We start from the raw sequence: 268,255 nt of genomic DNA, 5'->3' as shown, positions 1-268,255 counted from the left end.
AGGCTGCAGTGAGCTATGATTGCACCACTGTACTCCAGCCTGGATGACAGGAAAAAAAAAAAAAAAGGCAATTGGATAGATAGGTTTTGGATTTCAGAAGAGAGAGTTCTGGGGATATAAACTTAGGAGCCTCTGCATATCGATGGTGTTTAAAGCCACGGGATTAGGGGTGGTTTGAAAAAGAGGCTTGGCCGGGCTCAGTGGCTCAAGCCTGTATTCCCAGCACTTTGGGAAGCCGAGACGGGCGGATCACGAGGTCAGGAGATCAAGACCATCCTGGCTAACATGGTGAAACCCCGTCTCTACTAAAAATACAAAAACAAAAAAACTAGCCGGGCGAGGTGGCGGGCGCCTGTAGTCCCAGCTACTCGGGAGGCTGAGGCAGGAGAATGGCGTGAACCCGGGAGGCGGAGCTTGCAGTGAGCTGAGATCTGGCCACTGCACTCCAGCCGGGGCGACAGAGCGAGACTCCGTCTCAAAAAAAAAAAAAAAAGAAAGAAAAAAAAAAAAAGAAAAAGAGGCTTAGGTCTGAGCTGTGGGGCCTAAGATTTAAAATTCAAGTTGAGAAGGATGAGTCTATAAGGGAGGGTTGAGAAGGAGTAGCCAGAAGGGTCTGAGGAAAACCAGGAGAGTAGGAAATACTGGAAGGCAAGAAAGGAGAGTATTTTGAGATGGAGCAGCTGACAACATTCAGAACCCAACCAATGGCCAAGATGAAATAACCTGAAGCTGGCGTGGTGGCTCACACCTGTAATCCCAGCACTTTGGGAGGCTGAGGTGGGTGGATCACCTGAGGTCAGGAGTTTGAGACCAGCCTGACCAATATGGCAAAACCCCATCTCTACTAAAAATATAAAAATTAGCCGGGCATGGCAGCATGTGCTTGTAATCCCAGCTACTCAGAGGCTGAGGCAGGGGAATCGCTTGAACCCAGAAGGCGGAGGTTGCAGTGAGCAGAGATCACTCTACTGCACTCCAGCCTGGGCGACAATCTGAATGCCAACCTACTGCTTTTTTCTGGATCTCATCTGTAGGCTTGGGCTCTGGGGCACTTCTCAGCTTACTAGCAGTTCTCTGCTTCAATTCCACTAAACTTGAATCTACCTTCGAAAATGGAAACTGGGCCAGGCATGGTGGCTCACACCTGTAATCTCAGCACTTTGGGAGGCAGAGGTGGGCAAATTGCTTGAGCTCAGAAGTTCAAGACCAACCTGAGCAATGTGGTGAAACTCTGTCTCTACCAAAAATGCAAAAAATTAGCCAGGCATGGTGGTGCGCACCTGTGGTCCCAGCTACTTGGGAGCCTGGGGTGGGAGGATCACCTGAACCTGAGAGGTGGAGGTTGCAGTGAGCTGAGATTGTGAGACCCAGTCTCAGAAAAAAAAAAACAAGTGTCTCCATACCTATGTAATTATATACACACATTCACCATGTCCTTTCATCCACTATTATTTACTGAAGGCCTATTATGTGCCAGGCCTCAAGAATAAGATGGTGAAGAAAAAAACCCTAGTCCAGGCACTCAGGGAGCCCTCAGGAACTTACAGTGTATAGGAGAAGACAAGTAAATAATTACCCAAGTAAGTATATGGTTACAAACTGAGAAGTGCCATAAAGGAAAAGCAGAGGGCATCACGAGAGCCTGTCACAGCCTGCACAATCCTTTGCTTGGATTATGCATAACATGCACAGCATCCAACCCTTCACATACAACTCTTTTTTTTTTTTTTTTTTTGGGACGGAGTCTCCCTCTGTTGCCCAGGCTGGAGTGCAGTGGCACGATCAATCTTAGCTCACTGCCAGCTCTGCCTCCCGGGTTCACGCCATTCTCTTGCCTCAGCCTCCCAAGTAGCTGGAACTACAGGCGCCCGCCACCACACCCGGCTAATTTTTTGTATTTTTAGTAGAGACAGGGTTTCACCGTGTTAGCCAGGATGGTCTGGATCTCCTGACCTTGCGATCCACCCGCCTCAGCCTCCCAAAGTGCTGGGATTGCAGGTGTGAGCCACCGCACCCAGCCCACATACAACTCTTTACTGTGCCCAAAGGCCACGGCTGACAGACTTGAGGGATTTGAGTCTAGTCTGAGTCCTGCTACAAACTCACTGAGTGACCTTGAGCAAGTCTTCCTTCTCTGAGCCTGCTTCTTCTATAAAATGGAGAGTTAGACTAGATCACATGTTTTTTTTTTTTTTTTTTTTTTTTTTTGAGACAGAGTCTCACTCTGTTGCCCAGGCTGGAGTGCAGTGGTACCATCTCGGCTCACTGCAACCTCTGCTTTCCACTTCAGGTGATTCTCTGGCCTCAGCTTCCCAAGCAGCTGGGATTACAAGCATGCGCCACCATGCCCAGCTAATTTTGTATTTTTAGTAGAGACCGGGTTTCACTATGTTGGCCAGATTGGTCTTGAACTCCTGACCTCAAGTGATCTATCCACCTCAGCCTTCCAAAGTGCTGGGATTACAGGCATGAGCCACTGCACTCGCTCTAGATCACAGGTTCTTAACTTAGGACCCTTAGATGAGCTAAAGGGATACAAAAATGCATGGGAATTCTTGCGTTTTTTTTTCTTCTGGATAATGGGCCCGTAGCTTTTATCAGATCTTTATGCTGACGACTCAAAGAAACCCAAGGACCTAAGGAGCAGATGGTTCTTTGATGATATAAGCAGGGAACACAGATGATAAAACAATGGACACTAAAAGTGAGTTTTTGCTTCTTGGACAACATATCCCTCCCCCTGACTTTGTCATGAGGGAGGAGAAGGCCTGATACTCCCCTATGGATGGTGAAACTTAGTCACCACATAATGGTGACCCAGAGAAAGGAGGAGAGGAACCTACCATTGGTGGGTCCCTCTGCAGGAGCAGAACACAGAATAAAGAAAGAGTGGGAACACACAAAGTCCGTGTCATCCTTTGTGCCATCTGCCTTATGGTGACCTGCGCTGGGTCCACTCCATCTCATTCCCCCATCATTCCTGGCTGGGGTATGGACACAAAAAATATTTATCTATACTGGAGGCAAGGTTGGAATGTTGACACAAAGGAACTTTCATTAGAAACTAAAGGGAGGGGCTGTGCACGGAGGCTCACGCCTGGAACCAGCACTTTGGGATGCACAGGCGGGCAGATCATATGAGGTCAGGAGTTCGAGACCAGCCTGGCCATCATGGCAAAAACTCTGTCTCTACTAAAAATACAAAAATAAGCCGGGCATGGCAGCGCACGCCTGAACCTAGCTGTTCAGGAAGCTGACGCAGGAGAATTGCTTGAACCCAGGAAGCGGAGGCTGCAGTAAAGCCAAGGTCACGCCACTGCACTCCAGCCTGGGCGAAAGAGAGAGACTCCGTCTCAAAAAAAAAAAAAAAAAAAAGAGAAGAAGAAAAAAACTAAAGGGAGCCCCCTCAAAAGAAAGCACTTTGAGATTAACTAAAAAGTCTATAAATTAGAAATCTGTGATTCAACTTGTAAGAATGTCAGCTAAAAAAACAGCTTGCTTGGCACAGTCTTTGGGACATCAGTGTCCTGTCCTTCCTTCCTTGTCTCCTCTCAGGCTGTGTGGGAGGGAGATTCATGTGGGGGCCTGAGGTTGGGTGGGTTTCCAACCATTCCAGAGCCTGTGTCTCAGTCTCATGCCAAGGTATGGCCAACTATGGAAAAGAAAGCCACTTTCTTGGGGATCTAAAAGGCTGCAGGTGCATGAGTTAGGGGTTGTGTAGTATTTGTAGGTGGGAGGGACAAAAGGCAGAGACAGCAGCCTGTGCATAGCCATTGTGTTTTATTAGATCTGGTATATTTCTTATTTTACAAAATATATAGAAGAGCCCAAAATGCAAAGCAGTCAACAGTCTTCTGATGGGGAAGGGGGCTCTCTGGGGGCCCTCCCCTCAGATTCTGGCTGACTGGGAGGGTAAGCTGAATGGGACGAGCAGGTGTGCTAAGGGATGGCAGCATGGCTGGGGTGCTGACAATGGGGTTGGAACCTGGGTCCTATGGTCCCTGCCCTCTGAGTGTGCTAAGGGGCATCTCTGAGTAGATTGAGTAGAGCAAGAGGAGACTCTAGGGAACTGAGGAGGTTATCTGGGGGGCTGGGGAGAGCCCGGGTTGATTGAAGATCCTAGTGAATGCCCCCACACTGGGTTCAGATGCTATGCCTGCCTCCCTCCTTCCCTCTCCCTTCTAAGGCATCCACTGTGGGGAGTGATAGGCCCCAAGTTCAGGAAGGTCCCAAGTCTATAGAGAACATGGGAAACAAAAACTCAAGTCATAGCCCTCAAAACAGGGACGATGAGCAGGGAGGGTGGGATGAAACTTTGGCAGGCATCAGCCAGGACATCTCCCATCCACATTCCCCTGCCACAACCACCACCAACACATGCAGGAAGGAAGGAAAGGAAGCAATGCCAGGGATATGCCAGATATCTAGCCCCAGGCTCTCCATGGATACCGAGGAGGGTGTGGAAAATTTCTGGGGCATTTCCAAGGAGACAAGGTCTTCTGCAAAGCCTGGAAACTTATATTTTGATGGCCTGTGGTAGCAGACCTGTGGAACTTGGAGCTATAACCTGGTATGCCTGAGCAATCACATCGTGTCCAGGCCTTTCTATTCTCAACCCCAGCCACTTCCTAGGACCTATCCATTGACTCAGGCCCAAGATTTCTCCCTATACATTCTTGTCCCCCTCCCACAGGGCTCTCAAAGGCTGGTCTGAGAAGCCAGCCAGTGCCAAGAATGGAGCATTCTCTCTGAGAAGGGAGTTTTAGGGGAAATGTTTATGAAGTCAGGGATGGGGGAAGCACCATAGCAGGAGACATCTGTCTAGTGTGTTTCTAGAATGGGGGTAGGAGGTAGGGAACCACTCAATTCCTACAGGAGGGGCACTCTCAACACTGGGTGTCAGGCAGGAAGCGGGTGAGAGCTGGTGGGAGTTGGGAACACTTCCCAAGATGCACTCTGCCCACTCTCTGGCCCCTTCAGCTCCAGAGATCTGGACTACTGAATCCCCAAGCTCTTGGATCCCTCCAGCCCCCAGGGAGGCCTAGGACAAGGATAGACCTGGGAAGAGAAGGGTAAGGTCCACCTGGACTAGGGTTAGAGCATGGTCCCTCCAGGAAACACTGACCCCCTCTCCTGGGGGCTAGATGACATTGTCAAAGAGCTGCATGGACCTCATGATGTTCTCATCCTGTGGCCATGGTGTGAGCGAGGCAGATTGAAGAGACAGAAAGAGAAGGAGCTTATCAGAGACAGGGAGAGGGACACTGAGTCACAGATGGGGACATTCAAAGGCACAGAGGAAGGAGATGCCCAGAGAGACCTGAGGTAGGGAAGGGGTAAGCCTCCCACAAAGGAATAGGATTGAAATGTGGGGGTGAGGTGGGGAGGTGGTATTCTGCCCAAAGAAGTTTTTCCCTACATTACTAAATCAGGCCTGAGTCCAGGTCAGGGTAATGTAGAGGGCATGGAGCTGTGAGCTGTACCTTTTGACAAGACTCAATGAATTCCTCAATGGTCACCACACCATCCTTGTTTCTGTCCATCTTCTGCAAGAAGGTGGTCAGGCAGGGAGAACAGGAGGGATGGCAAGAGAGGCAGACAGAAGTCAGGTGAGTTCCCTGCTGGTTCTTGGCCTCCTTCTCTTCACTCCAGGGCCCTCCAGCCTACCCAGTCCCAAGTACCTGGAAGAAGTTCTCCACATGTTCCCTTGGGGCCTCCTCCCGGAGTGCAGGGTACGTGTACTTGCCCATCATGTCATAGATGGACTTCATGATGTCAAGCATTTCCTGTTAGGCCAAGAGAGAAGAGGATGCTTCCTCAGAGCCTCCAGCCTCCCTTGATCCCTTGCTTGTGGGCATATATGGGTCATATTTCCCTCCTATCACCCTCTGCACACCACCCCCATCACCACCACAGCCCCCCAGCCCTTCAGTTGCCCTGCACCTCCTTGGTGATGCAGCCGTCCTTGTTGAGGTCATACAAGTTGAAGGCCCAATTAAGCCTGTCATCTACAGTTCCCCGAAGAATCACGGACAAACCAGCCACAAAGTCCTGGGAAGGAGGCAGGAGGGAGCTGTGTCTTCAGGTACTCTTCACCCAACCCCTTCCCTGGGTTTGGCCTGGAGATCCTGGCCCTGAAGTCCAGGAAACAGGCTTCCCTGGCCCACCTCACCCAGCTCACCTCAAAACTGACCGAGCCATCATGGTTGGTGTCAAAGGCATTGAAGAGAAAAGTGGCATAGGTGCTGGAGTCTGCAGGGTGAGTGTGGAGAAGTTGGCTTCCACACAGGAGAGGACTTCCTACCTCTACGGAGCTCCCCATACCCCCCATCACCTTGGCATTCCCAGCCCCTCCAGAATTCCTCCCTCCCTCAGCCTAGAGAAGGACAGCTGCTTCCCTTCCCTTTGCACCTTGTCCCCTCACCTCCTTGAGGAAAGAACTGGGAGTAAATTTGCTTGAAGTTCTCCTCATTGACAATTCCGCTGGGACATTCCTGGAAGGAGAGAGGGCACCAGGCTGAGGGCAGAGACAAAATCCCCTTCCATTCACCACCCCCACCCTCCATGGCCCAAGACTCCCAGGGAGGGGGATAATCTTCAAGCCTCCAGAGGACTCACCACGTGGCTCATGTGATGGGAGGCAAGACTTCTTTCCCAGTGCACAAATAAAAAACATGGAACGAAACTGACAGTCTACAGGCGCCGCTTCCGTTCTGGCCCCGCCCCAGAACCTCCAGCTAGAAGTTCAGTCTCAGGGCCTCGCCTCCCTTCCACTCAGCACCTCAAGCATCCAAGCCATGCTTTCTGGGAAGCTGTGGACTGGCTTGGGTCCTCCTGTCCCACCCTGAGTTTGGCCTCGCCTTGCACTCACGTTCTTGAAGCCCCGGTACAGGACCTGCAACTCCTTGCGCGTGAATTTGGTTTGCTCCTGCAGCTGCTCCAGACCCTCAGGCCGGTGACACACGGTGGACAATTCAAACTCATCCTCCACGCTGTCTGCGGAGCGGTGAGGACAGCTGCGCCTCAGGCCCGGCCTCCGCGACCCATCTTCAAATCACTGACCCATTCACCCCCTCCCCGCCCCCGGTCCCATCCGATGCTGGAGACCAGGCTGCCAGTTCCCTAGGCCCGGAGCCAAGGACACTGAGGCAAGGAGAAAAGATGCTGGCTATCTTCGAGGTCTATCAGCGGGCCAAGGCCTGGCCTGGCCCCAGAGCCGGGGATCCGACTCAGTGCTCGCCCCTGGGCCCTGGATCCCTGTTTGGAGGGGAAGGCCCCCAACCGCATCTTCGTTTCAGAAAAGGAGGAGTGGGAAAAACGCGTTCAAGAGGGGGCGTCTGAGGGTGGGAGCTCCGGGCCTTCGAAGACCAACTCAGATCCGCCCAGCCCCGGCCTTGCCCCGCCCAACCCCCCTCCCCTCGCCCAGCCCAGCCCCGCCCCATCTATCCCAGCCATGCTTGAGCCATGCCCCGCCCAGCTCAGCCAACCTACATCCAGACCCCACCTCCGACCCCATCTCAGTCCCGCCCCGGCCCCAACATCCAGCCCCCAGGCAAGAGCCCCCCACCCCAAGATGGCAAAGCCGCCCTGCCCCGCCCCGCCCCGCCCCGCCCCCACCAGGAGCGTAAGTCACCTGGGTCCAGCAGGCGGGGTCTGTGGGGGCGGAGGGAGGCTGGGGCGGCTAATGCTGAAGGGAGCGAACTGTCACCGAGAAAGCGGAAGACCCGGCCAACTGCAGACACACACCTGGCCCCTCACACTCAGAGCAAACCTCACACCCCAGCCCGCGCAAAGGCACACCCAACCAGCACAGACACACACGAAACGGACCCCAGGCACTCAAGCTTGCAGGATTCATGCCTGTCCTTTTCCGAATCCACCCCCGTGTGGGACCCATCTATGTCCAACACAACAGCACGCTCAAATAACTACAAGGTGGGCCTTTATGGTTTGCAAAATGCAGTATGAATGATCCTATGAGGTAGGCAAGGCCCAACTGAGGAAATGGAGACCTAGAGACAAAGCGAGGTCACTCAACTCGAGATCACTCAGCAGGGGACCAGGCTGGGACAGAAAACCCAAATACCCTGGCGTCTGAAGGAGGGCAGGCGCCATCCTCTACACCTGTCACCATCCTGTCGGGGCATAGGCAACACACATCAGAGGTCCAAAATACAGTGGGGAAGGGGGCGGCCGCATGGAGTTGAAGACACTAACCCAGCTAAGCCACATACGGACCCTCAGGGTCGCCTGGTCTCACCACAGCTACACAGGCTCAGGCCTCAGCCCGGTCACACTGGTTACACCCACACTCTCAGGTCCCACAGTTTTGCGGGAGCAGTGACACCCACGCACGCTCGGGCCCCGCCCCCAACTGACCACGCCCACACACGATAGCGTCAGTCGCATGTGAACACGGCAGCCACGCCCCCTTATGATACAGCCCAGCCAGCACCCACCCCCCGCCCCCACCACGCTGGTCTGCCCCCCCACACACGCACACGCAGGCCTGGGGCACCCCCCTCCTCCACACGCAGGCCTGGGGCACGCCTCCCCCCCACACACGCGGGCCTGGGGCATGCCCTCCCCACACACGCAGGGCTGGGGCACACCCCCACACACACACAGGCCTGGAGCACGCTCACGCGCGCGCACACACACGCAGGACTGGAGCACGCGCGCACACAAACACAGGCCTGTGGCATGCCCCACCCCCACACACGCAGATCTGGGCCCCCCACACACATATGCAGGCCTGGAGCACGCGCACACACGCAGGCCTGGGGCACACGTGCACACACACGGTAGGCCTGGGGCACGCGCGCGCGCACACACGCACACACACGCACGCACACACACGCACGCACACATTGGACCCCGCCCCCGGAAGCACATGAGAGGCACTTGCTTTCACTGACTGAGGGCAGGGCTTGGGGCCCGCAGCAAGGCAGCAGCTTGAGGAATCGCTGCTTCAGCGCTTTTTTAGTGGGCCCTGGAGGGTGGCCTGGGAAGAGAGAAGACCCCGGGAAGGCACATTAACTCCCATTGTCCCTCTGTTCCCTGTCCCCTCCCCACCAGTCACAAATCAACCCCATCTGGGGATGGGGCTAGGGGAGGAATTAAGAGGGAGGAAAGGAATGGCAAGGGTGGTTGGAATTGGGTTAGGGGAGCCTAGTGGGTCCATAGAGGTGAGGCTCAGGCACTTTGTTTAATGGGACGTGGCTGACGACAGCAAGGCAGCAAGGATGAGGTGGCAGTGGCCTCAGTGTCTTTGCTGACCTAGTACCCTTGGCTCAAGTGCCATGGCTGGACCTCTCAGGATGATGTCCAACCCAAGGATTGCCCGGGTAAGAACACCTCTCTCATACACATACCTATAGTGACAGGCGTGTATAGTGACATGTAGAGCAATACATCACAGTGATGGGTGCCAGTGACAGCTTGATATCCAGTAACTCACACCTGATGGTCTAATATGTATGCTCCAACACACACACACACACACACAATGAACTGCTACTCCTTAACAAACATATACAAATGTGACCTAAGTAAAACAGGGTGCACACACATGGAGACCCCTACAGGCCATCTCACATACAGCATGATCAAACCACACAAGAACACACAATGCCTCTGGGACATCATGACATGTGAGTCTACAAAGAACACTATGACATTGTGACCTTATAACATTATGATACATATCAAGGTTGTCATGACACTTACCCATATCATACTGTGACCTGGGTCCCCATGGCATCCAAATATCTAAGGCTTACCTCAATACCTCACCCACAGAGGCTTCATTTTTCCTGGGTACACCCACTTTTCTTTCCTATAACCCCTCCTCATTCCAAGGCACCCAGAATCTTTCTGCCAAAGGGCAGGGTTCCTCATCAGCTAACTCATCTACCCTAAACTGCGGCCCCTTCACCGTCTTTTCCAGTATGCTTGCTCTTTGAGGGTGAAATAATAGTAAATTTTGAGGCAATAAGAGATCTTGGAGGAGAGTATTCTGGTGTATTGTGGGGCTATCCAGGGCCCACTGATCATGGCTCCCCTTCCCTTCTTCTCCCCTTATTTCTGCACATTCTCTACAGCTCTAATTGCACCCCCAGAGGACCCTCAGTGTTACTCTGTGTGTGTGTGTGTGTCTGTGTGTCTCCCAGCTGCACTGCATCCAGATTCCTAGGTCAGAGCCCACTGGATCTGACACGGTGGCTAAAGTTGGCCTCAGTCCATTCCTGGAGGGGTCCAACTTCCTTTAAAGGTTACTCCCTCTCCATATACCCTACCCTCCCAATCCAGGCTTCACCCTCCAGACCAGGCCCCCTTACCAGGAGGTAACTGGGTGAGTAACCACCTCCTCTCCTTCAACACATCCTTACCTCCCTCCCACCCCAGAAGCCATGGAGAGGTGGGAGGGAGGTGGTGGGCCAGGCAGGGGGATCGATGGTGGCCTGGCCTCCGGCCCAGGGCTCCATTAGCCTGGACTCTGGTTTCCCGAAGCCGAATTGCGTCTGGAGCCTCCAATGGTGTAGTCGCCCAACTCGGGGTAGCTCTCCTGCCCCCCACCCCAGCCCCCTACCTGTTTCCAAGCCTCTGTCTCCTCTAAAGGTGATAAGAGAATGGCTGCCTTCAGCCCAAAATGCCTGGGATTCCCAGATGCCCCCTCTTTCCCCTTTCCCATCTAAAAGGAATGGCAAGTTAGAACTCAATCAACTGCACCTTTTCCAGATTGCATGAGAACAAGCTCAGGCCAGCTGTCCCAGTTCATCTAGGTCCAGCTCCCTGTTCCCCACTCCACCCTAGTAAATGCAGCAGAGGATGGAGGGTGAGCTAGGAGTTTTCTGCTCTTACTGAACCCTAGAGCAGGCAATTCATGCACCTTCTCTTGTTCCCAGCTTCCTTCATATTTTTCCAGTTCTTCCAGGTATCTACCCTGCAGTCCTCCGTCATGGTTCTGGTCTGTCTTCCTGTCCCTGGTGGCACCGGGGAACAGCCATGCTATGGAGTTACACAGTTCTAGCTGTGAAGAGGAGGGGGAGGTCAAAACTCCCAAGGGGAGGCAGAAGTGCTCTCCTCTCCACCCCAATATTACTCTCCCTACTGATTTTCGGGTGGGGTGGGGAGGGGAGTTGATTTTCCACTCCCAATGTCTAGGCCCTGGAGACCATTCTGCACTTGGATCCTGATAGGAGCCTGGAGAGGCAAGGGGGCTTGGGAAGTAGGGTCCCTGATCTGATCCACTCCTCATCTCCAATCAGAGCTGGGCTATAAATGTCTCCTCCACAATATTCACACTCTTCCCTCCAGAACCCACCTCCCAAGCCTTGGGTATGGAGCTGGTATATCCTCAGGAAACTCTGGAAACAGCCACATGTACAACCTGATACCCAAACAGGCTCAGCCACACACTGTGCCACTCAGGCCTGGCCACATCCACCTTCTCACAAAGCCACATGCCCTGTCACTCTCACACATACAGTCACATCCCTGTTCCATACACAGGCTCATAGTTACACACTTTGTACTCTCTCACATACAGGAACACAAAGTCATACCCTGTGTCTCTCACACACTGAGCCCACACACCCCATAAGCTACACTGCATGGATGGAGGTGTGGAGAAGATGCACAGGCACCATGGTGGGTCCCTGATTCCAAAAAGGACCCCCCAGAAATCTGGTGTTATCTCAGGATCCCTAGAACCGCCCTCCTCTACTCCAGACACTCCTTCCCTATCTCCAGACCCCTCCTGGTATCCCCCAGAATCCCCTCACCTCCTCATCTCCACACCCCAGTCCTCCCACACTGCACCCCTCATCACCTTCTGACACCTTGTCCCCCAGATTCCCTCCTCCCTCCATATCTACTCCTCGAGGCCTCCTCTTCACCTCTCCCAGATGTCATATCCCCCAAGCACCCCTACTCACTTCCCAGATCCCTGTCTCATCACTCACCTGCTCATCCCTGCCCCCAGTCATGAAGACAGACAAACACCCTCCCCAGTGCTGTGGGGCAGCTGCCCCGCCAGCCAGCAGCTCAGACATGCCAGGACACCTAGATTACCTTCCAAGGAGACAGGCTCAAAGAGGCCAAACTGCTCCAGGACCTTGACAAACAGAGCGAGGACCACGAGCACAGCGACCATCTCCAGCCCTTCCAGGTTCATGGTGGGCCTAGGGCATGGCCCCTACAGGGCCCAGGTTCAGACACGCTGGTTTGCCGCCTCACACCACCTCCCCCTCAGGCTCCCCAGCCTGAGTAGGACTGCCTGCAGCCTCCCTCCCCCTCTTCCTCCTAGGATCTCCTCCCTCTCCCCTATCACCCCGCCTCTGCCCCACAAGCCTCCCAACCACAGCCGCCGCCTCTTCCTCTTTGCAGGGCCACCTCAGCCTTTGAACTGGCACCTCCTCAGGAACCTTTGGTGCAAAGAATATGGACCAGGACAGGATAAGATATGGGCCAGAGGAGGGAGGGGGTAGTGACCCGCCTCTGTCCCTGAGGAGTGCTTCCCCTAGACATCCTGTGGCTACTGTGTGCCAAAGGGAGGGGGCAGAGGGAGAAACTGAGCTTAGGGAGAAGGCAGGGAATGGCAGGGTGTATGTGTGTGAGAAACCACCATCTGCACATGTATAAGTAATCAGATGCATGGGTCAGAATATGTTATGGTGGCCAGGTGTTTCCCTGTGTGTATATTCCTATGTTTGTCAGTATGGGAGTGTGTATGTCTCCTCTTATGTGTGTGCTTACACATGACTGTGCACCTGTCACAGAGGTGTGTTTGGCATACAGTTATGCATTTTGACTCTTGTGTATATGGGTATGTGAGCTGGGTGTCTATGGTCTGCATGTGTGGGAGTGTGTTGAAGTATTTGTGAGCGTGCATGGGGAGTGAGGTTCCTGTGTTTTAGTAGGGTTGTAGGATGTGGGTCTGAAGTTTGTTAGGTGGATGTGTAGTATAATTTGGAGGGTGGGTCTACCGTTGTGTCATTGTATTGGCATGGAATTGTATGAGAATAATGGGGGAGAAGGCAGTCACCTCTCCTGCTAGGAGGATACCGGCAATATCGATTTGGTTGCCATGGAGACTGTGAGGAGGGAGGCACTCTTCCCACAGGCCACAGACAGTGAAACTGAGGCCCAAGGGATGGGGGGATAAGATACAGTAGCCTAGGCAGAAAAAGGCCACTTAACCCCATCAGGACCCTCTGGGGAGGGGACTTACTGCAGCTGCCTTTGGGGTCAAGAGACCCAAGCTTCTTGGGAGAGGAGGGGGGACTGTGCTGGCTCCTTCTGGCCGGGACTTCATCCAGGAGATGCCAAAGCCCTGCCTGCTCCTTAGGAACTGTTATTGAGCTGATGGAGAAGCCCAGCTGCTGTAGGAGGGAAATCTGAACCCTCTAAGGAAGCCACCCCTCCCAGCCAGCATCCCAGGGGTCCCTCCCTCCTCTTCCCTGCCTCTTCTTGGTGGGGGGTGTGTGTGTGTGTATAAAGGGGTGGGGATAGGCCTACAGAGCCAATGAGCCATAAGACTAGGGCCTCTGGGTTAGTAACACCATTACTACCACTGCTGGCTAACGGTGACTGAGCATTGACTATGTAATAGATAAAGCGCTATGTGCTTACAGGCGATGTAACACCAAATTTCACAATAAACCTATGAAGCCTGTACTATTATCCTCATGTTACAGGTGGTGAAACTAAGTCAAAGAGAAGTTAAGCAAATCTTCAAGATCAGAGCTTCAATTTTAACCCAGTCTGACTCAGCCTTCACTCTAAACCACCACACTACACTGGCTCCCTTCTTGGAAAGCTGGCCCAGCCGAGAGGCCCAATTTAGGGGGACTGGCCCCAGAAGGAGCCGTCCCTCTTGTCCAGCTCTGGGATGACTGTGTCTCAACCCAATTTGTGGGGTGGGGACCAGTCCCTAAGGCCCCAGTCCAGGTTGCCTGATCTGCAGTTCTATACAGCCACCACCGGGGGGCAGGCATCCAACCTCACACGGTACCATACCCCTTCCTTCTGCCTGATCTGCCCCATCCAGGGAAGGGGTGGGAAGATGACACTTCACATAGGCTTTTTTTTTTCTCTTTTTTTTTGAGACAGGGTCTCGCTCTGTCACCCAGACTAAAGTGCGGTGGCGCTAGCGATTCTCGTGCCTCAGCCACCGAGTAGCTGGGATTACAGGCGTGCACCACCATGCCCAGCTGATTTTTATATTTTTAAGTAGGGTTTGTCATGCTGGCCAGGCTGATCTCGAACTCCTAGCCTGAAGTGATCTGCCCCCATTGGCCTCCCAAAGTGCTGGAATTCCAGGCGTGTGCCACCGCATCTGGCTTCAAATAGGCTTGGCCTGTTCCACTCCTTTCCCCTAGGAAAAAGTCTATTCAGGGGCTGCTTGCCATTTGTCACATCTTAGAGGTTACTGATTTACAGATGAAACCAGCAAATACCTCCCTATGACTGTCTAACTTCCACCCCTGGCATTTAACATTCTTCCCTCTACCCTCATCAGGGTAGATACTTTTGTTTCAGCCAGTTTGGCCTCCTCACTGTAGCTCAAACACACCAAACTCCGTCCTATTTCTGTGTTTTTGCTCTTACCATCTCTGTCAGGGCTGCCTTCCCTTCTGCTTTTCCTCTTACCTATCCGTTAGAGGCAGCTTAAGTTCCCTTCCCTTCAGAGCGTCCAGCCTTCAGTGGTCTACCAGTAACCTGTTCGTTGCAGTCCTCAAAATTCAGCAGGGAATTCTGTAATGTTATCAGTGGGAACAGTAAAAGGTGTTGTTGTAGCATAGTAAGTGATAAGGGTGGACTAGGGTGCCAGACTCCCTGGTTTCAAATCCCAGCTTTGCAACTTGCAATAACAGGATGGGCTCTCAACCTCTGTATGCCTGTTTCCCACCTCATATGGTTGCTGAGGAGGGGAAAATAAAATAATATATGGACAGTTGTTAGAATAACACCTAGCACAGGCCAGGCACGGTGGCTCACATCTGAAATCCCAGCACTTTGGGAGGCCGAGGCAGGAGGATCACTTGAGGTCAGGAGTTCAAGACCATCCTGGCCAACATGGTGAAACTTTGTCTCTACTATAAATACAAAAATTAGCCAGAGATGGTGGCACACATGCCTGTAATCCCAGCTACTTGAGAGGCTGAGGCAGGATAATCGCTTGAGCTCAGGAGGCAGGGGTTACAGTAAGCTGAGATCGTGCCACTGCACTCCAGCCTGTGTGACAGAGCAAGACTCCACCTCAGGAAAAAAAAAAAAAAAAGTAATACTTAGCACAGAGTAACTACTGAATAAGTGTCTGCCACCATTATTATTAACAGCATAACACTCCTCTTTACATTTCTATAGCTCTTAATAGTTCATAAAGCATTTCCACAAAGACTATTATCTCGATGGCTTCTCATAACAACCCCATGAGATGGGCAGTGAATAGTATTGTACCCATTTTACTAGTGAGGTAAATGAGGTGCAGAGAGGTAAAGGGCCTTGCTCGAGGTCACCCAACTAACAGGATATGAAGCAGAGATTTGAACCCAGATTTCTCTGTATCAGTCTTCTTTCCTCAAATACATTCCAACCTCCTGGGAGAGCAAAGATGTTAAAAGAAAAACACACAAACAAAAAAAACCTGGACCTACACAAATTGAGTGCCAGGCTCTGAACTAGTGCTTGTACAATGAAGGTGAACCAAATATGCTCTCACTGGGTGGGGAGAGACAGCCCCACTGAGAGAACTCTAAGGAATCTACTCATTCAAAAAATATTTGTAGGATGCCTATAGGTGATAGGAGCTGTTACAGGCAGGTTATGAAATTAGTTATAGCAAAAGCTTCTTAACTGGGAGGTCAGACACAAATATCAACTGTCCACCTTAACAAAGAGATCAACATTTGGCCAGACACGGTGGGTGGCTCACGCCTGTAATCCTAGCACTTGGGAGGCTGAGGAGGTTGGATCATGAGTCCCAGACCAGCCTGGGCAACATGGCGAAACTCCGCCTCTATAAAAAATTAGCCTGGGCTGGGCAGGTGGCTCATGCCTGTAATCCCAGCACTCTGGGAGGTCGAGGCAGGTGGATCACGAGGTCAGGAGTTCGAGACCAGCCTGGCCAAAATGGTGAAACCCCATCTCTACCAAAAATACAAAAATTAGCCAGGCGTGGTGGCACACACCTATAATCCCAGCTACTTGGGAGGCTGAGTCTGGAGAATTGCTTGAACTTGGGAGGCGGAGGTTGCAGTGAGCCGAGATCACGCCACTGCACTCCGGCCTGGGCAACAGAGCGAGACTCTTTCTCAAAAAAAAAAAAAAAAAAAAAAAAAAAAAAAAAAAAATTAGCCTGGCATGGTGGCGCACACCTATAGTCCCAGCTACTTGGGAGGCTGAGGTGGGAGTTCAAGGCTACAGTGAGCCATGATCGTGCCACTGTACTTCAGCCTAGATGACAAAGTGAGACCCCATCTCAAACAAATAAACAAAGAGATAATATTTATCCAGCACATTTCGTGTCCTGGATACTTTACATGTAGTACCTCACTTAGTCCTCATAATAATCCTGAGAGGTAGGATCTATTATTCCTGTTTTTACAGCTGACATGGTCGGAGTGAGTGGTAGTATACCTATCTTGCAGATGAAGGAATTGAAGCTCCCTGCCATTATAAGCTCCCTGCTTATCTTGGGAAAAAAGAGTGATTTTTTTCCCAAGATAACAGCTGACATGCTAATAAAGAATGAGTTTGGCTGGGGGCACTGGCTCACGCCTGTAATCCCAACACTTTGGGAGGCCGAGGCGGGTGGATCACAAGGTCAGGAGTTCAAGACCAACCTGACTAACATGGTGAAACCCCGTCTCTACTAAAAATATAAAAATTAGCCGGGTGTGGTGGCGCTTGCCTGTAATCCCAGCTACTCGGGAGGCTGAGGCAGGAAAATTGCTTGAACCCGGGAGGCGGAGGTTGCAGTGAGCCAAGATCACACCACTTCACTCCAGTCTGACTGACAGAGCAAAACTCTGTCAATAATAATAATAATAATAATGAGTTTAACCAGAGTCAGTGATCTGTCAGCTCCCTCAGGCAGTCTCTTCAGTATGTGTGGGGTGTCAAGGAATCCTAGGGCCTACAGCTTAGTTTAGGTAAGGGAGTTATGGGTAATAAAATTAAAAAGGGTCAGATTCCATGAAATCTTGAATGCCAAGCCAGACTATTTGAATGGAAAGGGGCCCCACAACAGCACCTCTTTGCTCCCTGCTGCTGCTAACTTGCAGCCAGTTGCCCTGGCCCTGGCCCCTCCTTTTCCTAATTCCCACTCTCAACTCTCAGAGACCTTGACCCAACCCTGCCAGGACTCATGGTCCTAGATCAGCCAGGCATCCCGTGGCCGAGTCTATCAGGAGTAAAAGAGCGAGTTGTTTTCCAGGCTCTCCCTTCTCCCCACTCAGAGAATTCTCAAGTCTTCGGGTTCTATGAGAAACTTGCCAGATCCGTCCTCCCCAAGCATCCCTGTGCCACGAATTTAGCTCTTCACTCAAAATAAAATCTCAATGGAAGCAATTTGGCAGAGTGGGAACTCAAGGGAAAACTATCTCGAGGCATGAGGTGGGCCTTCCCCATATCCCTCATGTCTTACCACAGAGATATTCCTATTATTTAGTTATTTATCTCCCCCAGTTCAAATGTGAGTAACACCGCCTTGTGGGGGAACCCACTTTATGCAACTGTCCCACCTTCCCCAGTCTACCTTTGTCCCACCCCCCACTGCCACTGTTAACCCGGCCAGTGAGGACCTCAAAGCCCTTCTCTCAGTCCCCCAGACCCACACCATTCCCAGCTAGGCCAAAGACACTGCAGCCCCCAACTGCATCGGGTGATTAATGACCTCCCTAGACGTTGGGGCTATTTTGGGTCCTGGAAGTCATGCCTACAATGACTGAGAGCTGGCCCTGCCTGGCTCCAGCCATCTGTCACTGGAGACAGGCCCAAGCAGGGGGCTTGGAGGTTGTATGCTCCCCAGAAGATTTCCAGGTATGGTTCTGGCTCAGGACCATCCATCTACCCTCCTATTGGGGGATAGATGGCAAGGAGAGGCCACAGGCACTACCTATACTCCAGGGGCTCAAGTGGATACCCATGGAGAGAGCCAGAAAATGACAGATCTCAGAATGCCACAGGACCAGGTAGTTTTGGTCTGTTTGAGGCCAGGTGCAGAGGGGATGTTGGGTTCTGTGGGCCCTGCCCAAGCAGTCATAAGGAAACACACCTCATCAGTGCCATGGGATACACACAATCCACACCTCATACACTCCACAAATCTCATACCAAGGTACAACCTCACAAAGGCTACACAACTAACTTAGAGACTCAGGAACCCTCAACCTAATCCTAAAGTACAGAACTCCAGGTACACACAGTCTCAGTGTCACAGAATCCCAGTGATCACAACCCCAGGGAGACACAGACTCAGCCATGCATAGCCCAGTGATGCACAACTTAGTAATGCACAATCCCATTAATACACACTCCCAGAGAGAGAGAAAATAGAGACACACAATCCTTAAGCCACACAAGTCTATCCGTCCCACGTCATGCATGAACTCACTAGGTGAGTTCATGTCGGTCTAGGCCCATCTCAGGATTTTTTCCTTCTGGACACTGACCCTCCATCTTAAGACCCCTTCAGCCAAGAAATGCAGGAAAGAGCTGAACCTTTTCCCTGCTCTGCCGCAAGCCTCCTCCTTTCATCCCTGGGAGGCGCCCTGCCCCTCACTAGAGGCCCCCTCCTCTGCCTTCAGTGAGAAGCCCTGCCCCCTCCACCATTGTGAGGGACCTCGATGCCCCTCTCCTTTGAAGACATCGCTTTGAAGAGCGCTGTCTTCCTCCTGCTCTGTAAGGGGGCCCATCCCCTGCTCCGCTTCTGTCCGGGATCTTGCCTGGGAAGCCCTTCTCTTGGAGGGATGTTGCTCCCTCCATCTATGTGAGGGGCCCTTCCCTCCCTACCTCTGCGGAGCTCCTACCCCACTTCGCTCACTTTTTGAAGGATCCTGCCCCTCCCTTCCCTTCCGCATACCTGGGGACAGCGACCCAGTCACCAGCTGGTAGAGAGATCGCGCTGCCTGCCCCAGCGGGCTCCGGCACCTGCGGGGGCATCGGTTCATGGTTTGGTGGAGAGCTCTGCGTCCAAGCTCCGCCCCCAGGGCCCGGGGTGGTCCGGTCTCCGCCCTCACCCGAGTGGGCCCTGCGTGGGCGGCGCGGGAGGGCCGGCCCAGCAGGCATAGGATCGAAACCCTGGAGACTTCCCATGTGCTCCTGGCCGCCTGAGAGGAGCTCACCCTGGAGCTCCATCATGTGAAGCATGCGCCCCCAAAGTTCCTGGACTAGGGGGGCAGGGAGGGGTGGCGCGGACTCAGCCTTCTTAGGGAGCATTTTTCTGGGTTCTGGTGGGGAGGCCAGGCAAGTACATGTGGGTTTTGAGAAAAGAGCTGGATGGGGAATGAACCGTATCTTTTACTGCCTTTCAGCTCCCCTTTCTCCGCCTGTCGCACTCCTCCCCGCACCCTGCATCCTGCCCCCACCATTTTGGCATAAAGAGCCGAAGGAGTAAGAGGACAGAGTTGTCATGGCAACTCCCCACACTTCCACACTTTCTGGACCAATGGAAGACAAGACAGGAGGAAGGAGAAAGAGGCCAGTGTATTGGGGTGGCAAAGAAGAGGCGGCAGAGTTGTGTCCCACTGTTTTCTGTCTCCCGGCTCCAAATTCCTTGCTCTCACAACTGTTTCTATTTGCGTTTGTCTCGGTGCGGCAGGTTTACAGACTATACCACCATACGCTGGGTACAGCCGAATGCTTCGAGAAGAGCCCCACCCCCCTCAACTTCGGTCCCCCTGCGCCCCTTTCCCGGACTCCGGACTCATCCCTATCAGGTTACACTCCAAGTAAACCCTTCCAGGACCCTCTAACGCCTTCAAATTCCTGGGAAAGCCTACGGGAGAGATATAGTCCCGCTCCTTCGACTGGGATCCCGCATGTTTGTTTGAAAACCATACTTTTGGCCGGGCGCGGTGGCTCAAGCCTGTAGTCCCAGCACTTTGGGAGGCCGAGACGGGCGGATCACGAGGTCAGGAGATCGAGACCATCCTGGCTAACACGGTGAAACCCCGTCTCTACTAAAAAATACAAAAAACTAGCCGGGCGAGATGGCGGGCGCCTGTAGTCCCAGCTACTTGGAGGCTGAGGCAGGAGAATGGCGTAAACCCGGGAGGCAGAGCTTGCAGTGAGCTGAGATCCGGCCACTGCACTCCAGCCTGGGCCACAGAGCGAGACTCCGTCTCAAAAAAAAAAAAAAAAGAAAAAGAAAAAAAAAAAAGAAAACCATACTTTTAAGTGGTGGGAATGACCACCTAACTCTGGGCAAATCTTGACCACTTGACGGCGACCACCCCATCGCAAAGCAGCTCCGTGCGCATGGCTCCTCGCAGCCACACGGGGGCACCCCCGCCCCGGGAACAATACTCAGGGCCGGAGGGACTCCAAGGAGAGATCCCAGTCCGGGGACCGAGCTCAGGACTGGCCAGTCAGACTCCAACCCTCTACGCATCTTCTCTTGCCCTTTCTCTCTTCCACTCAGACAGGGCCGCCGCTAAACGTAGCCTTTCCCCTCGGAACCGCACTGCCCAGCGGCCCCACTGGGCTGGGAAGACCCGAGGGATTAGACAGGGGTCCGGGTGGGGCTCGGACTGTGTTTTGTTTTCCTAAAGAGTCTCCCAGCTCCGTTTTGAGCTTTGGGTTGGGAGTGGGGAAGCAAAAACGGTTGGAGGTACCCTGGATGCCCTGAGGTGTAACTTTCCAGCTGCCTCCCTGCAAGCCTGATGGGCCAGGATGACGGGAGCTGGAGACTACCCTAAATCTGATCCCAGGAATCCCACCTGCAGGCAAGGGAAGGCGAGGCCTGGCGCGCGCTTCAGCACCGCGGACAACGACTCCCCTTCAGGCTTCAGCTTAGGCATCTCGCAGCACTCAAGAGCTTGGCGCCGCCCGCCCGCTAGAGTCTTCGTTAACACCGGCGTCCCAACCTGATTTGTCTCCCACTATAAAATAAGCCGCCCTTCGAGATAAGAGCTCCTGGTAGTCCTATTTCTACTTTCCAAGTCCTGTGTGGAGTTATCTACAGGTAGGCTGCTGTAGACCCGGACCACGATTCTTGACGCTTGTCAACATTCGACCTTTCCATTTTCCTTGGGAGGCAGGCAGGCAGGCAGGCAGCCAGGAAGTAACATTCCCTTTTACAGATGAGAAAGGTGAGGCCAAGAGAACAAAAGTCATATAGTTGGTACACTTCCATTCCTGACTGACCTGAGGCAGGGCATCTCCAAATACAAATGCTTCTGCCACCCAGTCTCATTCAAATAGCCAAGTGGGGAAGGGATGGTTTCACTAAGGGGGAGAACCTCTTAAAGGTGGAAGCAAACACTGACTTAATGTGATGGTATTGAAGGCCCCTAGGCCCTTACTACTCTCAAGAATTCTAAGCTGGAGGTGGGAACAGAATTCATGGAAGTGCTGGACAGCGGGCCCTTTGGATTCCATCCAGCTCTGAGGCGCATCTGGCATGCTCTCTGATCTGGGGCCAGCCTGAGTGGCTCCCCTGATCCTGACTAGGGCCTCCCCAGGGACAGTGATGGGGGGTGGGGGGAGGCACATGTTCAAGGCACCTCATCCTAGTCCCCTCCCCCTTCCCAGGTCTCAATCTCACTCCCCTCAGGAAGGACAAGGATCATGGCTTCCCTCCACCTCCCCAGCTTTGTTTTGGCCTCAGGGAGACAGCCTCCCTCCTCCCACTCTGCTGGCTTTCTAGAGCAGGCTGCACAATGAGAGACACAAACACACACATGGAAATGTACGCAGGGTGACACAGTCACCTACACAAACACATGGCTCTTCCTACCAAACCCAGGAACATGCACATGCACAGATGTACTGGTCTCACATACCTCCCCATGTGGGAAAGAGAGGATGCCCTGGCAGCCAAGTGGTTTGGGGGGACATAGAGGACACCACATGGAACTTCCCAGGCCTAGAGCTTCTAGCTCTGGCTCTGGAGGGGAAGTAAGAGGATGTGTTTTCCTGGGGTTTGAGTGAAGTTCTGAAAGGTTTGTTGGGGGTTGAAGGATTCAGTTGTAAGAATAATCTGAGTATATGATTTGGTGTGGGGAGAGAGGGCTGACCCAGCAATAACTAAAGCCTTCCTAAAGGGGCTAGGTGCTAGAGCCATAAGGTCTCTTGGAAACCAGACTGGGCAGCTGAACACTAGAGTCCCTCCTTGGGTCCACCTGGGCTATTTGCGGAAAACTTGGTGAAGCAGTGGGGTATACTAAAGACCCCTATCTGTACCAGGAAGCCGGAGAGGCAGCAAGGATGAGATACATCATGGACACTCACAGAGCCCTGCTGCAGACATCACCACATGAAAGTACACAACTAGCACCGAACACTAATCTCACAATCACAAAACACAACACAACCTACTTTAACAAATGCTTGCCCAGAGGGCTCATGGTCATGAAGTCTACAAAGAGACAAGCCACCCTAAAGTGGAGCCCTGATACACTCTGGTAGTTACACACCACTTCATACAGAATTACACACTCAAAACACATCATTGCACATATAACAGAGACACATGGTCAAAACAACTTCATCAGTACAACCAAGGTACTATGCAACCTCAAACATCTGACGAGACCATACAGTTGCACTGCCACATACAATCACACTCACCCTAGCTGTCACCAAGCCCAGGGCACATGGCAACCAGCTGTGGGAGACGCGCGCGCGCACACACACATATACACACACACATAGAATGACAGGCGCTCACGCACGTAACACCTCCCACTCCAGACACCCTCCCAGCCCTGTGTCACATACGCCCACACCTGCTGCCTCTCCACACCTGCCTCTTCTGTTCCTCCCCAACCCCTGCGGGACCCAAGGCTTTGAACCCCAGTGTCCTGCCGCCCAGACCGGCCAGAAGACTGCCTGGGAATGGGGCAGAGTGTGGGTGCGGGCCAGGTCGGGGTCGGAGAGGCGGAAGGGTGTGGAGGAAGCTACCCTCCCTCCCGCGACCCCCACGTCACTGACTCACCCGTGAGCTGATCGTAGGAGCCGTCCAGGTCCCGGGAATCGGACAAACTCTCCTTGCGGCCCTGGCCCCGCATGGCCCCCGGCGCCCCGCTCCCGCCCGGTCCGTGGGAGGGGGCGCCGGGTGGCCGGGATAGGGCGCTCACACGGCGCCCCCTGGCGGCCTAGTGCACCGTCGGGGCTGGGGGAGTCCGGGTTGAGGCTGTCTGGGAAAGGGCCCGGGGTCTGAGGTCTACCCGGGGGTCCTGGAGCAGGAGAGGGAACACTAGGCAGCAGGTGAGCGCAGAGCCGGAGGCAGAGCGGAGCTGAGCGCGGAGCCGAGCCGAGCCGCCTCTCTCCTCCCGCCCCCTCCCCGCGGCTGTCACCGCCGCCTCCCCCCTTTGGCGCTGCCGGGATTGGCTCCCCCTACCCCCGCCCCCACCCTTGCAGCCCGGGGGAGGCACCCGGTGAAAGGGTGAACTGCAAAGTGCGGGGAAGGAGACTAGCTCCCCAGGAATCTGCCCCTAAACCAAAAGTCACGGGGCTTGTTAGGGGGAGGGTGGAGAAGAGCGCGGGACAGAAGAGCCCCACTGAGAGGAAACCCCGCCCCTAATTCTCAGGCACCCCTTCTCCCTTCCCCCTTCGTCAACACAGTTCTGGCTGAGGCAGAGCCTGGGGTATCATCTCTGAGTCCCCGCTCCTTTGCCTCCGTGTCAGCCTCTATTTTCTCTGTTGTTCCTCCTCCCATGTATGCGTCTCTCGTGGTCCCAGACAGTCCCCACCGTGCTTAAAGCAGGATAGGGATGCAAAGTAAAAGTCAACCCAGCCTCTAATATTAGCAGGCTCATCGTGAGCCAATGGACTATTTCATCTTCTCTCAAGTCCCAGAAGGACCCCAACTCTTACCCACTCCAGGACCCCGTCTCTGGAACCTATTCACTCTCAGGGTGCCTCCTTCACTGATCTAATGACCCCCAATAGACCGACTAGGAAGATAAGAAAACTAGTGAACCATGTCAGTTTCTCAGACATCCTTGCTCTTTTGTTCCTCCCCTGCAGCAACTTTTCTGCCCTTCTCTTTTGTCACCTGTCCTGTCCTAGATTCCTTGTTTTCCAGCAGATTTGGGGAGCGACTGACAGGTTTGGGGATCCAAGTCAAGATACACAGTAGGAAAGAAATGCCCTTGTTGTGAAACCCCTTCTTTAAGATTAGCTCCTTTTCCAAAGGCAGGGCTAGCACAGAAGCTGGACTCCCTCATCTCCCAGGAATGGATCCTGAATGTTTGAGCTCCACAGGTCTGACCTTCCTCAGGATGCTTCTAGGCTCTGCACCCAAAAGCCCCCCAATCTCTTGCTATGAGGATGAGCGGCCCTTGTCTGGTGGGTCTGAAGGAGTGACCTGTTAAGACCAAAAACTTTAAAGTGACTCAACCACACTTAATTTCTTCAAGTAGCTTTAATTTCTAACCACTTGATTTAATCAATCCTGCAGGAATTGTGGTGGGAGTTCCAGCCTAAGAGGGGGACAAGTGGCTGAGGGTAAGACTGTCTTTAGGAGCAGTGCCCTGCGACTGGATCTCCCTTGGCTCTGGAGGAGCCGCCACAGACCTGGCATAGAGGCTGGGCATAGAAAGTGCTTGGGCAGCTCCTGTTGAGGTTGTTTTCCAGGAGAGAATGGACACTCTCATTCGGAGTTCTTGGAACAGGTATATGTGAATAAACTCGTAAAGAGAAGGGCCTTCACAATGGAGGGCAAGGAGCCCTCTGCTTAGTGCCCCATGCCCTTGACCCGTCCTCATTCACTTGGAGGAAAGGCTGGCAGGAATCCAGAAGTGGCCAAATGGGTTGGCTTGCCTCCTCAATACCACTACGTTTGGAAATAAGGGAACTAACTCCCTTCTCCCTCCTTTTACCCAGAGGGCAAGGGAGGTTACAGCTCTGTGAACCCAACTGGCCTCTACTAGGGCCAGGAGACTCAGAGGAAGGAGGAGAGTTCACAGGGGTGGGTAGGGGTCCCCTAGCCAGATGGGAGCAACACCTAGGAGATTACCTTACCTCTATGTTTGAGGAATGAGTCTGGGCAACAGAGATTAAGAAAAACAAACCAAAAAAAGGCAACACTAAAGACAGTCCCACACAAATCAATTTTTAATAATTTCAACTTGCCACCAGCTCCAGATCCAGCTGCTTTGGGGGTTTATCACCAGGGAAAATACTAAATGCCCCAGGCTGAGCTATCCATTCACTGATCAGATGACCCAGCCTGTGATCTCTTACGAACCTACATCTACACATGGCAGCCTGTTAGTGGATTCTCTGGAACTAGCGCATAGCTGCTTAATGTTAGAGCCAGAACTCTGGTTGCCAGGGAGGGCAAGTAACCCAAAGAGATTTGAGGTTAAATGGATAGCAGCCCAAGTGGTCCCAGACATGCTCTCACTGCTGAATTCCTCCACTTACTCCTAGAATATACCAGTGCTGTTTGCTCCTGCCATCCTGAGGGCTTTAGAAAGTGCTTTAAAAAGGGAGGATCTCGAAGCAGCAGCTATTTCAGAGGCAGCTGTGGGGAAAGCCTATAGAGATTCCATGGAGGCTATCCAAGGAAGGAAGCACAAGCCAACTCCCCAAAAGTCAGATTTGCCTGTGGCCCCACCCAGAATCTGAGTGGACAGAATGGAGGCCTTATGCATGATGCTCACCTGGCCTGTTTCAGATGGAGGGCACCCTACCCCCAGAAAGTTCTCTCCCTCCCAGGCACTAGACCACGACAGGAACAGATTCCTCCCCAGAGGAAATTCTCAGGCAGGTTGGATGTAAACAACAGCAGGGTAAGGGGGTGGAACACGTGGAGGGGAGCTTAGCAGAGGCAGGAGAGGCTGCCAGAGGAGGGGGGGCTAGGGAGGCGGGGGAGCTGCTGGAAAGGGAACCAGCAAAGTAGGCACCTTGAGGGCTCCAGAAAACCTGTCAATGTTTATTTCACACATACCCTAAAGACAGAGTAAACGAGATTAGAAACCAAAAGTTAAGGTTGTGATCCTTTTGTGCTGATGGGTCAAATGGGTCAGAAGGAGGGGAAAGATAACGGTACTCCTAGTGCCAACAGTAAAATTCAAAAGGCGGTGGCCAGACAGCAGAGCACTGGCCAGATTCTTATCTCCAGTTTCCCAGAGGAGTCAACTCTGAATTCAGAAAATAGGAAAACTGGCCGGGCACAGTGGCCATGTCACAGTGGCTGACAGGAACAAACTCTAGAGGATGTGAGAATATCATCTGGGCTCCCAGCACTGTGGGAGGCCAAGGCGGGTGGATCATGAACTCAGGATATTGAGACCATCCTGGATAACATGGTGAAACCCCATCTCTACTAAAAATACAAAAAATCAGCTGGGCATGGCGCACACTCCTGTAGTCCCAGCTACTCGGGAGGCTGAAGCAGGAGAATCGCTTGAACCCAGGAAGCGAAGGCTACAGTAAAGCTGAGATCAGGCCACTGCACTCCAGCCTGGGTGACAGAGGGAGATGCCATCTCAAAAAAAAAAAAAAAAAAAAAAAAGGAAAAAGGTACCCCATTCCTACCCTACCCTAAATCTGAGCCAAGGGTCCTGATAACTGGACAAAGTGCCAGTGGGGGCAGGGGACACAGATTTCAAGCCAAGCATAGCCCCAGGCCCAAAGGAAGCAAGATGTAGCTCCAGCTATATCTGAGAGTTCATCTATTTTCAGAAGCCGAGCAGAGCCACTGACTTTCAGGGTGCTGGCATTACCCTGAGGCTTGCCTCACCAGCTCCCGAAAATTAGTCAGTAGCTACAGCTTGTAACCTCAAGATTGGAAATGTGAGGGGCTGTTAGGGAGCCCACTCTGGAAGTCCCCATATTCCTGGAGGCCTCTCCCCACTGTGCCCACCCATTCCTCCCCAAATAAGATTATCCCTGGCTTGACCCTCTTGCCCCTGCTGCCCGAGCTCCACTGAAGTGTGGTCTTCACCAAGAGAACTTGGTATCTGTGTTTCTCTGCAACCTCGGGGGCAGCCCCCTCCCCTCGCTCCCCCTCCAGCCCATGATCATCATGGGTAAGAGCAGTCAGAGGCTGCTCAGTTAGGCGTGGCCTCAGGAGATAGTGGAGAACTCCTTGAGCAGGACTTCTTGGCTGAGTGTGTGGAAGGCCAGGTTTCTCCGGACGTTGGTGCTAATGGATCGAACCTGGGAAAGGGTAGGTGGGGAAGATGGGAGGGCACAGCCAGAGAGAAAACAGGAGAGAGTCAGTTCCAAACGGGAGAGGACAGTGCCTGCTACATGGGTCACTAGAAGTCTCTCTCTCAGGAAATGAACCCTTAACAGCTATTATCCCTGCAGGCAAATGAGCAAATAGTTCCTTGACAGCAGGGAAGGAGAGAAGAGGGGCTGATAGGAACAAACTCTAGAGGATGTGAGAACAACATCTGGGCTCCCGGGGAGGTAAAAGCAGGCACAGACAAGAAAGGAGGGCTGAGGTTGGCCTCTGTCCCTGCTTTGGCTATGCAGAAGGGGGACTGGGCTGCTCAGTGATCTGATGGAGGAGGAGAAACTGAGGCCAGAGGACTCATGCTCTAGTACCACCTCTCTTTAGATGTGTTTCTAGTCTCTTCACTCTCCCTTTGGATTTATCTACATTTTCGGGTTGGCAGGAGTGTTTAGAGATGCAGTCCTTTTCTGGCATAGATGGCAAGGGTATGATCCAAGGAGGCCAATTTCAATGGCCAGGGCCAGATGACACTGCTAGTGAGTCCCAGCTTGGGAGCAGCGCCAAGTGTTCTTAACTCCTATAGTACTCCTTCTAAGATGCCTGCCCACTCGAGAGGAAAGCCTGGGGCGTATCCTTGCCGTGTGCCCACTGCTCACCTCACGTACTCTCTACCCACAGAACCCTGCACGAAGTGTTGCCTGGGTCAGCCCGGGAAAAGCCTGTAGAGAAAGGGTCAGAGGGCCGAAGTCCCTACTCTGAGAGGGTTCCAAGAGGAATCTGGCAGACTCTTCAAGGAGATTTTCAGATAGGAAACAGCTGTGTAAGTTGCCTGAGAAACAAAAAGGGGAGGGAGGAGGACAGTGTGTCCTCCTGGGCCCCAAAGTCTCAGAAGCTTTCCTTCAATTTCTGTTATGCTATAGGAAACTTAATGAAGTTGTCAGGAAGGAAGCAGAAGAAAGGGTAGCCTGGCAAACAGCAGGAAATTTGAGCTCATTAGCTCCAAACTGGACCAGACCCTCTTTGCTTCCCTGTGCTAGGGGAACGAATATGAGCAGAACTGAGTAAAGCCATGGTGAGTGTCTCAGAGCCTCGAGACACCGCTCCTGTAACCCTCTCCAGCTCCTCATAGATTGCTCTCTGTTAACCACTGGCTCCCAGTACTTCCTCCACATCAACTTAAAGACTTGCCAACCATTCCATAAAAATGCTCTACTCTGCTATCACTTTACAGTAATGATTTCTGTGTTCCAAACTAACTCACCCCAGGGCATGTCTTCCTGACCCTTTGGAAGTCCAAAATCCTGAGGAATGTCACGTCAGGAACAGAGTTGGGCTATGTTCAGCACAAGACAAACAATCTAAAATACAGTGCCTGGGATAAGTAAAAGCTGAGCTGATGCAAGTTCAGCCCCAGCAGAGGGAGGTCTAAGGATAGGGAAAGTGGGTACAGAGGCCTGCATGTCCTAGTCTCGGTCCCCAGCCAGGATGTTTGTGTAAACCAAGCTGGTAGGGTGACAGGACTGCAGGGAGGCTGAGCTTTTCTTGAGAACAGCTCAGAGTACAGGGCAGGAAAGGGACCATCAATAGGGCTAGCTCTGTGGTGACAATGACTGGGAAGTTAAGTAGGAGGCAGAGCAAATGCTCATGGCTCCAAGTGCCCAAGGGTGGGGGCTGCAGGAAGCTGAGTGATTGGAAAGCAGGGAGCAGAGACTGGAGAACTAGATCGGGAGGGGACTCAGACCAGCGGCCAGTTAGGAGTTTGGGAAGAAGTAATTCCATAAGAAGGGGAAGAATCAATTACTCTTATTAGTTGCCCTGAGGACAGGTTAAGGAATAATGAGCTAGATCTGCCCCTGGGAACACACATCAAACCCCAGGCCCAGCTGGAGCTGTGCAAGGGCTGTCTCCATGGCTGCAGAGGAGAAGTAGGCAATACCACCTCAAATAGCATCTTCTCTTACTACCTGGTACAGTGGGGGAGAGAAGTTGCATACCCCATCCCAGTAGACCCCTCAAGTCTTGTTTTATCTGCCCTTAGCAAACCGCAGTTGTCCCCTAGAAGCCCATCTGCACAGTAGAACCCAGTGGCTGGGGGCGGGCCCTTAAGACACAGGCAGAGGCGGTGGGGCACTCACCAGCTCTTTGAAGAAGGCAGCTTCCTTGTGCTGCTCTGAGTAGCGCTCATACTGGTCCAGGCCGTCCTGCAGCTTCAGTGTGAGTGTGTCATAGTTGGCTCTCACCACCTCCAGCACCTGGGGGACATCAAGAGCCAGGCAGGGCTTAGGCCATGCAAATCCCACATCCCTTAGCTCCACGCTGCTGATCTACTGGTTTGGGTTTGGTCTGTGTCAGCACCCCCAAGAAACCTTGCTCATTACTTATCTTCCACAAAACAGCCTGGCTACAAGGAATGATGCCTCAGGTTTCTGGGACCACTTTCTTTTTTTTTTTTTTTTTTTTTTTTTTTTGAGATGGAGTCTCGCTCTGTCGCCCAGGCTGGAGTGCAGTGGCCGGATCTCAGCTCACTGCAAGCTCCGCCTCCCGGGTTTACGCCATTCTCCTGCCTCAGCCTCCCGAGTAGCTGGGACTACAGGCGCCCGCCACCACGCCCGGCTAGTTTTTTGTATTTTTTTAGTAGAGACGGGGTTTCACTGTGTTAGCCAGGATGGTCTCGATCTCCTGACCTCGTGATCCGCCCGTCTCCGCCTCCCAAAGTGCTGGGATTACAGGCTTGAGCCACCGCGCCCGGCCACTGGGACCACTTTCTCTCTCTCTCTCTCTCTTTTTTTTTTGAGACTGAGTCTCGCTCTGTCGCTCAGGCTGGAGTACAGTGGTGTGATCTCAGTTCACTGCAACCTCGGCCTCCCAGGTTCAAGTGATTCTCCTGCCTCAGCCTCCTGAGTAGCTAGGACTACAGGGACACACCACCACACCTGGCTAATTTTTATATGTTTTAGGAGAGATGGGGTTTCACCATGTTGGCCAGGCTGGTCTCCAACTCCTGACCTCAGGTGATCAACCCACGCTGGCCTCCCAAAGTGCTGGGTTTACAGGTGTGAGCCACTGAGCCTGGCCAACTTTCTAATCTCTTTCTCTCTCTTTTTTTTTTTCCTTTTTGAGACAGAGCCTCACTCTTATCGCCCAGGCTGGAGTGCAGTGGTACAATCTCGGCTCGCTGCAACCTCTGCCTCCTAGGTTCAAGCAATTCTCATGCCTCAACCTCCTGAGTAGTTGGGATTACAGATGCGTGTCATCATGCCTGGCTAATTTTTGTATTTTTAGTAGAGACGGGATTTCTCCATGTTGGCCAAGCTGGTTTCTAACTCCTGACCTCAGCTGATCCACCAGCTTTGACCTCCAAAAGTGCTGGGATTATAGGCATGAGCCACTGCACCCACCGCGACTTTCTAATCTCTTCTATTCCCTGCCTTTCCTGAACAGCCCAGCCTGGCCACCAAGTCTGTTTACTCTGAGTATGGTAAAAGAGCATGAGAAGAGGTTATAGAACAGTAAGCATCTCAGCTTACCAGTATCCCTGACACGACAAATGTGCTCTCAGCCTTATCCTGAAGCTTTCCCTGGCCAGGTTGTCACAGTTGCTGAGTAAGACTTTGCCAATGTCTCCTTCCTTCTCCCGTTCTGGGAACCACATTTCTTCAGTCTTGGGATGTTCCTCAGCACCATCTGCTACTTGTTTTCATTGCTCAGTGCCAACTCAGTCTTCTTATCCAGTGCCTGGATTGAACTTTAGGGCATCCCAGCCTTTGGGTATAGGGTACGCTTTCAAGACTAAGCTAGAGCCTTTGTTCTGTGGGGTTTTTCTCCCATAACACCTCTCTGATTTTCTATGTGGGGAGGATTCAGACTTCCACTGACTCCAGGAACCTTGAATATCTGTGGTTACAGAAAGAAGGGACTGTTCATAGCCAGGCCAGATGTGACTTCAGCTTATAAGATCATGAATCAAAGGCAGGGGCAGTTGAGGGAGAGGCACTACACATCAAATCAGAAGAAGTGAGCTAGGAAGAAAGGGGAGACCATGAGAGGGGATGATCATTCACTCTGATCATCAGAATGAAGTTGATCTAACCTGGAGGAAAGCCTATGGCATTGTGGAGAGCTCCCTGCTCAGTAGGGAGCTTGGAGGAATTAGTGAGTGACAAGGAACACACAGCTCTGACAGAAGGGGGTGGGGGGTTGGGAAGAGGAAATAAGCCAGAGTCAAGATGGAGGACAGACTCCTGAGGGGCCCAAAGGCGCCTCTGCACTGCTCCCTGTACCAGTCCAAATTTGTGCCAGGCAGACTTCACTTGGTAGCAAATTGGCTGCCAAACATTCCTGAGGAGAGAGAAGGGCTGGAGGGCACAGGGAAGGCTTGTGTCCCCATGGGAGAGTTACTCAGTTTGGTTTGGGAGGGAAGGAACAGCTAGGGCAAAGGTCTGGCTCAGCTTTCTTCCTTTCAGACACCCAGTTCTACAAGATCATTCTGCCTGGTGTGTCCCACAGACTGAAGTATAGGCTGGTTCCTCTGCTTCTCATTCCATTTGTCAGTTCTGTAGGCAGGAGGACTGGTACTCAGCAACAGCAGTCACCCACAAAGTAATCTGGTCCTCTCATGCACGTGGGCTGGACTCGTGGCTGGAATAGCTGCAGCCAAGGTCTTGGCTCAGAAGTGAATGGCTCAAGCCCAGAAAAAGGCAAAATTCCTCCAAGATGGAATCAGCCCCTAGGAACCAGGCAGAATAGAATAATACATGTTTTCCTATGCCCTGAAATCTGGGGAGCCTCATCTATGCTTAAGACCCAGCAACTTGGGCTCAGCCTTTCCTGAGGGGTATCAAGTGCCAAAGGACAAACATCATGCTAAACTCAATTTCTGCGAAAGAAGTTACCGCATGTGAAGAGATAGTTGTGCCTTCTGACTACATCCTGAGAGCTTCAGGCTGCAGGTAAGGCTGCTTTGATCACCTGGACTTTCTCCTCTTGCCAGGGTAGGGTAGAAGGTCTAAGGTCTCACTTAGAAGAGTGATTTCTTCCTACCCCAATAAATCTGGCTTTTGCCAGCATGGTTTAGTTTAGTTTGTTACAGGGAAGTGAGAGCAGAGAAGGTCCCTGAGCTACTAGCTCCTTGGAAGAAAACCAGAAGCAGCCGGATGTGGTGGCTCATACCTGTAATCCCAGCACTTTGTGGGGCCAAGGCAGGCAGATCACCTGAAGTCAGGAGTTCAAGACCCAGCTTGGCCAACATGGTGAAACCCCGTCTGTACTAAAAATACAAACATTAGTGGTGGTGTGCACCTGTAATCCCAGCAACTTGGGAAGCTGAGGCAGGATAATAGCTTGAAACCCGGGAGGTGATCTGAGATCGGCCATGATCTGAGATCGCGCCACTGTACTCCTGCCTGGATGACAGAGTGAGACCTTGTCTCAAAAAAAAAAAAAAAGAAAGAAAGAAAAAGAAAAAAAAAAGAAAAGAAAACCAGAAGCCTGGCTGGACTTATGGTGCCAGTGATCTCAGCTCTCCTCTTGTCCAGACACTGCCCGTTGCCACCTCCCCCTTCCCTGGCCCTTTCTTTTTTTTTCTTTTTTTGAGACAGAGTCTTGGCGCAATCTCAGCTCACTGCAAACTCCACCTCACAGGTTCAAGTGATTCTCCTGCCTAAGCCTCCTAAGTAGCTGGGATTACAGGCACCTGCCACCACGCCCGGCTTTTTTTTTTTTTTTTTGGTATTTTTAGTAGAGACGGGGTTTCATGATATTGGCTAGGCTGGTCTCCAACTCCTGACCTCAGGTGATCCACCTGCCTCGGCCTCCCAAAGTGCTGGGATTACAGGCGTGAGCAACGGCGCCTGGCCTTCCCTGACCCTTTCTTGTGGGCTTACTTCCTTTCTTCCTCTTATACCCAAGGAAAGTTGCCTGTCAGTTCATCTAGTCTCTGCTGTCTCCTGCCCTGGTCACTTTTCTTTTACTCCCAAGGGAAAAAAGACATTCTAGGCTCAGGTCTGGGCCCCAACCCATCCAAGACTTCAGAACACTAGCAGATACTTGCCTAGCCTGGGACTTTGCTTTCTGTAGCTTCAGACTTAAGGAACATGTCTCATTTGAGTCTCAGCACTGGCCTGGGACATGGTGAGGGCAGTGTCTTTAGGCAGAGAGCCATCTCCCAGAACCTCTGCCTAAAGGCCTGAGGCTTTACCACAATTTGCAGCCTCAGTATCTGCTTCCTGGCAACTCTAAAGGTCCCTCTCAGGTTGAAATCCCTTTCCAATCCATCAGGTAACAGTCTATGCCCCCGCAAGCACAAGGCTACCTTCTTTCATCAGCCGTTGGGCTTGTGGGCTTCCTAGAATCATGCCAGCCACCTCAGGTCAAGGTAGCCTCAAACCCGTAAGTCACCTACAGGTCACATGCTCTCCAAGGAATCCTCACACCACCACCTATGACCCTTAGGAGACAGACAGTTGAGTCTTGGCAACAGCCTGATAGAAAGTTAACTGAGCTGGCCAGGCACAGTGGCTCACGCCTGTAATCCCAGCACTTTGGGAGGTCGAGGTGGATGGATCACAAGATTAGGAGATCAAGACCAGCCTGGCCAATATAGTGAAACCCTGTTTCTACTAAAAATACAAAAATTAGCTGGGCACAGTGGTAGGTGCCTGCAATCCCAGCTACTTGGGAGGCTGAGGTAGGAGAATCACTTGAACCCGGGAGGCGGAGGTAGCAGTGAGCCGAGATCACGCCACTGCACTCCAGCCTGGGTGACAGAGTGCAATTCTGTCTCAAAAAGAAAGAAGAAAGGGGGGGGGAGGGGAGGGAGGGAGGGGGGGGAGGGGAGGGAGGGAGAGAGAGAGAGAGAGAGAGAAAGAGAAAGAGAGAAAGAAAAAGAGAGACAGAGAGAGAAAAAGAGAAAGAGAAAAAGAAAGAGAAAGAGAGAGAAAGAAAGAAAAAAAGAAAAAGAAAGAAAGAAAAAAGAAAAGGAAAAGAAAAGAAAAGAAAAAAGAAAATTAACTGAGCTGGGAGTCCTACTCTTGTTATGGGACTTCAGACAATTCACCTAGCCTTTTGTTACGGGACTTTAGAAAATTCATCTAGCCTCTGGGAGTCTCAGCCCTTTTCTCTGTAAAATGGAACTTGAACTCACCTTCCTAAAATGACATGGGAATAAAAGTTTTTAAGTTCCTGAATAAAAGTTTTAAACAATATACAACTGATGGAAACACTGTCATCCCAATGGCTACACAGCTATGTAGACAGCTCCTATGACTCAAAAGTAACTACTTTCACAGTCCAGGAAGTACCTGCCTATTTCAAACTGTCCCAAAGATTCGATGTGCATAAGTGATTCTTCACCACAAAGGAACATCTTCTGGGTTCAAGTGGAAGACAAGGGATACAAAAATGGACTCAGTTTCAAAGATCTCATGCCCTCTTCTTTGCCTCAAAACACTTTGCCTCAACTTAAGTGAGGGGAAAACAAAGCGGGCAATGTTTGAGAGGGCCTAAACATCTGCCCCTGAAGTCTCTGGAGGTAAGGGGCCTGGGAGGACAGCGAAGTCATTAAGAACATAGGATTGAGGTCAGAGACCTACGTTTTAGTTCCCAGTCAACCACTAATTAGCAAAATAAATTTATGCAAGTTTCTTAATCTCTTTGAGCCTCAGTTTTCAGTATCTATAAAATGAAGACAACACCATCTACATCTTGTAAGGTTGATATGAGGATAACATGAGATAATGATTGTACAATGCCTGGCACATAATCAATAGTCAATAATGGTTACTAATTTTATAATGAAAGCTTTTCTGGTGACAAGGAGTATTTGGAGTTCTGGCTATCTCAAGATAGTTCTAACCATAAGCCAGGAGCTAGGGCCTCATACTTCTTCATTCAGCCTATGGCAGATTCTGGTGAAAAGAAAACAACATTGTCTATTATTCTTTTTTTTTTTGAGACGGAGTCTCACTCTGTCGCCCAGGCTGGAGTGCAAAGGCGTGATCTCAGCTCACCGCAACCTCTGCCTCCCAGGTTCAAGCAATTATCCTGCCTCAGTCTCCTGAGTAGCTGGGATTACCGGTGCGTACCACCATGCTGGCTAATTTTTTTTGTTATTTTTAGTAGAGATGGGGTTTCACTATTTTGGCCAGGCTGGTCTCAAACTCCTGACCTCATGATCCGCCCACCTCAGCCTTCCAAAGTGCTGGGATAATAGGCATGAGCCACTGCGCTGGGCTAACATTGTCTATGCAATATGAAAGCAAGTCTCCCACAATGACCTCACCATTCTCAGTGTAACTAGCAAGGCATCAGCCAGAACTCAGAGAATGGCCAGGATAACTTTGGTAGTGCAAAGTGACACAGGTTATACTAAAGAAAAACTAAACAGAGAGGGATGGCTTTGCATGATGCAGGTTGTGAGGCTGTTGGCTACATCAGGATCAGGATGTCTTCAAGACAGGAAGTAGATGAGATGTCAGTGCACAAGGTTAGTTCAAAATTGTTGACAAGGTTTCAGACACATACACACCCTAGCACACATAATATGCATTCCTCACAGACTATTCAGTAGCCTGTGCTCTATTTATTTCAGCAAGGCCTTTGAAACACAAAATAATTTCTACCCTGAAGATAGCAGTGGCAAAACAAGAATCGCCAACGTCAAAAAGTTCCTGGCAATGGCTATTCAGTCTCAATGCCAGAGGGCTTTGCCTTGTGCCTGAAAAATTACTCAGTTTTGAATCTATGTTGATCTGAATTCCCAGCAGAATAACAGTGAGAGGACAACTAAATAATAGGATGTGACCTGGCAGCAAACTTGTGTTCATTAGTTTCTTCTCAATTTAAGCTGACATTTACAGTTTAACCTGTTTGGGGAAAACATGTGAGGCTGCCACCAGCCCTCTCCCAACCAGGGCAACATGTATGGTTTTTCCTAGGGGCCAGGCTGCCAGATGAGGCTGAGACCACAAGATACTAACAGAGAAGCTTACAGAGACTTCTTACAGAATAGGAAATAAACCAGGAACCTAACAGGATGGTATTGGGGAATAAAGAGGCTACAAAATCAGAAACGTAGGTTCAAATTTTGAACCATCATTTACTAGTTACATGACTTTGACCTGGGTTTTAGTTTCCTTAATGGTGAAGTGGTCATAATACTATCTTCTTATAACATTATGAAGATTAGAGAGAGTATACAAAATAAATATAAAAAATAAATGATAGGGCCTACCAAATAGAAGGTGCCAAATGGATGAAGGCTGTTGAGATGGAAACAAATAGAAAAAACGGAAATAGAAAAATGGAAGTATCTGATGTGAGGGAGGGGAAAAAAGAAAAAGTATCTGATGTATTCGAATAAGATGAATCAGCTTGTTACATGGTAGACAGGAGAGCCTGGAGTTATTCCTAGCATCTGAGGATAGTGATAAGGAAAATCATACCTTTTTTTTTCCTTTGAGACGAAGTCTCGCTCTGTCACCCTGGCTGGCATGATCTCAGCTCACCGCAACCTCCACCTCCTGGGTTCAAGTTACTCTCCTGCCTCAGCCTCCCAAGTAGCTGGGATTACAGGTGCCCGCCCCCACTCCTGGCTAATTTTTATATTTTTAGTAGAGACAGGGTTTTACCATGTTGGTCACACTGATCTTGAACTCCTGACCTCAGGCGATCTGCCTGCCTTGGCCTCCCAAATTGCTGGGATATAGGCGTGAGCCACCACGCCCGGTTATAATACCTCTTTTTGGCCAAGTGCTACTACATGGACAAAACCATAGAAATAATAGTTCTGGATCAGGTACAGTGGCTCACACCTATAATCCCAGCTCTTTGGGAGGCCGAGGTGGGAGGATCATTTGAGGTCAGGAGTTCAAGACCAGGCCCTGGATGACGGAGTGAGACCCCATCTCTATGTTTTATTATTTTTTTGAGACAAGATCTCACTGTCATCCAGGCTGGGGTACAGTGGCTTAATCACAGCTTACTGCACCCTTGACCTTCTGGGCTCAAGTGATTCTTCCACCTCAGCCTCCCAAAGTACTGGAATCACAGGTGTGAAAAAAATATATATACACATATTTTTATATATTTATATAAAGTAAATTACATAAAATTACTCACAGGTGTGAAAAAATATATGCATATATTTGTATATATTTATATAAAATAAATTATATAAAATATATTTATATATTATATATAAACATATATAAAGAAAAAAATAATAGTTCTGGGAGGAGCCTTTGAAATCACTTACCTAGTTCATGGCCCTCATTTCACAGAGGAAGAAATAAATGTCCAGAAAGATTGGAAATTGCCCAAAGTCATAAAACTGGGATTATATACCAGAATTTTCTCTCAGTCCAGTGCTCTTCCTACACTAGCAGGCTGGTCTAACCTGGGGCACATTCTTGAGTTTACGGCTAAACTTGGGTCTTCAGAGACCAAAGATTCAAGGAATTAAAACTTGCTTTTCCTAAGAAGTTTGGAAGTATGATTTGTGGAGAGCTAAGAAATTAACCTGGTGAAGCCTTGATTTGCTGTTTGAGCTTTAATGATAGCCGTTTACTCACTTTAGCTGTTTACTACCCAGCTCCTTAGGGCTCCAGGGTTTGACAATTTTCAATACTAGCAGTTGAACACCCCGCTTAACCCTGTTGATATTTGGTGTAAACCAACAAAATTTTATAGACCACTCCAAACTCATTATCAGCAATATCTGATTTTGGCTGCTATTTTGATTACTCCATACTCATTTTAGATGCAAGCTTGAAATTCAAAGGTCTTTGATCTTTAATTGGGCTTTTCAGGCCTCTGCCATCCTGTGGTCTTCAGGCTTGGGGTGGAGTGTCAAAAGAATCAATAAATTCCTTCTACAATGAATGCTCCTATCTCAAGGCTAATCTTCCATTTTCCCAAAGAGACTGTCATCATTCTGTTCCACTTCCATGCAGTTCTGCTTTAACCCTAAGTCCTAATCATAAAAAAATTAATCTCTGGATGACTTGAAACAGATAAAGGAGTTAAAATGGAATCAGGAGGAAAAAAAGATAAAAAGGTTTTTTATAGGATTTTCATAATAATTTCCATCCATCTGTCCCACTGGATTCTTGATCATTGTTCTACTTTAGCTGTTTACTCACTAGAGAATATGATTTTTTGAACCCATTTCTTCCACAAAGCAGGAAAGGACAGCCTGAGTCATCAGACTCTGAAGACACAAACAAGAGCATCACCAGGCTAAGTCCAGACACTGCCCTTGCTTCTCTTTCCCATAATGTGGAGGGGGCTGGGTAGGCACTACTTATTCTGCAAGCTGATAATGGAGAAATAATGAGTTTGTTCCATGGCAAGTTGGGTAATGGAGTTTATTCCTCATGATGTTTCAGGATTTCGGACACATCTATCCTGGTGCCCACAGAATCAAGAAGCAAGAAGTCTGGACCACAAAGCAGGTATACAGAAAAAGAAAAGAAGGACTGAATAATCAGTTTGCTCCCCACGCCACCTTTCTAAACTGTTCACTGCTCTGAACTTTCTGACCTCCTGGTCCTAGCATAATTGTCTTATCCTTAAAAGAAATAGTGCTGGGCCGGGTACAGTGGCTCATACCTGTAATGCAAGCACTTTGGAAGGCCGAGGCGGGCAGATCACTTGAGGTCAGGAGTTCAAAACCAGTCTGGCCAACATAGTGAAACACCATCTCTACCAAAAATACAAAAATCTGCCAGGAGTGGTGGCATGTGCCTGTAATCCCAGCTACTTGGGAGGCTGAGGCAGGGGAATCGCTTGAACCCAGGAGGTTCAGTGAGGTTGCAGTGAGCCAAGATCATGACTGGCGACAGAGTGAGACTCCACTTCAAAAAAAAAAAAAAAAAAAAAGTGCTCAGCATACCTTAGGCCTTCAACACTGGTCACTGGCAAATCGACTGCTAGAGGGGAGAGGAAGGTCCAAGAAGCTGCAGGCAGTTTTTAATGGCAAATACACAATGAAATCTCCCTCTCATCATCCGTGGAGAGACAATATCACAAGTCAAATATACCATCTGTCAGCCAGAAAGGCTGAAGTCATCTTCTTTATAATACCCAGCAAATTTCCTCAAACTCAAAGGAAGACAACTTTTCCTACAAAATTGAGAATGACCTACTCAGGGCATTGCCTAATTATCTTCTCTGGATTTGTTATTGGGTCTAAAATGCTCTATAAACTTGGGCAAGAGACTGAAAGAGAAATGGAAGGTCTTATCTTTTATTTCCTCTGAAAGGACTAAATTTAGCCTCCCATTCTTCCTCTATTTTCCTAAAACCAGGTCTTTCCCAGAACTGGTTATGTGTCTCCTAATGAGGAATAGCCCTCTTTTCACCCAGAAGTAATAAAGGTCTGTCCCTAACCTTGCAATTTAACCAGCCTAAGCAGAGCCTCTCAACGGCATTCTAACAATTATGTTAAGTGTAGTCAGATGCTGGACGTTTTAGAAGAGGGATTCTGATGAGGGAGAAGCAAAAGCCAATTCTTCTTTCCCTAAAACCCATATTCTTCCAAATTCAAGATTAATTAAAGCTAAACAAGAAGCGCAGCACTGCAAAGATGTTCTCTAAGTAAAGATCTTGACAGGTCACTGTTGGGTCTAGTTGCACCTGGGTGCTGAAAAGTTCCAATTAGTAGCTAGTGATAATCAAGATGGCATAGTGGTTAAGAGTATGGCTCTAGAGTTAGCCTGCCTGGACTCATATCCTGTCTTCACCAGTTAGCAGCAGGGTGGAGCTGGGTAAGCCTGTTTGTTCATCTTTAAAGTGGGAATACTAATAACTTCATCATATATAGCTGGTTCTGAGGACTAAATAAGACAATGTATTGAAAGCTTTCTGTGCATGGCACACAGAAAGCACTTAAGAACTGTAGCTGTTACTATTATTTTCTTTGCCTTGATATGACCCTATGAATAACTATTTTTTAGGGCCCAAAATTGGGAGAAGTGACCTATTTCCATAGCTTCCTTTTCAATCCCATCCATAAATAAGAAAATTCCTCTCAGCTGTCCCCACCCTTTCTGGAAGATATTTGCATTCTACAGGTTTCCCAACGAGGGATTTCCTGTGGAGGAAGGAATATACTGCTTTAGGGTTCATGCATTAGCAGGTGGACGCAGGCAGAGTGGCAGGCCCTCTCCTAGAGAAACAACATGCCATTACTACTGATTTCCTCTCTGAAATCTCTCATAGCTAGATGCTTAGCACTCTGAAGGAGGCTCAGTGTGATGGATTTTCATAATGTCTAACAGAGTCCTAAGAAACAACGAACAGTCAACATGTTTGCAGACTAATTTAGTAACACAGGCCCAACCAAAAAAAAAAAGGAATCACTCATTAAGGTCACATGGTAAGATTAGAGTTAGATCCTGATGTACCTTCAGCACTGTTCTCAGCACTCTTTGACAGGCTTCGAAAGCTCTCAGAGCCAAGTCTTGCCTTTATGGAGCTAACATGCATCCATCAACAGGCACACCCACAGATGTAAGGACATAGAGGGTTGAGCCAGTAACACTAAGTATGGTTTGGAGTCAGCTGCTTAACTGATCAGTGAATGGGTAGCTAGATTGAGATAGTGTCACACCTTCTAAGACTGGGAAAATAAGGAACCCAAGGCTTCTTATCTTTTTCTTTCTTTTTTTTTTTTTGAGACAGAGTCTCGCTCTGTCACCCAGGCTGGAGTGCAGTGGCGCATTCTCGGCTCACTGCAAGCTCCACCTCCCAGGTTCAAGCCATTCTCCTGCCTCAGCCTCCTAAGCAGCTGGGACTACAGGCACCCGCCACCACACCCAGGTAATTTTTTGTATTTAGAGTAGACACAGGGTTTTACCATGTTAGCCAGGATGGTCTCAATCTCCTGACCTCGTGATCCGCCTGTCTCGGCCTCCCAAAGTGCTGGGATTACAGGCGTGAGCCATCGCACCCGGCCTCTTCTCTTTTGTTTACCACCTCTTCCTCTTTACATTACTGTGGTAGCTAATTCTGAGCGCAAAATTCTACACTAGTGTAGCAGGAACCCTGAGACAGCAGCTGCAGGAAGGACCAACCATTAGCTTGGACACATCTGTGACTCACACTGACAGCCTAGACTCCATCAGGGCAATCACCTGAAAGGCAGTTTCTTCAAGGCTCAGACCTGACACTGAAAAAAATAAATCCTGTACAAAAGATGAAATGAATGGGAGAGGATGTCACTTTACTCTCAAAATATACAAGCTATAGCTATAGTTATGGTTTCTCAGAAATTACGTTTGATCCATTCTGAAATGTCCTTCTGAGGTGTGTTCAGTGTAGCAATGGATTCCAACTGCATAAATTCAGCTCAACTGTGCAGTGTACTTATTAGATAACTGTCCAAAACAATCTAAGCAGATAAACATGGTGATCTTTGAGCAGCCAGGTTCAAGGAGTTGCTGAGCCGTTTTTAGCACTTGTTTGCATATAGCAACCAAAAGAGTTGTATCTCAGACAACAAGGAAAACAATTAGATTCATGAGCTCCAATGCTAACTAGTACCCAGAGGAGACTCATGGGCAGATGGAGGGTCTCAAAGAGACACAGTGACCAAGCAGACAGTTAAAAGGATAAAATATTAGAGACCCAAAAGCTTCAGGTTCAAACTCTCCTTACTGTTGAGAGACATGAAGGCTGAGCCTTTGTAAATGATCAGTGTTAGTTAAGGCTAGAACTTGGACCCAAGAATAGATGGAAAAGGCCGGGCGCGGTGGCTCACGCCTGTAATCCCAGCACTTTGGGAGGCCGAGGTGGGCGGATCACAAGGTCAGGAGATTGAGTCCCTCCTGGCTAACCCGGTGAAACCCCGTCTCTACTAAAAATACAAAAAACTAGCTGGGCGAGGTGGCAGGCGCCTGTAGTCCCAGCTACTGGGGAGGATGAGGCAGGAGAATGGCGTGAACCCAGGAGGCAGAGCTTGCAGTGAGCTGAGATCCAGCCACTACACTCCAGCCTGGGTGACAGGGCGAGACTCCGTCTCAAAAAAAAAAAAAAAAAAAAAAAGAATAGATGGAAAAAAAATGGGGAAAGGGAATATCAGAAACGTTTTAGTAAATTATCTTAAAAAGGACATAAAAATGTTCACTAAATATACCATTTCCAATATCCATTTGAGACTTCCTTCTGTACTAACTGAGAAAAGAGGAGGGAAGAAAGAGAATGAGGTAGGCAGAGATTTTTTTTATATATATGTATATATGAATAGTTAATGTAAGGGAAGGTGCTCTGAAAAATATGTGAAATTCAAAAAATTCAGTTGGGTAACTCAGGGTATGCAGTATTTTAAAGTAGTTCAGAACTTCCACTTGATAGAGTAACTGAGAACTGGGAAACAATTCTTGTCACATACTGGATAACAGGCAGTGCAGGACAGGAATCCTAAGAGAAGAAAAACAAGGAGAACTTTAAGGTCCTGCCGAGCTAAGGAGACATATAGTTGTTTCCGGAGGCAGATTATCAAAGAGAAGGGAGATAGGCTGAGAAGGAGCTTCACAAATTTTCAAAGTGTTTCTACTGAATTTCTTCCTAAATATTAATAATATGGATTGCATATGTTGGGGTCTTACTCAACTAGGTCAGACAAAAATTAACTGAGAATTTGTAAGCTGAACAATTCTCAGAGTTCACAGAGGGCTGGGAGATGTTTGAATTTTGACTAACCAGAATGAACAGTACTTGTTGAATACCTAGGGCATTCAAACAAGATGCCAGAATAGTTACACCTTAGCAGTGGCACTAAACTAGCCCTAGAGCAAAGGCTACTTTAAACTTACCCAAATGAAGACTTCAAAGATGTGTCAGAAGGATTGTACTACTCCATAAATATTTTATCTGCCTTCCTGAATACAGTCCAATATAATTTAAAGAAAGACAACAAAATCTAGCACTTAAATTCAATAAAAATCACCAGACATATCAAGAAGCAGAAAAATGTGACCTATAACCAAGAGAAATAGCAGTCAATAGAAATAGACCCAGAAATGAGGGAGATGATGAAGTTAGCAACAAGGACATTTAAAGAGCAATTATTTTAAAGACCCATTAACATAATAAAGAGAAAAATGGCAGATATAAGGCACATCATACTAAAACTAGTGTTAAAGGAAGAATAGTAAAAGCAGCTAGAGAAAAAAAGACACATTATGTACAGAGGAACAAAAATAAGAATTCACATTTCTTGCCAGAAAGTATGTAAGCCAGAAGACAATGTAATAATAATATTTGTGCTGACAGGAAAAAAAATAGTTAACTTAGAATCCTACATCCGGCAAAAACATCATTCAGAAATGAGAGTAAAATAAAGACCTTTTCAAACAATCTGAGAGAATGTGTTGCTGAAAGTCCTGTACTACAAGAGATATTAAAAGATGTTCTTGACTGGGCGCAGTGGTTCACACCTCTAATCCCAGCACTCTGCAAGGCTGAGGTGGGCAGATCACAAGGTCAGGAGTTGGAGACCAGCCTGGCCAACATGGTGAAACCCCACCTCTACTCAAATACAAAAATTAGCCAGGCATAGCGGCACATGCCTGTAATCCTAGCTACTTGGGAGGCTGAGGCCGAAGAATTGCTTAAAGCCGGGAGGCGGAGGTTGCAGTGAGTGAAGATCGCGCCACTGCACTCCAGGCTGGGCAACAGAGCGAGACTCTGTCTCAAAAAAAAAAAAAAAAAAAAAAAAAAAAAAAACGCCAGGTGCAGTGGCTCACACCTGTAATCCCAGCACTTTGGGAGGCTGAGGCAGGCAGATCACGAGGTCAGGAGATCGAGACCATCCTGGCTAACACAGCGAAATCCCATCCCTACTCAAAAAAAAAAAAAAAATTAGCCCATTGTGATGGCGGGCGCCTGTAGTCCCAGCTCCTCGGGAGGCTGAGGCAGAAGAATGGTATGAACCCAGGAGGCGGAGCTTGCAGTGAGCCAAGATCGTGCCACTGCACTCCAGCCTGGGCAACAGAGTGAGACTCCATCTCAAAAAAAAAAAAAAAAAAAAAAAAAAGATGTTCTTTGGCAGAAGGAAACTTATATCACCTATAACTATAAATAATAATAAAGAGCACTAGAAATAGTAAATACATAGGTAAACAGAAATTATTTTTATACAAATTTAAAAATGAGGAAGAAGATAACTGACTCTTTGAAGCAAAAAATAACAACAATGTACTGTGAAATTAAAACAACCCTAGAAGAAAAATGTATGACAACAATAGTACCAATGAAAGAATAGGGGCCGGGCGCGGTGGCTCAAGCCTGTAATCCCAGCACTTTGGGAGGCCGAGACGGGCGGATCACGAGGTCAGGAGATCGAGACCATCCTGGCTAACATGGTGAAACCCCGTCTCTACTAAAAAATACAAAAAACTAGCCAGGCGAGGTGGTGGGCGCCTGTAGTCTCAGCTACTTGGGAGGCTGAGGCAGGAGAATGGCGTAAACCCGGGAGGCGGAGCTTGCAGTGAGCTGAGATCCGGCCACTGCACTCCAGCCTGGGCGACAGAGCAAGACTCCGTCTCAAAAAAAAAAAGAAAGAATAGGGCAAATGGAAATACACTATTACAAGGTTTTCACATGCAACGTGAAATAATATAACATTATTTTGAGGGTGCACTATGGCCGGGTGCAGTGGCTCACACCTGCAATCCCAGCATTTTTGGAGGCCGAGACAGGCAGATCACTTGAGGTCAGAAGTTCGAGACCAGCCTGGCCAACATAGTGAATCCCTCTCTCTACTAAAAATACAAAAATTAGCTGGCCGTCGTGGCACATGCCTGTAATCCCAGCTACTGGGGAGACTGAAGCAGGAGAACTGCTTGATCCCAAGAGGGAGACGCTGTAGTGAGCCAAGATCGTACCACTGTACTCCAGACCTGGCAACAGAGTAACATTCCATCTAAAAAAAATTAAATAACATGAAGGTAAACTGTGATAAGTTAAAGATATATTGTAAGCCTTATAGCAACCATGAAAAAAAGAAAACGAAAACAGATAGCTAAAATGTCAATAGCAGATATAAAATGAAATCATAAAAAAAAAAACCTCAGTAAAACCAAAAGAGGGCAGAAAAAGAAAAAAAAAAAAAAAGAACAATGAGTGGATGGGAAAAATGGGGGGGAAGCAAGATGGTAGTTTTTAATTCAGTTATATTCATAAATAAGTTAAACGTAATACTCCAATTAAAAGGCAGAGACTTTCAGATTGGATATAAAATCAAGAGCCAATTATACAGGTTGCCTAAAATAAACCTACTTAAGCCAGGCACGGTGGCTCATGCCTGTAATCCCAGCACTTTGGGAGGCAGAGGTGGGCGGATCACCTGAGGTCAGGAGTTCGAGACCAGCCTGACCAACAAGGAGAAACCCCCATCTCTACTAAAAATACAAAATTAGCCTGGCATGGTGGGGCATGCATGTAATCCAATCCCAGCTACTTGGGAGGCTGAGGCAGGAGAATAGCTTGAACCCAGGAGGTAGAGGTTGCGGTGAGTCAGGATCACACCATTGGACTCCAGCCTGGGCAACAATAATCTACCTAAAATATAAAGACACAGGTTGAAAGTAAAATGATAGAAGACAGTTGAATTGCTATATTAATATCTGACAAAGGAGACTTAAAAACAAGAAATAGTATCAGGAATATAGAGCAAAATTTCGTAATGATAAAGAGGTCTATTCATTATGAAGACATAATAAACCCATACATATATGCAGTTTCAAAACTTTGAATGAAACAAAATTGATAGGCTAAAGAAGAAACAGAAAAATCTATAGTTACAAGTTGAAGGTTTCCATACTACTTTCGGTAACTAATAGAACAAACAGGTAACCCTAAACAATACGGGTTTGAACTGTGTGGGTCCACTTATCCGCAAATTTAAAAATATACATATATATTAGAAAGGTTTTTGAAGATTTGGAACAATTTGAAATCTTGCAAATTGTGTAGCTTAGACATTTTGAAAAAATTGGTTGGCATGGTGGCTCATGCCTGTAAATCCCAGCACTTTCGGAGGCCAAGGTGAGAGGATTGCTTGAGCCCAGGTGTTCAAGACCAGCCTGGGCAACACAGTGAGACTCCATCTTTTAAAAAATAAAATAAAATTAAGGCCAGGCACAGCATCTCACACCTGTAATTGTAGCACTTTGGGCCGCCAAGGAGGTTGGATCGCAAGGTCAGGAGTTCGAGACCGGCCTGGCCAATATGGTGAAACCCCGTCTCTACTAAAAATACAAAAATTCGCTGGGCGTGGTGGTACATGCCTGTAGTCCCAGCTGCCCAGGAGGCTGAGGCAGGAGAATCGCTTGAACCCAGGAGGCAGAGGTTGCAGTGAGCCAAGATCGTGCCACTGTACTCCAGCCTGGGCGACAGAGCAAGACTCCGTCTCAAACATAACAAAACAAAAACAAAAACAAAAAAAAACAAAACAGACACTTTTTTTTTTTTTTTTTTTGAGACGGAGTCTTGCTCTGTCACCCAGGCTGGAGTGCAGTGGCCGGATCTCAGCTCACTGCAAGCTCTGCCTCCCGGGCTCAGGCCATTCTCCTGCCTCAGCCTCCCGAGTAGCTGGGACTACAGGCGCCTGCCACCTCGCCTGGCTAGTTTTTTGTATTTTTTAGTAGAGACGGGGTTTCACCATGTTAGCCAGGATGGTCTTGATCTTCTGACCTCGTGATCCGCCCGTCTCGGCCTCCCAAAGTGCTAGGATTACAGGCTTGAGCCACCGCGCCCGGCCTGACACTTTTCAAAAGAAGACGTTTATGCAACCAACAGACACATGAAAAAATGTTCATCATCACTGGCCATCAAAGAAATGCAAATCAAAACCACAGTGAGATACCATCTCATACCAGTTAGAATGGTGATCATGAAAAAGTCAGGAAACAACAGATGCTGGAGAGGATGTGGAGAAATAGGAACACTTTTACACTGTTGGTGGGAGTGTATACTAGTTCAACCATTGTGGAAGACAGTGTGGCAATTCCTCAAGGATCTAGAACTAGAAATACCATTTGACCCACTGATCCCATTACTGGGTATATACCCAAAAGATTATTAATCATGCTACTATAAAGACACATGCACACGTACGTTTACTGTGGCACTATTCACAATAGCAAAGATTTGGAACAAACCCAAATGTCCATCAATGATAAACTGGATTAAGAAAATGTGGCACATATACACTATGGAATACTATGCAGCCACAAAAAAGGATGAGTTCATGTCCTTTGTAGGGACATGGATGAAGCTGGAAACCATCATTCTGAGCAAACTATTGCAAGGACAGAAAACCAAACACTGCATATTCTCAATCATAGGTAGGAATTGAACAATGAGATCACTTGAATACAGGGTGGGAAACATCACACCCCAGGGTCTGTTGTGGGGTGGGGGGAGGGGGAAGGCATAGCATTAGGAGAAATACCTAATGTAAATGACGAGTTAATGGGTGCAGCACACCAACATGGCACATGTATACATATGTAACAAACCTGCACGTTGTGCACATGTACCCTAAACTTAAATTAAAAAAAAAAAAAATCAGGACTTTTCAAACTCTCAATTAAAAGCCCTGACGCAGCTCAAAAAAAAAAAAATCAAATTAAATTAAACCTTTGGGAGGCCAAGGCAGGCGGATCACAAGGTCAGGAGATGGAGACCATCCTGGCTAACACAGTGAAACCTCGTCTCTATTAAAAATACAAAAAATTAGCCAGGCGTGGTGGCAGGCGCCTGTAATCCCAGCTACTTGAGAGGCTGAGGCAGCAGAATGGCATGAACTCAGGAGGTGGAGCTTGCAGTGAGCCGAGATTGCACCACTGCACTCCAGCCTGGGCGACAGTGCGAGACTCCGTCTCAAAAAAAAAAAAAAAACAACGAACAAACAAAGGAAGAAAACATTAAGTATGTCATACTTAATGTAAGATATACATAGAGACTATATTTTATCATTTACTACCATAAAGTATATACAAATCTATTATAAAAAGTTAAAATTTACCAAAACTCATGCACACAAACACCATACATGGCATCATTTGCAGCTGAGGGAAATGTAAGCAAACATAAAGAGGCAGTATTAAATTATAACTGTATAAAATTAACTGTAGTACCTACTGTACTACTGTAATTTTTTTTTTCTTTTTTGAGACAGAGTCTCACTCTGTTGCCCAAGGTAGAGTGCAGTGGCATGATCTTGGCTCACTGCAGCCTCCGCATCCCAGGTTCAAGTGATTCTCCTGCCTCAGCCTCCTGAGTAGCTGGGATTACAGGCATGAACCACCACTCCCGGCTAATTTTCACAGAGATGGGGTTTCCCCATGTTGGCCAAGCTGGTCTTGAACTCCTGACCTCAGGTGATCCGCCTGCCTCGGCCTCCCAAAGTGCTGGGATTACAGGCATGAGCCACTGTACCTGGCCAACTGTAATATTTTCATAGTCATCTCCTGTTGCTATTGTGGTGAGCTCAACTGTGAATATCCACTTAAAATGCCCTGTGATGCTAATAATCTCCACATGAGTAGTTCCTCTCTCCAATAAATTGTGTATTGCAGTAAAAAGTGATCTCTCGGTTGGGTGCAGTGGCTCACGCCTGCAATCCCAGCACTTTAGGAGGCTGAGGCAGGCGGATCACCTGAGGTCAGGAGTTTGAGACTAGCCTAGCCAACATGGTGAAACCCCATCTCTACTAAAAATACAGAAATTAGCCAGGCGTGGTGACACTTGCCTGTAATTTCAGCTACTTAGGAGGTTGAGGCAGGAGAATCACTTGAACCCAGGAGGTGGAGGTTGCAGTGAGCTGGGATTGTACCATTGCATTCCAGCCTGGACAGAAAGAGTGAAACTCCATATCAGGAAAATACAAACAAACAAAAAGATCTTTCACAGTTCTCATATATTTTTCATGGTATTTAGTGCAATAGTGTAAAACTTGAACAACTCCATGGAACCCACACAAAGTGCCATGAGAGATGCTGAAAGCGCTCCCAAGAAGCAGAGAGGAGTCACGGCATTACAAGAAGAGGTTGAATTGCTTGATATGTACCACAGACTGAGGTCTGCAGCTGCAGTCACTCGCCATTTCAAGAAAAATGAATCCAGTGTAAGGACAATTGTAAAAAAAAAAAAAAAAGAAAGAAAAGGAAAGGAAATTTGTGAAGCCATCCCTGCAGCTATGTCAGCGGGCATGAAAATCTTGCATTTTTTGCAAAATACCTTTTTATCTTGTACTGAAGATGCAGCTTTTATGTGGATTCAGGATTGCTGTAAGAAAGGCATACCTATAGATTCCACTGTGATTACAGAAAAAGTGAAGTCATTATATGGCAACTTAAAGCAACAGGAAGGTGAAGAATTTAAAGCTGGGGAACTTAATATCAGCAAAGGATTGTTTGATAATTTTGAAACAAATTTGGCTTTAAAAATGTCAAGATAACAGGAGAAGCAGCCTCTGCTGACCAAGAGGCAACAGACAAATTTCTAGACACCATTAAGAAAATCACTGAGATAGCAAGACCCTGTCTCTGTCTGTAAAAACAAACAAACAAAAAGAACGAACAAAGAAAATCAATGTAGACAAAAGTATCCTATTCTGAAAACAAATTCTGCAAAGGACATTTATTAGTAAGGAAGGAAACTGACCACCAGGATTTAAGGCAGGAACAGTAACCCTGCTTTGTGCAAATGCAATTGGGTTTATGATGAGGAGTGCCCTTATCTATAAACCTTTAAGCCCTGAGTCTTGAAGGGAAAAGAAAAACACCAGTTTTTATCTTGCTAGTCTTCTGCTAGTCTTCTTGTTATATGACAAGGAGGCCTGGACAACAAAAACCCTTTTACTGGATTGGTTCCACTGATTCTTTTTCTCTGAAATCACAAAGTACCTTGCCAGTTAAGGAACTGCCTTTTAAAGTTCTTTTGATACTGTACAATGCCCTTGGCCACCCATGACCCCACGAATTCAGCACCAACCACAGGTGCCCCAAAGATGTCTCTAATTCAGCCTCTAAATCCGAGGGTCATAAGGACCTTTAAGGCTCATTACATATGGTACTCTATGCAAAGGATTGTCAATGCTATGGAAGAAAATGCAATTGGAGAAAATATTACGAAAATTTGGAAGGATTACAACACTGACGATGCCATCATTGTTACAGAAAAAGCCATGGGCCAGCTGCAGTGGATCACACCTGTAATCCCTGCACTTTGGGAGGTCAAGGTAGGAGGACTGCTGGCATCCAGGAGTTCAAGGCCAGCCTGGGCAACATAGTGAGACCCCATCTCTACAAAAAATAAAAAACTAGCTGAGTGTGGTGGTGTATGCCTGTGGTCCCAGCTACTCAGGAGGCTGAGGTGGGAGGATCACTTGAGCCCAGGAGGCCAAGGATACAGTGAGCAGTGATCATGTAAATGCGCTCCAGCCTGCGTGACAGAGTGAGACGCCAACTCCAAAAAAACAAAAAGAAAAAGCCATGAAAGGCTGGGGGTGGTGTCTAATGGCTGTAATCTCAGCACTTTGGGAGGCTGAGGAGGGAGAATGGCTTGAGGTCAAGAGTTTGAGATCAGCCTGGGCAACATAGTGAGACCCTGTTTCTATTAAAAAAAAAAAAATTGGAAAAAGCCACGAAAGTCATCAAGTCCAAAACAACAAATTTCTTCAGGAGAAAACTGTGTCCAGATGTTGTGCATGACTTCACAGGATTTACAACAGAGTCAAATCAAGGAAATTACAAAAGAGGTTGCAGATATGGATCCTGGAGAAATTCCAGAGCTAACAGACACATCATCAGAGGAATAAACAGAAGAAGACATGACGGAGATGCGTTCTTCCCCAACCAGTGCCAGACAATAGGAAGAAGACATAGAAGAAGCAGAGCCAGGAAACAAATTGACATTAGACAATCTGGATGAAGGGTTCCAATTATTCAAGACTGCTTTTGACTTCTTTTACAACATGAACCATTCTATGATACAGGCAATAGAACTAAAGCAAATGGTGGAGAAAGACTGGTACCATACAGAAACATTTTCAGAGAAATAAAAACGTAAAAAATGTTAGACAGAAATTATGATGGATTACCACAAAGTTAGTTATACCAAGTGTGCCTGCTTCTCCTGCCTCCCCTTTCCACCTCCTCCACCTCTTCTGCCTCTGCCATCCTTAGACAGCAAGACCAACCCCTCCCTGTCCTCCTTCCTCTACCTCAGCCTACTCAACATGAAGATGATGAAGAAGATCTTTATGACCCACTTCCACTTAATGAATAGTAAATATATTTCTCTTCCTTATGGTTCTCTTAATAACATTTTCTTTCCTCTAGCTACCTTTATTGTAAGAGTATAGTATATAATACATATATAAAATATGGGTTAATCAACTGTTTATGTTATCAGCAAAGCTTCTCGGTCAGGCACAGTGGCTCATGCCTATAATCCCAGCACTTGGGAGGCCAAGGCAGGTGGATCACTTGAAGTCAGGAGTTCAAGACTAGCCTGGTCAATATAGTGAAACCCCATTTCTACTAAAAATACAAAAATTAGCCGGGTGTGGTGGCAGGCGCCTGTAATCTCAGCTACTTGGAAGGCTACGGTACAAGAATCGTTTGAACCTGGAAGGCGGAGGTGGCAGTGTGCCACTGCACTCCAGCCTGGGAGACAGAATGAGACTCTGTCTCAAAAAAAAAAAAAAAAAAAAAAGAGGTAAAGCTTCTGGTCAATAGTCAGCTATTAGCAGTTAAGTTTTTGAAGAGTCAAAACACGCAAATTTTCAACTGCATAGGGGGCCAGTGCCTCTAACTTGGGTGTTAAGAGTCACATGTAGACAGAAAAAGAGTAAAGAGAGAATATTTAAACACTACCAACATACTTAACTTCTAAAAGCTATTTATAGAAAACAACTCAACAACAGCAGAACACATTCTTTTCAAATGCACACAGAGCATTCAACAAGATAGACTGTAGAATGGACCATAAAGCAAATCTCAATAAATTTAAAAGGACTGTAATCACACCGAGTATATTTTCTGACCATCAGGGAATTAAATATGCAATTAGTAACAAAAATATATCTTGAAAATCCCCAAATAATGGAAATGAAACACATTTCTAAATATCACAAGAGAAATGAGAAAATATTTTGAACTGAATGAAAATGAAAACAGAACCTACCAAAATTTGTGAGATGTTGTTGGTACAGGAAAAATTTACAGCTCTAACTTTTCATATTAGAAAATAAGATCTAAAATCAATGACCTAAATTTCTACCTTATGAAATTAGAAAAAGAGCAAATTAAATCAAAGCAAACAGAAGGAAATAATACAGATAACCATATGAATCAATGTAAAGGAAAAATAACAGGGTGGTCATGGTGGCTCACACCTATAATCCCAGCACCTTGAGAGGCTGAGGTGGGTGGATCACCTGAACTCAGGAGTTTGAGACCACCCTAAGCAACATGGCAAAACTCAGTCTCTACAAAAAATACAAAAATTAGCCCGGGTGTGGTGGCAGAAGCCTGTAGTCCCAGATACTCAGGAGGCTGAAGCCAGAGGATCACTTGAGCCTGGGAAGTGGAGGCTGCAGTGAGCAGAGATTGCGCCACTGCACTCCAGCCTGGGTGACGAAGTGAGATCCTGTCTTAAAAAGAAAACAAAAGAAGAATAACAGAAAACCAATGAATCTAAAAGTTAATTCTTTGAAAGATTAATAAAACTGACAAACCTCTAACCAGACTGATAAGGAACAGAAGAGAAAAGACACACATTACTCATATCATGAATTTGAGAGGGCATCACTATAAATCCTATAGGGATTTCAAGGAATAGGGAGAATTTTATGAACAAATTATGCCAATAAATTCAACAACCTATATAAATGAATAACTTCCTTGAAGACACAAATGATTAAAACTGGTTGAGGAACCAGTAGTAAACTTGACTATTCCTAAATCTACTAAAGAAATTCAACTAACAATTAAAATGTTTTCCACAGAAGTACACTGATACATGCATTTTACTTTGAAACACATAAAAAAAGATGGATTGATGGATGGAGATCTATCCTATGCGTCATACATGTGATAAAGCAAGTATAGTGAAATGTAAATAACAGAATTTAGGTGAGGGTTATGTGGATATTCACCATATAATTTTTTCCAACTTTACTATATGTTTGAAATTTTCCCTAATAAAATATTGGGTATAAATTCTTCCCGCAAAGAAAACTATAGGTCCAGATGACTTCACTGGTTAATGTTACTAAACATTAAGCAAGAAATAAGACCAATCCTACACAAACTTTTTTTTTTTTTTTTTTTGAGACGGAGTCTCGCTCTGTCGCCCAGGCTGGAGTGCAGTGGCCAGATCTCGGCTCACTGCAAGCTCCGCCTCCCGGGCTCCCGCCATTCTCCTGCCTCAGCCTCCCGAGTAGCTGGGACTACAGGCGCCGCCACCTTGCCTGGCTAGTGTTTTTTGTATTTTTTTAGTAGAGACGGGGTTTCACCGGGTTAGCCAGGATGGTCTCGATCTCCTGACCTCATGATCCGCCCGTCTCGGCCTCCCAAAGTGCTGGGATTACAGGCTTGAGCCACCGCACCCGGCCCGCAAACTTTTTTTAAAAATAGGGGAGGAAGGAATACTCCCTAACTCATTTTTTAAGAGTAATACTACTGTAATACCCAAACCAAACAAAGACATCACAAGAGAACAATGAACTAATAATATCCCTCCATAAACACTGATACAAAAATAGCTTAAAAATATTAGCAGCTCAAATTCTGTAATATTTAAAATAAATACTATATCATGATCAAGACAAGTTTATCTCAGAAATATAAGGTTGGATTAATATTCAAAAATCAGTTACCGGCTGGGCATAGTGGCTCACACCTGTAATCCCAGCACTTTGGGAAGCCAAGGTGGGTGGATCGCCTGAGGTCAGGAGTTTGAGACCAGCCTGGCCAACATGGTGAAACCCCATCTCTACTAAAAATAGAAGGAGGTTGCAGTAAGCCAAGATAGTGCCACTGTACTCTAGCCTGAGCGACAGAGTGAGACTCTGTCTCAAAATAAATAAATAAATAAATAAAAAATAAGCTACCATATTAACACAATAAAGGAGAAAATCCACACGACCATCTCAACAACTGTAGAAACAGCATTGGCAAAATGGCACATCCATTCATAATAAAACCTCTCAGCAAATCTGGTATAGAAGGGAACTTCCTCAACCTAATATTGGGAATCTATGAAAACTCACAGCTAAGTTATGCTTAATGGTGAAAGAGCAACTGTTTCCCCTTAAGATCTGGCAAGGACATCTATCTATTCTCACTAGTTCAATATTGTGCTGGTGATCGCAGCCAGTGAAATAAGATAAGAAAAAGAAATAAAAGGCATATGGATTTGAAAAAAAGAAGTAAACGTGAATTTATTCATACACAACATGACTATGAGCACAGAACATTTTAAAGATTCTAACAACTAATGGCCAGGTGAGGTGGCTCATGCCTGTAATCCCAGCACTTTGGTAGGCAGGGGCAGGCGGATTGCTTGAGTCCACAAGTTTGAGACCAGCCTGGGCAACATGGCAAAAACCCATCTCTAAAAAATACAAAAGTTAGGTGGGTATGGTGGCAGCTGGTAGCCTGTAGTCCCAGCTACTTAGGAGGCTGAAGTGGGAGGATCACCTGAGCCTGACGAGACTGAGACTGCAGTGAACTGTGATCATGCTACTGTACTCTAGCCTGGATGACAGAGTAAGACCCTGTCTCAAAAAAACTCAAACAACAAACAAACAAACAAAAAACCCAAAAACCTAATAAATAAGTTTATCAAGGATGCAGAAAAAAAGTCAATTAAAAAACAAGTATATTTCCATAAACTGGCAACAAACTATTGGAAATTGAAATTTAAAATACCACTTACATGACATAAAAATGAAATATTCAGGGATAAATTGAGCAAAATAGGCATAAAACAAGTACACTATGAAACACTGATGAAAAATTTTAACAGATCTAAATAAACGGAGAGGTATATTATGTTTTCTCCATTATGGATATGAAAACAGTATTATTGAAGTATTAATTCTCTCCCAAGTCATCTATAGAGTTAATGCAATTCTAATCAAAATCTCACCATTCTTTTTGTAGAAACAAACAAGCTAATTTTATACAGAAATGGAAAGGACCTAGAATATTCAAAAACATTTTATAAAAAAACAAAATTAGAGGGTTAGCTGATTTCAAGATTTATTATAGACCTACAATAATCAAGACATGGTAGACCATATATTTAGACATACAGACCAATGGAACAGAACTGACAGTCCAGAAATAAACTGCACATACATGTTCAATTGATTTTTTTTTTTATAATACGCCAAGGTATCTCAATGGAGAAAGAGTAGTCTTTTCAACAAATGGCAATATAATTGAATATTTGGCAGGGGGGAAAGAACATTTACCACACACCATAAAAAAGACTAACTTGAAATGTATCACAGAACTAAATGTAAAAGCCAGAATTATAAAACTTACAGAAGAAAATACAACGAGGCCGGGTACAGTGGCTCATGCTTGTAATCCCAGCACTTTGGGAGGCTGAGGTGGGTGGATCACTTGAGGCCAGGAGTTCAAGACCAGCCTGGCCAACATGGTGAAACTCTGTTTCTACTAAATATACAAAAATTAGCTGGGTGTGGTAGTGCACGCTTGTAATCCCAGCTGCTCAGGAGGCTGAGGCATGAGAATCACTTGAACCCAGAGGCAGAGGTTGCAGTGAGCCGAGAATGTGCCATTGCACTCCAGCATGGGTGACAGAGCAAGACTGTCTCAAAAAAAAAAAAAAAAGAAAGAAAGAAAGTACAATGAACATTTTTGCAACCAGGAGTAGGCAGAGATTTACTAAATAAAACACAAAAGCATGACTCCTTTAAAAAGTAAATTAATCTTCATGAATATCTACTTAAGTTAAAATTGATCTTAAAAATGTCTAGTCTTTGAAAGACATCATTGAGAATATGCAAAGAAAAAAGGCAAACTACTGACTTGGAGAAAATATTTACTCTGTGTGTGTGTGTGTGTGTGTGTGTGTGTGTGTGTGTGTGTCCAACAACCTGCATCAGAAATATACAAAAACTCATAAATAATACAACTTCAGAAAAGAGGAACAACCAAATTTTAAAAATAGGTAAATGATCTGGACACTTCACAAAGGAAGATCTATAATGGCCACATAAAAAACTGCTCTAGCCAAGCATGGTGGCTCATACCCGTAATCCCAGCACTTTGGAAGGCCAAGGCGGGTGGATCACCTGAGGTGAGGAGTTCAAGACCAGCCTGACCAATATGGTGAAAACTCATCTCTACTAAAAATACAAAAATTAGCTGGGCATGGTGGCACGCGCCTGTAGTCCCAGCTAACTCCGGAGGCTGAAGCGGGAGAATCGCTTGAACCTGCTCTAGTCATCATGCAGATTAAAACTAATAATATTAAAAAGCTGTAATAAGTGGCTGCGCATGGTGGCTCATGCCTGTAATCCCAGCATTCTGGGAGGCCAAGGCATGCAGATCATCTGAGGTCAGGAGTTCGAGACCAGCCTGGCCAACATGGTGAATCCCTGTCTCTACTAAAAAGACAAAAATTGGCCAGGAGGGGTGGTAGATGCCTGTAATCCCAGCTACTCGGGAGGCTTAGACAGGAGAATTGCTTGAACCCAGGAAGCGGAGGTTGCAGTGAGTCGAGATCACGCCACTGCACTCCAGCACGTGCAACACAAGCAAGACTCTGTCTCAAAAAAGAAAAAAAAAAGCTGTAATAAGTATACTACATATCCAATGGCTAAAATTAAAGACTCATAATTCCCAGTGTGGCAAGGACATGCTGTAGTTGGAACTTTTGTATGTTTGTTGGTTGGAATGAGAAATGGTACAACCACTTTTGAAAACAGCATGGCAGGCCGGGCACAGTGGCTCACACCTATAATCCCAGCACTTTGGGAGGCCGAGGTGGGCGGATCATGAGGTAAGGAGTTCGAGACCAGCCTGACCAACATAGTAAAACCCCATCTCTACTAAAAATACAAAAAAAAAAAAAAAAATTAGCCGGGTGTGGTAGCGCGCACCTGTAATCCCAGCTACTCAGGAGGCTGAGGCAGGAGAATCGCTTGAACCCAGGAGGCAGAGGTTGCAGTGAGCCGAGATCACGCCACTGCACTGCAGCCTGAGGGACAGAGAAAGACTGTCAAAACAAAAACAAAAACAAAAAAACAGCGTGGCAGTTTCTTTATTACTTTCAACGTATTTATTGAGATATAGTTTATATACCATAAAATTCATTCATTTAAAGTGTACAATTCAATGGTTTTAGTATATTCACATAGTTGTGCAACTATTACTATGATCTAAGTTTAAAACACTTTTATCAACCCAAAAAGAAATCCCATACTCATTAGCAGTCCCTCCCCACCCTGCTCCCCACCCGTAGCCCAAGCAACCACTAATCTACTTTCTGTCTCTATCGATTTTCTGGGCAATTCAAATAAAACAAATCACATAATATGTGGTCTTTTGTGGCTGTCTCTTTCACTTATCATAATGTTTTTGAGAGTCATCCATGTTGTAACATGTATCAGTACTTCCTTCCTTTTTTATGGCTGAATAATATTCCATGGCATGAATGAATCACACTTTGTTTATTCATTCAACTGCTGATGGACATTTAGGTTGTTTCTAGTTTTTGGTCATCCTAAATAATGCTGCTATGAACATCTGTGTACAGATCTTTGGGTGGATATATATTTTCATTTCTCTTGAGTAAACACCCAAGGAGTGTCACAATGTGTATGAATCTCAGAAAGAAGACATAAAACAGTACATATTGCATGAGTTTATTTATATAAAATTTTTTAAAAGACAGGTCTACTCTATAGTAAAAATAATCGTATCAGCGGTTGTCTATGGCCCAGACTTGGGTGAGGACTGACTGCAAAGTGATATAAGAGAACATTTTTTGGGTGATGGAAATGTTCTACATCTTGATTGTGGTGGTGGTTACATAAACATATTTTATTATATATTAATTATACCTCAATAAAGTTAAATTTAAAAGTCCAGCAAATCAGGACTAGTCAAAAAAAAATGTATGGCCATGGACAGTAAGCTTGTGTCATTTTCGGTCTGGATATTCCATTTTGGGTTGGGACAAGAATGATTCAGGCTGATACATCAGAAACTCTAAGCTAAGAGCTAGTATTTCAACAATGCTAATGAATCCTCCCATTGTGCTCTTCCCCGGCACCCCTGAAGAACTCCACAACCCTCCCTGACAAATTAAACTGACTCCAGGCAGCAAAAAACAGTACCCGGAACTATTCTCAGCTGGGGACTAGCTATAGGAAGGATTTTTAGTGGGTGTAATTACCTGGGCTTTCTAACAAACTCAATATTTGCTAAGCTAAGGAGCTTCTGGGGTCCTGCCATTACTAAGGACACCTAATGAGGGTTCTGCTTTTGCCTTTTTTATGAAACTGAGACAAGAAGGAGAGATACTACATGATCATGGCTCTGCTTGTGGCAACTCACTTTGAATAAGGGTCATGTCATCAGCCAATAGTTTATGGATCTGCAGAGAGACAGTATTTCACTGGGGTTTCAAAGAGAACAGGGAGTTTTATCCGTCCTTCTTAGGCGTACAAAGGGTCAGGTGGGACTGCTGTGAAGACTCCGTTCATATACATCAGCTGAGAGAGGTCTAAGGCGAGCACACAGGCAAAGATCTAAAACGAAAGTAGTGATCCTGATACATATTCCATGAAGGCCTCAAGGGCAGGTATGGTTTTTGCATTTTTTTAGCCCCTGACTTGGCATAGAGTACATACTTCTGTACTTCTGCATGGAAGAAAATAAATCTGGGGAACATTAAGCCAGGGCAACCCTTCTCTGCCTTACTGCACTAAAGACACTTAGAAGCTGAGAATTCTTAGACCAAAGCAGGTCCTGAGAGCTTCCTTTGGAGGCAAGAATTGGTTCTTTTTTTCCACAACACTTCAGTAGCCCAAAGTGACTGGGGGGAAAAAAACAGCTAAAAGCATAGGAACTACAGTAGAACACTGTAACAAAACCACAGACCTCATCAAGTGAGCATCCCTCCCTCCACTGGGTGCTTATAGTGACTTTCTATCCAAGATAATCTGAATTTCTCTCCAGAGTACAAACATTCAATATAATTATTTGGAAACAATGATCGAAAAGGCAGACACAAATCTCTTAGACTACAGAAAGTTGTTCTGCCTTTTAAAAGGTAACTGTTCCCTGTATACAGTCACCCTGTATATAACAGGCAGAAGGTTTTTCCCCCCTTTCTATTTTCATTTCCTATACTTCAGGACCAAACCCAGTTTCAGACCCAATTTAAGCTGGCCAGTTCTCCCAGTCCATCCATGCCTTTCAAACCTGCTACCAAAGAGCTCTACACTGCCCTCAGATTTATTGATCTGACAGGTTGACTCTGCCCTTCAGCAAGGTGAACCAGATAATGAACCTCACAGTGGGTGATTAGTGAGAGGCCATCAGTTGGTTAAAGGAGTGGTGACACGACTTTCTTTAATTTCCCTGGGCAGTCACCCCCACCTCCCTGACTTTATTTGGTTGAAGCCCTAGACACCACTTATGAAGTTTTTTTCTTTTTTTCACTAATTACAGATCCAACACACACAGGTCCTTACCTTGCACAAGCAAGGCATCCAATCACACTAATGGGACTGGGGAAACATGATACACAAATATCACATTAGAACTTCTCTTCTGGCCGGGCGCACTGGTTCCCGCCTGTAATCCCAGCATTTTGGGAGGCCGAGGTGGGTGGATCACGAGGTCAGGAGATGGAGACCATCCTGGCCTCAAAAAAAAAAAAGTTGTTTTTTTTTTTTTTTTGAGATGGAGTCTCGCTCTGTTGCCAGGCTGGAGTGCAGTGGTGCAATCTCCGCTCACTGCAACCTCCGCCTCCTGGGTTCACGCCATTCTCCTGCTCAGCCTCCCGAGTAGCTGGGACTACAGGCGCCCGCCACCACACCTGGCTGATTTTTTTGTATTTTTAGTAGAGCTGGGGTTTCACCGTATTGACCAGAATGGTCTCGATCTCCTGACCTCGTGATCCGCCCACCTCGGCCTCCCAAAGTGCTGGGATTACAGGCGTGAGCCACTGCGCCGGGCCAAAAGAGAACTTCTTTTCCACGGCTTGTTGCATGCAGGGCACTCTCCCTAGCTCCAACCAAGAGGCTGACATCTCTGTCCTCCCCACCTGAAATTTCTTTTCTTGGAAACATCACATCTAAGAAAGGGAGAGTGAAAACATTGTCTCTGTTCCTAACTCACTGGTAATTCAACATGGGATCTCTGTCTCTTTGCCAGACCTCACTTATTTATCCCTCCCAAACAGAATCTTTTAACAGAAATCCCATCTGTGGGCTATGCAAAGCTTCCTTTCTAACTGGGTGGGTCATTTTGAAGACCACAACATCTTTTCAACAAGATCACTATAAAAAGTCAAAATGCTGTTATGGTACTTAGGAAAAACATTTCCAATCAACACAGTTCATAACAGAGATACAAGTTTGCATAATGACACATTTGGCCTCTGATGTTACCACAGTGACAAACCATGTTTTTCCAAGCACATCTTAAAGGGTTTTGAGCCACTTCCTGAGGGAAGATGTTGCAGTGGAAACAAAAAGAACTTCCCAAAGATCTACTGGAAAAAAGGTGACTAAAAAACAACTGAAGTGGGAATTCCTACCTGAACACTCTCACTAGTAACCAGGATAAAGGATACTTCTTGGGTTAAACTAAGAAAGAAAGGACTACTGTCTCAGTAACCTCTTCAAAAGCTGACTACTGGCCAGGTACGGTTGCTCACACCTGTAATCCTGGCATTTGGATAGGCTGAGGTGGGAGGATCACTTGAGCCCAGGAGTACATGACCAACCTGGGCAACATAAGGAGACGTGGTCTCTACAAAAAAATTTAAAAGTTAGCAGGGTGTGGTGGCGCACACCTGTAGTCCCAACTACTCAGCTGGGACTGGCAACACAGTGAGACCCCATCTCTACCAAAAAAAAAAAAAAAAAAAAAAATAGCCAGACGTGGTAGCACATGCCTGTAGTCCCAGCTACTCGAGAGGCTGAGGCAGGAGGGCTGCTTGAGTCCAGGAGCTCGAGGTTGCAGTCAGCTATTAAGGAGGTGGAGATGGTAGGATCACTGGAGCCCAGGAGATTAAGGCTGCAGTGAGCCATGATCACACCACTGCAGTCCAACCTCGGATACAGAGTGAAATCCTGTCTCAAAAAAAACTTTTTTTAGGCTGGGCGCGGTGACTAATGCCTGTAATCCCAACACTTTGGGAGGCCGAGGAGGGCAGATCACGAGGTCAGGAGTTTGAGACCAGCCTGACCAACATGGTGAAACCCCGTCTCTACTGAAAATACAAAAATTAGCCGGGCGTGATGGCATGCGCCTGTAATCCCAGCTACTCAGGAAGCTGAGGCAGGAGAATCGCTTGAACCCGGGAGGTGGAGGTTGCAGTGAGCCGTGACTGTGCCACTGCACTCCAGCTTGGGCGACAGAGTGAGACTCTGTCTCAAAAAAAAAAAAAAAATTTTTTTTTTAAAGCTGACAATTACTAGGATTCCTACTACCTCCATCATTGTTCCTTCTATGCACTGCCAATGAAGCTTCACAGTTGCCTAAGACCAGAAGTTTATATGACAGTCATTTCAAAATCATACCTAATTGGAGAAAATGCTGACAGTGATAGAGATGAATAATAAGCCGAGCTCTTCTCTGCCAGTGACCTCTGCATTCATCCAGCTTGGCTGTGGGACATTAATTTTTAGTCTTTTTTTCTATAAACAAAATGGAATCACTATTTTAAAAACAATTAAAATTCAGTGTGCTGGCTGGGCGTGGTGGCCCATGCCTATAATCCCAGCACTTTGAGAGGCCAAGGCAGATGGATCATCTGAGGTCAGGAGTTCGAGACTAGCCTGGCCAACATGACAAAACCCTGTCTCTACTAAAAATACAAAATATTAGCCGGGTGTGGTAAGTGTGCCTGTAATTCCAACTACTCGGGAGGCTGAGGCAGGAGAATTGCTAGAACCCAGGAGGTAGAGGTTGCAGTGAGCAGAGATCGCGCCACTGCCCTCTAGCCTGGGCAACAGAGTGAAACTCTGTTTCATAAATAAATAAATATTCCTTGTGCTACCTTTTAGATCCTGAACCACATATTATCTACTAAAATAAGTAAGTAAAAATATTTTAGGTAGGGCATCGTGTCATGCCTGTATTCCAAGTGCTTTGGGGGGCAAAGCAAAAGAATTGTTGAAACCAAAAGTTTGAGACCAGCCTAGCCTGGGCAACATAGTAAGACCCCATCTCTACCAAAAAAAAAAAAAAATAGCCAGACATGGTAGCACATGCCTGTAGTCCCAGCTACTCGAGAGGCTGATGTAGGAGGACTGCTTGAGTCCACGAGTTCGAGGTTGCAGTGAGCTAGAATCATGCCACTGCACTCCAGCCTGGGTGACTGAGAGAAACTGAATATCTAAAAAAAAAAAAAAAAAGGAAAAGGAAAAAAAAAAGTTGGCTGTGTATGGTGACTCATGCCTGTTAATCCCAGCATTTTGAGAGGCTGAGGCAGGAGGATAGCTTGAGCCCAGGAGTTGGAGCCTGCAGTGAGCTATAAGTGTGTCATTCATTGCACTCCAGCCTGTATGACAGAACAAGATCTTTTTTTTTTTTTTTTTTTTTTTTTGAGACGGAGTCTCGTTCTGTCACCCAAGCTGGAGTGCACTGGCCAGATCTCAGCTCCGCCTCCCGGGTTCACGCCATTCTCCTGCCTCAGCCTCCCCGAGTAGCTGGGACTACAGGCGACCGCCACCTCGCCCGGCTAGTTTTTTGTATTTTTTAGTAGAGACGGGGTTTCACAGTGTTAGCCAGGATGGTCTCGATCTCCTGACCTTGTGATCCGCCCGCCTCGGCCTCCCAAAGTGCTGGGATTACAGGCTTGAGCCACCGCGCCCGGCAGAACAAGATCTTGTCTCTAAAAATTTAAAAAAAAAAAAAAAAAAAATTAAGTCATCATGTCCCTGTAGTGTGTAGAAGAAGCTTTATTTCTCATAGGGACTTTTCTGAGACACTTGATTGGAATAAAGAGTCTCTTCTATCATTTATAAAGTTACCATACTGTGCCAGACTGTGCCAGGATCTTCTACTTACACATTTCTGCCTGACCGGAAGGCACAGTCCACAGACCCCTCGTTAGTGCTTTTTGTCCTCAACTGAATGGGCCCTTCCCTGTCTAGGACCTTCCCCGTCTAGGATCTTCCCCCATCCCCCGGGAATAAGCCATTATCTTTACTCTCCTTCCTTCTTTCTCCACTTTCCTATACTTTTTCCTTCAGAATATCTGACACACTCAGGTTGTCACATATGCCCCAGCCTGATAAAACTGAAAAAGCCCAGGCTTTGGAGTCAGACAGACCTAGGTTCACTTTATGGCTTTACCACTAATAGCTGTGCGACCCTGAACAAATTACTTAGTTTCTTTAGTTTCCTCATCTATAAAATGATAACCACATCTACCCCAAATAATTTACATAAGATTTTTTTTTTTTTTTAAAGACAGAGTTTCACTCTTGTTGCCCAGGCTGGAGTGCAACGGAGTGATCTCGGCTCACTGCAACCTCTGCCTCCTGGGTTCAAGCAATTCTCCTGCCTCAGCCTCCCGAGTCGCTGGGATTACAGGTGCCCACCACCATGCCTTGCTAATTTTTTTGTATTTTTAGTAGAGACAGGGTTTCACCATGCTGGCCAGGTTGGTATCAAATTCTTGGCCTCAGCTGATCTGCCCGCCTCAGCCTCCAAAAGTGCTGGGATTACAGGCATGAACCACCATGCCCGATCTAGGATATAAGAATTAAGTAAATAACCCATATAAAACTGTGCAGCTCAAAAACTACTAGTTGTTCCTTTCCTTTTATCTATTTGCATGTATTTTAAATCTGAAACACATTCTCTCCTATCTAGGGCCTCTGGCAGTGCAGCTTATCTCCTGGTCCACGGAAGACAGTGGTCATCCTAGCAGCACATCATTGTTCAGCTGACCCTCTCATGTGGGCCTTCTCAAGATGCCCTATATAACATAAAGATGATTACTGAGGATAAGCAGCTTGTAAAACTCCACCTCATCCCCACTTCTGACATATCTTTCCGGCAGTAGTGACTCCGGTGAACAACTCATATCAAACATTTTTCTGCAAACAGGTCAACTGAAATGCCAGAATCTAAACAGAGGCAACGAAGAAGGCGGGGTCGGATGGCCAGCACTGGTGTCACATGCTCACACTTGAGAGTTCGCAAAGCAACCATCATTCATGGCTTATAGGGAGGCAGTGAAAGACTACAATACAGGCTGTTGTAGAAAAACATGATGCCAAGTACAGAAAACTGAGTTATGGCTGTTGTGGGAGTCTTACATCTCAGCTCTCCAGCACATGTCTCTGCCAAGGTTGCCTTGTGTGATGGTTCAGGTCCTGTTCTAAGATGAGAAAACACCACAGGAGTTCTCAATGTGGGCTGCTTGGAGAGGCCTCAGTTACCCTATTTGAGATCCAAAGCTTCCCCGGGGAAAACTTTTACTTAGGTGGCTCCCATGGGGAAAGTGGGTCACATTCACTTCCTGCTCAGAAAACTCTGCCACACAGCTTTACAACCCCCTTCTCTCAGTCTTCCTCAACAACCCATGGTGTGCTGGAGATGGCTCATACAGAGGCTTGTGAGTTGACTGTTAAATTTCAAAAATGGTGAGAGCCAGCTGGCTTCACATTAGTAGCCATGGTGGGAGCATTCACACCGAACACTACAAATCAGCCTCCCTCCCACCACTCACAGCTTCACAACCCCAGTCCCCAAGCAATTGTTAAACATTTACTAGTACACCAAGGACCAACGACTCTCAAGCTGAAGTATCAGGCTCCATTTTCCTCATAAGTCTTTGTGTTCTCTGGCCCTTTCCCCAAGATCTTTCTGTTCTTCTCCTGGATGTTCTCATGTAATGGATGCCACCCAGGGCCCCTAACAATGTTGTTCCCCACAAACTGGGGTTCTCCTCTTATGAGTGCTTCAATCCTCTCTGGGAAAGTGAAGCTAGGCACCACTTGTATTTCTAAAGAGCCAGCAGTTATTTGTAATGACTCTTAGGATCAGGAGAAAACAAAAATGGTTTAGCAAGATTACCAATAGATGGAAATAAGAAAATATTTGGCAGCTTCTAACATAACCTTCACTCATTCAGATATAAAGCATGTTATTTCCTTAATTTTCTTTAACCTACTCCCACAAATGAATAATCTGTTTTGTCATAATACTCTTGAAGATATGTCTTATATTATACAACATTATACAGGTCTCCTCTGAATCCAAAATGCAAAGCCCTAGTTACAGCAGAGACTTAAACTTAGGAATCTGGTTACACCATCCTATGGCCCTGTGACATATGCGGGTACCAGCAGAACACCTTTCTGCTCTTCCCAGAAAATTTCTAAATTTACACGTAGAGAGATTTTAAGCAAGCTCCTGGGTCACTTGGTTGAAAAGAACACCAACTTCAAGATAAGTGTGCCCACTCTTAAAAATAAAAAGCAGGCTGGTGGTTACCAGGGCAGCTGAGGGTTGGGGGGAAGTTGTTCAATTCTGCAAGATGAAAAAGTTATCGAGATCTGTGGCACAACAATGGACATGTTGTTAAGTGTACTATACCATACACTTAACACAATTAAAATGGTTAAGTATTGAAAGATGTGGGTTTTTTTAACTGCAATTTTAAAAAAAGATAGATTTACCCAGTAGGCCTCATCATATGTCTAGCATTGAGGCTAGCTCATACCAGGCCCCTAATAAATGCTTGTGAATGGAACCAAAGGCAGTACACTTAGGACAGGGATGAGAGTCAGTGCAATAGGGATGATGGAGACTGCAATTAAATGACTGACTTGTATTTTAAATCATCCAGTCTCTGGGTGTTCTGTGACCCAAGGACATGACTTGCTAGAACTATTTTCTATTCTTTCCATCTTTTTCAGATCCTGGTTTTTTTTTTTTTTTTTTTTTTGAGATGGAGTCTCGCTCTGTCGCCCAGGCTGGAGTGCAGTGGCCGGATCTCAGCTCACTGCAAGCTCTGCCTCCCGGGTTTACGCCATTCTCCTGCCTCAGCCTCCCAAGTGGCTGGGACTACAGGCGCCCACCACCTCGCCCAGCTAGTTTTTTATATTTTTTAGTAGAGACGGGGTTTCACCGGGTTAGCCAGGATGGTCTCGATCTCCTGACCTCGTGATCCACCCGTCTCGGCCTCCCAAAGTGCTGGGATTACAGGCTTGAGCCACCGCGCCCAGCCCTCAAAGAAGGTTTTGCTTTGAACCCTAAATTGCCACTGCGTTTGCTAGATATTCAGGGCTCTAGAGAATCTTCTGTAAAGGTCTGCTATGAAGCCCTCTCTTGCCTATAAGGAAATTAGAGCAGATATAAATCACCACGTCATAGCATTTGTAAACCAACCCAAATGGTGAATAGCCTAAAAGGAGCTCAAGATCTTCAATGAGCATTTTCAAAGGTCTGATGGCTTTGGAGCAAAAAAAGTATGAGGTACTTTTTTTTCCCTCCCCACTGAGATGGAGTCTTGCTCTGTCGCCCAGGCTGAAGTGCTGTGGCACGATCTCAGCTCACTGCAATCTCTGCCTCTCGGGTTCAAGCAATTCTTCTGTCTCAGCCTCCTGAGTAGCTGAGATTACAAGCACATGCCACCATGCCCAGCTAATTTTTGTATTTTTAGTAGAGACGGGGTTTCACTGTGGCCAGCTGATCTTAAACTCCTGACCTCGTGATCTGCCCGCCTTGGCCACCCAAAGTGCTGGGATTACAGGCATGAGCCACCGTGCCCGGCCTAGTATGAGGTACTTTTCAAAGTAGCTAAGCTAGTGATTCTTAAAATGTTGTAAAAGGGAAGTCAAAGTCCGGTTGAGGATCTTAGGAAAGATGAACCCTCTTCAATAATAATAATTTTAAAAAGGACATATGCATAATTTCACACACAATTTCAGGGTGTGTACTAACTCTTTAAAGCCTATTTATTTTTTGTCCTTTGGGACATCTTGTCCTTTGGGAGGACAAGATGGGAGGATCACTTAAGGCCAAGAGTGTGAGACCAGCCTGGGCAACACATTGAGACTCCTCTTTCCACAAAACTGAAAAAAATTTAGCGGGGCATGGTAGCATGCTTCTGTAGTCTTAGCTACTCAGGAGGCCAAGGCAGGAGGATCACTTGAACCTAAGAGTTTGAGGTTACAGTAAGCAATGATCGCTCCATGCACTCCAGTCTGGGTGACAGAGCAAGACCTTGTCTCTAAAAAAAAAAATAATAAAATAAAAGTAAGAAGAGAGGAGAGGGAGTATCTAAGAGTGTCAGATAGGACAGGATAGGCAGAAGAACCTCCCTGGAGAGCTCTTCCATTTCAGCATACTTCTGTGAAGGTAGCAGCATTGCCTCACCAAGACAGGATATCCTCAAAGCATCCAAACCCAAGAATTAGCCCGGAGGTAAGAGTTTCTCTTAAACACCTGCAATCTACATTTATTTAGTACAGACAAAATGGTCACAGGGTTTATCTATGCAACACAAGTTGTATGACAACTATCCTCCTAGGGGAATGAAAATCAGAGTGCAGCCTGGTGCTCACGCCTATAATCCCAGCACTTTGGGAGGCAAAGGTGGGTGGATTGCCTGAGCCCAGCAGTTCGAGACTAGCCTGGACAACATAGTGAGACTCCATCTCTACAAAAAATTTAAAAAATTAGCCAGGCATGGTGGCATGCGCCTGTGGTCCTAGTTACTCAGGAGGATAAGATGGAAGGATCACCTGAACCCAGAAGGTCGAGGCTGTAGTGAGTTATGATCATGCCACTGCACTCCAGTCTGGGCAACAGATTGAGATCACACGCACACGCACCCGCCAAGCAAACAAAAAAGAAAATTAGGGTGCAGGCCACTAGTGAGGGACAAGCTGAAGACCAGAATTTCGGAAGGCTTACAAGGCTGACTGATGTGCTCAGGGTGCATTATTTGTAGTCCTCTTTAAAAGAGAAGAGAGCTAGAGGAGATGAACACAACTGGAAGCAGAGAGAAAGTAGCCTTAGGAATGGAAAGAATCAAAGTAGACTCAAAGTTCCTAATGTCTGAAACCACTTAAGCTGGTATGCATTCTAAATCTTCCAGTCTGACCCCTCAGTTTCATCTTTTTGGGAATCCTTATTCCTTGATGATCAATTTTCCTGGACATATCAAATGATTCTACCAGGTAAGGATGCATGCTTACTAAGAAGCCACACTGGAGAGAGAAAGGAACTAAATCTCAGTTGAGCAAGGGACAAGGGGCCTGAGGGACAATTCTGAAAGGTGTCCTAGAAACAAGCCAAATCCAGTAGGGAATAAACTATGAGTAGTTTCATAGCTCTTAGAAAAGCAAGTTGTATCTTCTCCATAATCTTTATTCATAAAGATATGTTAAATACAAAAAGAGGTCAAAATGCCCTTACCTAATGCCATATATAAAAATTAACTCAAAATGGATTATATATCTAAACATAAAGAGCTAAAACTAAACTCTTAGAAGAAAACATAGGGGAAAAGCTTCATAACATTAGATTTGGCAATAACTTCTTGGACTTCTTGGATTTCTTGGATTTGACACCAAAAGCACAGGCAACAACAACAACAAACAGACAAACTGGACTTCACCAAAGTTTTAAAAGTCTTATGTGTAAAGGACACTAACAATAGAGTAAAAGGACAAACCACAGAATGGAATAGAGTATTTGGAGATCAGATATCTAAGGAGGAATTAACATCCAGAATATATAAAGAATTCCTAACAGCTAACAACAACAAAAAAATTCCCCAATTAAAAAATGTGCAAAGGACTTAAAAAGACATTTCTCCAAAGATGATATACAAATGGCTAATACGTACATGAAGAGATGCTCAATATATCATTAGGTAAATGCAAACTGAAACTATAATGAGACACCATGTCATACCCATTAGGCTGGCTATTAAAAAAAAAAAAAACAACCAGAAAACAAGTATTGGCAAGGATATGGAGAAATTGGATGTAAAATGGTACAGCCAATCTGAGAAACATTCTGGCAGTTCCTCAAAATGTTAAACATAGAATTATCCTGTGATCCAGCAATTCCACTTCTGAGTATATACACAAAAGAATTGAAAGCAGGGACTCCAACACATAGTTGTATGCCAGTGTTCAAAAGCAACATTATTCATAATAGCTGAAAGGTGGAGACAACCCAAATGTCCACCAATGGATGAATAAACAAAATGTATATACATGCAATGGAATATTATTCAGCCTTAAAAAGGAACAAAATTGTGGCACATGGTAGAATATGGATGAATCTTGAATACATGATGCTAAGTGAAATAAGCTAGTCACAGAAGTCCAAATACTGTATGATTCCATTAAAGTACCTAGAATAGTCAAATTCATAGAGACAGAGTAGAACAGTGGTTATCAGGGGCTCGGGGTAGGGGAAATGGGGAGTAACTGTTTAATGGATATAGAGTTTCAGTATGGAATGATGAAAAAGCCCTGGAGAGAAGGACATCAGAGATGGTTGCACAACAATGTGAATGTATTTAATGCCACTGAACTGTACATTTAAAAAGGGTTAAAATGGGCCGGCACAGTGGTTCACGCCTATAATCCCAGCACTTTGGGAGCCCGAGGCGGGTGGATCACCTGAGGTCAGGAGTTTGGGACCAACCTGGCCAACATGGTGAAACCCCATCTTCACTAAAAAGTACAAGAAATTAGCTGAGTGTGGTGGTGGGCACCTGTAATCCCAGCTACTATGGAGGCTGACGCAGGAGAATTGCTTGAACCCAAGAAGCAGAGGTTGCAGTGAGCTGAGATCACGCCATTGCACTCCAGCCTGGGTGACAAGGGCAAGACTCCGTCTCAAAAAAAAGGCGGGGGGGTTAAAATGGTAAATGTTATGTATATTCTATCACATATTAAAACAAAGAGGTAAAAATGAACAAGCTTCACAATTAACCCCAAACAAATACAACACCTGCATATATACCATAAAAATGCATACAGGCCGGGTGCAGTGGCTCACGCCTGTAATGCCAGCATTTTGGGAGGCTAAAGCAGGTGGCTCATTTGAGGTCAGGAGTTTGAGACCAGCCTGGCAAACATGGCGAAACTCTACTTAAACAAAAATCAGCTGGGTGTGGTGGCATGCACCTGTAATCCCAGCTACCTGGGAGGCTGAGGCAGGAGAATCACTTGAACCCAGGAGACAGAGGCTGCAGTGAGCCAGATAGTGCCACTGCACTCCAGTCTGTGTGACACAGTGAGACTCCATCTCAAAAACAAACAAAAAAGAATGATCCTTCAGTCACACTGAGGGTATTAACTGATTAAAAAGTTTATCATGAATGATGAAGCCAATGACAACAGAAAAATGTCATTTACCTTCTGGATGTCTGAAAAGAAACCCCAACGTGAAAGGCTGGGCTCTGTTTAATATGCAATAATGAATTGACAAGTATCACCTTGAAATGCCTCATACAGAGGCTAGAGTGTGTCTAGGGGTTGTCAGAATTCAAGAATTCACAAATCTCTTTGCCAGAAGAAAATGGCAGGCTGGGCAGGCAGACATAGCAAAGAGCCCTTTCTTCTCTGCTAACTTATTGAATGCTATAAATTTCATTTAACACCTATCCATGGTCTTTAGGTTTTATTTTAGCAGTACTTTAGAATCTATTGAGGATTAAGTTCTTGACTTTTTCTCTATTCAGTCTGCTATCAACAACTGCAGGGCCCTACTGCAATCCATAAAACTAGCTCTTTGAGAGGCCATGAATACTGTTAACATTAAGTGACATTCACATTAATGCTCATAAGTGAAGGGAGAGAAGTGCTCCAACACATGCTGGAGACTAACGAGGCAGTCAAATACATCTAATCTGATAGTGCTGAGAATAAACCAAGTGTACTGTAATGCTGTCATTTAGCACCCTTCAAAGTCAGTTAGGGAAGAGAAGCAACAACTATTTTGAGGGTGGCTCTCAAGAAGGTCCCAGAATAGTATCACCCTCCTCCAAACCACTAAGTGAAAAGGACTGTTAAAAGAGGTAATGAGTACACAAAGACTCAATGAGAGCAATGAATAAGATTATTCACCACTGATCCCCACTTACCTTAGCACCACAACTTATAGAAGGTATATAATAATAATGATAATTGGCCAGGCACTGTGGCTCACGCCTGTAATCCCAGCACTTTGGGAGGCCGCGGTGGGCGGATCACAAGGTCAGGAGATCGAGACCATCCTGGCTAACACGGTGAAACCCTGTCTCTACTAAAAATACAACAATTAGCCAGGCGTGGTGGTAGGCGCCTGTAGTCCCAGCTACTCGGGAGGCTGAAGCAGGAGAATGGCGTGAACCCAGGAGGTGGAGCTTGTAGTGAGCCGAGATCGCACCACTGCACTCCAGTCTGGGCGACAGAGCGAGACTCCGTCTCAACAACAACAACAACAACAACAAAAGATAATTATTATCATTATTATTATTTTGAGACAGGGTCTCACTGTCACCCAGGCTGGAGTGCAGTGGCATGATCACAGCTTACTGCAGCCTCAACCTCCCTGGGTTCACCTCAGCTCCCACCTCAGCCTCCCAAGTCGCTGGGACTACAGGTGCGCACCACCACGTCTGGCTAATTTTTCTCTCTTTTGTTTTTTGTTTTTGTTTTTGTTTTTGTAGAGACAGCTTCACCAAGTGGTACAGGGTGGTCTTGAATTCCTGGGCTCAAGCAATCTGCCACCTCAGCCTCCCAAAGTGCTGGGATTACAGGTGTGAGCCACTGCACCCAGCTGGTATACAATTATATATTGACCAAGTAAATCAATTTTGCTATCCCTTACCCATTCTCCTATGAAATCCCTCTCCACTGAAATCGCTTCATCTCTGGCCTGTGCACTCTTTTTGAGAGGCACTTTCATCATTTCATTTAACTTTGAAAGAAGTTGGAGGAGGCCGAGGACACGTGCTTGCTAATCATCCTTTCACAGACTGCCTTGTGTGCCAGAAAGGATTTTTATTATTGGTCTGTGGCAGCTACTGCTGGAGAAAGATTTCAGCTTGACCTTCCCAAGCTGCTGGGGGATGAATACTGCACGTGGCTGACACAGCAAATGTCTTCCTCCTTTTTTTTTTTTTTTTTTTTTAAAAAAAAAAAAACAGCTTTTAGACTAACCAGAGTTCACTGTGGTAGGGAAGTCACCCCTTCTCTTACTGCATAAAACTCAAGATGTTGAATTATTTTGCATAAAAATGATATAGTAAAATTAATGTGAACCAGTCCAACAAGAAAATGGTAGCATCGCAAAGCACCTCACAGACAGCACAGCATCAAAGAACAGGACTCAGGATAGCGCCACAGGCAGAGAAGAAAAAAGGAAATAAAGGCCATTTATAAAAGCAGTTTTAAATGTGAGGATGGATTCTCACAGCTGGCCTCACAAAAGAGAACAAATATGTCAAAGGGAACAACTGACAGACTAATAGAGTCCTATCCATCTGGCTGAGAAAAGAGCCACCGGTGGGAATACTGAGAAGCTTGACTGTTAGGAAAAAGGCTTGCTTGGTGCTTCACTGGGAGAACTAAATAGCTTTGACGAACATTGAAACACATAGTCAAATCATAGCTAGCTGACTGGCTGTGCCAGCAAGAAGCTCAAACAAGGGTTACAAAGATGCACTGGCAAAAAGGGATAACAGGGCACATGTGGTCTTCCTACTGGCTTGGAGTCTATACCCTGGCCCCTCCAATCTGGGAGTAGGGTGAAAAGGAAAGGGAACCATATGAATAGGATGTCTTATTTTGTGCTTTTAAAAAAAGGACTCGAGAGTCTCATTTTGACACATCAAGTTCAATCCCATGCCACGCTAATGCCTCATCTGTACTTTTATATAATGCAGAGCTGAGTGCAGACGCTCTGGGAGAAGGGGAAATCAGGCCAGATTTAAGGAAAACAAAGACACAAGGCTATCTGCATCTCCGACTTAGTCCATACCACAGAAAAACCTCCTCAGAAATAATTGCTCAAGGCAAAGAGAACTCAGTTACTAAGGAAAAGCTGTCCCAATGAGGGCTCATGTTTTAACGAGCCAAATAGCTTCAAATTAAGCTGAACTCAGGGTTTTTCCAATTGGCAGTTTCACCCATTTCTAAGTTCTCATTTCTTATTTTCAAAAATCAAAACGACTCTCTGCCTAAAATTTTAAAAAAAGAAATGCCTTATCACACTCACTCTAAAACAATAATTCACTAGATTTTCACCTACATATCTTCTATATAATTAACAAACCCTTCAGATGGCACAAAGGCAGATAGATAGTATCACTCTATTAAAAGTACTATCAACCAATCCCACACTAATTCCTCTCAGTAGTCTGGCCCTGGACACCCCCACAAAAACTCAGTCACAGAAACCCCCTGCCATCAGAGAGAAGGCAACTGCTTGATCCTAGCCACCAACTAGGTCATCTGGGGAAAGCAGCGGCTTACCTGCTCCTCTGACAGTTGGGATATGTGATTCACAGCAGCGTAGGACTCAATTTTGGGGTTAAAGTGGTTGATGATGGCTCTGAAACAAAGAATTCATATTAATATGGTGCCAGATGGAAGAGGGGGATACATCTGTTAAAAAATAATGATCAAGTACCCTCTGGTTTAGAGTACTAGTGCATGGGACTGATTGTGACTGGGTAACTGTCCTCTTATTGAACATGAGGTCACAGATGGGGGTGAATTGATAACTCTGAAATGGGAAGGACTTACTATTAGACAGAAAATAGAATCAAGCATCTCTGCTCTGCAAATGAACTAACGGAAAAAACCCAAAGCCGAACAAAAATATTGAGTCCTTCAGATGAGAAAGGGAACCCAGAGGGCTGTCCACTAGAGGGCCCTGGTGCTTCAATCAGAAAGAAAAACTGTCTTCTTTGACTCAGGAGAATAGGGTACTCAATAAAGCTGGGCCAACAACACATAGGCTAAATAGAAGCAATCTTCATACTTGTTAGTAAGTAGTTTCAAACCAAAATTTTGTATCTGGCCATTCAACCCAAAAGCTGAGTGTCATTTTAAAACACTCCCTTCTCCATCACTTGGTCACATCCAAAATCACCTAGTCTTATCAAATTTACCTCTTAAAAAATCAATGAAATCTGAAATAAATTTCCCTGAAACCAATGCCTTGGTATAGGTCTTTGTCATTTCTTGCCTGGTGTAGCAAAAAGAACACAGGTTTTAGATCATGGTTTTACATGAGTCCATACGAATATAAATGATTCATAGAGAAGAGACAAATCTCGTTTTTCTCATATATATATAATTTTAGACAGGGTGTCACTCTGTCACCAAGTCTGGAATGCAGTGTCATGATCATGGCTCACAGAATCCTTAACCTCCCAGGCTCAAGCGATCCTCCCACCTAAGCTTCCCTAGTGGGACTACAGGCACGTGCCACCATGCCCAGCTAATTATTTTTGTATTTTGTTGGTAGAGACCGGGTTTCGCCATGTTGCCCAGGCTTAAGCCTGGGCTCAAGCAATCCACAGGTCTCTGCCTCCCAAAGTGCTGGGATTACAGACATGAGCCACGGCAGCTGGCCAACAAATCTTTCTTATAGAACAATTTCAAATAATATATATGTAGATACTTCTCCCTATAGGAAATGAAGTTTATTTCTCATCCTGAGGGTGCGCTAGATTTAGTGACTTATTGCCAAAGACTAGAGTAGCAAATGAGAAACACAATAACTTTATAGCAAAGAAGCCTGGCAAACACTACCTTAACAAAATGATGAAGCTGTATATTGCCAGTGATATCATGTAGATATCATGTAACCCTTGGTGTGACCTGACGAGAAGGGCACTTAATATCTCAGTCTAATCACAAGAAAAATATCAGATAGGGGACATTCTACAGGATAACTGAATGGTACTTTTTTTTTTTTTAGACAGGATCTCGCTTTGTTATCCAGGCTGGAGTGCAGTGGCACAAACATAGCTCACTGCAGTCTCCACCTCGTTGGCTCAAGCAATCCTCCCACTTTAGCTTCCCAAGTAGCTGGGACTACAGGCATGTGCCGCCGTGTCTGACTAATTTTTGTATTTTTTGTAGAGATGAGGTTTCACTAGATTGCCCAGGCTGGTCTCAAACTCCTGAGCTCAGGCGGTCCTCCCTCCTCGGCCTCCAAAAATGCTGGGATGACAGGCATGAGCCATTGCTCCTGGCCCTGACTGGTAGTTTCTTTCTTTTCTTTTCTTTTTTTTTTGAGATGGAGTTTTGCTGTTGTTGCCCAGGCTGGAGGGCAATGGCACAATCTCAGCTCACTACAACCTCCACCTCCTGGGTTCAAGCAATTCTTCTGCCTCAGCTTCCCAAGAAGTTGGGATTACAGGCCCCCACCACCATGCCCAGCTAATTTTGTATTTTTAATAGAGATGGGGTTTCACCACATTAGCCAGGCTGTTCTCAAACTCCTGACCCTTCAGGTGATCCACTTGCCTTGGCTTCCCAAAGTATTGGGATTACAGGTATGAGCTACCGTGCTCAGGTGGTACTTTCTTAAGACTCTAAAAGTCATGAAAAACAAGAGCTGAGAAATTGTCACAGATCACTGGGGAGATATGACAATTAAATGCATATCCTGGAATGGCCCCTGGAACAGCAAGAGGACATTAATGGAAAAACTGGTAAAATCTAATTAAAACACGGAGTTTAGTTAATAATAATGCCAGTTACTTAGTGTTGATAGATGTACCTTGGTGATATAAAATGAGGGAAATTAGGCTGAGGGTATCCAGGAACTCTGTGGATTATCTTTTTACTTTTTCTGTAAATCTAAAATTACTCCAAAACACAAAGTTTATTAAAACGGGTGGTGTGGGCTAGGTGTGGTGGCTCATGCATGTAATTCTAGCACTTTGAGAGGCCAAGGTGAGCAGATCACTTGAGCTCAGGAGTTCAAGATCAGCCTAGGTAACATGGTGAAACCCTGTCTCTACAAAAAATACAAAAAAATTTAGATTTGTGGTTCCAGCTACTTGGGAGGCTGAGGTGGGAGGATCACTTAAGCCTGGGAGGCACAGGTTTCAGTGAGCCAAGATTGTGCCACTGCACGTCAGCCTGGGTGACATAGTGAAACCCTGTCTTCTCACAAAAAACCCCATTCAAAATCAACAACAACAACAAAATGGGTGCATGGGCTGGGTGCAGAGGTCACAACTGTAATCCCAGCACTTAGGGAGGCTAAGGTGGGAGGATTACTTGAATCCAGGAGTTCGAGACCAGCCTGGGCAACATGGTGAGACCCTGTCTCTACAAAATAAAAAAAATAATAATAATAAGCCAGGGCCAGGTGTGGTGGCATGTGCCTGTAGTCTCAGCTACTTGGAAGGCTGAAGTGGGAGGATCACTTGAGCCCAGGGGGATGAAGCTGTAGTGAGCTGTGTTTGTGTTACCACACTCCAGTCTGGGCAACATAACAAGACCTTGTCTCAAAAATAAAAAATAAAACATGTGCACATGTGTATATGTGTGTTTGCATGTGTGTGTGTATGTATGAGCTAGCATAACAAATCATTATTTTCTTTTATAGCTTCTTCATAGTAAAGAATTATAGAACCATTTAATCTAATTCTGGTAATAAAAGTATAAACCAAAAACTTAAAAAAATAATACCAATCTCTGCACTTATCACAATACCTGGGAATAGTCTATTGCAGCCATATAAGAAATGTTTGTTGGCCGGGCGTGGTGGCTCAAGCCTGTAATCCCAGCACTTTGGGAGGCCGAGACGGGCGAATCACGAGGTCAGGAGATCGAGACCATCCTGGCTAACACAGTGAAACCCCGTCTCTACTAAAAAATACAAAAAAACTAGCCGGGCGAGGTGGCAGGCGCCTGTAGTCCCAGCTACTCGGGAGGCTGAGGCAAGAGAATGGCGTGAACCCGGGAGGTGGAGCTTGCAGTGAGCTGAGATCCGGCCACTGCACTCCAGCCTGGGCGACAGAGCAAGACTCCGTCTCAAAAAAAAAAAAAGAAATGTTTGTTGAAAGAGGGCTAAATCTTAGAGGGTACATTTATAACATTTATATAACATAATATATAACATTTATAGTACACATAATAAAAACTTGGAAAAGCAATGCCAAACATCTAACCCAATGCCTGGTACACAGCTTGTGCTCAATAAATCCTCAATAAATGAATAAACCAAATATGACAGACATGAGTCAGGAGCAAGAGGAGAGTTCTGACAACTTATTTTTCTAGAAACTACCATGAGAGCTGAAGATAATATCTGGAAGTTAAGGCTGAGGTTTAGTCTAAATCCAAAGTAGGAAAGAATTTTGTGACCAAGTGGGGGTCAAATATTTTTCTCAATCAGAGAGCAAGGCTCAAGGATGTTGGCAGAGATGACCACAGCCCATAAGCAGAAAGGAAAACCAGGACCCTAAACCCAATGAGAAGGTAGGGGAAGCAAATTTAGAGAGGAACTGATAATCCCACCGATCCTAGCAGCAGCACCAATTTAAAGTTCACTCAGGGTGGAGTCTTGAGTCATAGGGTTTAGTGTCCAGGACCAACAGGATTGACAGAAAGGAGCTACAGTAGCCAAATCAATCTACCATTAGACCACAGGTATCTTTGGAAAAAGATTTTGCACTCTGTAAATGCATCCACATTTTATGCTTTTATAGTTTGTTTGTTTTTTTAAATCAGGCTTTCCTTACATTTCTTAGGAAATTTTTTTTTTTTTAATTCCTGTCTCAACTGAACTAGAAGTTTTGTTCTTGTTTTTGTTTATTATTATTATTATTATTATTATTATTATTATTATTTATTATTGCCTAGGTTTGGAGAATACAGAGATCCAAGTACCCTAGCTTCTGTCTGGGTGGAATGTTCGTGGCCACTGGGGCAACCCAGGGGAGCTAGTGAGGTTGGAACAATGAAATAATCCCTGGGAATGGAATTGCTGGGGATGTAATTCTCTTTCCTTTCTACCTGAATAGTTCTTTCACCAGGAAACAAAGCAAGGTATAAAGAAGGAAAGAAAAGAGACAGGAAGAGAGGGAAGGAGAAAAGGAAAGAGGAAAGAAGGGCGAGAGGGGCTGGGAGGCAGGAAGGGAGGGAGTGAGGGAGACAAAGGAAAACCCAGAAGGCATTACCTTCAAAATGTACACTTATTTCCTTCCCTTCTCACCATTATACTTATCAGGTGTCAGCTGGCTCTATGGGTGACCTTTTCTTCATACTGCAGGACACACATGCTGATATTGTTTGGGCAAACTTATCCTTAGGGTATGATACATTTACCACTCTGGGAATACATATTTGGAATGAAGATAAAATCATCTTCCAACCTGCCCTGTGACAATCTCATCTCAGTACTTCAGATCTAAGCAGGTGATTAAGGTCTCCCACCAGGCAGGTTGAAAAACTATTTAGAAACCTGAGGAAGGTGGAACAGTCTACATTCAGTTAGCAATCTCTAACTCAGTACCCACAAAGGCAGTATATGTGTCGGCCTTACATTTTGTTTGTTTGTTTGTTTCTTTGGGATTGTTATCTGCAAAATCTGAGTGCTAACCTAATGTCCTGGAGATATGCCAGGTGGAGGGTATTCAGCCTAAGCAGTAAGAAAAATAGTCTAACACTGGCTCTTCTTTCTCTAGGCTCTTAAGAAAGGAATTCCAGACAGAGCTTGGGGGCTTCCCATTTAAAAAGTTCTTAGTACTTTGCACTATTGAAATGGAAATATGTCCTGACGTGGCACAGAAATGGCAGAACACTGGAACCAGGCTAAGCCAGACCAAGCTGAGTGACACACCTTTTCAGTAACAATTACACAGCTTCTTCTTCCCCAGGAAGTCTGATGGCTACCAGGCTCACCTGGGTTGTGATTCCACACCATCCCGCCTGGCCAAGGCGCTAGATGAGGACTCATGCTTGACTAGCTCTTAGCGGGAGAAAGATGAGGCACCAGATTTATAGATGAAGGAAGAATCTCTCCATTTTCTTTAGGCTTTCCTTCTCACTGATAGCACCTCCAAAAGGATTTACTACCATCTTTTCTGAACTGTTGGGAAGGGAGTTTCTGGGAGATTCTAACAGTACTTCTCTCTCATTTTTACTGGTCAAAACCTAACAGGTAGCAACATCCGGTGCTGATGCCTAAAATGAAAGTCTTCCAGGAAAGAAGAAATGGCATTTTTTTCTACCCAAAGATGAATGAGCAAAACATGAGTTCAACTTCCTCTCCATCCATTCCATCTAAACCCTCACGCTACAAAAAGTGAAGGTGAATACCGCAAATGGGACACAACTTCCTCACCTCTGTCTAGTGTGAGTGAGGAAGAAAATGAGGCTAAGGAAAGAAGAGACTAGGGAGAAGAGTCACAGAAGACTGTTACACACTGAATGTCTGTGTCCCCTCCAAATTCAGACATTGAAGCCCTAACCCTCAATGCAATTGTATTTGGAGATAGGGCCTTTATGGAAGTTAATTAAGGTTAAATGAGGTAATAAGGCTGGGACCCCTGATCCAATAGGATTGGTGTCTATTTGGCCAGGCACAGTGGCTCACACCTGTAATCCTAGTACTTTGGAAGGCTGAGGCGGGTGGATCACCTGAGGTCAGGAGTTTGAGACCAGCCTGGCCAACATGGCGAAACCCCATCTCTACTAAAAATACAAAATTAGCCAGGCGTGGTGACGGGTGCCTGTAATCTCAGCTACTTGGGGGGCTGAGGCAGGAGAATCGCTTGAATCCAGGGGCCGGGGGTTGCAGTGAACTAGAATCATGCCACTTCGCTCCAGCCTGGGCAAAAGAGTGAAACTCCGTTTCAAAAAAAAAAAAAAAACACTCCAGAGAGCTCTCTTCCTATCTGTCATGTGAGGACACAGTGAGAAGGCTGCCATCTCATAAGCCAGGAAGATAGCTCTCACCAGAAACTGACCCTGCTGGGGTCCCAGATCAAGGATCTGGGACTTCTAGCCTCCAGAACTGTGAGAAAATACAGGAAGGTTTGAGTGGACAATGAATGAGAAAACATAGCCATTATGAAAAGATTAAGGTTTCCCTTCGACAAAGGTGGCAAGGCAATTAAATAGGCAAAAAAATAGTCTTTTCAACAAATGGTACTGGGACAAGTAGTTATCCACATGCAAAAGAATGAAGTTAGATCCCTTCCTTATACCATACACAAAAGAACTCGAAATGGATCACAGATCTAAATGTAAGGTCTAAAAACTATACAATTCTTTTTTCTTTTTTTTTTTTTGAGACGGAGTCTCTCTCTGTTGCCCAGGCTGGAGTGCAGTGGTGGAATCTCGGCTCACTGCAAACTCTGCCTCCTGGGTTCACACCATTCTCCTGCCTCAGCCTCCCAGGTAGCTGGGACTACAGGTGCCTGCCGCCACACCCGGCTAATTTTTTGTATTTTTATTGATTGATTGATTGATTGAGACGGAGTCTCACTCTGTCCCCCAGGCTGGAGTGCAGTGGCGCGATCTCGGCTCACTGCAAGCTCCACCTCCTGGGTTCACATCATCCTCCTGCCTCAGCCTCCCTAGTAGCTGGGACTACAGGTACCTGCAACCACACCCAACTAGTTTTTTTTGTATTTTCAGTAGAGACGGGGTTTTACTGTGTTAGCCAGGATGGTCTCAATCTCCTGACCTCGTGATCCGCCTGCCTCGGCCTCCCAAAGTGCTGGGATTATAGGCATGAGCCACCACGCCCAGCCCTTAAAAGCTATAAAATTCTTACAAGTAAATCTTCATGACTTGAGGTTAGGCAGTGATTTCTTAGATAAAACACCAAAAGCACAAATGACAAAGAAAAAGTGGATGAATCTGAACTTTAAACTTTGTGCTGCAAACAATGCCATCAAGAAAGGGAAAGGACAATGCACAGAATAAGAGAAAATGTTTGCGAATTTTGTCTGATAAGAAACTTGTATCCAGAATATATAAAGAACTCTTATATTCAACAATGAATTACACAAAAATAATACAATTTTTTAAAAGAACAAATTATTTGAATAGACAAGAAAAGATACTCAGTATCATTAGTCATTAGGGAAATGCAAATCAAAACCACAATGAGATACCACTTCACAGCCATTAGGATAATGGTAAAAACAGAATAGCAAGGCTGGGCACAGTGGCTCATGCCTGCAATCCCAGGAGTTCGAAACAAGCCTGGGCAACATGGGGAGACCCCCATCTCTACAAAATTACAAAAAAAAAAAAAATTAGCCAGGTGTGGTGGCACGCGCCTGTAGTCCCAGCTACTTGGGTGGCCAAAGTGGGCAGACCGCTTGAGCCTAGGAGGCCGAGGCTGCAGTGAGCTAAGATGGAGCCACTGCACTCCAGCCTAGGTGAGAGTGCAGACCCTGTCTCAAAACAAACAAACAAACAATAACAAATGTTGGCAAGGATGTGGAGAAGAACTCTCATACATTGCTGGTGGGATTGTAAAATGGTACAGCTACTTCAATTTATAGGAAAGGTCTGGAATAGGCAAATTTGTAGAAACAGAAAGTAGATTCATGGTTACTTAGGGCTACAAGTAGGGTTAGGGAAGAATAGGGAGTGACTGCTATTGGGTATAGGGTTTCTTTCGGAGGAACACAATATTCTAAAGTTAGATTGTGATGATGATTGCACAACCCTATGATTATACCAGAAAACATGAACTGTATACTTTAAATGGATGAACTGTATCATATATAAATTATCATGGCTTCCTTGGCCCCAGCAGTTTTTGAGCAAGCTGCTTTCTCCAACCAGTTCCACACAGAATTCATGTGGTGATTCCTAGGGTGATTCACTCACCAAGAAAACTTTTCTAAAGCTTGCATATGTTAGCAATGCTGATGGCAGTAGGAAAAGGAGCTCACTGGGCCATGAACTATTCTATACATTACAGAAGCTGGGATTTCAGGAGCTTCTGGAGAGAGAGGGCTCTGTGGTACAATACCACAAAAGGTGGCAGAGATGGCAATTGAGACTAGTGCTGAAGGGCACATGCTCAGGAAGAAATGACCCTACCTGGAGGTGAGAGGGGTCCAACTCATGGTAATATGTATGATATATTTAAATCAAAAGTTCTGCACGTAGCAAAGGATGTCAGCTTTTGGCTGTTGAAATAGGATGTTGAGGCAGGTGGCACAGTTAGTGGATGAGAAGAAAGTTTCTCTTATTCTCAACATCCTTTTCCTTTACCATTTTCTTTTCCAGCAATAGTTGGAGTTGACCACATTATTCAGGGAAATAGAATTGGGAAGAGGATTTAAAGAAATATAGGTAGTAATAAGGCCCAAGGAAGGGGAAAGGAGTTCTACCCACAGACAGAACTTAGGGGGGAAAGAGAATATAATTTCTAACCAAACCTCTAGCTTTTCTGAAACTTGAACTAAAAGCTCCAAGAGAGCAGGTACTAAATTTATTTTGCTCACCAATATTTTGTCCAGTTTCACTGTAAGTAGCTTTTGCTTCTGGAGATCCAGAATCACTAGCTATCCTTCCAAATATGAAAATAAAAATTAAAATGTTTTATCCTCATCCCAGGAAAAAAGGTGGCTCAGACATGAACAACTGTCCTCCCAAAGAAGGAGCAAAAGTTGACACTGATGACAATAAAGCTTTTCTTCCTCTTAAGTCGTATCAAGAGGCTAGAGGAAAGCTTTCTGGCATTCCTTATTTAAGTAATCTAATACCTTCTAAAAGTAAGCCTAGGTTTTGTTTGTGTGTTTGTTTGAGGGTGGGGAGGATGAGGTGAGGCATGGGGGAGTGTGTTTTACTCTAGTACTGGGCCTCTAAAGCCACTGAATTAGAAAGTCCCAAAGGGGAAGGAAAAATAAGTAGACAACATCATAGTAAAGAGAAATTGCTAAAGCCAGCCACAGTGAGGGACGGCACTGTGCCCAGTGCACCTTTAAGAGCAGGAATCTGGGCCACCCTCCAATGCAATTTTCAACTTCTGACTGCAGAAGATAGGGGTCACTTATACAGGCTGAAGCAAAATGAAGTGGACAGACGGAACAGTAAGGATGAACAGTAAACAGGCTGGGGATTTCTTAGTCCATTTTAAATTTATTCTTTCTGACTCATGACTCTGCAAAGCAGCTCTCTTTTCCCAAGTGCCGGGTGGTTGTTACCTGAGACACATAGTTAATGCTGAACTTGGATTAAAGATAAGCATGGAAATGTTCCTTTAACAATGTAGGCAATATAGCTTAAGAGAAAATGTGGGCCAGGCATGGTGGCTCTCCCCTATAATTCCAGCACTTTGGGAGGCTGAAGTGGGAGAAGTGCTTAGCTCAGGAGTACAAAAAAAAAATTTTTTTTTTTAATTAGCTGGGCATGGTGACATGTGCTTGTTGTAGTCCCAGCTACTCAGGAGGCTGAGGTGGGAGGATGATTTGAGCCGGGGATGTCAAGGCTGCAGGGAACCATGATCACACCACTGCGCTCCCCAGCCTGGGTGACAGAGCAAGACCCAGTTTTAAGAAAAAAATAGGCTGGGCGCGGTGGCTCAAGCCTGTAATCCCAGCACTTTGGGAGGCCGAGACGGGCGGATCACGAGGTCAGGAGATCGAGACCATCCTGGCCTACACAGTGAAACCCCGTCTCTACTAAAAAAAAATACAAAAAACTAGCCGGGCGAGATGACGGGCGCCTGTAGTCCCAGCTGCTCGGGAGGCTGAGGCAGGAGAATGGCGTAAACCCGGGAGGCGGAGCTTGCAGTGAGCTGAGATCCGGCCACTGCACTTCAGCCTGGGTGACAGAGCGAGACTCCGTCTCAAAAAAAGAAAAAAAGAAAACGAAACTATGGATTCCTCCTCATATCCAATATAAATCTAAAGCAAATCCTCCAAAATGCCACCTCCCATAGACAGAAGCATCTGCAAGTCTTTTATGAAACAATAAATAGTTTCATTCAGAAGCTCAGAACATGGTGATTGTTTCATTGCTAAGATACCTGAAGAAAGCAGGCTATCTCTAAAAGCTGCTATGTACATCTTTCAGGCAGAACAGAGAAAAACAAGCAAAAGTTGTTTTTGTAGCTCTCATTCCAAGGAAGGAGGGAACATCACTTTTATACTCAATACATATATATATATGTATATGAATATTCTTAAAGGTTTCACCCTAAAACTACTCCTATAAGACTACCAGATTTACATTAAAGAGTCTGATTGTGGGTGAATTTCTCAAGCTTAGTAAAAAATTTGGATCTTAAGCTCCAACCTCATTAAGACCTGTAGCCCTGTATTTTCAAATGCTTACTAAACATTTACACCTGGATGTCTTGCTTTTGTTTACCTGGATTTCTTCACATAGAATGTTATCACCACTAAAAAGCCTAAGTCATCTTCTTCCTTGAAGGCCCAGTTAAAATACTATTGCTTCCCTGAACAACATGGTTCATACAGAAAACAGCAAGGCTTTAGAGAAAGGAGATCTGGCCGGGCGCGGTGGCTCAAGCCTGTAATCCCAGCACTTTGGGAGGCCGAGACAGGCGGATCACGAGGTCAGGAGATCGAGACTATCCTGGCTAACACGGTGAAACCCCGTCTCTACTAAAAATACAAAAAACTAGCCGGGCGAGGTGGCAGGCGCCTGTAGTCCCAGCTACTCGGGAGGCTGAGGCAGGAGAATGGCGTGAACCCGGGAGGCGGAGCTTGCAGTGAGCTGAGATCTGGTCACTGCACTCCAGCCTGGGAGACAGAGCAAGACTCCGTCTCAAAAAAAAAAAAAAGAAAAGAAAAAGGAGATCTGAAAAAAATCTGGATTCCTCCACTTATTAACTGTGTGACTTTGGGCAAGAGATCAACCTCTCTGAGTAGTAGTTTATTTGGTTGAATTTCATTTCCAAAACTTTCCTCTCTGTTTTCCTGCATACCATCTAGCCCTAAAGATTTTTTTCCCCCCAAAGCAGTTTCCCTTTTCCTAGACCAGTCCAGTGATATACTACTATGCAATATACTACAGAGCATGTTCTCAGGTATCTGGGACTAAAGACAAGAAAACCATCATATTCGTAATTGCTTTTACCTGGGAAACCTTCAGGCATACAGGTAAAATACAAGCTTCTGAGAAGGGGTAAAGGTATGACTGAGTGTATGTGGCAGTAGTTAAAATGGTTCATCTGAGGCTGAGTTATTTAATATTAAACTAACATTTCTTTCACCTGCAGAATTGCCTCACGGACTCCTATTTCATGCAGTACTAAGCTTCCTTCTTCATAGAGTCAATGAATCTTCAGCCCATCCAATTCAACAACAACAAAAAAAGCAATTTCCCTTGATGCCTGTTAACAGAAATGCATTACAAGCCTCAGAGACTCTGCTGATTAGCATTAAACAAAATAAAACCTCAAGTAAGAATACCTTCTAACCTTTTCACTTTGAAACTATCTAATCAAAACATCAGCAACTGACCTGTTAGGATTATCCCTCTAACTTACTCCCTAAGTTTTAGGCCTTAACCCTTTCAGGACAATTATTCCCCTCCATAAATTATACTACTGTCCCTGTGGCCACTCTTTTCAGGACCAAAGACACAAAAATGGAACCTTAGTATAAAAGGCATTTTGACAACCACCAGGAAGGATGAACTATTGACCAGTGCATCAAGTTGCTTACTTTATCCAATGATCCAGTTATACAGGCTGGCCTAAGTAATTACTAAAGAGAATTTGATAACGTAAATTTATTGGTTGAAGGGAGTGGAACAGAGAATGTGTATTATTGACTACACCTTATCAACCTTCATATTTTAACCTGCGGAATGATTTGAGTCAGCATTCCTCTTGATTTCTGGGTGAGAAACACATGTTACACCAGGTAACGTATTCACTGCTGACTATATTTTCTTTTCTTTTTTTTTTTTTTTTGAGACGGAGTCTTGCTCTGTCTCCCAGGCTGGAGTGCAGTGGCCAGATCTCAGCTCACTGCAAGCTCCACCTCCCGGGTATACGCCATTCTCCTGCCTCAGCCTCCCGAGTAGCTGGGACTACAGGCACCCGCCATCTCGCCCGGCTAGTTTTTTGTATTTTTTAGTAGAGACGGGGTTTCACCGTGTTAGCCAGGATGGTCTCAATCTCCTGACCTCGTGATCCGCCCGTCTCGGCCTCCCAAACTGCTGGGATTACAGGCTTGAGCCACCGCGCCCGGCTGACTATATTTTCATCTAGCCTCTACATTAGGCAGATGAAGGTTCACAATTCATTAAACTGGAGGGAAAGAGAAGTTTAATGTGCATAAAATGTACAGGCACACAGCCTCAGGGGCATTTGTCATTTTCTGGAGCTGTGTGCATGACTGCGCAGTGTGGGTTTTCTACCTTGATGCATGACTTTGCCCGATGTAGGTTTCCACCTCATCACCTGTTGGAAATTAAGCAACTGGTTATAGCTATTTTGCTTAAGAGTTAATGTCTAGTTACTATGGCCCCAAACCATAGATTTAAGCCAAGTAAGATGTCATGGGCTTTACACTTTGGCTAAATTATCTACTCTAGCACTGCCATAAGAGACAAAAGGAATTTCTTCCTGCTTTAGACATCAACCTGACATTTTTCACTGTTGTCACAGTTACAATGAGTGTAAATGGAGAAGAATGAACCACAAGTGTTGAAAGAACCACAAAAGTCAAATGGACCACCTACATTTCCATAAAAGGCATCACTTAATCCACTCCCCTTATAATTATGTCTACTTTTTATTAAATCGTTTTTTTTTTTTTTTTTGAGACGGAGCCTCGCTCTGTCGCCCAGGCTGGAGTGCAGTGGCGTGATCTCAGCTCATGCAAGCTCCACGTCCCCAGTTTAGGCCATTCTCCTGCCTCAGCCTCCTGAGTAGCTAGGACTACAGGCGCCTGCCACCACACCTGGCTAATTTTTTGTATTTTTAGTAGAGACGGGGTTTCACTATGGTCTCGATCTCCTGACCTTGTGATCCGCCCGCCTCAGCCGCCCAAAGTACTGGGATTACAGGCATGAGCCACCGCACCCGGCTATTAAATCTTTCAATAAATGAAAAGAGGCTCCAAAACTTTCCTAAACATAAAACACCTACAAGATTATCCTATCGTTGCTCAGATCCATTATTCTGTGCTTCAGACTACCTTACTCTGTTCTCCAGTGGCAGGTCCGAAGTTACTGGCAGAGTTCCTGGGGCTACAGAATGAAAACCTTTGGAATTGGTTTGGCCCTGGATTTCCTATTTCCAGAAGCAAGGCTCCTCTACACACTCAGAAATGCCAAATGAATCTAAAGGGACAAAATAGCCTATGAGAAAATGTGTATTATATTTTCTGTCCCTTTTCAGGACATAAGAAAATCCTAACACATATCTAAGAGGAATTCTGCAACAGTGGAGATAAGTTCAAAACCCCAAAAATTGATCTAATTTTGATTAATGGTGAACATTCCAATCCCTTGAATATGAATTAAGAACTTTTTAAAAACTGGCATGAGACAAAAACCTGAAATATTTTAATTACACCTCATTCCCATTAGCCCAATTAATCAACTTATTATAAGACACTTAAATTTTAAGCATGGGAGAGCAAGAAAATGAGCAATTGACTAGTCTTCTTTTCCTGTCACTTCAAAAATAAAGGCGAATTGGCTGCAGTGGCTCATGCCTGTAATCCCAATACGTTGGGAGGCCCAGGTGGGAGAACTGCTTGAGGCCAGGAGTTCAAGAGCAGCCTGGGCAACATAATGAGACCCCCATATCTACAAAAATTTTTTTAAAATTAGCCAGCATAATGTGCACACCTATCCTAGCCACACGCAAGGATAAGGCATGAGAATTGCTTGAACCCAGGAGTTTGAGCTTACAGTGAGCTGTGATCATGCCACTGCACTCCAGCCTGGGCGACAGAGCAAGACCCTGTCTCTAAAAATAAAGGGAAATTATTTTAGTGGATCACATGCTAGACTGAGGAAGGAGGGAAATATTCTGTGGATCCCATGCCACTTAGAGAAAAAGAGCCATATGAATCATAAACTAGACTAGATGAGCCATACATACACCTCAGTGGTGGTGGAGGAGGATCTCATGTGCACAAAGGAGGAAGAAACCTGTCAAGATTTCTCAGTGGTCCAGTGTGGGCCATATGGATTCCATACTAGATAGCAGTGGTCCTGATGTTCACATACAGGAGAGACAAGAGAGTGGGCCATATGGATCACGTACTGGTTTTCAAGTACTCCAGGAAAAGAATGAAATTAAAAGACATGGAAACAGGCTTATACTCCATCCCAGGGGGACCTTTTAGAACTCCTCAGGAAAGACAATCAGCAAGTCTGCCAAAGTAATTAAGCAAACGAACATTTACCATAAAGCCCACATCAGTTAAGTGAACAAAGATGAATCTTATTACAGTGCACTGTCAGCTCTGAGCCTGCAGGTGCTAACCACTGAGATGCAGCATTACTTGGCCCTAGCTGCTCACCCACCCACTGTGACAGAGAGCTTCGCCCTTCTTGTCAGCTCTGAAAAAGCAGGCTGCTTTCACCTGCTCTGGCAGTGACTTATGCTGCTTTCAGAGAGACCCTCACAGAGATGGCTTCCTATAAGAAGCCTGGGTGTGGATACTGTGGCAGGTGGTAGGGTTGGCTACAGAAGGGAGGCTTGAGAGGTAGAGAGGATGGGAGAAAGCAGGGGGTCTGGATAGCAGTTGTCAGTGAGGTAAAGAGAATGGGATAGTTTGGTAAATCAAGAAGTAAATAAAGAGTAAACAAGCTGCCCAAAGTATTGAACCATTCTGCCTAAGTGAAGCTGATAGTGTCTCTCTCTGAAAAGGCAAGAAGTTAAAACTTCATCGCAAAATAGTTTCTCCTCAGGGAAAGAAGTATTACTAGCGAACATCGCTTTTCTAATGTTAATGGCAGCCTCAACATCAGCTTATTAACGAGTTAGCACCAAAGCTAACAGGGTCAGATTTGTTGAGACCTAATCAGTATCTATTATTTAACAAAATCTACTGCTTGCTAGAATAAATGAATACTTATCAATTATCCTAAGATTTACAAATGGCACCTGAATCACCTTTTGGCCCTATTTCTTTCTGCAAATAATTTTGAGAGTCAAAATGAAAGCCCCAAATTGACCAAATGCCGACCAACTACATCAGGGACCCAGAAAGCTTTTATTCATCAGAAACTCTCACAAGGGGAAGGCTGTAAGAGTAGCTGTGAGACAAATTCAAAAAATCATATGACTAGTTTAAAAAGCCAAAGACCATATGTCTGTTACTCAGAGGAATAGATATATGAATAGGCAGAAGTAGGTAAGGTCCCTGCGTCCAGAAACCAATACATCTGTAACTCACTATGGAGAAGAAATACTAAAGACATTGCTGGGAGACAGATATGACCAACTAACCGAAGAAATGTACTTGTGGCACTTCTGGGCTGGGTTTGTGACAGAAACTGATGTTGGAGGTCTCACAGCAGATGCACGCACAGGCACTTATAGGTGCACACTTCTCTTCAGGTCTAGAACAAGAGCAAGCAAAGAGCTGTGGTAGAAAGTGATTAGCAACCCTACTTTCTACCACAGCTCTTTGTGTGCAGCAGGGCCTGCAGTTTCCTTAAATTCAAAGGCAGTGGGAGGTGGGAAAAGGAGGGGAAACTAGATGACTGCTACTCAGAACCAAGCAGCGCTGCCCAGGAGAGGACTTAATGGGAGGATAAATTTGGGGCCTGATTCTTTGACAGCACCTCCAGTAACAGCTAGTAAAGCAGGGGGTGAGAGCCAGCTCCAAACATTCATCATAATAGTGCAACAAGATGAAGGTCTTTAGGGGAGAGTTGATGAGATTCCAGAGTAAGAAAATGAAGCCCATGTGGAGGGTGAGGCGGTTGGCTCTGGCAGATTGTCTCCACAGGAGGCTGGTATAATTGTTTTATGCTCACAAAGAGGTTATTAGCTGCCATCTCTCCAATATACCAGAAAGAGCAGTAAGTTTTCTTCCTTCTGAAAGGTGATGCTACCAGAAGAAGAAATTTAGTTTTAAAGTAATTAAAGAACTTTGTTTATGCTACAAGCACAGTTTTAGAAAGAGAACTTCTTCTATATTTTCTCCATCCTTACTCTGCAAATTGACTGCTTTCTCATATAGTCAAGGAATACTCTGTCCCTAGAAGGAAGTTCTACAGTACCTGAAGCTAAAGGTTTGCCAGCACTGCCAGTGACTCTTGATAATTCAGTTTGCAAATGTATGAACACCTATCATGTGCAGGCACTATGCTAGGCAATGAAGGATGTGAATAAAATCAAGGAGTTCATAGATGGAAAAGACACACACCACAGATAATTTCATTATGATATGGTAAAGGCTAAGGCAGACAAAGAGTAGACAAAAGGTATCACGGAAGCACAGAGGAGGGGTGCTTAGCCCAACCTGTGGGCTTAGAAAGGGCATTCTGAAGGACAGGGTGCTTGAGCAAAGTCTCGAAATATGAATTAGTTTATAATTAGGCAAGGAAAGGTGAGAATGTGCAGGCATTTTCTTACAGGGAAGGAGACTGATACCGAACTTTTACTAAATCAAACAAAAGAAACCTAACTAGTTAAAAATTAGGTTCATGCATTCAACAAACAGTCAAATTTTTCTCGTAAACTAAAGAGAAAAGTTATAGCTTCCTTTCCCAGTGTCTCATTTTAAATATTTTCCATCTAAGGGGAAACAGGACAACTTTTGTGAAAGCCACAAGACCTCTGCCTGTTGGGGTCCTGTTTACACCTGTTTTCTCAGCACTGACTCAAAGATGCTCATGGAGACAGACTAGAGCAGGTTCGGTGCCTCCTCTCCCCTAAACTAAATGTAAACACAAAGCAATTTTCTAAGTTGGAGGCAGGCGTTTCAGGCTCCCATGGGAGTAGATGGGTCTCAGCTGTGCTGTGCCCACCCCTCTGCGGCTGTCAGTCTCCAGCTGGTGATGCAGCTGCTCCACTTAAAGCCACACTGAAGCCTCTAGTCTCTGATCTCCACCAAACCCTACTGAAGACACTAAATGGTTTGGCTTTGCAGCTGCCTGTTATAAGAGTGTGCTTGGTTCTCTTTTGGCTTATAAGATTAATAACATACATTTGGGAAGGTCCTCAGTGAGAAACACAAAAGAGAACCTTTAATGCCACAAAGAGCCTGAGCAAACACCTTACTGCCAAGAGCAGTAAGGCATCCAAACACGTACACCAGTGGCACGTGAAACAGCCCCAGAACATACACAGATTCCCTCAGCAGGGCCTCTAGCTTATATAAATGACAGCACCACACCACTCAGCCAGTGAGGAGGTTTTTTTAAGGCAGCCTTAAAATCCCTTATAATTCAGTGAATCTGCGAAGATAAAAATAGCACTAATTGCTTTGACTTGTTACTTAAAAAAAGAAAGAAAAACAATGCATAATGCTATCAATAATTCACTTCAAAGTGGCTTTAGTTGTCTCAAAGCCCCATTTTGTATAATTAAAACCTTTCGGCTGTCTTCCTGTTACTATGGAGGGAACTGGAAGTCAGTAAATTCTACAGTGTTGGGATTAAAAAAAAAATTCAGCTGGTCGGGCACAGTGGCTCATGCCTGTAATCCCAGCAGTTTGGGAGGCCGAGGCAGGCAGATCACGAGGTCAGGAGATCAAGACCAGCCTGGTCAACACGGTGAAACCCTATCTCTACTAAAAATACAAAAATTAGTTGGGCGTGGTGGCGCACCTGTAGTCCCAGATACTCGGGAGGCTGAGGCAGGAGAATTACTTGAACCCAGGAGGCAGAGGTTGCAGCGAGCTGAGATCGCGCCACTGCACTCCAGCCTGGGGACAGGAGAGACTCCATCTCACAAAAAAAAAAGAAAAGAAAAGAAAAGAAAAAACAACTCAGTTCACCACTGAGAAAGGGAACTCTAACAATTTCAAAGCATACTTCCTGGCTATACTAGGTTAATCCAGGAGCTATTAAGACTATATTTCCTATTGTCTATTAAGATCTGAAGCAGACTTTTATAATGGGGCTCCACAGACACATCTGGGAAACATAATCAGAGGCAAAGTCCTATAGGACTTCTTAGGCATCTCAATATCCATTTCTCTAGCTTAGGGCCTCAGGTCAGGTGATGACTCTGGAAGACAATGATGGCAATGTAAAGGCCTTGGAAGATTAAATCATTCATTCTGCTAACCATCTATTCACTCAACACTTATCGTAACATATTGGATTGTGCTGGGGCAAGAATTACAGAAGTAAAAAAGTCATGGTCTCTGTCCTTAGGAGCTCACCATTTAGTGATGGACAGACATGTAAACAACCATACCACAATGTGATAAATGCTGCAAGAGAGAAATGCACAAAACCCTTTGGCAATGCAGGTGTGAATCATTCTGTCTCAAAGAATCCAGGAAGCTTTCAAGAAAGGTTACATCTGGGCTAGATTTTGAAGCATAAACAGAATTTTGCTAGGTGAAAAGTGAAGAGGGAAGACATTCTAGGTAAAAGTATGTGCAGAGGTATGAAATTTGAGACTCTATATGGCCAAGTCTAATTGGGACAGATCTTAGGATAGATGGGAGAGTGACGACAAATAAGGCTAGAAAGGTAGGTTGGGATCAAATGTCATGCAAAAAGGTCTGGACATTATCCTATCCCTATCAATGATGGGGAATCAAGCAAAACTTTCTGGTGGTTTCCTAACGCAATATTTCAGATGTACAAAAAGGTGCAAAAAAGAATATGCTGAATGCTCATATACCTACCATCTAATTGTACAAAGAATTACAACTACCTTTTAAACCCTCCATGAACCCCTTTTTGATTGTTTATCGGTCTGTCTTTTCCCAGAGTATCATTCTTATACAAAGGTTTATCCTTTGACTAAATACAAATGTGTCTCTAAATAACATATCACTTTGTGTTCTTAAATGTTATATACATGTTATATTCTGCAATTTACTTTTTAATGAATATTATATTTGTGAGATTTATTCTGATTTGTGCAGCTCTAGTCCATCTTCAGTGTTGTACAACATTCCATTGTATAAATATACCACAATCCATTTTCCTGTTCACAGAAATGTAACTGGTTTCCTTTTGTTTTTTCTTTTGGTATTTCTTTTGGATTAATACTGCAATCAATGTTGTTGTTTACATATCCTTGTTTGAGAAAGTTTCTCAAGGAAATGTACCTAGGGGTGAAGTTACTGGGTCATAAGGTTTGGGCAACTTTGACTTCACTAGCTGTTACCACACTGCCCTCAAAGTGATGCTGCTAACATATACTCCCACCAGCAGTGTAAAGACCTATGCTTCTGAAATCCAACTTGTGACTGAGTAAATTGAATAGTGGCTGCTATATGAAAAAGTTTGAAGGAAAAAGAACAGTTAGGAGGCTCTTGTAACATGAGAGATTATGATACCTTGAAATAAAATAGTGGTTGCAGCATTGGAGAGGAAGAATTTACTTGAGAGATATTTAGAAGGTAGGGCTGAAAGGACCTACTGACTGGGTAGCAGAGAGAGAATTTAAAGTAACTGAGATTTCTACTTTAGGCAACTGAACAGATGATGATATCACTAATTGGGATGGTAAACATAGAAAGGAAAAGTTCTTAAATTGTAGGGGGAGGATAATAAGGCATTTTCTTTGGAATGTCAAATCTGAAATACTTGTGGGACCTCTGGGTAGGGTATGAAGTTCAAGAGGCAAGACCATGCTGGTAGTAAAAACTGTGAAGCCTGTTCACCCAGGCAGTTGTGAAGAATCAGATATGCAGCTTCAAAACAGTTTAGGGCAAAATAAACAGCACTTCCTACCAGTTAACAACAGTTTCTCTATTCTAGGAAAAAAACAGTCACTTACACGCCCCATGATACAAGGTACCCTCCCCTTGAACTAATTCTATATCTGACTTTCCACCTGTCTAGACTAAGGCCTTCAGTTTAAGATGGAACAAGCAGGGATGAAAGAAGACAGTTTCATAACACTAGACCTCAGAGAGCTACCAAACTGTGCTTTAAATGTCTCCCAATGACGACCTGACATCCTGTTTGATAAAGGTAACAAGCTTTGGTTCCTTTCAGTGTATCCTACTTAGATACAGTTATAGATATAATTTGTTTATATTTTGAACTCCTTGCTCTTCTAGATCTATGGAAAGGCATTTTTTTAAGCAAAAGAAAGTATTTACTGAGAAGTTACAGTGAATACATCTTCATTTTCTTCCTAATTTCAACAAAGTGTTAATAGAAGCTCAGGAACTAGGATAATAGTTTCGTGTTTTTTTGTTTTGTTTTGTTTTTGAGACAGGGTCTCACTCTGTCACCCAGGCTGGAGTGCAGTGGCGCAATCTCAGCTCACTGCAACCTCCGCCCCCTGGGTTCAAGTGATTCTCGTGCTTCAGCCTCCCAAGTAGCTGGGATGACAGGCATGCACCACCACACCCAGCTCATTTTTTTGTATTTTTAGTAGAGACATGATTACACCATGTTGGCCAGGCTGCTCTCAAACTCCTGACCTCAAATGATCCACCCACCTCGACCTCCCAAAGTGTAGGGATTACAGGCGTGAACCACTGCGCTGGGCCAGGATAATAGTTTTGATTCCACAGTTTCATCCTAGTGGTATACAGGAATAGCTGGGAATCTATTACACTACCAGCGTCAGGCCTATTTTTTAGCAGTAACCGATCTTGGAAAACGCAAGGTTAAAACCCATAGTAGTATCCTAATAAAACAATATGTTGATTTCTCTATTTTTAGAAATCAAGTATAGGAAAATAGTGGCTCTAGAAACCAGGCTAAACCCAGCTCCCACGCCACACTTCAAGCCCTGCAGTAACGAGTCAACCATCCACACTCCTTGCCTTACAGTGTGAGGATTTTTCAGCCAACCTGTCATATCTGATCTTCTTCTAGACATGTTCTATAGTCACCAGCCACATGTAGCTCCTAAGCATCTGAAACATGGCTAGTGCAACTAAGGAACTGAATTTTAAATTTTATTAATTAAAATAAGATATTTTTGCTGTATTACAGTACATGTGTTGGGCACATGTGTTGTTTCTAGTAATGCATGTAAATACATCATCAATTTAGTTGATGTCAATGGATTCAGTTAAAATGACTTTACTTTTTACATATTAATAACGTAATATATTTACTTAATATTTTATGTGATAATATGAGTTACAGCACGGTTTCTCAACATGAGCACTAATAACATTTGGGGCTACTTTGTTGTTCCGGCTATCCTGGCACTGTAGAATGTTTAGCAGCATAGCTGGCCTCCACCTACTACATGCCAGTAGTATATCCTCCCTTCTCCAAGTTGTGACAGCTGAAATATAGCAAATGTCCCCCAGAGGGTAAAATCATATCAGTTGAAAACCACTAAGTTACAGTTATGATTACACAAATAAAAATTGTTAATTAAAGTACCATTGTGGTTTTTTTTTTTTTTTTTTTTTTTTTTTTTTTTGAGACGGAGTTTTACTCTTGTCGCCCAGGCTGGAGTGCAGTGGTGCGATCTCGGCTCACTGCAACCTCCGCCTCCCGAGTTCAAGTGATTCTCCTGCCTCAGCCTCCCGAGTAGCTGGGATTACAGGCATGCACCACCACGCCAGGCTAATTTTGTATTTTTAGTAGAGATGGGGTTTCACGACATTGCCCAAGCTGGTCTTGAACTCCTGACCTCAGGCGATCTGCCCACCTCAGCTTCCCAAAGTGCTGGGATTACAGGTGTGAGCCACCACCCCGGTCCTACTATTGTTTTAATTATAATTAAATTTTGTTTCTAGTTTTAAAAAGTAAGTATTGAAAGATTTTTAAATTAAAAAGTGAAGGCACATTACTGACACAGAATTGAGTGGAAATGCAGAAGATAGTACTATGCTCAGAACAGAAAAGAAAAAAAGAGACCAGGGCCGGAAGCAGTGTAATCCCAGCACTTTGGGAGATCAAGGCGGGCAGAGCACTTGAGGCCAGGAGTTGGAGACCAGCCTGAGCAACATGGCGAAACTCCATCTCTATTAAAAACACAAAAATTAGTCAGGTGTGGTGGCGCACACCTGTAATCCCAGTTTCTCACAAGGCTGATGCAAGAGGACTGCTTGAGCCTGGGAGGCAGAGGTTGTAGTAAGCCGAGATTGCACCACTGCACTCCAGTCTGGGAGACAGGAGTGAAACCCTAAACCCTGTCTCAACAAAAAAAGAGACCAGAGGAAGGCATGTTGGAAGTTTCCTCTTTTTTTTTTGAGACATAGTCTCACTCTGTCCTGAGGCTAGGGTGCAGTGGCACAATCACATTTCAACCTCCCCAAGCTCACGTGATCCTCCTGTCTCAGCCTCCTGAGTAGCTGAAACTACAGGCGCATGCTACCCAGCCCAGCTAATTTTTGTATTTTTTGTAAATATCAGGTTGCCCAGGCTGGTCTCGAACTCCTGGGCTCAAGTTATCCTCCTGTCTTGCCCTTCCAAAGTGCTGGGATTACAGGAGTGAGCCACTATGCCCAGTCTCCCATTTTTCATGACACAATTTTTAAACATTGCATGCCTGTATCAAAACATTTCATGTATCTCATATATATACACCTATTATGTACCCACCAAAATTAAAAATTAAAATAATGTTTTCATATTGATTATATGTTAGAAGAATAATATTTTGGGTACTTTGGGTAAAATAATTATTAAAAATTAATTTAATCTGTTCAAAATTAAAGTTACATGTGACTCACAACATATTTCTATCGAACCATGCTATGCAGACCTTGTTGCAAACGTTTTCCCTGTAACTTGTCTACCTGCTCTTCCTGTGGCCTTCAATGTAGGAAATCAATACAGTGATGCGGCCCTGGCAAGTCAGAAACCCTGGAGAATGGAATTTTCTTCAAAATGCCTAGTCCTTGGTGAATAAATGCTGTCTCTAACCATCTGTTGCTGACACTTGAAGAAAGAATTACAACCAAACTGACCTTCATCTAGGAGATTTGCTATCAAGGGGAACAAGCTTCTGTTTCCAACACCTGTGGTCTGATAACCTAGCTACTCCAAATGTAGCTTTCCAGCACTGAACTGGGAGAATAAATACTACAGTTAATATTTAGATGATTTAGATTGTGTTCTTTGCCACCATTTACCACATACACTCTGAATTCTTGAAAAAAGAACCTAAAATCTCAAGGTGGGCTGGGCACAGTGGCTCACACCTGTAATCCCAGCACTGTGGGAGGTTGAGATGAGCGGATCACTTGAGGTCAGGCATTTGAGACCAGCCTGGCCAACAAGGCAAAACCTCATCTCTACTAAAAACACAAAAATTAGCCGGCCACGGTGGCACACACAACTGTAATTCCAGCTACTTGGGAGGCTGAGGCATGAGAATCACTTGAGCCTGGGAAGCAGAGGTTGCAGTGAGCTGAGATCATGCCACTGTATTCCAGCCTAGGTGACAGGGCGAGACTCCATCTCAAAAAAAAAAAAAAAAAAACCCAAAACCTCAAGGTGTAATACAAGGGGATGATTTTCTCACAATCCAGGTCAAGCCCAAGCCAAGTACACACACATTCAGTTCTTTTTTTTGGTTAATAAATGAGAATGTGGGCCGGGCGCAGTGACTCATGTCTGTAATTCCAACACTTTGGGAGGCCGAGGTGGGTGGATCACCTGGGTTCAGGAGTTCGAGATGAGCCTGGTCAACATGGTAAAACCCATCTCTACTAAAAATACAAAAATTAGCCAGATGAGGTGGCAGGCGCCTGTAATCCCAGCTATTTGGGAGACCGACGCAGGAGAATCGCTTGACTCGGGAGGCGGAGGTTGCAGTGAGCCAAGATCATGCCACTGCACTCCAGCCTGGGTGACAGAGTGAGATTCTGTATCAAAATAAAAATTAAAAGTAAAAATTAAAAAAAAAGAGAGAGAAGGTGATCAATGTTATAGTTCAAGTCCTCAGAAAATGAGTGTATGCATACATTTCTGGGTAGACTTTCAGGGGATTTATTGACACCCTATAAGCTGTCAGTGGGTGCCAGGCTGCAATTCTCTGCTCTGCTGTCAAACATAATGAAACCTCCCACATAAAAGGAGTGAAGGCTCTGTGAAGAAATGGTTGATTCCAGGTCTGGAGCAGGAAATGTAGATGAGAATCCTGTGACATCCTGTGCCAGAAAGCAAGAAGGCTAACAAAGACTACTGGAATCTTGTCAAAAAGATGTGGGCTGGACACAGAGGCTTGTACCTGCAATCCCAGCTGCTCAGGGGACTGAGGCGGGAGGATGGCTTGAGGCCAGGAATTCAAGATTAGCATGGGCAACACAGCAAGACTCCATCTCTAAAAAATAAAGATAAAGTAGCTGGGCATGGTGGTATGCACCTGTAGTCCCAGCTACTCAGGAGACTGAGGCAGGAGGATCCCCTCAGCCCAGGAGTTCGATGTTGCAGTGAACTATGATCACACCACTGCACTCAAGCCTGAGCAACAGAGCAACCCCATCTCTAAAATAAAACATAAAAAAGACATGAGTCCAGGTGCAGTGGCTCATGCCTGTAGAGGCAAGGCAGGAGAATCACTTGAAGTCAGGAGTTCGAGACCAGCCTGTCTAACATAGTGAAAACCCATCTCTACTAAAATACAAAAATTACCTGGGAGTGGTGGCGGGCTCCTGTAGTCCCAGCTACTCAGGAGGCTGAAGTAGGAGAATCACCTGAACCCAGGAGGCGGAGGTTGCAGTGAGCTGAGATGGTGCACTTGCACTCCAGCCTGGGCAGCAGAGCAAGACTCCATCTCAAAAAAAAAAAAAAGACATGGAATCCAGTATAAATGCATACCCATGAGTGTCCAAAGAAAATGATTCAAGCACGGCTGGGCACAGTGGCTCACGCCTGTAATCCCAGCACTCTGGGAGGTCGAGGCAGGCGGATCACAAGGTCAGGAGTTTGAGACCAGCCTGGCCAATATGGTGAAACCCCGTCTCTACTAAAAATACAAAAATTAGCCAGGCGTGGTGTTTGGTGCTTGTAATCCCAGCTATTCAGGAGGCGGAGGCAGGAGAATCACTTGAACCCAGGAGGTGGAGGTTGCAGTGAGCCAAGATTGTGCCACTGCACTCTAGCCTGGTGACAGAATGAGACTACATCTCAAAAAAAAAAAAAAAAAAAAAAAGTGTTTGAGCACAAGAATAATAAACTGAAATACATAACATGCTGAGTTCATGATACTAAAAAAGAGAAAAATTTCATTAGACACAATTTCTGATTGATTTTTGTATGTCAAACTTGTATCCCACAACTTTGCTGAATTCGTTTATTCTAGTAACTTGTAGACTCCATCAGGTTTTCTAAATTGACAATCATGTTGCTACAAGTAAAGACAGTTTACATCTTCCTTTACAATTTAGATGGCTTTTATTTCTTTTTCTTGCCTGATTGCACTGTTTAGAACCTCCAGCATAATGCTGAATAGAGGTGGTGACAGCAGACATCCATCTTGTTCCTAATCTTAGGGAAAGGCACGCAGTCTTTCATCATTAAGCATGACAGCTTGTAGGTTTTGCACAGATGCCCTTTATCATACAGAGGAAGCACTCTTCTATTCCTAGTATGCTGAGAATTTTTATCAGAAATGGATTCTGCATTTCTCAGATGATGGATAAACAAAAACCTGGAGTCAAAACATACTTCCATATGTACATATTATCTATAAAAGGATACCAAAGACAGGGAAAAAAAGGAAATATTTATTTATTTATTTATTTAAATTCTTTTTAGAGGCAGGTTCTAGCTCTGTCACCCAGGCTGGATTGCAGTGGCACATAGTTCACTGCAGCCTTGAACTGCTGGGCTCAAGGGATCTTCCCGCCTCAGCCTCCTGAGTAGCTGGGATTACAGGCATGCACCAGTACTCTCAGCTAAGCTTTTATGTTTAGTAGAGATGGGGGTCTCACTATGTGGCCCAAGCTGGTCTTGAACTCCTGGGCTCAAGTGATCCTCATGCCTCAGCCTCCTAAAGTGCTGGATTACAGGTGTGAGCTACCACACCTGGCCAGGAATTCTTGGTCTAGAAGAAAGCTCTTGGTTAAAAGGACACACAGAAGGAAGTACATTCTCTCCTCTCTCTCTTTTTTTTTTTTTTTTTTTTTGAAACAGGGTCTCTCTCTATTGCCCAGGCTGGAATGCAGTGGTGCCACCACAGCTCGCTGCAGCCTCAACCTCCCAGGCTCAAGTGATCTTACCATCTCAGCATCCTAAGTAACTGGGATTACAGGTGCACGTCACATACCCAGCTAATTTTTAAAATGTGTTTGTAGAGATGGGGTCTTGTATGTTGCCAGGGCTGATCTCAAACTCCTGGGCTCAAGTGATGTTCCTGCCTCGGCCTCCCAAAGTGCTGGGATTATAGGTGTAAGCCACTGCACCAGGCCCACATCAGTCTTGACCAGAGCCAAAGGCCCCCAGACTTTAGTAGGCAAATGTCCTCGGCAGACCTGTTTGGTTTGGTGCATAAAGTGGTCCCCTCCTTCTCGGAGCTGCCATGACTGCACAAAAGGGAGGGAACACTTCAGAAACTTCCCAAGTGCAAATAATGGGTGGTAAACAGTGGTCTGTCATCTCCTGGAGCTTTTCAAAAGAGCGATAATGGAAGTATAGCTATTCTGGTCACATTCTAACTCGGGTACAGCAGGATTGTACCCTGGCCTTCAGCTGTTCCTCTAAAGTCTTAATTGCAATGGCATTCTACCCTATGAAATCTTGCCACGTGATAGTACTATCAATGTAGGTCAGAAACTAAGGACACAGGGTTAGGTACACAGGAAATAAACAATAAATAATTAATGACTAATTAAGTGTTGGCCAAGATGGACCTTCATTTCCCAGCTGGATGAAGTGCTGTGTATCTACTATGAATAGTCAGTAAATTGGACTGAAGGGGCATAAAAACACAGGATTAAGATATGATACCCAAGCCGGGCATGGTGGCTCACCTGTAATCCCAGCACTTTGGAAGGCCAAGGCAGGAGGATCACGAGGTCAGGAGTTCAAGACCAGCCTGGCCAACATAGTGAAATACCGTCTCTACTAAAAATACAAAAAGTTAGCCAGGTGTGGTGGCGGGCACCTGTAATCCCAGCTACCCGGGAGGCTGAGGCAGGAGAATTGCTTGATCCCGGGAGGCAGAGGCTGTGGTGAGCCGAGATCTTGCCACTGTCTGTGCAACAGAGCGAGACTCCATCTCAAAAAAACAAACAAACAAAAAAGATATGATACCCTGCTAATGTAAACCATTATCTCACAGTGTTTTATTATCACCTGTTTACCCAGTCAAAAACTTAAAATGAGCCTGGTGTGGTGGCTCATGCCTGTAATCCCGGCACTTTGGGAGGCTGAGGCAGGCAGATCATCTGAGGTCAGGAGTTCGAGACCAGCCTGGCCAACATGGTGAAACTCCATCTCTACTAAAAATACAAAAATTAGCTGGGCATGGTGGCAGGCTCCTGTAATCCCAGCTACTTGGGAGGCTGAGGCAGGAAAATCGCTTGAACCTGCAAGGTGGAGGTTGCAGTGAGCCAAGATCACGGCCATTGTACTCCAGCCTGGGCGACAGTGAAACTCCATCTCCAAAAAAAAAAAAAAAAAAAAAAAAAAAAAAAAAGCAAACTTATAATGTCATCTTATAATTTACTTCCCTATTAAAACTTATTTTTAAAAGCTTAATTGCAGCTTTTTGTTACTTTCTAGACTCTGCAATTATTGGTAAACATGATAAATATAAGAAAATAACAAACTATTTTACATAGATGGCTATTTGAGAGTCTCATTTCTGATTAGTTTAGTTCAATTCTAATCAAAATTATTCGAGTCCTGCTCCAATAGTAGACTTCATCTAGTATATGTGCATCATTTATCACACTAGGAGGAAGAGAAGGGACAGATTTTTATAAAAAGGGATACGAATCAGTATAAGGTTTTAACAGATGGGGTCTTGGCTGAGAGCCACAGCAGCCTCTTCAGGTCCAGTGCTGAAAATCATTCAGCTGAAAGACCCAGGGACATTTGTTCAGCAAGTCACTTAGGGAATCAGCATCTTGCTAAATGTAATCTACCCGGTCTGAACCAAAATGATGGCTACACATCTGCTCAGAGTAGTCAGCAGTGAGCACACTAAGCTGCAGCCACAGAGCAATATTCAATACTATTGCTGCAGGTAATGCAATACTACTACCACTATGTATTCCTCCCTCCTGAGCAACTGAATAGAGATAGTCTGGCATTTGGGAAGGTATTTCAAGTTGACCATGAGAAGCAAACACTGTATACACACAGTTCAGATCACTGGAGACATGGGAGAAAGGGAGGAAAAAGGCACAGTAGCTGTCTGCAATAGTTTAGCATTCATGGTTCACCTATCCCTGGGTCCCTGATATTGTGCAAATCTGCCTTACAAGCCCATAATGTGATGAAGCTTTTTGTTCCAGTCTAAGTGCAGAGGGGAGTGGAAGTTGTCTCTGAAGTTAGTTCTGGGACAGAAATATCCCTTGGCACTATTCCAAGTCTTATAACACACAGTTCAACAGTAGGAAGGCCCAGACAGAAGAAATAATAAAGCTTTAAAATGAAAGCTAAATCCAGATCCAGAGAACTCAAATAATTAGATTCAATCCATAAAGTGGGGAAATGATCTATGTCTGATGGCTATCAATGAGGTCCAAGATCTTAACTGTGCTTTCCTTCTCAAAATAATCCTCTCATCAGTAAACAGATTTACATAATGTAAACACCTAAGGAAAACCATCAGCAACCTACCCCCATCCCAGCTCCCACTCAAAAACAAACAAAACAAACCTGGGACTCTGTAAGAAATATGAAGAAAATACAAATCCTCCAGTTGTAACTCCTGTCACTCAAATTATTTTCAAAAGGTTGCCACACATAAAGTATGGAAGCTATGGTCAGAAGTTGAATCTCTTACCCTTCCCTGTGAAGAACTATTTCTTTTTCTGATTTTTAAAATTAAGGAATAACATTCATACAACAAAACTGACCCTTTTTAGTGTTGTGATGGTTAATTTTATTATCAACTTGACTGGATTAAGGGACACCCAGATAGCTGGTAAATCATTATTTCTGAGTGTGTTGAAAGGGGTATTTCCAGGAGACAGATTAGCATTTGAATCCATACACTGAGTAAAGAAGATCCACCCTCACCAATAGAAGCAGCCATCATCTAGTCTGTTGAAAGCCCACCCGAATAGAACAAAAGGCAGAGGAAGGGCAAATTCTGTTTCTCTTTTCTTGAGCTGGATGTCTTGCCCTTAGACATCAGACATCAGGAGCTCCTGGTTCTCCAGTTTTTGGACTCTAGGACTTAACACCAGCACCACCCAAGTTCTCAGTCCTTCAGCCTTTAACTGTAAGCCTACAGCATCAGCTCCCTGATTCTACAGCTTGCAGACAGCATACTGTGAAATGACTTGGCCTCGATAATCATGTGAGCTAATTCCCATAGTATATTTCCTCTTGTATAACTATGTATATTTATTGGTCTGTTTTCTGAAGAACCCAGATATAAGTATACAGTTCTGCAAGTTTTGAAAAATGCATACATCCAGATAATCACCACCACAGTCAAGATACAGAATAGTTTCATCACCTCAAAAGCTCCCCTGTGCCCATTTGTAGTTAACCTCTCCTTCCAACCCCAGCCTCTCAAAACAACTGACCTATACCCTGTCCCTATAGTTTTGCCATTTCCAGAATGTCATATAAATGGAATCATACAGCATGTAACCTTTTGGATCTGGATAGTTTCATACTGCATAATGCAACTGAATTAATCCATGTTGTTGCGTGTATCAGTAGTTTATTCATTTTTACTGCAGAATAGTATTTCATTATATAGATGTACCATAGTTTGTTTATCTGTTCCTCCGCTGAGAGACTTTTGGGTTGTCTACAGTTTTGACAGTGTATAAATAAAGCCACTATAAACATTGGTCCAATCCAAGTTTTTATTTCATTTGGGTAAAGATTTAGGAGTAGATTGCTGGAAGATCTACTTTGGAAAATATCTGCCTGACTCTATTTACGCTGTTTCTATTTAGCAGATATGCAATTTCTCAAGTGAATAGCTGAGTTATTTTCTGTGATGCTTCTCTTTCTGGTCCATCAATATCATTTCTCTGCCCTTGTGGGTACAGGAAACACCTCCAAATCAGTATCACTTACAAACATCATTAATACTTTGTTTACTTTCAGCCTTAGTTCATAAATAAAAATGCTAAATATGCCTGACTTCCTCATCAGCACCCTGCAGCATCCTAGGAAATAACAATCTTTCCCAACCACCCCAACCCCCACACTGGCATTTAGGTTTACAATCGTTTTGCAGTTCATTTTGCATCAACAGCTTCTCCTCTATGTTCTTAATTAATAAATTTTCAGTTGAGCCAAGAATCTCCAGTGTATTATGGGCTTTTGTTTGCTTGTTTGTTTTTTAGACAGAGTCTTACTCTGTGGCCCAGGCTGGAGTGCAGTGGTGCGATCTTGGCTCACTGCAACCTGCACCTCCTGGCTTCAGGCGATTCTCCTGTTTCAGCCTCCCAAGTAGCTGGGGCTACAGGTGTACACCACCACACCCAGTTGATTTTTGTAGTTTTAGTAGCGACAGGGTTTCACCATGTTGGCCAGGCTGGTCTTGAACTCCTGACCTCAAGTGATCCGCTGCCCTCGGCCTCCCAAAGTGCTGGGATTACAGGCGTAAGCCACCATGCCTGGCCATCCAATATATTATTTTTAGTAACTATAGGAAAACCAAAAAGAGCTTTCCCCAAAAAGTACATTCATAGTGTACTTTTTGCCTATCATGGATACAGAATATACTTAGAAAATTGGAAGTGTTATTCCCTAACATCAGCCTGTAAGCAAGTTTCGACTTTGATACCCGTAAAACAGATAGTATCCCATCCTAAAAACAGTCTTTCAAATACATGCTGTATTAATTAAACTAGAGAACAGAAAAAAATCAGCATAATTAACACACAAAGCAACAGTATGGCCTAATTAATCACCATGAAGAGCAATCGAATAAAATACTACGCATTTTTATGGAGCAATTTAATCTGGCAAGTAATTAATCACAGAAACACTAAGCAAAACAAATGGATTTCCCTTTAAGGGAGTCACATTTATCATGTGTAATGTATCCCAAACTCTAATTTGTTATCCCAACTCGAAATTGTCCAGGAGACAAAGAATTGTCAGGCTTAGTAGAACACTGATTTCTGATGAAAAAGAATGTTCAGCTTTTCAAATCAAGTTATAGTCCTGCAGCACTCAAAGAGCTCAGGTTTGTGGGGCAGAGGTATGCAGCACTAGGCATGGAAGGCTTAACCTAAATCTAACTCTAGGTTGGTTTAGTCAAATCTATAGATAATTGATAAATGACTTGTGAAAACACTTAGTATTAAGAGTAATAATTACAGATCACAGATATTACCAAAACCCCAAAGGGAGGACCCTCAGCAGAAGAAAACAGAGCTTCTGGTCTTCAGCTCAAGCAAAAAGGGGGAGGGGGCATATCAATGCAGTGAGATTTAACTCAAAGAAATTCCTTTGTTCCCTCCTTCCCTCCCTTCCCTCCCTCCCTTCCTTTCTTTTTGTCTTAAACAAAGACCCATTTTCCTTGATCCCCCAACAGCCTCACCAGCTTGAAGAACACCAATAGGCTGATGTTTTGAATGGTCATTCAAAGGCCAAGTGACACACATTAGCCAAGGCTATCTTCATATCTCCTTCTTCCCAGCTCCCTCTCTGCTTGGCTATATTCGAGACTAGATGAACAGCCCTTTCTCTGGCAAGGAAGCTCACAGCACTTTATAAACCTTTCCCTTAATAGTCCCATCTCTCTCTGACTTTATTTCTCTCTGTGCTGTTCTTAGAGGGCTTTGCTTCTCTTCTTAGCATACCCCTGCAGGCTGAAGCACCTGGCAAAGTTCCAGACTTCTGGTGGCTGCAGCACAGTGGTTTGTTCTTTACTGACCTGTTTGACCTCCAATGCTGGATCCTATGAAACATTCAATACTTATACTGTACCGGGAGAGTTGTGCTTTTCACACTCCACCTTGTCTCTGCTCACAATTTAAGAAATGCTGTTGCAGATATCCTATTTATCCCAGAGCATTTTCTTCTAGATTTTAACCCTTACCTTTTTCCTTCAAACCTTTTACTCTAGTATTTCTGGGCTGTACCGCTGGCTTGACCTAGATTCTTATCCTCTACCTGGCCCCTCAGTCAATTTCTCTTTTGGAGAGTCTGCCTGGCATTTTGTTCAGTGTTTCTCTGAGCTTCTGCCTCTGAATTGCCTTTGTTGGCTCCCTCCATCAGCCCAATAACTGAAGTACCATTACTCCCAGCTCATCCTAGATGGGGCTCAACCAATATCCTAAATCCTCACTTCTCCAAGAGAGAGGAACTCTGTTTGTTTATCTATTTTCAAGAAAGAGTCAATGTGTTACTAAGTGAGACATGGATGCTGCCTGCCTTCAAAGAGCTCCCAGCCTAGTCAAGAAGATAATAGATAAGTAGATAGTTGCTGTAGTGTGGCCAGGCCTGGCTCTAAGGATGAGGTGATGCTCAAAATGCACTATTTCAGGGTAAGTTGACAAGTTGGGAAAGGACATTCTAGGCAGGGAGGAATGGTACATCCAAAAGGCCTGGACTATAAAACAGTTTGTCCAGAGAATTCTAAATGTCTCTGGTTTGTCCAGAGAGCTCTAGGTGGTCTGGCATAGCTGCAGTGAGGTGACAGATAAGGGCAGAGATTCTAGAAATAAGATGAAGAATGGCAATGTAGGCTACACTACTACAGAGCTTAAACGTTTTTCTGTGGTGATGAGGGGGGCCAGTGAGACGACAAGCACAGGAGGAAAAACGAGACAGAGAAAGAGGCAGTCAAGATGATTGGTGAGATCAGAGACTATGAGAATCCAAGTGAAAAAGAAATATGAACAATAAATAAACTGTGGTACAGTAATGCAATAATAAAATACTGCTCAGCAATAAAAAGGAACTAACTACTAGATACTTACACAAGCAATGCTCAGAGCAGTATCATTCACAGTAGCCAAAAGGTAGAAGCAACCCACGTATCACCAACAGATAACTGGATAAACAAAATGTGGTATATACATACAATGGAACATTATTCAGCCTTGAAAAGGAAGGAAATTCTGACACATGCCACAACATGGATGAACCCTGAGGATATTATGCTAAGTAAAATAAGCCAGTCACAAAAATATAAATACAGTATGATTCCACTATAAGGTATCTAAAATAGTTAAATTTATAGAGACTCAAAGTAGAATGGTGGTTGGCAGGGGCTGGGGAAGGGGAAAATGGGGAGTTGTTTAATCGGTACAATCTCAGTTTTGCAAAATGAAAAAGTTCTAGAGATCCGTTGCACAACGATGTCAACATACTTAACACTACCAAACTTAAAAATTGTTTGGATGGCAAATTTTATATTTCTTACCATAATTTAAAATCTTAAAACATTTTTTAAAAGGATTGAACTACTGATATATACCACAAAGTAGATGAATCTCAAAAACCTGATACTGAGTGAAAGAAGTCAGACACAAAAGAGGGTACACTATATGACTCTGTTCATATGTAGTTCCAGAACAGGTACAACTAATTTACGGTGACAGAAGTCAGGAGAGGGCATAGTTCTGGGGAAAGGGACTACTGACTGGAAAAGAAGGGTCGTGAGGGAACTTCCTAGGGTGAACTTTCTAGTATTCTATGTCTTGATCTGGATGGTGATTTACATAGGTGGCATACATATATAAAAAGCTGTTTAGAATACTGCTATTGGGTATTTATCCAAAGGAAAATAAATCACTATATCAAAGAGATACCTGCACTCTTACGTTTACTGCAGCTATTCGTAATAGCAAAGATATGGAATCAACCTAAGTGTCTACAAATGGACAAATGGATAAAGAAAATGTGGTATATACACATGATGGAAAACTATTTGGCCATAAAAAGGAATGAAATCAAGTCATTTGCAACAACACAGATGGAAAAGGAGGTCATTATGTTAAGTGAAATAAGCCAGGCAGAAAGACAAATTTCGCATGTTCTCACTCATACGTAGGAGCTGAAAAGTTCATCTCATGAAGGTACAGAGTAGAATGACACCAGAGGCTGGCTGGGAAGGCAGGGGTACAGATAGAGTGGATAAAGAGAGGTTGGTTAATGGATATAACATACAGTAAGATAGAAGGAATACCTTCTAATGTTCAATAGTAGAGTAGGGTGAATATAGTTACCAACAATGTATTATATATTTTTAAATAGCTAGAAGAGGGGACTTAAACTGTTCCCAAAATAGAAATGATAAATACTTGAGGTGATGATGGACAGCCAGGATACCCTGACTTGATCATTATACAGTCTATGCATGTAACCAAATATCATATGTATGCTATAAATATGTATAAATATTATATATCAGTTTTAAAAAGGCGTTCAGTTACATACCTTCTAAGATTTTTAATATTTTACCACATACCAATATCTCAATTAAAAAGAAAAAAAGATTGAGTTTCAGTGAGTTGGTAACATTCTATTCCTTTTTTGTTTTTCTGAGACAGTGTCTTACTCTGTCACCCAGGCTGGAGTGCAGTGGCACAATCATACCTCATTGCAGCCTCGATCTCCTGGGCTCAAGTAATCTTCCCACCTCAGCCTCCAGAGTAGCTGGGACTATTACAGGTGCATACCACTACACCCAGCTAATTTTTAAAAAGTTATTTTTAGTAGAAACAAGGTCTTGCTATGTTGCCCAGGCTGGTCTGAAACTCCTGAGTTCAAGTGATCCTCTTGCCTTGGCCTCCCAAAGTGCTGGGATTACAAGTGTAATATAGCCACCATGCCCAACTCCTTCTATTTCTTAAGGTGAGTGGTTCATCTATGTTCATTCTATGTCAAGTTTTATTACATATATTCATTAATAGAATTTATCAAATAGTCCATTTTTTTTTGCATAAGTAGGAAATTAGTTCAGATTAATTGGGCAAAAAGAACAGATTTTAATCCATCCTTATCTGAATCCCATCTAGTAAATTATCCCACAAGAAAGATGAAGTACATTCAAAACTGGTCAGAAATGAGATCCAACTACAGATGGCTACTCCTGCTGCCTTTTCAGATGTGTCACCAAGATGAATGCGTGTGAGGGGAGACCAATGGGAACCAACTGTCTTTGGAGCTTCCTTGAGATTGAGAATTTTCATCATATGAAAATAGTGTCTAATGAGAGAAAAATTAATGTCCTTCAGTACACTGGGTAGTGAAAATGCATTAGTATACTCCATGTTTGACATCCCACTCACATGTTAGTGGTTTTAAAACAAACTATATAGAAACCAATTAGAACAAAAACTCTCATTAAACCTTACAACAGGAGCCCACTTTGCTAGAACATGCACAATATCTGGACTCCAGAGAGAAATGTATAATTGAGGTAAAATTAATCAAAACCTACATAAAAAGAACAGCAAGAGACAGTTTAAGAAGAAAATCTTTTCCTCAGTGTTAGAAATTCCTGAAATCTGATCACTGAGTGCATAATTCTGCTTATTATCATCTTCCACTATGTAACACTATATTTATAATTAGGCTGATAGCAGAGTAAAATGACAGTAAAATGCAGACACAATTCATTTAACAATTAATCTGCTGGAGCTAAAAAATCTTACCATGTCATTAATTGCCTGCTTAAAATGCTGCCTCAGTTTCAGTTTCAGATTATCACACCTTCTTTAAGAATGCAGAGAAATGCATGCACTAGCAAGGCTTGTTTAGGGGAGAACTTGCAAGCAGCAGTGAGTTGCACACTTTTCCCTCCCTAAGAACCCCAACTCAGAAGAGCCTGTTTTGTGACCCCCAAGCTTACTATTAATTAAAGGAGAAAACAGTGAAGAGCGTCTTCTTTCTCAGTAAAGCTCTCCCACCTACTCTCACTCCAAAAATGTATTTTTTTACTGCCCTTTACCTGTTATGTTCTAATTTCTCAACAAAAGAACTAATGCTTGCTACAATCTTACTTTATTTTATTTTTTTTTAAATTATCCAACTGGTGAATCCCTCCGCTGGGGTTTTGGGAGAGTAGGAGGCTACAGGAAGATTTAAACCATCCTATGAAGGTTGTCATCCCTGATTTTTCCATAAAAGAGTCTTATTTTTCTAGTCTAGCCCTGATGATTCCCCCAACCACAGATTTCTTCACAAATTCATTCTTCACAAAGAGCTTTGCAGTTGATTCTTAAGGAATTTTTTCAGTCTTCAAGGCCATTTCATATAACAGCAGGCCAAAGCCCAGAAAGGGGAGAGATTAGTCCCAAATTATCCACCAAATCAGTAGGAGAGTCAAGAATAGATCAAAGCATCTGGATAAAGATTTAGAAAGCGTATTTATCAAATGTGCTGATGATACAAAGTTGCAAAAGATAACCAATACACAGAATGACGTAATCAGGATTTGAAAAATACCCTGAGAAGCTAGAATGATGGGCTAAAACCAACAAAATACATTTAACAAAACTAAAGTGTTGCATATAGGTTAGTTTAAAAAAAAAAAAGTGAACTGTAGATGTTCAGAGGGGAGATTCACCAAAATAGCAATAGTAGCTCTCTTGAAGGGTGAGATTTTAGATCGTTTTATTTTACTTTGGTCTTTGTGCTTTTCTGCCTTTTTTTTTTTTTTGAGACAGAGTCTCGCTCTGTCCCCCAGGCTGGAGTGCAGTGGTGAGATCTCGACTCACTGCAAGCTCAGCCTCCTGGATTCATGCCATTCTCCTGCCTCAGCCTCCCGAGTAGCTGGGACTACAGGAGCGCACCACCACGCCTGGCTAATTTTTTTTTTTTTTTTTTTTTTTTTGTATTTTTAGTAGAGACGGGGTTTCACTGTGTTAGCCAGGATGGTCTCAATCTCCTGACCTTGTGATCTGCCTGCCTCGGCCTCCCAAAGTGTTGGGGTTACAGGCATGAGTCACCATGCCCAGCCTGCTTACATTTTTTTTTGTTTTTTATAATAAGCAAGTAGCATTAAAATAAAATAAAATACAGCAGGGTGCAGCGACTCATGCCTGTAACCCCAACACTTTGGAAGGCCAAGGTGGGCGGATCACCTAAGGTCAGGAGTTCAAGACCATCATGGCCAACATGGTGAAACCCCACCTCTACTAAAAATACAAAAGGTAGCTGGGTATGGTGGCACGGACATGTAGTCCCAGCTACTTGGGAGGCTGAGGCGGGAGGATTGCTCGAACCTGGGAGGCGGAGGTTGCAGTGAGCCGAGATCATGCCACAGAACTCCAGCCTGGTAACTGAGCAAGACTCCATCTCAAAAAACAAAATAAAACAAAATAATAATAATAAATAAAATAAAAAGCAGCACCACACAAACCAAAACAAAATACCACTATCAACTGAACAAGTATAGGATGGGAGAGAACTAGCTTGAAGGCAGGTCACTTTAAGCAGATTTGAAGGTTTAGTGAGACTCAAGTTTGCTATGAACCAACAATGTGATTCAGCTGCTGAATAACATAATGCAATTGGAGGCTGTAAATAAAATATGTCCATATCATGCATATAAATAGTCTCCTTGTAATCTGAGCTACATATCTAGATCCAGTTCTAGATGTCATTCAATGCAGGAAACATTCACTGAATGCTTAATTTGGTGTAAGGCACACCCTAACACCATATTTTAGGAGATAAATTAAGAAGTTAGAATATATCCAAAGGACAATCACAGTGTGTCAGAGATTTTGAAACCATAGCATATGAAGAATAACTGAGAGAGAAAGAATGTTCAGCAGTAGTACACATGTTAGTCCTTTGAAGAAGTTAACATCTAGGAGACAGGGTAACATTTTTTAGTGTTGTAACTAAAGGTAGAAATGGAATCAACAGGTTCAGGTTATAAAGAGAAAGACTGCAATGTATGAGATACTCATCATTTAAAAGAATGACTGGGCTGGGGGCTGTGGCTCAACCTGTAATCCCAGCACTTTGGAAGGTCAAGGCGGGCGGATTACCTGAGGACAGGAGTTCAGGACCAGCCTGGCCAACATGGTGAAACCCCGTCTCTACTAAAAATACAAAAAATTAGCTGGGCATGGTGGCAGGTGCCTGTAATCCCAGCTACTCGGGGAGGCTGAGGCAAGAGAATCGCCTGAACTCAGGAGGCGGAGGTTGCAGTGAACCGAGATCGTGCTACTGCATTCCAGCCTGGGCAACAGAGCAAGACTCTGTCAAAAAAAAAAAAAAAGAATGGTCTGGAACCTAAAGTATTAAGCACTATTTCTCTAAGTGTTCAAACAGAAGCTGAATATATCTCTAACAAATGAGATTTATGCTTTGGGAAGGAGACTGACACAGATGGCCTCTTGCGTTCTTTCAGTGTTTAAGGTTCTGTGATCCAGGCACTACTAACGTGCAGGGGCAAGGCCCAATAGAAAAGACGAACTCTGGTACCTTAGCCATTCTGATATAAACCTGATAATTTATTTTTTATTATTTTATTTTATTTTTTGGAGACAAGGTCTCACTCTGTCGCCCAGGTTGGAGTACAGTGGTGTGAGCATAGCTCACTGCAGCCTCAAACTCCTGGGCTCAAGTGATCCTCCTGCCTCAGCCTCCAGAATAGCTGGGACTACAGGCAGGTGCCACCATGCCCAGCTAATTATTTTTTTATTTTTTGTATGTTGTCCAGGCTAAACTCCTGGCCTCAAGTGATCCTCCTGCCTCAGCCTCCCAAAGCACTGGGATTACAAGTGTGAACCACCACATGCAGCCAAACATGCGAATTTAGAGTGATTGAACATCTGAGTTATATGGCCAGAGCTCTACTCTAACTTTTGAGAAAGATACGTGGAGAGGGAAAAATAAGGGATAAGATGAAAAACTGCACATGGTTTTAAAATAATTTATTTTTTAAGTACTCTAGATATAGAATAGAAAAGAGAAAGGAATTAGGGACCTAAACTATGCCTATTTCTACACTTTGTGGCTAGACCTTATAAAAGTTATAATTAGTAGCCAGCATTTTATAATTCAATGGCTACATTTCCTAGGAAGAGTTCCTTTGGGGAAAAAAATTAACCTTCTCTCAGGCGAAAACAAATTTTTTTTTCCTACATTGGGATTAATAATAATTAGGGAGTAGCAGAACCCTAAAGGATCAGGGATAGTTATGTCAGCCAAAGCAGCCCATCTCCAGAGAGCCAGAGGCTCGGGAGAGCTGGCTGGGAAAGAGCAAATGCCCAGGAATGATAGGATTTGGATTGATGTATAGACTCTAGCCACCTCTCATCCCTACGACGCCATTATAGAATGAGTCCACTGGAAATACCTTTCTTCTACACTGCCTCATTCACTCTACCCCTCTCAATCTTTCTCTTTCCATAATTTTGATGCTTACCTAAAGAAACTGGAAATAGCATATGGTAGGTCCTGCTAATTAAAAGCTTAGCAGAATAAAGGACATATGTCAGATGACTCATTTTAGACACCCATAAAAAGTTAAAGCTAAGATTAAAAATTAAAGTTAATTTATCATACTATAAAATTATAGGTAGGAGATCCAATCAATTACTAATGGCACAAGTGCAAACCCAAGGCCTTTGCTGTATAAATACATATTTACAAAAATAATAAAGTGAGACTGTGGACCTAAAGAGAAAGGAGAGAATGTGTTCTCCTGCCATCAGGGGGCCACTTACTTACCTACCTGGGACCAAGAACTATAATATTCTGGAGCAAACTGCCAATCATCCATTTCTTCTCCAATGTTCTTGGCAATTTCATCTGTAACTGTCTGCTCAGAACACAGCCGTTTAAATTTACCTCAAGGTCCATATTCTGAGCTACCGCTAGACATCAGGAAGCAGCTACTCCATTATCACTGTCTTAGTCACACAGGCAGTCCTTCCCAGCTACCTCCAAAAGGCTCAACTAAGTATTTGGCATAATTCATTAAGAAAGAGGATGAACACTAAGTTTCAGCCTGTAATCCCAGCACTTTGGGAGGCTGAGGCAGGAGGACTGCTTGAGCTCAGGAGTTCAAGACCAACCTGGCTGGGCAACATAGTGAGACCCTGTCACTACAAAAAGAAAAAGCTGGATGCAGTGGCTCATGCCTGTAATTCCAGCACTTTGGAAGGCCAAGGCAGGTGGGTCACTTGACGTCAGGAGTTCAAGATCAGCCTGGCCAACATGGTGAAACCCCATCTCTACCAACAATACAAAAAATTAGCCGGATGTGGTGGCACATCCCTGTAACCTCAGCTACTCAGGAGGCTGAGGCACGAGAATCGCTTGGGCCTGGGAGGCAGAGGTCGCAGTGAGCCAAGATCGCGTCACTGCACTCCAGTCTGGGCAACAGAGCGAGACTGTCTCAAAAATAAAATAAAATAAGAAAGAAAGAGAAAATGTCCATGTAGTTAACCAACAAAAAGGAATGTTTAATCATTTGCCAAAACAATATTAAAAGTAAGGTCACCAGATACATACAAGATCTCTCCCAACTAACTCACAAATATAATGAAAGGTTCTTATAAGGTTCCTCAGGTTGGCTGTTCATGTTCTTTTAAAATCTGAGACTTTACACAGGGTGAGGCCCCATATCTACAAGGCTTCAACTGATACTCTCAGAGAACGTACCCAGAACCACTAAAGAGATCTTTTTCACAGTCCGGTAGCTTCATTCAGGACAGAGGGCTGAGTTCAAATTGACTCCTTTTCTCCCAGGAGCAATATTCTAGAAATAGTTCCTAATTTGAGCCAGTAAAAACAGGCCACAATTGGCAGGCCCTACCTTAGTGGGAGAAAATGAGATACAAAAGACAGGGCACAAGCCAGGCACAGTGGCACATGCTTATAGTCCCAGCTACTTAGAAGGCTAAGGTGGGAGGATCACTTGAGCCCCAGAGTTTGAGGCTGCAATAAGCTATGATTATGCCACCGTACTCCAGCCCGGGCAACAGAGAGAGGCCTTGTCTCTAAAAGTAAAACAAACAAACAAAAAATACAATACAATAAAATATTTTGTTGTTGTTGTTTTTTATTTTTGTTTTTGTTTGAGACAGAGTTTTTTCACTCTTGTTGCCCAGGCTGGAATGCAACGGTGCGATCTCGGCTCACTGCAACTTCATCTCCCAGGTTCAAGCCATTCTCCTGCCTCAGCCTCCTGAGTAGCTGGGATTACAGGCACTCACCACCATGCCCGGCTAATTTTTGTATTTTTAGTAGAGATGGAGTTTCACCATGTTGGCCAGGCTAGTCTTGAACTCCTGACCTCAGGTGATTCACCAGCCTCAGCCTCCCAAAGTGCTGGGATTACAGGCATGAGCCACCACACCTGGCCAATAAAATAAATTTTTAAAAAGACAGAGCACAGTACAAGAAATGTCTTCTACAAACCATAAAGGAACTTGACTCTAGTCCTAAAGACACTAGACATAAAGGAACACACCTAACAACTCCTTCTTTGACTACATAATCAAAGTACTGTCCTTTCAAAATTGTATACCCCCAAACAATTCTTCCCCTATTATTCCTGTTACTTTTGTACCTGTACTTTGCCATAAAGTTCAATATGCAGACCGTAAGAGCCAATGAGAACTGACTGCTCACATTTTGGGTACAGGAAAAGAAATAGTTGTGGGCTATTAGCTCACCAAGGAATAGAGCAGGATCTAAAATGCTGTGTTTAACACCTACATGTGAGAAAATCTCCCACAAAGGAAATGTATGTATCTAAAATCTAAATACAGACTTTTTCCCCACTATCATCTAGTCCTTGCTCCAGAAATGATAAAGTGGACAAAATTAGAGTCCTGTTTCTAGTGGGTCCTCACTTTCTCAGGAAAGAGTGTCCTCTACAAATAAAGTTTATTGAAGTGGGTGTTGTGTGTGCATTCAGAGTTGCATAAGAGTAGCATTTCTATATTTCACTGAAATTAATTTAGTATAAATCTGAAGCTAATTCTGATAACTTAAGATACCTGCACGCTAAGCCCTAGAGCAAGCACTAAGGAAATAACTCAAAAAAATAGTGACAAAAATCATTAAAGCAATAAAAATGCTTTTTAGAAAATATTCACTTAATGCAAAGAAAGCGGTAAAGAAGGATCAGAGGAACAAAAAATGAGATAGCAATACTTCTTTGGTCTGCAGATATTGCATATGCACCTAAAACATAGGCTGAATATCCTTATCCAAAATGCTTGGGACCAGAAGAGTTTTAGGTTTCAGATGTTTTTTTTAATTTTGGATATTTGCATTATACTTACCAGCTGAGCATCCCTAATCCAGAAATCTGAAACACAAATTGTTCCAATGAGCATTTCCCTTAAGCATCATGCTGGTGCTCAAAAAGTTTCAGATTTTAGAGCATTTCAGATTTCAGATTTTCAGATTTGAGATGCTCATCCTGTACTAGCAAACTGAATCCTGCAAAATAGAAAAATTATACACCATGACCAAGTAAGATTTATCCCAGGAATGCAAGGTTTAACATCTGAAAATCAATTAATGTAGTATTTATTTATTATTACATATTTTTTTGAGACGGAGTCTCGCTCTGTTGCCCAGGCTGGAGCACATTGGCGCAATCTCAGCTCACCACAAGCTCTGCCTCCTGGGTTTACACCATTCTCCTGCCTCAGACTCCCGAGTAGCTGGGACTACGGGCGCCCACCACCATGCCCAACTAATTTTTTGTTTTTTAGTAGAGACGGGGTTTCACCATGTTAGCCAGGATGGTCTTGATCTCCTGACCTCGTGATCCACCCGCCTCGGCCGTAGTACGTTTTATCAATAGAATAAGAAATAGAAACCACACAATCGTCTCAATAGAAGCAGAAAAAGCATTTGACAAAATCCAACACCCTTTGATGATAAAAACACCCAACAAACTAAGAACAGAAAGGACTTTCTTCAACCTGATAAAGAGTATCTACAAAAAAAGTTCACAGCTAAATGTTTTAATAAATTAAAATACAAGAACAAAAACTTATTAGGTTGGTGCAAAAGTAATTGCGGTTTTGCCATTACTTTTGCACCAACCTATAAAACCACCTATAATCCTGCCAACCAAAGATAAGAACATGTTGGTTAATACCCTCTCAGGTATATGTGTATTCATTTTGGGGGCACTCTTTTACCACAATGATATAGCCAAGGCTGCATGGTCAAACATCTCCTCAAAGGACTGAAAGTGATAGAAAACACAAACTCTCCCCACCCAAACTATTTTCCCATCAATGATGGAAAGGCACAGGCTGACAGCCGAAGTCCCAGTATTGCCCTTGATGTCAGCTTGTAAATAAATATTATTTTGTATCGCTGGTCCCTACTAAGTCCACATGACTACGGAAAAAGGACTGAACAAAGTTGGGTATGGAAGGGGCTGATAAGGTTCCCAGACTTGCATGATCAGGACAACAGTTTTTTAAAGACAACAATAATAAACATGTATATAGCACTGAATATGTGCCAGGCAGTATTCTACATGCTTTATATATACTGTCATTTAATAATCTCGATGATATAGGTCCATTGTTATTCTCACTTTATAGCTGAGAAAACTCAAGGAAAGAATGGTTAAATAACTTGTCCAAAGTAATGGTACAGCAGGGACTCAAACTCAGACAAATTGACTCTAGAGTCCCTACTCTTAACCACTACATTATGCTATCTCTTAAACAGAAGAGGGATGAGCAAACCTAAAAAACAAAAAGGAATGGAAATATGTAGGAAAAAATGGGAGCGGCTCCATTTCTATCCCTTATCAGTTAAGTTCCAAATTCAGCCTGATTCAAGTTAAGAAATTTGAGCTGTGGTTATCTCAGAAAAGCAGTGGGGGTCAGGTGCGATGGCTCATGCCCGTAATCCCAACACTTTTGAGAGGCCGAGGCTCACACCTGAGGGTCAGTAGTTCAAGACCAGCCTGGCCAACATGGTGAAACCCTGTCTCTACTAAAAATACAAAAGAATTAGGCGGGTGTGGTGGCGGGCACCGATAATCCCGGCTACTCGGGAGACTGAGGCAGGAGAATCGCTTGAACCCAAGAGGTGGAGGTTGCAGTGAGCCTAGACTGCACCATTGCACTCCAGCCTGGGCAACAAGAACAAAAGTCTGTCAAAAAAAAAAATGCAGTGGGCATTAGGGAAACTGGATATCCATGTGCCCAGAAATGAAGTTGGATGCTTACTTTATATCATATATAAAAAGTCACTTGCCGGGCGCGGTGGCTCAAGCCTGTAATCCCAGCACTTTGGGAGGCCGAGACGGGCGGATCACGAGGTCAGGAGATCGAGACCATCCTGGCTAAAACGGTGAAACCTCGTCTCTACTAAAAAGAATACAAAAAACTAGCCAGGCGAGGTAGCGGGCGCCTGTAGTCCCAGCTACTCGGGAGGCTGAGGCAGGAGAATGGCTTAAACCCGGGAGGCGGAGCTTGCAGTGAGCTGAGATCCGGCCACTGCACTCCAGCCTGGGCGGCAGAGAAAGACTCCGTCTCACAAAAAAAAAAAAAAAAAAGTCACTCAAAATGGATCAAAGGAAGCTGGGTGTAGTGGTGTATACCTGTAGTCCTTGCTACTAGGGAGGCTGAGGCAGGAGGATCAATTGAGCCCAGGAGTTCAAGATAAGCCTGGGCAATGTAGCGAGACCCTACCTCAAAAAACAAAAAAGGATCAAGGACCTAAATGTAAGGGCTAAAAGAACATAAAACTCTTAGAAGAAAACATGGGAGAAAACCTGATGACACTGGATTTGGCAATGACTCCTTGGATGTGATAACAAAAACATAAGCAACAAGTGAAAAAATAGCTAAGTTAAATTTCATCAAAATTTAAAACTTGTGCATCAAAGGACACCATCAATGAAATGAAAGGCAACCCATGGAATGGGAGAAAATATCTGCACATTACATATCTGATAATGAATTAATATCTAGAATATATAAAGAACTCCTAAAACTCAACAACAAAAAATCAAAAATTCCATTAAAAAATGAGCAGAAGACTTCAATAGACATTTCTCCAAAGAAGATATACAAATGGCCAATAAGCATATAAAAAGATGCTCAACATCACCAGTCATTAAAAAAAAAGAAATTAAAATCACTATGAGACACCACACCTGCTGGGATGGCTAGTAACCGAAAAACGGAAAACAGGAGAGAGGCGGAACAAAAAACAAAAACAGAAACAGAAAACAAATGTTGGGAAGAAAGTGAAGAAATTGGAAAGTAACATGGTGCAGCCACTTTGAGTGGCAGTTACTCAAAATGTTATACAGAGAATTACCATATGATTCAGCAATAACACTTCTGGGTACATACCCAAAAGAAATGAAAGCAGAGTCTCAGATTTACATATACTCATGTTCACACCAGCATTAGTCACAATAGCTAAAAGGTGGAAGCAACCCAAGTGTCCGTTAACATGAAAATGGAGAAACAAAATGTGGCATATTCATACAATGCAATATTATTCATCCTTAAAAAGGAAATTCTGCTACATGCTACAACACGGATGAATCTTGAAAATAATATTAGGCAAAATAATCCAGTCACGAAGGACAAACATTTTGTAATTCCTCTTATATAAAGTTCCTAAAATAGTCAAATTCATAGAAACAGAAAACAGAATGATAATAGCCAGAGGCTGGGAGGAGGGAACAGGGAGTTTGTATTTAATGAGTACAAAGTTTCAGTTGAAGAAAAAGAAGTAGCCCTAGAGATGGATGTTGGTGATGGTTGTGCAACAATGTTAATGCACTTACCACTAAACTGTACACTTCAAAATCGTTAAAATGGGCCGGGCGTGCCGGGCACGGTGGCTCACGCCTGTTATCCCAGCACTTTGGGAGGCTGAGGCGGGTGGATCACGAAGTCAGGAGATCGAGACGATCCTGGCTAACATGGTGAAACCCCGTCTCTACTAAAAATACAAAAAATTAGCCAGGCGTGGTGGCGGGCGCCTGTAGAGTCCCAGCTACACGGGAGGCTGAGGCAGGAGAATGGTGTGAACCCAGGAGGCAGAGCTTGCAGTGAGCTGAGATTGCACCACTGCACTCCAGCCTGGGCGACAGAACGAGACTCCATCTCCATTTTTAAAAAATCGTTAAAATGGTAAATTTTATGTCATGTGTATTTTTATCACAAGTAAAAAAAAAAAAAAAAAAGGCAAATGTAGAAAAAGACTCTAAGGGCCGGGCGCGGTGGCTCAAGCCTGTAATCCCAGCACTTTGGGAGGCCGAGACGGGCGGATCACAAGGTCAGGAGATCGAGACCATCCTGGCTAATACGGTGAAACCCCGTCTCTACTAAAGAATACAAAAAACTAGCCGGGCGACGAGGCGGGCGCCTGTAGTCCCAGCTACTTGGGAGGCGGAGGCAGGAGAATGGCGTGAACCCGGGAGGCGGAGCTCGCAGTGAGCTGAGATCCGGCCACCGCACTCCAGCCTGGGCGACAGAGCCAGACTCCGTCTCAAAAAAAAAAAAAAAAAAAAAAAAAAAAAAAAAGAAAAAGACTCTAAGAAAATTTCAGGATAAGTTTAGGAGGGGGTTTAGATGCTAAGGTTACACTCATCCAAAACACAGCAGCCCCCAGCTAAAAATCTTAATATTTAATTACGAATGTCTGGATCTCCTAAACTAAGACTTTTGTTTTTTTCTTTCTCCTTCGCCCAGGCTGGAGTGCAGTAGCTCCATCTCAGCTCACTGCAAGCTCCACTTCCCGGGTTCATGACATTCTCCTGCCTTAGCCTCCCGAGTAGCTGGGACTACAGGCACCCACCACCACACCCAGCTAATTTTTTGTATTTTTAGTGGAGACAGGGTTTCACCATGTTAGCTAGGATGGTCTCGATCTCCTGACCTTAGGATCCGTTCCTCTCGGCCTCCCAAAGTGCTGGGATTATAGGCGTTAGCCACTGCGCCTGGCCACACTTCTTTACTGCACTGCAGTTCCTCAAGTCCACCTATGACCTATTGTAAAACTTCATTTTGCAGCATAAACCAAACTAGGGTAAAACAGATGATTAACCACATGGGATTCAGTGTTTGGTTTTTCAATTCTAGCTGTAGTCTTAAGAGATTAGGGAACAGTGACCATTAGAATGATATGTAATGCTCCCAGTCATTGGGTAAACAATATTATACCAGCTCCATGTTGGTGCTTTGTTTTAATCTGTATAATGCTTTTCATTTTCTCTAATGGGAGATCAGCAGGGTCTGATTAACAGAAAAAAAAAAGGTCATTATTGATAAAATCTAACTCAGTGGAGATAATCTGAGCTTACTTGCCACCTCAGAGCAGACAACTGCAGAATAGAAGGTTATGTTCACGTACTCCCTGCTATTCAAGAGTCAACAGCCCAATGGCTCTGCTTCTATCATTAATCAATTTAGTCCACATTTACTTTTCACTAGACTAAGTTGCATCCTTCAGCTGAAGTGCCTGGGCATGAAACTGCTTCTCTCTCATTGGTATCCACTTTGTTAAGTGAACTATAGCAATGTGGCAAAGATTTTAGCCCAAACAGGTGAGTGGGCAAAGGAAGTTGGGGAGATTTTGGCTGGATGAGACTTCACATTCCTTCCTAACCCTAACTTTTGCTATCGACAGTGATTACTGCTTGAAGGCTTATTTTCTGTGACATTCAGAATTCTGCACACAGCCTATTCCAAAGGATGTTATACTCAATAACCCCATTATCTCAGAGGCTGCTGAAAGCTATTCTTGTTCCTTAGCCTCCCCAGCAGTGTACACTTAACCATGTGTGTGTGTCTGTGCACGCGCACATGTGTGCACCCATGTATGAGGGTAAGAGTGTTTTTTAGGGTGAAAGAAAACAGCTACATAAGCAAGAAAGAAGGGTGGGTGAGGGGACCACTTTGGCACTGGAACAAAAAGACCATAAAGTGAACAGGAAGACAGGAAGCAAACTCACTAGGTGAACAATTAAGAGATTTATAAGAAATACACTAAATTCTCGTTCCAAACCCCAAGCTTGTCACTTAATCGTAACAATATCTGAAAAGTCATTCTTGAAGAAATACTGAACTTCAGCTTAAGGCATTCCAAATTAAGAAAAAAGTTAATACATTAACCATAGTTAAAACTTATCTACCTTAAGAAAATTACAGATCAGGAGAATCACCCACTTGTAGTGTGATTCAGTCACTATTTCTTTCTGTGAGCAATCAGAGAATAGGATTTTGAACTTGGTCCTAATAAAATGCTCATTAAGTGTAAAGCATTAAAATTTTAATTTGAAGAGATTCATTAAGGGCCTCAAATTACTTACCCTGAAAGTTGTTTGGTTAGATAAAGGTCAGACTTTAGTCTCTTTCGACTAATAAGGTTAATAGCAGACATCTTCCTAAAGTATAAGACTTCAATGGGATTGCCTGCCAAGTGTTGGCAGGAAATATTTAGCATGTAAGTCTTCAGGCAAAAAGTTCCCAAATTTTGGGATAAGTTTAGGAGGGGTTTTAGATACTAAAGTCACACTCATCTAAAACACAGCAGCCCCCAACTAAAAATCTTACTATTTAATTACAATGTCTGAATCTCCTAAACCAAGACTCCGTTACTGTGCTGCAGTTCACCAAGCAGCCCTGCACTGGCCCCTCAAAGTACTCCTTTGTGAACCATTAGATTTGTGGAAGCAGCTGAAGCAACAATTACACCAACAAGTGGAATCTCAAAGGTGGAGCAATATATATATATTTTTTTGTATAGCAAAATATATAAATATATATATATATTTTGTATAGCAAAGCAATGACACAACTTTCCTATAGAGAGGAAAACATACAGAAACATACAGGGTCCTGTTTGTGTTCCAATAAAAACAGCAGTTTCTAAGCAGCTGCATTTTAAGAATCTCACTGAAGGATCAAACGGGAAGAGAGAGGCAAATTGTTTAAACACAAATAACTTTGACAGTTAAAGAACTAGCATGACTAGGCCATGAAAAACAAGTGAAAAGCAAAAAGACTGACACTTTAGCAAATTTAGGCTCTGAGTGTGTCGAAGTACTTTTAACTTTCTTTTTCTTTTTTTTTTTTTTTTTTTTTTTTGAGACGGAGTCTCGCTCTGTCACCCAGGCTGGAGTGCAGTGACCGGATCTTGGCTCACTGCAAGCTCCACCTCCCGGGTTTACGCCATTCTCCTGCCTCAGCCTCCCGAGTAGCTGGGACTACAGGCACCCGCCACCTCGCCCGGCTAGTTTTTTTGTATTTTTTAGTAGAGAGGGGGTTTCACCGGGTTAGCCAGGATGGTCTCGATCTCCTGACCTCGTGATCCGCCCGTCTCGGCCTCCCAAAGTGCTGGGATTACAGGCTTGAGCCACCGCGCCCGGCCCACTTTTAACTTTCATTGTCACAATCTAAACTAAGTATTCTTAGAACAGAAAGGTCTACAGCCTTCCTGCTGCCTTTCACCTGCTGGGGAGACACAACATTATGGTAGTCATTAGATGCACTGCATTCCAGATCTCAAAGACATAATTTGGAGATACCGTCAACTGGCAAACTAGTCTGGAAGGCCTCACAGCTGTTAGGTGTCTGAAGACTTCACATGCAACCCAAGCCCTTCTTATGGTTATTAAAAAACATACTACAGAAGAGGTGGCTAAGAGTTTGTTCACTCTGCCTTAAAAATCCTTTTCAGATGTGGGATCAGCACAAATACCTTTTATAAACAGCAGAAGCAAATGCTGCACAACATCAGAATTTTACTGCTAAGCATTTATATCTCTATCCTTGATCATCAACTTGGTGTTAAATATCCCACAGTATTCCTGGATAACTATAGGTCAGATTTTCTGACACAGGGTCTTGTTTTCTAAACCACAGAAAGTAGTGTCATGGGTATCTAACACAAGCTATTAGCGAAAAGGAGCCTAAGGCAGCACTTATTACCATTGGTTCACTGGAGTACACACTTCCAGGTCATACTATTTTTTGCTCTCTGCTAAGAGAATACTGACTGAGAAAAGAAAACTCCCTGGACTGCCCTCATTCAAAACCATCAAGTTCTCCCTACCAAGGAAAGCAAAACATCTCTCAAGGTTAAGGTAATATCTTAACTTTTATAGAAAAGAAAAATGGGCCAGGTGCGGTGGCTCACGCCTGTAATCCCAGCACTTTGGGAGGCCGACGTGGGTGGATCACAAGGTCAGGAGTTTGAGACCAGCCTGGTCAACAAGGTAAAACCCCATCTCTACTAAAAATACAAAAATTAGCCGGGCATAGTGGTGCGTGCCTGTAATCCCAGCTACTCAGGAGGCTAAGGCAGGAGAATCACTTGAACCTAAGAAGCAGAGATTACAGTGAGCAGAGATCATGCTACTGCACTCTAGCCTGGGCAACAGAGTGAGACTCCATCTCAAAAAAAAAAAGAGGAAAACTGAAGATGTACTTAGGAACTACTCTAAGGAAGGGTCAAAATGCTAAATCTAAAAAAAACAAAATAAAACAAAACAAAAAAAACACACTATGGCAATTTCTCAAAAAATTAAATACAGACTTATCATATGACACAGCAATTCCTCTTCTGAGGATATGTCTCCAAAAAGTGAAAGTGGGGTCTCAAACAGATACTTGTATACCCAAGTTCATAGCAGCATTATTTATAATAACCCAAAAGTAGAAGCAACTCAAGTGTCCATCAACAGATGAATGGATAAGCAAAATGTGGTATATACAGACAGAGGAATATTATTCACCCTAAAAAGAAAGGGAATTCTGACACATGCTACAACAGGAATGAACCTTGAAGACACAAGTGAAATAACCAGTATTTTATAGTTCACCAGGAGCTTTCATATGCATTACGTCATATAATTCTCACAATCACTACCTGGTGAAATAGTTGCTATCACCATCAGCTCCACTTTACAGATGGTGGATAGAGGTCCACAGAAGCTAAGTAACTTGCTCATGGTCACACAGTAAGTGGTAGAGACAAAAGAAAAAAATACAGTTTTTCCAACTCAAATTTCCATATTCCTTTCAATACATCATGGTGAGTTTTCTGTTTACCCCTCCATGTTAGTCTTCAATGTAGCTTTACAGAAGGAGGTATTATGGTTTGCAAGAAAGAGCAGCCCTGAACTTGGACTTCGAAGACCTAGGATTAGGCTGAGCATGGTGGCTCAGCCTAATTACGCCTGTAATCCCAGCACTTTGGGAAGCCAAGGCAGGTGGATCATTTGAACTCAGGAGTTTGAGATCAGGCTGGGCAACATGGTGAAACCCCATCTCTACAAAAAAATACAAAAATTAGCTAGGTGTGGTGGCACATGCCTATAGTCCCAGCTACTTGGGAGGCTGAGGTGGGAAGATTGCTTGAGCCTGGGAAGCAGACGCTACAGTGAGCAGAAATCGTGCCACTGCACTCCAGCCTGAGTGACAGAGTCAGACCCTGTCTCAAAAAAAAAATGGAAGAAAGATGGGGAAGGCGAAGGGGAAGAAGAGGAAGGGGAGGAAGAGGAAGGGGAAGAAGAGGAGGAAGAGGAAGAGGAAGAGGAAGAGGAGGAGGAAGAAGGAGGAGGACCTATTATTAATTCTCAGCTTTGCCAAGGAACAAATACAGGGACTTCTACAATATACATCTTTAAGACTCAGTTTCTTCACTGGGAAAAAGTATATTTTTAAAAGTACATAATACACTCTATAAAGTTTGAAGATTAAAGAAGGTAGTATAAGAAAGAGCAGCACAAAGTCTGGCATTTAATAAGTGAGAACAGATGTCAGGAAAAAAAATGGTAAACTTTTGCAGGCTTAGCACCACCTGTATTTTTTCCTGATCTGGCCTTACTGTGGTGACATTCAATCACTTCTTTCCAATAATCTCTTCAAAAAATTGATTTGTTTGTTTTGAGACAGGGCCTCACTCTGTTACCCAGGCTGCAGTGCAGTGGCATGATCTTGGGCTCACTGCAGCCTCAACCTGACCTCCTGGGCTCAAATGATCCTCCCACCTCAGGCTCCTCAGCAGCTGGGACTACAGGCATGTGCCACCATGCCCAGCTAATCTTTGTTTATTTTGTTTTTTAGAGACAGGGTCTCACTATGCTGGCCAGGCTGGTCTTGAACTCCTGGGATCAAGTGATCCTCCCACCTCTGCCTCCCAAAGGTCTAGGATTACAGGCATGAGCCACTGAGCCTGTCCATAACTGGATCTTTTTGCTACTTTAGGTGTATACTGAGTATGTATAGTATACTGAGATGTATATTAGCAACAGTAAAAATGATGTGATTATTGCAGCAAGTTAATCAGAGAAATTTAAGGAATGAAAATGAAGGTATAGGCCTGACAGTCATACAAAGAGAAGAAAGAGGTTACATGGTAACAAGGCTCAGCCCAGTCCTTTCTTAGCTGTTGGAAAAAGGAGAGGTCAAAAGCTTAAATTAGCTGCTTGATGGCCCTTGGGAAGAACAGGGACAGCAGCCAAGCCAGAAACCACCGAAAGGAAAAGCAACAAAGTAGAAGATAAGGCAAGTATAAAGGAATGTGATCAAGGAAACAGGCCCCACAGGAAAAGGAGCTGCCCGAAAGGCCTACATAAATACATGAATAAGTCAACACAACATAAATTATACCCATATGCACTTCATACCCTAGCCCAGAACCTGGTGCTTCATTCAAACACCCACATTTGTCATGCTGCCCTTGGGTCATAAAGGGATATTTGGGAGAAGGCAGTTTGTAATTCCTGATTCTTACAGAAAATTGCATTTATCATAAGGCCTCACCACAGTATCTGGATTATTTGCTAGGTGCGGATATGCATTTATTTGTGAGATTTATAAAATTGTGTTTGACGCAGAATGACTCTGGGGACAGGTAAGGCAGCTCAACCTTCACTGCAATCTTGTTAGCACATCTCACCCCACGCTCCCTCATCCCAGTCCTCCTAACACACACATTTCACACTTCTCCTTTTATGCCCAGATGTGCCAAACACGGTAGTAAATCACTGCAAGGACAGGACATTTTACCTTTAAATAAAAAGAAAGAAAAGATATAGAAAAAAAATCACAGACCAGCTATGTCACACATTAGAATCTACACCAAGTTGTAAATGTGCATTACTATTACTAGGAATGTCTGGCAAGTCTTACATCTGGAGCTAAATCAAGTTCCCCATCTGTTGGATTTGTCTTTTACTCAATGTTAATTTTTCAATTGTTTATAAGAACAATGTAATAACTGTTGAGAAAACAAAAAATCATAGGCACAAAGGGAGCAAGGAACAGAATAAAACTCGAATTTAGGTTTCCCAATGGTGAAAGCACTTTCTCCTCTCCATTTACCAACAGCTCACACCAGCCGCATGGGTGGTGCCTCTTCAAGACCCTGACCAACTCCATGCCTGACACAACTTTATCCAATACATATGGCACTCTGTAATTGCCTTGCTGTTTCATAAGCAACCTAAAATGACTCAGCCCCATGGACTCCATTTGCCTCTGTTTACCATAAATAGAAACAGTCACGTAAAGTAAAAGGTCAACATTCTAGATCTCCATGAATCACTCACTGAAGGCATGGAGAAAAGCGGAAAATCTTTGGAGAAAAGCTTTCAGATGACCTATACACAGAACACTCTGGCAACTAGCATGCCTGAAAAGGCATCTCTCAGTAAAAAAATTCACAGAACAGCCAGCACTTTGAGCTGTTTCAATATGATAAAATAAAATCCTCGTGTACTCCTGCTTTTCCTGATCAAGTACGACAATTTTTCTTCCACTCCTACAGACATCAAGGCTTAAAACAGTAGTAGTGTTTAACACACTCTACTTAGAAAGGTACAATAAACCTAAGGAAGAGCCAAGGAACTCTGCAAGAGATACTTCTCATTCCTTACCTGATATTAACCAATGCATGGGTCACCTTGCTAGCTGCTTCCTTCCACTGGCCTGCATTGGTAGAAAGCCTCAGGACTGCAAAGAAGGAAAGAACACAGATCTGTCAAATCCCCGGCATAAAACACAAACATGAGGAATGAAGACACATCTCAGAATAGCACTCTCAGAATAACCAAACAAAGCCTATGCCAATCTTCTGTTAAAAACATCCTCAGCTTAGATAAAAATACAAGGGCTTATAGAATTCTCTCAACTATTTTCACTCGAGTTTTTTCTCTAACTTCTTTTCACTTTCTATCAAAATACTCTACTCCTTCTCTGCCTTAGGTTTTCCCTCCCCTCTGCTAACAGGGTTCCATAACTTAATTTTTGCATGTATTTACAATCTACACTGGGGAGGTGAGGGTAACCTGGTTGCCATATTTATCATTTCCCTAATGGTGAGGGCTGATTTAGTGGAACTGGCTGACTTAGTTGATGTCCCTTCCTGCTCTATGTATATGTATAAACTCCTTAACATATAAACTCAGTCAAACAGGACACATCCACATACAGGATGGTCATGTGTCAATCAAGGATTAACCTTTTTTTTCTTTTTAAATTATACTTTAAGTTCTAGGGTACATGTGCACAACGTGCAGGTTTGTTACATATGTATATATGTGCCATGTTGGTGTGCTGCAACAATTAACTTGCCATTTATGTTAGGTGTATCTCTTAATGCTGTCCTTCCCTACTCCCCCCACCCCACGACAGGCCCTGGCATGTGATGTTTCCCACCCTGTGTCCAAGTGTTCTCATTTTTCAATAACCACCCATGAGTGAGAACAGATTAACCTTTATTTGGTGCTCTGACTGAACTGTGTGACCTACAAAATGAATCTACAAGAATGTTCTTCCCTTGTGTGACCAAATTCTCTCCCTTTTCCAAACTCACACACAGAGGAAAGATAATAGAAATACAGACCTGAATATATCCTCTATCAGCTATGATCTTCAGAGTCACACATTAAAGTACCTATGCCATTTTAGAAAAGAGACAAACAGCACAAGTGCTCCTTGAAAGAGCAAGCACATGGTAGGCACTCTAAGTGTATGTGTTAATGAATGCTAATTAGTAAGAGCTAAATATATGGAGACTTTACTATGTGCCAGGCACTGGACCAAGTTAGGGTATATGTAATGTAGCATACAGATGAGGAAAACCAAGACTGAGAGGAGACAAGTACAGTAACTGATTGCAGTCATTCACACAAATTGTAAGTAATGGAGCTGGAATTTAAACCTGGAGGGAAACGACTCAAGAGCCTACATTTATGCAGAGAAGAACAAGATCTCTGAAGCCAACGGTCAGGGTCCAAGTCCAGCCCCTGCCACCCACTAGAGAATAACAGCAATACCTATATGAAAGAATTGTTATATATAAAGTTCTTAGATTAGTGCCTGCCACATAGTAAACAAATTTTAGCTATTATTAATTTCAATAGACTACCTCCCAAATGAATGAATGAATGTACTGTATCTGAGACTTTCCCGAAAGAAAAAAAGCAGGGCCCCACTAACATTAAGAAATGCGTGACCAATCTGTATATGACCTTCATAGCTGAATATCATGACTATGTACGCCTGACCCAAGATTCTCAAGAGCTATAGCAGCAGCTCTATCAGAGGGGAGGGCCTGTGGCTGTAATAGGGGAAAGAAAGCTCATGTGGCTGCTCTACATCTGTTTCAGCAATGTCTCACGTTTATAAATTCATGCAATTTTATGAAAAAGAAGATAAGACAGAAGGCTTAATAAAACACATCAACAGTGCTGCTTTTTTAATGTATAAGATTTAGTGCAAGGGAATTTGGTATAGTTCCAAGTTAGAGCTCTACAATCTGAACTCAGGTTTCACTGAGTGCATGTGTGAATTTATTCATGTCATGAACAAAATTGTTTCAGGAAGCCATGCATGTATTGTTCAACTCAATTGTGAAATTTATTTAGATGCATTGGTTTTTCACCAGATCCTCCACAAAATCACAAGTTCTCTGATGGTAGAACCTAGACGTTTATGAAATGGAGCTGAATTTTACCTCCTCACATTTTCACAGAGGTATTAAACTCTGTCCACAGATTACTTCTCTGTAATACCCTGTCAGCTCTGTTCCTTACCGAACAGGCACCCAGATGACCTCATCACTGCATTTCCTTTGGAAACGCCATTGGTTTTTACATTCTTTTCTGAGCTACCAAATTGAAACACAAAATTATTTCAAAATTCCCTAAAAGTCTCAAACTAAAGCAATCATTTATGTAGTAAATTATGGTACACAAAAATAATATGCAACCATTTAAAAAGAGACATGAAAATTACAAAAAATACAAATTGTACTTTAAAAAACACAAGCTAGAAGGATATCATGATTACAACTCTGTAAAACTATGCATGCATGTGGGTTAATATACAACAATGAAAACAGTGGTAGTACTAGAACCAAGGAATTATAAAATTTTAAATATTTTCTATGCTTTTCTTTAGTATTGGTAATTGTCTTTGATTTTAAAAATAATAAAAGACAGATTAAAACATAACGTCATTTACGGTTCTGGGTACCTTCTGTGGAGGGTCCTTCCCATACAGTGGACTTCACTGCAGCCAAACAGGAAGATTAAGTATGTGCCTTTACCAAAAATGTCTTAGTGAGCCTGGCACAGTGGCTCACGCCTGTAATCCCAGCACTTTGAGAGACTGAAGTGGGTGGATCACTTGAGGTCAGGCATTCAAGACCAGCCTGGCCAACATGGTGAAACCCCATCTCAACTATAAATACAAAAAAAAAAAAATTAGCTGGGTGTCATGGCATGTGCCTGTAGTCCCAGCTACTCAGGAGGCTGAGGCAGGAGAATTGCTTTAACCCTGGAGGCAGAGCGTGCAGTGAGCCAAGATTGCACCACTGTACTCCAGCCTAGGCAACAGAGCAAGACTCCATCACAAAAAAAAAAAAAAAAGTCTTTCCTCTTCTAGCCAAGATGCAGTAATAAGACATAACTTACCCTCCTACTTTAAACAACAGAAACCTGGACAAAACATATGAAACAGTGGTTGTCAGACATTGGAAAACAAGCAATATAGAACTGTGATGCCCCAAAAGGAGGAAAACAAAGAAGGTGAACCCTACAACTGACCTGCAGAAAAGTTCCCACACTGCAGGGCTGGGAAGAAGAATCTAAACAGAAGCCAGAAATCTTGCAAAGTTGAAGACACAGAGACCAGCATTTGGAGAGGCCAAGACATCTAGAGGATGTGGGGCAGAAAGCTGGCAAGGAGGGAGTTTGACAGACAGCTCTGGAGATCCCTTGTATCTCTTGCAGACACTGATCTATGCGTACAGAAGAAGAAACTACCCAAGGCTGAGGGCGAAGAATCACTGGAAAGGAGAAGAAACTGAGGAGCTCATGACACGCTCGGCAACGAAAATAACTTGTGTTTCCACCAGCAAGAGCGGAAAGACCTAGTAACACATGGAGTATCAGGCAGGTTCTGTAAATGGGTACTGCATTTGTAATGGGACAAACTAGCCTACATTCAAGGTTGCTCTTGATCTACCCTCAACCCTTAAAAGCAAAACCTGAAAAGATCCAACTGATTCCACATAACATAATCACATTCCAGAAAAAAGTACAATCTTACATAAAAGAAACATAACAAAATCCAGCATCCACATCATAAAAATCACAATTTCTAAATTCTAATGACAAAAATAACCAGGCACGCAAAGAAAAAAAAACATATGAACCATAAGAAACAAAAAAAATATGAAGCATAAGCACAGGGAAAATCAGTCAGTAGAAACAGACCTAGACATGAAGAAAGACAATGGAAGGAGAAGACAAGGACATTAAAACAGCTATTAGAAATATGTTCCATATATTCAGGAAGACTGAGGAAAATTTGAAAATGATGAGCAAAGAAATGGAAATATTAAAAAAGAAACCCATGGCTAAGCACAGTGGCTAATGCCTATAATCTCAGCACTTTGGAAGGCTAAGGCAGAAGGATTGCTTGAGCCTATATATATATAATATAGGTGTATTATATATAATATATAATATAGATGTATTATATATAATATAGGTGTATTATATATAACATATAATATATGGTATATTATATATAACAAATATATAATATATGGTGTATTATATATAACAAATATATAATATATGGTGTATTATATATAATATATAATATATGATGTATATATACAGAGAGAGAGAGAGTCCAAACTGAGAAGAACAGGGACAAAACATATTTGAAGAAATCATAGCCAAAACATTTCCACATTCGATGAAAACTAGAAATGTACAGATTCAAGAAGTTCTAAGAACCCCAAGCAAAATAAACATAAAGAAAACCATGCCAAGGCATGTGATAATCGTATTGTTGAAAACCAATGACAAAGAGAAAATATTAAAAGCATTCAGAGGCTGGGCACGGTAGCTCATGCTTGTAATCCCAGTACTTTGGGAGGCCGAGGTGGGTGGATCACCTGAGGTCAGGAGTTCGAGACCAGCCTGGCCAACATGGCGAAACCTTGTCTCTACTAAAAATACAAAAATTAGCCAAGCATGGTGGTGCACACCTGTAATCTCAGCTACTTGGGAGGCTGAGGCATAAGAATCGCTTGAACCCAGGAGGCAGAGATTGCAATGAGCCCAGATGGCACCACTGCACTCCAGTCTGGGGGACAGAGTGAGACTCCATCTCAAAAAAAAAAAAAGCATTCAGAGAAAAACAAAGATATTATGCACAGAGAAACAAAGATGAAAACAACAGACCTCTTACTAGCAACTATGTAAGCCAGAAAACAAATAAATGAGATTTTTAAAATAATGAAAGAAAAATTTTATATTAAACAAAAATATATTTTAAAAAAATGGTAAAGTTCTACTTCCAGCATGGTGGAGTAAGCCCATTAAAGCCTTATCTCCTGCTGATTACAGCTAAAAACCCTAGACAAAACATGAAAAGTAATTATCTGAGGGCTCTGAAAATTAAACAAAAGCAGACAGATTATAGAGGGAAGTCAAAACTTGGAGAAACACTCACAAGAGGGTAGGTTTCCAGGTTTTATTTTTCCTATTTTCTCTTACAGCTTTGCCCCGAGAGTCAGCCAGTTCCAGAGCTGCATAGTAGAACTGTGTGGATGGCTAAAACTCTAAAGCAAGCCTCATCTATCTGGAGAAAGAAATCAAGAGGCCAGGAGCAGTGCCTCATGCCCACCATCCCAACACTTTGGGAGGCCAAGGAGGGTGGATCACTTGAGTCCAGGAGTTTAAGACCAGCCTGGGCAACATGCCGAAACCCTGTCTCTACAGAAAATACAAAAATTAGGCCAGGCGCAGTGGCTCACGCTTGTAATCCCAGCACTTTGGGAGGCTGAGGCTTAGGTGACCTGGATCACCTAAGGTCAGGAGTTCGAGACCGGCCTGACCAACATGGTGAAACCCCATCTCTACTAAAAATACAAAACTTAACCAGGCGTGGTGGTGCATGCCTGTAATCCCAGCTACGTGGGAGGCTGAGGCACAAGAATCACTTGAACGTGGGAGGCAGAAGTTGCAGTGAGCCGAGATCGTGCCTGGGTGATACTCCATCCTGGGTGACAGAACAAGACTCTGTCTCAAAAGAGAAAAAAAAAATCCAGAAGATTATAACCAATCTCTGAGTGTATACAACATAACATTAAAAATGTCCAGGAGGAGGCCAGGCTTGTGGCTCACGCCTGTAATCCCAGCATTTTGAGAGGCCAAGGCAGGCAGATCACCCAAGGTCAGGAATTCGAAACAAGCCTGGCCAACATGGCAAAACCCCATCTCTACTAAAATACAAAAAATTAGCCGGGCATGGTGGCGGGCACTTGTAATCTCACCTACTGGGGAGGATAAGGCTGGAGAATCTCTTGAACCCAGGAGACAGAGGTTGCAGTGAGCCACTGCACTCGAGCCTGGGTGACAGAGTAAGACTCTGTCTCAAAAAAAAAAAAAAAAAAAAAAAAAAAACTGTCCAGGAGGTAATCCAAAATTACTCATCTTATAAAGAACCAGAACATATAATAAAACAGAAAAATGTGACCAATTCTCAAAAGAAAAGGCAAAAAACAGATATCTGAGATGGCACAGATGTTAAAATTATCAAGGACTTTAAAGCAGTTATCATAACTATGCTCCATGAGGAAAAGGTAAACATACTTGAAACGAATGGAAAGACAGAAGTTCAGCAAAGAAACTGAAGCCATAACAAAGAGCCAATTAAAATATTTAGAAGTAAAGCTGGGCACAGTGGCTAATGCCTTGTAATCCCAGCACTTTGGAAGGCTCAGGTATGAGGATCACTTGAGCCCAGGAGTTTGAGGCTACAGTGAGCCAAGAGTACACCACTGCACTCCAGCCAGGGTGACAAATATTTAGAAGTAAAATATGTATTATGTGAAATAAAGAATTCACTGAATGGGCTTAAAAGCAGAATAGACTGACAAAGGAGTCAGTGAATATAAAGAATAATAGAAATAATTAAATATGAAGAATAGAGACAAATGGGGGAGGGGAGGGACAGGGCCTTAGAAACATATCGGACAATATCGAAAAGTCTAATCTTTGTGATACTATAGTGTCAGAAAAGGAGGAGACAGAAATTGGGGCAGAGTTTCTGTCCCCAGTGAAAAAAGAATGGCTAATAACTTTCCCAAATTTGCTGAGAGTCAAGAAGCTCAGCAAACCCCAAATAGGATGAACTCAAAGAAAAATTGTGCATAGACATCTCATAATCACACTGCTGAAAGCCAAAGATAAGGAAAAAAAAAAAAAAAAAACCTTTTAAGAAGCTAGAGAAGGCCAGGCGCGGTGGCTCAGGCCTATAATCCCAGCACTTTGGGAGGCTGAGGCGAGTGGATCATGAGGTCAGGAGTTCAAGACCAGCCTGGTCAAGATGGTGAAACCCCGTCTCTACTAAAAATACAAAAATTAGGTCGGGCACGGTGGCTCACGCCTGTAATCCCAGCATTTTGGGAGGCCAAGGCGGGCAGATCACAAGGTCAGGAGATCGAGACCATCCTGGCTAACACGGTGAAACCCCGTCTCTACTAAAAATACAAAAAATTAGCCGGGCGTGGTGGTGCGTGCCTGTAGTCCCAGCTACTCGGAGGCTGAGGCAGGAGAATGGCGTGAACCCGGGAGGCGGAGCTTGCAGTGAGCCGAGATTGCACCACTGCACTCCAGCCTGGGCGACAAACCGAGACACCATGTCAAAAAAATAAATAAATAAATAAATAAAAACAAAAATAAAAACACAAAAATTAGCCGGGCATGGTGGCAGGCACTTGCAATCCCAGCTACTCAGGAGGCTGAGGCAGAGAATAGCTTGAACTCGGGAGGCAGAGGTTGCAGTGAGCCGAGATCAACCCACTGCACTCCAGCCTAGGTGACAGAGCAAGACTCCATCTCAAAAAAAAAAAAAAGCTAGAGAAAAACAACATACTACGAACAATGGAACAATGATTCAAATGACTACAGATTTAATTTCAGAAACCATGGAGGCCAGAAAAAGGAGAATAATAGCTTCAAAGTACTTAAAGATAAAAATTACCAACTAAAAATTCTATATCCAGCTGGGTACAGTGGCTCACACCTGTAATCCCAGCTACTGAGGATGTTGAGGCAGGAGGACCACTTGAGCCCAGGAGCTTAAGGCTGCAGTGAGCTATAATCACACCACTGCACCCCAGCTTGAGCAACAGAACAAGACCCCATCTCTTAAAAACTAAAAAAAAAAAAACACCACAGTGGCTCACACCTGTAATCCCAGCACTTTGGGAGGCCAAGGCAGGCGGATCACCTGAGGTTGGGAGTTCGAAACCAACCTGACCAACATGGAGAAACCCCATCTCTACTAAAAATACAAAAGTAGCTGGGCGTGATGCAGCATGCCAGTAATCCCAACTACTTGGGAGGCCGAGGCAGGAGAATCACTTGAACCCAGGAGGCAGAGGTTGCGATGAGCCGAGATCATGCCATTGCACTCCAGTCTGGGCAACAAGAGCGAAACTCAAAAATAAATAAATAAACAACTAAATAAATAGACCCTATATAGTAGCAAAGTTTCTACACTTTATTGAAGTGGTACAATGCTAACTTTAAGTAGACTGCAAAAGGTATATACAATGTAATCTTAGAGTAACTGCTAAAAAATACAAGTATAGCCAAAAAGCCAACTAATAAATTAAAATGGAATATTTAAATATATTCAAATTATCCAAAAGAAAGCAGAAAAGCAGGTACAGAAGAGCCAGAAAGTGGGGGGAGGGGCAAACAAAATAAGTGGTTGAACTGAAAGAAACTATATTGATTATTGCATTGCAAATATGCATGGATAATATGCCAAATAAGATACAGAGATTGTCAGACTGGATAATAAATAAGACCCAACTGTAGGCTGTGTACAAGACAAACACTTTAAATATAAAAATATAGCTAACAGGAAAATATATAAGCCAGCCACAGTGGTATGTGCCTATAGTCCCAGCTACTCATGAGGCTGAGGCAGAAGGATTAGTTAAGCCCAAGAGTTTGTGGATGTATTGCACTATGATCACATCTGTGAATAGCCACTGTACTCAAGCTACATAGCAAGAACTCACTTCTAAAAAGAAAAAAAATTAAGGTATGCATGCAGATACTAACAATTTAAAAAGCCAGAGTGGCTGTATTAAAGTCAGACAAAGCAGAATTCAGAACAAGGAATACTACCAGGGTGAAGGAGGATGTTATATAATGATAAAAGAGTCAATTTGCCAAGATATAATAATCCTAAATGTGTATCTATCTAACAGCAGAGCTACAAAACACATGAACCAAAAAGTGAAAAGAACCAAAACGGGAAAACAGACAAACTCACAATTATAGCTGAATGTTTCAACAATCTTCTCTGTCCCCGAAAAATTTGTGAAAACAGAGAACAATATCATCATACAACTCAACCAAACTGAAACTTACAGAACTCTCTACCCACCAAGAACAAAATACAAGTGCATGTGGAATGGACCATTTACCAAGATACATCATACTCTGGGCCATAAAACATGTCTCAATAAATATCAAAGCATTGAAATAATACAAACAATATTCTTGGGCCAAAACAAAACTAAACTAGAAATTACTAATAGAAGAATATCTGGAAAATCCCTGACTATCTGAAAATTAAGTAACACATTTCTAAAAACTTCAAAAGTCAAAGAAGAAATTCAAGGGAAATGAGAAAATACATTGAACTTGAAAGACAATAAAAATATAATGAAAAAATTTATGAGCTGCAGCTAAAGCAGTACTTAAAGGGAAATGTATAGTACAAAATATTTATATTAGAAAAAAAGAAAAGTCTCATATCAATGAACAATGCTTGCACCCTAAAAAACTAGCAAAAAACGAGCAAATTAAACTCAAAGCAAGCAATAAGAAGAAAATAAAGAGCATAAATCAATAAAACATAAAAATGACAGAGAAAAAATCAATAAAACTAAAAGCTGGTTCTCTGAGGAGGGGAAATCAATAAACTTGATAAATATCTATCCAAACTGACGAAGAAAAAAAAAAAGAAAAAATACAAATTACCAATATAGGGAATGAAAGAGGGAAGCTGAGTACAGACCCTATAGACATTAAAAGTGAATGTTACAAACAACTGTATGCCCCATACAAGTGACAACATAATAAAACAAACTTCTTCAAAGACACAAACTTCCAAAGGTCACTGCTAAATAAATAGATAAATAGTCCTGTACCTATTAAATAAATTGAACTTATGGTTTAAAATCTTCCAAGAAAGTAAACTCCAGATGCAGTGGCTTCACTGGCAAATTTTACCAAACATTTAAGAAATAAACCACTCTTAAACAAATTATTCTAGAAAATAGAAGATGAGCGATGAGAGAACACATCCCAATTCATGTTATGAGGCCAAAATTAACTAACATTGAAACCAGAAAAAGACATTTTAAGAAAGTAAAACTACAGACCAATATACCTCATGAATACTAGCAAATTGAATACAATAATATGTAAAAATGATAGGTTATAATCGTGTGGGGTTGGTCGACCTTTAAAAATCAATCACCATACTAACAGACAATAGTAGGAAAACCATGTAATCATGTCAATAAATGCTAGAGAATGTTTAACAAAACTCAACATTCATTAATGACAACAATTCTCAGGAAATAAAATGGAATTTCCTCAACCAGACAGAGGGCATCTATGAACAATCTACACGTAATGTCATATTTAATGGAGGATAACCTTAATCCTTTCACCTTAAGACTGGACACAAGGCAAGTATGTCCATCCTTACCCTCTAATTTAACATAGTAGTGGAGGCTGTAACCAGTACAATAAGGCAAGAAAAAGAAAAGGCATACAACATTTACATACAACATGAGTGTCTACGAAGAAAATCCCAAAAAGGTTACAAAAACTAGTAACCTAGTAAGTGAGATGACAGGATACAAGATCAAAAATAGCAAGATAACAGGATACAAGATTAAAAATCAGCATTGTTTCTCGCTTGTGTAAAATGGTACACCCACATTGGAAAAGTGAGGACATTCAAACAGTGTGGCAGTTCCTCAAAAGGTTATAAACACAGAGTTACCATATGACCCAGCAATTCTGCTCTGAGGTATATACTCAACAGAATGAAAACATGCCCACACAAAAATCTGTACATGGAAGCTCATAGCAGGATAATTCAGAATAGCAAAAAGTAGAAGCAACCTAAATGTCTACCAATTGATGAATGGATAAATAAAATGTGGTATATCCATACAATGTAATATTGTTCCACAGTAAAAAGGGAACAAAGTACTGTTACTTCATGGATACAACATGGATAGGCCTTGAAAAGACCCAAAATAAGCCGGGCGCGGTGGCTCAAGCCTGTAATCCCAGCACTTTGGGAGGCCGAGACAGGCGGATCACAAGGTCAGGAGATCGAGACCATCCTGGCTAATATGGTGAAACCCCGTCTCTACTAAAAATACAAAAAACTACCCGGGCGATGTGGCGGGCGCCTGTAGTCCCAGCTACTCCGGAGGCTGAGGCAGGAGAATGGCGTAAACCCGGGAGGCGGAGCTTGCAGTGAGCTGAGATCTGGCCACTGCACTACAGCCCAGGCGACAGAGCAAGACTCCGTCTCAAAAAAAAAAAAGAAAAGATCCAAAATAAAAGAAGCCAGTCACAAGAGACCACATATTATATTTCATTTATATAAAATGTCCAGAATAGGCAAATTTACAGACGTAGAGAATAGATTAGTGATTGCCTAGGGCTCAGGAGATTGCAGTAAATGGGGTCACCTCTTGTGGGTAGGTTTCCTGTTGGGGTGATGAAAATGCTCCAAAGTTCATTGTGGTGATGGTGGTACAACTCTCTGACTAGAGTGAAACTCACCAAATTGTATGCTTTAATGGGCAGATTATATGGCAGGTGAATTATACCTCATAAAGCTGTCATAGTAAAAAATAAAAAGGTAGTTTTTCTGCATATTGGCAATGAACAAATAAAAATTAAAATTTTCAAAAATATTAATAGCACCAAATGCCATGAAATACATTAAGATAAATCTAACAGAATATATGCAAGATTTTCATGTTGAAAACAACAAAACATTAGTGAGAAAAATCCAAGACTTCAATAGATATATTTTGTCAGGGATTGTAAGGTACATTATCAAGATATCAGCCTTCCCCAAAATGATCTATAGGTTTGCCATAGTCCCAATCAAAACTCCAGTAAGCTTTTGATTAAAACATATACTTGCTGGGTGCAGTGGCTCATGCCCGTAATCTCAGCACTTTAGGAGGCCAAAGCAGGAGGATCGCTTGAGCCCAAGAGTTCGAGACCTACCTGGGCAACATAGGGCAACCTCATCTATATAAAAAAACAAAAATAAATTATCCAGGCATGGTGATGCACACCTGCAACCCCAGCTACTCAGGAGGCCGAGGTAGGAGGACTGCTTGAGCCCTGAAGGTCAAAACTGCAATGAGCTGTGATTGAGTCACTGCACTCTGGTCTGGGTGACAGAGCAAGACACTGTCTCAAAAAAAAGAAGAAAGCCAGGCACAGTGGCTCACACCTGTAATCCCAGCACTTTGGGAGGCTGAGGAGGGCAAATCACTTGAGGTTCAGAGTTCAAGACCAGCCTGGCCAAAATGGTGAAACCCCATCTCTACTAAAAATAAAAAAAATTAGCCAGGTATGGAGGCGTAGGCCTGTAATCCCAGTTACTTCGGAGGCTGAGGCAGGAGAATTCCTGGAACTCAGGAGGTGGAGGTTGCAGTGAGCCGAGATTGTGCCACTGCACTCCAGGCTGGGCAACAGAGTGAGACTCCGTCTCAAAAAAAAGAAAAAAAAGGAGGAAGGAAGAAAGGAAGGAAGCAAGGTGGTTGGGGGAGGGGGGGCGGAGGATGAGGAGGAGGAAGAAGAGGAAGAACAAAAACAACAACAAGAACAAACAGCAGCAGCAGCAGCAGCAACCAAATTCTTACAGAAAAGTTCTAAATAACTTATACAGATACTCTTTTCTGCAGGTCGTGGAGCTTAACCTCCCTATTCCCTAACTTTTTATGTTGGCTGCATTTAGTGATTTGCTTCCATGATAAAAACAAAAAGAAAAGAAAAGAAAGAATAGACTATGAAAAAGTAGAAAAAATTACAACTCTGCGGTGGAGAAACATGGCAAACACTACCTTAACCAAGTGATCAAGATTAGTATCATCAGTGATAAGTCAGGGTACTTGGACTGTGTGGCTTTTTTCTCTATAATCCACAATCCAAGTCAAACCATGAGTAAAACACAAGACAAACCCGAATCGAGGAACATTCTTGAAAACTATCAGGGTCACAAAAAAACAAGGAAACACAAATAAACAGTCACAGACCAGAGAAGACTAAGGAGTCACGATGACTAAATATAATGTGGTAACATGGATGGGATCCTGGAATACAAACAGGACATTAGTAGAAAAATTGGTAAAATCTAAATACACTTTAGAGTTTAGGTTTGTTTTTATGTGGTAAGAAAAGAAAAAAAGAAAGAAAGAAAAGAAAAGAAAGAGAAAAGGAAAAGGAAAAAGAAAAAGAAACGGAAAAGAAAAAGAAAAGGAAAAAAGGAAAAGAAAAGAAACACACACATCTCATAAAATTTACCCTCTTAACCATTTTTTCAAAAAAGACTCATCAATGGCAGTAGTAAGAAGGGGGAAAAGAGGAGAAGTTCAATCTTTTTAACTGACTGTGAATGACTGAGATACTTTACTTTTGGAGCAGCTGCTCTTAACCATTTTTAAGCATACAATTTAGGTGTTAAGTATATTTACATTGTTGTAAAACAGATCTCCAGAACTTCTTCATCTTATAGAACTGAAACTCTACACACATTAAGCAACTCTCTTTGTCTCCTCCCAAAGCCCCTGGTAATCATCATCCTACTTGCCATATCTGTGAATTTAACTCTTTGGATACCCCATATAAGTACCACCCCTTTGTGACTGCTTTATTTCACTTAGCACAATATCCTCAAGGTTCATACACACTGTAGCATGTAACAGGACTTCTTTCCTTTTGAAGGCTGCATAATATCCCACTGGGTGTATATACCACATTTTGTGTATCTATTCATCTGTCAATGGACACTTGAGTTGCTTCCACCTTTTGGCACTTGTGAATGGCGCTATTATAAACATTGGTGTGTACTGTTTTTTGTTGTTTCTTGAGATAGGGTCCCACTCTGTCACACAGGCTGGAGTGCAGTGGTACAATCTCAGCTCACTGCAACCTCAGCCTCCTGGGCTCCAGTGATCCTCCCACCTCAGCCTCCCAAGTAGCTGGGACCATAGGCATGCACTGCCATGCCTAGATAAATTTTTATATTTTTGGTAAAGACAGGGTTTTGCCATGTTGCCCAGGCTGGTCTCGAACTCCCGAGCTCAAGTGATCTGCCTACCTCGGCCACCCAAAGTGCTAGGACTACAGGTGTGTGCCACCATGCCTGGCTAATTTTTGCAATTTTAGTAGAGATGGGGTTTCACCATGTTAGCCAGGCTAGTCTTGATGGTCCCGCCTTGGACTCCAAAGTGTTGGGATTACAAGCGTGAGCCACCGCACCCAGCACCCCCCCCTTTTTTTTTTCAAATGAGCGAAAGATATGAGCAAATACTTCATCAAAGAAGATATATGGGGCCGGGCTCGGTGGCTCAAGCCTGTAATCCCAGCACTTTGGGAGGCCGAGACGGGCGGATCACGAGGTCAGCAGATCGAGACCATCCTGGCTAACACAGTGAAACCCCGTCTCTACTAAAAAAAATACAAAAAACTAGCCGGGCATGGTGGCGGGCGCCTGTAGTCCCAGCTACTAGGGAGGCTGAGGCAGGAGAATGGCGTAAACCCGGGAGGTGGAGCTTGCAATGAGCTGAGATCCCGCCACTGCACTCTAGCCTGGGCGACAGAGCGAGACTCCATCTCAAAAAAAAAAAAAAAAAAATAGAAGATATACGGATGGCAAATAAGGACAGGAAAAGATGCTCAACATCATTACTTATGCAAAGTTAAAAACACAATGAGGTAGCACTATATATCTACAAGCAAACAACAGCAACAACAAAAAACAAACAAACAAAAGTGGAGAATATCAAGTGCTGGCTACAATATGGAATGACGACAGCTCTCATGCATTGCTGGAGAGAATGTAAAACAGAACATCACTTTGAAAAACGGTTTGGTGGTTTCTTATACAGTAAAAACATACTTACCACAACACCCCAAAATCCCATTGCTACGCACATAGCCAAGTGAAATAAAAACCTGTGTTCATGCTGGGCACAGTGGCTCACACCTGTAATCTCAACACTTTGGGAGGCCGAGATGGGCAGATTTCTTGAGCCCAGGAGTTCAAGACCAGCCTGGGCAACATGGCGAAACCCTGTCTCTACTAAAATTACAAAAAGTAGCCGGGTGTGGTGGCATGTAGCTGTAGTCCCAGCTACTTGGGAGGCTGAGGTGGGAGGATTGTTTGAGCTCAGGAGGTCAAAGCTGCAGTGAGCCATAATTGTGCCACTGCACTCCACCGTGGGTGAAAGAGCAAGACCCTATCTCAAGAAAAAACAAAAACGGAAAAAACCCTGTATTCACTAATGTACAAGAATGTTAACAGGAGCTTTATTTATCATTGCTAAAAACTGGAAACCTTCCAAATGTCCTTAACCTGATAAATGGACAAACTAAGATGGCAATTCATACAATGAAATATTACTCTGTAATAAAAAGGAAGGAACTACTGATACATGCAATGACATGGATGAATTTCAAATGAAATACTATATGAAAGAAGCCAGACTCAAAAGGTTATATGATTCCATCTATAAGATATTCTGGAAAAGGCAAAACCATGAGGACAGAAAACAGATCAGTGGTTGCTCGGGGTTGTGAGTAGACAGAGGAGTTGACCTCATAGGAACACAAAGGAAATTTTTTGGATAGTGAAACTCTTCTATATCTTGATTTTTGTGATAATTACACTACTATATGCATTTGTCAAAACTCAAAACTGTACATTTAAAAGGGTGGTTTTTGCCATGGATGTAAATTACGCCTCAAAAAGGTTAATAAAAAACACGTTTTTTCCACCAGAAGTTTATATAAAATAGAGCACTGAAACATGCAATCTCCTACTGTTTGCTGTGTTTCAGTTGTTGAAAATTTTCACTTTCCTATTTGTGCCCTCCTGGTTAACATTTTTATTCCCTTGGCAGATTTGGACATTCACAGGTATCTTCTCTTATCTTGTTGCTGTAGCTACAAGGGGTTATCTCATTTGACTATACATGTGGCCCCGCTGAGCAGGTATGTCAGACTTTTATAAAATATCTCCCCAACTCCAACTCTTTCCTTTCCTCATTGAAAAGCATATTTATTCATCTACCAATGAGTGCTAAAACCACTGGGGCAGCTCTTTACTCTTGGAAAATTCTACATTCTACATTCTCAGGAAGTTGGTGAAGCCAGGCAGATGCAAACCACACTAGGGTACCCTGAGCACACCTAGCCAACGTAAAGTCTATTAGAGAGTTCTTTTGTAAGGCTGCCAAGCTCCTAAAAAAAAGAGATGGGTCTTGATGGGACAACTGAAACCTGCTGTTGCATGGGCAACTGACTTGATGCTAAAGCTATTACAATGAGAGAGAAGAGATACTTTAAAAACCTGGGTCCTTGCAGACATTGTTGAGCAACTGATCATACCATTCTAGAACTGTCATATAATTTTCCTACTCTTTAAGATAGTTTTAAGTCTGAGTTTTCTGATACTTGCCACTGAAAACATCCTACTAATACAAGGTCCTACTTGCACTGCCTAAGACATTATAGCAAAGGTTCTCTTATAAAGTTCTCTTAAAAGTTTTCCTTCACTGCTCTAAAAAATAAAGTATACTAGAAAAAAAATATTTTCCTCCCAGGTAATCCTTCTTTTCCACTGCTGCTTCTATTCTTTCTCCTGGTACTTGTTCCAAATCCTCTCCACTTTTCTCATGATACAAGAGTCCCAAGGAGAGGTTGGGTTTTCACAATTAATCTCATCACAAAGGATGAAGCAAACTAATCTACAGTGACAGAGGCAAATCAGTGGTTGCCCAAGGATGAGGCACTGTGGGTGAAGGAGGTGAAGAAGACATGAGAGGATTCTAAAGAGATACAAAGAAACTTGGGAAGTGATGGATACGGTTATTATCCTGATCATTGTGATGGTTTCACATACATACACATATGTCAAGACTCATTAAAATTTGTATAATTAAAATGTGTGCACTTTACATATCAATTATACTTCAATAAAGCTAATAAATTTGGGTTTTAAAAATAAGACAGTTTTGGCCGGGCGCGGTGGCTCAAGCCTGTAATCCCAGCACTTTGGGAGGCCGAGACGGGCGGATCACGAGGTCAGGAGATCAAGACCATCCTGGCTAACCCGGTGAAACCCCGTCTCTACTAAAAAATACAAAAAAAAAAAACTAGCCGGGCGAGGTGGCGGGCGCCTGTAGTCCCAGCTACTCGGGAGGCTGAGGCAGGAGAATGGCGTAAACCCGGGAGGCGGAGCTTGCAGTGAGCTGAGATCCGGCCACTGCACTCAGCCCGGGAGACAGAGCGAGACTCCGTCTCAAAAAAAAAAAAAAAAAAAAATAAGACAGTTTTACTGAGTGGCTGTTTCTGTGCAATCTACAGAGATTTTTCCTTAACCTTTATACTACAGGTAGAATTAACTAGGCCCTTATCCCAAACTTATGGGGACATAAGACTTCTTTCAGAAATAAGTTATACTTGCTATAGTTGGAGACTACATTTCAGTGAGCCAATCACCAAAAGATTTCCAAAAAAAGATTTTTATCTAATGCCCACTTCCACTTGTAAGTTATGCTAAAAATACATAGGTACACTAAGATTCCTTAAAATCCTGGACATCCTCAAATTACACAGTGTTCTGGAATCCAAGTTCTTTTATTTGCTGCTGTCAATTCCCACCCACTCTTTCAACTCCTTCTCCCTGGCATTCAATGAATCCACAAGCCTCTCTATTCTCTCTCTCTCTCACAAACAGCAACAAAGGGCTGCTAACCAGCTTTATACTGAGATGAAATCTGAATTCCTAAACGCAAAAAGACCCCAACATACCTTCCTATTGCCTGAGAAGAGGAAGCTACTATATTTCTGTGCCACACAAGGCACCAAACAACTAGAGGAGAATCTTTCATAGTTTTTTTCCTCTTATATGCCAAAAGCTAGACAAACGGTGGAGAGAGGAGTAAAAAGAAAAGGCAGCTTACCCATGGAGTAGAGGTTGTCAAAGCTCTGGTGCATGCGGATAATCTCATAGTAAAGTTCATCATAGCTGCTGGGGGTTGGCAGAAATGTGTCGCCATATGTGATAAACATATTAAATAGGTTCACAATCTAAAAGAGAAGGAAAGGCCCACATATAGGCATCAGGCTATGAAGACTAGAAATTATCAGTGGTGTGCTGTAGCCAGCTCTTACTGTCGTGCAAGAGTTGACTGTAAAATTTTCATGAATTTTGCAAGCCAGTTATTAAACACAGCCATTATTAAAAATTCACTCATATAAACTTATAATTAAATTATATTAAAATGAAAGTAATAAATACTAAAAACTTATCACTTCCTAATTATTTTCTACCTTTTACTATAACCTATGCTCTAGAGATTTATAACTATTAAATCTGTGTGGTGGAAATGTCATATAATGGTGTGCTACTACACATCGCTTCCCAACTCTGCATGACTCTGATATCACATTGATAGCCTGAAATTGGCCATGGTGGGTGTAGCTCTACAATGAAAATCAGCAAATGCTATGAATCAAGACTTTTTTTCCCTCTAATGTTGAACATTTAAGAACACATTGCATAATATCCTAAGAAGATAGTCAAACTGCATAATGGCCTCCTTCTATCCCAAATAACCAGCCGGATAAACAAGCATCTGTAATGTCCCTCAGAAACCAAGTGCAGCCATGATGGAACCTTCAGAGGGTCTGCTATTTACCAACATAGAGACCACAGTAGTATACAGTAGTCTCTCAGTTGGGACCAAGGCTCACGATTCATACACAGAGATCTAACCTATACCCACCCCTGCCAGATGATATCTTTTCACAAAGGAAAGAGAGTCATGCCAAAGACATAGGTGAGAGTGGGGACCACCAGTCCAGATTCTGATCCAAAAATATATATATATGTCTGGTTCCCTCTATGGCTTAGTCCCCGGACCACCAGCTCCTGTTTCAAACCAGTTCATTTCTGCCTTAGCATATGGCTTCAGAAAAAGAAGTATTTGTTTTGATACTCACCATAAGGGCTAAAGTAAAAATGTTGTGTTTGGCCAAAAGTACAGTCTCGTTTGACATAAGGAACTTCAGCAGATTTATCAAGGCTTTAAAAAAAAAAAAAAAGAAAAGACATCAACAAGCTATTCAAACTATGATTAATAAAATTAAATAAAAACAGACTAGCTCTAAAAAAATCCGGGGGGTTACAGTGAGTGAGTCTCAGCCACCAAGGTCTTTTAAAAAGCAGGTAAGGTAGGTATATTTGAGGAAAGCACTCACCTTCCCAAGCACGTGTCTGCTTATCTGCTCATGGAAGGTTGTTAAATATCTACTTCTTTTTGCCACTTCTTAAATAGCAATTAAGCTCAGAAATTTGACTATAAAACTGACATCTTGGCGTTTCAAATTTACTCCCACATGGTGATTTCCCCATCAAACTTGCTCAATTTACAGCTGAAAATGAGGGTCCCCCTTCCACCTTCAGCTGCTGGCTTCTATTGTCACCAAGCTTTAGACATGTATCTGTTTCAGACATCATTGCTAAGAGGAATATGTATCCAATGTAACTGGTCACCAGACGTGGCAGCTATACTGTAGAACCTACAGCTGGGCTGCAGCTCTAGATGAGGAGAGCTCATAAAGAGAAAAAAAGCCCTTAACTGCTCTAACTATCCAAACAAAGTGAAGCTCGTGCTGACCGCTTGTGACCACGACAACATTTACTGAAATCTCCTTCTGCTTGGCAACTCTTAGTAAGGGGAGAGATTCCTAAAACCCAAGCAACCTCAGTAGAGACTGACTGCCAAGTCCCTAGGTTAACAGTGCAGCTTCAGACTATTTTGCAAATAAATATTAAGCATAAAAGAAGTTATCAGTTACCTTATACTCATTCACCTAGCACACTTTGTCCACAAAATGAGTCCTGCTTCTCTGCCCATCTCAGATAACGCTCCTGTACCTACCTCCCCTACTTGATGGGATACTATAAAAGGGGTTCAGTAGCTGCAGGCAATCTGTGGTCCTTCTGTCTTCTCCCTCTCAAACCCCCACCTTCCACAGACCTAAGAAAAGGCTCGACCTTTCTTTTTCTAGGACCATATCTGCCTCTTTGCCAGCAAAGAAGTTCATTCTCCCATGCTGTCAGAGTTTTGTGTGAAGTTTACTACTCTTAAAGAAGAGATGTGAGCTTTGATTTGGAACAGCACGGAATGATGAGTAGGAGTGAGACTCTCCAGACTCTTGCTGCCTGCCACACAACACCCCTCACTCTCAATCCTTTAAAAGCACAGGTACAGTAAAGAAACAGCAGGCAAGGAAAGTACAAGAGGCTGGCTTCACCCACATTCTGTTTCTAAAGCCTGAATCTTCCCCTCAAATAGCAAAAAAAGCCTTGCCAGGCATGAAGGAGACAGGCATCTTCATTTATAAACTCTGTACTGCGGCCCCGATTTGAGTTCTCTGGGGTTTCATAATGAAAAGGCAAATGATAGGCAGCTGGTCCTTTTTTAATGGTGTCTGTTAAGTGATCAAGTGATCTGTTGGACTGCGGGGAAAAAAAAAGGTTCCATGGAACCCATTCAGGATCACACAACCTGCTTAGCTCCTACCAGGAGCACAGGAATAAGGGGCCTAGCTAAAATCCACATAAAAATGACTAACCCAAACTTCCCTCCTTAAAGAAGATCACCTTGCTGAGCCACGTAGGGACTGCCCACCCCACCACCTAATCCCCAGAGCTTAGACAAGCCCTGTTAATGATATACTACCTGACAATCGGACTCTATAAACTCACAGAGGTGAGAGAAAGGATGGGCAGCATGCATGGCGCTCTGCAAAACGTAATGGCTAGAGACAAAGCAGCTTTTGTACACATCCAATCAACAAGGGCTTTTGTCCCCAGCACACAGAGCACAGAGATGCAGCCTCAGCCGTGGCTATGTGGTAATTAAAGGGCAGAAAACCTGGAGAAAAGGATGCGGGAGCAATGATTTATTGCTCCTCTGCTGCACTATAGCTAGTCTTGATCTCTGGGATTCAGAGTCCAGGATGACAAAGTGATTAAATATTAGAGGAGGAAGACAGCAATTCTGGCACAGGCCAAGAGACAACCTGTGTCCCAACAGCCACAGGCATTAGCGGAGCCAGAGTACTGAAAGGGAGAGTCCAGTACTGCAATACTCCGAGAGTCAGTGCCAGAGCGGCTTGCATTCTGCCCCTGAAAATGCAGGTCAGATATTCTGCTCCCCAAAGAACCAAGGTTTTCTCACCTGGAAGTAAGAATTCTCTACAGGGGCCAGGCGCAGCGGCTCACGCCTGTAATCCTAGCACTTTGGGAGGCTGAGGCAGGCAGATTGCCTGAGTTCAGGAGTTCAAGAACAGCCTGGGCAACAGGGCGAAACCCTGTCTCTACTAAAATACAAAAAATTAGCTTGGCATGGCGGCATGAGCCTGTAGTCCCAGCTACTCGAGAGGCTGAGGCAGAAGAATTGCTTGAACCCAGGAGGCAGAGGTTGCAGTGAGCCGAGACCACGCCACTGCACTCCACCCTGGGTGACAGAGTGAGACTCCTTCTCCAAAAAAAAAAAAAAGAGAGAGAATTTTCTCTACAGGGAATTTAACAGGCAACTAAAATGAAGCCTCTGACATCACAGATGGTAACTCTTCTTCAAAAGAGAATGTCCCAAATATCCCATGAAATAGTGCTTTTCTCCATCATCATCTCCCTGACTTCACACTCGCTATATCAACTGCTCAGTGTCCTATACACCACTACACACAGATTCTAGCCTCTGACCTGGTATGATGGGAGTTTTAAGTCTGTGAGGCTTTGACATAGCTGATTATAGATTTTTAGAGAAAATACCTTGGGTTATTTAATCCAATTTCCTCATTTTTTGATAAGAAAACTCCATGCCCCATTCCACCCCCACCCCAAACTAGCTGGTGACTAAGCTGGGACTAGAACCTGGTCTCCTGTTTAGTGTTCTTTCTACCATCCCATTAAGAAGATAAACAAGCCGAGTGCGGTGGCTCACGCCTGTAATCCCAGCACTTTGGGAGGCCGAGGAGGGCGGATCATGAGGTCAGGAGTTCGAGACTATCCTGGCCAAGATGGTAAAACCCTGTCTCTACTAAAAAATACAAAAATTAGCCAGGCGCGGTGGTGAGCACCTATAATCCCAGGTACTCGTGAGACTGAGGCAGGAGAATCGCTTGAACCTGGAAGGCGGAGTTTGCAGTGAGCCAAGATCAGGCCACAGCACTCTAGCCTGGGCGACAGAGCAAGACTCCGTCTCAAAAAAAAAAAAAAGATTAAACAAATAAAGGTACGAAATCAAGTTGAATGTTAAAGTGGGGTTGCAGCTTACTATAAATGGTATGCTTAGACCTGCTGACCACACTGTTATCAGTACTTCTCTAGACTCTGGTTTATAACTTTCTCTACCTGTTAGCTGCTCTATGTCATTTTCATGTATTTGGTCCCCGTTTTCCCTTGGTCCTCAGCTACTTGTTAAAGTACAAGTATTTAATACCTCATTATTGCATTCCTGTCACTCACTGGCAGCACAAAAAGACTCCCAGAAGCTTTGCTCAGCAAGGGCTGCCTCAGCAGGGCTCTCTGCCAGCTCCTTGGCCTGTTCTCCGCTGTCTTATCTACATCTCAGGTCTCACCTCCACCTCTCTATCCCTTGTGGCTGCTTTCTCTCTCTTTTTTTTTTAAGCACATAACTATCAACTAAAACTGTTTCTAATTCCCTCAGTCAGTGTTGCCTTCTTCAAAATTAGATATTGCCAATGGAAGATGACTGGATATGGCCATTAAAGGCCATTAAAGGGGATCTTGGGATCCCCTTTCTTTAGGCCCAAAACAAAAAAAAAAAATGGATATAAACAATAACCAGGTTTATTTATAAACTATTATAGACTGAGTTTTGCACAGGGTTTATGCCAAAAAAGACAGGTTTAGGCCAAAGAAGAAAATGCTCTGTGTCAGGGGCAGTTTCAAGGACAGCAGAGAACTGGCACTCAGAATCTCAGTGCCAACACACAGCTCATGCTGGCAGGCTCCTGACTCACCCCCTCTACGTACACACACATTTTTAGAAAACTGGCCTCGATCCACTTGTCCACTTGATGCCATCTGGGCACATGACCAGCCAAATTGTTCCAAGGACACTCACAGAAGTAGCAGTATATACAGGGAAGAGTTAAGATAACTAAAAAATAAGGGGATGATTGCCTAAACATAGTATTGTTAATCAGTCATACATCTGTAAGACTTTGCAATCAGGTACAGTAAATGTTGTAGTCATTATGAAGATATGACGGACAAAATGTACCATTTAATTTAATCCTTCACTTTATCATGTTTCTCATTGTTAAATAATAGTTTCCAAAATGAGGTGAGGGATAAAGGGCTAACACGAGATTCTTCACCAAAAGCCTGATTCCTGGTCTGAGAGATTTCCAACAAAGCATGACCTTATGGTATAGAAACTTAATACTGTGTAAACAGCTTTACCCACTAGGTGAGCAATGGCTGCTCACTCCCTCAAAAGAGAATGGCATGGCTTGTTGCAGAGAATATCCTTTTGGACAAAGGCAAGCTTGGTAGTTGAGACCTTCCAGACCTTAAGAGATAATGCCCAAGGGCCCATATTCCACATCCCTTGGAATGGGCTGTTCCAAAATACCAATGCCAAGAGATATATCACAGAGGAATGCATAATTTCCTCCAGAAGAGTGACAACAACTACAAGTTAATAACTGTGCCCAGAAGCTCACACAGAGCATCTCAATCTTTCCTTTTTTTCTAATACCCTCTATCTGATACCTTAAAAAGAGACATTTAACTACAGAAATCACCTTCCTCAAGCTACATTCACCTATTTTCAAAGTGAGAAACACCATGGTCATAAGTGGCAGGAAAGGTAACACTTATTAGGTGCCTGCTAGGTGCTAGATATTATGTAAAGCACTTAAAGTATATTCTTCTCACTGAATCCTCTTAACAATCTGATGAAGTAGGTATTATTGTCGCCCAGGCTGGAGTGCTGTGGCGTGATCTCGGCTCATTGCAAGCTCTGCCTCCTGGGTTCACACTATTCTCCTGCCTCAGCCTCCCAAGTAGCTGGGACTGCAGGCGCCCGCCACCACGTCTGGCTAATTTTTTGTATTTTTAGTACAGACGGGGTTTCACCGTGTTAGCCAGGATGGTCTCGATCTGACCTCGTGATGCGCCCGCCTTGGCCTCCCAAAGTGCTGGGATTACAGGCGTGAGCCACCACGCCTGGCAATTTTTGCATTTTTAATAAAGACAAGGTTTTGCCACATTGGCCAGGTTGGTCTCAAACTCCTGACCTCAAGTGATCTGCCCACCTTGGCCTCCCAAAGTGCTAGGATTACAGGCATGAGCCACCACACCTGGCCAGCTCAGAGTACATCTCTCTAAATGTCTCAGGACTTCACTCTGCTGGCCTAAGATAATTAAACCCACACAGTCTCAAAAAAACAAGAGACTGCAGGAATTCAAACAAGTATTTGTACACCCATGTTTACAGTAGCATCATTCACAACAGCCAAAAGGTGGAAGCAACCCAAATGTCCATCAACAGATGAATGAATAAACAAAATATGGTATTTACATACGGCAGAATATTATTCAGCCTTAAAAAGGAAGAAAATTCTGACAACACAGATGAACCTTAAAGATATTATTCTAAGTGAAATAAACCAGTTACAAAAGGACAAATGCTGTTTAATTCTACTTAAATGAAATACCCAGAGTAATCAAATTCAGAGTTAGTGGTTGCTAGCGTCTGGCATGAGGGGGAATTAAGTATTATTGCTGGCCGGACACGGTGGCTCACACCTGTAATCCCAGCACTTTGGAGGCCAAGGCAGGTGGATTACTTGAGGTCAGAAGCTCGAGACCAGCCTGCAACATGGTGAAACCCCGTCTTTACAAAAAAAAAAAAAAAAAATTGGCCTGGCATGGTGGTGCATACCTATAGTCCCAGCTACTCGGGAGGCTGAGGCAGGAGAATCACTTGAACCCGGAGGCGGAAGTTGCAGTGAACCAAGATGGCACCACTGCACTCCCACCTGGGCAATAGAGTGAGACTCCATCTCAAAAAAAATGAAAGAAAAAAAAGAGTTATTGTTTAATAAGTACTGAGTTTCAGTTTGGGAAGATAAAAAAAGCACTGGAAATGGAAGGTAGTAATGGTTGCACAATGTGAATATACTTAATGCCACTGAACTATATGGTTAAACATAGTTACAATGATAAATTTTACGTTTATTTTACCCCAATTAAAAAGAAAAACAAGATGTCAAGATTTTTCTTTCCACAGACACTCCCAAGAGCCTCACAAACACTCCAGTCTCACTTTCTGTAACCTCTGCATAACTGACTGGCTGACATTCACATCAAAGTACACCACACTGAGTACAGGGACAAATGTACAAAGACGCTTCCTCACTGATAGGGAAAAGGAAAGGAGCCAAATATACCAATCAACAGAGAGCCCATGGACTTGAGCAGGAACGCAAATTCAAAATGAACCCCGAGTAGCCTTCAAGGCAACACTATGGCAATCTTCAAAATAATCACCAAAGTTCACCATCCAAACTAACAACGCACTAAGTACCAACACTATCCTACAAAATCCTTAGAGACCCTGGGTTTGACTCCTAATCCTTGCTGTTTCATCTGTTTTACTTAATTAGGCTCCAAGTACTCTTACTCTGCACCAAGTGAAGAATTGAGAAATTACTGCAGTAAAATATTTGAGGTATTATATTACACATTAAATATGTTTAAGTTGTAGGGAAGTGAGTGTTCAGTACACACTCATTTCTTCATTAGAAAGTCTTTCATATCAGGCCCCTTGAAAACTTAGTTTCTTGGCTCTTTTTCAGGAACTCCAAATTGGCTACAACTGCTGTCTCTTTGGACTATACTAGAGGCAACCAGTCTCACACTCAGCTTCAGTCCATGTTCCCTTCCCTGGGGAGTCCTGTGCATCATATTTGGTGGAACAGTAAGACAACAGTGTGTCAGTGTGTAGAGTTTTGACTTTTCTGCATGCAGATGGAGGTGGAATACAGAAGACTGTGCAGGTTCTGGGAAGCTGAGCCAGGACTAGGCACTCTGATGTTTCCCTAAGTCCCACGTGAATTCCCAGAGGCAGAGGTAGCCAGTATAATTTTTTTTTCTTTTTTCTTTTTTTTTTTTTTTGAGACAGAGTCTCACTCTTTCACCCAGGCTGGTGTGCAATGGCACAATCCCAGCTCACTGCAACCTCCACCTCCCTGGTTCAAGAGATTCTTGTGCCTCAGCCTCCCAAGTATCTGGGATTGCAGGCATACACCACCACACCTGGTAAATTTTTGGTTTGGGAGTTTTTTTTTGTTTTGTTTTTTTTGAGACAGGCTGGAGTGCAACGGCGTGATCTTGGCTCACTGCAACCTCTGCCTCCTGGGTTCAAGCAATTCTTCTGCCTCAGCCTCCCAAGTAGCTGAGATTACAGGCACCCACCACCATGCCCGGCTAATTTGTGTATTTTTAGTAGAGATGGGGTTCTACCAGGCTGGTCTCGAGCTCCTGACCTCAGGTGATCTGCCAGCCTTGGCCTCCCAAAGTGCTGGGATTACAGGTGTGAGCCCCTGTGCCCAGCCCATCCTAATTTTCAAATAGGAAGAGTTGAATACAATCCATCTGAGAATCCTGCCATCTTACACAGCCCCCCAACACACACCACACAAGGAACCTTTTTTTCAGAACTGTTCCTAGCATTAATACACAATGAGGACTTTCCCAGAATTTTTTCTATCCTGCTTTGAATTCAGGAGGAGGGAAAAAAGGTAGCAGCAAATTGTGTTGCCATGTAGGAGTAGAATGAATAATGGATATGGGAACTTCTCCAGGACTAAAACCTGTCCCCTACATTAAGGTAAACCAGGTGCACAGAGGAACAAGCCAACCACAGGAAGACACAATTAAGTGGTAGCTCAGGTGCCTGCCTCAACGAGGCAGAGGGGAGGCTTAATTACAAAATGAAGTGAATGACATTTAAATAAGATTAAAAACAGGAAGGAGACAGCCTCCAGGAGAGCACAAATAGATGTCTCCAAAGAATCAGGTCAGAGAAAGCTGTCTATTTGAGCAGCTTTCACATGCTATGAAGACAAAGAGCAAAGACAACACTCATCCAGACTCGATTTTGTGGCCTGGCATGGAGCTAGAATTAGGTACCACAGAACCCAGATCAAAACCTGTTCATTAGGAGAGATGGATAATTTCATAGTGACTGATAAAAGAATAACATTACCATCTCAGTTGCTTAGGACAGAAGTCAAGAAACTCAAAGGACAGGATGAAAATAGCACTAGTGTAACAAGCTAATGCCACCAAAACCCTGGAGGCACTATAAACTCTAGCCAATTCCAGCATCTCCAGACAAAATCACCAATTACCCAGGGACATTGCCAGCAATCAGCAGGCTCACTGTCAATCAGCAGAGTGGTGCAGGAGCGAATCTGAAGTCAAAACCTGCCAGTAGAATAATTTAAAAATACTCAGCCAGGCGCGGTGGCTCACGCCTGTAATCCCAACACTTTGGGAGGCCAAGGTTGGTGGATCACAAAGTGAGGAGTTCAAGACCAGCCTGGTCACCATGGTAGAAGCCCATCTCTACTGAAAATACAAAAATTAGCCAGGCAGGGTGGCGTGCGCCTGTATTCCCAGCTACTTGGGAGGCTGAGGCAGGAGAATTGCTTGAACCCGGGAGGCAGAGGTTGCAGTGAGCTGAGATTGCGCTACGGCACTCCAGCCTGGGCTACAGAGCAAGACTCCGTTGTGGGGGGAGCAGGGGGAACAACTCTAGGTGGCTTTTCAGAATAAAGGCATCTGTCTGGCTGCAAGCCTAAGCACCTCACTGACACAGAGGCCAAAGAATCAAACAAGAAAATGAAATGGCTCTGGCTGTATGCTATCAGCCTCTCCAGGTGAACAGAGCACACAAGTCAGTATGTCAGCAGCCTGCACTGACTAAAGGTTCCACATTCCTCTAAATGAGTCAGAAATGGAACAAATCCTTTCTTTAAATGGAAATCTGCTTCCATCCTTACCATTTTCCTTGCAGTCAATGTGTATCTGCTGGAAAAAAAATAAATAAGGTTCTCAACCATCTTCCATTCCCCATTTTCTTGCAGATAATGCAAACCTCACAATTAGCACCCACCCTCTTCTTTTTCACGAAAATGAGTTTCTACATGAAAGTTCCCAGATCCTAGACTTTGGGAAATGTAGGGTCCCTGTGCAGCTGCCTCTAACCAAGCACGCTCAGGAGCCACTGCCTTCTTCTCGGGCCCTATACCAACTGCTCCTTTCCCCCCAATGTTTCCCTAATGAGTGATAGCCAAAATCACCCTTTAAGAAATATAAAAGTCAATGAGACCATATCTCAGTGGAGCCATCTGACACAGAACCAATAACTTTACTTTTTGCCAAAATGAGGTAGGACCAATAACAGACTTGTCTTGCTCCCTTGAGATCCAGAGAAGGATGATACCTTATGAGACCACATGATATGTCCCTTTGAAACTAGTATAGGCAGAGTAACCAAAAGCACAGCTAATCCTTCCCCTGTCCCTTTTACTTGACAAAATGCTCATGGGCCTATGAGAGTTGACATTTTTCTGGATAGGAAGTGACTGCATGCACAGAAAAAAGAACAAAGTGATCTCTTGCTCTTTTGGGGGCTTTTACATGGGAATCTTTTTCTCCCTGTAACAGGCTAAACCTGTTAGAGATTCTTATCTTTTGCTTCTGCCAAGTTTCTGAGGGGATGAGAGAAAGATTCAAAATAGTGTAAATTTTGGATTCAGCCAAATGTAGTGATTTGAAAGGGAAAAAAGCTTCCTGGCATTCCTTTTTAGTCCTTGGGCTTTCTATACTGCTGTAGAGAGTATTTCATAACTACATTATAGAACCCGAAAGATACCTTCTAATGCCCCTGAATTAGAACATTCTAACTTTGAGAGGAATTGATTACCCATAGAGGAAAAAAGCCTCTCTATTTTTGCATATAGAAGCTAGAGCAGTCTTAATTAGGCACATCAGTCTAGAATATATCTTGTGACATATTTGCCTAAATCAGAGAAAATTTAGCGGAATGAGGAAGAGCAATTTTAAAAACAAGATAGAAATAGCAGCTGCCAAAATTCCCCTTCCCATCTACTCTAGTTTTTACTGCTATGTTCTTTCCCGCCTGGATACTCTCTTCAAAACTAAAAGAAGCAATGTTGTAGAGTTATATAAGATGTCATCATTGGAGGAAGCTGGGTGAAGGGTACATGAAACTCTACATACTATTTTTGCAACTTCCTGTAAGTCTATAATTACATCAAAATTAAAAGTTTAAAAAAGAAACTAAACTAAAAGAAGAACACAATGAAAAGTTCAAAGGATAGTTTCTCAAAATCAAGAGGGGCTGCTGAACTATCAAAGCTACATCTACACAAGAACTGCCAGATAAATTTATGGCTTGAGTCAGCCTTTCTCTTGAAAAATTTCAGTCCTGCATGCCAACACTTAAAAGTAAAACAAGCTTCCAACAAAAGACTCTCAATTGCCAGTCTTGAGATGTACCTAACCAAGAAGTCATAGGCCTCTGCCAGTAATGGCAGAGCCAGCTGGATCTAGAACGCTGTGATACTCCCTGGGTTTTCCAATTTTCCCAGTAGATATGTAAAAGGTCAGGCCATATACAATTTCTCTCTTTTTCACAAAGCTGTGAATGCTTTGGATGTTACTTAGCACAGTGAAGCTGAACAGATCGTTCTGGGGGCTTAGGGGGCCTTTCTTCCTGCAGGGAGGCAAATGTTGCTTACTGATCTGTGTCTGAGCATAGGAGTCAGGAACTCTAAGTTCTAATCATGACTCTGTTTAGTGTCTGGTTCCATGATCCTTAGCAAGTCACTTAACCCTTCTATATCTCTAATCCATTCCCCAACAAATGGGAATAAAAATAATGACTTATCACCGGGATGTGGGAGAGTGAAAAGGTAACAACTGTGATCCATATATAAATGTAGAATATAAAATGCCAGTATAAATCTGCCTTTAAATCAACCCATGTTTTCAGACGATGGAAAGTCATACTATTTAAACGTAGGCTGCCTCTCCAATGCCCCTTCTTCCTGCAGTGGAAGTAAAATAAGCTGAATCCATGAAGCTCTGTTCAAGTATTTCCCTCTCCAATAACTACATGCTTCTCTCTGCACATCCTGCTCATTCTTTGCTTAATGGTTTAGAAACCATCAAAGTTTCCATTTTTACTTGGTTAAAAGCAATCCATCCATCTGTGGGTAAGGAAGAATGAGAAAAACAAAATAAATGACTAACTACTCTCTTTCACATCAACAAATCAAATAAACTAAGGTGGATGGCTGGCCCTATCAAAGGTGATGATGTCAGCTCAACAGAAACATTAACGAGTTACATCCTACTATTATTATTATTATTTGGCTCAAACACAACATTGTGCTACTTTTAAAGAATGTTGATCCGTCATTAATGAAAATCCTACATATCCATTCATCCACTTATTTGTTCATCCAAATGTTATCTGAGCTCCTATTAAAAAGCTAAGCAGGCCAGGTGATATGGCGCATGCCTATAATCCCAACAATTTGGGAGGCCAAGGCAGGCAGATCACTTGAGTTCAGGACTTCAAGACCACCTGGGCAACATGATGAAACCCCATCTCTAAAAAAAGGAAAATACAAAAATAAGCCAGGCATGTTGGTACGCATCTGTAGTCCCAGCTCTTTGGGCTGCTAAGGTGGGAGGATCCATTGGGCCCAGAAGGTGGAGACTGCAATAAGCCATGATTGTGCCACTACACTCCAGCCTGGGCAAGACCCTGTTTCAAAAAATAAATAAATAAATAGCCCAGTAGTCTGCTAGAGATGTAACAATGATTTAAAAACAGGCCTTGCCCTCCAGTAACTTTTTTGAGAGGAAATACAGATATTTAAACAAATCATTGTAAAAACATATGAAATTAGCATGGTGGCTTGCACCTATGGTCCCAGCTGCTCGGGAGGCTAAGTTGGGAGGATCACTTGAGCCCAGGAGACAGAGGTTGCAGAGAGCTGAGATCGTGGCACTGCACTCCAGCCTGGGCAACAGAATGAGATCCTGTCTCCAAAAAAAAAAAAAAAAAGCAAACATAGCGAAACAATGTGATATACTAAAATAGGGACCCAATATGCTATAGAAAACACTCCGAAAATAAGACATAGTGAACAACATGGTCTATAGCCTCAAGAAGTTCAAAGCAGATTGCTCATCTAAAATTCCCAGTAGGAACGCAATGTGACCGGTAAATAAAGAAAAATATTGGCCGGGCGCAGTGTCTCACACCTCTAATCCCAGCACTTGGGGAGACAGAAGAGGGCAGATCACCTGAGGTCAGAAGTTTGAGGCCAGCTTGACCAACATGGTAAAACTCCATCTTTACAAAAGTTAGCCTGCCATAATGGTGCGTGCCTTTAAGTCCCAGTTACTTGGGGCGGGGGCTGTGGTGGGAGGACTGTTGGAACTCGCAATCACACCACTGCTCTCCAGCCTAGGCAACAGAGTGAGACTCTTTCTCAAAAAAAAAAAAAATTACCTAGATACTAAGATGTTTTGTGAGAACAGGATTAATTGGGAGGCTATGGAACTTAAAATTAAGACAGGTTTTTGACACAAGATCATGGAGATGCTTCAGAGGGTCCAGAAACTCTGAAACTATATGCAAAATATGCGTGTGCAAATGGACATTTTTTCTGGATACAAAGATGACTGTAGCTTTCATTCTATTCTCAAAGGTAAAGAACTATTTCACTATGATCTTATTCCAAAACCCAGTTTTCTACCTCTATCAGTGGAGAGTTTTAAGATCTAATCTTTTACTTAGACTGGGAGATCTGGGTTGCCTAGACATCAGAGAAGAGCTTTCAAACTTTCTATAATGTGGTAAAAAACAGTGATTGCTCAAAACAGGGCAATGTAGAGCAACAGGACTATTTCCTTTCCATATTCTAGTTAAAATTAGCCTAAATATATTTTCCCACATACTCAGATATCATGGTGACAGGCATCATAGAAACAGACAGTGGCAGCAGGGAGTAGGTCAGGGCTCATATCTGTAAAACCAACTAGGAAAAGTTTATCAGGCAAAATTGAACCCCCAGCTAATACAGCTGGCTCCTCGTCCATAAGATCATACCTGTGAATTCATTATGGGAATCTGGGGACCTCTGGCTACCTCCCCAATAATAATAAAGAGCTAATACAGTCAAACAGCATAGAAATAAAAATCAGGCCGGGCGCAGTGGCTCAAGCCTGTAATCCCAGCACTTTGGGAGGCCGAGACGGGCGGATCACGAGGTCAGGAGATAGAGACCATCCTGGCTAACATGGTGAAACCCCGTCTCTACTAAAAAAAAACACAAAAAAACTAGCCGGGCATGGTGGCAGGCGCCTGTAGTCCCAGCTACTCAGGAGGCTGAGGCAGGAGAATGGCGTGAACCCGGGAGGCGGAGCTTGCAGTGAGCTGAGATCCGGCCACTGCACTCCAGCCTGGGCGACAGAGCGAGACTCCGTCTCAAAAAACAAACAAACAAACAAACAAACAAACAAAAAAAGAAATAAAAATCAGCACTGAAGTACAGTGATACTAAAAATCCACATTACAAACTACATCTGGACCCAAGATGATTGCTTCCTAGATAACCAAGGGCTTTTGTGTGTCCAGTTTAATAACACACGCCTTACCAGTCTTACAAATAAAATTTCATTACAGTTTGCAGCACATGTATGGCAAAGGATATATACACATAAGCATATCTGCCATGATGAGTTTCACATAGCTCCCTCAAATCCATAAGTCTAGAAGGCAAAGAATGAGTGAAAACATGGGCAATCCAACATATGAGGGGTAGTGTCTGCCAAGTGGTAGGTGGATCCACCATAGACAAACTTGTATTCACAGAATGCAATATTATACACTATTACGGGCTCTGACTGCATGGGATGCAACGTTGTGTTTTGCAGCTTTCCTTAACATCTGCTGCTCTGCATCTCACTGTACACTCCACATATGAACACATGGACCCAGGGTTCCAGGAGGGCTCACCCATCTACACAGGAAAAGGAGCTAATGTCACTTAGCAGAGAACTCCAGTACAAATGTCTAGATGCCTTTGCAACAAGCAATGGTCCATGCCTCTTTAAGGACACTCATATATACTTCCCCTCAACTCATCAAGGGCCTTAGACTGTCATGCAATCAGTCCTGAGAATAGGACATAATTATAAATAGAGCTGAAAGTTCGGAAAGATATAACGTCAACTGACCAACACAGAATAAAAAATGGCCTTCTTCTTCACCACTTCCTAGTGAGAAAAGCAAAATGCTGAGTCAGAAAAAATAAATATAAAAGACATTTTTAAATCTCTTTAAAAGATAATCGCTTGTTTAAGCAAAAATGGCGGCAATGTATTCTGGAGTTTATGACATATGTAAAAAGTTAAACGCAAATGCATGACTATAATAACACAAAGAACAGTTCATACCAATAAAAGTGTGGATTCATCAAGAGAACAGAGGATATAAAATCAGGATAGAAGGAGAATAACAGGAAGCCCTGAGCCCCAGGAAACAGACCAGAAAGAAGAATAGAAGGCAATGTGGACAAGACAATGGAATAGGATAATGAGGAAGAGGACAACAGATCATGAGAATGAGAGAAAAGTCACAGAGATCACAGAGGCCAGAAATAGAATAGCTAGGACAAAAAGGAAAGAAAATAGAATGAAAGAGAAAGTAAAACCAGAAGGGAATCAGAAGAGGCAGGCAGAAACAACTACTACTACCACCTTGTTTAGTACCACAATGTGTAATTTCATTAAAGTTATAGACATACACCATTTGTACTTATTATAAATCCAACAACTGTACCAACATCTGAAGATCTGCATCATTATTGTGTTTTCTCTTTAATCCTATGCTTTTAGAGCCTAATAATCTTACAACTATCCATAGGCAACAATAATAGTCCTTTATATTAAAAGGAGGTGCTGCTACCTAAGAAATTCTACTGTTGGTCATTTCCATCTCTTTTGATCTCTCTTTAACTCCCCTGACATTCTCTCCATCTCAAACTCTCACACAATCATACTCTCCTCTCCTGAAATACCAAAATGCCACTATTGCCACTTAGTGTTATTCTCCTACTCCCCCTTTACCACCATAGGCAGTAACTGCAAAAACTTGCTAATCCATTAATTAAAGATCTCTACTTCCCATTATGGGGGACTCAATTTAGAAAGCCAAATTGGGTTGGGAGGAAATCATGTGTCACAACAAGTGAGATGAATTCCATGGAAGGGGGCTGGGTTACTGGCCTGTTTCTTATAAAGCCTCTGACACTAACATATCCTATTCTGCTGAAAATACAGAGCAGCTCTCCCATGGGTGGGCAACCTTTCATCACTGTAATCATCTAGAGAAGATTTTATTGTACCATCAGGTCTCAAAAGCCACAGGACCTAGCAGTAAGCAACTGCCTCAGGGAACATGTCTCCTCTGCTTTCCTGAAACCTCCAATTTAGTTACACAAAAGAAAGGGGTGGCAAGCCAGCACTAATTGTACCCTTAGCGAAGAGCCACTTTCCCCTGCATGGGTAGCAGTGACTTTACTGGACTACCAAATGTATACAAAGACAAAGTAAACACTGTAATTTGCTGTTTTGTCTCTGGCACAGGGGGAGTGGCACAAGTGACACTGTCTGTAAACAGTAATAATGCCAGATGTAACACAAAGAACGGAATTCCCGCATCTCCCCACTCCCGTCCCTATCCCTCCATCTCTCCCTATGGCATTCCTCCTGATTACTCATCCTGAGGAAACACACAGAAGCCTCCCTATAGTCCATATGTGGCTACCAAATGAAACCGAGTGAAAATCCAAGTTTGTACAGACTTCTCCTACCTCATTCTTACTCAAAGATTTATTGGAACACAAGAAATACTCAGTTGGTTTTATCAGTTGACAAAAAATATAGGGAGGGGAAGGAACAAGAGACAAAGAATAGACATGTGACACACCCAGGTCTGGATTAGAAAAAAGCTAAAATGTTAAAAAAAAAAAAAAAAAAAAAAAGACAAAAAGAGTAACTGAAAATAAAGGCATCCTAAACAAACCAAAAGGTTAAAAAACAAAAAATCCATCTTGAGCCCAGGCCTAGGGGCTCATAAAAGGTATAGAAAAAGAAGATGAGTTCAAGAGAGAAAGTTACCTGACCAGAGCTCCCGCCAGGTGTAATGCAGGCGTACCCGACACTTCTTCTGGTAGCAAAGCAGTTTGTGTACTACCTGGATGCAGCGTCTGTAACAGGGAAAGCAAACAATGAGGGTAAGCCTGAGAATATAGTGCAACTTATCACAGATCCCTTCCTAGTGAGCCGGCTTTGCTAAGGCCACTAAAGACACTGGATATGAATATGTATACGTGCAAAAAAATATGTAAAACTTCTGGCTGGGCACGGTGGCTCACACCTGTAATCCCAGCACTTTAGGAGGCCAAGGCAGGTGGATCATTTGAGGATAGGAGTTCAAGACCAGCCAGGCCAACATGGCGAAACCCCATCTCTACTAAAAGTACAAAAAAAGGCCTGGCACGGTGGCGCATGCCTGTAATCCCAAATGAGTGAACTTGAACTCAGTGAGCCAAGATCGTGCCACTGCACTCCAGCCTGGGCGACAGAGTGAGATTACATCTCAAAAAAAAATTAAAAAAAAAAAAATAGGCAGAGCACGGTGGTTCATGCCTGTAATCCCAGCACTTTGGGAGGCCGAGGTGGGCGGATCACGAGGTGAGGATATCAAGACCATTCTGGCTAACAAGGTGAAACCCCATCTCTACTAAAAATATACAAAAAATTAGCCAAGCGTGGTGGCGGGCACCTGTAGTCCCAGCTACTCAGGAGGCTGAGGCAGGAGAATGGCGTGAATCCAGGAGGTGGAGCTTGCAGTGAGCCAAGATTGCGCCACTGCACTCCAGCCTGGGTGACAGAGCGAGACCCCGTCTCAAAAAAATAAAAATAAAATAGCCAGGCGTGGTGGCACATGCCTGTAGTCTAAGCTAGTCAGAAGGCTGAGGCAGGAGAATTGCTCGAACCTGGGAAGCAAAGGTTGCAGTGAACCAAGATCGTGCCACTGTACTCCAGCCTGGGTGACAGGGCAAGACTGTCTCAAAAAAAAAAAAAGAAAAAACTTCTGCCTTCTTCTAGTAGATTCATCAATCTCTCTCTCTCTCTCTCTCTCTCTCTCTCTCTCTCTCACACACACACACACACACACACACAGACACACACACAATATCACATACTGCTTGTGCTACCCATTCCCCTTATCAATGGGTAGAGGGTGCTGTAACTACTTATAAGTCAACAATCAATTAGGCGCCACTGACATCTTTCCCTTGAGTACCTTTCCAGGGAAAAAGGATAAACCAGAGGGTCACAATTAAACTATTCCACTGAAAGCGGTATAGTGACATGGAATGCAAAAACACAAAATTAAAGACCTTAATTCTCTGTATCTATCTGAATGTGGTTTTTATTTAAATTAAATTTTTAATTAAATATAAAATTTAAGATACCAGTCTTACTTATAAATAAAATCTATAAAAAAATTAACTGGGCATGGTGGCACATGCCTATAGTCCCAGCCACCCTGTAGGCATGCGCCACCATACCCAGCTAATTTTTTTGTACTTTTAGTACAGATGGGTTTCACCATGTTGGCCAGGCTGGTCTCGAACTCCTGGCCTCAAGTGATCCACCTGCCTCGGCCTCCCCAAGTTCTGGGATTACAGGCACGAGCCACTGTGCTCAGCCAAAAGTTCTGTCTCTTTTTCTTTTCTTTCTTTCTTTTTGCTGCAAACTGTAAAATTTAAATTCTATTTACACTAAAAGTTAAATTAAAAATGCAGTTTGTCAGTTGTGCTAACCACCTTTCAAGTGCTCAATAGCTACATGTGGCTAATGGCTACTACCATAGTGAACAGAAAAAAATATAGAGCTTTTCTATTATTGCAAAAGTTTCTACCGGACAGCATTCTGCTAGATCATTGGAATATTCAGGGTTATTCACATCTCAACGACATATATGTTTCTGAGAGTATTTCCAAATAAGCAGTTAGTAGCTTGAGGTCAAGATAAGTGATAATTTTAAAAATTATAAACCTACCAAAAGCATTTTTTTCATCTCTGAGATAGGATTTTGAAACGTTAAAAAGCCAGGTGAAATTATAAAGGTAAATACTGATGAAATTTACTTCCCCAAAATACAAACATTTTGTTTAATAAAAAAAATTTCAATGATTACAATTAAATGGCAAACAACATGGGAAATTATATTTTTTTGCAACAAATAATATAATAGAGTTACTATGTTTGATATATAGAAGTTTATATACATAGATGATAAAAACTGTGTCCTTTGCTATAGTCTGAATGTTTATCCTCTCTGAAACTCATGTAGAAACGTAATCCCAAATGTAATATTATTAAAAGGCAGGGTCTTAAGAGGTGACTGGGTCATGAGGGCTCTGCCCTCAGGAATAGATTAATCCACTCATGGGTTAATGGATTAATGGGTTATCATGAGAGTGGGTTAGTTATCATGAGAGTACGTCTGTTATATAAGCCAGTCTGGCTTCCTCTCCTTAGCCCCCTCACCATACAATACCTTTGCGCCACCTTGGGACTCTACAGAGTGTTCCCATCAGCAAGAAGATCCTCACCCAGAAGTAGCCCCAGACTTGGACTTTCTAGTCTTCAGAACTGTGAGACTAAATAAATTCCTTTTCTCTATAAATTTTTCAGTCTTAGGTATTCAGTTATAGCAACAGCAAACAGACTAAGACAACCTCTAACAACAAAGATAGGAAAAGGAAACGTCAACAAATTCCTCCATCTGAGGAATTCCTCCCTTTTTTGTTTCCCAACAATTCCTCCCTTTTTTGTTTCCCAAAAAAGGGAAACAGAGAAAGCCAACATTTTTCTACAATGTTCAACTTCATTTTTAAAAGACATATTAAAACAAGATTCTACTTGTGCATATCAAATGAACATACATTTCATGCTTACAAAGAAACAGCATTCATAATAAAAGAAAACTGGAAACAACTATGGAAAGAACATTTGATGCCAGAGGAACAGCAAGTAAATCATTACACACATGTTCCAGATTGACATCTGTCCCCCAAAACTCGTATGGTGAATTATAAATACACATCAATTCCTCTAGTTAGTGTCTCTGGCTCTCACTTCACAGAGGGAGGTTAATGGTAGAGAAATTAGAACCCTCAAAGAATACTGGTGAAAAGAAAAATAGTACAACCACTGGAAAACTTAGGAGTTTCTCAAAATGTTAGATATAGAGCTACCACATAACCCAGCAATTCCACTACTAGGTGTATACAAAAGAAAAACACAAACAGGCTAGGTGCAGTGGCTCACGTATATCATTCCAACACTTTGGGAGGCCAAGGCAGGAGGATCACTTGAAGCCAGAAATTTCAGACCAGCCTGGGAAACAAAGCAGAACCCCATGTCTACAAAAATTAAAAAATAAAAAAATTTGGCCAGGCGCAGTAGCTTACGTTGTAATCCCGGCACTTTGGGAGGCCAAGGTGGGTGGATCACGAGGTCAGACATTTAAGACCAGCCAAGCCAAGATGGTGAAACCTCATCTCTACTAAAAACACAAAAAATTAGCTGGGCATGGTGGCGGGTGCCTGTAATCCCAGCTACTTGGGAGGCTGAGGCAGAGAATTGCTTGAACCTGGGAGGCGGAAGTTACAGTGAGCCAAGATTGCACCACTGAACTCCAGCCTGGGCAACAAAGCGAGACTCCATCTCAAAATAAAACAAAATAAAATAAAATAAAATAAATAAAATAAATAAAAATAAATAAATTAGCTGGGTGCAGTGGCATGCACCTATAGTCCCAGCTACTCAGAAGGCTGAAACAGGAGGATCACTTGAGCTCCGGAGTTTGAAGCTATGATTACACCACTGCACCCCAGCACAGGTAACAGAGTAAGACCCGGTCTCTAAAAAAAGTAAAAATAAAACAAAATATATGTCGACACAAAAACTGGCATACAAACAGTCATGGTGACATTCATAATAGCCAAAAAGTCTAAACAACCCAAATGTCTATCAATTAATGAATGAATAAATACAATGATGTGGTATTCTATACAGTGAAATATTAACCATAAAAAGGAACGGCTACAACATGGATGAACATGGAAATTATTATGCTAAATTAAAGAAGTCAGTAGTAAAAATCCACATATTCTATTATTTCATTTATATAAAATGTCCAGAATAGGCAAATACATAGAGACAAAAAGTAGATTAGTAGTTATGTAGGCCTGAGGGAAAGGGCAGAGGAAGAAATACAAAGAGTGACTACTAATGGGTACAGGATTTCTTCACGCAGGGGTCGACTGAAATGGTCTAAAATTAGTTTGTGGTAACAGTTGCACAATTCTTTGAATATATTCTAAAAACACTAAATTGTATACTTTAAAGCTGCTTTAAAAAACTCTGTGGCCTACTTTTTACAAATATTTGTCAAGATATGCAAGTTACAGCTTTCACGGTAATGTTCATTTCATATATTCTATAACTAGGTATGCTTGGATTCTTGATTAAGCCATTAAATGTCCACTTTAACAGTGAGCCTGTGTTAGGTGGATAAATTGATACTCTTCATTTGAGAGGATTAGCTTTTGTATTTCCTATTTTCAATTTAAATTCACAAATTCAACATTCAATTAACTATGATCTCAGCCCTTAGAATCCCTAGTGTATGGAGGTTTCTAAGTGGCCTAAAATGCAATGTCTTCACTGAATCCAGATTCTAAGTCTCACTTTGTCATATCCTCGCTGCCCTGAAAGTACTTAAATCAGGACTTTTTTAGTCAAGGGAGGGTTTGGTCAGCCACAGGCCCAGGGCTTGGACTGTACCCCTCTGGAACTCCAGGCTCATCACACACATCACACACATCAGAAGAAACTGTCAGACCTACCCTTTTCATTCATTCATTCAACAAATCTTGACTGTATACCAACTGAATGCCAGTGCTTAAGTCTTATTACAACTAAGTTATAAAGTTCCTAGAAAACTGAACCTAGGTAAACTGCTACTTTCAGGTAAATGAAAGTGCCTCCTCCTTTTGTCTTTTGGAGGTTTTGTTTTGTTTTGTTTTTGTTTTTGAGATGGAGTCTCACTCTGTCACAGAGGCTGGAGTGCAGTGGCATGATCTTGGCTCACTGCAATCTCTACCTCCTGGGTTTAAGCGATTGTCATGCCTCAGCCTCCCAAGTAGCTGGGATTACAGATGCCTGCCACCATGCCTGGATAATTTTTGTATTTTTAGTAGAGATGGGGTTTTACCATCTTGGCCAGGCTGGTTTCAAACTCCCGACCTCAGGTGATCCGCCCACCTCAGCCTCCCAAAGTGCTAGGATTACAGGTGTGAGGCCCCATGCCCAGTCTGAGACTCTTTCAAGTTCTATGGCTATAACCCGAGACAAAGAATATCCTAAGACCCTACTGACTTTAGCAGACACCACATTAATCTGATGGGTATCAATCTGACAGCTCATGGAATCAAGCTAAAATAGGGGTAGCTACTACTATAAAGACACATGCACATGTATGTTTATTGCAGCACTATTCACAATAGCTAAGACATGGAACCAACCCAAATGCCCATCAATGATAGACTGGATAAAGAAAATGTGGTACATATACACCCTAAAATACTATGCAGCCAGAAAAAGGAATGTCCTTTGCAGCGACATGGATGAAGCTGGATGCCATCATCCTCAGCAAACTAACACAAGAATAGAAAACCAAACACTGCATGCTCTCACTCATAAGTGGGAGCTGAACACTGAGAACACACAGACACAGAGAGGGGAACAACACACACCAGGGCCTATTGGGGGATTGGAGGGGGAGGGGAGGGAACTCAGAGGATGGGTCAATAGGCCATGGCACACATACACCTATGTAACAAACCTGCACATTCCGCACATGTAATCGTTTTTTGTTTTTTTAAGAAGAAATAATGAAAAAAAAGAAAAAGAAAAAAAATAGGAGTACCTAATTGCTCGGGCCTCTTAGCAGAGGAGAAAAGAAGAAAGCAGAAAACACACTACTAACCTCTCTCTGCAGAATGAGAGCCAGAGACACCAGGTAGAGGAATTAAAATGCCTAACAACTGACTGGGCTTGGTGGCTTACGCCTATAATCCTAGGACTTTGGGAGGCTGAGGCGGTAGGATTGCTTGAGGCTAAGAGTTCAAGACCAACCTGGTCAATATAATGAGAGCCCGTCTTAAAAATAAATAAATAAAATAAACAAAATGCCTAACAGCATACCAAGAATACAAGTGAATTGAACTAAATTTACAAGTTAAAGTCCTAAAATTACTCTTCTCCAGATATTTTCAGAGTACTCCGAATAATAAACCTCCATTGCTACCTTATTAGCCTATTCTACTTGCTCCATTATTCACATCTCACTCTGTTCTTCTCACTCCCTGTAGCTCTAAGTGGTCTTGCAGGAGCCTCTCAGACAGAATTTAGTAAAAACTATTTAAACAGTACTCTCTTAAAAGACTTGGGTACCAGCCGGGCGCTGTGGGTCATGCCTATAATCCCAGCACTTTGGGAGGCCAAGGTTGGCGGATCATGAGGTCAGGAGATCGAGACCATCCTGGTTAACACGGTGAAACCTCGTCTCTACTAAAAAACATAGAAAATTAGCTGGGCGTGGTGGTGGAAGCCTGCAGTCCCAGCTACTCAGGAGGCTGAGGCAGGAGAATTGTGTGAACGCAGGAGGTGGAGCTTGCAGTGAGCCGAGATCATGCCACTGCACTCCAGCCTGGGCGACACAGTGAGACTCTATCTCAAAAAAAAAGATTGGGGTACCTTCAGCAGTGATATTAAAAATATTTTATAAGCCAGGCACAGTGGTTCATGCCTGTAATCCCAGCACTTTGGTAAGCCAAGGTGGGTGGATCACCTGAGGCCAGGAGTTTGAGACCAGCCTAGTCAACATGGTGAAATGCCATCTCTACTAAAAAAAAAATACAAAAATTGGCCGCGAGTGGTTGGGCAGGCTTGTAATCCCAACTACTTGGGAGGCTGAGGCACGAGAATCGCTTGAACCCGAGAGGCAGAGGTTACAGCGAGCTGAGATTGCGCCACTGCACTGCAGCCTAGGTGCCAGAGTAAGACTCTGTCTCAAAAAAAGAAAAAAATATGTATTTTACAAACCGTACAGAAAAATAATCTATAAACCAATACATACATGAAAAAAATTTAAGTGAGTCCCTTTTATTCTCTAATAAACTGACCTTGTGATATCGTAAAACGGGTCCCCAACACCCAGGCCACCGACGAGTACTGGTTAGAAACCAGGCTGCACAGCAGGAGGTGAGTGGCAGGTGAGCAAGGGAAGTTTCATCTGTATTTACAGCTGCTTCCCATGGTTTGCATTATCACCTGAACTCTACCTCCTCTCAGATTAGTGGCAGCATTAGATTACCACAGGAGCACAAACCCTACTGTGAACTGCACATGCAAGGGATCTAGGTTGTGGCTCTTTATGAGAATCTAATGCCTAATGATCTGTCACTGTCTCCCATCACCCCCAGATGGGACCATCTAGTTGCAGGAAAACAAGCTCAAGGCTCCCACTTATTCTACATTATGGTGAGTTACAAAATTATTTCATTATATTTTACAATGTAATAACAGAAATAAAATACACAATAAATGCTATGCACTTGAATCATCCTGAAACCATTACTGCTCCCAGGTCTGCGAAAAAATTGTCTTCCATGAAACTGGTTCCTAGTACCAAAAAGGTTGGGGACGACTGTTGTAAAATATATATTTTGTCTTCAACCCTGTTTCCTGACATACAACTTCTAAAATCCTTAGAATCTCGAAAGTGATGTCTTTTTGTATGTTGAGGTGACTGATGGCTGGCCTCCCCTAGGTAGCTTCAGAATGAGGGCTTGTCACCAGAGAGACCAAGGCCTGACTAGCCAGTTGGGATTTCAGCCCTAGCCCTGACTACCAGGGAAAGAAGAGGGGCTGAAGGTTAAGCTAATTGCCAATGGTTTTTATTTTACTTTATTTTATTTTTTGAGACAAGGTCTCGCTCTGTCACCTAGAGTGGAACGCAGTGGTGCAATCACGGCTCACCACAGCCTTGACCTCCACAACTCACACCATCCTCCTTCCTCAGCCTCCCAACTAGCTGGGACTACAGGCACACACTACCACGCCTGACTCATTTTTGTAGAGACAAGGTCTCACCAAGTTGCTCAGGCTGGGCTCAAGTGATCCATTTACCTCAGCCTCCCAAAGTGCTAGGATTACAGGCATGAACCATGGCCAGCCAATGGTTTAATCAAATATGCCTCCATAATGAAATCTCCATAAGAAACCAAAAGGACAGGGTTTGAAGAGCTTCTGGATAGCTAAACCCATGGAGGCCTACAGGAAGGCGAATAAGAATTTGTCTACGTGCTGGGAGGTTGGCACACCCCAACTCCACAGGGTCAGAAGCTCCTGGGCTCCAGACCCTTTCAGACCTCACCCTATGTATCTCTTCATCTGACTGTTTATGTTTCTTTAAAATATCCTTTGTAATGAACTGGTAAATGTGTTTCCCTGAGTTCTGTGAGCCACTCTAGCAAATTAATCAAACCCAACAAGGAGGTAGTGGGAACCCCAATTTATAGCCGGTGCATCAGAAGCACAGGCCAAATAACCTTGGGCTTCTGATTAGCATTGAAAGCTGGGGGTAGTCTTAGGCACTGAGCCCTAAAACCATGGAATCTGAAACTACCTCCAGGTAGATAGTGTCAGAATTGAAATACAGTACACCCGGCTGGTATCTGCTACAGAAATGATTGCTTGCTTAGTGTGTGAGGAGTAAACCCTCCCCACATTTGGTCATAGAAGTATTCTGTGCTGATTATTGTTGTTGAGTGAGAAAACAGAAAAAACACTATGTTTTTTTACCCTCATAAACCTGTACCAAAATTGCTTACCAAGTGATATAAGTTGCAATATAAATCATCCTAATTGTTTCCAAATCATTTGCTGTTCAGAAATTGTGATGTAATCCTGTTTGATACAGTTGTCACTTAATGATGCCCTTGTTTGAGCATGATTTGCCTTAGCAATCTACAAACTTCTCTGTCAACTTTCCCGTGAAATTGAGAGTCATGAGGTCCCTGGTGCTAAAGGCTTCGTTGCAACCAGCAAATGTGACTAGATGCTGCCCATACAGACTACCCATGCACACACAGTACATTCCTGAATGCCAGCACCTCTTGTATGGCCTGGATCTGGACAGCTTGTATTTGGCCCCCTTTGATAACGCCATTCCACCAACACTGAGCCACTCCAGAGCAGCAGTGAGATGCTACCTACATCCCCAACCCCTGCGGCCACCTATCCACATCCGCTCCAGCACTGCCCCTAGGCTCTATTCCTGTCTCCAAAGTAACCAACAGGTGACATCATTAACCTTGTGGTCTCAATAATTTATACTATTTATCAAGCAGAATGAAAATTTTAACCACTGCTATGGCCTTAAAAAAACATATATATATATACTGGAGGCTGGGCACAGTGGCTCACGCCTGTAATCCTAGCACTTTGGGAGGATGAGGCAGGTGGATCACGAGGTAAGGAGTTCAAGACCAGCCTGGCCAAGATGGTGAAACCCCATCTCTCTACTAAAAATACAAAAATTAGCCAGGTGTGGTGGTGCTTGCCTATAATCCCAGCTACTTGGGAGTCTGAGGCAGAGAATAAATTGAACCTGGGAGGCAGAGGTTGCAGTGAGCTGAAATCGTGCCACTGCATTCCAGTCTGGGCGACAGAGCGAGATTCCGTCTAAAAATATATATATACACACACATACATATGTATACGTGTGTATATACATATACATATATACGTGTATATACATACATATATACACATATACATACACACACATATATACATATATTTACATATGTGCATATGTAAATATATGTACGTGTGTGTGCGTGTGTGTGTGTGTGTATATATATATACTGGAGGCCAGGCATAGTGGCTCATGCTTGTAAATCCCAATGGGAGGCTGAGGCAGGAGGATCACTTGAGGCCAGGAGTTCAAGACTAGCCTAGGCAACACAGTGAGACTCTCATCTCTACAAAAAATGTAAAAATAGCCAGGCATGGTGGTGCAAGCCTGTAGTCCTAGTTACTCAGGAGACTGAGGTGGAAGGATTGCTTGTGCCCAGGAGTTCCAAGTTACAGTGAGCCATCATTGTGCCACTGCATGACATCCTGGATGACAAAGCAAGACCCTGCCTCTAAAAAACAATTATACATGGCCGGGCGCGGTGGCTCACGCCTGTAATCCCAGCACTTTGGGAGGCCGAGGAGGGCGGATCACGAGGTCAGGAGATCAAGACCATCTTGGCTAACACGGTGAAACCCCATCTCTACTAAAAATACAAAAAATTAGCCGAGGGTGGTGGCGGGCGCCTGCAGTCCCAGCTACTCAGAATGGAGTGAACCCGGGAGGTGGAGCTTTCCATGAGCCGAGATCGCACCACTGCCCTTCAGCTTGGGTGACAGGGAGTGGGACTCCTGTCTCAAAAAAAAAAAAAAAAAAAAAATTACACACAATGACCGGGCGCGGTGGCTCATGCCTGTAATCCCAGCACTTTGGGAGGCCGAGGCGGATGGATCACTGGAGGTCAGGAGTTCAAGACCATCCTGGCCAACATGGTGAAACCCTGTCTCTACTAAAAGCACAAACAATTAGCCGGGTGTGGTGGTAGGCACCTGTAATCCCACCTACTCGGGAAGCTGAGGCATGGGAATCACTTGAACCCGAGAGGCGGAGGTTGCAGTGAGCCAAGATCGCGCCACTGCACTCCAGCCTGGGCGACACAGAGACTCTGTCTCAAAAAATAAAATAAAATAAAATACACACACACAAACACACACACACACGTATGTGCTGGCAGAATGATTAAATTAACTGCTTCTTATGCGGATTCTTTCATGCATGTAGCAATTTCCTATTTCCTATTTCAACACAAAATGGGTTCCACTTTCTCCTGAAATCTTCTTGTAGGACCCACTGAAGTCTGTACCTTTCTTCTGATGCCTACCTACAGATTTGGAAATATCTGACTTAAGAAGAGTCCAAATTTTCCATGTAAGAGTAACTTAAAGGAAAATTTACTCTCCCAGAGACTATATCCCCTCACTCCCCAATCCTGTGGTGGCAGTGAGAGTGGCAGCAAGAATCAAGGAGTAGAGCTAGAAGGTAAAAGTAATTGGTTTGGCTTTGCTACCTCTTACTGCTCCAGGCAAGACTTTTCTTCTTTTTTTTTTTTTTCTCCCCCAGTATAAGCACCTTCCCCCATCATTACCTACAGCATTCACACACAGATGTGAAATTGTTTCACTTCTGACCCAGATTCTGGCTTTGAGTATCAAGTCTTTCTAAACTCCGTATTTCTTCATATTTCACTAGGATGATTATAAACTTATCTGAAAAGGAAGAAATTCATTTTGCTTTCAATTTCTCATTCTGCTGTATACTGCCGAAAAGAGGTACATAATGAGAAGTGAGAGCAGCAACCTAGCCTGCTGCCCAGCTGGAAGCAGGAAATTCACCTGATAAGGACTTGATGCTCCAAATTCTAAAAACTGGAAAGGGAGCTAGAAGCAGGGGAAGGAAGATCTGGAAACATGCCCATGGTAGCAAAGAAGAAAGTAAATTCAGCCTGAGGGTGGGACCTTCTGCCCAGCCTCTGTCAACCTGATGTCTCATGATCTTCTCCATCTTCCCTAACCCCAGGGCAGTAAATTAAGGAGCAGGTGGAAAAAGCACCTAAGAAAGCAAGGCAAGACAAAAACTCTTTAGAGAGTGAAGTTACGAACTAGGGCGAGGAGGGAGTTAGAACATTTGGGTAGACCAGGTTCATTGGCTAGAAATGTAGGGGTTTGGGTGAACAGATAATACACCTGTAACTTTACAGTAGTGAACATATAATCTTATCATATCAGCCCCGCCTTCAACTGTTTCTCATCATCCACTTAATCTTGGGCAAGTCTTTTTTCTACTCTCTTATCCTCCCTCCATGCACTCTACACTCCAACCACCTGGAATTATGCTCTATTCTCCAAACACACATTTTCAAGCCTCCAAGCACCTAAACATGCTGGTCCCCTACCTGGTATGTCCTTCCCTGACTCCTCCACACAGAAAATTCCTAGTGTTTCTTCATGGCTCAGGTCAAATGTAACCTTCTGATATCTTCTCTAATGCTCCAGTCAGCATAGTCACTCTACACAAATCTTTCCTCTGTCACTTATCACAGACATGATTACGAGAACAGCCTCTGAGGTCAGAGGGACATGAATTTTAACCTTAGTTATGCAGCTTACTAGCTGTGCAACTGTGCTACCAGTCTGCAAGATGGACCCCAACCTGGTATTCACACAATCATATAGTCCCTTTCCACACTGTATCAGGGTTGGTCCGTGTGACCATTAGAAATGATACATTACTTGAGATTAGGTTATAAATGATACTATGGCTTCCATCCTGGGCTCTCACTCGCCTTCTCTTTCTCTCTTAGATTAACTGCTTTGGGGAAAGACAGCCGCCAAGCCTATCAACCCTACGGAGATACCCATGTGGTGAAGAACTGAGGCTTACCAACAACCATTAGGTGAGCCTGAAAGCAGATTTTTGAGCCCCAGTAGAACCTCAGATGCTTGCTGCCCCAACTAACCTAGCCACCATCTTATTTTAATAAAGTTTAAGCCTGGCCGGGCACGGTGGCTCAAGCCTGTAATCCCAGCACTTTGGGAGGCCAAGACGGGCAGATCACGAGGTCAGGAGATCGAGACCATCTTGGCTAATACGGTGAAACCCTGTCTCTACTAAAAAATACAAAAAAAAAAAAAAAAAACTAGCCAGGCGACGAGGCGGGCGCCTGTAGTCCCAGCTACTCGGGAGGCTGAGGCAGGAGAATGGCACAAACCTGGGAGGCAGTGAGCTGAGATCCGGCCACTGCACTCCAGCCTGGGCGGCAGAGCAAGACTCCGTCTCAAAAATAAATAAATAAATAATAAAAAAAAATAAAGTTTAAGCCTTAAGGGTTTTTTTTAATTATTTGCCACTTCTGCATGCTTCTCTTTAACACTCAAGAACAGCTGTGGCATGTTAATGTGATTCCCAAGTATGCATATTACCTTTATTCCTTAAAAAGCATCCTTTTGAGAGGTCCTATGCCAAAACTATCCAGCTAAGTTTCTCCTGGATTCCTGAACCACAGAAACTGTGAGGTGATAAACGTTTGTTTTAAACCACTATATCTGGGGTAGTTTGTTACACAGCAATAGATAACTAATACAACTGGGAAGGTAACAGTTCAGAATTTATAGTAAAATTTGGGTTCAAATCCAGGCTATGATGCTTACTAACAGAACAACCCTGGCAAAGTAATTAATCTCCTGAGCCTCAGTTTCCTTTCTTATAAAATGAAAAAATTGAAACTACAGTAATACGTGTTACAAAGTAAATAGCACATCCTAAAACTAGGATATAAAATAATCAAGCCAGAAATAAGTCTATAGCAAAAACAAATCTGAACCCCAAGATAATGAAGTTCAGGGACCCCATCTAAAATAAGCTGAACACTCATCTGTTAAGTGTTATAAAAAGCAGCTGTTTATGGTCTTGAATTGTTTATGAATTGAAATAAAGGACCAGACTTACTTCTAAACACCCAAAAGGTATGGAAAAACGCAAACTGTAACCTACTTACCTAAAAGTAAAATTTATATCATTATTTCAGACCTACGAAAGCAAGACTATATAGTTTATAAGCAATCTAAGAAGCTGGAAGGTTGGGTGCAGTGGGTAATCCCAGCACTTTGGGAAGCCAAGGCAGGCAGATCATCTAAGGTCAGGAGTTCTAGACCAGCCTGGCCAACATGGTGAAACCCTGTCTCTACTAAAAAATACAAAAATTAACCAACATGGTGGGGTGTGACTGTAGTCCCAGCTACTCGGGAAGCTGAGGCAGGAGAATCACTTGAATCCGGGAGGCAGAGGTTGCAGTGAGCTGAGATCATGCCACTGCAATCCAGCCTGGGCAACAGAGCAAGAATCCGTCTCAAAAAAAAAAAAAAAAAAAAAAAAGCCAGAGGTCTACTCTATTTAGATTGAAATCCTTTATACCCCTCTAGATCCCAGACCTGGCACTGGAATGGGGTTTACTCAGTTTGCTGTGCACCAAATTGCTCTCTTACCCAAAAAATGGAGGTAGCAATTCTGATGTCACACTCAATTCAGATATTTTATAAGGACTAAAGATAATATACATATTTGAGATCACATTAATGTGGCACAGCTGTTCTTGGGTGTTAGAAGCAGAATGTAGAAGTGGCAAAGGAGAAAGAAAACCTTAAGGTTTAAACTTTATTAAAATATGATGATGGCTAGGTGTAATGGCACACACCTGTAGTCCCAGCCACTTTGGGAGGCTGAGGTGGGAGGACTGCTTGAGCCTAGGAGTTGAAGACCAGCCTGGGCAACACAGCGAGGCCCTGTCACAAACTAAAAAGACAGTATGATGATTCTGAGTTGCCTCTAGTTGTGTTCATTATAAAGAATTGTGATGGTCGACCACGTGCAGTAGCTCATGTCTGTAGTTCCAGCACACTGGGAGGCTGAAGTGGGCAGATCACCTGAGGTCAGGAGTTAGAGATCAGCCTGGCCAAGATGGTGAAACCCCATGTCTCGTAAAAATACAAAAATTAGCTGGGCATGGTGGTGCGCACCTGTAATCCCAGCTACTCGGGAGGCTGAGGCAGAAGAATCGCTTGAACCCAGGAAGCAGAGGTTGAAGTGAGCCGAGATCATGCCACTGACTCCAGCCTAGGCAACAGAGACTCTGTCTCAAAAATAAAAAATAAATAAAAAACAAAAACAAAAAACTGTGATGGTCAATCAGATCTCCTCAGGAGGCAGAAATCTCCCGGCCAGGCCACTGGAGACATAATCTGCCCAGCTAACAGGGCTCTGGCTAGGCTGTCAGGACAATGTAGGCTAAGAATGGATCAGAAGTGCTCTCTCTCTAAATTCGTCCGAACCTTCTAACTAATCAGTACTAGTACTTTAATGCTAAAGCCCAGAGACAACTAAGTGGTCTGCTGGTACTATATCTTTGATTACAACAGTCCCTTACAATCACTATATTCATGTATCGGCTCCCTCTTCATGCAGTGTGCCTAGAAGTGATCATGCAGATATGTGCAGAATCCAAATTGTGGTTTGTGCTTATTAACTCTTCTGAAAAGATGTACAGATCCAGGTCAGAAAATGTTCCCTAACACTTCTCCACATGCAAATTCTTGAAGTATACACAGATCATTAATTTTCTTTTTTTTTTTTTTTTGAGACAGTCTCGCTCTGTTACCCAGGCTGGAGCGCAGTAGTGCAATCTCAGCTCACTGCAAGCTCCACCTCCCGGGTTCACGCCATTCTCCTGCCTCAGCCTCCCGAGTAGCTGGGACTACAGGCACCCGCCACTGCGCCCGGCTAATTTTTTGTATTTTTAATAGAGACAGGGTTTCACCATGGTCTTGATCTGACCTCATGATCCGCCCGCCTCAGCCTCCCAAAGTGCTGGGATTACAGGCGTGAGCCACCGCGCCTGGCCAATAGACCATGAATTTTCTAACATTCAATTATTTAAAATAGATTTGTACACATTAAATGAACCATGGTACTTACATATAGAGATCCATAGGAAACTCCTTCATCATGTGTGTTACAATAAACTCTACCATCAGGTCTGAAAGGGGAATAGAGAAAAACTGGATCAATTACAATGGAATTCATTCCTCGCCTTTGAGTTGGAAAAAAAGCTTCTGAGTACACGTTGCACTCACACTGAATGGCATCCACTAACCACACCTTTATTCATATACACTTATTTTATATAACATACTTTGTGTAACACTGTTCACCATCTGCCACTTGTAAAGTAATAAGAAATTATTTCACCTGCTGACCTCCAGAAGGATACCCTGACCTGCCAATAAATTCAGATAAATGGAAAATTTCATTATATAGATATTTCATCCCACGGCATTAATGCAGACCACCAAAGGGAAATCATATTCTGAGACTAGACAATGAGGCAAGCAGAGAAGAAATTATGGATCACATTTGTGTAACCAGAGACTCAGCTCTAAAGCTATGTCAGTCAATCTCATCTTACCATCATGCTCAGTTAGACAGATATTGACTTAAATAGGCTGTGGAGCTTTGGGTCAATAGAGGCTTATTATATAGCCTTAATTACTGTTTCTAAAATTAAGTAGATTTAGAAACTGGGGCTCAATATCCAAGTGAAATGGGATTAAGAATTCAGCTAACGCCGGGTGCGGTGGCTCAAGCCTGTAATCCCAGCACTTTGGGAGGCCGAGACGGGTGGATCACGAGGTCAGGAGATTGAGACCATCCTGGCTAACACGGTGAAACCCCGGCTCTACTAAAAAATACAAAAAACTAGCCGGGCGAGGTGGCGGGCGCCTGTAGTCCCAGCTACGCAGGAGGCTGAGGCAGGAGAATGCGGGAACCCGGGAGGCGGAGCTTGCAGTGAGCTGAGATCCGGCCACTGCACTCCAGCCTGGGCGACAGAGCGCGACTCCGTCTAAAAAAAAAAAAAAAAAAAAAAAAAAAAAAAAAAAAAAAAAAAGAATTCAGCTAATTCCCTGAGGAAAATGCAGAATTCTAGACAGACAAAATTACTCAAGATACAGCCCCCTATCTGTCAACTCAGTCAGCCTCATCTCAGTTTAATTTACTCAGGGAAAGTTTTGTATATGTGAACCATGAACGTCAAGCCTCCTGGACAGCTGGCACATCAATTCGAACCAAGAAAGGATGGGAAGAATTTGAAATCTTTTTTTTTTTTTTTTTTTGAGATGCAGTCTTGCCCTGGCTGGAGTGCAATGCTACGATCTCGGCTCACTGCAATCTCTGCCTCCCTGGTTCAAGTGATTCTTCTGACTCAGCCTCCTGAGTAGCTGGGATTACAGGTGCCCGCCACCACACCTGGCTAATTTTTATATTTTCAGTACAGACGGGTCTTCACCATGTTGGTCAGGCTGTTCTCAAACTCCTGACCTCAAGTGATCTGTCCACTTTAGCCTCTCAAAGTGCTGGGATTACAGGTGTGAGCCACTGCGCCCAGTCTGAAATTTTGATCAAGAGTAAGATATTTAACAAATGTAAATCATGTATTAAGTTTAGACATAGCCATTTGTCTCCCTGGAATGACTTTTTTCTTTGAACGACAGGACCCTTTTATTGACCACTCTATAACTGGGGTTGCTTTACCAAACACAACAATAAACATGGGTTTTTAGGCCAGGGAAAAAACGTAACTAATAATTTCTTTGCAGAAGAAGCACATTAACCAGGTTCTACTCTTCATCTTCATCATGAAAGCCTATTGCTATCACAGAACAATGTCAATGTTGATGATACTCACTCACCCAGTACTGCACATACTAAAGGACGGCAGGGAAGATTCTTGTCTGCTGCCTTCTTCCTGTGTCTCATAGGCTTCACACACACAAAATGAAGAAAGGAAATTAGGCACTGACATCCAATGGTCCATCATCATGTTCCTTGTGCAAATAAAATCACTACTGCAGGGATACTTCTTTTCTTTCCCTTTTTCACATAGTGGGAGTGGAATGGGGTAGCAGGGGGTGAGGCGGGGAAGGGAGGACTTGTGAATGCTTCTCAGTTATCAGTGCACGCCTGCTACAAAATTATAATTCACAGCCTCAAAGGGCACTAGAGAATACTACAATGGGAAAACTGTTGGTTTTACTTTGCTTTTAGTTATTTTTTTATTTTTTATTTTTTATTTTTTATTTTTTTGAGACGGAGTCTCGCTGTGTCGCCCAGGCTGGAGTGCAGTGGCCGGATCTCAGCTCACTGCAAGCTCCGCCTCCCGGGTTCACACCATTCTCCTGCCTCAGCCTCCCGAGTAGCTGGGACTACAGGCGCCCGCCACCTCGCCCGGTTAGTTTTTTGTATTTTTTAGTAGAGACGGAGTTTCACCCTGTTCGCCAGGATGGTCTCAATCTCCTGACCTCGTGATCCACCCGTCTTGGCCTCCCAAAGTGCTGGGATTACAGGCTTGAGCCACCGCGCCCGGCTGCTTTTAGTTATATAAGTGGCATTACTAACAACAAAAAGGTACACTGGTATTTTTGACAATAAATAAAAAAAAAAAAAGAAGAACAAGTGATGGTGCCATCTATAGAAGCAGCAACAGTAGCAGTGGCAAAAAAAAAAAAAAAGTAAGTTTTAAATCTAAACCTCAATGTAATTTTTTTTTTTTTTTTTTTTTTTTTTTTGCTGGAGTGCAGTGGCACGATCTCAGCTCACTGCAAGCTCCGCCTCCCAGGTTCACACCATTCTCCTGACTCAGCCTCTTGAGTAGCCGGGACTACAGGCGCCCACCACCACACCCGGCTAATTTCTTGCATTTTTAGTAGAGACGGAGTTTCACCCTGTTAGCCAGAATGGTCTCGATCTCCCGACCTCGTGATCCACCTGCCTTGGCCTCCCAAAGTGTTGGGATTACAGGCATGAGCCACCAGGCCCAGCCCTCAATGTGATATTTTTTTTAACATACCTCCAAGTTTTAGGAAATTCCCTGATCCTCCATATTCTATTTACCCACTTCTCAGATGAACAAATCAGAGCAGCAGCTAGTCTTAACCGATCAAAAATTATACTACATTTTGAAAACAAAAGGCTTAGAACGATTTCCTTGCTAAAACCTATGTTATCGAAATCCAGTATCAGGCCAGGCGCGGTGGCTCACGCCTGTAATCTCAGCACTTTGGGAGGCCAAGGCGGGCAGATCATCTGAGGTCAGGAGCTGGAGACCAGCCTGGCCAACATGGTGAAACCCTTCCGTAAGGAAAATACAAAAATTAGCCGAGCGTGGTGGTGGGCACCTGTAATCCCAGCTACTTGGGAGGTGGAGGCAGAAGAACTGCTTGAGCCCAAGAGGCAGAGGCTGCAGTGAGCAGAGATCACACCACTGCACTCCAGCCTGGGATAGAGAGAGAGACTCCGTCTCAAAAAAATAAAAAAGACAAAAAAAAAAAAAAAAAAGAAATCCAGCATCATTGCCACGCTTGTGAATTTTCCAAAACTCTCGAATAAGAAACAGCTCCATGACACACAAAAATCCCAACAAGCATGGGTCTGTTGAACAGCTGTCATGCAAAGCCCTTTGGCACAACTTTACACCCACATTTGTTCTAGTAGGATCAATTTCATCCCAACTCTGCCGACATACAAAAAATTTCCTCTAAGAAAAAACAAGAAGCAAAAGAAACACCTACCATTCTATGTAAGTTTACTCGAAAATTCATGTTGTCATCATGCAAAAATGCATTGGCATATTGATCCTAATAAAAATATAGAGAAAAAGTAAGAAGTGAGAGCTATATTTAAGAAACTGCTTGTAATCTATCACACTTCGTACAAATCCTTGGACTTTAAGAACTACTTCCAAGGATCAGGTGGACAGCTAATAGGATGAGCCTAGAGGCTTATGTCAAACCCTACTTAAGCCATGAGATTTTTCTTTAGTATAATTTCCTAGTGTATCTCTAACTGGTCAAAAATTTCCAAGCAAAAACAATAAAAATTGAGACACAGGGACTTAAGGCAGATGCTGAGAGGAATGAGAGGAATCTGTTTTCCTATTCCCTCTTCCGTCCCATCTGCCCAAGGAGCTGGTTCTGTTTGTGATAGCTTAAAGGTTTTCATAGGGGCTGCGGGATTCATGTGTAGGCTCCACACGAGGGTTTAGGAGCAAGAAGAAAAATCTGTGCTCTGCTGGGAATGGGCTCAGCCCAACAGAAGCAAACTGCTTCGCAGGCAGCATGGAAGCAGACAAGACTCTGTCTATTCCGGGCTTTCCTGAAGACTGATGGAAAATCAAAAACCTCTTACCGTGGATTAGTAATAAACATCCCTTGGCCCTTTCCCAACACCTTTTCTGAAGATCTGACAAGCCTACAGACTCCAATTACAAGGAACTGTTACAATTTGTGAAAAACAACTCCTTTAAAGATTTTCTTAGAAAAATTTTTGAAAAGCAATTATACCAGGCCCACTGCTACTAAGCAGCTCTTCTATAACCAGCCACCCCTAATCTTGTGAAAAGGAGGTCATCTTTCCACAGAGAACATGAAGACAGAAAGACTGAGAGAGATCTCTACTTCATGTGGACTACCTTCACCATTTTTCTTAAGAGAGAAAAGAGCAGAGTGGGGAAGAGTAAAGGGAGAGGTTGAAGCTATAAATTTAGCTCTAAACTCACTCAAGTTCTGCTATGACTATGTGTCACCAAGATACATGGTGAGTTTGAACCTAATTAGTCCAACCAAAAGAGGCTTCTTAAAAAGCCAAAGCACCTCTTTTTTCCCTTCAGCTCTTGCTCTTAGGCAAACTGCAATTACTGAGTTTCCAATTCCCCTCTCTGGCTTTACTCTCTACCCCTTCACCCCATCACAAGAAATCTGAGCTCCTTTTTTATTTTTATTTTTTAAACTGCTCCACTGCCTGGCATGGTGGCTCACCCCTGTAATTCCAGCACTTCGGGAGGCCGAGGTGGGTGGATCACCTGAGGTCAGGAGTTTGAGACCAGCCTGGCCAACATGGCAAAACCCCGTCTCTACTAAAATTAAAAAAATTAGCTGGGCAAGGTGGCGTGTGCCTGTAATCCCTGCTACTAGGGGGGCCGAGGCAGGAGGATCGCTTGAACCTGGGAGGCGGAGGTTGCAGTAAGCCAAGATCATGCCACTGCACTCCAGCCTGGGCAACAGAGCGATATTCCGTCTCAAAACAAACAAACAAACAAACTGCTCCACAGTTTAAAAACACAGTGCTAAACAGCACAGAAGCAGACAAGACCCTGTCTATCTGTGGCTTCATCAAAGACTACACTGTAGTGGGAGGAGACAGATAACACAAAGGGGGAAGATTTTCTCTCCTAAACTTTAGGACCCTAAACATCATGAGACAGGAATGGGGTGAGGGGAGGCAGGGAAAGATAGCACTTTGTAAAAGGCTGCCTAATAGCAGAAGGCTGGTGAGACCTACCTCAGCAATACATGTAAGGATAATCAGACAGAGTTTGCCACTGTGAAGCCTGTGTTCATCTGTAAAGAAAAAAGAAACTCTTCTCTGTAAATCATCCAGACCATGTTTCAATATAGAACAAGGATGTAGATCATAAAAGGAAACACTCACACTTTCTCTTCCCACAAAATCCATAAATTAAAATCAAGGTACTACTATAGTAATTCTTGTTTCCCTTCTAGACAAAAGAATTCCCCCAGAAGATTTTTTTTTTTAATATCCTGGTAGTCTATTAAATGGCTAACTACCTCCCTGAGAGCCATCTAACTCATAAGGTTCCTATTGTCATGGCTCAAATCGTGGCCATCGCTCTCACATCAGCCCTTTGCTGATAGAACTTGAATAGTCAGGTCCATTTCCTTTCTCATCTGCCAGCTCTAAGCACCACCTACCACAAAATCTAGAAAGATTTCATGACTGCTCATAGCAAACTGGCAATGAAATAAAAAAGAAATTAACTGGATACTGGGGTCCAGCCCACGCTTCTCCTTGCAATTGTATACTTATGCCCTGGAAAGCTGTGAACTCTCGATCATTTTTCTTCCTGTCAAAGTTACTCATTCAACAAATATTTACTTAGCACCTACTATGTAGCAGGCACTGTGCAAGGCACTAGAGATACAGCACTGAACAAAACAGACAAAGGTCCCTGGTCTCTCACAACTCACATTCTAGTTATTAAAAAAGAAGAAGGCAAACTCAATAGCAGGGCTCTAAGCCCACACACAAAAGGACAAAAAAGAGCTAATCCATTACCGCCAAGTACAAGAACCCATCAAGCTTACTTTACTTTCCAGAAACTCTGTGGATGAAGGAGTGAAAAGGAGGTAAGAAAAGGATCATGCCAGTATAGCCAAAATAGACAAATGGCTCATGATTTTCAAATTAGCTTCAACAGGACCCAGACTGAAGTCCACTCTAGAGAGAAGACCTCTTAATGGATTACAGTGCTGTAGAGGTTAGCTATTACTATTTACCCTGACATTGACCTGCCTCTTTCTCAAAAATGGGATCTATCAATTAAAACCTGACAATTAGATGGCATAATGGTGATTACAGTCCACAAATATACTCACCTCTCCTCAGAGATAGGCATTGCAAAAAGAGTAATGATGATAATCCCTACCTGACATTTCCTATAGCTTCATCAAAGCCCCGATATAGCCAAAGAGCAATGCCCTTGCCTCTGGAAAACTAGATTCACAACTCTTCTACCTACCTTTAGCCACAGAGTTTCTATTGCACTATCCTCCCAAAAACTGAGAAGCAACTCCCACAGAAAAGCCTGCAGCTATCTCTCCACTTAAAATTTTTTTTTAATTTTTAAATTAAAGTGTTTATGAATACAAAACTAAGGCATATTTCATTATAGACAGTCTTTTAAACTCAAAAAAAGCATACACACACAAAACAATAAAAACCAAATTTAATCATACCACCCAAATGTTATAACTGTTAAGACTTTGGTGAATCAACTTTAAGTCTATGCATAGATATACGTGGTTTTTACAGTTTTTTGCCTAGTATCTCTTGTAGAGGTTGAGCAGAAGCTTCTTTAAGGTGACACCACCAAAGTCAGAAAAATTCCAAGGAATAAAGCCTTTAAAACCAGGGGGAAACCCACAGCAATAGGGGCCAGGCTTGGTGGCTCACACCTGTAATCCCAGCACTTTGGGAGGCTGAAGTGGGAGGATAACCTGAGGTCAGGAGTTGGAGACAAGCTTGGCCAACATAGTGAAACCCTGTCTCTACTAAAAATACAAAAATCAGCCAGACGTGGTTGGCGTGCACCTGTAATCCCAGCTACTCAGGAGGCTGAGGCAGGAGAATTGCTTGAATCTGGGAGGCAGAGGTTGCAGTGAGCCGAGAAGATCGTGCCACTGCACTCCAGCCTGGGCGACAGAGTGAGACTCTGTCTCAAAAAACAAACAAACAAACCAACAAACAAAACCAAGGGAATGATAAATACAAAATTGTGGAGAATGGAGAAGAGAGAAGTGATTAGGGAGGGGACGCACAGGTAGCTTCAACAGCATTAATGTTGTTTCATTTAAGTTGGGTGTTAGGTTCACATATGTTCGTTTTATTATTATACTTCATAAGTTACGCTATTTATTATAGTTATTATAAACTTTATACCTTATACATATCTATTAAAAGTATCTTTTGGAGTTTAAATGATAAATATATAATGAAAAAGAAAAAGATAATATCCTGGTGGGGGGGGTGGAAGTAGAGCCAAGAAAAAGTTGCTTCTATTGCTGCTAAAAACATAATGAGCTAGCCAAGGCATGCAGCAGGTCAGGGGCTGAGGCAGGAAGAGAGCTGGACCAATAAAGCCACACAGGAGTCATTTTTGAAATTAACTCTTCATTCCTAACCTTGCCCTTTGCCATATTTAGGCTGCCTCTTGGCAAAGACCACTCATTGTGCAATTAATCAGCCTTTAATTTTGCCTTCCATTTTATGGATGGCAAGTGACCAGGACATAGAGGCTTATATAATCACTAAAGCTAAAAATGAGTTCCAAGGGCCTCAGTTCACTGTGTTACATCAGGCAAAGCTAAAAGTTCATTTTCTAGGTCACATCCATGCAGTTTCTCTATTCTGTGGTTGCTGCAATACTTCTGAGAAAGGAAGAGGTTACCATTTCCATAAAGAAGCAATGGCTTCAAGAAAGTGACATACAAGTCTTGTTATCCTTGCTTGCCAGATCTCACTTGCCAAGTCTCAGAGGTTCAGCTATCTCTGCAGCTCCCAATGGATTGCTTTATGTTAGGAGTTAGTGACATGGACTACTTACATCTATCTCATCCCTAATACAGCTCTCTCTCTTGAAAGAGAACACTCGCAAGACATAAAGGAAGAAAAAAGTCTAAGTTTGCAAGGCAGAAATCTCCAAGAGCTAATACAACATGTCTGAGTGTAACATATCTTAGACTCTGCCCACCCAGGCTCCTTTCTGCTCTGGCAATTCTTCATTTTCCATACTTATCATTGATCTCTCCTACCTCTGTCTACCAATGTTTCTTTCTCACTCTAAAAGCCTCTGAATCCTGGTCTTTTCCTACTATGCAGTTCTTGCCTTTCAGCTCCATTCTGAAACTCCTGAAAACTCTCCAACCAGAAACCTACCTACCTCATTTGGCAAATAAGAGCCTTCTAGAGTATACTTAATGCCTAAGGGAATCTTAAACCACCTACAAGGCATTAATCTCTCCTCACAGAAAGTAAAGTGGCAAAACCATAGTATTTCAGCAATTTTGCTTCTAAAGTGGAACTGGTTTTTTGGTTATTTGGGAATCTGAAGTTCATCTGCAGACCATAATTTAAGAATCCAAATAGAAACTACTGAACAGTTAGTTCCTAAAAAGGATTTAAAGATTATTATAAAGAAGTCTTAAAAAGGAAGAATCTATGCCAAATTGTTAAGAGTGATTAACTCTGGAGAGTTTAAATTGCAAAGAACTTTCACTTTCTAAGTTAACTGTTGCTAGAATGTTTTAATTTTTAGTAAGAATATTTCAGTTATTTTTGTAATTAGGAAAAAAATTCTTTTTTTTTTTTGGAGACAGAGTTTTGTCCTTGTCGCCCAGGCTACAGTGTAGTGGCGTGATTTTGGCTCACTGCAACCTCCGCCTCCCGCATTCAAGCAATTCTCATGCCTCAGTCTCCCAAGCAGCGGAGATTACAGGCACCCACCACCATGCTTGGTTGATTTTTGTATTTTTAGCAGAGACAGGGTTTCACCATGTTGGCCAGGCTGGTCTCAAAGTCCTGACCTCAGGTGATCCTCCAGCCTAGGCCTCCCAAAGTGCTGGGATTACAGGCGTGAGCCACAGCACCTGGCCAAAAAAATCCTTTTAAATAGGAGAAGCCCACTGGATCAACCTGTAGGTACCAAAAGAAATGCTAATAAAAATATTCATTAAAATGCTAGCTTTGTGCCCCAAAAAAGCAAGCATTTTGGGGACAAATGGGGATATTGAAACAGGGACTAAATATTACATGATATTAGGGAATTATTGTTGACTTTCTCAGATATAATAATGGTATTCTGGATATCTAGGAAAATGTCCTTAATATAAGTTAAAGGACTTATGTGTAAAGCAGAGTTATGATGTCTGCAACTTCATTTAAAATAATTCAGCCAGGCCAGGCGTGGTGGTTCATGCCTGTAATCCCAGTACTTTGGGAGGCCGAGGTGGGCAGATCACAAGGTCAGGGGTTTGAGACCAGCCTGGTCAACATGGTGAAACCCTGTCTCCACCAAAAATACAAAAATTAGCCAGGTGTGATGCCACGTGCCTGTAGTCCCAGCTACTCCAGAGGCTGAGGCAGGAGAATGGCTTAAACTTAGGAGGCAGAGGTTGCAGTGAGCCTTGGCTGCGATTCCCCTCTAGCCTAGGCAACAGAGCAAGACTCTGTCCCAAAAAAAATAAAATAAAATGATTCAGACAAAATAACAACAACGACACACAGAAAGAAATTTAAGTGCAAACCAAGTATGGCAAAATGTTAATGAGTATATAGGTAAATCACTTCATAATTATTTTCAACTTCTGTATACTAGAATTTTTTCATTACAAAAAATGGGGAAGTGGCCGGGCACGGTGACTCAAGCCTGTAATCCCAGCACTTTGGGAGGCCGAGACGGGCGGATCACGAGGTCAGGAGATCCAGACCATCCTGGCTAACACGTTGAAACCCCGTCTCTACTAAAAATACAAAAACTAGCCGGGCGAGGTGGCGGGCGCCTGTAGTCCCAGCTACTTGGGAGGCTGAGGCAGGAGAATGGCGTAAACCCGGGAGGCGGAGCTTGCAGTGAGCTGAGATCCGGCCACTGCACTCCAGTCCGGGCGACAGAGCGAGACTCCGCCTCAAAAAAAAAAAAAAAAAAAAAAAAATGGGGAAAAAAATGCTAGCTTGGTGTCACCACGAAATCAAAGGCTTACTTCCAGGCAATCCTAAAACTGGGATATATTCCACTTATATCAGGTTCCTAGAGTAGTCAAATTTATAGAGGCAGAAAGCAGAATGGTGGCTGCCAGGCCTTGGGGCAAGGGGAAAATGGGGTGTTAGTGTTTAATGGGTACAGAGTTTCCATTTCATAAGATGAAAAAGTTCTGAGGCCAGGTGCGGTGGCTCACACCTGTAATCCCAGTACTTTGGGAGGCCAACGTAGGCAGATGACTTGAGCCCAGTTCAAGACCAGCCTGGCAACATGGCAAAACCCCATATCTACAAAAAATACATACACAAAAAAAAATTATCCAGGTATGGTGGTGCACACCTGTAGTCCCAGCTACTCAGGAGGTTGAGGTGGGAGAACTGCCTGAGCCCAGGAAGTCGAGGCTGCAGTGAGCTGAAATCACACCACTGCACTCCAGCCTGGGTAACAGACTGAGACCCTGCCTTCAAAAAAAAGAAAAAGAAAAAGTTCTAGAGATGGATGATGACGCTTTTTTATTTTTATTTTTTTTAGAGAAGGAGTCTCTCTCTGTCGCCCAGGCTGGAGTGCAGTGGTGCGATCTCGGCTCACTGCAAGCTCCGCCTCCGGGGTTCACGCCATTCTCCTGCCTCAGCCTCCCGAGTAGCTGGGACTACAGGTGGCCACCACTGCGCCCGGCTAATTTTTTTGCTTTTTTTTTTTTTTTTTTAGTAGAGATGGAGTTTCACCACTGTCTCGATCTCCGCCCACCTTGGCCTCCCAAAGTGCTGGGATTACAGGCGTGAGCCACCAGGCCCAGCCTTTTTTTTTTTTTTTTTTTTTTTTTTGGAGATGGAGTCTTGCTCTGTCATGCAAGCTGGAGTGCAGTGGCATGATCTCAACTCTATGCAACTTCCACCTCCCGGGTTCAAGTGATTCTCCTGTCTCAGCCTCCCGAGTAGCTAGGATTATAGGCACAAGCCACCACACCCAGCTAATTTTTGTATTTTTAGTACAGACAAGGTTTTGCCATGTTGGCCAGGCTGGTCATGAACTCCTGGCCTCAAGTGATTCTCCTGCCTCGGCCTCCCAAAGGGCTGGGATTACAGGTATGAGCCACCGCACTCAGCCAGTGATGATGGTTGTATAAAAATATGGAAGTAGGTAATGCAACTAAATAGTACATTTAAATATGGTTAAGATGGTAAATTTTGTTATATATACTTTACACAATAAAAACAAACACACAAAAATTGTGAACACTCACACATATCTGTATAAATAAAAATGCTAAGTAGGGGGAAAAACAAAACTAAGATATTTACTGGACAGAATTTGCTGAGTGTTCTCCCAATCCCTTCCTAGGACAACCACTCCACTACTCTACCACCAAGTAAAAGGTCATAGCAAAATCATAAACAGAGGAAAAACAAGACATCACACAACAAAACCTCAAACTTTTCCAACACTCAATCCTCTCCCACTTCCACTCTTGCATTTCTAGGATGGGTACTGACACTTCTATTTTAAGTGTTTAAGAACACAGTCCCTCTGAATCTCACCTCTTCCTACTGTACTGTATACGACAGTCCTCTAATTCTCACCACGAGCTGATGCTTTCAGTTTCTGTCCTCAAAAGGGAATTCCCTGAAGCGTGTTAATCCCTCCACTTCCCACACATAAGAGTCTGCATCTACTTACCACGATCTGCTAAGAAGATTTGCTAGTTTTCATAGAGACCAATTTTTTTCCTGTTCTATTTTTGAGTACCCCCCTCCAGCTTCAGGTTTTCCCAACACCACCTAATTGCCATCTAGCAGTGAGACATCACTGTTTTCCACCAATGAAGACCAAGTACACAAGGCCCCAAGGGTTCATCTTGTCAAAGATTCAAAATATTAATGTTGCTGTTTGATGCTAGCTGCCTGCCACACCTTCTACTTCCTGAGCCCCCAAAATAGCTATGGCTTACCTTTGGTGTCCTGCATGACAATTGAGCTATACTTTAAAAAGGTTATCAGTAGATTACTGGTCTGTACATCTGCATCCAGTGGGAGTTCCACAGAACTTATAACTGGAATAGAACAGATAAAATGCACTTAGCCTGCAACCTATTCCATCTAACACTTCTACCCACATAGCCAATTTGCCAGCAGGCAAAAAAATCACTAAATAAGCTTTTTCCACAACAGAGGGAGGACCAAGTGCTCATCATAAAACCTTTATCTACTCTTCCTAACCCTGTAGAGCCCCCTTCCTATTCCCCAAATTAAGGCCAGTGACCTGCTCTCCTACCTAGGGCCAGTCTCCAAGAACAGTGCTTTTTCTCCCAACATCCTGGGAAGGGTATGTTACTTCCTGCCCCAAGTACTCCCAAAGAGTTTAAGGCCATTCTTAAAGGTACTTTGATTTCTACCTAAAGGAAAAATCTGTATTGAATATAAATGAGTTTTACTTTGATGGGTCTCCTACTTAAAATCAGTGAAGATTCCTTTCTAACAAGGAGAAATCTTGCTGAATTTTGAGAACAAATCTTTAGGCTGGACGTACCCATGACAGAGAAGGGAAAATATTAAGGCAGAACTATATTCAAATTCTACCACTATTAAGTGATAGAATTTCCTTCCCCCCGAAAGGGAACTGAAAAGGAATAGTAGACTGAAAACAGATGAACAGGCCAAGCACGGTGGCTCACGCCTGTAATCCCAGCACTTTGGGAGGCCGAGTTGGGCAGATCACCTGAGGTCAGGAGTTTGAGGCCAGCCTGGCCAACCTGGTAAAACCCCATCTCTACTAAAAATACAAAAATTAGCTGGGCATTGTGGCCGGTGCCTATAATCCCACCTATTAGGGAGGCTGAGGCAGAAGAATTACTTGAACCTGGGAGGCAGAGGTTACAGTGAGCCAAGATGGTGCCACTGCACTGCACTCCAGCCTGGGTGACACGGCGAGACTCTCTCACAAATAAATACATAAATACAAACAGATGAACATTACTGATTGGAACAGCCTGGGAAATGAGCCACAGTCCCAGTGAACAATAAGGGATAACTGGTCTCTAATGACCAGGGCTTGACCCATACAGAACACAGTTTGTTTTTTGTTTTTCTGTTTTTTTTCTTTTTGAGACAGAGTCTCACTCTGTCGCCCAGGCTGGAGTACAGTGGCGCCATCTCGGCTCACTGCAACCTCTGCCTCCTGGGTTCAAGCAATTCTCCTGCCTCAGCCTCCCAAATAGCTAGGATTACAGGTGCCCGCCACTACGCTCAGCTGATTTTTGTGTTTTAGTAGAGACGGGGTTTCACCATGTTGGCCAGGCTGGTCTTGAACTCCTGACCTCAAGCAATCCACCCACCTTGGGCCTCCCAAAGTGTTGGGATTAAGGCATGAGCTACTGTTCCCAGCCCAGAACACAGTCTTAATGTAGGTTTCCCAAAATTCTAAGACTTTAAATTAGACTCAGACCTCTTGTTAAGCGCTTTTACACTGCCTAAGACATAATATATAAGTTAAAGAAGTCTTATAATGGCCCAGAAAAGCCAGAGAATCTATTTTCTGCTACATTTTCAGCCATGAAGACTCAGTTGACTTTGGAATATTACTCATAATATGTATTCATAACCGTAAGAGCTCCCCCTGGAGTTATTACGATATAAGCAGAGAACGTTTATTAACAGTGAGGAACATTTGCATATTATGAACCCATAATAAACAGCAAGCACAACAAAAAGCCTTATGAAAAGAAATCAGCATGCCCAACCCCTGGCTATTTTCCCAGTTAGGTCTCCAAGAGCTAATACAAGACAAATTTTTATGTTGAAATACTAAAAAGTTTTAATTCATGTTATGGGTTAACGACCCAAGAATGTCATTTCAAACCACGGCCTATTTTGAAGCTCAGAACCCATAATCATCCCTTTGTCCAATACAAGGAGGCACCTAACTGTTAAGTGGGACTTTTTTCCTGCTCATACGCAGCAATTACTGGAAAACTATGTTACATAATATGTAAAAATATAGAAGTATATGTATTTTTAGTTTACCAGAAAGTCCTCTCATGCCAAGGCTGAGTTGTCAAATGCAAAGTCTGAGCTGAGAGCAAATGTTATAGCTAAACTGCTGGCTTTTAAAAATATGGCTCCAGTGACATACCTTTAAATATAACTGGGCTACTGAACACCACTATAATTAAGATCCAAAAATTAAAAACAAGGTTGTAATACTTAGGAACCCTATGAAGGAAATGAGTTAGGAGACAGGGAAAAGAACAAATAGAACAGAGACAGAATAAAATCCCTCACAAATTAAAATCTTCTTCCTAAGGAAGAGTCATTCCTTGATCTTTGGCTTCATAATTCTTCCCAGCAGCTTTTGTCAAGGGAGACAGTCATTTGAAAGTGGGCTGACTTGATCTTCCCACTAGAAAAAATAAAAGCTCACTGGTTGTAGGTAAGTAAGCACAAATCCTGCCATTGCATAATCAAGTGTGTGGGTGGAAGTGTTCACAATGAACAGTTTGAAAGGCAGTTCTCTGAAGCATCCAAACTCCAACATCACATGGAACTCATATATATATATATATATAGCTTTCGATATCCATGGTAACCGGGCAGGCTTCATTCTTAAAGAGAAAGTACAGTATTTCCATTGGGTTATTCGGTGGCCTGAATAAACAGAGACAAGTAGGCAATCCTTACTACTTGCTCCTTCTCAGTAAGATATTTTGGGGCTGGGCATGGTGGCTCATGCGTGTAATGCCAGCACTTTGGGAGCCCAAGGCAGGCGGATCACCTGAGGTCAGGAGTTCAAGACCAGCCTGGCCAACACGGTAAAACCCCATCTCTACTAAAAATACAAATATTGGCCAGGTGTGGTGGCTCATGCCTGTAATCCTAGCACTTTGGGAGGCCAAGGCAGATGGATCACGAGGTCAGGAGATTGAGATCATCCTGGCTAACACTGTGAAACCCCATCTCTACTAAAAATACAAAATAGTAGCCCATCTCTACTAAAAATACAAAATATAGTAGTGGCATGCACCTGTAGTCCCAGGGAGGCTGAGACAGGACCTCACTTGAACCCGGCAGGTGGAGGCTGCAGTAAGCTGAGATCATGCCACTACACTCCAGCCTGGGCAACAGAGTGAGACTCCATTTCAAAAATAAATAAATAAATAAATATAAAAACACAAAAATTAGCCAGGTATTGTGCTGCATGCCTGTAATCTCAGCTACTCAGGAGGCTGATGCATGAGAATCACTTGAATCTGGGAGGCAGAGGTTGCAGTGAGCCAAGATCACACCACCACACTCTAGCCTAAATGACAGAGTAAGACTCTGTCTCAAAAAAAAAAAAAAAAAGATATTTTGGGATTTGGCTTTCAATTCTAAACAGATCCAATTTGCTACCAAACATATGACTAACAATGGCACCTCCCTGTCATAGTTCTGTACTCTTTATACTGCCTGGAAATGTTACTGCCACAGGTAGTATATGAAAACTTAAAGGAGAGAAAGAATAAAGAAGGTCATTTCACATACAAACAGTGGGGAGGCAAAAAGAAAGGATCAAAGTTGGATTGTCTATACTTCTTTACCCAAAATAAGTTCAATCTTTGAGCTACAACATCAAGTATTAACATAGATTGTTTTTAGGTTACAATATTCCACCAAACACACTCAGCCTATAACAGACCTCCAAGTTTTTGGCAAAAATTCACAATTTCTTTTCTGTCCTTTTTCTTAGGTTCCAGCCATAAGATTTATGAAGGGGAAATTTTCACTGTTGTTGTTTTGAGGGAGAGAGATCTTACATATCCACCAAACTCCCAATTATAATATACTCAAAGCCTGTCATTTCCAACTGCAAGTGGCTGATAGACACATACAGTGAGTGAATGCCAGGTTCCATTCTCATTCATTTATTCAACAAATATTTATTAAGCAAGTACCATGCTGGGCACTACGCTGGGCATATAGTAGTAAACAAAATAGATAAGATCCTGCTCACATGTTTGGGTTATCAGTCTCCACTATCACTGATCTTAGGCAAACTGCTTCATTTCTCTGGCCTCAATTCCCTCACTGATCAAATGGTAACATCAGATAACATTACTATTTTACATTCATTTCAGTGCTTTATAATCACAAAGTGGCATTTTTCACAAAATATCTCATCTGAGCCTCACAAGGACCCTGAGATGTGGCAGGACAGGCATTACTGACCTTTCAGGTCTAACACTCCATGCCTCTACAACTACTCCCTGAGGAGGAAAAGCTAGAGTTATGTAAGCTTATTTTACAGAGAAAATCACTTGACTGTCTTTTTCCAAAGTTTTCTTTGGAAATTTAGGAGGCCTGAAGGATAGCACTACAGACAAATTTAGTGGAAAAAATTAACAACTACGTTCTTTGTTCAGCACAGTTATGCTCGCTCTGAGAGATCTAAGATCATATTAATCAAGAAAAGCAAAGTGGTGGTGGGCTCACCATCAGAGGAAGGTGGTGTAGTCCCAAGTGGTGTGACTGGGGTTGCAGGAGCAGGACTGACAGGGGTCGTCACCAAGCCCATTTCTGGATGGCTCTGAAAAAGATACACAGATGTGTAAGAAAACAGAAAATCCAGTTCTGCCTGAGTATCAAGTGCCTAATACCAATAAGGACTGGTATTCCAGACCTTATAATTTTTTTTTGAGACAGCATCTTGCTATGTTGTCCAAGCTGGTCTCAAAATCCTAGGCTCAAGTGCTCTCTTGCCTCAGTCTCCTGAGTAGGTGGGACTACAGATGTATGCCACTGTGCCCCTAGTCTCATAATTAGAAAGCTCACTGAGGCTGGGCACGGTGGATCACATCTACAATCCCAGCACTTTGGGAGGCCGAGGCGGGCAGATCACGAGGTCAGCAGATCGAAACCATCCTGGCCAACACGGTGAAACTCCATCTCTACTAAAATACAAACAATTAGCTGGGCATGGTGGTGCATGCCTGTAGTCCCAGCTACTCGGAAGGCCGAGGCAGGGGAATCATTTGACTCCAGGAGGCAGAGGTTGCAGTGAGGCGACATCACGCCACTGCACTCTAGCCTGGTGACACAGCAAGACTCTGTCTCAAAAAAAAAAAAAAAAAGAAAGAAAGCTCACTGAGAAGGGACTACTTCTGTATTTAGCTCCCATGAGTACTTGATTACAGTTGATGCTTGCTAATCTCTAATAAGCTCTGTGTGCTAATTTATCTTAAGCAACTAGGTTTCCATTACGTAAGTTTTTCTTTGGCACCACAGAAATTTAAAAAAAAAAAAACTGGGGTAAACAAATATACAGGATTACTCTACAAGAGAGCAGAGAACATTTGCAATCCCATCCAGACCTGGGATCTCATCAGATCAACTGAAAACACATCAATAGGCTATTCTGATAACCACATAATTGACTAGTAGATGTAGATGAGTCAAGGGGATACCAGGTACTATAAAAAGAACTATTCAGCTGGGTGCAGCGGCTCACACCTGTAATCCTAGTACTTTTGGGAGACCGAGCCAGGTGGATCACGAGGTCAGGAGATTGAGACCATCCTGGCTAACACGGTGAAACTCTGTCTCTACTAAAAATACAAAAAAAAAAAAAAAAATTAGCCAGGTGTGGTGGCGGGCACCTGTAGTCCCAGCTTCTCGGGAGGCTAAGGCAGGAGAATGGCGTGAACCTGGGAGGCGGAGCTTGCAATGAGCTGAGATCGCGCCACTGCACTCCAGCTTGGACGACAGAGTAAGACTCTGTCTCCAAAAAAAAAAAAAAAAAAAAAGAGCTATTCAGATGCGGCCTTCCTGTTCCACAACAAACAAAAGTGTGTGTGCCTTCACTGGGAGGCAAAGACATGGTGAGACACCCAGTAGGGACCAAAACAGATAACTCTTCCGTCCCTGACCTTTCTTAGCCATTCCTCCCACATCAGCTCTTGAGAATTAAGCCGAGTGACAGCTGTTTTTAACTTCCCTTTTTTTCCCTAACAGCTTTACCAGCACTTTACCTTCCTCACCTCTTCCTTTAAAATCAGTTACAGGATTTGGAAAGCAGATAAGAGACAGAGTGAAAATAATAACTAAAGTCTCTATGTTATCAGTCATGAAAACTCATAAGTATTCTATGAAGCAGATCTCAAACTAGCATGATGCTTTTTAAGCATGACTTTTTGTGTTAAAATTCAAATCAAAGGATTCCATATACATCTACCCTTTGAGAAAAAGCATAAGCAAACTTTCCCTTAAAAGAACTCTACATACATATTTTAAACAGTCTGGCTTTAAGATAAAAACACTTTATCAATTTTTTAAAAGGGCTTTCATGGACAGCTCTTGAGTTCTCGGTCTACTTTAGTCCTCTTCTATGCCAATTACTGCGGCTATCCCTCAGGCATGTGATCCATCGTTCAGTATTCTGGGGGGTTTTTTGCTTTTTATTTTGTTTTGTTGTCTATTTATTTATTTTTCCTTGAGACAGAGTCTCACTCTGTCGCCCAGGCTAGAGTGCAATGGTGCGATCTTGGCTCACTGCAAGCTCTGCCTCCCAGGTTCACGCCATTCTCCTGCCTCAGCCTCCCAAGCAGCTGGGACTACAGGCACCCACCACCACGCCCGGCTAATTTTGTGTATGTGTGTATTTTTAGTAGAGACAGAGTTTTACCATGTTAGCCAGGATGGTCTCAATCTCCTGACCTTGTGATCCACCCACCCCAGCCTCCCAAAGTGCTGGGATTACAGACGTGAACCACAGCACAGGGTCCAGCACTCAGTATTCTATGACTTCCTTTCAATGTATGTAAACCACATTATCTGTTAACAGCTAACTTTAACCTGGCCAAGATATTTTTTATTTTTTTCCTCTGAAAATTGGTGACATAATAAGATGAGTGGCTTGGCCTATTTTATCTCCAGTTGTAATTCCACAGTGGTGTGGAAAGCAGAAAGCCCAATATAAAAATCCACATAGCAGATAATACCAGGGATTTCTAGTGAGCAAAATGAAGTCATCACAACTCATTTGGATTAACAGGATCAGTAAACTGTCCAAAAAAACTAACTTTGCACGTTATTAGACTCATTTCAGCACTGGATGGAAACATACATATTTGAGGACAGCACGAAACAAAGGCAACTGATTCAACCCTTGTTACTACCACTTACCAATGCAAAGCAGGGTTTAAACAAGTACAGCCAGACATGCTTTTCAATGGAATGAATCGGTATGAAACTTAGGGAGAAAAAAAAACACTGAGATTTTTAATGTAACCAACCTGAGCTAATACTGTGATGAAGTTGCGATTTAAATGAACAGCTTCATAAAGTGCCAGAAGAATGGCCTCATTGGTTCTAAAGAGAAAGAGAACAAATTGGAGTGGCTTTTATACTGGGGGAGTTAAAACAATATAACCATGAAGATAAGATTGGATTGCACCCCAGCACCTCATTATCAATTCCTTTGCATTTCTAAAGTTCCCCTTTACTCGCCATTTGGGCATATGCAAAAGTGTATAGGCAGGAGTCAGGGCCTTCACTTTAATTCCTTAGGACCAGTTCTCATCTACTTCATTATCTTCCCTCTGTTTTTCCACCTCAACCCAGTTAAGTCCTCAACTGGCTCAGACACCCATCACTCTTTTGTTTCATTGCAGAGATAGGCTGGCAACAGTTGTCAGCTTATTGTCGCTCAATACATATGAAAAACAGAAATGTCTAAGGGTCCATTATTGTTCAAAACCCATGAAACATTGGAAAATCACCAAAAAAGCATGATTCTGTACAAGATTAACAAGAGGTTACACTGCACATTCTCATATCCAGCAGGACAGCCCACACTAAAGTCCCAGTCACTGTACAAGAATGTCAGGCACTTACTGTACTGAGATTTTCTCATGGGCATCTGCTATGAACATGCTGCCCACCTGTGGAAGAAAAGGGGAATTGCAGACTTATAGCAGGAGGATATAAGAGGAGCTTTGTGCCTAAGAAGCCTTTTATCAGTGAAAGAAACAAGCTGCTTCCAGCTGGGGAGAACTTGGAACTCCGGGCCATAAGTCACACACACCAAAACCAGCCCACTTTGAAAATCTTAAAAGACTCATAAGTAATAAATGAAATAATGAGAATCCTACTAAATCATCTTGTCTTAAAAAGGGCCTTAAAGAAAAAGCCTAGTACTTTTGTCCAACTCTCCTTTTCAGTGTGTAAGTTTAGTCACTCTGACAGTTAACCTGCACATCCTCATCACTCTGTATCTTTCCTAGAAGTTGCTTATTTGAAGTCAGAAACTAACTTAGGAAAAACTTCACAAAAGCAGGCTGACTTCAGCCAACATACAGCTATCTTTGGGAACAATATTTGGGTTTCAGACCAAAGCTGTCTATATGAGATCCACTCTCCATTTTTCAGATAACAAAATCTTTAGTTTGTGTCCTAGTCAGAGCAAGTGAATAAGTAAATGGAGTAGGCTGCCTCTAATGTATATGGTATCTCCCCCTAAAAAATACCTCTTCCACTTCCTTAATTATGCTTGAAACTATACACAAACCTATGTTGCTAGAGCTTCATATGTTTGGTACAAAACTTTCTGAAAACTTGACGGAAGGCAGAGATGTCTGGGAGCAGTATAATTGTATCTAATTCATTTAATCAAACGCCAATACAAAACTCATACTTCTCTAGCCCCTGAGAGAGTTCACTCATTTATATTTTGGAGTTAAAGCATTTATCAGGCCCCTTCCTGAGAACAGGCTGAGAAGGCAGAAGGAATAATTCATAAGCAGTGGGGGGAAGAAAATTGCAGAAGTGGAGGAGGACAGGGGGCAACTGCTTCTTGCAATTAACCAAAAAATTGTCTTGCCCTAGAACTGATTACTTGGATAATAATGCCCAGAAGATAGACTTTCTGAATCTGCCTAGATTCTAGAATCTCCTAGATTTCTCTCTTCAAAATCAGTCCCAGATTATCTGGTACCAAATGCCAAGAAACCTTGCCCTGGAGTCTTATAAACTGGACCAACAACTTCCCCAAAATTCAGACCTCTACGCCCAAACCCTAAGCTATTAGAAGAGTGGCTCAGATCTACTGCACAATCGCTCAACCCTGGGACCAGCTACGAGGACGAAACAGCCATGGCAGACAGCAAAGGTGCATTCAGGGGAGGACTCAGATCCAAACCCTACTATACTGTGTTCCACAAGGTCAGTGCCCAAACGGAGCCAACTCTTCAGGAAGCAAATTCTGGCTTAACGTGTACCTTTACTTTAGCCTTTAAAAAATTAATTAATTAATTAACTAATGTGGAAAAACGAAGTACCAGAGAAACCAAAGCTCTCCTTTCCCCTATCTCACTTGGTTTTGAATCTCACTAAAGGTACATCAAAAGTGGGGATTATAAAAAAAAAAAAAGAAAGAAAGAAACTCACTAAAGGAAATACACTCCCCAAGAAAATCTGCTCTGAGCAGCCTCTCTCGTCATCATGCCATCACTTCAAATATCTGAACTTCGAAGCCCAATTTGTCCACCCCTGCAGACCACACTGTTTCTGTTTTTTTTTTTTCAGGAGAAAAAAAAAAAGCAGGACTTACCATATTTGTTAAAGCAGAGAAGAAACCACTTTGGTGTTCTTCTTCCTTGTCTTTATACTGCCTAAACAAAAAGAACTAAATTCAACTTTAGATTATTTATCAAGTATGTCTTTGTCTTTGGCATTTGGGGTAATCAGGGCAAAGTCTCCCTCTCTTTTTTTGGACACAGAGTCTCACTCTGTTGCCCAGGCTGGAGTGCAGTGGCGCAATCTCGGCTCACTACAAGCTCCGCCTCCCAGGTTCACGCCATTCTCCTGCCTCAGCCTCCCGCATCCAGCGCCCGCCACCACACCTGGCTAATTTTTTGTATTTTTAGTAGAGACAGGGTTTCACCGTGTTAGCCCGAATGGTCTCAATCTCCTGACCTCGTGATCCACCTGCCTCGGCCTCCCAAAGTGCTGGGATTACAGGAGTGAGCCACCGCACCCGGCCAGGGTGGAACACTCTTAATATTCTCTGACTCCAGAAAACTAAAGCATTATGACAATCAAGCATTACGACAATCCCTGTAAGCTAAAAGGCATCTGTCTGCTCTTGAGATAGTGTGTACGAAAATGCCTGGTTACTTTGGGAGAGACTTAGACTTAGAAAGCAGGCTGCAAAAGTGCCCTAACATATAGCTGATCCAGTTATTTCTTAAACAATCTATTACTTGAAAAGTGTGACAGTAAAATTACTTTAGGGCTAGAACACTGAAAATCTTGTTTCTTTTTAAAGGAGGAGGAAGGAAATCAGTAAACTAAACTCTCTGCAGAGATGGGACAGATTTGAAGTTCTGATATCCAACTGTGTGTAAGAAAAGTCTAGAGAGGAGCATGAAAGATCCTGCCTGGCCCTTGCCAGGATTAGGGATACTTCTGGTTTCCATTCACTAATGCCAGATCCTTCCAGCAAAAGGGAAAGCAAGCATTGATGAAGGGAGCCCCCAGGAGAAAGAGGGACTCTGGGAAGTTGAGGTTCATTCCCAATAAAAAAGAAACATCTGTCAAACTAGGGCTTAATATACTTTCTCCTTTTATATATTTTTTAAGATAACAAAAAAGCAGTCTCCACAGCCTTTTTTATATATTTGTATGCTACACTGGACTAAATGGAAGTGCCCACTTGTGGCTGGAAGACTAGTTAAAATGCTCTGTAATAAAATACCAAGAGTTGCAAAGGAATGTGCCTAATTGCCTTAAGAGACACTAACCTAGTGGCTACTTTTCCCCTGGTGTTAAAAACAATCCCTGCTAAGGCCATCAAGCAAAGCTAGAGCAAATACATCTGCCAGGGCCTGTACCTCTGAATACTCTTAGACTAGGTAAGGGAATTTCACCCAAGAACTCTAACAAAATTTGAACAACCAATGCAAATGAAAATCAGACCCCCTTCCACTCTGGAAAGGTGGACTTACCTGTTGTACTCAGATAAAGCCTGAGCAATTACAAGCCCCATTCCCTAGAAGGGAAAAGATAGCATAGGTGAAATAAGACAGCAGCCTTTGAGGGTTGGTGACGATGTTAGAACTAGGTCAGAAAGAACACTAATTAGCCCAAGAAGTCCTGCCTGAATGTTGGCGACAAGGACAGAAATTCTGAAAGGCACTGTCAAAGCATCAAAAGGAAGTTCTTTGGGAAGATTTTTCTTATCTAATTATCTTAATGTTCCCAGGTACAATTAAAATGGATTATCAAGCAGTGAAACAGACCAGGGCCCAGATTGTTGACAATTTCACTGGGATCATTTTCACTCTGAAAGACAAGATCCAGTTAGAATCTTCAAACAAAAAGCCCTCAAATGTCTCCAAAACAGCCATAGCAAAGTGACAATGAGTCCATGCTAAACGAAGGTGCACATAGATAAGCCACTTTCTTTCAAGTCACAGGAATGTAAAGGGAAGTAGCATCCAATACATGTTAAAGTGACTTATCAACTTCCCCCAGAACCTGTGATGCATAACACAAAGATCAATTAAGGCCACAGCATGAATCATGTGTGTACTTTTTTCATAAAGGAAATTGGAAAGAAGGAATAGGGTAGGATGGAAAGGGAATAAAGCAAGACACATGGTCATCTTCTTCCTCCCTATATTCAGAGATCAGATATTATTTCCCAAACTTTCAAGGATATATATAGTAGATACAGATCATCCCCATGTTTCAGCTTCACCAAGTCAGGCTATAAATACTATCTGGTTAGTTCTAAAAGAAGGAATCTCCCATCATTTAGTCATCTAAGCTTTCTTATTCTTGAATGTGTAATTTATTAACTTTGTAGGATAATCAACTTCAGCACACTATAACATGAAACATAACCACTTCATCACGATTAGCAAGCAAATGTCCCCTCAAATCTTCCTTCCATGATAATAAGTCAGAAGACAGTAAAACGGTAGCACTGATGCACTAGAAAGAAATATTAATTCCCTCTCTATAACCAGATGAAATTGACAGAACAGCCCTCTGCTCTCTGTTCTAAATGTACTTTCCACTGAAAGTAATGCCACTGAATGCAAATAAGACAAAACACAAGGATCCAGATACTCACATTGAGTGTGGCCTCATCATCCACGATAGATAGCTTCACAATATAAGGATTCACAGACTGTTAAATAAGAGAAGAGACTCCAGGTAAGTCTGACCTAGTTAAGAAAACCTGTTAGCTATCTTTAAAGTGTTAACAAAAATGCTCTATAAGGCCCTCTACAGTGATGCTCCTGATACACAGTCCCAATCCACATTGCCTGCTGACTCCTCCCATTTCCAGTTAATTTCTCAGTGTGTCTGGGCATTCATCAAGTGTACACACAAATACACATACACACCTCAGTTCTGTTCTACCTGTATTTTCCCTTAGGCTGAATCAGTGCAGGCCCTATGTCCACCACTTCTACCATCTTCCCCTCTTACTTGCATCTAAAAAGTAAGTGAATGCTCCACAACACTCACTTTGTCCTACCCTACCAATAATTTACTAAGTCCATAGGGATAGCCATCTTTTGGGGAACATAAAAGCTTGCCATAAGGCACATATTTATAAGTTGCTAACTTATATTTTCATCCCAAAGGCTCCCTAACCATTTCACAAACTATATGCAAGGACTGATTCACCCACTCGTAAAACAAAGCCACCTTGGGGTGGAAGGTGGCAGCTGCTTAACAGCCAGAGAGGCCGTTTATGGAGATCTGATACCGAAATAACGCTGCAGGGAGAACTGAAAAAAAGGATGTAAATACCCAAACAACAATCTGGTCAGGACACTCGGATTTAATGATTGTCCCATCACTTAGAGCACTGGAAGAGTTCTCGGGTTTTTCCAACCCAATCTCAGTTGGGCAGCATAAGAAAATGGTCATATATTTAAACTCATAAAGCAATTGGATCATCTCCTACAAAGGGGATGAGAACCAATGACTTTTCCTTACACATATAGGACATGAGGAAAGATTTCATATAGATCAGGCACCAATTCTAATCCAAGAGAAGCAAGGAACAATAGTTCTCAGACTGGCAGTTTCTACAGCTACCAAAAAAACTCATTACTGAGAAACTTGAAAACTCAACTGAAAGGCTCATTCCCCACACAGACCTATTCAACTGAGCTTCTGAGAGCATCTTTCGCATGTCAACTGGGAAGAGAGAAAGAGACAGCTTTGCTTTCTTAACAGCCCAAATGTTTATAAGGTTTACTGCAACACAACTTAAGGTGTAAAACCCACTCCATTTGTTACTTGATCTGACAGAAGGAAGGCTCTCAACACTTCTTCCTATAACCAACAGTCAAATTCTGCTGATTCTACAGACCTCAGGGAAGTTCCCATGCAAGTGGGTCCTCAGAAAAGAAAATCAAGCAAAAGGGGCTGACTTAGATATGCTGCCATGATGACAGTAGTACTAAAAAGAGCAGACCACTATTTCTTGGCATAATTTTTGAAAGTTCTAATCACTCATCTTCCCAAAAGAAGACTGTTTTAGGTTTTAGTTTTTTGTTTTTTTTTTGTTTTTGTTTTGAGACGGAGTTTCACTCTTGTTGCCCAGGCTGGAATGCAATGGCACGATCTTGGCTTATCACAACCTCCGCCTCCCAGGTTCAAGTGATTCTCCTGCCTTAGCCTCCCAAGTAGCTAGGACTACAGGCACATGCCACCACACCCGGCTAAGTTTGTATTTTTAGTAGAGACAGGGTTTCTCCATGTTGGTCAGGCTGGTCTCAAACTCCTGACCTCAGGTGATCCACCTGCCTCGGCCTCCCAAAGTGCTGGGATTACAGGCGTGAGCCACTGCACCCAGCCTGTTTTAGGTTTTAATTGGGGTCATCTGATTTCCAAGCAAACATTTGCATTCTAGTTCTTCTGCTTATTAATTGTGACAAATTAGGCATATAAAGCTAAGTTTCTATTTCCTCATCTGTAAAATGAGGATACAAGTTGAGTATCTCATCTAAAATGCTTTAGGGCTGGACACGGTGGCTCATGCCTGTAATCCTAACACTTTGGGAGGCCAAGGTGGGAGGATCACTTGAGGCCAGGAGTTCAAGACCAGCTTGGGCAACATGGCAAAACTCTATCTCTACAAAAAATTTAAAAAGTTAGCCGGGCATAGTGGCACATGCCTGTAGTCCCAGCTACTCAGAAGGATGAAGTGTGAGAATCACTTGAGTCCAGGAGATCAAGGCTGCAGTAAGCTGTGATCACATCCTTGCACTCTAGCCTGGGTGACAGAGTGAGACCCTGTCTTGATCAATCAATCAAACAAACATTTGGGATAGAAGTACTTAGGATTTTGGATTTTTTTAACATGTTGGAATATGTGCATTATACTTACCTGGTAAGCATCCCTAATCCAAAAATCTGAAATGCTCCAATGAGCGTTTCCTTTGAGTGTCATGTTGGTATTCAAAAAGTTTCAGATTTGGGGCATTTTGAATTTCAGACTTTCAGATTAGAGATGGCAACCTGTATTTTCTTCTCCTGGGGTTGCTGTAAGGCTTAAATGAAGTAAGACACATCAAATCCTTAGCACAATAGCTGGCACACGCTAAAGGCTTAATATTTGGTACAGGTAGCTGTATTTTTTCTCCTTTTACATTATTATCACATTCAAAGGAAAGCTCTTTAAGAAAAAGGGCAGTGTGGGAAGAAAAGGAATAACTTGCAATTAGACATAATAAACAATATGGTAATTTCTGAGAAATGTCATGCTCGAGGAAACAGTTGGGATCTGAGTCACTTCATCTCAGGAGACTTGGCCAGTCTAGAAAGCTAGGATCTTAATGTTGTGAAAATTTCTATTTTACCAGAGGCCGATTATTTAAACTATACCCTTGTTGTACTGATCACTTTTTAAAACTGGAGGAAATCTACTTTTCATCTATAAGACAAAATTACAAACTCTGTGAGTCTTCACAGTATCACTCTAATAGGGTCCTGCCTTTATTTGATTGCAGGTACACTTACTGTTTTCCATTGCTCTTCCCTAGACCTTTTTTGGGGGCTCTTTTGTCTTTTTAGATGAAATGATTAAAGTGGAACACATTACTTGAAGTGAGGAAGAACTACACATTTACTACATGGTATCTTTTCCATCACTTTTATTCCTTAAGTCCAACAACTTCTTCACTTTTTCTGTGCTTAGTTGGGTACCCAGCCTCGCTGTGCCTTGGTACCTTTCCGGAAAGGTTACAACTTACCCCACTGGTCATGAGATTGATTGTGCTGGTGGCTAGAATGCTATTCTCCCCAGCACACTCTCTCATTCTCCCCAGCACACTCTCTCATGCTAGTTTGCACAGAATTTCATCAGCTTTTGTTTTGCTATGTTTATCCGGAATTCTTCATGTTCCTGTCAAAAACCTTCCTACTCCATGATCATCAGGCTTTCTTAATGGTTTCTGGTGAATGATTTATACCAAAAGCTTCAAAGCCCAGATAAATTAGGCCCACCAGCTCGCCCTTGCCCGCTATATTAATTCTTCTGGGGGCTTCTGAAAGACTAGAGATGCATACTTCATTCCAGAAATATGATTCTCTCCAGTTCCTTGGCCATGTCCAATAGTTCAGGCTGACATTTCAGAGAGCCTTACTGAGTTGAGCCAGGATTCAGATCACAATCAGCAAAGCCAAGCCATTGCCTCAGAGTGGCCTGCATCCAGCAGAATGGTCCGAAAATATTCATTATTGATGATAGTGTGTTCCCATCACATATAACCCTCACCTCTCTTTAACTATCCTCAGCATTTTTCCACAGCTATTTTTCTTGCTGTTGTAATGAGGCCCCAGAGGCTATTACACATGACAGAGATCAAAATGGCTACCATGCCAGCCCCTCCAGATCATCAGTAAAACGGGTGTTGGGAATACATTTCATATTTATTAGGAGCTCTACCTACCATTCATCAGTTCCTCCAGGACAATGAAAGCAATCAGAAACTGGAATTTATAACACATTAACATTGCTCTGCATATTCTAGTCCCTCTTTAAGTATTCCTTTCTCAAAGCCTCCCCTTCTTCCATTATCTCTTCTTATAAGAATATGCTCCAGATTTTGTTACCCATCACTTTCAACCTGGCCAAATAAAGCCTAACTAGGAATCATATCAAAAATCACTAGGTGAAGATCCAGAAGCTCAAAAAAGAAAATTCTCTCTCCAGCTGGCCCAGTTCTCACAGTACCGCTATTTATTAAGTGAAGAAAGTCAGGTTGCCTCAGTGCAGCTCCTGACTTTTGGGTTCAGTAAAGTACTCCTAGTGCCCAGGACTCAGTGCCAAATGCTTCCTACTCCTCAAAAGCAATCTCCAATGAAGCCCTCAGTCTTCCTTGAGTGGTCCCCTTCCTTTTCTGTGTATTCTGCCTTTTTAAGGGAATCAAGTATATGTGCCAACCCAAGTATAAATCTCCGGGTTCTGCTCTTCTCTCAAAAACCTATAAATCTGCACCCTGATTAATTCAGGGGCAAAAAGAACTCCAGAACTCATATGAATAAGGCACTGTCTTCAATTTTTCATTAAAATCAGAAGGAGTTTCTATGCCAACAGTGATACTTACATAAGCAGACTGCATAAGGAGATGTGATATACAGTTATGTGCTGCATAAGGACATTTTGATCCATAATGGACTGCATATACTATGGTGGTCCCATGAGACTATAATGGAACTGAAAAATCCCTATAACCTAGTGACATTTTTAGCCTTTATCACATAGTGCAACACATTCATTACTCATGTATTTGTGGTGATAACGGTGTAAAGAAACCTACTGTGCGCTGCCAGTCATATAAAAGTATAGCACATACAGTTATCAGCCAGGCACGGTGGCTCACTCCTGTAATCCCAGCCCTTTGGGAGGCTGAAGTGGGCAGATCACTTGAGGTCAGGAGTTCGAGACCAGCCTAGGCAATATGGTGAACTCCATCTCTATCAAAAATACAAAAAGTTAGCTGGGCATGGTGGCACACACACATACAGTCATGCATAGTACCTACTACTTGATAATGACAATGATTGACTATGTTACTGGTTTATGTATTTACTATACTTTTTTTTCTTTTGAGATGGAGTTTTGCTCTTTCACCCAAGCTGGAGTGCAGTGGCGCGATCTCAGCTCACTGCAACCTCCACCTCCTGGGTTCAAGTGACTCTCGTGCATCAGCCTCCCAAGTAGCTGGGATTACAGGTGCACATCACCATGCCCAGCTAATTTTTGTATTTTTAGCAGAGATCGGGTTTCTCAAACTCCTGACCTCATGTGATCCACCCGCCTCAGCCTCCCCAAGTGCTGGGATTACAGGCATAAGCCACCATGCCCAGCCTATACTATACTTTTTATTGTTATTTTCTAGTGTATTCCTTCTACTTATTTAAAAAAAAAAGTTAACTGTAAAACAGCTAAAGGTGGGTCCTTGAGCAGGTATTCCAAAGGAAGGTATTATTATCATGTGTGTTATTTCCCTAAAGACCTTCCAAATGTGGAGGTGAAAGATATTGATCATCTGGACCCTGTGAGGTCAGGAGTTTGAGACCAGCCTGGTCTCAAATATGTCAAACATGTCATCTCAAACACGACAAAATATAGTACAATGTGTTTCTGTTTTAAGCTAAATGTTATTACAAGAGAGTTAAAAAGCTTTAAAAAATTTTTAAAGTTTATAAAGTAAAACAGTTACAGTAAGTTAATTTATTATGGAAGAAAGAAAAAATTTAATAAATTTAACGTAGCCTAAGTGTACAATGTTTATAAAGTCAATAGTTGGCCAGGCACAGTAGCTCACACCTGTAATCCTAGCATTTTGGGAGGCCAGTGGGGTGGATCACTTGAGGTCAGTCCAAGACCAGCCTGGCCAATACAGTAAAACCCTGTCTCTACTAAAAATACAAAAATTAGCCAAGCATTGTGGCAGGTGCCTGTAATCCCAGCTACTTAGGAGGCTGAGGCAGGACAATCACTTGAACCTGGGAGGCGGACACTGCAGTGAGCTGAGATCGCTCCACTGCATTACAGCCTAGGCAATAGACCAAGACTCTGTCTCAAAAAAAAAAAAGCCTATAGTAGTCTACAGTAATGTCCTAGGCCTTCACATTCACTCACCACTCACTCACTGACTCATCCAGAGCAATTTCCAGTCCTGCTAGCTCCATTCGTAGTAAGTGCCCTATTCAGGTGTATGATTTATAGTTTTTTTCATGCTTCATGAAGATCAACAACACTTTATATCTTTTATACCATACCTTTTCTGGGTTTAGGTTTTGTGTGTGTGTGTGTGTGTGTGTACTTTTGAGACAGGATCTGGCTTTGTCACCCAGGCTGGAGTGCAGGGGCGTGACCTCAGCTCACTGCAACCTCTACCTCCCTGGCTTAAGCCACCCTCCCACCTCAGCCTCCTGAGTAGCTGAGACTTCAGGTATGTGCCACCATGCCTGGCTAATTTTTGCATTTTTAAAAATATAGACGGGGTTTTGCCATGTTGGCCAGGCCAGTCTCGAACTCCTGGGCTCAAGCAATCCACCAGCCTTAGCCTCCCAAAGTGCTGGGATTACAGGCATGAGCTACCGTCCCCAGCCTTAAATTTTTTTGTTTTTTAAAGACAGGGTCTCACTCTGTTACCCAGACTGGAGTACAGTGGTGTAATCATGGCTCACTGTAGCCTCAAACTCCTGGGCTCAAGCAATTCTCCTGCTTCAGCATCTCAAGTAGCTGAGACTACAGACGCATACCACCACAACCAGTTAATTTAAAAAAAATTTTTTTTGTAGAGACAGTGTCTTACTATTTGAGTAAGATTGGTCTCAAATTCCTGGCCTCAAGCGATCCTCCCATCTCAGCCTCCCAAAGCACTAGGATTATAGGTGTGAATTACCATGCCCAGCCTAGATATGCTTAAATACATAAATAATTACTATTGTGTTATAATTGCCTACAGTATTCAATACTGTCATATGTATAGTCATATGCAATCCAGGTTTGTAGCCTAGGAGAAATAGGCTATACCATGTGGCATAGGTATGTAATAGGCAATACCATCTAAATTTGTATAAAGATGCTCTCTCATATTCACATGACAACAAAACTGCCTAATGACACATTTCTCAGAATGTATCCTTGTTAAAAGACACATGAGTATACAAAAATTAAATCTTTCTAAACAGATGCACTAGGTCAGTGGTTCTCAATCCTAGGCTAATCATCATACTCAACAGGGGAACTTAAAAATTCCCAGGTTCCTTCCTGTTCCCTCCACCTCCAAAAGACTGATTTACTGTGTCCAGAATAAGATCCAGAAATTTTTTCTTTTTTTTTTCCTTTTCTTTTTTTGAGACAACTTCTCACTCTGTCACCTAGGCTGGAGTGCAGTGGTGCGATCTGGGCTCACTACAAGCTCCAACTCCCAGGTTCATGCCATTCTCCTGCCTCAACCTCCCAAGTAGCTGGGACTACAGGCGCCCACCACCACGCCTAGCTAATTTTTCTGTATTTTTAGTAGAGACAGGGTTTCACGGTGTTAGCCAGGATGGTCTCGATCTCCTGACTTTGTGATCCGCCTGCCTCGGCCTCCCAAAGTGCTGGGATTACAGGTGTGAACCACTGCATCCGGCCACAATATTTTCTTTTTAAAAAGTTCTAAGCCAGGCGCAGTGGCTCACGCCTGTAATCCCAGCACTTTGGGAGGCCAAGATGGGCGGCTCACTTAACATTGGCAGTTTGAGACCAGATGACCAACATGGAGAAACCCCATCTCTACTAAAAATACAAAACTGGCCAGGCGTGGTGCCACATGCCTGTAATCCCAGCTACCTGGGAGACTGAGGCAGGAGAATTGCTTGAACCCGAGAGGCGGAGGTTTTGGTGAGCCAAGATCATGCCATTGCACTCTAGCCTGGGCAACAAGAGCGAAACTCCATCTCAAAAAAAAAAAAAAAAAGTTCTTAGGTGATTCTAATAAGCTGGGTATGGGAATCAGTACATCAGGGAGTACTTACTCACTTAATTAGAAGTTGCATCACAGGATTCCTTTAAACAACTAGATCCTCTGCTCCATGCATTTAATACAGGATTTTTAGAATCTGGATTATCAAAATTAATCAATATGCCATTTATCAAGAACATATCTTCTCTATTAAGCAAACTCCTTTAGGAGGGGCCACATTAAAGAGGATTATAGGAAGATAACGACTATCCACTAAGGAGCCCAGTTACCTCATATTTTCTATAGTTCACCAGCAAAGCCAAGAGGACGACAGCATCATACCCATGCTCCCTACGGCTTGGGGGATGGGAAAGTATCTGTAACAAGAACCAAAAATGCATGAGACTGCTAACTCCTGGTTCCTGGGAACACAGAGAAAACCTAAAGAGGTGGTTTACCCCAAAGACAGGAGGTAACAAGGGAACTGACCTACCTGTAAAATTGCTTCAAATATGCTGTTGATCATTACATACTCGAGAATAGTGTTCTGGCTGATGTTATCCGTCACCTGAATGTAATAAAAGGCTTTTTAAAGTCTGTACTGACGTATTCTGATATCTCATGTAAACTCCTCCCCTAGCATCTAAGAGAAACAGAAATATTAAAATATTGCTACTAGATAACTTAGCAGACCTTTCACAAGTGCCCCTTAAGTCATGAAAGCCTGAATAGACAGATATAAGGGTAGGAAATCAGCAAGTTAAAATTTCCTAAGTCTTTGAACTCCTCATTGTTTCTCTCATATCCTCACACATGCATTTGCTTAACAGTTTCTTGGGTTTCATTCCTCAAGTGCACAGGAAGAGGTTTATGAATGCAGAAGTCTTCAAGAGGTGGCAGGGAAAGGGACCCTCCTAAAGTAAATAATCAACACCCTACCCTCCTTCCACTAGAAAGTACAGGCAGCCTACAGTTATAAAATCAAAGCTACCTGAGCGCAGTGGCTCACGCCTATAATCCCAGCAATTAGGGAGGCTGAAGTGGGTGGATCACAAGGTCAGGAGTTCAAGACCAGCCTGGCCAACATGGTGAAACCCCATCTCTACTAAAAATACAAAAATTAGCCAGGCGTGGTTGTACCTGCCTGTAATCCCAGCTTCTTGGGAGGCTGAGGCAGGAGAATTGCTCACACCCGGGAGGCAGAGGTTGCAGTGAGCCGAGATCACGCCATTGCACTCTCCGGCCTGGGCGACAGAGCAAGACTCCACCTCAAAAAATAAATAAATAAAAGCCAAAACAAATAAAAATACTCAGAATCAGCCAGGCACAGTGGCTCACAGCTGTAATCCCAGCACTTTGGGAGGCCAAGGCAGGTGGATCACCTAAGGTCAGGAGTTTGAGCGGATGGATCACCTAAGGTCAGGAGTTCGAGATCAGGCTGGCCAACATGGCGAAACCCCATCTCTACTAAAAATACAGAAAAAAAACAAATTTGGTTGGACTTGGTGGCACATGCCTGTAATTCCAGCTACTTGGGAGGCTGAGGCAGAATTGCTTGAACCCAGGAGGCAGAGGTTGCAGTGAGCCGAGATCATGCCATTGCACTCCAGCCTGGGCAACAGAGCAAGACTCTGTCTCAAAAAAAAAAAAAAGGCTCAGAATCACAAGAACTGTTTCCAAATGAGACCTGATGAGGACAAGTCTGACAATCCAGAAGACAGTAGTTCTCCTGAAATGAAACTTCTAAAGTAAAATATCACATAGGCTGCAGGCTAAAAATGCCAGTAGTTGCTCCAAAAAGGAAGCAAAAGACCATGCAGCTAACTTCCTATACATCCAGACACAAGGGAGTGATGTAACACCCTCGTTGAGAATATTTTTTCTCTTTTTCCTTCTATCTGTGGGCTCAAGTATTCAAACAGGATTGCCCCTCCTGTCAATTAATACCCTTGACAAACATGGGTCACTTACAGTCACTAAGCAAAGGAGAAGTTTCAGACATAAACTCTTCAGACTTTCAGAACCTTCTGCACAAAGCAATGAATCCAAACTCTCCATCAAGTTCTGAGAAAGAGAACCAATAAGTATTAAACCATACCAGATAACACCGCACCTTTGTCTAACTCTGGATTACGTTATACAGGAGTAATGTGAATAACACACAATGAAGCAAACATATCATTTCCTTAGGCCTAGGCCTTACAAGATTAGATAAAGAAAAGGAGAACTTTTTCTCAGGCTGGGGTTGCTAAGAAAGAAAAATAGGAACATTTCAAAATCTAGCTTTAGTGAGAAAAATGCTTTAGAACAATTGCACAAGACAGTAAAGAAGTCACTGTTCTACTAAACGAATGAATGTTTGCAGTCTGCCATCCCCATACAAACCTTTAGATTACAATGAAGCAAATAAAAAAAGGGGAACCTAATGGTTAAATAACTGTATATGTTTTTTTTTTTTTTTTTTTTTTTTTTGAGACAGAGTTTCACTCTCTCAGCCAGGCTGGAGGCAAGGCATGTTCATAGCACACTGCAACCTCAAACTCCTGGGATCAAGCTATCCTCCCACCTCAGCCACCCAAATAGCTAGGACCACAGATGTGCGCCACCACACCTGGGTATTTTTTTTCTTTTTCTTTATAGAGACAAGGTCTCACCATGTTGCCCAAGGTGGTCTCAAACTCCTGGGCTCAAGTGATCCTCCTGCTTCAGCCTCCCAAAGGGTTGGCATTGCAGGTGTGAACCACTATGCCTGGCAAGTTTCATTATTTGGTAAAGAAAGCATAACATTTGATTCAGACACACTGAATAAATGAAAAAGAAACAGTATCATTACAGGCTATCACTAGCCATATACACTATCCAACAAAGCTAACTTGTGTCCATCGTGGTCTCCACTTGGCAATGCAACTGGAATTTATCACTTGCACTAAAAGCCAGCTGACAGACCCAAACTAATCAAAAGATGAAACGCTTATATACTACAATAAAGGGAAGATGAAAAGAAATATTCTACATTAAATGAGGGAGGACAATGGATGGAGAATAAGGATCTAAGCGTGCTGGAAGGCCAAGGTAAGCTGCTTCAGTTCAATTCAATAAATATGTGAGCATCTACTCTGTGCTGAATATTGTGCCTTAAAAGAATATAGGTACTAAGACCATGACCCTTGCTCTCAAGGTGCTTTTAGTCTAATGGGAGAGAAAAACAAGCCAACAGTTTCAATTCAGTGGTTACTATGACCAAAATATACATAGAGGAATGGAATTTGCTCTAAAGTCACCTATTCCAGGACCCCTTGGGAGTGAGTTATATTTTGAAAATTCAATAGGAATTGGGGAGGAAAGGAATTCCAGACAGGTACTAGCATCATCAAAGACACATAAGGAAAGAAATGGCCCCAGTGTGGGGCTGGAATAAAAGTAGTTTGGTTTTAAGGGAGTATAAAGAATGACGCACAGTGGTGAGATATAAGACTGGTCGGTGAAACCCCATCTCTACTAAAAATACAAAAAAAAATTAGCCAGGCGTGGTGGCGGGCGCCTGTAGTCCGAGCTTCTCGGGAGGCTGAGGCAGGAGAATGGCGTGAACCCGAGAGGGGGCGGAGCTTGCAGTAAGCGGAGATCACACCACTGCACTCCAGCCTGAGCGACAGAGTGAGACTCCGTCTCAAAAAAAATAAAAAAGACTGGAGAAGTAAATATGGTGCAGATTATGAAAGTTTTATAAGTCTAACTAGGGAGTTTGGTCTTCACCCTGTTAGTGACAGGAGACTAAGAAAGGATTTTAAGCAGGAAAGATGAGTGTAAGATATACACACTAATGCCACACAGTTGTGGTGTCAGTGTGGATGATGGATTTAAAGATGGTAAGCTTGAAACGATGAAGACTAATAAGGACTAATTATCAATTTCCTGAGACAGTTGCCATGTCTTATTTGCCTCTTGCATCCTCAGTGCCTACCACAGTACCTGGCATATAGGGGCCCAACAAATATTTGTCAAAAGAATGAATGGGCCAGGCACAGTGGCTCACACCTGTAATCCCAGCACTTTGGGAGGCCAAGGTGGGCAGATCACCTGAGGTCAGGAGTTCGAGACCAGCCTGGCCAACATGGTGAAACCCTGTCTCTACTACAAATACAAAAATTAGCTGGGTGTGGTGATGCATGCCTGTAATCGCAGCTACTGAGGTGGCTGAAGCAAGAGAATCACTTGAACCTGGGACAGAGAGGTTGCAGTGAGCCGGGATTGCACCAATGGACTCCAGCCTAGGTGACAGAGTGAGACTCCGTCTCAAAAAAACAAAAAAGAACGAGTGAAGACATCACAGTAATAGTTCTGGTGAGAGAAAGAATAACAGAGATGGTGGGAACAGAAGAAGACAAGTATGAGGAATATGAACTGAGGTAAAATTAGCTGAACTTGGTGATCATCTGGAGATAAAAGATGAGGGGACTTCTCATCTTTTATCTCCAGATGATCACCAAGTTCAGCTTGGGGCCTGTGAAGACAGCTGCCCCCATTCTGAAAGGGAATGAATGAGGAAGAAGAGATGCAGGAGAAACAGTGAGCTCCATTTTGGATATATCAAGCAAGAAGTACTTACGGGATGTGTCAGTGAGTACATTCAGCAAGTACCTGCAGAGTATACAACTCTGAGATCATGAAAAGAAGTTAAGACTAAAGACAGAGACTTAGCAGTCACCAACATACAAGCAGTAGTTAGAACTATGAGAATGAGGAGCTATCTGGGATTTTACCACGACATATATATGAACTGTAAAAGGCCAGAATTTAAAAATACCTCTAAGTATTAAACCTTTGTATATTCATAATTATATATTAATAACTTTTTTGTAACCTAATCATTATAAGGATTCTCTGGTATACAGATTTATTCTAAATTTAGTGAGTGACAGAAGACTGTTCTTCAAAGTTCAAACAACATTTATACAATATAGTGTCCAGGGTGGGCACGGTGGCTCACGCCTGTAATCCCAGCACTTTGGGAGGCCGAGACGGGTGGATCTTGAGGTCAGGAGATCGAGACCATCCTGGCTAACACGGTGAAACCCCGTCTCTACTAAAAAATACAAAAAAACTAGCCGGGCGAGGTGGCGGGCACCTGTAGTCCCAGCTACTCGGGAGGCTGAGGCAGGAGAATGGTGTAAACCCGGGAGGCGGAGTTTGCAGTGAGCTGAGATCCGCCCACTGTACTCCAGCCTGGGCGACAGAGCGAGACTCCATCTCAAAAAAAAAAAAAAAAAAAGAACTCTTATAACTCAACAATAAAAGACACCCCAATCTAGAAATGGGCAAAGGATATGAAAGACATTTTTCCAAAAAAAAGTAAAGACAGACAAAAACAACTGTTGACATAAGGTAGAGAAACTTGAACCCTCATACATTGCTAGTGAAATTGTAAAACGGAACAGCCACTATGGAAAAATGGTTTGATAGTTCCTAAAATGTCAAGTACAGAGTTACCATGTGACCCAGCAATCCTACATCTAGGTATATGCCCAAGAGAATTCAAAACGTATGTGTGGCCTGAGTGCAGTGGGTCATGCTTATAATTTCAGCACTTTGGAAGGCTGAGGCAGGAGGATGACTTGAGGCCAGGAGTTCAAGACCAGCTGGGGCAACACAGCAAGACCTCATCTCACAAATAAATAAGAGCACACATCCATATAGAAACTTATACATGAACGTTCATAGCAGCATTATTCCTAATAGCCAAAATGTTGAAAGGACCCAAATATCTATCAACTGAGGAATGGATAGACAAAACATAGTGAGTATCTCCATCCAAAGGAATATTATTAGGCAATAAAAAGGAATGAAATACTGATACATCCTCTAATATGGATAAGCCACAAAAGCATTATGTGAAGTAAATGCCAGACTCAAAAGGCCACATATGATATGACTCCATTTATATGAGGTGTCCAGAATAGCTAAACCCATTGAGACATAAAGCAGATTAATGCTTGCGAAGGGTTGAGAAGAGTGGAGAATTGGGAAATGACTGCTAATGGGTACAGGTTTTCTTTCTAGGGTGATGAAAATGTTCTGAAATTAATAGTGATGATAATTGTAGAATTCTGTGAATATACTAAAATCCACTGGATTGTACACTTTATTTATTTTCTTCTTTTTGAGACAGGGTCTTGCTCTCTTGCCCAGGCTGGAGGGCAGTGGCATGATCTCGACTCACTGCAACCTCTACCTCCCAGGTTCAAGCAATCCTACCACTTCAGCCTCCCCCAACTAGCTGGGACTTACAGGCACGTGCCACCATACCCAGCTAATTTCTGTATTTTTTGTAAAGACTACGTTTTGCCATGTTGCCCACACTGTTCTCAAACTCCTGAGCTCAAGTGATCCGCCTGCCCTGGCCTCCCAAAGCACTTGGATTACAGGCATGAGCCATGGTGCCTGGTCAGACTGTACAATCTAAAAGGGTGGATGTATCCTATATGAATTTTAAGGCTGTTATTTTAAAAAGATAGTGTCAAACAACAGAAATAAAAATTCTGATAAAATCAAAGTAATTGTGTTAAATAAGCTTAAAGTTTAGAATTCAAGTTAGCCTTATATGTCAATTTGTTATATTTTATTTAAATTCATAAATGTTCTTAAGAATGTATGATCATATGATGATACGAGTAACAAAATAAACTATTCAGTCTTTATCCTGCAGAGAAAGAATACCTCCATTCAAATTTGAATTGAAAATTTTCCTTTATTCAGACAAAGCAAATCTGTTAAATAAAAATATCCAAATGCAAGGCCAAATTCAATCACCTGTGTCTTTCTGAGTCTAAATCTTTGAGTACATTTGTCTGTTGACAGTGTCCATGAACAGCTGTCAGAAGCTGCCATCCATAGGCACATCTGCAGCTTATGCCTCACCTTCATGCACAGCTCCGCCTTGTCAAAGCCCATCAGCATGTTGATAATGTCAAACCCAGAGGTAGACTTATTCTTTTGATGGACTCCTCGAATGAGTGCGCACAGGGTCTGCAGAAATGAGACAAAGAATTCTTTCTGGAGAGGAAGTCTCAAAACTAGAAGGACACTGGGTCTGTAGACTCACATTGCAGCCTCATCCTTACACAGCTGACACTCAATACATTCAATTTCTCTGAGCTCTGAGCTCCAAAACACGGTCTGAGTTTTTGTGGGGTTTTCTGTTTGGTTCGGGTTTTTTTTTTTTTTTTTTTTTTTTTTTTTTGAGACAAGGCCTCACTCTTCACCGAGGCTGTAGTGCAGTGGCAAAATCACAGCTCACTATACCCTTGACCTCCTGGGCTCAGGTGATCCTCCCACCTCAGCCTTCCAAGTAGCTGAGATAACAGGTGTGCTCCACCACACCCAGTTAATTTTTTTATTTTTTGTAGAAACAGGGTCTCACCATATTGCCCAGACTGGTCTCCAACACCGGGGCTCCAGTGATCCTCCTGCCTCAGCTTCCCAAAGTTCTGGAATTAGAAATGTGAGCCACTGCGCCCAGCCCAGTCTGAGTCTCAACATGTGCAAAATCCAGCAAACAAAAAAGGAACAGTAACTGAGACTACTGTCATCCTCATTTTTGTCATCTTGTTTTTAAAAATTATAAGGCAGACAGGGAGGTGATATTCAAAGATTAAAAATAGTTCTTGAGGCCGGGCGCAGTGGCTCAAGCCTGTAATCCCAGCACTTTGGGAGGCCGAGACGGGCGGATCACGAGGTCAGGAGTTCGAGACCATCCTGGCTAACACGGTGAAACCCTGTCTCTACTAAAAATACAAAAAAAGCTAGCCGGGCGAGGTGGCTGGCGCCTGTAGTCCCAGCTACTTGGGAGGCTGAGGCAGGAGAATGGCGTAAACCCGGGAGGCGGAGCTTGCAGTGAGCTGAGATCCGGCCACTGCACTCCAGCCCGGGCGACAGAGCGAGACTCCGTCTCAAAAAAAAAAAAAAAAAAATAGTTCTTGAGGCCGGGCGCGGTGGCTCAAGCCTGTAATCCCAGCACTTTGGGAGGCCGAGACGGGCGGATCACGAGGTCAAGAGATGGAGACCATCCTGGCTAACACGGTGAAACCCCGTCTCTACTAAAAAAATACAAAAAATTAGCCGGGCGAGGTAGCGGGCACCTGTAGTCCCAGCCACTAGGGAGGCTGAGGCAGGAGAATGGTGCAAACCCGGGAGGCGGAGCTTGCAGTGAGCTGAGATCCGGCCACTGCACTCCAGCCTGGGTGACAGAGCAAGACTCCGTCTCAAAAAATAAAAATAAAAAATAGTTCTTGAGTTCAATCATGGGATTGGTGGAGTTTTCCTTTATTTAAAATTAATTTTGGGGCTGGACGCAGTGGCTCACGCCTATAATCCCAACACTTTGGGAGGCTGAGGCAAGTGGATCACCTGAGGTCAGGAGTTCGAGACCAACCTGGCCAACATGGTGAAACCCAGTCTCTGTTAAAAATACAAAAAATTAGCCAAATGCGGAGGCACATGCCTGTAATCCCAGCTACTTGGGAGGCTGAGACAGGAGAATTGCTTGAACCCAGGAGACGGATGTTGCAGTGAGCCAAGATCGCTCTATTGCACTCCAGCCTGGGCAACAAGAGTGAAACTCCGTCTCAAAAATAATAACAGGCCGGGCATGGTGGCTCAAGCCTGTAAGCCCAGCACTTTGGGAGGCCGAGATGGGCGGATCACGAGGTCAGGAGATCGAGACCATCCTGGCTAACATGGTGAAACCCCGTCTCTACTAAAAAGACACACACACAAAAAAACTAGCCGGGCGAGGTGGTGGGCGCCTGTGGTCCCAGCTATTTGGGAGGCTGAGGCAGAAGAATGGCATAAACCCGGGAGGCGGAGCTTGCAGTTTGCTGAGATCCGGCCACTGCACTCCAGCCTGGGTGACAGAGCGAGACTCCGTCTCAAAAAAAAAATAATAATAATAATAATAATTTTTTGGCATTTATATTACAGTTTAACAGGTTTTTGTTTTGTTTTGTTTTTGAGACTGAGTCTTACTCTGTCACCCAGGCTGGAGTGCAGTGGTGCAAGTGATCCTGGCTCACTGCAACCTCCACCTCCTGGGTTCAAGTGATTCTCATGCCTCAGTTTCCCTAGTAGCTGGGGTCACAGATATTCACCACCACGCCCAGCTAATTTTTGTAGTTTTTTAATAGAGACAGGGTTTCACTATGTTGGCCAGGCTGGTCTTGAACTCCTGACCTCAAGTGATCCGCCCTCCTCAGCCTCCCAAAGTGTTGGGATTACAGGCGTGAGCCACCACGCCTAGCTGACAGTTTTTATAATTATTTTTAATAACTACAACAGTTAAGTCCCTATATAATAGCCAATTGCTTCAAATCTTAAAATCTTCATAATCCTCATCCACTACTTACTAGCTGTGAGAACCTAGACACACACATTAGTTAACTTTCCAGTGGCTCAGTTTTCTCATCTGTAAAGTAGGAATGATAATAATAGCATCCATCTTGTAGGAGCATTATGAGGCCTACGTGAAATAATACCGTAAAGTATTAGTCCCTGGAACTTTGGTAGAGCTCAGTAAGTATTAGCTATTATAACAATGTTCAATATTTTATGGGTCACTAAGTGGCTTAATGTCAACTTATTTCCACTGAAATAAAACAGTTTACAATTCAAGCCCACACAACGAGCACTGCAATTATGTAATTACTGGAAGTACAACTTCCAACTTTCATTGAGCCCCTACACTACAACTTAAAATGTGGAACTTACTGTGCCAAAGGTTAACGAAGCTATAGAATAAACATGGTCCATCTTTCTGGGACATCAACTCAAGCGGTAATTGTTATTGCTATTCTACAGATGAGCAAACTGGGGCTTGCAAATTGATCTAACTTGTAAGTTAGAAACTTAAACCCAATCTCTCACAAGTTCCAATAAACTTATTTAACCCATCATGGATTCTTCATATTCTAAACCTGTCAATCACTGTCCTAAGTACTCTCAATCTAGGCTATACTAAACTTACTAGACTAAATTTTAGAAACTTTGTCACCATTCATTCAGTAAGAACCTACTTCTAGAGTACTATTTGCTAAGCACTGCTCTCCCTGCACAAGGAACATTCTACTCACTGGAAACAAACTACTGAATGAAACTCTCAAAGTCTCTTCCCTCAAGAAGTCTGTAGTATATCTCCATCACCCAGCCCAAGGCCTGGCACATAACATTATTCAAGAAATAGTTGTTGAATTAATCTTATGATTATCACTTAACATAAAGAACAGTTTCCAGAACCCTTTCAAAATCTTTTTTTTTTTTTTTTTTTTGAGATGGAGTCTCGCTCTGTTGCCCAGGCTGGGGTGCAGGGCACAATCTCGGCTCACTGCAACCTTCGCCTCCTGGGTTCAAGTGATTCTCCTGCCTCAATCTCCTCAATAGCTGGGATTACAGGCACCCACCACCATGCCCGGCTAATTTTTTTATTTCTAATAGAGGTGGAGTTTCACCATGTTGGCCAGGCTGGTCTCGAACTCCTGACCTCAGGTAAACCCGTCTCAGCCCCACAAAATGCTGGGATTATAGGCGTGAGCCACCATGCCCAGCCGTCTTCTGATTTTTGATAAAGACTAATCATACTTGCCTCAGCTTCCTCTCTATTTCTTCCCTTTCTCAAGCAAAAAAAAAGAATTCTAACAATCTACTTTAGCATTAGATCACATTATACAAATGGATAAGATTATTCCTAAGTGTCAATTTGTATAAATAGATGGCTAAACAAATATGGCATAAATATTTGGTAACTTAGAGAAATAAGAAAGAAAACCTCATACCTCAGAGCAACTCTAGGTTCCTCAGTTCCAACAGATGTGTTACAATTCCTTTCTCCTGTTAAACAAGACTTCCCCAGTCTCCCAGCCTTGTACCTGCAATGCATTGACAACTCGAATTGGATGCTCCTCTCCCAGAGCCTGGATGCAGTGTTGGAATAGACAATTAATATTGTCCTTGATCTTCATCAACTCCTCACCATCAAGAGATTCCAGCTTGCCTTCTAGGTACTCTAAATTCACCTGCCAAGGAAACAAATAAGGGGCAGAATGCATTTTTAGCATAGTGCCTAGAACACATGAGAAGGCAATTTTAGTTACCAGGAAATTCCACAGATGCCACCAACTCTTACCTTCATGAGAAAGAGCTCCTCCCAAAACCGAGGACTGCACTTACTGGGGTCCTCTGTCTGAAACCAGAAGATAAGCACATTCGGCCTTCCCAGCTAACACCAAAAGCATTAAGAATACTATATATAGTCAACCTTAGTTTTCAAAATTAACTTTGAAAATTCTTGGTCATTCTAAACTGCTAGAAGGGGAAAAAGAAGAAGAATATCTCTTCATGTTTTCTTTCCCAAGTGGAAAACTCTGTGCATGGATATATATTCTCTGCACCAAAAGTTAAATAATAGCTCAAAGAACTTCCCTAAAATATTTATCTTCTAGCAAGAAATGAACATAAACATCAGAATAAGTTAGTCACATCACAACATGTCTCCCGTGCATTGGTACAGTGTTGTTTTCAAAACTATTCACATATGTGAAATACAATCCAGTGAGCCAGGAAGGATAGATATTATCACCGTCCTCCCATTTTAGGAAAAGAGTCCACAAAGTTAAGTGACTTACACAAGTGCAGGAGCCAGAATTCAGATCACTTCAGTAATCCTGCGGTGGTTTTTACAGCATGCTGTGTTGACTGCTTCTACTTGCCCTTCATACGCATTTAGTCTTGTGTACAGAGCTTTTAATGTGTTCTAAATTTCTTAATTTAAATTGATCCAAAGAGTAAGCAAAATTATCGTGCTAAAATCCAAAATTTCCTAGCAATAATTTTCAAACAAATTCTAGGAAGTCAGAGGCGGCTGGTTAATGGGTAAAATAAGAAAAAGAGAACCTCGGCCAGGCGCGGTGGCTCACGCCTGTAATTCCAGCACTTTGGGAGGCTGAGGTGGGCTGACCACGAGGTCACAAGATCAAGACCAACCTGGTTAACATGATGAAATCCCATCTCTCCTAAAAATACAAAAAATTAGCCGGGCATGGTGGTGGATGCCTGTAGTCCCAGCTACTTGGGAGGCTGAGGCAGGAGAATGGCGTGAATCCAGGAGGCGGAGCTTGCAGTGAGCCGAGATTGTACTGCTGCACTCCAGCCTGGACAACAGAGCGAGACACCATCTCAAAAAAAAAAAAAAGAAAAGAAAAGGAGAACCCCTACTTTAAAGAAAGGAGAATGACATAAAATAAGCAGGTCAGGCCAGGCGCGGTGGCTCAAGCCTGTAATCCCAGCACTTTGGGAGGCCAAGACGGGCGGATCACGAGGTCAGGAGATCGAGACCATCCTGGCTAACATGGTGAAACCCCGTCTCTACTAAAAATAAAAAAACTAGCCGGGCGAGGTGGCGGGCGCCTGTAGTCCCAGCTACCAGGGAGGCTGAGACAGGAGAATGGCGTAAACCCAGGAGGCAGAGCTTGCAGTGAGCTGAGATCCGGCCACTGCACTCCAGTCCGGGCGACAGAGCCAGACTCCGCCTCAAAAAAAAAAAAAAAAAAAGCAGGTCAATAGCTCACTACCACCTTATTTTCAGTGGACCTTTTTTTTTTTTTTTTTTTTTGAGACAGAGTCGCGCTCTGTCGCCCAGGCTGGAGTGCAGTGGCGCAATCTCCACTCACTGCGACCTCCACCTCCCAGGTTCACACCATTCTCCTGCCTCAGCCTCTCAAGTAGCTGGGACTACAGGCGCCCGCCACCACACTTGGCTAATTTTTTTGTATTTTTAGTAGAGCGAGAGGCAGTCTCAAAAAAGAAACAAAACAAAACCAGCAGCACTTTGGGAGGCCGAGGCAGGGGGATCATCTGTCGGAGTTCAAGACCAGCCTGACTAACATGGAGTAACCCCATCTGTACTCAAAATACAAAATTAGCCAGGCATGGTGGTACATGCCTGTAATCCCAGCTACTCGGGAGGCTGAGGCAGGAGAATCGCTTGAACCCAGGAGGCAGAGGGTGCGGAAAGCCGAGATCACGCCATTGCACTCCACCCTGGGCAACAAGAGCAAAACTCCATCTCAAAAACAAAAATAAATAAATAAATAATAAAAATAAATAAGTAAATAGGCCAGGCACAGTGGCTCATGCCTGTAATATCAACACTTTGTAGGGCTGAGGCAGGTGGGTCACCTGAGGTCAAGAGTTCAAGACCAACCTGGCCAACATGGTGAAACCCCATCTCTGCTAAAAATACAAAACTGGCTGGGCACAGTGGCTCACACCTGTAATCGCACCACTTTGGGAGGCCGAGGCCGAGACGGCCGGATCACGAGGTTAGGAGATTGAGGCCATCCTGGCTAACACAGTGAAATAAAAAACACAAAAAATTAGCCAGGTGTGGTGGCAGGTGCCACCATTAGTCCCAGCTATTCAGGAGGCAGGAGAATTGCTTGAATCCGGGAGGTGGAGGTTGCAGTGAGCCATGATCATGCCACTGCACTCCAGCCTGGGCAACAGAGCGAGAGGCAGTCTCAAAAAAGAAACAAAACAAAACAAAAATTAGCCAGGCATGGTGGCATGCGCCTGTAATCCCAATTACTTGGGAGGCTAAGGCAGGAAAACTGCTTGAACCCAGGAGGTGGAAGCTGCAGTGAGCCAAGATCATGCCACTGCTCTCCAGCCTGGGCAACAGAGCAAGACACCATCTCAAAATAAATGAATAAATAATTGATTAATTAATTAAAATAAAACAGCATAAAATTACTACCAGTAACTAATGTCATCAGTAGTTAAGTCCTGATCTAATAATAAAATATTAATAATCTCTTCTGGATTTTGTTTTCCTTTTTTTTGAGATGGAGTCTTGCTCTGTCACCCAGGCTGGAGTGCAATGGCATGATCTCAGCTCACTGCAACCTCTGCCTCCTGGGTGCAAGCAATTCTCCTGCCTCAGACTCACATAAATAGCTGGGATTACAGGCATGTATCACCACACCCAGCTAATTTTTGCATTTTTAGTAGAGATGGGGTTTCACCATCTTGGCCAGGCTGGTCTCAAACACCTGACCTCATGTGATCTGCCCCCCTTGGCCTCTCAAACTGCTGGGATTACAGGTGTGAGTCACCACACCTAGCTTCTTCTGGATTTTTAATTGAGAATGGCATAAAGAAGCAGTTATCTCTGGCCGCCTCACAACGTCCTCATTTAGTGAATTCTTTTTTAAAAATTAATTATTGGTCCAAAATAAATAAATAAATAAAATATTATTTATTTACTTATTTTAGAGACAAGTTCTCACTCTGTCACCCAGGCTGGGTGCAATGGTGCAATTATAACTAGCTGCTGCCTTGAACTCCTGTGCTCAAGGGATCCTCTCACCTCAGCCTCCTATAGTAGCTAGGAGTAGCTGGTACTAGCTGGAACTACAGATGCATACTACTACACCCACCTAATTTTGTTGTTAGAGATGGGGGTCTCGATATGTTGCCAGAGATGGTCTCAAACTCCTGACCTCAAGCAATCCATGCACCTCAGCCTCCCAGAATAGCTGGGACTACAGGTGTGAGCTACCACACCCAGCCACTTAATGGATTCTATCTATCACTTTCTCTCAAGTCCTGCTTCCTAGCAGGGGTCACAGTTTGACCCTAACACTTCTATAATATCATTGTATTGTCTACAAATGAAACTCAGGGAATTCATGGAACTAGCACTTCCTATCCCCAAAGCTCACTAAATCAGGAGTTATATACACCCAGCTTGCATAACAAAGAAAGAATCCTTTTTTTTTTTTTTTTTTTTTTGAGACGAGTCTCACTCCGTCGACCAGGCTGGAGTGCAGTGGCCCGATCTCGGCTCACTGCAACCTCCGCCTCCCGTGTTCATGCCATTCTCCTGCCTTAGCCTCCCCAGTAGTTGGGACTACAGGCGCCGGCCACCATGCCTGGTTAATTTTGTGTATCTTTAGTAGAGATGCAGTTTCACCATATTAGCCAGGATGGTCTCAATCTCCTGACCTCATGATTCGCCAGCCTCGGCCTCCCAAAGTGCTGGAATTACAGGCATGAGACACCACTCCTGGCCAAAAGAATCCTAATAGGATCCTAGCACCTACTTATTTTCTCTGTATAGTTGCTTGTACTGGCCTGGGCAATCTTTATTAATCTTCTGCACTCTGTTTCCAAGGCTTGCCAAAGTTAGGTATTTTAGTGGACTGAATTATTTATTCTGAGCCATGGCTTTGCAGTCAGGCACCAGGGTTCAAATCACAGCTCCATCACCTTCCAGAAGAGATCTCAAATAACTTCATCTGTTAAATGAGGGTACTACCAGTGCCCTCACAGAATTCCTGTCAGAATTAGAACTCCTCTATATTTAGTGATACATTTAGAATACTCCAGGCACATAGTAGAAACCCAACACATGGTCTTTTCTTTTCTTTTCTTTTGACATAGGGTCTCACTCTCTTGCCCAGGCTGGAATGCAGTGGCGTGATCACGGCTCACAGTAGCCTTGACCTCCTGGGCTTAAGCAATCCTCTCATTTCAGCCTCCCAAGGAGCTGGGACTACAGGCACATGCCACCACACCTGGATAATTTTTGTATTTTTTTTTTGCAGAGAGGAGGTTTTGCCATGTTGGTCCATGTTGGTCTTGAACCAGCCTGGGCAACATAGCTCAAGAGATCCACCCACTCAGCCTCCCAAAGTGCTAGAATTACAGGCATGAGCCACCACACCCAGCCAGTAATTCTTTTTGTAAGTATTATTCTACTTTATGCATACTACTTATGACCAGAATTTCAGAAGGCAGATACCTCTGTAGCATATCTAATTACTCTTCCCTCATAGGGTATTTTTTTTTTTTTTTTTTTTGAGACAGGGTCTCACTCTATTGCCCAGGCTGGAGTGCAGTGGCACAATCTCAACTCACTGCAACCTCCGCCTCCCGGCTTCAAGAGATTCTTGTGCCTCAGCCTCCCGAATAGCTGGGATTACAGAAGTGCACCACCATGCCCAGCTAATTTTTGTATTTTTAGTAGAAACGGGGTTTCATCATGTTGGTCAGGCTGGTCTCGAACTTTGACCTTGTGATCCACCCTCCTCAGCCTCCCAAAGTGCTGGGATTACAGGCGTGAGCTACCGCACCCAGCCCCTGATAGGGTATATTTTACAATATAGGCTTGGACCATGTTCAATCAGTTCTGAAGACCCAAAGAAATCCCCAACCCAATTGCTAATAATTCCTCAGTTATCCCATATAGCTGGAGAATGAGATAGTCCTAAGTAATTATTTCATTTACCAACAACTTGAGATGGAATATAATAATGTATCCTTTAAAAGTATCTGAATTATAGAATTCTAGGTCCAAAAGAAACTTCATGGGACATCTAGGATAAGAGAGTCCTAAGTTAGATCATAAGGAGAGCAAGTCTTTCTTTAAAATATTCAGAAAAGGAGCTTCCCCAGCCTTCCTCCCTCCTTTCAATTGTTTTACCTGGCTCATGGCAACAACCTATAAGGACAACACAATAACAACCTATATTAATTAATACATGATTATAATCTCTACTCTGAGAGCTTTCATTTTTGCCCTCAAACCCTCAAACCATCCCCCAAGGAACCTGAAGGTAGCAGGCAGAGGTAAGGGTATTTCTCATCTTGAACTAAGAAACTAAAAAGTTAAGCTGTACACAACAGGGCTGCAGGCCTTACCATGAAGATCTCATCATACATTAGCACCACTTTTTCCTTCAGTGGTTTTTTGGAGGCTGAAGATTTCCGGAGCAAACCCCCACGTTTCTCTACCTGTGCCATGGTTAGAGAATCTGTGAACAGAAAGTCACATTTTAGAATAGTGAAAATACTCAGTATGATAATACAAATGGCTGATATATGTCATACATTTGTCCAAGCCCATAGAATATACAACACCAAGAGTGAACTATAATGTAAACTGTGGACTTTGGGTGGTAACAATATATGAATGCAAGTTCATCATTTATAACAAATGCCACTCTAGTAGGGGATGCTGTTAATAGAGGAGGCAGTGTATATGTGAAGGAAGCAGACATACGGGATATCTCTGCCCTCTCCTTTCAATTTTGCTGTGAACCTAAAAACAGCTCTAAAAAAAGTAAGTCTTAGAAAAGAAAAGAAAGCCAGTCAGTGCAGAATGCTCTCCAAGGTGCTGGAGTCACTGACATACCACTTAATGAGAAAATGTTTAGGAAAAATAACTGATAAACATCCATGCTACAGAGCTGTACATCTGTCCAACACTCTCCTCCCTGACTAGGTAATGCCAAGGTTTAAATCATTACTTGGCCAACAGCACAACACATTTTACATCCTTAAAATGTGCCAGTGGACAAGGCTCAAAGCAGATCCAAAACCAAACACAAAGGTGTAACTCGCTCCATCTGTAATAGGTCTGGCCATATATTTGAGGTTGATGGAAGGAAGACTGCAAAGCACACACTGCCCACAGACTGATGGTGAAGTTAGATTTCAAATATTGATCGAGCTGGACCATTAAGGCAGGAAGTGTGCTGCAGATTGATGTGCTTCATTGATTTCCCCAAAGTAAGTAGGTCCTCGTCACTGCAAAGTACTTGGCCTTCACTGCCTCATAAATCACGCTGCACTTGACTGTCTTTAGAAATTCCTCTGGAAAGAGACCCAAGGCAGAAAACAGCAGCTAAGAGCCCAAAAAAATATGATTTCAAAATAACTGAATAGAGTAATATACTACTTTCAAATTTAATTGTGTGTGTGTGTGTGTATATATATATAAAATACTATTGCAGATCAAACTCCAATGTATTTTTCATTTCTATATAAAAGTAGTTCCATGAATCATGCCCAAATGTTCCCATCTTGCTTTAAGGAATTCTCGTTTTTTTTTTTCAATGGAGAACCTGAAATCCCACAGGTCTTCACTGAGAATTTACACATATTCCCTTCACCTCCCAGGTTCTTTTTTTTTTTTTTTTTTTTTTTTTTTTTTGTTGAGACGGAGTCTCGCTCTGTCACCCAGTCTGGAGTGCGGTGGCCGGATCTCAGCTCACTGCAAGCTCCGCCTCCTGGGTTCACGCCATTCTCCTGCCTCAGCCTCCCAGGTAGCTAGGACTACAGGCGCCGCCACCTCGCCCGGCTAGTTTTTTTGTAGTTTTTAGTAGAGACGGGGTTTCACCGTGTTAGCCAGGATGGTCTCGATCTCCTAACCTCACGATCCGCCCGTCTCAGCCTCCCAAAGTGCTAGGATTATAGGCTTGAGCCACCGCGCCCGGCCAGGTTCTTTTCATTATTAACAAAGTTCCTCTCTTTCCTTTAAATCCTGTGCTCTAGATATGAAACTTAGTCTCATCCAATAACAAGTATGCGGGATAGGGAGGGGCCGGATTTTACTTCCAGACAAATCCAACACAGCAGAACTAATTTTGATCAATGACTTTTGGAAAATATGCACTATCTTTCTGATCAAAATCAAAATTTTGTTTAAGGAAGAGATGCATCCAATAGTACAAAAGATTGTATCTTAGACATTGTCCTTGTCTAACACATATAGCCAAAAGAGGAGATTCATCTTTGAGCATACACTAAAGCACAGGAAACTTCACCAACTAGATATTTTTATTTTATTTTTAGACTTTTTTTTTTTCTTTTTTGAGATGCAGTCTTGTCCTGTCACCCTGGTTGGAGTACAATGGTGCGATCTCAGCTCAGTGAAACCTCCACCTCCCGGGTTCAAGTGATTCTCCTGCCTCAGCCTCCTGAGTAGCTGGGATTACAGGGGCATACTACCACACCTGGCTAATTTTTTGTATCTTTAGTAGAGACAGGGTTTCACCACGTTGGCCAGGCAGCTCTCAAACTCCTGACCTCGTGATCTGCCTACCTCAGGCTCCCAAAGTGCTGGGATTACAGGTGTGAGCCACCGCCCCCAGCCTGACCTAAAATTTTACTAAGAACTATCTCTATCGAGGCTTAACTTAGCCCTCAAATTCTGTTATGGTCCAGAGGGAACTGATAAAAAAAAAAATAACAATAACAAAAAGAGAAAACTATTTGGGGCAATTAACATTATATTGATAATGGCTTTTCCTTAAAGCATGAAATACAGCCTCCATTCAAAACTTTCTTGTGTCTTTTTAAATATGTTGTCAAGAGGAAGATGTCCTTATTCAGGAAAAATAAATTGGAAATCAAGAGATTCCTATTAGAATAAATCAAAAGCAATGCAATTTTTTTTTTTTTTTGAGACAGAGTCTCGCTCTGTCGCCCAGGCTGGAGTGCAGTGGCTGGATCTCAGCTCACTGCAAGCTCCGCCTCCCAGGTCTAGGCCATTCTCCAGCCTCAGCCTCCCGAGTAGCTGGGACTACAGGCGCCCGCCACCGCGCCCGGCTAGTTTTTTGTATTTTTTTAGTAGAGACGAGGTTTCACCATGTTAGCCAGGCTGGTCTCGATCTCCTGACCTCGTGATCCGCCCGTCTGGGCCTCCCAAAGTGCTGGGATTACAGGCTTAAGCCACCGCGCCCGGCCCAAAAGCAATGCAATTCTAAACTTAGTGGATATGGATCCTGCCTGTGCTCAGCTTCAATCAGTTGATTAGCAGGAAGAGTGGAAACCACAAGTTCTCAGACATGAAAAGTACATGTTTACAAATACCCCTTCTGAGGATTTATAATTGGGTTACAGCTAATCAATGTCTACTCCAAATCTAATAAACTCACTTTCTCTATTTCAGAATCAATACTTTCTAATAAGCAAAGGAAACAGGAGAGGAGGGAAAAACAATTCCAATCCAAACTACCAAATTTCCTAAGAAATTGAATTATTTTCATCATTCTCCTTCCATCTGGAGCAGCAGGAAAATCAGCCAAGGCCTCAACTCATTACTCTCTGTCATCACAGGCAACTGGAATTTACCACCCAAGCTGCCTGAAATGTGACTGGAAACTGACAACATAAAGTCTTCTCCTCCTGCCAGCACTCCTACCCAGGAGTTTCTAAGGTGGTAGACTGGGAAAACTATAGAACTCTAACAAAACTTTTATCTTTGGGTCTCAGAAATTAAACCTATGCTCCTAACTTTGAAAGTAAAAAAATATCAGCCAGGCGCAGTGGCTCACGCCTGTAATCCCAACACTTTGGGAGGCTAAGACGGGTGGATCACCTGAGGTTGGGAGTTCAAGATCAGCCTGACCAACACGGAGAAACCCCATCTCTGCTAAAAATACAAAATTAGCCAGGCATGGTGGTGCATGCCTGTAATCCCAGCCACTCAGGAGGCTGAGGCAGGAGAATCACTTGAACCTGGGAGGTACAGGTTGCAGTGAGCCAAGATCGTGTCACTGCACTCCAGCCTGGGCAACGAGGGAAACTCCATCTCTAAGAAAAAGTAAAATATCTGATTGGTAGAGCAGAAAGTTGCAGCACATCAGTAATGTGAGTATAATCTGTACATTCTCAAGCACTTTTTTCCTATTTCACAACCATCCCCCTCCTTCCCAGAGGAGAGAACCAGCATCAGCTGAGAAGCTGCAAGGCATAATTGAACAAGCAACCAGCAGAAATGAGACTAGAACACAGGTCTCCCAACCAACTTGGCGACACAGACAAGTCATTGTGCCTCTCAGTTCCCTCACAAGTAAAACAAGAGGATTGAACCAGACTATTATCTAATGATTCTCTCAGCATCACTGAAATACTGCAAATATATAAAAAGCACCTAAAGCCCTAGTTCAGGCACTATAAGATTAAAGAGGGGAAACTCCAGACCTGATTCTCTGGGAGCTCATAATCTACTGGCAGAGACAGACACATAAAAACCCATAGTGCAAAGCAAATCATGAGAAATTTATAGAGTAGAAATACAAAGAAAACGCTATGGGATAATAAGGGAGAGAAAAAAACATTCTATGACTATGCTATGACCTCTGTTGATCCAAGCTTTTAAATCCTTCTGGTAAAGAAGCAAATACAGCAAAGGCACAGTAATCCCACAGAAATGTCAGTTTAGGCTTTAAGACTATCTCAGAAATAAGACATAGACAAACTGTAAAAAGAGAATCAGGCGCCTGTAATCCCAGCACTTTGGGAGGCCGAGGCGGGCAGATCACGAGGTCGGGAGATCGAGACCATCCTGGCTAGCATGGTGAAACCCCGTCTCTACTAAACAAAATACAAAAAATTAGCCGGGCGTGGTGGCAGGTGCCTGTAGTCCCAGCTACTCGGGAGGCTGAGGCAGGAGAATGGCGTGAACCCAGGAGGTGGAGCTTGCAGTGAGCCGAGATCGTGCCACTGCACTCCAGCCTGGGCGACAGTGCAAGACTCTGTCTCAAAAAAAAAGAATCAGGCAACTTTTCAATACTAATTTCACCTACTATCAAACTTACAAATGGTTTCAAATTCCCTCAACTGTATGGTAAATCAATGAAGGCTTTTATTCCTAAACCTGAAAGACTGTTAGCCACATGAGCTGCTGCCAACTTCTCTCTGGAAGATCCAAGTCATACAACTTTTTTTTATTTTTTGAAACAGAGTCTCACTGTGTCACCCAGGATGGAGTGCAGTGGTGCAATCTCAGCTCACTGCAACCTCCACCGCCTGGGTTTAAGTGATTCTCGTGCCTCAGCCTTGTGAGTAGCTGGGACCACAGGTGTGCGTTACCATGCCCAGCTAATTTTTTTTTTTTTTTCTTTTTTTGAGACAGTCTCGCTCTGTCGCCCAGGCTGGAGTGCAGCAGCACCATCTCAGCTTACTGCAAGCTCTGCCTCTCAGGTTCACGCCACCCTCCTGCCTCAGCCTCCCAAGTAGCTGGGACTACAGGCGCCCGACACCACGCCCGAATTTTTTTGTATTTTTAGTAGAGACAGGGTTTCACCATGTTAGCCAGGATGGTCTCGATCTCTTGACCTCGTGATCCGCCCGCCTGAGCCTCCCAAAGTGCTAGGATTACAGGCGTGAGCCACCGTGCCCGGCCTAATTTTTGTATTTTTAGTAGAGACAGGGTTTCACCATATTGGCCAAGCTGGTCTTGAACGCCTGACCTCAAATCTGCCTGCCTCTGTCTCCCAAAGTGCTGAGATTACAGGTGTGATACAACTTTTTAAGATCTGTGTCTTGGGAGTTGGGAGGGAGGGGTCGGAGGAGATCTGTATCTTAAGCAATCCAGCCACACACTTCTTAAATGCACATGATTTCACATCCTTGCAGGATGAAGTTGCCAAATGTTAAGATTTTAAAACCTAAAGCCAAATTCTTCAACTGTCTAATAAGCAAGGAATGCCAGTTATACTTAGCTAGTTGGTTATTCATTTATTTTACTGTCTTCTTGAGCCTAGTGCCAACTCTAGTACCAAAAAATGAAGTTAATAGAAATTCACCCTAATTTCCAGAGTTACCACAGTTAATCTATCAAAAGCCTTAGGTTTGGCAGGGCATGATGGCTGACAACTGTAATCCCACCACTTTGGGAGGCCAAGGCATAGGGATCACCTAAAGTCAGGAGTTGGACACCAGCCTGACCAACATGGTGAAACCCCATCTCTACTAAAAATACAAATTTAGCCAGGTGTGGTGGCGCATGTCTGTAATCCCAACTACTTGGCAGGCTGAGGCAGAGAAATCACTCGAACCCAGGAGACGGAGGTTGCAGTGAGCTGAGATTGTGCCATTGCGCTCTAGCCTGGACAACAAGAGTGAAATTCCATCTAAAAAAAAAAAGCCTTAAGTTTTAGTTCCAAGTCTTCCAAGCATCATTCCATAATGCTAATTTTATTTTTCCTTTCCTGGGCCTCAATTTGCCAATCTGTAGAAGGAAGCAAAGGAACACTCCCTGTGCATTTTCAAATTTAACAGTCCAGAGTTCTAGAGTTCTAGGTTAACTTTTTTTTTTTTTTTTTTTTTTTTGAGACGGAGTCTCGCTGTGTCGCCCAGGCTGGAGTGCAATGGCTGGATCTGGGCTCACTGAAAGCTCCGCCTCCCGGGTTCACGCCATTCTCCCGCCTCAGCCTCCTGAGTAGCTGGGACTACAGGCGCCCACCACCTCGCCCGGCTAGTTTTTTTGTATTTTTTAGTAGAGACGGGGTTTCACCATGTTCGCCAGGATGGTCTCGATCTCCTGACCTCGTGATCCGCCTGTCTCGGCCTCCCAAAGTGCTGGGATTACAGGCTTGAGCCACCGCGCCGGCCCTTTTTTTTTTTTTGAGACAGAGTCTCACTCCCTCACCCAGGATGGAGTGCGGTAGCGCAATCTTGGCTCACTGTAAGCTCCGCCTCCCAGGTTCACACCATTCTCCTGAATCAGCCTCCCGAGTAGCTGGGACTACAGGCGCCTGCCACCATGCCCGGCTAATTTTTTTGTATTTTTAGTAGAGACAGGGTTTCACCATGTTAGCCAGGGTGGTCTAAATCTCCTGACCTCGTGATCTGCCCACCTCAGCCTCCCTAAGTGCTGGGATTACAGGCATGAGCCACCACGCCCAGCCTTTTTTTTTTTTTTTTTTTTTTTTTTTTTTATGAGATAGAGTCTGTCTCTGTTGTCCAGACTGGATGCAGTGACCTGATCTGAGCTTACTGCTACCTCCACCTCCTGGGCGCAAGCCATCCTCCCGCTTCAGCCTCCCAAGTAGCTATAACTATAGGTACACGCCACCCCACCACAACCAGCTAATTTTTGTATTTTTTATAGAGATAGGATTTTGCCATGTTGCCCTGGCTGGTTTCAAACTCAAGCAATCCACCTGCCTCAACCTCCCAAAGTGCTAGAATTACAGGCAAGAGCCACTGGACCCAGTCTTCCATTCACATTTGTAATGGACTGTCACCAAGTATCACCCTCTCTTCACATTGAGGCAAACAAAAACAATGCTATAGCTAGATGCTAAGGTAAACATCCTAAAATATTTCAACCAGTATAGAAGGAAAAGAAGAGAATAAAAGAAAAGAAGGGGAAAGAAGGAAAATGAATAAAAGTAAATGTGCACACCAGGCATGGTGGCTCATACCTGTAATCCCAGCACTTTAGGAAGCCAAGATGGGCAGATCACATGAGCTCAGGAGTTCGAGAGCAACCTGGGCAACATGGCAAAATCCCATCTCTACTAAAAATATGAAAAGTAGCCAGGTGTGATGGCAGAAGCCTATAATCCCAGATACTCGGGACACTGAAACAGGAGGATGTCTTACACCCAGGAGGCAAAGGTTGCAGTGAGCTAATGTCACTGCATCCAGCCTTGGCAACAGAGCCAGACCTTGTCTCATAAAAAAAAAAAGAGAGAGAGAGAAACACAAGTAAATAGTTTAGGGGGAAAAAATATATGTAGAGATCAGACATTTAATTCATTCATTCATTCTACAAATATGCATTGAGTACCTTTTAGGCACAGGCACTAGGAACACAGCAGTAAGCAAGACAGAAAAGATCCCTTCTCTCACAGAATTTTCATTCCAGTAGAAGGGAAACGGACAACAAATAAGATAAACTGAGACAGTGGTAAGGGCCCTGAAGACAAATTGCAAAGGGGACTACTCTCATCTGGGATTAAAGTAGGCCTCTTTGAGGAAGCGGCACTTGGGCTAAGATCTGGAATAACAGGAAGAAATCAGCCAAGTAAAAATCTTGGGAAAAATGTTCGAGATAGATGGAATGGCAAGCGCAAAGACCTCAGGATTTGAATACACTTGGCGTGTTCAGGAGACAGAAATGCCACCGTGCCTAGACAGAGCATAGACATTCCTTTTCTGAAATGTTTTTGTAAAGTTTATTAAAGTGGGTCTTTTGTGTTGGTGAATTTTTTTTAATATATAAGAATCCAAATATCCATCAGCAGTAAATGGGACAATTATGATACAGTCATATAATAGAATACCATATAGAAATTTACAAGAGCCCATTACTGATACATGAAGCAATGTGAATAAGTTACATAGAAAATACTGAATGAGGGCCAGGCGCAGTGGCTCACGCCTGTAATCCCAGCACTTTGGGAGGCTGAGGCAGGCGGATCATCTGAGGTCTGGCGTTCAAGACCAGCCTGACCAACATGGAGAAACTCCGTCTCTACTAAAATTACAAACAATTAGACGGGCATGGTGGCGATTCCTATAATCCCAGCTACTCCAGAGGCTGAGGCAGGAGAATCATGTGAACCCAGGAGGCGGAGGGTGAGGTGAGCCGAGATTGTGCCATTGCACTCCAGCCTGGGCAACAAGAGTGAAACTCCGTCTCAGAAAAAAAAAGAAAATATTTAATAAAAAATGTCGGCCGGGCGCTGTGGCTCAAGCCTGTAATCCCAGCACTTTGGGAGGCCGAGACGGGTGGATCACGAGATCAAGAGATCGAGACCATCCTGGCTAACATGGTAAAACCCCGTCTCTACTAAAAATGCAAAAAAATTAGCCGGGCGTGGCGGCGAGCGCTTGTAGTCCCAGCTACTTGGGAGGCTGAGGCAAGAGAATGGCGTGAACCCGGGAGGCGGAGCTTGCAGTGAGCCGAGATCGCGCCACTGCACTCCAGCCTGGGCAACTGAGCGAGACTCCGTCTCAAAAAAAAAAAAAAAAGAAAAGAAAAATGTCCAAACCAAAAGAGTACAACCTGATGATTCCATTTACATGAAGTTTTTAAAAGAGAGAAGTAATCTATGATGACACAGTAGAGGTGGGGAGATGATTGGGAAGTAGCACAAGGAAGCCTTCTGAGGTGCCGGAAATATACTCAATCTCTAAGCGAAGGTCACAAAAATGAGTACACATGTTAAAATATCATTAAGTTGTACACTTCACATTATGTAAAATATTCCTTAATCTAAAAAAAAGTACATGTGTGTTCTCATATATGTGAAAATTTAACAGAACCAATGCAGAACACTAGAACAGTGCAGAACAGGTGAGTAGGGCCCCCAGCTTGAACACTCAGGACACTTATCTAAAATAACAACCAGGCCAGGTGTGGTGGCTCACACCTATAATCCCAGCACCTGGGAGGCTGAAGCAGGCAGATCACCAGAGGTCAAGAGGTCAAGACCAGGCCGGGCGTGGTGGCTCAAGCCTGTAATCCCAGCATTTTGGGAGGCCGAGACGGGTGGATCACGAGGTCAGGAGATCGAGACCATCCTGGCTAACATGGTGAAACCCCGTCTCTACTAAAAAAATACAAAAAAAACTAGCCGGGTGAGGTGGTGGACGCCTGTAGTCCCAGCTACTCCGGAGGCTGAGGCAGGAGAATGGCGTAAACCCGGGAGGCGGAGCTTGCAGTGAGCTGAGATCCGGCCACTGCACTCCAGTCTGGGTGACAGAGCGAGACTCCGCCTCAAAAAAAAAAAAAAAAAAAAAAAAAAAAGAGGTCAAGACCAGCCTGGCCAATATGGTGAAACCCCGTCTCTACTAAAAATACAAAATTACTGGAGCATGGTGGTGCATGCCTGTAATCCCAGCTACTCAGGAGCTGAGGCAGGAGAATCGCTTGAAGTCAGGTGGTGGAGGTTGCAGTGAGACGAGATCGCACCATTGCACTCCAGCCTGGGCTACAAGAGTGAAAAATAAAAATAAAATAACAACTAGAGTCTATTTATCTCTTATTATGTACCAGGCACTGTTCTAAGCACTTTATACATATTAACTCATTTTATCCTCATAACAACCCTATGATTCAGAAAGTTTACAATGAGAAAACTAAAGCATGAACTGAAAAAGAAAGAAAAAGAGAGAGAGAGAGAGAGAGAGAGAGAGAGAGAAAGAAAGAAAGAAAGAAAGAAAGAAAGAAAGAAAGAAAGAAAGAAAGAAAGAAAGAAAGAAAGAAAGAAAGAAAGAAAGAGAAAGAAAGAAAAGAGAGAAAGAGAGAAAAGAAAAGATGGGCCAGGCGTGGTGGCTCACACCTGTAATCCCAGCACTTTGGGAGGCCAAGGCGGGCAGATCACCTGAGGTTAGGAGTTCAAGACCAGCCTGACCAACATGAAGAAACCCCATCTCTACTAAAAATACATGGTGGCGCATGCCTGTAATCTCAGCTACTCGGGAGGCTGAGGCAGGAGAATCGCTTGAACCCAGGAGGCAGACGTTGTGGTGAGCCGAGATTGCGCCATTGCACTCCAGCCTGGGCAACGAGCGAAACTCCATTTAAAAAAAAAAGAAATGAAACCTGTCTAGATAAGTGAGCGTAGGGACTCAAACCCAGGCAGCCTGATATTAGAGTTCCTGTTCTTCTCCACTATGCTATACTGTATCTCAAAAAGCAGAGGAATGAGCAGGAGCAGAGTCATCTATACATAAACAAAGCTGAGGGCCTACAGAGAATCTGTGAAGAGGTTCTAGGTAAGAGGGAGTATGTACTAATTGGCTTTAATGAACAAACTGTGAAATGTCCAGATATCTTGAGTAGTCACCACTCTAGTTTGTCAGTGGGTGAAGGTGCCACGGTAGAAAGTAAAAGATAATTGTCTGACGTATACATCTGTCTGTAAATATAGGTAATAGTAAAGTGAAACAGACAAATTCACAGGAATGGCAGAAAACTTGGAAGGAAAAACTGGAGAAGAATCCGAGTGTCTAGTCAAGTTGATAGACATATTGATACATCCAATATGGTAATTTTTTAAGGATTAAACACCCTAATGGCCACTACAGGACTTAACTGATACTTTTTTTAAACTCTCCCACTATCTTCGAGGATTTTTAATTTTTTTTTACTATTTTAATTGAGTATAGTCAGTGCTCTGAGGATAATTCTACATCAAAACTTGATAATGAATGGAAAGATACTATAAAACAGGACAGAAAAAAAGAAATAGAAAACAAGTCAAGTAAGAGTCCACAATCCTCAGCTTAGGAGAGAGTATGTTTTAATACTGATGAGTTGTGATCACCTATTTCAGAATCTCCTGGGGTGCCTCCTAAATATGTAAACTCTTAAGCCTTCCTACCCTTCTATTGAACCAAACTTTTTTTTTTTTTTTTTTTTTTTGAGAGACATGCTCTGTCACCCAGGCTAGAGTACAGTGGCATGATCTCGGCTCACTGAAACCTCTGCATCCCAGGCTCAAGTGATCCTCCCACCTCAGCCTCCCGAGTAGCTGGGACTACAGGCATGCACCACCACGCCTGGCTAATTTTTGCATTTTTTTGTAGAAATGGGATTTCACCATGTTGCCCAGGCTGGTCTCAAAACTCCTGAGCTCAAGTTATCTGCCCACTTGGCCTCCCAAAGTGCTGGGATTACAGGCATAAGCCACAGTGCCTAGCTTGGGTCTACATTTTTAAAAATCACTCCAGATCAGTGATCTCAACTGGTGCAACTTTGCCTCTCGGGACATTTGTCAATGTCTGGAGACATTTTTGATTGCCACAATTGGGAGGTACTACTGGCATCTACTAGGTAGAGGCCAGGGATGCTGTTAAACATCATACAATACTTGAGGCAGCCTCGCACAACAAAGAATTATCCAGCCCAATATGTCAATAGCAAAGAGGTTAAAAAACCCTGCTCCGGCCTGGCGGGGTGGCTCACGCCTGTAATCCCAGCACTCTGGGAGGCCGAGGTGGGCAGATCACGAGGTCAGGAGACCATCCTGGCTAACACGCTGAAACTGTCTCTACTAAAAATACAAAAAATTAGCCGGGCGTCGGGGCGGATGCTGGTAGTCCCAGCTACTCAGGAGGCTGAGGCAGGAGAATGGCGTGAACCCGGGAGGCGGAGCTTGCAGTGAGCCGAGATCGCGTCACTGCACTCCAGCCTGGGTGACAGAGCAAGACTCCACCTAAAAAAAAAAACCCTGCCCCAAGTAATTCTGATGACCACTAAAGTTTAAGAGGTACTCATCCAAGCCTTAAACCAGACTTGGAAAAGGAAGGAGTATCTACACAGAGAATACTGAGAGAATGAATGAAACCTCTGCAGTCTCTGAAAAAGGCATGAAGCAACACTCACCTTACCACATCTCATTCTCCCCGCATTAAATCACATTTCCTTTGGGATTGTAGCCCGTTTCCCCATATGTGAAAGAAGATCACTACAAGACACACTGACTATAGTATCCACAATGCTTAGTGATGGAGATGAAAGTCTTATGTAGCTATCTGTCCAAGACTTGTGGCGAAGTCAAATAAAATATTCCCATTATCTGACCATGAGCCATTCACCCAATACACAAAAGAAGCAACAAGTTTTTGTTTTGTTTCATTTTGAGACAGGGTCTCACTCTGTCGCCCAAGGTGGTGAAATGGCATGATTTCAGCTCACTGCAACCTCCGCTTCCTGGCTTCCAGCAATTCTCCTGCCTCAGCCTCCCAAGTAGCTGGGACTAGAGGCGCATGCCACCACACCCAGCTAATTTTAGTACTTTTTGTAGAGACAGGGCTTCACCAAGTTGGTCAGGCTGGTCTCGAACTCATCTTAAGTGATCCGTCTGCCTCGGCCTCCCAAAGTGCTGGGATTACAGGCATGAGCCACCGTGCCCGGCTGAGGGAACATGTTTATATCAAGCCAGAAATAGTTTCCTACCCTGACTTTCTAGTAAGTCTCCTGTCCTGATCTCTTAAAAATTCCCTAGTTCCTCTAGACACAAGGGTTTTTTAAAAAACCTTTAAGCGAAAGTTACCTGCTCCCTAAGCCTTTCTGCAAGGCCTACCATACTACCTGGAGGTAAACATTAGCGCTATAACAACTTAAGAGAATGCAGTTTTTCTACCTCCAAGCCCCAGCCCTTCAAGCTATCTCCTAATATGCCTCCCACTTTCTTTTTTTTTTCTTTGTGAAGAATGTGGGCATCATTCTTTCTTCCTTTCTAAAAGCCCCAGGTATTTAGCTCACTTGCTAGATCACATCCTACTGTTCCACATGCTTCTTTCAGTAGCATGGGACAGGTTCCCCCAATTCCACCCAAAAGACTGGCTCTAAGACAAGCAAATAACCCCTTTCTATTTTAATGAATTTCCACTGCTAGTCACTCCAAGGATTCTATACCTCCAAAATAAAACTAGGGCTTAGCACAGTGACTCACGCCTGTAATCCCAGCACTTTAGGAGGCTGAGGCAGGCGGATCACTTGAGGTCAGGACTTCCAGACCAGCCTGGCTCACATGGAGAAACCCCGTTTAGGCCAGGTGCGGTGGCTCAAGCCTGTAATCCCAGCACTTTGGGAGGCCGAGACGGGCGGATCACGAGGTCAGGAGATCGAGACCATCCTGGCTAACACGGTGAAACCCCGTCTCTACTAAAAAATACAAAAAACTAGCCGGGCAAGGTGGCGGGCGCCTGTAGTCCCAGCTACTTGGGAGGCTGAGGCAAGAGAATGGCGTAAACTCGGGAGGCGGAGCTTGCAGTGAGCTGAGATCCAGCCACTGCACTCCAGCCTGGGCGACAGAGCGAGACTCTGTCTCAAAAAAAAAAAAAAAAAAAAAAAAAAAGAAACCCCGTCTCTACTAAAAATACAAAAATTAGCCAGGCATCAGGCATCATGGCAAGTGCCTGTACTCCCAGCTACTTGGGAGGCTGAGACGGGAGAATTGCCTGAACCCAGGAGGCAGAGGTTGCAGTGAACCAAGATTGTGCCACTGCACTCCAGCCTGGGGGACAGAGTGAGACTCTGTTTCCAAAAAAAAGAAAGAAAGAAAGAAAGAAAGAAAATAGAGTAGGGCCTGCATCCTTTTTTTTTTTTGAGATAGGGTCTCTATCACCAAGGCTGAAGTACAGTGGCACAATCATGGCTCACTGTAGCCTTAGTGATCCTCTGACCTCAGCCTCCTGGGTAGCTGGGACTACAGGCACATGGCACCAGGCCTGGCTAACTTTTCATATTTTTTGTAAAGATTGAGTTTCACCATGTTGCTCAGGTTGGTCTCAAACTCCTGGGCTCAAGCAATCCTCCCACCTAGGCCCCCCAAAGTGCTAGAATTACAGGCATGAGCCACTGCACCCGGCCCCAACCTATTTTTACAATGAGGATATTACTTTGCTCAAAGTAACCTAACTAGTAAGTGATAAAGCCATTAAATCTTTCTCTCTGGTAGTGCTTCTCCCTATCAGAATGTCCTGTTAGTGCAAAACATCAGGAGCTAACTAGACCATTAAAAACCGGATTCACTGTAATCCCAGCTACTCAGGAGTCTGAGGCACGAGAATCACTTGAACCCGGGAGGCGGTGGTTGCAGTGAGCTGAGATGGTGCCATTGTACTCCAGCCTGGGTGATAGAGTAACATTCGGTCTCAAAAAATAAAAAAAAAGATTCAGTTAAAGTAACACTTCTATGGAAACTCCAAACTGATATCCATAATATCAATACTCCCATTTTATCCAAGAAAAGTCAATCAACTCACCAAACGTGGTGGCTCATGTCTGTAATCCCAACACTTTGGGAGGCCAAGGCAGGTGGATCACTTGAGGTCGGGAATTCAAGACCAGCCTGGCCAACAGGGTAAAACCTCATCTCTACTAAATATACAAAAATTAGCTGGCATGGTGGCACATGCCTATAGTCCCAGCCACTCAGAATGCTGAGGCACAAGAATTGCTTGAACCTGGGAGGAAGAGGTTGCATTGAGCTGAGATTGCGCCACTGCACTCCAGTCTGGGTGATAGAACAAGACTCCATCTCAAAAAAAAAAAAAAAAAAAGAGGCCAGGCAGGGTGGCTCACGCCTGTGATTGCAGCACTTTCGGAGGCCAAGGCAGGCAGATCACTTAAGACTAAGAATTCAAAGTTGTCCTGACCAACATGGTGAAACCCCGCCTCTACTAAAAATATAGAAATTAGCTGGGCATGGTGGCGAGCACCTGTAATCCCAGCTACTCAGGAGGCTGAGGCAGGAGAATCACTTGAACCCGGGAGAGGGAGGTTGCAGTGAGCCAAGATTGTGCCACTTGTACTCCAGCTTGGGCGACAGAGCAAGACTCTATCTCCAAAAAAAAACAAAAGAAAGAAAAGTCAGCCAGGCGCGGTGGCTCATGCCTGTAATATCAGCACTTTGGGAGGCCAAGGCGGGGGCGCGGGGGGGGATCATCTGAGGTCAAGAGTTCGAGACCAGCCTGGCCAACATGGTGAAATACCATCTCTACTAAAAATACAAAAAGTAGCTAGGTGTGGTGGAGGGGGCCTGTAATCCCAGTTACTCAGGAGGCTGAGGCAGGAGAATCACTTGAACCCAGGAGGCGGAAGTTGCAGTGAGCCAAGATCGGGCCACTGCACTACAGCCTGGGTGACAGAGGGAGACTGTATCTCGAAAAGAAAAGAAAAGAAAAGAAAAGAAAAGAAAAGAAAAGAAAAGAAAAGAAAAAGAAAGAAAAGAAGGGAGGGAAGGGAGGGGAGGGAAGGGAGGGAAAGGAAGGGAGGGAGGGAGGGAGGGAAGGGAGGGAAAGGAAGGGAGGGAGGGAGGGAGGGAGGGAGGGAGGGAAGGAAGGAAGGAAGGAAGGAAGGAAGGAAGGAAGGAAGGAAGGAAGGAAGGAAGGAAGGAAGGAAGGAAGGAAGGAAGGAAGGAAGGAAAGGAAAGGAAGAAAAGTCAGTCAACTCAGGACATCACCTGACAAGCATCATCCCTATTTTCTAGAAGCTAGGACAGAACCAGACTGATTAAGGAAGCACATGAACCACTACAAGTCAGGGTCCGTAGCTTGTGTGCTCTAGACAATGTTCCCCTCAGAATGGGTGTTCAGCCTGTACCTGAAAGTGGAAGTAACTCAGAGACTTTCCCAAGACTAAGAAGCAAGTGGCAAAACCAAGACTTTTCCAGGTATCAGCCACAGTCTGTACCTACTACAGGTCAACTAGCTTCACAGAAGACAATTCAATCTAGTCCCAGCAACATCTACTGAGTTTGCCTAATGTTACAAATGGACAATGAAGATGAGTTCTCATTCATTTAAATAAACATGACCACCTTAGGTTCACTTTCAAGTTATCCTACACAAGAAGGAATTCATTCCTCCTTCCGAAGGAGGAACCAGTTCCAAATTGACAGGATTTCAGGATATTCCGATTGGAAACCACATTTTCTGAAACATCCCAGAATGAAACTTCATGGTAAGATCTTCTCAATGAGCAGGAGATTCCTACAAATTAATACTGTCTGTCTCCTGCTCCAGCCCTGAACTTCCTCACACAGCACACCGTCACTCATATCTTCTCATTTCTTCTCCTGTTCAATTATATAAGCCTCATGAACACCACCTCAATTAAAATGAAAATTACAAGATAAAGTCCCAAAATCATCTTCTCCCCACCCCCCGCCGCCACCCAATCGAAAGGCAGTTTCCCTCCTTCCCCAAGCTAGAATGCAGTAGCACAATCACAGCTCACTGCAGCCTCAACCTCCTGGGCTCACACGACCCTCCCACCTCAGCCTCCTGAGTAGCTGCGACTACAGGCTCACACTACCACACCCAGCTAACTTTTCAATTTTTTGTAGAGACAGGGTTTTGCTATCTTGCCCAGGCTGGTCTTGAACTCTCGAGCTCAAGCAATCCACCAGTCTCAGCCTCCCAAAGTGCTGGGATTACAGGCGTGAGCCACCTCACCTGACCCCATAATCTTCTTAAAGGAAGCCCAAAAGGTACCTGCAATCTTACAAAGTAAACTGATTTCCTGCTACTTTAATAACACTTATTCAGACCTTATAAATAACACAAGCATAGTATAAGACAGAAAGGGACCAAAAAATTACTAAGTTACAGTCCCTGCCTTGAGAAGCTCATTATTAAGTGGAGGAAGTGCATAATCTGCTACTTCGTTATAGACAAAAAAAAACCATTATTTTTTCCCCAGGACTTTTTTCATATATGCCCTCACTCAGAGCTGGTGCCAATATATTAAGCTCACCAGGTCTCTCACTTACAGCTGCCTACTAAGGTCTCCATCTGTACATCCTACAAGCAACCTGAGCTCAGCATACCACACCATATCCCCTATGCCTCTTTCCATACCCTAACCTTTAAAAACTTGCTCTACTTTTTCTAATCCATATCTTGTCAATGAAATCCCCACACATCCACTCTCTGAAATTAGAAATCCTAGCCCACTCTCTTCCTAAGAAGCTGGATCAATCTCAGAAGTACAGTATTTCTAAAATCCCCTCCTCTTCATTCCCACAGCTACACTTTCTTCAGACTCTCCGTCAATTGCAACAACTCTTAATCAGTCTCACTGCCTCATTTTTCATTACTTTAATCTGCATTTCTGTCACTCCCTAACTTAAAAAAACTCCTCAGAAGCTTAAAAAAAAAAAAAAAAAAAAAAAAAGGAGAAAAAAAATTCCAATGACTCCCCATTTTCTTTTCAGTCTCACCTCCTAGCAATTTCCCCACCACACATCCTGTTTTGGACAAATTTCTGAGATTTAAAATAATTTTTTTCCTCTCACACCCTCATCAAGCCTTTGCAGGTACTATTCTCTCCAAATGAAACGCCTTTTTTTTTTTTCTTTTTTAGAGACGGGGTCTCGCCCTGTTGAGCCGGCTCGTCTCAAACTCCTGGGCTCAGGCAATCTACCCGCCTAGGCCTCCCAAAGTGCTAGGATTACAGGTGTAAGCCACCAGACCCAGTCAAAATGCCTTTTTTTTTTTTTTTTTTTTTTGAGACGGAGTCTCGCTCTGCCGCCCAGGCTGGAGTGCAGTGGCCGGATCTCAGCTCACTGCAAGCTCCGCCTCCCGGGTTCACGCCATTCTCCTGCCTCAGCCTCCCGAGTAGCTGGGACTACAGGCGCCCGCCACGTCGCCCGGTTAGTTTTTTGTATTTTTAGTAGAGACGGGGTTTCACCGTGTTAGCCAGGATGGTCTCGATCTCCTGACCTCGTGATCCGCCTGTCTCGGCCTCCCAAAGTGCTGGGATTACAGGCTCGAGCCACCGCGTCCGGCCTCAAAATGCCTTTTCTTACTTGTGCAACCTCCTACTCATCCTTCAACACCCAACTCAAGTACTTCCTCCTACAAAGATTTCCCTGCCTCTCCCAAGCAACAGCAGTATTCCCTTCACACTGTATAAAGGCTTTTTTTTTTTTTGAAACGGAGTCTTACTGTGTCGCCCAGGTTGGAGTGCAGTGGTGCGAGCTAGGCTCACTGCAAGCCCTGCCTCCTGGATTCACGCCATTTTCCTGCCTTAGCCTCCCAAGTAGCTGGGGCTACAGGCGCCGGCCACCACACCCAGCTAATTTTTTGTATTTTTAGTAGAGACAGGGTTTCACTGTGTTAGCCTGGATGGTCTCAATCTCCTGACCTCGTGATCCACCCACCTCAGCCTCCCAAAGTGCTGGGATTACAGGCATGAGCCACCACGTCCAGCCTAATGCCTTTATGTGGCTATGTAACACAAAGCAATAAAAAATGTCTTATCTATATGTTTCTCTGATGTCCTTGAGGAAAGATACTCATAATTTCTAACCTAAATCCCAGTTACATAGTAAGTGCTCAATAAATGTGCTGAATAAACAGTTCACCCTCCTATATCCTGGAACAATTTCCGGCCATTTTCCCCAAATGTTACAGATTCCTAAACTGTGCTCAACACGAAATTCCAAATTTCATAATGACTACTTTGGAGTTTTCACATTGTTTTAATTATACAAATGTTGAACAAGTCCGCCGGGCACGGTGACTCACGCCTGTAATCCCAGCACTTTGGGAGGCCGAGACGAGCGGATCACGAGGTCAGCAGTTCGAGACTAGTCTGGCCAATATGGTGAAACCCCGTCTCTACTAAAAATACAAAAATTAGCCGGGCGCGGTGGCGCACGCCTGTAGTCCCAGCTACTCAGGAGGCTAAGGCAGAAGAATCACTTAAATCCGAGAGGTGGACGTTGCTGTGAGCCGAGATCATGCCACTGCACTCCAGCCTGGGCGACAGAGCAAGACTCCATCTCAAAAAAAAAAAAAAAAAAGTTGAACAATAAATTATAAAACCTAAAAGTCAATGAAAACACCTTAAAGGCTTCTCTAGTCACTGAAATGGGTATTCCCCCTTTCCAGTCGTAACAAGAGGGATCTCTCTTTCCCTCAACTGTGATCTGATATCCTGAAAGCCTTCACATAGAAGCTACTGTGCACACAAATCCAACTGAAGGCACACCCAAAATAATTCGAATCCTGCTAAATTACGGGCAGGGACACAAATCATATTTATCCTAGTTTACAAAGTAACTAAAGGATAGCAAAGAAAAAGCTCTCACTAAGCTCACTTTTTCTGGCCGGGTGCGGTGGTAATCCGAACACTTTGGGAGGCTGAAGCAGGTGAATCACCTGAGGTCAGGAGTTTGAGACCAGCCTGGCCAACACGGCGAAACCCCATCTCTACTAAAAATACAAAACTTAGCCGGGCGTGGTGGCTCACGTCTGTAATCCCAGCTACTCGGGAGGCTGATGGAGAAAGAATCTCTTGAACCTGGAAGGCGGAGGATGCAGTGAGCCGGGATCACGCCACTGCACTCCAGCCTGGGCAACAAGAGTGAAACTCCGTCTCAAAAAAACAAACAAACAATAAAATGGCCCGTAATCACAGCATTTTGGGAGGCTGAGCGGCCGGATCACCTGAGGTTTGGAGTTCAAGACCAGCCTGACCAACATGGAGAAACCCCATCTCTACCAAAAATACAAAATTAGCAGGGTGTGGTGGCGCAAGGCTGGGGCAGGAGAATCGCTTGAACCCCGTAGGCAGAGGTTGTGGTGTGCCAAGATCGTGTCATTGCATTCCAGCCTGGGCGACAACAGCGAAACTCCGTCTCGAAAAAAAAAAGAAACTTTCTGGAGAGGAAGAACTGCGGATGATCTAATAACATAAATTTGGGTCTGGCCCAAGTTTCTGCTTCCCCATTCGCCAGGGGCAGCACGCCTCAGCTTCTCCTTCTCCAGGGGACCAGGTTTCTCTCTACCTGTTCCTTCCCTATACCCTCCTGCGAACAGGTTCCTTTCCTGGGCCCTCGCCGAGTAACCCGAAGAAAACACAGTAGCTTCACTGATTCCGTGTGAAGGGTGGGTTAAAGCCTGTCAGAGCCTGGAGAGGGACAGTACTGGAGCCCTTCCAGGACACCTGAAGACTTCGGACAAACTGGCTTTCCTCTAGCCCTGAGATTCTCAGAGGTGCCTTGCCCCACGCCCGCACCCCAGGACCAAGAACAACGGGAGAGGAGTCTCTCGAGGCAGCTGGCGGGGTCAAAGGTAAGCGCCTGGGAAGCCAGAAGGCCTCGCAGGGATAGGGGAGAGGGAGTGACGTGACCGGGACCGGTGTTCCGAGGAACAGGCTGCTGGAGGAGCGAAGCCGTTTCTCTCTAGGCTCTGCAGCCCCCAGGCCCAGCCCTCACCGGCACACGCAGCCTCAGCAGTCGTCCTCCCTCCCTCTCCCCTAGCGTCCCCGTCGTCCCCGCGGCCAGCGCAGGCCCCGCCCCCAGAACCGCCTAGGGGCCAAGGCCTAGTATGGCAGGACCCACAGGGTTGGTGAGGTTCGAGGACCGGGCCGGGCCGGGCCGCTGCCGCTTACCGAGCCCGCGGCTCCTCCTCTACCACCCACGCCGTTCCCGGGCCCGCTCGCTCCCGACGCTACCGACGCCGCCGCTGCTCCGGGCTCACGGGCGCGCTCCCGAACTCCCCGACCCTTCCCGTGTCCCCGCGCCCCGCCGGGTCCTAAAGCCTGGCGCGCAATGGGTTAGTCCACACCCGCTTCCTGAGACCGGCTCAGACCACGACTCCCAGCAAGCATCGCAAAGACTACAACTCCCGAAAGGCATCGCGAGAAATAAATTCGCAATGGAAATGTCTATTGAGGGCCTACTGGATCGCAATAGCAGTTTTCCGAAACGTGCCGACTCTTTGACCTTAGTAGCAATTTTACTTCTAGGAATATCTGTATCTAGAAATACTGGCGAAGTTTGGAAAGATATATTTTCCAAATGTGTATTACAACTTTGTACGTGAAAAATTGAAAACAAACTCATTCCTTTTTTTTTTTTTTTTTTTTTTGAGACGGAGTCTCGCTCTGTCGCTCAGGCCGGAGTGCAGTGGCCGGATCTCAGCTCACTGCAAGCTCCGCGTCCCGGGTTTACGCCATTCTCCTGCCTCAGCCTCCCGAGTAGCTGGGATTACAGGCGCCCGCCACCTCGCCCGGCTAGTTTTTTGTATTTTTTAGTAGAGACGGGGTTTCACCGTGTTAGCCAGGATGGTCTCGATCTGCTGACCTCGTGATCCGCCCGTCTCGGCCTCCCAAAGTGCTGGGATTACAGGCTTGAGCCACCGCGCCCGGCCGAACTCATTCTTTCAACAAATACGTGTGTGCCTGATATGTGCAAAGCAGCGTGTAAAGCTCTATTAACTTGGCCAAAACCTGTTTTCTTTTCTTTTCCTTTTTTTTTTTTTTTTTTTTGAGACAGGCTCTTGCTCTTCCCCAGGCTGGAGTGCTGCAGTGGCACAATTATAGCTCACTGCAGCCTCCACTTCCTAGGCTCAAGCAGTCCTCCTGCCTCTGCCTCTCAAGTAGCTGGGATTACAGGCACGTGCCACCACTCCCTGCCTCTGAGTCTCTGTTTTATTATTTTTTTTTTTCTTTGAGATGGAGTCTCACTCTGTTGCCCAGGCTGGAGTGCAGTGATGGGATCTCGGCTCACTGCAAACTCCGCCTCCCGGGTTCAAGAGAGTCTCCTGCCTCAGCCTCCTGAGTAGCTGGGATTACAGGAGTGTACCACCACGCCAGGCTAATTTTTGTATTTTTTAGTAGAGACGGGGTTTCACCATGTTGCCAGGCTGGTCTCGAACTCCTGACCTCAGGTGATCCACCCGCCTCTGCTTCCCAAAGTGCTGGGATTACAGGCGTGAGCCACTGCGCCCAGCCTGACTCTCTGTTTTTTAATACACAAATGGAAGGTTTAAAAAGATGTGCTGTGAGATAATAGCAAGAATACTATTAAAAAGAAAAAAAAAAGTAAAAAAATTAAGTTGGGCGCGGTGGCTCACACCTGTAATCCCAGCACTTTGGGAGGCTGAGGCGGGTGGATCACCTGAGGTCAGGAGTTCGAGACCAGCCTGGCCAACATGGTGAAACCCCATCTCTATTAAAACTACAAAAAATGGCCAGGCGTTGTGGCAGGCCCCTGTAATCCCAGGTACTCGGGAGGCTGAGGCAGGAGAATCACTTGAACCTGGGAGGCAGAGGTTGCTGTGAGTCAAGATTGCGCCATCGCACTCCAGTCTGGGGGACAAGAGCGAGACTTCGTCTCAAAAAAAAAAAAAGAAAAATTAAAATTAAAAGATATGCTAGACACTCACTATGTGTATGTGTGTATATGTGTGTGTTTCAATCCTTGTAATGACTTTATGAATAGGTACTTCAAGGTTCTAAGTAATTAAATACTAGCTTGCCTGATGTTCTAGAGTTAGTAAGAAGTGGAGGAGAGGCCAGGCGCGGTGGCTCACACCTGTAATCCCAGCACTTTGGGAGGCCGTGGGTGGATCACCTGAGGTCAAGAGTTCGAGACCAGCCTGGCCAACATGGTGAAACACCCTCTCTACTAAAAATATAAAAATTAGCTGAGCGTGGTGGCAGGCACCTGTAATCCCAGCTACTCGGGAGGCTGAGGCAGGAGAATCACTTGAACCCAGGAGGTGGAGGTTGCAATGAGCTGAGACGTGCCATTGCACTCCAACCTGGGCAACAGAGCAAGACTCCGTCTCAAAAAAAAAAGAAGTGGAGAAGAATTCTGTGGGCGGCAAGCCACCCAGGTGCTGCGGCAAGAGACCAAAGGCACAAGCTATTCCAGTATAATAAAGAAAATAATTAAAATAAGAATAGTTATATTAGAAATAGAACATAGATGTGATTATATATGTGTTTTTTGTTGTTGTTGTTGTTTTTGAGACGGAGTCTCGCTCTGTCACCGGCTGGAGTGCAGCGGTGCAATCTCGGCTCACTGCAAGCTCCGCCTCCCGGACTCATACCATTCTCCTGCCTCAGACTCCCGAGTAACTGGGACTACAGGAGCCCGTCACCACGCCCAGCTAATTTTTTGTATTTTTAGTAGAGACGGGGTTTCACCGTGTTAGCCAGGATGGTCTTGATCTCCTGACCTCGTGATCTGCCCGCCCCAGCCTTCCAAAGTGCTGGGATTACAGGTGTGAGCCACAGTGCCTGTAATTTAATTATTATTCATTAATAATATATGAATATTATTAATCATTAGTTTGTAGCATTACTCTTTTATTAATAAGTTCTGTTTTACAATTATAACTTACGAAAACCAGGCCATATAGAGTTAGGAACTGAAGGGACTCAGTGAGAAGTGACCAGAAGTCAAGAGTGTCACGCCCAGCCAGGGACACTAGAGGGCTCCTTGGACTAGCAGTAGCGCCAGCGCCTAGGAAGCCACCTGTTACTTAGCAGACCAGGAAAGGGAGTCCCCCTTTCCCCCTGGGAGTTAGAGAACACTCTGCTCCACCACCTCTTGTGGGAAGCCTGACATCAGCCAGGCCTACCCGCAGCCATCTGGAGGCTTAAACGTCTCCCTGTGATGCTGTGTTTCAGCGGTCACGCTCCTGCTTCACTTTCATGTTCCCCTCTGTACACCTGGCTCCGCCTTCTAGCTAGCAGTAGCAGAACTAGTGAAAGTATTAAAGTCGTTGATCTTTTCGAGAAATGCATAGAAGAAATGATGATGTAAGCTGTCCCCTCTCTCTCTCCGCCTCGGCTACCAAATAGGGAAGGGCCTCCGTCTGGTGGACACATGACTTGTGTGACCTTACCTATCGTTGGAGATGACTCATACTCCTTACCCGACCCCTTGCCTTGTATACAATAAATAGCAGCGCAGCCAGGAACTACTAGTCTCCGCGTCTTGGTGGTAGTGGTCCCCCAGGCCCAGCTGTCTTTTCTTCTCTTTGTCTTGTGTCTTTATTTCTACGATCTCTTATTTCTGCACATGACGAGAAAACCCACAGGCCCTGTAGGGCTGGACCCTACAGAGTTCAAACCCAGATCTCTCAAGTAAGTCCTCTCAATCCAGAAGTTCAGGTTGTACGTTGGTAGAGTTTTATTTTTCTTGTCTACTTACATAGTAGTTTAAGACATGATTGGAGGTTTAAAAAATTACAGTTCTACTCTAATAGAATATAAAAGAGTGGGCACAGGCAAGAGAAACGTATCATGAAGTGAACCCCAGCAGTTCTTGAATACCAGTTAGAAGCCTGTGTTCAGCTGAAAGAACCCTATTCCATACTCGATTTTTTTTTTTTTTTTTTTTTTTTTTTTTTTTTTTTTTGAGACAGAGTCTCAGTCTATTGCCCAAGCTGAAGTGCAATGGTGCCATCTTGGCCAACTGCAACCTCTGCCTCCTGAGTTCAAGCGATTCTCCTGCCTCAGCCTCCCAAGTAGCTGGCATTATAGGCATGCGCCACCACACCCAGTTAATTATTGCATTTTTAGTAGAGACGGAGTTTCTCCATGTTGGTCAGGCTGGTATAGAACTCCCAAACTCAGGTGATCCGCCTGCCTCGGCCTCCCAAAGTGCTGGGATTACAGACATGAGCCACCATGACCGGGCGTGCCTGATTTTTTTTTTTTCTTGAGACAGAGTCTGGCTCTGTCGCCCAGGCTAGAGTGCAGTGTCCCAATCTCGGCTCACTGCAACCTCTGCCTCCTGGGTTCACGCCATTCTCCTGCCTCAGCGTCCCGAGTAGCTGGGACTACAGGCGCCCACCACCACGCCCAGATAATTTTTTGTGTTTTTAGTAGAGACGGGGTTTCACTGTGTTAGCCAGGATGGTCTCAATCTCCTGACCTCAAGTGATCTGCCCGCCTCGGCCTCCCAAAGTGCTGGGATTACATGCATGAGCCACCACGCCCAGCCACTTGATTTCTTTTTAACAAAATTATTTTGCTGGCATGCTGCCATGGCTCATGTCTGTAATCTCAGCACTTTGGGAGGTCAAGGCAGGAGGACCACTTGAGCTCAGAAGTTTGAGACCAGCTTGAGAAATATAATGAGATCTCATCTCTACTAAAAATTTTAAAAATTAGCTGAGTGCACCTGTAATCCCAGCTACTTGGGAGGCTGAGGTTGGAGGATCGCTTGAGCCTGGGAGGTAGAGGCTACAGTGAACCACTGCACTCCAGCCTGGGCAACTGAGTGAGACCCTCTCTCAAATAAAATAAACAACATTTTTCCCCTTGGCACCTACTGAATATCCAATCCTGGGAGCAGTAAAAAGAAAAATAACAATCCTGAGAGTATATTGCAACGAAGTACAGGTATAGAGATAGAGATATATACAATTAAATGTTTTAAATCTCAATGAATACAGGCTGGAGTACAAAGGTTCAAGTTGTAAACGCCTCGAAAATTCAGAGAAGGGAAAATGTCATGTCAATCTCCAGAGGTTTTCTGAGAAAGATGAAGATTGAGTCAAGCGTTAGAGGAGAGGAGAAAAAGAAAGAAGGTATGAGAATGAAGCAACACAATACATTGCCCACATCTATGCCAGGGAAGTCAATTTCATAGACTAGAATAAACACAGAAGGCCATATACTGAGTAGGTAAGAGCACTACCTCTGGAAAACTATGAAAAGGGATCCCAGATCTGCTACCCACTGAGCAATTACTTGAACTCTCTGAGACTTAATTTCCTCATCTGGAAAATGGGGATAATAAAAACCCTACGTCATATTGTTTAGGTTATTCAGCATCACTAGGTGCAGCTTTCAAGGGCTTTAGTTCTTTTTTTTTTTTTTTTTTGAGACGGAGTCTTGCTCTGTTGGCCAGGCTGGAGTGCAGTGGCACAATTTCAGCTCACTGCAAGCTCCGCCCCCCGGGTTCATGCCGTTCTCCTGCCTCAGCCTCCTCAGTAGCTGGGACTACAGGCAACCACCACCACCCCTGGCTAATTTTTTGGTATTTTTAGTAGAGACGGGGTTTCACTGTGTTAGCCAGGATGGTCTCGATCTCCTGACCTCGTGATCCACCCGCCTCAGCCTCCCACAGTGCTGGGATTACAGACGTGAGCCACCACACCCAGCACTTTAGTGCGGTGGCTCACGCCTGTAATCCCAGCACTGTGGGACACTGGGTCGGGTGGATCACCAGGTCAGGAGATTGAGCCCATCCTGGCTATCATGGTGAAACCCCGTCTCTACTAAAAATACAAAAAATTAGCCGGGTGTGGTGGCATGCAACTGTAGTCCCAGATACTCAGGAGGCTGAGGCAGGAGAATGGCTTGAACCCGGGAGGTGGAGGTTGCAGTGAGCCGAAATCGCGCCACTGCACTCCAACCTGGGTGACAATGAGACTCCCTGTAAAAAAAAAAAAGAGAGAGAGAGAGATGCTAACAGGCTGGGCGCAGTGGCTCATGCCTGTAATCCTAGCACTTCAGGAGGCCAAGACTGGTGGATTACTTGAGGTCAGGAGTTCGAGACCAGCCTGGCCAACATGGGGAACTCCTCTCTCTACTAAAAAAATACACATATACAAAAATTAGCTGGGCATGGTGTTAGGTGCCTGTACTCGGGAGGCTGAGGCAGGAGAATCGCTTGAATCCAGGAGGCGGAGGTTGCAGTGAGTAGAGATAGTGCCACTGCACTCTAGCCTGGGCAGCAAAGCAAGAGCCCATCTCAAAAAACAAAAAAGAGAGAGAGAGAGAGATGTAAAGTTAGTAAGAAGTGGAGAAGCATTTGAACCCAGATCTATTAGGAAACACCTCTTGGCCGGGCGTGGTGGCTCAAGCCTGTAATCCCAGCACTTTGGGAGGCCAAGACGGGCGGATCACGAGGTCAGGAGATCGAGACCATCCTGGCTAACACAGTGAAACCCCGTCTCTACTAAAAAAAAAAATACAAAAAACTAGCCGGGCGAGGTGGCGGGCGCCTGTAGTCCCAGCTACTCGGGAGGCTGAGGCAGGAGAATGGCGTGAACCCGGGAGGCGGAGCTTGCAGTGAGCTGAGATCCGGCCACTGCACTCCAGCCCGGGCAACAGAGTGAGACTCCGTCTCAACAAAAAAAAAAAAAAAAAAAAAGGAAACACCTCTTAACACAGAAGTTCAGGTTCTTCCTTGGTAGAGTTTTATTTTTCTTGTCTACTTACACAATAGTATAAGACATGATGGGCCGGACGCAGTGGCTCACACCTGAAATCCCAGCACTTTGGGAGGCCGAGGCGGGTGGATCACCTGAGGTCAGGAGTTCGAGACCAGCCTGGCCAAGATGGTGAAACCCCATCTCTACTAAAAATACAAAAATTAGCCGGGCGCGGTGGTGGGCGCCTGAAATCCCAGCTACTTGGAAGGCTGAGGCAGGAGAATCCCTTGAACCCGGGAGGTGGAGGTTGCAGTGAGCTGACATCACACCATTGCACTCTAGCCTGGGTGACAGAGCAAAACTCCATCTCAAAAAAAAAAAAAAGAAATAAATAAAAGAAAAAGAAAGAAAGAAAGACATGATTAGCAGTGTTTTTTGTTTGTTTGTTTGTTTTATTGAGATGCAGTTTCGCTCTTGTCCAGGCTGGAGTGCAATGGCGCGATTTCAGCTCACCGCAACCTCCGGCTCCTGGGTTCAAGTGATTATCCTGCCTCAGTCTCCTAAGTAGCTAGGATTACAGGCATGCACCACCACGCCGGGCTAATTTTGTATTTTTAGTAGAGACAGGGTTTCTCCGTATTGGTCAGGCTGGTATAGAACTCCCAAACTCAGGTGATCCACCCGCCTCGGCCTCCCAAAGTGCTGGGACTAGAGGCATGAGCCACCGCACCCAGCCAATTTACAGTTTTTTTAAAAAATCAAAGTTGTACCCTAAAAGAATACAAAAAAAGTGGGCAGGGGCAAAAGAAAGGTATAATGAAGTGAACCCCCGTAGAAGGTATAATCAGAATTTATTAATAACAGGTGCTATCTTCCAGCACAGTGATCAGCTTGTATAGCACCAGAGATCATGGTATCTTGAACAAATTGTTCCTGCTAAAAAACAATTCTGGCCAGACACGGTGGCTCACGCCTGTAATCCCAGCACTTTGGGAGGCCGAGGCGGGCGGATCACCAGAGGCCAGGAGTTTGAGACCAGCCTGGCCAACGTGGCAAAACCCCGTCTCTACAAAAAATACAAAAATTAGCTGGGCTTGGTGGTGTGCACCTGTGATACCAGCTACTCAGGAGGCTGAGATGGAAGAATTGCTTTATCTTGGGAGGCAGAGGTTTCGGTGAGCCAAGATTGTGATACTGCACTCCAGCCTGGGGAGACAGCAAGACTCTGTCTCAAAAAAAACAAAACAAAACAAAAAAACCGGTTGTGCTTCCTACTTCTTAGTCTTCAGTGAGTGTCTTGGTTCACGACCATTTGCCACACCTGTTCTTCCTTTCGCCTGAAGATTCTGTGAGTCCCCTGTGTTCTTCTAAATAACTTCATTTTTGCTTAAGACAGCCATGGTCTATTTCTGTAAGTTTTTTTTGTTTGTTTGTTTTTTGTTTTTTTTTTTTTGAGACGGAGTCTCGCTCTGTCGCCCGGGCTGGAGTGCAGTGGCCGGATCTCAGCTCATTGCAAGCTCCACCTCCCGGGTTCACCCCATTCTCCTGCCTCAGCCTCTCGAGTAGCTGGGACTACAGGCGCCCGCCACCTCGCCTGGCTAGTTTTTTTGTATTTTTTAGTAGAGACGGGGTTTCACCGTGTTAGCCAGGATAGTCTCGATCTCCTGACTTCGTGATCCGCCCGTCTCGGCCTCCCAAAGTGCTGGGATTACAGGCTTGAGCCACCGCGCCCGGCCGTTTTTTGTTTTTTTTTTTAAGAGACAGGATGCTTGCCATGTTGCCCAGGCTGTAGTGTAGTGGCTATTCACAGGCACAGTCATTGCACACTGCAGACTCCAAGTCCTGGTCTCAAGCAATCCTCTCGCCTCAGTCTCCTGTGTAGCTGGAACTGCATGCTTGAGCCACCATGCCTGGCCTACTTCTGTAATTTTTAAGGAAAAGTTTTCTAAGTGATATCACACACACAAACATGTGCCCATGAAAATGTAATGATTCCTTCACCAAACATCTGTTGGAGACTTTCTTTGTGTCAGGTTCTACTCTAAATATGAGGATAGGATACAAAAACAAAAGAAATCTATGTCAACTAAGAGCAATTGAAGCAGGAACAGTTTGGGGCAGGAAGATGATGTTTAGGACATGTTGAGATTGAAATGTCTGTGAGATGAGCCATCCAGGCAGAAATAAATATTTAGTAGACATTTGGATATTCTTTTTTTTGGAGCTTAGCAGAGACGTCTGGGCTGTAAGCAAAAGAAAAAAAAGAAAGGGGCTCAAGATGGAATCAGGATATAGGAGGAAGAGCACATTTAAAGGATGATGGAGGGGCCAGGTGCAGTGGCTCACGCTTATAATTCTAACATTTTGGAAGGCTAAGGCAGGCAGATCACTTGAGGCCTGGAGTTCACGACCAGCCTGGCCAACCAACATAGCAAAACCCGATCTCTACTAAAAATACAAAAAGTAGCTGGGCGTGGTGGTGCACTTCTGAAATCCCAGCTACCAGGGAGGGAGACTTAGGCAGGAGAATCACTTGAACCTGGGAGATGGAGGCTGCAGTGAGCCAAGATTGTGCCACCTCACTTCAGCCTGGGCAATGGAGCAAGACTCTGTTTCAATAAATAAATAAATAGGCCAGGCACGGTGGCTCATGCCTGTAATCCCAGCACTTTGGGAGGCCGAGGAGTGTGAATCACAAGGTCAAGAGATCAAGACCATCCTATCCAACAAGGTGAAACCCTGTCTCTACTAAAAATACAAAAATTTCCAAGACCGTGCCGCTGCACTCCAGCCTGGGCGACACAGCGAGACTCCATCTCAAAAAAAAAAAAAAAAATTAGTTGGGCGTGGTGGCGGGTGCCTGTAATCCCAGCTACTTGGGAGGCTGGGCAGGAGAATCGCTTGAACCCAGGAGGCAGAGGTTGCAGTGAGCCAAGATGGCACCACTGCACTGCAACCTGGGCAGCAGAGTGAGACTCTGTCTCAATCAATCAGTCAATCAATCAATAAAGGATGGAGGAAGATGAACCAAAGGCAAATAAAACTCTGAAGGTAGTGCTCTCTAAAAAAAAAAAAAAAAAAAAAAAAAAAAAAAAGGAAACCAGCCAGGAAAGATGCAGTGGAAACCAACGAGAAGGTTGTCAAGTAAAAATGTCCTTGAAGACCTCAGCAAAAGCTACTTCAGGGAAATAGTGGGTTGAGGATAGAAGGAAAGAAAGTGGAAGTGGCAAATGTAGCATCCTTGCATGAAACTTGACAGAGAAAGGAAAGGGGGAGGGAGTGATGGAGGTGGAAATGGGGAGATGAGGATGAAAGAACGAATTCCAAGACAGGAGAGATGAGAGGGTATTTCTATGTCGATGGCAAGAGGACGGAATGAGGCCAGTGAAACAGAAATGGATGCAAGTTGTCAAGGAAGGTAGGGGCCGGCGAGGAGAGGCAGGGCTCATAAAGAGGGATTGGCCTTGGAGAGAGGAGGAAAACTGTTCACCTGAAAAGACAGTCAAGGGGTGGAAGGAGCCCTACATACAAATCTGTAGGTTTTACTGCTTCTAAAGTATGTTTCTCTGTTTTGGTTTGGGTGATGAGTTGTTGATATGATAAAGTGATTTGGTGCACTGACTCTGGAGCCAGAGTGCCTGTGGTTGAAATCCCACCTCCACCACTTAATACCTGCTTGATCTGAGTCAAGTTACTTAATCTCTCTGTGCTTCATCCTCCTTATCTGTAGAAGGGATTAGGAGATAGAGAGGGCTGTCACACAGTGATATGGAAGTGGTTTTCTTTTCTTTCTTTCTGTTTTTCTCTCTTTCTTTTTTTAAATTTTTATAGAGACAAGGTCTCCCTATGTTGCTCAGGCTGGTCTTGAACGCCTGGCCTCAAGCAATCCTCCCACCTCAGCCTCCCAAAGTGCTAAGATTATAGGAGGGAGCCACCGCACCCCATGTTTATTACTATTTCCACTAGATTGTCATCTCCATGAGGTTGAGGTTTTCTATTTTGTTTAGGGCTGTCTACTCAGAGCCTGGCACAAAGCATGTGCTCAACAAAAATTTCCTGAATGAGCAAACTGGGGTGAAATCCTTGGGAGAGGGGCTCAGGGGGCTGGAATCCCTATTCCTGCGTCAGACTCCGGGCCACTGGGCGGCGTCCTGGGGTCTGGGGAAGGGCCTCCCCCTGCGCCGAGAGCGTCCCCGGGAGGGGGCGGTGCAGGCGCTGAGCCCCTAGGGCGCTCCCGTGGCTCCTCCCCCGGCGGGCGTGTAGTGCCGGCCCGGCGACTGCAGGAGCCATCCCGGAGCCGGCCTGGCGGGGCGGGGCGGAGTCGACGCTTAGACCGGCCTCTGCCTACCTCATCCACAGGGGACGGAAGTCTTGGCCCCGCTTGGTTCCCCCGAGAATCGGGCCTTGTCCTGCCGGGCGGCTGGACCTGGGCAAAGCCTGGGCGTGCTCACGCGCGGCGGCGCCATGAAGCGCGCGGGGACTCTGCGGCTGCTCTCGGACCTGAGTGCCTTCGGCGGCGCGGCGCGACTCCGGGAGCTGCTGGCCGGGGACCCAGCGGTACGAGTCCGCGGCAGCCCGGACGGCCGCCACCTGCTGCTCCTGCGACCCCCGGGGGCGGTAGCCCCGCAGCTGCTGGTCGCGGCGCGAGGGCCCGGCGCGGAGCTGGAGCGGACCTGGCCGGCCGGCCAGCCCTCCCCGCTGGACGCCTTCTTCCTGCCGTGGCCAGCGCGGCCGGCGCTGGTGCTGGTGTGGGAGAGTGGCCTGGCCGAGGTGTGGGGCGCGGGCGTGGGGCCTGGCTGGCGACTGCTGCAGAGCACCGAGCTGTGTCCGGGCGGGGGAGCCCGCGTGGTGGCAGTGGTGGCGCTCCGAGGCCGCCTGGTGTGGTGCGAAGAGCGCCAAGCCGGGTCCGAGGGCCCGTTAGGGCCGCCAGCAACTGCTTTCAGCCACTGTGTGTGCGTCCGGACCCTGGAGCCCAGCGGCGAAGCTAGCACCAGCCTAGGCCGCACGCACGTCCTACTGCACCACTGCCCCGCTTTCGGGCTGCTGGCCTCCTGCAGACACCTCTTCCTGGTGCCCACTGCCACCACCTGGCATGGAGTGGCCCACGTTCTACTCATCTGGAGCCCAGGCAAGGGCAAAGTGATGGTGGCTGTCCCACGGCTTGGCCTCTCCTACAGTAAGAGTCTGAATCCTGGACGAGGGGACACATGGGACTTCCGGACCCTGCTCCGAGGCCTTCCTGGGTTGCTGTCCCCCAGAGAGCCACTGGCTGTACACACCTGGGCCCCAACTCCCCACGGCCTGCTGTTGCTTGACTTTGGGGGCACTGTGAGCCTAGTGCAGTCCCACGGTGGTACCCGGGCAGTGGGCATCTTGCAGGAGGCACCTGTAGGCCCGCGGGGGTCTGCAACCCTAGGCACATTTCAGGGCACTCTGGCCTGTGTGCTGGGCTCCACATTGGAACTGCTGGACATGGGCAGTGGGCAGCTGCTGGAGAGGAAGGTCCTAAGTACAGACAGGGTACATCTGCTGGAACCGCCAGCCCCCGGCATGGAGGATGAGGAAGAGCTGGAGACCGGAGGGAGTCTTCGTCTGCTTTCAGCCTTGGGTCTGTTTTGTGTGGGCTGGGAAGCCCCACAGGGTGTTGAGCTGCCTTCAGCCAAGGATCTGGTGTTTGAGGAGGCTTGTGGGTACTACCAGCGGCGGAGCCTGCGGGGTGCCCAGCTCACTCCAGAAGAACTGAGACACAGCAGCACATTTCGGGCACCTCAGGCTCTGGCCTCCATCCTCCAGGGCCACCTGCCCCCATCTACACTGCTGACCATGTTGAGGACCGAGCTTCGGGATTACCGAGGCTTAGAGCAGCTGAAGGCCCAGCTGGTGGCTGGCGATGATGAGGAGGCTGGTTGGACTGAGCTGGCGGAGCAGGAAGTGGCACGCCTGCTGAGGACCGAGTTGATAGGAGACCAGCTGGCCCAGCTCAACACCGTTTTCCAGGCCCTTCCTACAGCAGCCTGGGGTGCCACCCTCAGGGCCCTGCAGCTCCAGCCAGATGGGAATGGCAAGCTGAGGTCCCAAGCACCCCCTGATGTGTGGAAGAAAGTGTTAGGGGGGATAACCACTGTAAAGGAACCCCCCAATGGAATACTGCCCCCCTTTGAACTCCTCTGCCAATGTCTGTGCCAGCTGGAGCCTCGATGGCTACCACCTTTTGTGGAGCTGGCTCAGCAGCAGGGTGGGCCGGGCTGGGGGGCAGGGGGCCCAGGACTGCCCCTGTATCGCCGAGCCCTGGCAGTGCTAGGTGAGGAGGGGACCAGGCCTGAGGCTCTGGAGCTAGAGCTGCTCTTGAGCAGTGGGCGGCCCAAAGCTGTGCTCCAAGCTGTCAGGCAGCTGGTGCAAAAGGAGCAATGGGATCGGGCTCTGGATGCAGGCCTGGCCCTCGGCCCCTCCAGTCCCTTGGTTCGAAGTGAAATCTTCAAACTGCTGCTGGCTGAGTTTGCCCAGCACCGCCGGCTTGATGCTCACCTCCCCCTCCTTTGCCGCCTGTGTCCACCAGAACTGGCTCCAGCTGAGCTCCTGCTTCTACTGAGGACATACCTCCCAGATGAGGTGGGGCCGCCTACCCCATTTCCTGAGCCTGGAGCAGAGCCCCCTCTCACTGTGGGCTTACTCAAAGCCCTGCTGGAGCAAACTGGGGCTCAAGGATGGCCCTCGGGCCCAGTTCTAAGCCCATATGAGGACATCCTATGGGACCCTAGCACTCCACCCCCGACTCCACCTCGGGACCTATGACTGCCTTTCAGGCATCAGAACACTCACGACCTGGAGGCTTGCTTGGACAGGTCCTCTGTGTCACTGACACAGGAAATCATTTCTGGGACACAGTGATCAGGGAAGGGTGCCTGGGACTTGGAGGGGCCCATGGTGGACCTGTGTATGCAATATTCTTCAGCCATCTGGAGCTATTTTTAAGATATGTGTGTGTGTTAAATATATACATAGTTTAAAATATACACAGTTGTGTGTTTTTAAACAGCTACGGGTCTCAGAGGATGCAGGTTATAGAGGGACTGGTTGGACCTGGATCTTTTGGCTAAAGTCCCCACTTCCAATCATGAAAATAGTTAACATTTATGAGCATTTAATACATGCCAGGCATTCTATTCATCTTTATATAATCCCTCATTTAATGCTTCTCATAACCCCAGTGTGGAAAGTACTGATGTTATTCCCATTTTACAGGAAATAGAAGTTTAGAAAAATGAAATGACTTGACCAAGTTCATTTGGCTAGAAAGTAGCAGCTCAAAGATTGGAGCCACCTCACTGAAACAGCCCAGTAGCTCCCACCTGCTTGGGTTTGAATGTGCTGTCCATCCCTGGCTTCAAGCTGGCTTCTCTGGCCTGCTGAGAGGAGGAGGACTATAGAGCTCCACCCTTCCTTTCCCCAGGACTTCTCTGCTCTGGAGTAGGAACTTTGCTGGGCCCTGGCTCCTTGCTTATCTCTGCCAGGATTTCTGGAGCAGCCCCTAGTTTAGGGGAAGACTTGCCACAGACAGGAGAGCTGCCTGCAGAGCTCTCTGGCTCAGTAACAAAATTCACTGGGAGCAGAGCTACCTGGAGAGCCCCATATTCCTGCTGACTCCCCCCAAGTCAAGAAATAAGATCATCGGCAACACAGATCTCTGCTTGTCTGGATTTATTCAACAGGCTCACCTCTGAAGAGGCCTTTGCCCTATGCTCACTTCTACCCAAGTAACCCCTCAGCCTAGCCTAGGATAGACCCCTGGTTCTAGCTTAGGGTAGGACCTTGGATGCAGCTACTCAGCATCATCCCCAGTCCCAGATACCCCTTGTCCAGGGTTGGGGCCAAGGTTAGGGCTGCCGCTTAGCTTTGTCTTCAGCTGGGACCTGCAGCTTAGATTCTGGTAGCCTTAACCTGGGTTTAAGACGGACTCAGACTAGGACTAATGAGACTAGGGACAGTTCCTGTCTCTCAGGGGAGAAAAGTAGCTACTTAGTCTTATCCATGGCTGGTGCTAACTCTTCAGCCTCATAGAAGCCATGAGGTGGCTCATCTACATGGCCAAGTCCCGAGGTACCATCTTGGCCTCCTCCAGAGCTTGGATGGCCCTTGTCCTCACCCTCAAGCCAGACTGCCTACCAATACTTGGAGTCAAGCTGCTGTTCTTCCCAGAGGCCCAGGGCTGGGGACAGTCCCAATCTAGGCCTCCACCTCAGCCCCTTCCGGGTTTGGAAGGAGTTCCTCTTCTTGGTCTTAAAACTAGGCTCATCATGGCTCCTCAGTGGGAAGCTGCTTCCTGTTCATGATCCTGCTTAACCATTGTTGCTTCTTCTCAAATCTCCCAAGCCTGAGATTTGGCTTGGTCCTCCTTCTGTGCCCGGAAGAGAAGGAATTCTACTCAGTGGGCCCCTGGGGGCATGGGTAAGGCAAAGAAGCCAGATTTTTCCTTAAGATTGTATGGCTCAAGGAAGTTCCCTGGGACCACCCACTAGTAGGGCCTCCAGATGAAGGCTACCCAGCCCAGCAGCTCTGAGCAGAGCAGGTGGACTCAGATGGTGACTTTTACCTGCTTTTACGGGCTTGGTGCTTGATCACACCAGCCTTACCCTTCCTTTCCATGTGGAGGGTGCAAGTGATCCCAAACTGCATCTCAGGACTTTGGAAACAGCTCAGGGATCATTGTGTGACTGAGTTTTTCTTTCTTTTTTTTTTTTTTTTTTTTTGTTTGAGACGGAGTCTTACTGGAGTGCAAGTGGCGCAACCTCAGCTCACTGCAAGCTCCGCCTCCCGGGTTCACGCCATTCTCCTGCCTCAGCCTCCGGAGTAGCTGGGACTACAGGCGCCCGCCACCGCGCCCAGCTAATGTTTTTGTATTTTATTAGTAGAGACGGGGTTTCACCATGTTAGCCAGGATGGTCTCCATCTCCTGCCCTCGTGATCTGCCCACCTCGGCCTCCCAAAGTGCTGGCATTTACAGGCGTGAGCCACCGCGCCCGGCCGTGCGTTTTAATGGAGTTCCTGAGCGGGCTATCAGACAGAGGTCTCTGAATAGGAGGGTGGAGATCTTAAGCCAAAGTCCTTGGCCTTGGGTACCTGAGAAAGGGGTAAATTCTGGCATTGATGGGCTTCATTTTTACTTTTTTTTGAGATGAAGCTTCGCTCTTGTTTTCCAGGCTGGAGTGCAATGGTGCCATCTTGGCTCACTGCAACCTCCGCCTCCCGGGTTCAAGCAATTCTCCTGCCTCAGCCTTCTGAGTAGCTGGGATTACAGGCATGCACTACCATACCCGGCTAATTTTGTATTTTTAGTAGAGATGGGGTTTCTCCATGTTGGTCAGGCTGGTCTCGAACTCCTGACCTCAGGTGATCCGTCCATCTCAGCCTCCCAAAGTGCTGGGATTACAGGTGTGAGCCACTGCACCCAGCCTTTTGCTTCTGTTTTTAAGAGACGGGATCTTGCTATGTTGCCCATCCTGGAGTGCAGTGGTTTATGGGCTCAAGCAATCATCCTGCCTCAGCCTCCCAAGTAGCTGGAACTACAGACACAGGCCACTATGCCTGGCTTGGTTGTCTTTTTTCTTTTCTTTTCTTTTCTTTTTTTTTTTTGAGACAATTTCTTGCTATGTTGCCCAGGCTGGACTTGAACTCCTGGACTCAATCCTCCCACCTCAGCCTCTCAAGTAGCTGGGATTTTAGGAACATGCCACCTTACCCAGCTGCGGAAGGTTTTGGGTGGTGGACAAGGTCTCAGATCCAAGGTCCCAGGGCAGGACTGGAGTAGGGGTGTCTGAAGTCCCTGGGAAGGTGAGGGGAGGATCCTAAGCCAGTGGGCAGGAGCATTTCCATAGGTGTGCCTCACCTCAGGAGCTCTCTCAGGTTCACACGGCAGTAAAGCTAGGCACGAGGAGTGCTGCACAGCTGTCCCAGCAAGCATCCTGGGTGAAGGTGAGGAAGCAGCGCGCAAGGTTCCTTCAACTGCCTATGTGGCCTTAGGGACCCAAGCCTCCCTTTTCCTTTTCTTTTTAAAATTTTATTATTATTGTTATTATTTTGAGACAGAGTCTTGCTCTGTTGCCCAGGCTGGAGTGCAGTGGCACGATCTCAGCTCACTGCAAGCTCCACCTCCCAGGTTCACGCCATTCTCCTGCCTCAGCTTCCTGAGTAGCTGGGACCACAGGTGCCCACCACCACGCCTGGCTAATTTTTTTTTTTTTTTTTTTTTTTTTTGTATTTTTAGTAGAGACGGGGTTTCACATGTTAGCCAGGATGGTCTCGATCTCCTGACCTTCATGATCCGCCCGCCCTGGCCTCCCAAAGTGCTGGGATTACAGGCATGAGCCACTGTGCCCGGCCTTTCTTTTCTTTTTTTTTTTTGAGATGGAGTCTTCCTCTGTCACCCAGGTTGGAGTGCAGTGGCGCAATCTCAGCTCACTGCAACCTCCGCCTCCCGGGTTCAAGCGATCCTCCTTCTTCCTGAGTAGCTGGGACTATAGGCGTGCACCACCATGCTCGGTTAATTTTTGTGTTTTTTAGTAGAGATGGAGTTTCACTATGTTGCCCAGGCTGGTCTTGAACTCCTGACCTCATGATCTGCCCGCCTCGGCCTCCCAAAGTGCTGGGATTACAGGCCTGAGCCACTGCACCTGGCCTATACTGGCTTTCTAATTGGTATCCCTGTCTCCTCAAATCTACCCTTGGTTGCCGAGAGTATTGTATACTACAGCAAATCTGATCAAGTTCAGCACCTACTCCAATAATCAGGGTAAAGGCCAAACTCCTAAGAAAGCCATCCCTTCCTTTATGTCTGGCCCTGCCTCTCCAGTCTCCTCTCTAGCCACTCTTTTTTTATACTGTGATTGCCTAGTTATTTGTTCATTTCCTTGATTAGCATACAAGTTCCTTGAAGGCACAGACCATGGTTATTTGTATTTTGGTATCCTCAGCATGTATCACAATGCCAGGCTCATAGTAAGTTTTATTATTATTATTATTATTATTATTATTGAGACAGAGTTTCGCTCATTACCCAGGCTGGAGTGCAATGGTGTGATCTTGGCTCATCACAACCTCCGCCTCCTGGGTTCAAGCGATTCTCCTACCTCAGCCTCCCAAGTAGCTGGGATTACAGTCATGCACAACCATGCCTGGCTAATTTTGTATTTTTAGTAGAGACGGGGTTTCTCCATGTTGGGCAGGCTGGTCTTGAGCTCCTGACCTCAGGTGATCGGCCTACTTATTATTGTGAATGCGGGAACTGACAAGGCCCTATGACCTGAAGTGAAAAGAAGGGATTAAGCTCTGGCCTGTAGAGATTCTCTGCCTCTCTTCCTTTCTTTTCATAAGCCAGACTGACTCTTTGGTTGATCCAGTCTTGAAATTGATGGCAGTAAGTCAGGTGGATCTGAAGGCAGAACCCAGCCACCAAGGACAGTGGCAAGGGTGAAGAAGCCACTGAGTTGGGACTATCTTGGGAGTTGAGGTGGAAGTGAAAGGAATGGACATGACTGGTATTACCCAGTGCCCCCAGTCCCCAAACCAGGAGAGTTTGAGAAGGAATAGGAAAGACTGAGTAGCCAGGTGTGGTGGCTCACGCCTGTAATCCCAGCACTTTGAAAAGAGGCCGAGGCGGGTGGATCACAAGGTCAGGAGATCAAGACCATCCTGGCTAACATGGTGAAACCCCGTCTCTACAAAAAATACAACAAAAAATAGCTGGGCGAGGTGGCGGGCGCCTGTAGTCCCAGCTGCTGGGGAGTCTGAGGCAGGAGAATGGCACGAACCCGGGAGGCAGAGCTTGCAGTGAGCCGAGATCCCGCCACTACACTCCAGCCTGGGCGACAGAGCAAGACTCCATCTCAAAAAAAAAAAAAAAAAAAAAAAAAAAGAAAGCCTGAGTCACTGAGGTTCATGGAAGAGACTGGTGACAGGGGCTAGTGGAAATTGTGGGTTGAGGTCAAAGGTCTGGAAGATTGATCCCTACGTTGAATATGGTCATCCAGGCTGCGCACTGTGGCTCATGCCTATAATCCCAGCACTTTGGGAGGCTGAGGCAGGCAAATAGATTGAGCCCAGAAGTTCAAAACCAGCCTGGGCAACATGGCAAAACCTTGTCTCTACAAAAAACAAAAAATTAGCCAGGTATGGTGGCACACACCTGCCGTCCCAGCTTCTAGGGAGGTTGAGGTGGGAGGATTGCTTGAGCCCAGGAGATCAAGGCTACAGTGAGCTGTGATCACGCTACTGCACTCCAGTCTGGGTAACAGAGTGAGACCCTGTCTAAAAAATAAAAATAAAAATAAATAAGGCCCTCCAGGGGCCATGTTCTTCCTAACCTGT

General features: G+C 44.2%; 3 protein-coding genes across 9 annotated transcripts; 1 reads left to right on the top strand and 2 right to left on the bottom strand.

The window, feature by feature from the left end:
• Positions 1–3,758: 3,758 nt before the first annotated feature.
• KCNIP2 (potassium voltage-gated channel interacting protein 2) lies at positions 3,759–23,588 on the bottom strand. Of its 5 annotated transcripts, XM_030941186.1 has the most exons (10): positions 23,168–23,514; positions 8,909–9,004; positions 7,634–7,687; positions 6,872–6,996; positions 6,425–6,494; positions 6,182–6,252; positions 5,944–6,051; positions 5,682–5,786; positions 5,484–5,546; positions 3,759–5,188 (listed from the first exon to the last, which is right to left on the bottom strand). In XM_030941186.1, exons 1-10 carry the CDS (start codon positions 23,238–23,240, stop codon positions 5,141–5,143), a joined length of 813 nt encoding a protein of 270 aa, XP_030797046.1. In that variant the 5' UTR covers positions 23,241–23,514; the 3' UTR covers positions 3,759–5,140. The 5 variants fall into 5 exon arrangements, with proteins under 5 accessions (XP_030797046.1, XP_030797047.1, XP_010354443.1 ...); XM_030941187.1 differs by lacking the exon at positions 7,634–7,687 and having other exon boundaries at positions 3,764–5,188; positions 23,168–23,588; XM_010356141.2 differs by lacking the exons at positions 7,634–7,687; positions 8,909–9,004 and having other exon boundaries at positions 3,764–5,188; positions 23,168–23,470.
• Positions 23,589–25,267: 1,679 nt separating this feature from the next.
• Positions 25,268–249,517, bottom strand: ARMH3 (armadillo like helical domain containing 3). Of its 3 annotated transcripts, XM_010356143.2 has the most exons (26): positions 249,384–249,517; positions 228,644–228,756; positions 223,068–223,124; positions 222,811–222,957; positions 218,813–218,920; positions 213,869–213,961; positions 212,391–212,465; positions 212,188–212,274; positions 204,043–204,099; positions 202,910–202,953; positions 201,514–201,574; positions 199,800–199,846; positions 199,199–199,274; positions 196,401–196,494; positions 191,885–191,986; positions 184,944–185,002; positions 183,176–183,241; positions 181,298–181,367; positions 179,526–179,586; positions 163,889–163,977; positions 147,550–147,632; positions 146,508–146,634; positions 128,596–128,671; positions 74,103–74,181; positions 29,500–29,616; positions 25,268–27,342 (listed from the first exon to the last, which is right to left on the bottom strand). In XM_010356143.2, the coding sequence occupies exons 2-26, from the start codon at positions 228,743–228,745 to the stop codon at positions 27,250–27,252; spliced, it is 2,070 nt and encodes a 689-aa protein (XP_010354445.1). In that variant the 5' UTR covers positions 228,746–228,756; positions 249,384–249,517; the 3' UTR covers positions 25,268–27,249. The 3 variants fall into 3 exon arrangements, with proteins under 3 accessions (XP_010354445.1, XP_030796687.1, XP_030796688.1); XM_030940827.1 differs by lacking the exon at positions 191,885–191,986 and having other exon boundaries at positions 27,197–27,342; XM_030940828.1 differs by lacking the exons at positions 25,268–27,342; positions 29,500–29,616 and adding an exon at positions 42,646–42,781.
• On the top strand, positions 248,972–262,908 carry HPS6 (HPS6 biogenesis of lysosomal organelles complex 2 subunit 3). The gene is made up of 2 exons (XM_010356144.2): positions 248,972–249,064; positions 260,255–262,908. The coding sequence occupies exon 2, from the start codon at positions 260,360–260,362 to the stop codon at positions 262,685–262,687; it is 2,328 nt and encodes a 775-aa protein (XP_010354446.1). The 5' UTR covers positions 248,972–249,064; positions 260,255–260,359; the 3' UTR covers positions 262,688–262,908.
• Positions 262,909–268,255: the final 5,347 nt, after the last annotated feature.

Source organism: Rhinopithecus roxellana, chromosome 11 (genome assembly GCF_007565055.1).
Source record: "Rhinopithecus roxellana isolate Shanxi Qingling chromosome 11, ASM756505v1, whole genome shotgun sequence".
In the NCBI taxonomy this organism is placed as follows: domain Eukaryota; kingdom Metazoa; phylum Chordata; class Mammalia; order Primates; family Cercopithecidae; genus Rhinopithecus; species Rhinopithecus roxellana.
The sequence above is the reverse complement of the archived record's forward strand: the minus strand, read 5'-3'. Positions and strand labels throughout refer to the sequence as shown.

Coding starts and splice junctions, on each gene's coding strand:
- KCNIP2 (XM_030941186.1), bottom strand. CDS start 23,240: ATGCGGGGCCAGGGCCGCAAGGAGAGTTTGTCCGATTCCCGGGACCTG. Junction 7,688..8,908: donor CCTGCCCTCAGTCAGTGAAA/GCAAGTGCCTCT, acceptor CGCTCCCTTCAG/CATTAGCCGCCCCAGCCTCC. Junction 6,495..6,871: donor TGTACCGGGGCTTCAAGAAC/GTGAGTGCAAGG, acceptor CTCTCCTTCCAG/GAATGTCCCAGCGGAATTGT.
- ARMH3 (XM_010356143.2), bottom strand. CDS start 228,745: ATGGCACAGGTAGAGAAACGTGGGGGTTTGCTCCGGAAATCTTCAGCC. Junction 196,495..199,198: donor TCATCACAGTATTAGCTCAG/GTTGGTTACATT, acceptor TATCTTTTTCAG/AGCCATCCAGAAATGGGCTT. Junction 29,617..74,102: donor CCCAACTGTCAGAGGAGCAG/GTAAGCCGCTGC, acceptor GATGTCCCCCAG/GTGCTGGAGGTGGTGAGAGC.
- HPS6 (XM_010356144.2), top strand. CDS start 260,360: ATGAAGCGCGCGGGGACTCTGCGGCTGCTCTCGGACCTGAGTGCCTTC.